The sequence below is a fragment of the Saimiri boliviensis genome, chromosome 1, assembly GCF_048565385.1.
Source record: "Saimiri boliviensis isolate mSaiBol1 chromosome 1, mSaiBol1.pri, whole genome shotgun sequence".
In the NCBI taxonomy this organism is placed as follows: Eukaryota; Metazoa; Chordata; class Mammalia; order Primates; family Cebidae; genus Saimiri; species Saimiri boliviensis.
In genome coordinates, this window is record NC_133449.1 from 205,367,211 (window position 1) to 205,655,568 (window position 288,358).

At 34.8% G+C, this 288,358-nt stretch overlaps 1 long non-coding RNA gene across 3 annotated transcripts; it reads left to right on the forward strand.

Annotated features, from left to right (window-relative positions):
- Positions 1-39,449: 39,449 nt before the first annotated feature.
- On the forward strand, positions 39,450-182,217 carry LOC141583440 (uncharacterized). 3 transcript variants are annotated; one of them, XR_012516057.1, is made up of 4 exons: positions 39,450-39,643; positions 50,123-50,226; positions 76,385-76,522; positions 181,091-182,217. It is a non-coding gene; the product is annotated as an uncharacterized LOC141583440 (long non-coding RNA). The 3 variants fall into 3 exon arrangements; XR_012516058.1 differs by lacking the exon at positions 76,385-76,522 and adding an exon at positions 176,530-176,645; XR_012516056.1 differs by lacking the exon at positions 181,091-182,217 and adding an exon at positions 76,607-76,762.
- Positions 182,218-288,358: the final 106,141 nt, after the last annotated feature.

Below are 288,358 nucleotides of genomic sequence, written 5' to 3' on the forward strand. Positions count from 1 at the left end.
TCTTAACTGCCCATTGAAACAGTATCTGGCTTTACTTTTAAGACAGATACTCTTTTAAAAACCATTCTTTATAATTAATGCTTCCAATTTTCCTGTTGTCCTTGGCATCTTCATGACTTTTTAGGGGCAACGATTAATCTTGAGACACGCAGTACACAAAATATATTTTAGTGCCAACAAACTGCTGAAAGTAAACAGTAATTTCTTAGAAAAACAACTACAATAGACATATTTGAAACACACATATTTACAATTGTGTGTTCCAATGTTTCATAGTCTTGAAAGTAACAGATTTTGATCAACTGTTATCACTATTTGAATTCTAGTCTATAGAGACTCCCATGTACCAAAAAACTTCATTGAGTGTACATTTATGCAAAATTCTAGATTTATATTGAAACAATGAAGCCAACCTAACTGCCCAACATGCACACAAACATTTGCTTTAATACATGTAAGATATTGTGGGTAATGAAATATTATGCAAATATTATTACTCTATGACTTTTTTAAAGTAATCTAGCAAAATATATGTTGAATTTGTTAGTGAAGTAAAAGAAACATAAAAGTAAATATAGATTATGTCCATAAATACATTAAAATGTTTATAGAAAAAAGAATGGAGGAAAATACATGGAAAAGCCAATGACATTTTATTATGAATGAGCTATTATGAATTTATTTTAAATAGTTTGTTTATATTTGAAGTTGATGCACTGTGCACTGATTACAAACTTGTATAAATCTGGTGTGACACAACAGCAATGCATACAAGTTATACAAAATGGATGTATTGTTTACAAATAGACAGCAAGGGAAAACGGAGGCTTGGGATTCATTGTGAGCTTGTCTCCCAGGTCTGAGGAAAGCAGCTTAGTGTGGCTGGAGTCTTGACTGTGAGTGCCCCACTTGCACTGCAGCTGAGGGATCATAAAGGGGAGACCCAAGGGTTACACACCTCAGGGGCAACATGACATGCTGCCAAAGCCTTGAAGAATGTTCTGCTTCTAAGGGAGAGAAGAATAGATCCCAAATCGTTCTTGCCAGTACAGCCCCATCTTAGGATTTTGCATTCCAGCTCATTCTACCGTTTTTTGAGAACTAAAAACAAGAAAAGAGAGGAGAACTGAGTTGGTCCAAGGCTACCTAGAGAATTATTCTGCACTCTATTATGCATATTTGACCAGTGAGAATGTATCATCACTTATAATTTTAGTAGTATGAAAAATTAATTGGATAATGATGACATTATTATAAATCTTACCTTATTATATAATAAAAACATTTAAAATTTTGTTAAAAACCTAATAGTAAAGTATTTTACTAAATAGAATGTAAAGTAAATTAAATAGAAGAACTTGCTTTTGCTCTCAAGATAATTACAGTCTTTTTGAAAGATGAATATGACTTTGGAAATAATATCAAGAAAGCCATAAAGCTATGCAGAGTTCACAAACAAAAAAGTGAGGGGATTGCTTATTAAGATATTTTAATTAACTTGGTAAAGACTCCATGCCATTGAAGAAAAAAGAGGAAGATTGACTAATTACAAGTTTAACACTTGTAGTTGGGGGAAACAGGATGGAGTTGGGAAAGAATACATTATGCATGGTGAATGATAACAGACCTAGACTAAATGCAGTGCTGTGAAGAGGGCAGATCATTTTCAGAAACAGAGAGCAGTATATAAAATTCAGAGAGAAAATTACTTTTCCATTTCCTACATGTGATATATAAAGAGAGACATTTATATGTAAATAAATAGAGTAAACCTTAAATTGTTATGCTAACACTATTGACAACATATCATAAAATTTACTAAAGTAAAAATGTAAAGGATGAAAGTTGAAATCACGGAAGAAATTAATCCTGGATCTAGAAGAGGAGCATTCGCTATTCAGAATCCTTATATTCTGACAGAATTCTTATATTTGTCTATAAATAAATTGCTATAAAATTTGGCTTGAACTTGTAAATACAATAATACAAAAGGTCAAATATGAAAGGTCTGGGCTTTCCTGATTTGATTAGTATGTTCCTCCTTTAAACTATGGGAACTATACTCTTTTGAAGAAAAAAGGGCTATGTCTACCAAGTTACTTTTCAGACACTAAAATATATTATGTGTGTTTTATTTTCACAGAACCTTTATTATTTTTTATTTGTTACTTAAACATTAAGAAGCCATTAACAATTTACTTTTATTAAAAAAGAGATGCATCAAACAATTCAGAAGATTAGACCATTAGTAAGCTTTTTTTCTCTTCAGATTTATGGTAACATTTTGCCAAAATTAACTCTGCCAACAGTTTCTTTTAAATATTCTTCCAAAAATAGTCTTCATATGTGAAGACTAATGTGCATTTATTTATAAATTTATATTTTCACAGAAAGGGAACATGTACTACAAAAGATACTCTCTTTCACTCTTCCTTTTTAGATCTGCATAACTAGCAAATCTTTCATATCGTTGATATTGATCTACCTTACACTTCAAAATCAATCACAATATCCATGTACTATTTTGTCTAATTTTATGAAATTATCTTGGATTATTCAATTGGTACCTGCTAATGGATTTTTAAAAATACCTATCTTTTGCTATTACATAATGTTCATTTAGTTTATTTCTATTCTTTATTTTTTTAATTTGTCTTCCATGCAGTCCAAATTGTCTTACTTTTTCTATACAGACAAGCCCATCTGTAAAATTGAGCAGAATTTTGGGATTGAAATTAAGGTACATTTAAAATGTGAATACATATTTTATCAGCACTTTTTAAATAACTATTTCCTCATAAACTTAGGACATTGTATGTTACTAAACTTATGATTATAGCTGTGATTCATAAAGACTATTTTGTGGTGTAATGTGTGTGTAGTTGAATAATTTTTATGGGTTTTTTTTTTTTTTTGAGACAGGGTCTCATTCTGGCACCCAAGCTGCAGGGCAGTAGCATGATCAGAGCTCACTGCAGCCTCAACCACCCACGCTCCTCAGATTATCACCCTACCTCAGCCTACTCTGGAGCTAAGACTACAGGCACACACTACAAAGCCAGACTAAGTTTTGCATTTTTTTTTTTTTTATAGAGACAGGGTTTCACCATATTATCCAGGTTGTCTCAAAATCTTGAAGTCAAACAATCCTCCTGCTTCAGCCTCTCAAAATGTTGGGATTACAGGCATGAACCATCATGCCTGGCTAAGTTTTATATTTTTAATCTATAAATTTTTACTTTTCCATAAACTATATGTTTTTGTCCATTTCACCATTTAATGTTTGGTATTTTATTTTTATTTTTAATAATATGAGTCTTTGTGAAATTGATTTTGATATTTTTCTGAGTCATTTTAATAATTTGTTTCTATTTGGAAAATTCATAATTATCATAATCTAAATTATTTGCTTAAAAATATAATTTCAATTCGCAGGCCCTGCTTAGAAACTGACTTTTTATCTAAATATACATAAAATTAAATTATCCTATATATTCCTCTAACAGTCTTCTAGTTTTATTTTTAACTTTTAATTATTATTGACCTGTAATTTAATATTATATAAGAAGTGAAGTAGGCATCTATCGATCTTTTGTTTTGTTCATACATTTATCATGAACCAGAAGGCTGAAACTCATGTATTAAAATAACCACTTTCTACTTCACTATGAATTAGAAATGACTTAATGTTAACCTACTAAATTCATATAGGAATTAGGGGTGATTTCATGTTTCTCTATTCTATTTCATAATCTTGCTGTGAAAGTACATGGTGATACAAGTCCAAGGCTTTAATTAAATTTTAAATGCATATCTGATATGTTGAAATGTTAATTTCTACTAAATACTCCTCTATAAAATTTTTTCCAATTTTTTCATATTTTATTTTTCCATATATACTTTAAATACATTTTGTCTAGTTTGCACACAAAAAGCCTGTTAACATTTATTGTGATGATAATGTAGTTCTAAGTTAATTTAGAGAGAAAATATATCTTCATAAAACTATCACTGTTGTCAAATTTTACTTATTATAATCAACAAAGTTAAACATTGTGCTAAGCATATACCTACAAGCTCTAAGTTTATCAGTTGCAACAGGAAGACTTTGAGATGTAGTAAAACAGTAAAGCATTTAGCCATGTGAATGAGAAGTCTTGGTTAAATAAATATACACAAACTTGGCCTTACATAAACAAATAATGAATGATGCCCAGAAGTTCTTTAAATTCTCTAAGATATATTTTCTTAAATTTATGACTGTAAACTACTAGATGTTAAAATATCAATGAGATTGCAGTTAATACCTGATTTAAGATTTATAACATCCAACACTAGTTGACGATTCTCCTTCATATTGCCACAGTTAAATTTATAGAGATTTCGATTTCATAAAGTATTTTTATTTTTGTTAATGTATTTTATTTTTAAAACATTCTGATACTGGTAGATCAGGAATTATCATTTTCATTTATAGCACAATACTGAGGCTCTTAGAAATTAAATTTCTTAGGCAAAAGGAATGTTAATTAAGTAGCTAACATGGACTATGAATTTCAGTTCTTTTGATTTCTGATTTAATGTAATCATATTCACTATTCAATATTGAGTCTGCACCTCCAAACAATTTTCATTTCACCAATTTTGGACATAATTTTATGTGTTTGTGTGCGCACATGTGTGTGTCTGTCTGGTTCGTTTTAGGGGTCTTTTGTTTGTTTCTAACAGTTTTTTGCTTGTTTATTTGTTAAAAAGATAATTAGAAAAACTCATATAGATGAGAAAATACACACTTGAGAACATCAAGAGCAAATAGTAAGTTTATTATTATAGGGACTTGACTTTAAATTTCATTTATCCTTTTGTTTCCTCTTTGGAACAATATGAATAACTTTTTAATTTCTAAGGAGTTTCCTTAGAGTCTAAGGATGTTTGTTTACTTAAGATGTAAAGTTATTAAAAACTCTAATACAAAAAGATCTCCATGTTACAGAGGAAACCGAGTCAGATAAATAAGCAGGAAATCTGAGAAAGTATGTTTGCCCAGTAATAAAAAGAAATGGAGATTTAAACGGAGGGGGCAGAAGAAATAATGCACATCAGCTGTGGATGTACCCTCTAAATTTCAGTATCATATCCTTGTGTCCTGTAATTATTGCCTTGTTCAAAATCTACATTCCTAGCAAATATTGACTGAACATTTTATGCGAACTTCAGAACTTTTATTAACTTTTGGAGCGAGAGAATTCTGAGGGCTTGATGATGATTCAGCCTTAGAGAAAAATAAAAAGACAGTAGAGGCAAATGATCTTTGAAATCCAGTACAAGAAGTTACAGAAAATTATCTCACTGAGCTCAAGAAGAAATTAAAGCTGTTACTTAGAGCAGCTCTGGAAAAGAAAGAACTTGCTACCTCAGAACCAGAGACTCCTTTCTCCTTCCCCTGGAACTCTGCTCTTGTGTTAATTCATCAACTTTCTTTCTGATTTGAACTTTCTTAGACATGTAATCCATCACTCTCTAAATTCTGCTAATAAGACATTAAGTTTTTGTAGCCTTGGCATCTTTCACTTTATTACTTCTATCATAAATAGTACTATTTTGTTTTAAGTCTATGAAAGTGAAGTGGAGGAAGAATGGGAAAATAAAAATCATACAGAATAAAGTTTAAAAGGTGACAAAGACTTTATTCAAGACTCTTGCAAAAAGAAAGTCTAGAACTCAGTCTAAATTACACCGAATTGAAAAAAAGAGCTGTAAAGATTTTAAGAGCTAAGATGGGAGGAACTATCGGCCACCTGTGTTGGTTAACTGGCCTTAAACTAAAGGCCAATTAACTTTTCCCTATCTTTAGGACAGGAGACAGTTTTACAGTTTGGAGCAGGGCTCTGTAGAATGTAGGCTCCTACCATACCACAGAAACCATCTGTGACACTATCTGTCTTGATGATTGCATTTCAAAGGAGTGCCTTCCAGATCCTTGAGAAACATTCCTAGGTTGTAAACCTAGCAACAGCCTTAAAAAGATTTACATCTCAAAGAAGCAGAGAAAGAATTCACAATTACAAGTTTTCTAAAGTAAATGCTCGAGGAAAAGAGAGGTCAAGAGCTTGAAGTCAAAAAGAAGCCTGGCGAAAGTTTAGTCAAGCTGAGGGGAACATTAAGGCCATCTAGGTCAGGAGGCATGATCTCTCACGGGTGTTAACCTATGTACATGTGTTAGGTTTTTGATGATTTTTAATGCAAAGTTTTTTAACATTACTTCAAGTGAATATCATTTCCCTATGTAGATTTATATAACTTATTTTAGGTACTATTATATTTCATACTATAGCACATTTCCAGTAATTATTTTTATATTCCTCTGGGATATATCAGAGTGCACACATGCAACATCATGGTGGAAAAGGTAAAAATGTTCTAAATGAGGAGCTAGTACAGAGTGCTGTAAGAGAGGCTCATGCATTTTTCACACTGGAAATGCAAATATCAGAATCTATCCCTACATTATTTCTGGTTCCTGCCAGTTCAAATCTCTTGCCAACTGCACCACTCTCCTGCCTCTTTCCCACATGCGTGTCTCAGATTTTAGCTGGATTAGGGAAGATGTGGTTGAACTGGTTAGTCACTAGCTAGTAACACGTGCTACTGTGGAGCAGAAATTTCACATTAAATTCCCAAATGAATGCCGAACTTTTCTGTGTCTAGGATGGCAGCCTTGAATCCAAATACCAAAGCCTAGTGTGTTGTTCTGCAAAGTCGTGCTCAATGTGCACGAAGCATAATTATTTTTAACTTAAGTACCTACTTCAAAGGGGGTTATGATTTGGCACCCTTGGTAAGTATTAGTTAATTTTCTCAATTCTGGTTCTAAAGAGAAGGATTTGCAAACTCCGCTGGAAAGCATAAACTTCCTTGAAATGAAGAATCAATTCAGGAAGTTAGAAATAGAGGAAAGGCAATTGTGAAATTTCTTATGAGAAGTGGAGAATAAAACATAGGGATACGAAGGGATTATAAACATTTATACATATACATGTATACACACATACGTATGTATACACATACATATATCTAAATTCCTGGCTTCTTATATTAACTAATGTTTCTAAGATTAATAGTTGGCTCTTTCTTAATTGTCATAAAGCTACACTTAGCCTGAAAAAACAGTACTCAGTATCACCATCACCAAGATATATTAATAATTAGGTTTATTGACCTAATAATTAGGTTTACTGACCTTATTTCCAGAGTATCAAGAAACAAACACAGGAACTAGGTTAAGTATGGAGTTTGGCCAGAAAAATAAATGTGTACCCCTAGTGTGAGCATGTGTGCCTATAATGCAGTGGTACTAATGGGTGCTAATGTTAGTAGTATGTGTCCTATGAGTTCATGTGTGGTAAAATTCATTCCCAATGCAGCATTGTTGAGAAGTGGTACCTTTCAGAGGTTAAGTTGGTCAGGAGGGTTCTGCCCTCGTGAATGGAATAATGCTCTTTTTATCTCAGGAGTGGCTTCCTTATCCAGAGAGAGGGTTCTTGATAAAAGGATAAGTTCAGCCCCCTTCCTTTTTTCTCCTGTGTGCTTTCTTGCCTATCTGCCTTTTGCCAAAGGGTAACGTGGTAAGAAGGTCTTCATCAGATGTGGGGCCCTCCACTTTACACTGCGAAGCCTCCAGAACGGTACAAATGAATTTCTCTTCTTTACAAATTACGCAGCCTCAGGTATTCTGTTATAGCAGCACAAAATGAGCTAAGAAAATGAGGTTGTATGTAGCAATCACCTGGACAAAATTTCGAATGTCATACAGCAGAACGCCATTCCTGCTCTATAGAGTTTCTTATACAGTGCAATTCAGTATATTTTCAAAAAGTTCCTCCCGATATTATGATGCTACCACTGGTTTAAGTTAATTTTTTTCTATAAATACTGAAGTATAAATTTGTCAAATGAATACGATTCAGTGTTTATTATAGCAAGAAACCACATAAAAGTTTTTTGCTCTTGATGTATTCCCTTAATGTTCATACATTGTGAATCAAAACAAGATATACTCATCCAAAATATCATCAAGTGATCATAAGCCATATCGACCAAGCTCAAAAAATACCTTCCATAGTAATTTGGAATCATAATCCTATTGTAACTGTCATTTTTTTATAGAAAAAAAAATCCAGAATAATAATGAAAATCTAAATTAGGTGATTATAAATCAATCACAGCGCTTAACAAGAATTTCAGAATGTACTCAGCAATGAATGGATCATCTAGGAAAACATTTTCTTATATAAACCTGTGAAACAAATGCATTTATTTTAACAGGGAATAATTTTTAGTTGATTTAATTTTGTAAAGTCCAGAGAGAACTATGTACTGATTTAAATTGAAATTAATTGCCTAGAAGCCAATGTTCCTCTACTGAAACAAACTCAGGGATAGCAAATGATTAATAAGCAAGATAAATAATTCATGCATTTATTTAAACGTTTATTAAGCACCTACCAAGTACATATTACTAAGTTAAAATTGTTTTAGAATCCATTTCCTATTAAATATTTTTTATCCTCTGCCTTCAAGAGTTATAGTCTCATAAATAAGCATATTTTCAAATTTTAACATCACTATAGTTTATGATATAAGATAGATAATATTACCAAGTACAAAGAAAATACATATTTAATACAGAAGTGTTTTTTACATGCAGTTTTGGTGAAAAAGTAATCATGAGAAACTTGACAAAATTAAAATAAATTTTGTATTTCATTATAGAGGTAAAAAGTCAAAAAATTAAATATACAATTTATATTAATTTGCATTAAGTTATATTAATTGCAATTTATATTTATACAATGGATACAGCTAAAAATTAGTCCCAAGTTTTCTTTGAAAAAAATTGTATTAGAATAATTTATAGTATTTTTGGCAAGGATAGTATATACCAGTACAAAGTAACTAACGTAGGAATTTAGTATTAAAATGCAATACAGGTTACCATGTAACTATTTATATTTAACTATTTATATAGACCGGTTTTGCAACAGCAGATGGGAATTTTAAAAAGAATTAATGCCCAGATATTTCTGATTCATGGAATTATCAAAACTTTACATCTGAAAACAAATCACCTCCAAAATGTTTTATTTCTTAAAAAAAAAAAATTCTAAATAATCTTCAATCATCTAATTTTTCTCAATACTGATCAATTTTTATGATTCTGCAAATCTGAGTGACTCTCAATGAATACACTTGGGATATTCAGTGTCTTTCAGTTCAAACTTACCTGTTCCCTGTATTTTCCCTGGGCTAGATTTGCATAAATAGCTCAAGGGATTGTTTATTACAAACTTATATTTTATGGGAAAAACACGTATTCTATAATTTTTCTTTAAAAATAAAAATATCTACAAAAAACCAATATTTTTCTTTATTAAAATAATAGATTTTCAATGTTGTTGCTCAAAGAAAAAAATTGCCATATAATACTGATGATATTGCAATTTGAGTGACATCTCAAATTACTTCCTTAAATTTCAATCTAAATAGAAGTATCAGGCCAAGCCATCCTCAAAATCAATTATGCCATAAGAAGTACCCTTGAAATCTGAATATGAAGAGGGTGCATTTTCTAAAAGAGAAATATAGGTTGAGATAGGTAAAATTGAAAGGAAAAAGTATAAAAACATAGATTTCACCTGTCTCAGAAATACATGCTAGCTAGAGTAGTCTCAAGAAAAGAGACAATAATGAGGTGAAAAGAAAGCTACTACAGTCAGCAAAATTAATACAGCTTGGAAATTAAAGGTAATATAGCTGAAAATGTCAAGCTTGGCATTTTCTCAATACTGAATCTTAACAGTGAGAATTATAAATATATGCCATGGATGTTAAGTGCTTTTGAAAATTAAAGTTTATTCAAAGTCTTCCAAGGTTAGGCAGAAATTTTTTATTATCAGTGAAAAGATTCCTGAAATAGATGCCAGTGGATTAAATCGAACTGAGATGAAAGAGAAGAATTAAACTGCCATAGAGAAATCAGGATTTTAAGGGACACAAAAAATTTAGCTGATCATCCTAGGTCAGTGGCATTTATTTAGGCCCGTAACATAAAGAGTCTGGCTTCTTTAACCAGTTTTCTAAAATAACCACCAGACTCTCCTCTTGAGTCCTTTCTTTGACTATTCTTTTCTTTCTTTCACTCTAGTTTATCTTGCACACGATCTCTGAATTAATATCCCTTAGATCGTTCCATTCTATTAGTGTTAAAAAAAAAAAAAATAAGACAGCTCCCAGTTGTCTTCTAAGCATATTTAAATTTTATTCTTTCTTTCCTTTCTTTCATTTTTTTTTTTTTTTTGATTCTCCGCATTATTTTTATCTTCCACTTAGACAAGTGTATTTTCCACTACTCCCAAGTATGAACGTTTCTCTAGAGTTGGTATCGTCATTCTGTGTACCACGTACTTGCCTATAGCAACATTTTTCAATTTGCTTCCTTACTGAAACCCATCTTCTCTCCTTTATAAGCTGAAATTTTTCCCATCCTTTCAGCTTCTGCTTAAATTATATTTATTGATACATTTCTTGTTTATTTTTTATAGTGGTTTTGCAGATATATTATTTGCTCTGAGTAATTTATAATGTAGGTGGTGTTTATCGTCTTGTTTTTCACTAACTTATAAGCATTGGGTCTTAAAACATATATAAGGCAGTAAGCTACTGAATGGCATGAACTACATCTTATGTTGTTAAACTGTAGGATACACAGTGAGTACGGAGATGCAGGTATTTTCCCTCATTAAACAAAAGTGAAATTCAAGGAGTATTCTTAAAATACATGTTATACAATGAAGGATAACAAAAACAAGTGAAGGAATTGAGAACAAGGGCAACGTAGTAGTTTTCTAGGTGGCTTAAAAACAATAGAAATTTATTGACCAATTATCTGTTTGACTGAAACACCAGGTAACTATTTCCCCTGCCAACATTATTATTTCATTTTCCACAATACAGATAATTTATGTTTTTGTTTTCCCATACATTTTCTGAACTTTCCTAGCCCTAATCCATATGGAGATCAGGTGCATGGGGGTGACTGGCTGGGAGTAAGAGGGAAGACAGCCAATGAATTGTTTTTCCTAAGCTTCTGAGCTAATTGAATTTAGTTCAGGTATATTTTTATTTTTTCCTGACTTCCATTTTCCATCAATATCTTAGCTGTCAGTTATGTATCTTTTTCATTAAATGTTATACATAATTTTTCCCCTCCAGCTTCTTTTAATATCATCACTTGGTCTTTGATTTTTAGCAATTTGATTATAATACACATAGGTATGTTTTTCTTTGTATTTTTCCTACTTGAATTCACTGGCAATATCTTTCCACTGACACAGGAAGTCATTCGCCATTATTTTTTCCAGTTTTGTTTTTTTTTTCTATTCTAACTCTCTGCATTCTCCTCTAGAACTACCCCCACCTTTTCTTAAACTATATCCTCTATATTCTGCATATCTCTTATGTTTTCTGTTTTAGGTGTCTACTCTTTTTCTGTGTTTCTGTTTGTGTATTTTTCTAATACTGTATTTCTGAGTTCAATATATGTTCTAGGCAATGTTTGGTCTGCTATTTGTCACATTCATGCGACCCACTTAACCTTTCTCTTATAAAACATACATGCATTCTATTAATATTTTCTATCTATTTAATCCCCATTGCTTTCCCTTTTCTCTTTTATCTATCATGTATAAATATCCATGTTTTGAAGTCCTTATAGTGTAGCTACAATAATTATATCATCTCTGAACCTGCTCTGTTTATAGACTATTGTATCTCTTTCTTACATAAAAGTCACTCCTGATTAGTCATATTGTAAGAGGGGGTGGGAGGGGGTGTCCCAAAGATGCTCCTAGTTCCCTGATCTGAGGTTCTTGTCCTCTCTTACCCTGAAGAATGGGGAAAGGGGCCCTGGAGGTGTGGTGAGTTTGCTCTTCAAAAAAATATCGTGGATCCAATGAGTTTTGCGGAGAAGCGATTTATTAGGCAGAGAGAGAGAAAGAGAGACGGCTCCCACAATACTGTGGAGAGAATCCAGAGAAGGAATCCATATAGGGAGGGAGCAGCGAGATTTTAACCCTCGAGTTATTTCCCTCCCCATTCATGTTCTCGTCCAATGAGAGGCGTTCTTTCAAACTTTGATACATTGTAGAGACACTGGATTACCCTTGCCTTCTACATCTCCTAGGCATATTTTCAGGACATGGATCTTAATCCCAGCATCTTTTCCTTTATTCTGCAGCATGGTTTTCCTTTTATCAGAAACCCTGGGTTTCACTAATAGCTTATGTATTTTGCCAAGCTTGAACTCCAGTATCTTTGTAGAGTTATGCATCTACTAGAAAGAGAGTAACTAGAAAAGAATAATACGGCATACTTATTGCTTATCAAACATCATCCAAATTGGTGAGCCAAAGATGCAGAATTTTATACAGTTTTGTGATTCCTTATTCATAATGATTTTCTCTTTGACTACTGAAACTCAAGTCAGCATGGCAGTAATAAATACAATTTCACTTTTTTTCTAGCCAGTGATTGTATTAGTCCATTTTCACACTACTGATAAAGACATATCCAAGTTGGGGGAAAAAAGAGGTTTAATTGGATTTACTGTTCCACATTGGAGAATCATGGTGGGAGGTGAAATGCCCTTCTTACATGGTGGTGGCAAGAGAAAAACGAGGAAGAAGCTAAAGCAAAAACCCATGATAAACGTATCAGATCTCGTGAGACTTACTAACTATCATGAAATAGCATGGGAAACATCAGCCCCCACTGGGGCCCTCTAACAACATGTGGGAATTCTGGGAGATAGAATTCAAGTTGAGATTTGGGTGGGGATGCAGCCAAACCGTAACATTCTACCCCTGGCCTCTCCAAATCTCATGACCTTATATTTCAAAAGCAATCATGCCTTTTCAACAGTCCACTGAAGTCTCATTTCAGCATTAACCCAAAAGTTCACATTCCAAAGTCTTATCTAACACAAGGCATGGTCCTTCTTCCTATGAGCTTGTAAAATCAAAAGCAAGCAAATTACTTCCTAGATATAATGGCGGTACAGGTAATGGGGTAAATGCAGCTATTTTAAATGGGAGAAATGGGCCAAAACGAAGGGGTTATAGGGCCCATGTAAGTCCAAAATCCAGCAAGCCAGTCAAATTTTAAAGCTCCAAATGATCTCCTTTGACTCCATGTCTCACATCCAGGTCACACTGATGCAAGACGTGTGTTCCCATGGTCTTGGGCAGCTCCGCCCCCTGTGGCTTTGCAGGGTACAGCTTCCCTCCCAGCTGCTTTCATGGGCTGGTGTTGAATATCTGCAGCTTTTCTAGGTGCACAGTGCAAGCCCTAGCAGAGGTTCTATAAGAAGACCCAACTCTTGTAGCAAAGTTTTGCCTGAGCATCCAGGTGTTTACATAAATCTTTGGAAATCTAGGTAGATGCTCCCAAACCTTAATTCTTGACTTCCATGCACCTGCAAGGTCAGCACCAGATGGAAGCTGCCAAGGTTTGGGGCTTCCACCCTCTGAAGCCACAGCCCAAGCTGTATGTTGGCCTCTTTCAGCCATGGCTGGAGCAACTGGGACACAGAGTGGAAAATCTCTAGGCTGCACATAGCATGGTGATCCTGGGCCCAGCCCATGAAACCACTTTTTCCTCCTGAGTCTTTGGGCCTGTGATGGGAGTGGCTGCCATGACAGTCTCTGATAGGGTCTAGAAACATTTTCCCCATGGTTTTGGGGATTAGCATCAGGCTCCTTGTTACTTATGCAAATTTCTGCAGCCAACTTTGATTGCTCCCCAGAAAATGTGTTTCTTTTTTATCTCATGGTCAGGCTGCAAATTTTCCAAATTTTTATGCTCTTCTTCCCTTATAAGACAGAATGCCTTTAACAGAACCCAAGTCACCTCCTGATTGTTTTGCTGCTTAAATTTCTCCTAACAGATACCCTAAATTACCTCTCTCAAGTTCAAAGTTCCACAAATCTCTAGGGCAGGGGCAAAATGTTTCCAGTTTTTTGTTAAAATATAACAAAAGTTGCCTTTATTCCATTTCTCAAAAAGTTTCTCATCTCTATATAAGACCACTTCAGCCTAGACCTTATTGTCCATATTGCTGTGAGCATTCTGGGCAAAGCTATTCAAAAAGTCTCTAGGAAGTTCCAAACTTTCCCACATGTTCCAGTCTCTTTCTGAGCCTTTGACACTGTTCCAACCTCTGCCTGTTACTCAGTTCCAAAGTCACTTCTACATTTTCAGGTATCTTTTCAGCAACACACCACTCCGGGTACCAATTAACTATGTTAGTCCATTTTCACACTACTGATAAAGACATACCTGAGACTGGGAAGAAAAAGTGGCTCAATTGTACTTTCAGTTTTACATGGCTGGGGAGGCCTCAGAATCACAGCAGGTGGCAAAATGCAATTCTTACATGATGGTGGCAAGAAAAAATGAGGAAGAGCAGAAGTGAAAACCTCTGATAAATCCATCAGTTCTTATGAGACTTATTAACTACTATGAGCAAAATAAACTATTTCCAAACAGCAAAGACATACCAAAATAACATGAACCTCCCACTTAACACTTTGTGGTGGGAAGACTGTAGCTTAATATTTCAAAATAAACAATTAATTTATGAAAAAAATAATAAATGAGAACTAGAAAAAAATTTTTTAATAATGTCAATAAAGGAGATTAAAAATACATCTCTCAGAGTTCAGGAATGATTTAGATATAAATTTAAAAAGTGAAGACAAAACTAAGTAGACAATGAAAATGAATACATATTCTAAATAATATGGTAAAATAAATAGGTAGTAGAAAATAGAAAAATTGAGGTTAAAATCAAGCAAATGAAGAAAGACATAAAATGAGGGAGAAGTTGAAAGAAAAAAGTGAGGGAAAGTAGTTCTAATATACATATTAAAAAAAATAAAACAAAAGCAAGAACAAAGAATAGACATTTTTAAAAATTTGATTGAAATTTTCTTAAATAAAATAAGAATTATGTCTCCTAGTTGAAAAGAAATACCACATCTCTGAAAATCTTTTCCCAGACATCCAAAACCAACACATATTATGGTAAAATGATTTGACTTGCTTCAAATACTTTCACTAGTAAATTACTTTAAAGAACTTTAAAGATAATCCTAGTACAACATCAGCAATGTTAAGGCATAAGTAAAGGAAACAAAACTTTGAAAATTCTTGTAATGAGGTGAATATAATATTGATTACAAAATCTGATAAAAATTGTACAAGAGACTATAAAACAATTGTCCATGTGAATATCAATAAAAAAGTTCAATTTGTAAATGTAATATAATTGCAATATAAACACCATTTTTTGATCTGTTTATTACAGGATTCATGGAGATGGAGAAACAAGGAAGAATACAGTGACCATAAAAATTCTGAAAAGGGCATGCTAGCCATGTCCTATAGGAAATGTATTATGTATCTTCTATAGTTAAGACACCAAGACATTACACTATGAATGGACCAGAATAGCATATCTGGAAATAGACACATTTGCAAATATAAATTTAGTGTGTCATAAAGGTTGCATCAGAAATTAGTGAATAAAAAATGTACTTTATCATAAGTGGTATTGGGATAATGGCATAATTATATGAAAACACAAAATTATCTTCTTGCTGTATACAAAAATATTAGAAGAAAACATGTATGGCTTCATCTATAAATCTAAAAGTAGGTAAAATAGACTTACAATGTAGAAGCAATAAAAGTTAATTTTACTAGGTAACTTGTCAAAAATGTCTATGACAAATAAATGCTATGATCAACAATGACAAAAGACAAAATGCTGAAACATAGTGAAACACATTTGCAAGAAAAATGTTTAAAGTCCATCAGGAATCATTAAATAGGATTTTATGAAGCACTAATTTTGTAATATAGACAATTCAGATACATCCTAAAAAAAAAGAAATGTAAGGTGTTGCTTTAGCAGCAATTACAATTAGCATGATGCCTGACCAAGGAGGACATGCAAATTTATGAAATGTTTTATATTTTTCTGTACACTTCAAAATGATTAAAATGGTAAGTTTAATATTGTGAATATTTTGTCATAATTAAATACATTAAAATATGAAAAATTTAAAAATAATATGGGAAGTAAAAAAAGAATTAGACAAGGACATCTTCAAATGTTTTTAGTAATGGTAATTTCAGTAATAATAAAGGTATTGGTTTCATTATAAGTTTATATTGATACTAAAGAAGTAAAATCAGGCAAGGACATCTTCAAACGTTTTAGTAATTGTAATTTCAGTAATAATAAAGGTATTGGTTTCATTATAAGTTTACATTGATACTAAAAACGTAAAATGACTAACTGACTATATCAGTCACAGTAATAACAATGAGAATAAAAACCAGACATCATGATCCTCTGTTGATGTGATACAATTGAAAGCTTACAACTCCTCCTATGAAGTTTTCTTACTAAAAAGTAGGACATAAATTACTAGATCAACCCTCTGCTTTTTCACAGGAAATAAAGATATCTGCAGACCATTTGGGTGACACAAAAGGTTACAATATACAATAAGCAAAATCAATAAGCAAAATCTTGAATATGCAAAATTATATAGAGTCAATACCTTGGCTTTCTTTATTGAATAATTTGTAATAAAATAAAAGTATACCAATTTAATGCAATGTGTATACTCTCTTTACCAATTCAAACAAACTGACTCTGATTTAAAAATACTATGAGATATTGGAGGAAATGTGAATACTATGTTTTTCATAACATTAAAGAATCATACATATCTACTTTAGGAATCATAAAAATATTGGAATAAGTATTTTTAAAGTTTCTTATAGATACATACTGAAGGATCTATAAATGCAATAATATGTTATCTATATTGGCCTGAAAATATATCTAAGGTGAGGTATGAGATGAAAAGTAGATACAGACTTAGAGCAAAATATATTTACTTTGTTGAAACTGAATACTGGATTCATAAAAATTCATTGTGTTATTTTTTCTGTGTTATATATTAATACATTCTTATAGGAATTTTTTAAGTAGTACCAACAATAATTTCAAAGACCAAATAGTATCTGACAAGAGAAAATGTTTGTCACAAGTTATTTACAAGGCTGTGAATGAGGAAGAACCATGATAAAGAACTTAAGCTTAAGCATGCTTCATTTATCTTCTTTTACAAACCTTTTGGTTTACATTGTTTCAACCCACTGTCAAATGCACCCTGGCTTTCCTATTTTCAAATGAATATATAGAAATTTGTCAACCAAAAATTTTTGTCAAATTATTTTGTGATGAAGTAGATACAGTTTGCCTTTTTTTTTTCCTTGGGTAATAAACGAATCTTAAGGATTAGACATCAAATACTAGCGATTTGTCCTAAATGCATTTGCTATTTATTCTCTACCAGGGAGAAATGTGGCCTCATTTCATGTTCCACATAATGCAACAGTACCCTTGTGATTACTGCATCAGGTCAGATGGGAGAAAAACACATGGCTCTGCACTTTTAACCACTGGCTTAGCTGTAAACCAGTTGCCAGGTAATCTAAAGGGAAAGAAAAGAAAATGTTAATTGATTAACCACAGTGGACAACAAATTAAAATATTAAACAATATCTTGTATTTATATTCTTGATACAGAGATAACAGCCTCCTGAAAATATTTATCTTTAAACTCTACTAAGCTGTAGTAAACATCCAAATGTTTTTATTCATTTTAAGTGTATGGCCCAGTTTATTGGAGGAAAGTCAACCTATTACCAAAATCAAGGTTTAGAATACACTCATCACCTCAAAAAGTCCCCTATGCCCCTTGCAGTCAATCTCTGATCCAATCTCTGCAGCTTGGCGTGCCCAGAGATCTGCCAGGAAGCAAATTATAGTTCTGCTTTTTCTATAATGTATATAGATTTCATACAAAACCCTAGCTTATGTAGTCTTTAGTGACTAGCTTTTTTTACATAGCTCCTGACAATGTAATACTGGGAAACTTCGTAGTATAATTCAAGAGGAACTCTTTGATATTATAGGGATAGAACCGAAAAGTAGGGCAAGGGGCCTGAATTCTATCTCTGCAACCCCAGTCGGTATGAACATATATTTCTTAACTGTCCTGTTTTGTCAACAGTAATGCGAGAATAGTATGATTCTGCTCTCCTCAAGGGTACTGAGTGGGTCTGATTTGAGATGGTACACAAAGTGTTTTCTATGGTTAACGTATTACATGGATGAATTCTGGAAAGATGATTAGAGATAAGAGAAATAGCAATTTTTAAAGATGCTATCAATCTAAATAAATGCACAGAAAACATAATTTTAAAATTCTACTTCTTTAACTGTGGAGATGAGAATAAGAAGAAGGGAGGTTAGATATGGATTGTAGAAGGTTAAATATAACAGGAAAAATGGAATTAGAATTATAAGAAAGAACAACATGAAGCCTATTTAAATTAGAAACAACCAGCTTAAGAAGTAAACTACATTATTATAATTTTAGAAGTAAACTATATTAATGTTTATCATTATCATCAAAACATATCAATAATTTATTTTACACAAAATATATTATTCAACAAAGTTACAAATATAAAATACATAAAGCATATAATCTATGCATCCATAAGAAAGAATGAGATGATGCCCTTTGCAAGAACATATATGGATCTGGAGGCCATTATCTGTACCAAACTAATGCAGAAACAGAAATGCAAATACTGCAATGTTCTCACTAATAAGTAGGAGCTAAATGATGAGGAGAACAACAGACACTGAGGCCTACTTCAGGGTAAAGAGTGGAAAAAGGGAGAGGATCAGAAAAATTAACTATTGAGTACTAGGTTTAGTACCTGGGTGACAAAATAATCTGTATCGCAAACACTTGTGACACAAGTTTACCTATATTACAAACCAGTACAGGTATCCCTGAACCTAATATAAAAGTTTTTTAAAAAACAGAGTATGTGAATATTAACATTTCTAATATCAGGGTAAAAATATATATGTTTTTTGATTGTTTGTTTGTTTTTGCTATTAGTTTTACCTGATGTCAAAGCAGGAGACAATGTAAGTTATCTCTCTGTGTCTATATCCTTATGACCATGATGGATGTCCTTTCCTGGCCTATTTTTTTCAGTATAAAGTTCTCCTAATCCCTCTCTGTAACCTGAAGAAATGGAAGGGATTGTAGAGTCAGGGGCTTAAAGATTTCTGAGGGAAAGGGCTTAAGGATTTAGAGGGAAAGGCTCCAGTTTGGGATAAAAGAAAGCTTATGACTTTTGAGCAGGCATAAAGGATGATGACATGTGGAAAGGGGCAATACAGTTTCTATGAGAAGAGAGCTCATCTGGGTGGTCAAATTTTGATAGTTGGAAAAAAATACGTATACCAAGTGGAATGTCTGGACAATCTTGTCAATGTGAGAACTGTAGGTGGACTATAGACAGAAGAACATTTGACTTTTTTTCCCTCACATTTTTGCCTTTGAATATTAAATAAATTATATAGAGATGAACTGAAGAGCTGATTCTTCAACTTTCTATGGCTTTTATCCTATGAAGAAAAGAGAGAACCTCAATCCGTGACTGTGAAGTGTCAGATCCCAGTCAAATGTCTGAGATCTCTTCGTTAATGATGATGTGAAGAGAAAGAATTTGATGTTCATTGATAGTGGAACATTTGAATATACCAGGCAGAAGTTAATTTATATAAAAAATTAAAAATTTAGATTTTAGAATTAAAAAATAAAATATCAGAAAAATAATGTAATGTAATCAAATATAGTAGTAAGAGGATTTCATAATCAAAGCCAGATTTCATAATTCTAAATAAGAAAACAATTTACAGCTCTTAAGAAGATTGCTATACCCTTACTTATTTGCTCGGTAATATGTATTGAATGCCTGTAATGTATCAAGTTCTGTTCTAGCTGCTAGAGATAAAGCAGAAAGCAAAACAAAACAGTGAGAAAAATAAAGTTCCTCCCTTTGTGAAGCATATATACTAAAGGAAGGTTGTAAAATAGTGTATAAATGATAGTAGCAGGAAGCAGACAAATTCCTAGGCAGACGCAGGTGGGTTTCCAGTGAAACCCTACCTTCAAACCTTCAAACTAAAGACAAATTAAAGCCTGAAAACTGAGCTCCCAGTTCTGGATATAGTCCGCTATTAGACTGAGAACTTCTATTCCTATTTACCCACTCTTTCCCAGTTGGTTCTTTCTGAATAGTGCTTTTAAACCAATTGAATGTTGCCTTTTCCAAGGCTATTCACAGTCCACGACTCTTCATGCCAAACCTATAAAAACCTCTGGACTCAGCTACATAGACGCCAAGCCGATTTCAGGACCCACTCACACAGGGGGCTACCCACTTTGGCTCTCTTCTTGTTCTCAAGAGCTTTTCTGTCACTCAATATTTTTCTCTCCCTTGCTCAATCTTCAGTGTCTGCACACCTCATTCTTCTTAGTCATGTGACAAGAACCCAGAACCCGCCAAACGGTGGGAGCAAATTAGGGCTGTAACACACTCCTGGCCAGTTTGGCAAGTTGTGGGCAGCATGAAGGAAAAGAGCTGTAATATGCTCCCATTCATGGGACTAGGGAGTAAAAAGCTGTGATCATTTTGGAATCCCAGACTTTAGGACTCCCTGCGCCAGAGCTATAACATGCCCCTGTTCAACAAGCCATGAGTGGCAGGAACAAACTGTTATAACACACTCTCATTCACCAAGCTGCAAGTGACAGAAATGAGAGAGAAAACTGTGGCATTCCCTGGTGGTTCAGACCTCAGGAATCCCCAAGCAAAAGCTGTGACCCCTCCCTTGGGGGCTCTGTGGTTGCTGATATCTCTAAGTTTACGGGTGCCATCATATCCCCCTCATCCTGACACTGGAGCCCAAGGCAAAAGCTGGTCGTGGCATACCCAGACCAGCCAGGGGCTGAATGCAAAGCTGTGGCTGGTGCCACAGCCTGTTGGACTGAGTGGGCAGGGCGAGCCCAGTGGGCTGGAGGAAAGCCTAGGCAGTGACGCCACCAGCTGTGGAGATTTCCAGCTGTTGAAGTGACACAAAAAGAATGCTGTGTCAGAAACATGTATGTAAAACACGTATTGTTATATAAATTAACTTTTGCCTGATATGTTCCAATGTTCCAACTATCAATGATTCACTTTCATACTATTAAAACTACTGTTCAATATGTTACATAAACATTTTATCATAAACATAAAATAAATATATATAGTACGATGTCGTATAATGGTATAAGAAAATTAGAAGAAGTTTGAAGATAGGAGAAGGTAGTGAAACACTTTTAGACAGCATGGCTAGGGAAGATCTCTCCGGAGAAGTAACATTCAAGGTTTATTCTAAATGAGGTTTTAGGTAGTGGGAAAAGTGGGTACGGAAGCTCCGAAGTGGAAATATGTGAAGCATGAGATATTAACGGCAAAGAAGTCAGTGTAGCTAGAGAGGGATAAGCCAGGGAAAATCATTAGATTTGTTCCAGAAGTCTAGACATTTTATATGTTTATATTATAGAAATATATATATTTATTATATGATGTCTAGACTTCAACAAATCTAATGATTTTTATATATAAACATATAAATATATAGAATATGTCATTAGGGCTTAGAGAGCCTCTCAGTGGTTGTTCTACATCTGCACAATTACAATTTACATCGTATGACCCTGGTCACAATTCTGTGATACCTTCCTAACCTTGCTAAAAAGCAAGCGTGCCCTCTTTTAGTTCTTTCTACTGAAAGATATAATGATGAAGAGATGAATAAATAAATGGCTGTATCAGTTAGCTGTTCTCATAGAACAGGGTATTCTGTAACTTAGTGGTTTATACCAATAGGTTTAATGACAGAAATTTTTTCTAAATTTTGAAAGACACAAATAACCAATGCATACTCAAGAATATTTCCAAAGCCCCATATCTATTAAGACATTGCATTAATAGTCAAAACTTTCAACTAGAAAAACTAATTCAAATGGCTTTACCAATTAATTCTACACAATATTAACAGGAAAAATATCAATTTTACAAAAAACTTATGAAAAATAGAAGTCAGAGTGCCTCCTGACTCTTTTTATTCAGCTAGCATTATAGTGATACCAAAACTAGGCAGTGATATTATAAGAAAAGAAAACCACAGACCAATATCACTCATAAATGCAGATGTAAAAATCATTCAAAATTACTCTCAAATTAATTTAGCATACTCAAATTGGTCATATGAGTAAATGAGGTTTATTCTGGAAATTCAAGATTGATATGACATTCTAATATCAATCAATATAATTCACTTATGCAAAAATTTTTATTAAAATTTTTAAGAGGAATGGTCTTATTCTGTCACTCAGGTGAGAGTGCAGTGGTGCAAGCATAGTTCACTGCAGCCTCAAATTCCTATGCTTGCACCACATTAGCCTCTATGTGGGCTCAAGCAATCCTCTCATCTCAGCCTTCTGAGTACTTGTGACTATAGGCAGGCATCATCACACCAGGCTAATTTTTGAACACTTTTTTAGAGACAAGTTCTTTCTATATTGCCCAGGCTGGTCTCAATCTCCTGACCTCAAGCAATTCTCCTGTCACAGTCTTCCCAGTGGCTAGTAACACGTATGTGAGTCACTATGCCCAGCTATACCAATGTTTTAAAAGGGAAAAGAAAAAAAACAACTTCTTTTTTTCATTTGATATTTGCCTGAAATACATTTGACAAAATTCAATATACATGTATGACAAAATCTCTCCTCAAATTATGAATGAAAGTTAAAATTTTCAATTTTAAGAAGGATATTGATTGATAACTACAGCTAACATCATATTCTATTGTTAAGGACCATTTTTTTTTTCTTATGAGTAGTGTAAAAAAAAAATGTCCACTTTCACAACTCATTTCTTACAGCATACATACCAGTGCTCTAAGACAAGGAAGAAAACACAAGTAATAAAGATTGGAAAGTAAGAAATAAAACTGTCTTTACTCAGAGGCAATGATTCTCTACATAGAAAGATCCAAATGATTTACCAAAATTAATGAGTTTGACAGGTTACAGAAAACAAGCTTAACCTATAAAATTTGTTATCTCTAAATATACTAGCAGTAAACAGTTGAATATTGAAATGCTAAAAATATTATTTGCAATACCACTAAAACATTAATAAATAACATGGGCATGAGTTGTTTAATTAAAAATACATTATTGAGAACTATTAGAAAAGATCTAAGCAAATGGAAAGTTATATCATATTCATTGAGTACAAGATTCAAAATTGTCAAGACATGAATTCTTCTAAAATTGATCCATAGATTATACACAATTTTTAAAAATCCTGTATGGCATTTGACGAAGCCTACAAACTGATTTTAACTTCATATGAAAAAGCAAAAGGCCTAAAATCTTCCAAAACATTTAAAAAATATAAAACAAAGTTAGGAGACTCAGTACCTGATTTTAAGATTTTCTATGAAGCCATAATTATAGGATTCAAGATAGTATGGTACTGGTAATACAATTGTCACATGTAAGTTGAACAAAATAAAACATACAGAAATAGACACACATGTATAAGAGCAAATCGTTTCTGATAAAATTGGCAATGTGATTCAACAGAGAAAGTGTGATCACTCAACAAATAGTTCAGAAAACATATCCCATGTTCATGGAAAACAGTAGTCTTAAAGTAAAACTTAAAATTGAAAACCTCTATCTAGAAGAAAACATTAGAGAAAAATCTCTGTGATCTGAGATAAGACAGTGATTTTTTAGATAGGACTCAAAAGCTCATTGGCTTTTAAAGAATAGTGTTTAAAAATAGAAGGTAAACCATAGCTTCAGGGCAAATATTTGCAAAACACTCTTAATAAAATAATGACAACCAAAATAGTAATGAAATATGGAAAAATTACTAATAAGAAAATAATAAAAATGGGTAAAATAATTAAAAGACAATTTACTATGTAATAGATATGAATTTAAAACAAGGCCAAGTAACGATGCTCACTATCATTAGTCATCAGGAAAATGCAAATTAAAACCACAGTGAGACATCACAACATACCTCATGAAATGTCCAACAAACAAACAAAAACATGACAATGGTAAATACAAGCAGACAAAGCATCTGGAACTTGAATATATTGCTGTTGGGAATGTGAAGTGGTAGAGCCAATTTGGAAAACAGTTTGGTAGTTTTTTATAAAGCTATGCATATATTAATATACAACATGCAAAAGAAATTGTTATATTCACACAAAAGCCTATATACTGATGTTTGTAGCAGTGTTAGTCATAACCACCAAAACATAGGAACATTCTAAATGTCCACTACATAATGAACAAAGAAATCATTGTATATCTATATAATACTATTCAGAATAAAAAAGAATGAGCCATTATTCACACTATGATGTGGATGAATCACAAAAGCAATATCCGAAGAGAACTTAGACTCAAAAGACTACATTCTGTGTGATTCCATTTATGAAACATTTTAGGAAAGGCTAAACTATAGAGATAGAAATCAAATCAATACTTGCAAGAATCTAAAGCAGCTGGGGGGATGTGATTACAGTTAAACACAAGGAAACCCTTCAGGGTGATAGAAATAGTCTGTACAATCATTGGATGGTGGTTATGTGATTATATATGCACGTCAAGGTGCATGGTCCTACACACCAAAATGGGTGAGCTGTAGCCTTCATATGTGATACTTCAATAAACCTGAAATATTCAAAACTTAGCAAATTGCTTGAAGAAAATAGCTATTAATTATTAGTCATATTCCTACATGTTATTGAAATGGGATAGCTCCTTTGACCTCTTGGCAGCACTGATGAAGTGGTTGCCTCTTTTATTCAGCCTACAGCTCTCAACCTCTCATGGGAAAGGGAGCACATAGATGAGTTGGTGCAGGGGCCAGTTAGAGTACTTCCTGGCACTGTAGGAGTAGAATTTTAAGCAGCCCTGTGGCAGCGTCTAGGGAGCACCTGTGAACACTGGAGCCCCAGAAGGTGTGTGTTACAGTGTGTCCTTTTAGGACAGGGAGAATCAGGTTGCATGAACAAGTTGAAGGGTGTGAATCTGGAGAATTTTATTCAACGGTGGAAGTGACTCTCGGTGGGGAGAGGAGCTGGAAAGGGGTGGAGTGGGAAGATGGTCTTCCCCTGGATTTTGGCTGCCCTTGGTTAAACTCTTCTCTGAAGTTCCACTGTCAGGCTGTCCCTCTGAAGTCAAGCTGCTTCTCTCCGACATCTGGCTGCTTCTCTTCTCTCCTTCTCGGCCCATTTGCCCATGGAGCCTGAAATTTTTATGGCTACATAAGGAGGGTGGGGCAAACCAAAAAGCAACATTAGAGTGAGAAAACAGGAATGCATGTTCTCCCTTGGGCCACAGGTCCAGGCTTTAGAGTGGGGCTGTGTCAGGGACCCTGCCCTTTTCTGCCTAGTATTTCTCTGCCTCTTGTCTGTATTGTCATCTAGACGTTTCTTTTGAGATTGTCTAGACTAGGTTAATCTCGGCTAGCCTTATGTGTCTGAGGTCAGCATGATGTGTGTGTGTGTGTGTGTATATATATATATATATATATATATATATATATATATATATAGGCAGGCAAAACTAACTGGTCTAGATGACCTTACCTACGACAGCTTTTTTACATGTGTTTTCTCATTCATAGCAATAAATTTTACTTGATAATCTCACGGTTTCCAAGAGAGTAGAAAAGTCTTGTGTGTCTTGGTTCTAGCCTTTGATCTTACACAGCATCAATCCTGCTGTATCTTACAGGACATAGTAAATTATAAGGATGAGCACCAATTCAGGAGGAAGATACATACTGTCTCATTACAGGAAATAAAATGATTTTGAAGTCTACATAGTGAGTGAATAAATATGTCATCAGCCTGTATCCTATCACCTAAACTTCTAGTGTTTCCTGCCATTTTCTTCATACAATATAATAATATGTATATATTCTTCATATACTTAAAACATATATGTACACACACATACACATACATACACACACATAATCCATCTTGACAAGTTATAATTCAAAGACTGTAGAATAAACTCTAAAACTTGGGTTATGCAATAAATGTAGTCATTGTTGAAAACTAACTTGTATAATTAGTCCAAATTAAGAGCTTTTGCTCACATTTTCTGAGGTATTGCAGAAAAATAAGATATTTTGTACAAAATGCTTTAATTGTGAATAAATTATTTTAATATAAAAATAAATTTTAAGAAAAAGTTGTTTTATGAAAGTTAGAGAGCCTGAAAAATATAGAGGATAGCATTTATACTAAGTGGGAAAATATCGTGAAAAGAGCCTCTGTCATAAGAAATTTGTGTGACCATGGATATTTCTGAGATATAAAGTTATTTTTTGATTAGATAACATGTTACAGGTAAAATAAAATCACATGCTTATATAGTGCTCACTGTATGCTGAAAAAATATGCTAAGAAATTTACATATGTCATATATTTTAATCCTTATAACACTGCTATTGGTATGTCTAATAACCTCTATTTTATATATAAGAAAATAGTGGTACCAAGATATTAATAACTCTTCAAGGTAACTTATATTATGAGAGAGAGCCAGGATTTGAACTCAGGCAATCTAGCCCCAGATAAAAGACTGTTTTGGCAGAGACAGAGATGAAGGTTTATTTGGCAATATTGTCCAGAGAACAAAATCTTGAGAAGATAGTGAAGTTAGAATTCTGTGAAATAGGAATGAAAGAAAAGTCAGTATCTTAGTAGGTCATTGGCTTTGATATGATAATAAAATCAGATTTTTCTTCCTTTAGGGTTTTCCTTCCTTTCATTGTCATGTCTCCCAGCTCTCATCAGCCAAGGGTAGCCTGAAGGATGATAAAGTCCTTACACTTCTGGGGGGCTCATGAATGTATCTCAGTAGTTTTATTTAGGCATCACAAATATTAGAAGTACATGAAATGGTCTCTAACAAGACAAGATGAGGTTGCATTTAATTAAAACTAAAATCTATATTCATCTAGTTAACTTTTCTAGACAGTAGGGTCTTGAAATAAGGCATAGGCAAAAACAAGTTCTAAATTGCCTTTAAATTTAGTACATACAAAAGATAATCTAAAATAATAGCTATCTTGTCAATATATTTTCATGAGATTCATTTAAAATAGGTAAGTGTTGAATGTATAAATCATATTGATTATTAGATGTAAATAAAGGTGCACCTAAAATATATTTTCTCCTAGTCTTTTCTGAATCTCTTATTCAATATGCAAATAACTTGGGACTAAAACTAATCATGAAATATATTACATTCCTTATGAGAACTATAAATCAAAGAGGGCAGACTGCTCTTTATCAAAAAAAAAAAAAAAAAAAAAAGTGTGCATGGAGTGTTGTGTACTGCCTTTATGCTAAGTGGTTCAGACTCCAGAAATGTAGTAGGCCATATCTTATCTCCAGTTAGAGATAAGAGATATTTTAATATCCAAGGACTTATTGTTGTTTATTACTTTCTAAAATGCAAATAGATAAAGGTTATTATTAAATGAAAGAAAATTGTGTCCTCCTCTTCTACATATAAAGACATTTTGTGGAGAATGTATAGAGATTAATTAGACATATAAAGCGTTACTCTCTCTTCCAGCATATAGGCATACGTTATCTAATAGAAATGTATTCTATCAAAGGAAAGAGGCCATGTTTTCTGTCCTTTAGAGTGTACTAAGTGTTTGCAGGAACAGACCTGAACAGACCTGAACAATAGCCAAAGGAGACAAGCTTCTTCAACAATTCAAGCTAGTTCCAGAATGGATTAAAACTGCCTCCAACCTCAGGCACATTAAACATCCCTGGATGCACCAGCCTGTTTTAAAGAAGGCAGAAATTTTTTAACTGTGGTTTGGCTTACCCTCAAGTTAAGTTAGAGAATCTTAGACGAATTAAAACAAAATGTCATGATTTATTTCTAGGTCAAAGTGAAGCTATAGAAAAATTGTAGCTATGTTTTAAAAATGCTCTCTTTCTGCTTGATTGATACGTTCTGGAAAATAATTGCTTGAAGAAGAAGAAAAACATTGAAAAGATAATCAAACTATTCATGAAAACTCCTTTTGTTTTTAAAAAGGACAAATAACAATATAAGAGAATGGTTTCATTAAATTTATCAATCAACAAGCTAAAAGCCCAGCTGTGGTCCTTGCACTGCATGCCAAAAGGCATTCAAAAGTATCAAATGACATTATGTTTTCAGTATTAGTGCAATCTGAATTTAGTCCTCCCTACATTCATTTGAGATAGTGTTCCCATGTATCCTTACATACCTTTTTCTTTCTCTCTAATTATCTTTCTAGGTCGTTCTTTAGAGGGGAATATATTTCTGTTGAAAATTAATTTTCAACAATAAAATGTTACATGTGCATTTCTTTTTCAAATTTCACATTAAGAAACTAACAAAAAAAAAAAAGAGAAGGCCTTAGAAATTTGCTGTTTTCCTCAAATTAATCTTCAGTTAAAACCATCAGTCCATTTGTGAATACATTATTAACAATAAATAAAATGGATAGCAATGCCCTGTTCTGTCATGAGGTTTCTGCTTAGGGTTTGTTAGCTTTTCAACACATTTGTATTTAGAAACAATTTTTAAATATTATACTTCAAATAATAAACATGTGTTATAAGTCTTTAGCAATAAATGGTTAGTTTAAATGATGAAAAAATGTGTATCTTTAACTGTCATGAAGAAATTATGTGAATGCCATAATTACATGATTGCTTATAACACTTTTAAGGAAATCTGAAGATCTAATATTTGTTTTTCAAACATTTTGTAGTAAAAATTTTTAACCCTTTAAAAAGTGGAGAGTAGTATAGTAAACCCTTATGAAGCCATCACCCAGGCTCAAAATTAACCAACTTGTGGTGAAACATATAAAATCTATACTCCACCAACTTCTACTATTGGTTTATCTTGAAACAAAATTGATGATACATAATATATCTTTCATAACTGTTATAGTCCATATTATAATTTTAAATGCCATCTCTTTCATAGACTTTGAGAATCCCAACAGAATTCATAGAATTTTCCAGATAGTTAATGTGATGAATACAAAATCTGCAATAATTTCTGGTATATAGTAAAATAGTAAAATATTTTTAAATAGAGCAATGTTATCAATGAGTATCTTTAATATGTAAATATAAAATGTTATGTACATAATCAAAACATATTTGGTTGATTAACAAATATAAGTTGCTTTGACAAAGAAGAAGAGCTATATTACATTTATATCATAGCTTCTACTCAAGATATCAAACTAAACCCATGTGAAAAGATATCCTTCTTGATTCTCACACACAGAAATGCTGTATTAAATATATTGAACATAGACATTTTGGGATTTAAGCACCTATACTGGGACTAATTTGATGTAGTCACTGCTATTCTTAGTGAAATAATCTAATTTTTTTTTTTTTTTTTTTTTTTTTTTTTTTTGAAAATCAGAAAGTATGGACAAAAATAATCTGGAAAAGGTGGACAAACTAAAGTAAGTTAATCTTAAGCCCAACTGGCAAAAATATGTTACTTTAAATAAATAAGAGAAAACCAAGCATTATACACAAACATGTATTGGGATCCACGTCAAACTGATAGGGACAAGAGGCAGGGAGATTCTAGGCAGAAAAGGGCAGGGTCCTGGCGAGGGTCCCCACCCTCAAGCCTGGAACTGTAGCCCAAAGTAAAAACTTTACATCCCTGTTTTCCCACTTGAATGTTGCCTTTTCCAAAATCACCCCGGCCCACCCAACCCCGCATCCTTTACCCGTAAAAAACCCCAAGCTCCATTGGCAAAGAGCAGAGAAGGAGAGATGAGAAGCAGCAGCTGGACATTGAAGAGAAGCAGCTTGACTTCAGAGAGATAGCTTGATGGCAGGACTTTGGAGAAGAGCTTGGCCAGAGATAGCTGGACTTTAGGGGAAGAATACCCTCCTGCTCCGTGCTCTTCCCAGCTTGCCTTCCCACCAAGACCCACTTCCATCAGCAATAAAATCCCCTGCATTTACAATCTTTCATTTTGCTTGTGCGACTTGATTTTTCCTGGATGCTGGACAAGAGCTTGAGATACAGAAGGTTGTCACACTGACCGTCTGCCCTCACAAAAAGGCAGAGGGTCCACTGTAAAACACTTAAGCTGTCCGCAGATGGCAAAGCTAAAACAGCACTGCCTGTAATACTCCTTTTGGGCTTTGGGGTAGTCACAGTTATTCCCCATCGATGCTGCTGTGGGTCCTGTACAAAGTTTTGCTCCAGTTGCCACACAGAATTGCACCCGCTCAGCTATGTTCCACACCCCTGCGAGAAGTAGAGTGCAGTGGGTCCAAGCTAGTGAAGCCAGATGAAGCAGCCGGCTACTCCAGTTATGGCATTTCAGTTCCTGCCTGCAATAGGTTCAGGATTATTATCCTGTTTCAAAAGTAAACATACAGATATTAAACCCAGACTGAGAGAACTCCTGGTGACTGGCTAAAGAAAACAAAAACAAAATAATAATGATGATAAACTAGTATTTAAAGATAATTGCTTAATCTAGATCACAGGTATATCTGAGATTTTCACAGATGAAAACTCTTACTGATTTGATATCCATAGGCAATTTAAAAAAAATGACAAATTCACCTATATGAGATAACATAAACTATGAAAAAAACAGCTAAAAATTCAAAGATTATGAAGACTTTATTCTTAAAACTTGTGAAATAAAAACATAAATTGAATCTATAAAATGATAGGGGAATCCATAAATAAAGGAAATTTAGAAGAAAGAATAAAGCAGAAACTCGAGACTTGAAAAATGTAGCCTTAAAGGAAATATTAGATAGATTAGAATGAAGACCAGATTGATTTACGACACTGGAATACAGAGTTACAGAAATAAATTAGAAAATGCTATTGAGAGGAAAATCATAGGGATGTTATAGACATGTTTAAGAAAATGGATTATACAGAGTTGAGAGTACCACTTATAATTCCAAATTGGCAATAGATTGACCATCTAAAATAAAGAAAAAGAAATCGGGACGCAATTTATGAAACAATTGTTTTCAGACGCTGGAAACCAGGTAGCATAGAATTGTAACTCACAGGAGAATGAAAATGACTTAGTCCTATATCAACCCAGCTATCTTCACAGAGGGACTTTCCAAACTGCCATACAACAAGTCAGCACAGAAACAGACAATAGTAGCCTGTCTGTGTTCAGAAAGATCCAGGTGGCTGGAATTTGAGAGGAAAAAGACAGGACAGGAGGAATAGAGGCATGAGAGTGCCGTATAAACACACACTTTCGAACAACAAGAGAGAGGAAATCAAAAGAAGAATTAGAAAATATCCAGAGTGAAAACACAACATACCAAAACTTATGAAATGCAGCAAAAACAGTACTAAAGTGAAAGTTTACAGTAATAAACTCCTACATTGAAAAAGAAATAGCTTACATAAACAGCCTAACTTTATACCTTGAGGCACTAAAAATAATAACAAACACAATCCAAAGTTAGTAGAGGGAAGGAGATAACAAATAATACAGTAGAAATAAATAAAGCAGAGGATAGACAACAATAGAAAAATTCAACAAAATTGAAGTCTTTTTGAAAAAAGATGCAAAAAATTTACAAATTTTTAGCAAGCAGACTGAGAAAACTCAAAATTAGTAATAAAGAAGGAGACATTGAAACTAATATCACAGAAATAAAAAGAATCATGAGAAACTACTATGTAGAATTATACCTTCAAAACTGGATGATCTAAAGAAATTGAAAAAGTTCTATAAATGTACAATTTAACAAGATCAAATCATGAGCAAATAGGAAGTCTGAACATTACCAAAACTAGTATGAAGATTGAATTAGTATGCAAATCTTTCCAACAAAGAAAACTTCAGCTCACATAACTTCACTAGTGTATTACATCAAACATTTAGATAATTAAGTCAACTATTTTTGAACTCTACAAAAAAAATTGGAGAGAAAGCAATACATCCAAACTTATTTTATGAAGCTAGTATTACCTTACTACTAAAACTAAACAAAGACACTGCAAAAAAGAAAACTACAGGTCAGTATCCCTAATGAACATAGATGCAAATATTTTCAAGGAAACACTAGAGCCAGGTGTGGTGGCTCACACCCATAATCCCACAAGTTTGGGAGGCCAAGGCAGGAGGACCACTTGAGCCCATGACTTCAAGACTATCCTGGGCAACATGGTGGAACTCAATCTCTACAAAAACTACAAAAATTACCTAGTTGTGATTGTGCATGTCTGTAGTCCCAGCTACTGGGGCTACTGATGTGGGAGGATTGCTTGAGCTTGGGAAGTTGAGGCTGAGAGTGAGCCGTGGTCACACCAGTGCACTCCAGTGTAGTTGACAGAGCAAGACCCTGTCTAAGAAACAGAAACAAAAAAATGCTAGCACACTAAATTCAAGCGAAAGGTATAAAATTAGGCTGTTCATGTGAGCTATTTCTTATTTTTTATTAATGTAGGAGTTTATTACTCTAAACATTCCCCTTAGCACATTAAAGGGATCATAGAACACAATCAAGTGGGACTTATCCCTGGAATGCAAGGACGATTTTACATGGGAAAACTAATTAATGTAGGAGACTATGAATAAAAATTGTATGATTATCTCAATAGATGCAGAAAACCATTGATAAAATTAAACATCCTTTTATGATAAAAGCTCTCAACAAACTGAGAATAAAAAGAAATTAAATCAATATAGTAAAGTCCACATATAAAAGTCCACAACTAACACGATAATCAACAGGGAAAAACTACAAATTTTTCACTATGGTAAGGAGAAAGAAAAGGATCCCTACTCTTGTTACTCATACTAAAAGTTCTAGTCAGAACAATTAGGCAAAAAAACAAATACAAGCCATCCCAGTTAGAAAGGAAGAAGTAAAATTGTCCCTATTTGCAGATGGCATGATCTTATATATAGAAAACCCTAGAGACTCCACAAAAAAAGAAATTGTTAGATCTGATAAATGAATTCAGTAAATTTGCAGGATGAAAAATCAGCATACAAAATCGGTTGTTTCTATACAAAAATAACAAGCTATTTTGAAAGAAATCAGAAAAACAATCTCATTTCTATAGCACCAAAAATTTAAATACTTAGGAATAAACATAACTAAGGAAATGAAAGACTCATACACTGTAAGCTACAAAATATTAATGAAATACATTAAAGAAGACACAAATAAATAAAATAACCGAAGTTCATGGATGGGAAGACTTAATACTGTTAAGATGTTCATACAACTCAAAGCAATCTACAGATTCACTGGAATGTCTATCAAAACCACAATGTCATTTTTTTTTTTACAGAAATAGAAAAATATTCTAGAATTCATTAGGAAGGACAAAACACCCTGAGTAGCCCAAATAATTTTCAAAAAGAAAAACCAAACTGGAGGCATATCACTGATTTCAATATGTATTCCAAAGCTACAGTAGTTAATAATAAAATAGCATAGCACTTTCAAAGTACTATACTTTCGACAGACTTATTGCACAATGGAACAAAATAGAGAACTCAGAAATAAACCTACACTTATATGGTCAACTTATCTTTGACAAGGTATCAAGAATACACAATGTGGAAAGGACAGTCTCTTCAACAATAGTGTTGTGAAAATTGAATATCAATATGCAAAAAGGAGAAAGAAATTGGGCTATTATGTTATACTTTACCAAAAATCAACTAAAAACGAATTAAAGACTTAAACATGAGATTTGAAGCTGTAAAACTTCTAGAAGAAAATAGAGAGAAAAATCTTCATGACATCAGTCTTTCAATGATTTGATATACACAATATTAAAAACTCAGACAACAAAAGCAAAGCAGGTAAGTTGGACTATATCACAGGACAAAATGTTTACATAAGGGAAAGGATACATTCAGTAAAGTGAAAAGCCAATATCTGGAATGAAACAAAATATTTGCAAGCCATATATCTGATAAGGGGTTAATTTCTAAAATATATGAAGTACTGCTATAAATCACTAGCAAAAATAAAATTGTAAATCTGATTTTAAAACAGGCAAGAGAAATTGAAGAGACATTTCTCCAAAAATTATATACATGGTCCATGAAAAGATGGTCAACATCACTAATCATCAGGGCAATATAAGTAAAAACCACAGTGAGATATTATCTCATAACTTTTAGGATAGCTAACGTGTATATATGTTGGTGAGGTTGTGGAGAAATTGGAACCCTTGTATACTGTTGTTGGGAATATGAAATGGTGCAATCATCATGAAAACAATAACATGGTAGTTCCTCAAAAATTAAAAATTAAAACTAGAACTTCCATGTGATCCAACAATTCCATTACGGGTTTTTATCCAGAAGAATTAAAATCAGGATTTTAGAGACACTAGCACTCATGTTCATCACAGAACTATTCACAATAGCCAAAAAGTGGAAACAATCTACATGTCCATTGATAGATGAATACAATTTTTAAAATGTGGTACAATCACACAGTGGAATATTATTTAGCCTGAAGTAATTAAGAAATCCTGCAATATATAATAACATTGATAGACTTGGAAGATACTATGCTAAGTAAAATGTCAGACACAGAAAGAAAAATACTGTGTGATTCTGCTTAGATAAAGTATCTAAAATAATCTAGTCAAATTTCTGAAAGAAAATAACAGAATTGTGGTTCCCAGCACCTAGAAGGAAGAGGAAATTGGGAGTGTTTTTCTAATTAAGAAGTACAAAATTTCAGTTATGCAAGATTTAAAAAGTTAGAGATCTACTGTATCATATTGTATTTATAGATAATACTGTATTGTACATTTATAATCTGTTAAGATGGTATATTTCTGCTAAATGTTATTACCACAATCTAAAAAATGAGTTTCGTAAATCTTCATTATGATTGCTTTGACTCTTTTGCTAAATGTAAAGCTAAACACCTTTGGCATGGATAGAGCGAAACTTCAATTGGCTGAGGAGAGTAACACTGTGGTGCGGGTTTGAGGCAGGGCTGGTGCTACGCAATTTCTAATTTCTATAGGGTCACATGTTGGAATAAGAGGTATAAGAGGTATTCAAATTCTGACCAACCAAAGTGGATAGAAATTATCACACACTGCAGATAGCAACTGGTGAATGGCTGGCCTTTCTCTTCACGTAGACTTACAGTCTCACCATGTGGCCTTTCTGTCTGAACTAGTCTGTACTTTTTTATAACATAGATACCTTAGTGAAGGCAGATTGCTTACAAAGCATTTAGAAATCCAGCATAATTGCTCCAGGCAGCAAGGCTTTTGACTCAATGACAGAGGACAGAAGACATAAACCCACCACCTTGAAGGGAAGAGTGTCAATGTCACTATGTAAGAAGAGATATAGTTGTGGCCATGTTAAAACGTATAATCTGCCTGTCTGCCTTTATACAATGACATTATCTCACATGAAAATATAAGTATACTCTTCATAAGACTCCTACATCTTATTACAGCATCCATTTGAGATTTTGAGACTCCACAGCTAAATCATATTAAGTTTCAATGAGTACCATGTGAAAATCTCTTAGATATAACTTCTTGATTATTACGCCTCTGAATCTGAAGATCTGTGAATTTTTAAAAAAGTCAAGTTACAACCTTTCTAACATCCCCTTCTATTTACAATGATGAGACAAGAATAATAAAACTAACATATATTCTTCTATACAAAAGGAGAAAATGAAAGGCACACTGCACTTACTTATCCATAGCAATTCTAAAATCCAGCTGAAAATGTGTGCTGGTTTCTACTTTTGGGTGTTCTCCATGGGTCTTGGTTCTGCACTGATACTAGTTTTCTCTTTGAGGTGTTATCTTCCATAGAGAGCAGGCAGTGTTTGCACCCATGTCGTTTTCTCACTTTGCTTTCTTTCTGTAGCATTTTGAGGACATAAACACCTCTCTTCATTTTAAAATTTCTTCACTTTCAATCTAAATTAATACAACCTTCTTAAATATTTTGTAGGTTTCTTGTGTGTTGATTTATAATTCACTATATTGAAAAAAGACATAGAAATATTTTAAAATATGCTATTTTCTATTTTCAGTCCCCTGGGAGTCTGCTGTGGGACAGCTCACACTTAGATTCTTGAAAGCCCTGTTGTTTAACACAGAGTCTATATGGCAGTTCTTGGATCTTTAGAAGAACTTTTGTGTATTTGAAAAGAGTTTATAGGACACTATTTTGAATCTGTATGAGGACTAAATACAGGATTGCACAGACACAAACGATTTAAACATTTTCCCCAGAGCTATTTATTAATGTAAAATGCTTTGTAATTTTTGTTTTGATCATTTATCCAGATATATACATAGGGATTGAGAAACAGTTTTATTTTAAAATGCAGAAACCTAATAGCTTCTTTTTTTTATTTAAAAGTTTATTCTTTAGCTTGTCTGTCTTCTCCTGCATTTTTCACATGGAGTTAGAATGCACTATATGATACATTTAATATTATTTCTGGAAGCATCCTTAGCCAAATCGTCAAGTTTTCATTGCATATCCTAATTTCTATACTTCCTGCCAGCAACATAGTTGCCACTACATGTTTTCACCAACTCCAAAATTGTTCTTACACTGCTTGAAGCCCACACTGAGAATCTTCAATAGGCTCATTAGGCATTCACTACCATTCTCTTTGAGGCCTTTTATCATTTCACTTTAAGTCTTCTCAAACCACTCCTGTTTTTTTCTGCCTCTTGCCTCCAAAACCTATTTCAAAAATTTGAAACATTTGTTAAAGCAGCATTCCACTTCCAGATATAGCATTTTTGTTCTGCTTAAATATCAATAGTAAACCAACTCAAAACTCAGAAATCTAAAACAACAGAAATATTTTATTATCTTCCATCATTTTCCTGAATCAAGAATTCAGGAGGATCTCAATGGAACAGTTCTGTCTCGGAGTAATTCATTTGGTTGCAATAAGATGGTGGATGAAACTAGAACGGTTAGATCTACTTGCATGACAGCTGGACATTATTCTCTCTTTCGGCAGTCTGAAGGCCTGTTTCACAGGCTCTCATCCTTCTATTCAACATTGTACTGCAACAGGAAAATAAAAGGTTCTGTGAAAAGTGAATGGTAAAATTGCATTTATTTGCAGAAAAATCAATCATATATATAGAAAATTCAATACATCTACCAAAAAGCTACCAGGAATTAAGTGTTTGCAGTAATTCATATTATTAAGATGCCAATTCTACCTAAACTTATCTATAGATTTAATGGAATCAACCAAAATTTTAGAAGACATATATGGAGATCGATCAGTTCATGCTAAAATCTCTATAAAAAAGTCAAAGGCTATGTAATAGCTTACATTTTAGGAAGAAAAACAAAGTTGGAAATCTCATATCACCTAATGTAAAAGACTCATATAAAGTTATAAAATCATAACAGTATGATACAATGTCAATAAAAACAACAGAAGAGATAGTCGAAAAGTAAACAGATACACAAATACATGTCATCAATTGATTTTTAACAAACATGTCAGAAACAGTTCATGGGTAAAACACATCATACAAACAAATGGTGCAGTAAAACTGGATGCCCATACAAAAAAAGAATGAAGGAAGGAAGGAAAAGAGTGAGGGAGGGAGGAAGGGAGGGAAGAAGGGAGGGAAGAGAAGGAGAAGCGGGACAGAGGGAGGGAGACTTCAGACTTAACACATACTTCACACTGTATACAAAAATGAAATGGGTCATGTACACCACTATGAAACTAAAAGTGTAAAATTTCTTGAAGAAAGCATAGGAAAAAACATAATTAGGGAGTTTTAACATATATAGGACATACAATCTACTTCTGTAATAGATAAAACGGCAAATTGAATATTGATCAAATTCCACATTAAGGTGCAGTGGCTCATACCAATAATAATCCCAGCATTTTGGGATGCTAAGGTGGGAGGATCACTTGATCCCAGGAACTTAAGACCAGCCTGAGATGCATAGTGAGACCTCATCTCTACTAAAACATTTTAAATATTAGCTGGGCATTGTGGTGCTGGCCTATAGTCTCAGCTACTGGGGAGGCTGAAGAAGGAGGATCACTTGAGCCCAGAAATTCAACCTTACAGTGAGTGAGCTATGATTTATGATTGTACCATTGCACTCTAGCATGGAAGACAGAGCAAGCCATGTCTCAAAAACGAAACAAAAAAAAGCACATATTTTAAATGACTTTGTTGGTTAATACTAGTAACCACTTTAAGTCACATGTTGTACGAAATTTACATAAATTGTTCAAGAAATAGAGAAGAAAAATCTCTAGTTCACTTTGTAGATCAGTAGAACCCAGAAATTGTAACCAAATCAGACCAATATTCCTCATCAAAATAGAAATAATATTCCTTAACCAAAACATAGAAATAATGTTCCTCAACAAAAGAAAAGAAGATTTAATCCAATAATATATTAAAATACAATAAACTAGGTCCAAGAGAGATCTATTCCAGGGATGAAAATTTTGTTTAACATTCAAATTCTATTTAATGTTCTATATTAATAGGATAAAGCAACAAAAAGCATGGGGTTATCTCAAAAGATGCAGAGAAAAATAAAATTATTTACAATATCCAACACAAATTAATTAAAAAATCAATAAACTATAATTGCAGAAAACTTTATCAATATAAAGTTTATAAAGGGCATATATAAAGGGTATATAAAATATATTAGTAATGGTGAAACAATGAACACTCTCCTATCAAGATTTGGAACAAGCCAGTGATGATGAGATAGTGCCTCAAACTCACCCAAAATGTAGTTCTGATAATGGGTTGGATACTGTACCAGATTTAGGACTTTTCTTAGAAAAGAGTAGTGTAGACTTAGTCATGAGGTATACTTCTAATGATCCGGTGAATGTTTTCCAACTCAATCAGAAATGACTAGGTTATGATGCAGGCACACCAGCCACTTGGACTGCGTGATCTGATACTCCCTATGGTGTTGGAACTATCAATTGTAAACAGTAATCTTGTGTAGCATCTGGGGAAAGTGACACTAGAAAAATCTCAACACACTTCTCTTGGTTTATTAAGAAAGGCCATGACATTTACAGAGAAGAATTATATGCCATTTGAAAACCAATTCCTGAATTTCTATTAGGCTCTCTCATAAAGATTCAATGCCTTAGCATTAGACACTAGTTGCCCGTGTATCCAGAATTGCTCATTATGACCTCAACACTTTCAGAACTTCAAAGACTTAGTGCTCAGGGGATGTAAAATAATGCCTTTTATGCTGGAGGGGATAAATCTGGGACTGAGTACAAGTGACATAAGAAGACCAAAGGAAGCTACCTGAGTAGATATTTCAAATATTCATGTCTTCCACCAAAGTTGTATCAGTGACCCTTTCTCTGTCACACATATGTCCCTTGGAAACTTCTGTACAACTAGCTGAAAGAAGAGAAACATCCTATTTTATGGTATGTCATTGTAGAGCAGAAGCAATTTAGAAAAGCAGTGGAGAGGGAACATTGCCCCAGAGAGCAGAGCTTCTGGCAGTGAACTTGGTTGTTCACTTTGTGTGAAAAGAAATATAGTCCCAACTTAAAATATACGTGGACTAATTTACAGAAGCAAATGGCCTGGTCAGTTGTTGAGAGGACTAGAAAAGAAGCATCTGGAAAACCTGGGACAAGGAGGGTTACAGTATGAGCATGTGTATGAAGTGTGAAGATGTTTGTATTACATGTAAATTTCTACCAAAAAGTGTCCACTAAGGTAGAGTCACACACACACACACAAGTAAGTGTACTTACCCAGTTGATGTTAGTCAGACTGTCATTGGCAACCCCAGTGTGGAACAATGGTCACATAATGAAGGGGAGCAGCAGAGAGGGAGGCTATGCATGGGTTCTATAGCATGGACTCCCTTTTAGCAATCCTGATCCAGTTGGTGTCACTTCCGAGTAACAAATTTTGTGGCACCAAAAAACAAATGACGTTAATTGGTTCTATTCCTCAAGGAGACCAAGTGAAAACTTCTTAAACTGACTACATTGGACTCCTCTCAGCTGGAAAGGTCTAACGCTTTGTTTCCACAGGAATAGATATGTAATTAAGGGGTAGGTTTGTATTTCATGCCTGTTAAGACCTCAATCAGCACTAGCGTCTGAGGGCTCACAAAGGGATATTTTAGGACCTTGTAACAGAGAAGAGGACACATTTTACAGTAAAGGATGTTTGAGAGTGGGTGTGGGGAAAAACCAATGTTCTAATAGAGTCCTTATTTAATCAATAAAACCCAAAAGAACCCATTTGTTGAATAAATAAGGGCTTTATTAGAACATTGGAATTGTCAGTTAAATGCAGAACTGAAGCACCAGTTCAATGGCATTACCTCACCAGATTGGGCACTATCAAGACATAGTGTAATACTGAATTAAAAATTTTTATATGAAATGGTGCCCCCTATCAGAAGATTACATAGGTTCAAGAACCAAAGAATATTGCTGCTTATCATTACTTCCAGTGGTGCATTTTGAGAATTCATACTTCCTCCATCTACAATTCTGGAGTCATCAGGGATAAAAATTCTGTTTTTTAAAGGGGGCATAATTCCTCTTAGTAATACAGGAAGGGTCATATTGAATCACATGGGCCAATTATCACATAGACATTTAGTGCTTCTTTGTCCACAAACCAATAGGCAAGAACCACAGTCAACATCATGGCAAGAGTTATATCTTTTGATACATACAGCATCTATTTTCATTGTGTCTTTAGATGAACAGAAGTGTGTGTGTGTGTGTGTGTGCATGTATGTGTGTGTGTGTGTCCTTATGTATCAATAATAAAATTGCAAACAATCCAATTTTAAAAATACAAGCAAACAACCTGAACAACCCAATTAAGTAAAAAACCAAACTTGAAAATGTACTTTACAAATGAAGATTTGGGAATGGCCAATAAACCCAAAGAACTAGTCAGTATTATTAAATCACAAAATAATGTATATTAAGTAAAACTGCATTCTTTCCAAAATAGTTAACATTTTAAAAACTGAGAATACAAACTGCTGGATTTAATAAGAAACAACTTGAACTTTCATACATTGCCAGTGTGGCTGTAAAAAAGTACAACTATTTTGGAAATAAGTTTGAATTTTTCTGACAAGCTAAATATATATCTAACCTGGAATCCACACAACTCCAATCAATTCTAGGAATTAATTCAAGAGGAAGGAATATATATATGTGTGTGTATATATATATATATATATATATATATATATATATATATATCTACATATAACTATATATATATAACTACATATAACTATATATATATATATATATATATATATATATATAACTTGAACAATAATGTTTGTAACAGTTTTACTCATTTTGAAACTAAGAACAACCCAAATGTTCATCTATACCAAATAGGTAAAAATTCAATGAAATAATTCTCAGCACTAAAAAGGAATAAATTACTAATACATGCAAAATGAGTGAGTCTCAAAAACATTATGCTAATTGGAAGAAGCCAGACAAAGAAGAAGACATATTATATTTTTCAGTTAGTATGATGTTCTAGAACAAGCAAGATTATGGATATAAATAAAACCAGAACTGTGGTTACCTGGAGATGAGTATAAATGGACTGGGAAGTGACCTACAGGATCTTGCTGATGAAAATGTTCTATACTTAGACAAATGTTTAGATTATATTAGTGTATGCAATTGCGAATACTCATGGAACTTTACTTTTAACATATGTACCTGTCACTTTAGGTAAATTACACATACATACTTCATTAAAAAATGTCACTGAATCTTATTTGCTAGATTATGTTAGGGCAGTAAAACTATACATTTCTGAAAAGTGAGTTAGGACTTGTTTAATAGATTCATCCTCCTTCACAAAGTATATTTGAATATTGACTTTTTAAAATAAACTCTTAAAAGAATAATAATTCTTTCAAAAATAAACATGGAAGCAGCAACACTTTAACAAGACTGAAATTGTTTTTATTGAGTACAGATAAGTAATCATCTTGCCAAAATGCAAAGTTTCGTATTTCCTTTCCAATGTCCCAGGAGGCCCTCCTCATTTTAAATGTTTAATTGAGATCATAAGGAAAATAACATTTTTTAGTGTAATTTGCAGAGGTGTTCCAATAAAAACCACAAGCTCTCTCAACATCAGTAAACTTAAAGGCTAATTTCTGATTTCTCATCAACAGCTTATGTACCAACAATGCTGCTCCCACCACCATTTAAAATAAATTTAGACTGACAAGTGTGAGCATGAGAAAATATAGTCATTATGACTTTATTCATATCTCTATTTTTAATAAAACATTGAGGAACTCCAAAGACCATTTTTATTCCTTTGATATTTATTCATTTTCTGAAAATCTGTTCTTCCTACCTTCTTTAAATTGCTATTTTGACAAACGATTTTTCATTTTCTCCTGTCTTCAGAGATCTGTTCATACTCTTCTCTTTATTTACATGGTGCTTGGGAAAATGAGGGAATTTTTGTATTGCAAAAGGAATACTGTCTTGACATCTTTCACTGGAGTGGAAGCTGTTAAGATACTAATACATCTAGTATATGTTAAAATAAAAACAATAAAGAATGGAAGATTTCAAAATAATATCTCTATCACTCTTATTCCTATCATTTATCCTATCTGTCATTGCTGACTACTAATAGTGCATCTTTCTAAATGGTATATGATAGACACTTTAGATAAATTGAGGGACTGACAAAACATTTAACAAGAATATTCAGCTAAGCCATTATTCTTAGAAAAGTAGTCATGGCATTGTCCGTATGAAAGTTTAATAGACTTTAAAAAAATCTCATGCTGAAGTAATGAAAAAAAATAGCACTGTGTGTACCAAAAGATACAAGTTAAAAATCTGAATGATTTCTTTTAAAAATAGGACAGAGAAGAATATTCCACTATTTTATGCTCACTTTGCTTTTAAATGCAGATGTTACATCAACATGGTGACACAAAGCAAAATGTATCATTTAACAGTCAGAAAATATACAAGCTCAACTATAGCATGAAGTAGTCTCTAACAGCTTACATAAACATTTGCGGACAGTCAAACTTGCCTGTCTATGTAATTAAAACAGGATGGTTTACTAATTCAGTCCTTTGAATTATGCTGCATCTTAAAAAGATTATTTGGAGTTATTATGAGAATATATTCAGCAAATAAAAACTTCTTTTAAACATATATTTACTAAATACATAGGGAAAATTATGTGAATATAATTTTCTATGCAAATAAATCATTGTGTAACAAACATACTAAATTTTTAGAAAAATAATGTTTTATGTGCATCATGTATTCATGAATGTTAACTTGCACACTCTAGTGAAACCTCCATGTAGGAGAGTGTATAAACTGATGAGTTGCACATCATCTACTCAACATTAATTTGATCAAATGACTATAATGGAGAACTAAGAGAAAAAATACAGCACTAATGGTAGCCATAAAAATGACTGGTTTCCACTCCTGGGAAATTTATGGCATGCTTTCCATGTGATGTGAAAGTGAGGGCATGAACCCGAAGAGCATACATAACTAGAATACAGGAGCTCAATCAAGTATACACAGTCTTTCAGAAAGATGACTCATTTGTCCACGCATCAAAAAAGTTTATCTTGAATTAACCGCATACATTGTAACAGTACTAGGCAATGGAGTTGGTTAAATATTATATTGTAATTTATTTTAGTAAGTAAAAATTTTAAATTCAAGATAAATATAAAATAGGCAAGATACTTCAGTTAAAAAAGGGAAAGTAATTAAATGAGTCTGAGGAGAATGAGGAAAAAAAAATAGAGATGTCAGTGATAACCACCTTACTTTATTATTCCTAAGAGCGTACACATAGACTATCCTTAAGTCAATCAACTGGTCAAACACTAAACTTAGCAGTTATTATGCAGATATATACTTGTCAAAAAGATGCATAAAATAACATTATAAAGCAATCTAACAATAATCAATAAGCCTAGGAAGACAGAACCAAAAACAGTTTTTAAAACTTATTAATAGTAGTATATAAAAAATAACTAGAGCTGAAGCTTCATACTGCTTCTGCTGCTAACCACGTAGCAGAATAATAATGCAAAATACATTATATGGCAAGTAAGTTAAAGTTAGCTAAAATCTTACTGCTGTCAGTCATCACTTAAAATCATTGAGAGGTTCTTAGAAACATCAACCTCAAGCAAAATAAAATACAGGGAAATCATTTCACTGTAGGCTAAGTGATATAAACAAGAGTTAAATTCCTACTACAGTACAATTCTGGTCACAGAAGCATCACCAGGGTTCTAAATAAAGACCTAAAACACTTTAAAGTAAAACATTGAAGTAATTGTGAGCTATACATACATTTAAGAAAGATTAATAAAAACAAGTAAGAAAATTATTTACTCAATATTTTTGGAATCAGTGAGAGATTTCACACTTGTTTTGACTGGGACCAGTCAGACATGTGCACAGCTTATACACAACGTAATGGATGAGTCTTTGGGACGTTTGAGGAAACCAGGGTAACCAAAATAAACTTATGCAGACATAAGAAAAACATGTAAACTTCATACAGACAGTAGCCTCAGGCAATAATTGACTTTTTCTCATCAATATATAATCAAATGACAATGAAAAAAAGGTATTTGAAGACCTGCTGTAACTATAACTATATTGTAAAGACATTGAGTCATATCATCTCTGCATTGTCTTTTTGCTCTAAAAAGTACTTGACCTACAAGGAACATACTTAGACACACAAAAGCTATGCTTCTCTACAGAGAACAGAAGAGGGAAATCAATGCTTTTCCATTTGTTGCATCAAAAACCAATGTTATCTCTATACTAAAATTTCTGATTTGTTGAAGGGATTCAAATGACCAGTGCTAAAGGTATTTGGTTAAGAAAATAGCCTTTTGGTGTGATTCAATGAGCAATTTTGTAGCAAATTAGAAGAACCACATTATTCAGCCTTGAAAAGAGTAATGGAGAGCCATACTTATTATAGAACAAATTATAAATTGGTTGATTTGGATGGAACATCCAGAAAGTGGATGAAGCAAATGCTATTATTGTTGCTGAATTATAAAATATAAAGTATAAAAAAGATGAAAAAAGAGTAATTAGAGGTGAAAAACAAAGAAAAGCTCTATTGAGATGAAATTAAAACATCGCAAGCTTCTGTGAAGTTATCTCCCAAAATGTTGTAGCCTAACATCTGGAACATTATTCACTACAACAAATACCTTAGAAAATATATGTAACCACTTAGTATTTACACCAAATTAGTAGAAACATAAGCCAAATTTCAGTTTTGATATGTTTACGTTTTGAATAAAACAATAAAACAATCACTAGAGAGGGTGTAGCAATTTTAAAGCTTCTCAGCAAAGGTCATGTCATTTTTAATTTATTCTATCATCATCACTAACCTGTTATGTATTTAACTACCTTGCATTAAAGATAACATTTGCATATTGCAATCTTGCAATATATCACCTCTACCTTCATCCCCCAAAATGGTAAGACCACGAGTCACTAAAATGGTTTCTTTCAAGGAAGAACATCCTTCTTTTGAGATTAAGAGATACATGCATATTTGATTATGAAAAAGAGGCCTCTGGGAGAAAACTTGAAAGAACTGAGACTGGACGAACTGTTATTCATCAGGAATTTGAAAACAAAGGGAAAATTGATAAGGAAGGAAATCTAGAAACATGGGAGGACAGGAATCCAAATAAAAACAGGCCACATTCCCTCTTGATCACAGGGTCAAAGGATACTCTTTGGAGAGATATCTACTCCACTTCTCGTGGTGCCAGCTTTTTTGTGCTACTCCAATTACTTCAAATGATTCTAAAAACAAAAGTGCCATAATCATAGTATCTAAGAGTAAGAAAGGGACTCCAAAGGTAGGAGACAGTAAACATACAGGGAAATTGATACTCAGTTGAAGAAGGACAACAGAACTAGAGATGATTAAGGAGAAGCTCCCCAAGTTTCTCAAGAAGGAGGAGGAAGGTTTTTCTTTATCTTTGGAAACAAATTGGGTTTGTGTCAGTTGTCCATTGCTTTGTCATAACTTACTACAAATTTAGAAACTCAGGAACAACACAAATGTATTAGTATTTCACAATTTCTGTGTCAGCAATCTTGGATAGCATGGTTGCTCTGATTATGATTTCACAAGTTTGAAATCAAGGTGTCAGCCAGAGCTGCTGTCTCATCTGAGACTTCATTATCTTCAAAGCTCATTCAGGTCACGGCAGAATTCAGTTCCTTGTGGTTATAGGACTAATGACCTATTTTCTTGCGTGGCTATTGAGTGTAGACCATTTTCAACTCCTAACTCCTGCCTCTTATTGCTCTGAGTCACTGATTTTCTCTCAGTCTGATGTGTAAGCCCAGTTTTGAAAGCCTCATGTGATTAGGTCAGCTCACTCAGATAATCTTCTTTTCTTAAAACCAACTGTGCCATATAACATAATCTAATCATCAGAGTGAAATCTCTTTATAGTCACTGGTCTTGTCCACTTTAAAGGAAAAGGAATTATACATGGCATGTACACCAGGGTTGGAAAATTTTTAGTGCATCTTCAAATTTTCTTACCACAGGTTCTCAATCCAATTTTTGTTTTAGTTTTTACATATATCTGGATGACCCCAGGAAACTGCAACACTTGGGATTACCCAGGGGTCGAGACCTCTATTATGTATAAGTAAATAAATTTATTCAATTTTTCTAACACAATTGTTCCATAATGATTCAAATATTTTGGCTTCTGGTTTTTTAAATTATATTAATAGATAGCTCAAACTTGAAATTTATTTTAAAGAAAAGTATTCAATATGTATTATGGTTTTTCAAGCACAGAATTTTGAAAAACAAGTTTGTGTATGACTTGTAACATAATTTTAAATTTCCGTAGAAAGGATCGATATGAAAGAATACCCTCAATATTCTAAGAAGCAAGAGTGACACAAACTTATGGTAAAGAATTGAAGTTGTGGGAACACCTTGATCTTAGAATTCAAATTTCATTTCTAAACAATAAAATTTAAATTTTACATAATCATATTACGCCTGAACATTTTTTTGCCTCTTCTAAAACAAAGAAGTTAAAAAAAATTGTAGTACATTAGCTATATAATAACAGACAGTAGCCCAAACTTAGTTAAGTAGTTTTACTGAATGCTGCTCTAGAATTCTTTCATGAAAGTCATTCTTGGCCCATTAGTAGCTAAATCATTATTTTTTTTAATCACTCTTTTAAGGACTCTCTGTCTTTGTATATATGTATACATACGTATATACATGCACACATATATATATACGTGATTATAGCCAGATTTTATTTTCTTGTTTCTATTAACTACCCCTTGAACTTATAAGTTATCCTACTTATTTCCACAGTCATTACATCATTTAATTTCATGTAACTAGATATAGTCCAAAGAAATTATTATAATGTAGATAGAATACATCCTCAATGAACATTTTTTTTGGTTCCAAAGGGACTTGGTTCTATGATCTCATACAATTAAATGTATTATACTATGTATCAGTAATAATAGTCTCTAAAATGTATGATGTTCTTACTTTGCATGTTTTCTGTAACTAACACATAAAGATTTATAATGAGAAAAATGTTATTTTGTTGATGTAATGTTTGAGTACCAGTTCTTAGAATTTTTTTTTTTTTTTTTTTCTGAGATGGAGTCTCTGTAGCCCAGGCTGGAGTGCAATGGCTTGATCTCACCTCACTGCTACCTCCACCTCCCTGGCCCCGGTTCAAGCAATTTTCCTACCTCAGCCTCCCAGGTAGCTGGGATTATAGGCACAAGCCACCATGCCAAGCTAATTTTTGTAATTTTTAGTAGAGACGGGTTTTCACCATATTGGCCAGTCTGGTCTTGAACTCCTGACCTCATGATCTGCTGGCCTCAGCCCAGTTCTTAGGATTTTAACAGTAGTATTCTATGTTCTACAAAGCCAGAAGTTAGATGACTGGAATTTACACATTGCATATTTTGGATTGTTAGAGAGAAGATGTGCTAAAAGAGTCCCTGATAGTCTAGCTAGCCCATAATCTAAAATAATTTTTTTGCCCTAAAACTTTTTTACAAAATGATTTATTCAAAAGTTGATGCCTATGGTACACAAAGAGTATTTTTAAGGTCATAGTCAATAATGTTTCAAAAGATTAAATTACGGTCTGTACACCTTGAACCCATGTGGGTTGTTAAATACCTTTCCTGGAACGTAACCACTCATGCTTGATGGAAGCTTCTAACATTAAAATTAGATGAAAAACAGGCTTTTATCCTATACTTTTTCCAAAGCAGTATTTATGATTACTTTTTTGACAAACTAGGTATTTCATAAATACTTAAAAGTATAGGTTTCCAGCAAGCTTCTCCAGAAAATGTTTTAAACTTTTGACCCAACAAAGGTTTCTAGACTGAAAACATCTCACCATCTTTTCTCACTTACTGTTGAGGTAGTGATGGGCAAGGTGGCTACCAGGGGAGAACTCAGCCTTTTTTTGAATTAAATAAAGACATTCCTGAGAGATAAGGAACTACATAATCAAAGCCAAAGACAGCTGCTATCTCTCCAGCCTTAGGGAAGAACTAAAGGACTTCTAAGGAATTGAATCCCAAAAATGACACAGTTCAGGACCGTCTTTGAACTTGACAAAAGAGAGACGCGCCTCTCTTAATTTAGGTATTGAAAGGGGAAGTGTGAAGGTGGTAACTCAATGTCTAGGAAAGAATAGAATCCACAATTCTGACTCTCAGAGTAATATTTTCAAAGTATCACACATGGAATCTCTTCATGTTAACAAACAAACAAACAAAACTATGTTTATTAGTGGTACGTCAATATCTAGGAAAGAATAGAATGAACAATTCTGACTCTCAGTGTAATCTTTTCAGAGTATAACACACAGAATCTCTTCAAGTTACAAAAACAAACAAACCAACAAAACTATATTAAGACTCAACTTATTATAAAAGTGTTTTTTTCTCATGTCTGAAAAACACAGATTGACATTGACCTGTGGTTCTTTTAAAACACATCATCTATTTATTTAAATAATATAAATGCTCATATCCCCATTTCTAGTAGAAGACTAAAATATTTAGCTTTGGCATTTTATTTCATTGTAGAGCTGTTAAGATTTCTAATTGTTATTCACAGCATCATCCGGTAAGCTGAATTGATTTTTTAGATTACAGATTCACAGATTATAATATAAAGGCCAAATCTAGTTGTACGTTTTTTATGTAAAGTTTTATTGGAACACAGTCATACCCATTCTTTTTCCATTGCCTGCATATGCTTTTCCCCTATAAGTACAGAGTTGAGCAGATGTTTCAGTGATGATATTGCCCACAAAGCTCTAAAATATGTATTATTTGGACATTTGTAGGAAAAGATTGCTGACCCTTGGATCTTTTAGATAATCAAAGCTATTTCCAAATAAATATGACCAGTAGTTCAAGCATTGATAATTGGAAAAAAGATGTAGTAAAGAAAAATTTAAATAACAACTTTTAGTTTTGTCATGTGATGCTCAAAGATTGCCTAACCAAAGAGAACATTTTGTAGTGCCTTCACAATATTAACAAACTGCTGTCTTAGGTACAATAAGCAGCTGATTTATTGAAAGTGACTTGTGCAGTCAATATCTGGAATGAAACAGCAAGTTTCATCTTGTCCAATTTTTACATTACTCTTCATTTTCCCTGAGAACTACATAGCTGAAACACTTTTAGTAAAGCACTTCCTTGTAAAATGATCAGTTGTATCTGTCACCAGGAAGAAATGCATTTTCCTGCTTTATTACAGCCATCTGCATCCTTCATTTTCTTTTAATTCAGTCACTGGAGCCCTAATGATCACAGCCATTTCAGGAGATGCCATCAATTACAGCGAGGAGCTCATTCAGAAGTGAAAGATGAGTTCCATTCTCTGTTACTTAGAGGTCAGTGATCATTCCCCAACCTCTTTGTAGTGAACAAATAGTACAGTAACTTTCACAGGCTCCCTTCATTTTTCTCAAGTCTGCTTCTTTATGACTTTTTGTAGACCTTGGTTATAATAACTTCATATGTTTGATGCTGGCAGCCCCAAGACAATCCTGACCCAATCATTTTCCTTGCATTCACCATGATAAATTCAATCATACATAAGGCTGGCTTGTAGGAAGGATGTTTTAAAGAACAGGTATGGTTAAGGTGGCATTAAAAAATTTTCAAGGCAAACATAATTTTTAAAATTTACATTCAAATGTTTTCCAAGTAGTAATTGTTTTTCATCAACTAGCTTTATAGTGCTTTCTATAATCATCTTGAAGGATTTAGTATACTTTAGAATATTCAGACACTAATTTTACATACCCTAACTAAAACACTTTTAATAATTATGAATACAGATCAATTATTATTTTGTTTGGCAGCAAAAGGATTTATATGACTAATACAAAATCAGCAAACAGATGTTTGTAGCAGTTTTATATAAAGTCACTAAAACAAGTAACAACCAAGATATCTTTCAATAGGTAAATGGATGAACAAACTGTGATATATTTATATAGCAGAATATTATTCAGCAATATTTGAAGACAATGAGCTAGTAAGCCATAAAAAGACATGAAGAAATCTTAAAGGCATATTACTAAGTAAAAGAGCCATTTAAAATGCTACGTACTCTATCATACTAATTACATGATATTCCGAAAAATAAAAAACTAAGGAGATGGTTAAATAATCAGTGGTTGCCAAGGAATTGAGGGGGGCAAAGATTGTTAAGTAGGTGAAGCAGGAGAGATTTTAAGGTGATAAAATTATTATTTGTGATACTGTGTTAGGGAATATATGACACTATTCTTATTGTCAAAACCCATAGAACTATATAGCATATGGAGTTAATCAATGTACCTAAATTAGGAAAATATAATCATTTAGTAAGTTGGAGGATCCCAGATTGGAATGGAAAATTTGACAAAATATAAATATACAAAAAATGCATAAAATTACCTTACTGATGACGGTTGGGAAAATGGTGCTGACTTATATAACTTTGGAAACAGTATATAAAAATAAAGATAAAAGAAACTGTAATTAAGAACTATACTTCAGTTGATAAAATTGTTTCCCTTAAGGGAATATGATAATAATTCTTATATTTCTATATGAGTATACTAGATGAGAACAATTAAGTAAATGAATGGTGCCTAGTGGGGCCAGGTTTCACACTTAATACATATCTATATATATAGTGTATGTGTGTGTGAGTGTGCATATGTGTGTGTATATATATTAGGTTTGTGTATACACACACAGAGTGTATACATAAATGTGTGTGTGTATATATATATATATATATAATTTTTTCTTGCTCTGTCAGCTGAAAGGGCCTTGAAGTAATAATAACTAAGAAAACCAAGATGATTCACAAGAGAATTACAAAAAGCAAAAGCTAAGGAAGAATCAAGTAATTCATCCTAAATATAAATCTTAAAACAGTTATGTAAAAATTGAATAAATTGGCCAGTCACGGTGGGTGATACCTGTAATCCCAGCACTTTGGGAAGCCTAACTTTGTGGATCACTTGAGACCAGGAGTTCAAGAGCAGCCTGGCCAAAATGATGAAATCCCATCTCTACCAAAAATACAAAAATTAGCTAGGTGTGGTGGCACATGCCTGTAGTCTCTGCTACTCGGGAGGTTGAGGCAAAATAATCGCTTAAACTGGGGAGGCAGAGGTTGCGTTGAGCTGAGATTGCACCACTGCACTCCAGCCTGCCTGACAGAGCGAGACTCTGTCTCAGGGGGAAAAAGGGATAAATGAAGTGAAAATTGAGACATTGATAGGGTAGACTTTCTTTTATTTTGGATTCTAATGAGAAACTCACTGCAATTCTTATCCTTCATCCTATATAGATAAGGTGTTTTCTTTCACCCTGTATAGATAAGATGTTTTTATCTCTGATTTCCTTCAATACTTTGATTTTCTGCATCATAGATATTTTGATATTTTTCCTGCTTCATGTTCTCTGGACCTCCTGGATCTGTGGTTCAATGTCATTAATTTTAATAAAAATTATAGGCCATTATTACTTCAAATATTCATTTTGTTTCTCTTTTCCTAATATTCCTACATGCATATATTACAGTTTTTATAATTGTTCCTACAGTTCTTGAATATTTTATTTCATCTTTCTAAATGTTTTCTATTTGCATTCAGTTTTTAAAGTATCTGTTGACATGTCTTCAAGCTAATTGATGTTGCCTTGGCCATATTCAATCTACTAATGAGCTCATTAAATGTACTGTTAATTTCTCCTACAGTATTCTTTATTTCTAGCATTTCCTTTTGACTCTTAGGGTTTCTATCTCTTTGCTTACATTACCCATCTGTTCTGGCATGTGGTTCTTTTTTTTTTTTTATTAAAACCCTTAAAATATTAATCATAATTATTTAAATAGCTAGGCTGACTACTCTAAAATCTCTGCCATTTTTGAATCTGGCTCTGATGTTTGTCCTTTCTCTTAAACTTGTGTTTTCCGTGTCTTAGTACGCTTTGTGATTTTTGTTGTTGTTTTGAAAGCAGGACATGATGTCCTTGGTAAAAGGAACTGAGGGGGACAGGCCCTTAGAGCGAGGTTTTACGTTTTTCTGCCTGGGAGTTAGTCTGTGTTTACTGTTTGCTGTAGCTACAGGTTATCAGGGGATAAAATTTTCTCTGATGTCCTTGTTTTTATTTCCCCTTTTTTTTTTTCCTTTAAGTTTCCAAAGAAATTTCTTAAGTAACTTAAGACTTGCTATTTTTTTAGTTGTAACCTTCTATTACTATATAGAAGCCTATTGAAATGGTTGTAAGGTGTGGGGTGAGGGGGAAGTATTCTACAGTTCTGTGATTAGATCTCAGTTTTTCAGTAAGAGTGTGTATGCATGAGTGCTCAGCTATTTGGCTGCATTTTGTTTTCTCTGTAGGTGGGACAGGAAGACTAGACATGGATGGAGATGGGTATCTTTTTTCACATGGTTGCCTAGGGTGGACTGCGGTTGAACATTTTCCTTTCCCCAAGTTGCTTAGGCTTGGAAAATCCCTACTCAATTTTTGCTTGATAAAATCCTTTCCCTTGAGTGCAGCCTTTGTTAAGGAAAAGAGAAGCTCTGAGTGTATTTTAAAATGGCTGCTTTTTCCCTCCCAGTGCAAGACACATGATATTGGGACTTTTCATCTGCTCTTCACTGAGTCAACCTGGTAGAGCTCTTGGAGGCAAAACACACACAAATGTGGCTACCTTCCTAAGATGGGGGCTCCACCAAAATTTTAAGGCTTATTTTGTGTTGTAAACCAAAAGTATCTGAGATAGGTCTCAATCAATCTAGAAAGTTTATTTTGTCAAGTGACACAGCCTCAGAATGGCCTAACACCATGTGCCCAAGGTGGTTGGGGTACAGTTTGGTTTTGCACATTTTAGGGAGATATGCAACATCAATCAATATATGTAAGATGTACCTTGCATGTATGGCACATTTTTCTGATTTGGTCCAGAAAGCAGGCCAAATGGAAGCACAGCCTTTCAGGTTACAGGTAGGTTTAAATATTTTCTGATTGGCAATTGGTTGAAAGAGTTATTATGAATAGAAAGAAATGTCTGAGTTACAATAAGGGATTGAAGGCATTGTAGAGACCAAAGTTTTATTGTGCAGATGAAGCCTCTAGTTAGCAGGCTTGAGAGAGAAGAGATTGAAATTTTTCTTATCAGACTTAAAGATCCCGTTTTATCAGGAATTCCAAAAGGGAGGAGGGTATAATGAGGTATCTCCAGATCTCCTTTCCCATGGTGGCCTGAACTAATTTTTCAGGTTTACTTTGGAATACCCTTGGCTGAGAGGAGCACTTAGAATTTTATTTTTGGTTTACAGCACATATGTAACCTCCAGCAATACATTAATTACAGTTCATTTTCTTTTTCTTTTTCTTTTTCTTTTTTTCCTCCTATCCTGGTCTGGCTCTGACTGTGGTTTCTCTTCCTGGACTTTTGCTCTAATGAAATGGGATTCTCTACAGCTGCCTGTCCCCCGAAGTTTGGTGGGGATGGGCAGCAGTTTGTTCTGTGACCTCAATTCTCTGATGAGTTGCTGATTTTTAGTTTGTTCTCCTTTTTTTCCTTGCATCAAGGACATGTTTGATGACTTCCAAGTTTCTGATGTATTGGACCCTAAATTCACTTTAGCGAATTCCTCATGAGGAAATAATTAAGTATAGTTACATATGAGCAAAATATTGTTAATCACAGTTTTAAAAATGATAAAATGTAGATAATACATCAATGTTATAATGCATATTTATATTTTGAAATGAGAAGTGAGAAACTGCAGTTATAAATAAGTGAAAAGTGGCAATTACAAAAGTGTAGTCACATTATTCTAAATGTTTTTGAAAAATGTGTGTATATTAATATCAAAACTGTAATAGAAGTCATCACTTGTTAGGATACTAGTAAGTTACATTTTTATCTTAATTTCCTTATATCTGTACCAAACATAGATTATTTGAGTAAAAATAAATAAAATTGTCAAATATATTTTAAGAAAAGGTTTGTTTACAAAGAAAGCTATTAATTACTGAGTGGTTTGCATATATGACAACTTGAGCTAGGCAATACTGAAAGGAAACAAGAGTATACATGTCCTCATGCATCTCCTTATCTTCTGAAAAATAGAGATAAACTGAATATTAGTGAAATAATGAACAAAAGAGAAAAATTCTCTCTTTTGTGCATATTGGAGAGGCATCTATTATACTGAGGTATTTTTTATCTACTTTAGAAAGTTAACTCACAGAACTGACGTAGACCAAGAGTTTTGAGCATTTATCATCTCCGATTTGTATATGTAGATAGAAAAGAAATGCATGTGAGTAGATGTGTATGGTTGTCTTGTTTGTTATTATGCTGTTACTTGTTTGCTGACATTTTCCTAAAATATTGATGAAAGAATTAAGTTAAGTCATTATATTATCAATCATAGAATGCTGACTACATCCTGTTGTATCATTAAATCTGTTAAATTGCTGAGTCAGTAATAGTTAAATACTTTAACATGTTTGTGGAGAAAACTAATCCATAGGTTAATGGGGCATATTTTTATTTTGATATGATAAAATTTATAAATAATATAATTATTTTTATTAGTTTTTTGGTTTGTTTTTAACTCATTTTCTTCATATTATTCTGCCCTCTCCAACCATTTCAAACTTTATATAAACCCTAAATAAATCAGAACCTATCTCTAAAATACACTGCAGTTTACATAAATTTACATAAATTCTCACCAACAAATTGATAAAATAGCTCTAGAATACCACATATCATACCATAACAGTAAAACAGCTGACTTTTATTTAGATTGAATTTTCCCCAAATACAGAAAGGATAATCATACTTTTAACACAATTAAGTCATGACTCTTTTTTTATGTTTAGCTACAGATCTATAAAAATGGTATTCATTTTAAAAGAGGAAAAAAATAAGTCTGGCTATATCAATTTGTCCTACATGGATTTTCCTCTATTCACCATTAATGGTAATTTTTCACAATCTTTAAAATTAATAATTTATTTTATATTATTAGTTAATAATTTACTGTAAAATTTTATATGAGCTATAGAAATATATAGGAATAATAACTATTAACAATAGTGACTGTGTTTTAGCATTGGGTTTTAAAAAAAAGCAACAGATTTTAGTTTTGGTTCAGACAATGAGTCCCCAGATATTGTGCTACTTCCAGAGTGATTGCTAGTAAAAAAATAAATTGGGTTAGAACTCCAGCTGACTAAGTACTATATTCAGCACTTCCAGGGTACAGGCTACATCCATAATAAATGACTTTAATTTAAATGTGATTTCTAACAAAAATCATTTTACCATTCTGAACTTATAAATAGTAGTTCCTTAGGAAAACAATTATTTCTAATAATTTAAAACTTTGAATATGTTAGCATGTACTTTATTCCCAGCACAGTACAATATGAAATGTTTAAATTGGGCAAAGTCAGAGGTATATTATAAGATTCTCTCTCTCTCTCTCCCTCCCTCTCTCTCTCTCTCTCTCTCTCTTTCTCTCTCTCCCCACCTCCTTCTCCCTCCCTCCCCTCAATTCTCTCCTCTTTCTTTTTTCTTCCATCTTTCCATTTCACAAGTTTTAAATGATTAGTGTGAATGTTTGGAAACCAAGATAGATATTTTGGGATATAAATGTAAATTCTCATTAACCCTTTCAAAAATCCTTGTCAGCTAAAGCCTCCAAAATATAAAGGGGATCAACTGATGCTTCCTGCCCTCTGGGAGAACATGGTTCAAAAGGGAACATAATGATGCTTATCAATAAGCCTTACATGAGATAGACAATTATTTCAGCTCCAAGAAGGGTGTATATTTTTAAAAAGTGGGATTCAGAGGAGTGAGGAAGTTTGCTTAGCTGATGGGATTAGAGAAAAATACGTTGAACATACGATGGTTAAATTAGTTTTCTAAGGTCAATGAAGAAAGAATGTCTTGAGAGTAATTGTAGCCTGAACATGGAAACATGACTATGACCTTAGGGCACAAAGAGGAAATATAATTCAATTTGTGTGTGAGTGCTTCCACAAAATAATGCATCAATAAAATTATAAGATAGCTCATACTCTGATTAAATACATTGGTTATATCACCTTTACAAAGTATGTTTCATCAAAAAGAAAATCCAAATAAATCTTCCTACTTTCTCGTTGTTTTTGATGTTACTGCTTTCTTGCCACCTTGAACAATTCTATAAATACTATCATCCCAAATCGCTGCAAACACAAAATTTGTACAGAAACTGAATAGTGTACTATTTTTGTACAAAAAAATGCATAAAAAATTGTAATGACCAAAATCGATTTATATTATTTCTACTTGATTATTTAAAATTTTAAATAACTACAGATTCACAGAAAACATAATCTATAATTATTTAAAATTTAAAGTTAGAATAATTCCCAATAAATATCTGCTTGGGGACTGGGTCCTCAACCTACACATTTCTAAATAAGAGATCTGTGGATTCCAATTCCTCATGATCTTAAAAGTGGCTATAAAGAGCACTGTACCATTTTATGGCATCATTGGAATCCTCTTTAATTTGTCTCCTGGCTATAGAGTTTTCATTTATTTATTTATTTATTATTTTATTGCAATATAGGAGAAGTCTACTAGTAGCAATCTGGATGGAAAAATAGGCTATGGAAATTTCCCTGAGGTTGCATATTAAAACCAATCTCGAATTTTTTGTGTATAATATATTTATTTGGAGTAACCTAGGGCATTGATGGAGTTTATTCGGGAATGCAAACCTATTTAGGTTAGCACTTTGAAATACCATTGTTCATTCATTCAACTCATATTCAGTGAATGCTAACTGTGATCCAGGGACTATGATAGTACACTGAAGATGCAGTAACAAATAAAAAAGTTACCATCTACTCTGTCCCAACGAGACATTGATGGAAGGAAGAGAGGACGTCCAATAAGAATAAATTGGACTTTTAAATGAAAATAATATGATAAAACAGAAATACAGTATTGGAACACAGGTACAAAAATATTTTATGGACCCTAGGCCCTACAGAACTGTGTATGCCTGCCTAACACTTTCATTCCCTTTTCAACTACATCAAAATTATATATTCCTAGAGTTGGAAAGTTACTTGAGGATCAAAAGAATTACTAGTCAGTGAGAGGAGAGAATTTTATATCATCTGAACATTAAATAATAATCTCTGAGCTCTCAGCTGGAAATAGCTTATAGTTCCAGCGTACATACTGGTGACTGGCAATCACAACTAAATCCTAGAAAGTACTTCTTTGCTATCTTCACCAAATAAATAGGAAAATTTAGAGTTAAAAAATATTCGAGGTGGCGGTCTATATTTTAAGAAGCTGATAAAATGTGTCAAATTATAAAATAGTTCTACTGTAAGTGTTAATTAGATCCTGACAATATGTTCGTATTTGTGGAGAAATGACAATATAGCTGTAGATTTGTATCACATTGTGACATGTATAAGGTCTTTCAAACATACATCACATAATTAATCTCCATAAATATTTATTACATAGGCAAGGCAAGCAATTTTTAAAAATTATACTTAGATTAAATGGCTTTTAATTTCTTTTTTCTATTTTTCTTTCTAATTTTTGCTTCAAATTTCTTATGGCTAATTAATTACTCCCTGGCCAGCATAGTGTGTCCACTGACCCATTCTGATAATATTATTTACTGGTTAAATGGATGCAGTAAAATTTTAAACTTAAAACTAAAGGTGAGATTGAATCACAATATTCATTGTAATGAGTTGGCTGAGGTGGCTATTACACATTTAACAGGACAATATATTATATTGGATGTAGATTAAGTTCTTACGCCAAACACAGGCATACACCTGCTTTTGTATTTGAAGAGGGAATCCCCTCTGGAAAATAGAGCAACTACTTCAAAGAGGTTGGAGGACCAAGGTTTCTAAGAAGCTGGAGGTGGGTGTTGTAATTCAAATTACATGCTAATTCTCATTGATCAGCCTATTTAAATGGTAATGAGGCATAGATAGTGCTTCTGTTCCATGTGTTGGAAACTCTGTGCAGGGGGTGTCTGTAAGCAAGAAAAAATACTGCTCCTTGCTTGAAAAGTTGTGGTTGCTTTAGGGGCATGTGACTGTAAAAGATAATTAACTTCCAGCACTCTGACCTGTGGAGAAAGAGATTCTATCAAGAATTTTTAGGACTACAGGTACTTCCAATCACCACCATCCTTCCATTGTCATCGTTAGCACACCAGGGTTGTATTCTTTTGTAAACCAGAAAGAAGAGCAGACACAGCTATACCTGCCACTTTTGTGGTGGAGATGGATGACAACATCACACATCATTCTTTGCAGAGTGCAGAGGAAGTCTGATTGCTTTTCCTGTTCAGCAGAATCTTAACTATACAATATGGATGCAAAGTATTGATTCAGGAAACAAAGCAAAATTAAGATGCAATCATTTAGATAATGAAATATTGTGTAAAAGGAGGTTATGGCCCAATAGGGAAGGAAGGATGTGAGTATGCTGAATACACACTAGCAAGCATTGCCTGTCGAGAAAAATGTTAAGAAAAGGTGCCAGGGGACATCAGAGAAGCAAGAAATTGCTTGAGGCTGGATGATAGGGAACACTTAACTGAAATGCTAGTATGTGAATTAGGTGTTGAAAACCATACAGAATGTGAGAATTGAGAAATAGCAAGCTGGAGAAGGAGAAGACATTTGATATCTAACAGAGTAGGAATCAGCTTATGAAAGCCTCTTGGAAGCTAGAGTACCAAGAAAAAAATACTGTCTGTTACCCGGGGTGACCTGGAAATTGTTAGGGGAGTAATTAAAATAATTTTCATCAAATAGCTGTTTGATTTTAGAGTAATGATAAATAGGTAAATTGTAAAATGAGTGTGTATGCCTCAATTTTTTCTCGTTGGTTTATAATTTTATTATTACTAAATTCATACTTAGTACTCATGTTTGTTTCATTCATAGAAAATAACTAAATTATTTGTTGTTGTTTTTAAAATGTTTACTGTCAGGCAATGTATTAAGCACTTAACCTACATTTAACATGTATAAAGTCCAGCAAGCTATCACAATAAAACGTAGATTTTGCTAACCCCGAGAAAAAGCTAATGTTATAGATCATTTTAAATAATTTGACTGATTTTCTGGAAGATAATCTGGAGGCAGCTTTATTGTTAGAAATGATGAACAGAAACTTCTGGGAGGTTAGATTATAACCGGCACAGCCTTTGTGCTTGTTCCCAGCCTCGAACCCTCAAATCAGATATTTAAAGTCACAAGATTCTTTAACCTGTCTAATCACTATGCTAGTTTTTAGCAAATTCTTCCCTTCTTGTAACTATGTTAATTTAATGTAGTACCCCTTTTCTCCCTATAAAATTCTCTACCTAATATACACATTTGAAATAGTTTTTTTTAGAAGTATATTTTCCTAGTGGCAAATTTAAATGAAACTTTGTACAACATGCTCACAAACATTCTGTCTTGAGAAGCTGCTTTAACATATTTAAGAAAAACCACATATGTCTTTATGTGGTTAGTTTCCTCACAAAAATACACAAAAATATATTCTCATTAAGCATAACACAATCTCTTAATGGTCTCTTTTGGCCATTAATGTCAATCTTTATATTTTTGTTGTATCACAAGTATTTCAAAATTTTCTCAACAATTTCAATACAGAAATAATGACCCTCCCACTGAACTGTATCTCATAATGTTCTTCATTATTTCACCTGTCAGTTCTCTGGCTCAGCTCTTTTGATGTGCATCAGTTTAGCTCTACTTGCTTCTTCCAATTCTCCTATTTGACAATGGCTCGGACCTCTTCACAAAAATGAAGAGCACAAGAGCTAATTACCAAATAAGACCTGTTTTTCCTCCTTCTCCTTGAATACACACATAATACACACATAATAAATACACACATAATAAATATTTTCAGTTTTCTAGCATGTCTTGCTAGATATTTTTCATCCTCTGCCAAGAGAGATATAAAATTAATTTTCAAAATGGTAACATTGTTACTCTCATGCAAATATAAAATGCATGTATGTCTAAGGTTTTATTCAACGCATTAAATAAAAAGAAAACCAGTAAAATATATTTAAAACACACACACCTAAGTTCAAAGAATATTTGAGGAACTGGGTATTTATGAGCAATCTAGCATAAAATTGTTGGGTTAGATACAAACCTGTTTAATGTCCTACCCTTGGGGTTATCTTTCCCATCAAAATTAATTACTTGCATCTTTTCCAGACAAAAATCTGCAAGTTAAACTCTACTCCTACAGAGCTGCAGACTAATCCAGTCAATATAAAATAAATCAAAAGTTCAAACTCAGAACCATATTGAAAGAACACCCAAGAATTTCTTCTGCTTATTTCTAAGGTTCAGTTGACTTTTTAAAAACTCAAGTTCTTCCCAATCACGGACATATCCTACATCTTCTCATCGTCCTCTTGAGTATAGCGTTTCCTCTTTGGAACCATGAAGTTGCTGTCATTATATGTTTAGGTATTTCTATCAAAATTTTTACTAGGACACCAGAGTTGTGAGAGCTAAGAATTGTCTCAGAATGTTGAGATGACTGTGTCCGCATTGTCTCAATTGCTTTTCATTCTAGAGTTTGTGCCAATTGAAGTATGAGAGAAATAATACATTCCTCAGCTATTTTCATTCTTTCCACATTTTGGACCAACAATTAATAGTCTGGTTTATATATACTGAAATTGTTATAGGGCCACCCTTTACCCCCTGTGATTCTGAGAGACACAAATACTGTATATCAGATTGTTCACCATAATCATATTTGTAAAAACAATATATATTATACTAAAAGCAAACTACAGGACAAAACTCCAACCTGAAAAAAGAATTATATTAAATTAACTGTATTTTGATGGTGAGGTTGGGGGAGGTAATGGAGGTGAGCAAATCTATCACTGTGGGTAGAAAACCTGTTTATCCTCTCATTAGAACCTTGCTCATTGAGCTCTTACCTGTTGCCTTTTTATACCCCAAATATGTCCTGGCATCTCTGTCTGAGCTGAATTATTTATTGTTACTTCCTGAGTAGAGCCACAAAGCTTCATTTTTTTTCTCCCTGATTTCCATTAGCTACAGAAAAGAATTAAAATTCAAGGGCACTCATGGATCCTGATGAATTATAATAATGTTGGATAAATTGTTGCAAAAGATTCCTCCAGATGCATGTCAAGGCATTTCTTATTCCCAGAGCTGAGTTATTTTGCCTTATATTAGATAGTTTAAGTGTATTATTTATTAGCAATTGCATGCACTTACTGAATCTTTATAACAACATTTTAATGTCTTTCCTAATATTATTAACTTTCTAAACATATAAAAACTGAGGGGCAAAGAAGTTAAATAGATTGACCCTACATCACTGAGAGAGAACTAAGATTAAAATTTGGATTTTTCTTGTCAAAGGTGAATAGAAAAAGTTCGAGTTACTTTAGTATCCCACTGTCTAATATCAAAAAGGGTTTTAAATATTTCAAGATGTATCATAAACTTAGATTTTAAAGTAAGGTAAAATTCTTGCTTAATATGGGTGAGATATGTAATATGAATAAGTCAAAACTACAAACTTTATTTTCTAAGCTACTAAATATGATACTAGATCCGCCAACTTTTAGAACTAAAGAAAATCAAAATGTACATTATAAACATAAAAATACTGAAGATGAACTGATTTTATCTTTTTATTCAAAAGGTAGTTTGGTTTTAATTTTTATGTTTTAGTATTTTGCTAACATTTTGTACCATGCTGCATGAGTATTGTTAAAAAAAAAAAAAAAAAAAAAAAAACCACACACTAAATTATACACACAAAAAATGTCAGTTTAATAAATTTAAATGTCTTATTTTTTACTTTCTGGGAAAATAACTTCAAATATTTACTTGGTAGTTTGTAAACTATTATTCCAGTTCAGAGATGTTGCTTTGTTTTTGTTTTTATTGATTTGGTTTTGATTTAGCTTTTCCAATTTTAGGGCCTGCTTTCAAATTTGTGATGAAATAATTATGTGATCTTCATATAAATATTATTACATGCTCATGATGGTACAGGCCTGTGGAGTCAATAGTACTTCATAGCTGTGAAACATATTAAAAGGCCACCTCTGCTTTGAAGAAAATGAGGGACTGAATTAAATGATCTTAAAAGTTTCTTCTAGTTCTCAGATACAATGCTAACTAATTTGACCATTTATATATCGGGTATGATTCATAGGAAGTGACCCTCAATATTTTTCAGGTATAATATATCGTTGCCTGCAGTTGAATAACCTATAATAATAATACTTTTCTTGTTATAACCCCCACCCCAGAGGCATTATATTATTATTTTATAACATTATTACACGAAAAACTTGCATTGTTGATTATTTACATAAACAAAGATTAAATTAAATATATATTATACTATTTGCTATCAACAATTTATGTTACTGTCAGAGAAGAAATGGATAAAAAGAAGGTATACCAGGATATATTCACTCTGGACAATGGACATATATAAAGAAACATATATGTTCATATGTGCATATATACAGGAAGTTATTTTTGTGCAGATGGGCAGGTCCACATGTATACACATGTATATTTCTTTCTTGTACATGCCTCTAATGTTTTACTTAGTTTGTATGTTGTTAAACAAGAAAAAACGGTTATTTCAGAGAAAATTCTATGGAATAAATATTTAAGACAATTTGGGTGTTCACCTGAATTTTTCTTGACAGTGCTTAAAAATATAAACTCAAAATTAGTCCTTGTTGGTTTATAGCTGTAGTGACTACACACATATACATATACATTTACGTATGCATATGTGTGTACATATACATATGTGCATGTATGTGCATGTAAGTTTTTTAGTTGTTCTTTGCTGTATGTCAGTATGGAGTTAACTAAGAATGGTTTTGCACTAATAAAGGACTATATCTGTGCTATTGGAGGCCTGTTGTATTAGTCTGTTTTTACACTGCTGATAAAGACATACCTGAGACTGGGAAGAAAAAGTGGTTTAATGGACTTACAGTTCCACGTGGCTGGGGAGGCCTCACAATCATGGTGGAAGACAAGGAGGAGCAAGTCACATCTTGCATGCATGGCGGGAGGCAAAGAGAGAGAATTTCTTCAGGGGAACTCCTCTTTATAAAACCATCAGAAACTGTGAGACTTATTCACTAGCATGAGAACAGCATGAGAAAGGTCTGCCCTTGTGAAACAATTCTCTCTCACCTGGCCCTTCCCACAACATGTGGGAATTGTGGGAGTTACAATTCAAGATGAGATTGGGGTGGGGACACAGCCAAACCATGTCATTTTGCCCATGGCCCCTCCAAATCTCATGTCCTCACATTTCAAAACCAATCATGCCTTTCCAACAGTTGCCCAAGGTCTTAACTCATTTCAGCATTAACCCAAAAGTCCACAGTTCAAAGTCTCATCTGACACAAGGCGGGTTTCTTCTACCTATGAGCCTGTAAAATCAAAAGCAAGCTAGTTACTTCCTAGATACAATGGGGGCACAGGTATTCGGTAAATACAGACATTTTAAATGGGAGAAATTGGCCAAAACAAAGGGGTTACAAGGCCCATTCAAGTCCAAAATCTAGCTGGGCAAGCAAATTTTAAAGCTCCAAAATTATCTCCTTTGACTCCAGGTCTCACATCCAGGCCACACTGATGCAAAAGGTGAGTTTCCATGGTCTTGAGCAGCTCTGCCCCTGTGGCTTTGCAGGGTACAGTCTTCCTCACAGCTGCTTTCAGAGTCTTGGTGTTGAGTGTCTGTGGCTTTTCCAGGTGCATGGTACAAGCTGTCAGTGGATCTGCCATTCTAGGTTCTGGAAGATGGTGATGGCCCTCTTCTCACCGCTCCAGTAGGCAGTGCCCCAGTAGGGACTCTGTGTGGGGGATCCGACCCCCCATTCCACTTCTGCACTGTCCTAGCAAAGGTTCTCCATGAGGGCTCTGCTCCTGCAGTAAACTTTTGCCTGGGTATTCAGGCTTTTCCATACATTTTCTGAAATCTAGGTGGAGGTTCCCCAACCTCAATTCTTGACTTCTGTGTACCCACAGGCTCAACAGCACGTGGCAGCTGCCAAGGTTTAGGGCTTCCACCCTCTGAAGCCACAGCCCAAGCTGCACATTGGTTCCTTTCAGCCATGACTGGGGGGCCAGGATACAGGGCACCACGTCTCTAGGCTGCATACAGCACAAACACCCTGGGCCCAGCCCGCAAAACCACTTTTTCCTCCTGAACCTCCAGACCTGTAGTGCGAGGGGCAGTCCTGAAGGTCTCTGACATGGCCTGGAGACATTTGACCCATGATTTGGGGGATTAACATTAAGCTCCTAGCTACTTAGGCAAAATTCTGCAACTGACTTGAATTTCTCCTCAGAAAATGAGATTTTCATTTCAGTCAGGCTGCAAGTTTTCCAAACTTTTATGACCTGCTTCCCCTATAAAACTGAATGCTCTTAACAGTCCCCAAGTCACCTCTTGACTGCTTTGCTCCTTAGAAATTTCTCGTGCCAGATACCCTACATCATCTTTCTCAAGTTCAAAGTTCCGTAAATCTCTATGGCAGGGGCAAAATGTTGCCAGTCTCTTTGCTAAAACATGACAAGAGTCACCTTTACTCCAGGTCCCAAAAAGTTCCTCATCTCCATCTGAGACCACGTGAGCCTAGATTTTATTGCCCGTATCACTAGTAGCATTTTGGGCAACATCATTCAACAAGTCTCCAGGAAGTTCTAAACTTTCTCACATTTTCCTGCCTTCTTCTGAGCTCCTCAAACTGTTCCAATCTCTTCCTGTTGCCCAGTTCCAAAGTTCCTTCCACATTTTTGGGTGTCTTTTTAGAAATGCCACACTCTACTGGTACCAAATTACTGTATTAATTTCTTTTCATGCTGCTGATAAAGACATAACTGAGACTGGGAGGGAAAAGAGATTTAATTGTACTTAACGGTTCCTCTACATGCCAGGAGGCAAAAGGCACTTCTTAAATGGCAGTGGCAAGAGAAAATGAGGAAGAAGCAAAAGTGGAAACCCCTAATGAATTCATCACATCTCATGAGACTTATTCACTATCATGAGAATAACATGGGAAAGACTGACCTCTATGATGTATCTCCGCTTGGGTCCCTCCCACAATGTGTGGGCATTCTGGGAGGTATAATTCAAGTTGAAATTTGGGTGGAGACACAACCAATCCATATCAGGCTTCATCTTTAACACTGTCTCTTCTTAAAGCAAGTTATCCCTGTATAAATTACCAGTTTATTTTAAAACAAATTTTAATATAAAATGTTATAGGATGACATGCAAATACCTGATGTTGTCTTGCAGTTGTGCTTTTAGGCAAATTCAAATTAAATATTTAAAATGGTCAAAGAAAGTTTTACTTCATTTTTTTTTCACTGTACATCTTAGATATTACATAGTGTCTGTTTTAATTAAAGTGTTGTTTTTATTGTCAGTAGATAATTTACCAGAGTATCACCAAGAAGGCTATCATGTGAATTGTAAACAACAGTTACAAATTTTTTGATGTTCTTCCCGTGGACTATCCCCACACCTTTCATCTGGGTGAGCTTGTGACTGTGTCAATCAATAGATTACAATGGAAATGTGCCATGAAAATGTTGACGTTTTCTTTCAAAGGAATATGTAATTTCTGCTTTGTTAGCTTGAATACTTGCTCTTACCTTTCTGAGCTAACATCTAAGAAGGCTAACTTCTTCTGACAGCCATGCTGAAGAAGGCTACTATGGGCACTCAAGTTGGTAGCATCAGCTAAGACCAGCCTGCCAGCCATCCCTGCCAAGGCATCAAACATGTGAGTGAAGCCATCTTGCATTTTCTAGACTAACCTACTTATCAGCTGAATGCCACTGTATAGCTTCTGTGTACCCCACATGGAGCAGAAGAATCACCCACCGAAGTCCTGCCAGAATTCCTATCCCAAAAATAAGTAGACTGTATTTAGAAGGCTGTGTTTTAAGTCATTATCTTTTGAAGCAATTTGTTATACAGACATAAACTGATAGAACACATGTCAGACATGGTTGTAGATGTCCTGCTTTTCAGAGCCAAATATCCAGAGTACATAGTGTCTACAAAATGGTTATAAACAAATCCAAAAACAGGATTAATTAGTTAACAATAAATTATAGAAACCACAACAATATTTACTACTATTTATTGAATATTTAATTTTTGTGAAGAATGGGCTATAAATTATTTATGAATAACTGACATAAAGGTCACATTACCTAGGCCATGTGTATTGCACATGACAGAAAAGTCCAGGCATAATATCAAATACAAAAAAATCTAGGTCAAGGAGCTTACAGAAGATATGGTATGGGAGTATGGTAGAAGTTCTGTTTGTTTGGGGATTTTAGCAATGATTAATGATGATATCCACTCTATATGACATTATCATGTTATCAGCTATGAAAACCATTGTGAAATATTCTTTTAAGATTAAATAGCCACATAACTGATATTTCTGAAAGATGTGTTTGAATACAAAATATACTTATCCTATAGAGAAACGTATTTCCACCATTACACAGAAAAATAGGCATAAAAACACATTAAGAATCAATGTCCAAGGCACTTTTTTCTAAGAAATACGAAAGCTATTTCTACAAAAGTTTTTCTGAGTACCTTTAAATTTATATGGAAAAACCAGTATCATTTGTATTTATAATATTTTACTAACTCACTTAGTTGAGACAGAATATTTTGCAATGAGTAAGAAAGGAAAATTACTTAAGCTTTGATTACTTACAGTGTATTTAAATCTCTTACATATGGGTGAAGTATTAATCCACTTGGGCAGAACTAAATACTGTGCTCTTTATTCCAAAAGACCAACTACTATACTAGGCACCAGAAATTCAAAGATAAATGAGACCCTTGAGGATCTCACAGAATTGTTAGGAAGAAAGACAGACATTTTTAAAAAGTTACAAAATCTAGTAAAATAATATGTGCATGAAGATAATTCACAGGTTACAGAGTAACAGATGATTAAATTTGCCTCAGGTTAGCAAAAGAGGTGATTATGGATAGTTTATATTAGATTCTATTGCTGCCATAACAAATTATCACAAATTTTGTTTCAAAAAGAATACAAATTTATATGGGTGAGAATTTATGTTGGTATGCCAGGTTTCTCTGCTCTTGATTTAACAAGGAATTTAACAAGGTGGCAGATTGGGCCCTTATCAGGAGCTTCTTGGAAGAATTTTCTTCCACACTCATTCAGATGGTTGGCAGAATTCAGTTATTTGAGATTATAGGCCTGAGGTCCCAATTTCTCCTGGAGGTGTCTCTCTGACCCTTACATAGTACACTCTGCTTATTAGGTTCATATGATTAGTTTGGGCTCACACAGATAACCAAGAGTAATATCTCTATTTCAAAGTTCATAATCTTAATCATATTTTGACATGTAAGATGACATATTTTACAAGACATTATATATATGTGTGTGTGTATATATATGCACAAGATTAAGGTGTAGATATCTTTGGGAAGACAGCATGGTTCATGAACCTAATAAATATATTTTAAAGTGAAAGATCAGTGTAGATTAAGAAGCAGAAAATGAGGATAACTAGTTTGAGAGTAAATTATCTAAACTAATATGTAAACTAAAATAATGTGTAATACTAGAAACTAATCTGAGAAAATAATTATCAGGCAGGTGAAGAAATGTTATACACTTTCTTGTGTGAAAAGCTGTAACAGTCACATTAGTATCCACAGATCTTGTTAGCTTGAGCCTAACCCAACTTTACCCAGTGGCATAGCTTCATACACTGGTTCTTTCTGTAGCCATCTAACAAAGATAAATAATAACAAAGACAAAATAACTTCAACAATAACATTCTCCCTACTTCTCCTATTACTTCCCTGTGTTTGCACCATGCAGAATATAGTGTCACATTTGCAATGTCAGAAGAGAAGCAAGTCTTGAGAGGACAGACTCTGAAATCAGTATCTCAGAGATTTAAAATATTATACTGTTAAAGTGGCTTGATTCACAGACATTAGTGGATGCTAGGAAACTCTGAATCATCTATGGATGCTCAGATTTTCATACTCAACAAATTTTCTTCTTTCCAACTGATGATATTAAGAAATATTTAAGCTGCTATAAAAGGTATAGATTGTGTATGTGTACGTATATAGTGAGAGGGTTAGATAGACAATCACAATCATAGTTACAGGTATGGGTATGAAAAAAGACTTATTGGCCATCTGAGATTAACTCTGAAACTGGTTTCTTGGGAAATGGACAATCATGTCCATCTACTTTTACCATGTGAATACCTAAAGAATAAAATTTACTTTATGTAATTTTTGAATGTGTTCATTAAAACGCTAGTCCAGGAAGACTAGCTAAAGAGTGGCTTTTGAGAATATCAAAAGTTCATGCTTGTGGTGAGACCTTAGTTCAGGTCCTCTAAGAAGCAGATGTCAAAACAGGTTTAGATGTACAAGAGATGTAGTTAAGGTTTAAGAGGAAATGCTTGCAAAAGAAAAGGGGAAAGAAACTGGAGTGGGAGGGAGATCTGTCAGAGCATGATGAAATTCTGACTTCCGTGAAAGAGAGAGAAAAAGTAGGAAGAGTCTCAAATTGTAGCACAGTTTTAAGAAAGTTTTGATAAGGTCGATGGAAGTCCTTGAGCCAAAATTGCTGTTCAAGGAGTCCTTGAGCAGCCACTCCTGTTAGAGGAGTTCTGTGTTTTGCAGAAATTGGCCTTCCTTACTATAGCCCCATGTTGAGCTATTGGGTGGGAGCAGACCATGAAAACCACAGTCTCAGCATAAACGTAGTAAAAAATGAAGGGTACAGAAGCCCATCACATCTATTTCCCACAGCAGAAGAGCTGAGTAGAATCTTAGTGTCTGCCATACTCCAGCCCTCGTGCCATGATATGGTTTGGCTGTGTCTCCACCCAAATCTCATCTTGAGTTGTAATTCCCATAAACCCCATGTGTTGTGGGAGAGACCCAGTGGGAGGTAATTGAACCATGGGGGCAGATTTTCCCATGCTGTTCTCATACAATAAATAAGTCTCACAAGATCTGACGGTTTCATTAAGGACAGCTATACTGCAAATGCTTTCTTGCCTGCCACTAGGTGAGACGTGCCTTTGCTCCTTTTTGCCCTTTGCTATGATTGTGAGGCCTCCCCTGCCATGTGGAACTGGAAGGTCTATTAAACCTCTTTTTCTTTGTAAATTACCCAATCTCGGGTATTTCTTCATAGCAGTATGAAAATGGACTAATAGGTGCCCTAAAAGTCACTTCCAAATTCAGCTTTGGGTAGCACATTCTCCTTGGTTCTTACAGGCCTCACTCGCTGAGGGGAAAACACAGATGATAAGCAGAATAAGCTGAAGCCCTCTGCTAAGGTGATAGCTAGTGGTAGGAATCATGGCCTGAGATCAACTTCATTAACAGGAATGCTTTCCTCCTCTGGGCCTCACCCAAAGCTGGCCACAATCGATGCTGTATATTATACGGGTGAGACAGCATTCTGAGGTGTGAAATATCTTACCTCCAGACCCCTAAGAGGCTTACCATCTAAGGTGCTTCCCTCTTTGTAATAAAAGATGAAAGATGATTCAATTTTATTTTTCTCTTGTGGAATTTTTGGACATATTCTGAACACTGGACTCTGAAAACATCACTAAAGTAGCATGTTCCTGAGTTTTGATGTTTTATTTCCTATAATATGTAACACATATATCTTATGAAGTCTGCCAATGAAATAACTTCCCTTTACTTACACTGTCTGATCATCATAATGTCATTGACATGAGGAATTCATTGGATATTTGATGGAATCTCCAGGCTGTTCAGTTCAGACTATAACAGAAGTTATGACAGAGGGTAAAAAGAAATGCACCTCTGAAACAAAACTTCAAATAAACTTTCTTTACCTTCTCATATGAATGTAAAGTTTTAAAAATCCTGTCTTATTATCAGAAGGTAAAAGAATCCATTCTCCATGTCAATAACTATATACCATTGTATATGCCATATAGCTGAAGCCTTATTAAATTATTCTAATAATAGTGAGTCAGTCAGCAAAGCATCCATAACTATAGCAGCCATTTGGTTGAGTCTCCAGCAGTCTATAACCATTCTCCACATCTATATAGGTGTTTATAGGGAAAGACTAGTAAATTAATGGAGATATAATAAAGATGACCTCCCTTGCAACCTTCAGATCTTTAGTGGTAATAATAACATCCAACATTCTTCCGGGGATATGATATTAGTTTTGACCAAATATCTTAGCTTGAGGGAGGATAGCATTTCAAGGGGTGACAAGTTAGCCTTCTTCATGGTCATATTTCTCATTCTGCAAACCAAGGCCTCTACATGAGTATTATTCCAACTGCATAGTAAAGTCCAATTTGTGTTTGGGTACTGGGCAAACAACTCCTGGGTGAATCCATGGACAGAGTGGGCCATTGTGAGTTAGATTTTAGTCAGCGCTCCATTTGTTTCCTATCATACTTAAGCCTCTACTCTCACATAGGGTCAATGGTGACACATGAAGACTTTGGTTGTCAATGTCAAGTTATACTCAGATTCTGTCCAACTGTCTTCAAACATGTATTTCCCATGCTTTAGTATACAGTGTTATGACTAGAGAAATCATCACAAGTTATGATATTTTGCAATGTTGCATGGTACTTCTTCCTATGAATCTGACCACCTCTTCAGTCAATGGCTTCCAAATCTAAAATTTTACACAGGTATGAGAACTCAGCAAGTAATCATAACTTGTTTTGAAAAATTATAGATTCAGGATGTGTATGTTCATGTCGGTTACATGGATATACTGCATAATGGTAAGATTTGGGCTTCTCGTAACACCCAAATAGTGAACATTGTACCAAATAAATAATTTATCAGCTCTCATCTCCCTCCTACCCTCCCCGCTTTTGGAGTCCCCAGTGTCTATTATTTCCATATTTGTGTCCATGTGTGTCCATTGTTTAGCTCCCACTTATGAGAATATATAATATTTGATTTTCTGTTTTTAAGTTATTTTACTTAGGATAATGGCCTCCAGCTCCATGCATATTACTGAAAAGACATGATTTCATTCTTTTCCATGGCTGCATAATACTCCATGGTGTATATATACCACATTCTTTTTCCAGTCATCAATCACTGGACACTTAAGTTGAGTCATAGCTTTTTATTGAGGGTGACTGTACCAAACTTCTCTGTCTTGATTCTTGTTTTGTTCTGTTTTTGTTTTTGTTTTTGGAAGGGGAGATGTAGATGTCAGGTAGCCTCTTTGTTGTCTACCCATGTATTTTGCCTTTAGGGGCTTTCTGCTCTTTTAATCATCGTAGTTCGCTGTAAGTCAAGCTCCATTTCAATGAATTCTTGCTTTTCTGGTCTTATATTACATCATTTTGATCAAGGAGTCTCAAAATGCAATCACAGTTGTACATGCCTTCTCCTGTCAATAAACACTACCTAATTTCTGCAATTCCTTAGGTGTGTCATTTCTTTCTTTTCCTTATCATGCCCAGAACCTACTTAACATAGATCATATTAAGATTTAACTCTAGTTATCAGCCTAGCTGCAAGGAGAAATGAGACTGTGTACTATTTTATAGTTTTATAGTCTTTTTTTTTTTTTTTTTTTTTTTGAGACAGAGTCTTGCTGTGTAACCCAGGCAGGACTTCAGTGGTGCAATCACAGATTACTGCAACCTCTGCCTCCTAGGTTCAACTGATCCTTCCACCTCAGTCTCTGAAGTAGCTGATACTACAGTGTACACCACCATGCCCAGAAAAGTTTTGTAGTTTTTCATAGAGACAGGGTTTCATCATGTTGCTCAGGTTAGTCTCCAACTTTTGGGCTTAAATGATTCACCCACTAAGGCCTCCCAAAATGCTGAGATTATAGGTGCAAGCTACTGTACCCTGGGTATTACAGTCTTATAGTACAATGAGAGAACTGAAGATTACTGGACAAAGGTGAACCATTTCTCTAAGATCTGCCAGTTCAGAAGTGTCTATGAGTCATCATCTACATGGACACCCATCTAGATATTTCCATTCCACGTTTCAGAGTTCCAGATTTTCTTAACCAGGGCTTTGATTTTAGCATGAAAGATCTGTCTTGAAGGACCTTCAGATGTGTCTGAAACTATGCAAACGTAATTATCAAATTTTCAATTTGCTGCTGTGTCTATTCCTCTCCAAGAGATATGGATATCCATTTAAGCTACCAAAAGTATCCTCTGGTGCTCACATTTCGCTGTTAAGTGCTCGTTTACAACCATCAGTTATAAGATGGCATCCGTTTTACCTGTGGGCTGGTGATTGAACCCATCTTCAATTCCAATCTTGCCACCTATTTTTGGGTCTCTTTCAATATCAGTTGGTTAGTTCAGATCCTCTAACAAAAGATGCTCAGAAGAGTTGATCTATGCAAGAGATTTATTGAGGAAACACATGTAAAAGAAAATTGGGAGTGCAGAGCCAGAGAGGAATAGGACAGATCTGATTTCTGGAAAAACAGTAGCAAAGCAGTAAGATTAGGAACAGTCTCAGTCTGTAGCACAGTTCTAAGAAAGACGTGCTCACATCAATAGAATATCCTTGAACAAAAGTCAGCTGTCAGAGGAGACATATTTTGGAGGAATAGATCTGCCTTTGTATCAATGCTCAAATCATCTCATGAGAAGCATGACCTTGGCATAAACACTGATAGATTCAGAGAACAGAAACAGAGCTACAAATCAATTATTCTTTCTACAGCAGAAAGTCTCTACGTTATATTTTCATGACTTCCATAGAAAACATAAACATTTGTGCTGAGTTTTCAGAAGCTATAGCAGGTGGAATGTGAAACGGGAAGCTGTCAAAGTGCAAATGCATGGACACGTGAAGCTAAGTTATAATTAGGAAGTGTAAGTAGAGCAAGTATTACTGATGTGCAACTTTTGAGTTGGATTAGAAGGGAAGATTAAGTCAGAGGCTCAGCTCGAGGCAAGATAATCACAGAGTGGAAATACAATGTGAAATGAACACTTGAGCAATGCTTGTACCCAACATTTACTCCTGGAGCAAAATCTTTGTGAGACTTGGTTTTGCCAAGTTTACAAAGACTTACCTTTAATTAAGTGACCATAAAGACTCAATAACCAGGGTTCTCACATTTGCTTGAACAGTTTTTGCATTGTTCATGGTTGTCTGGTTGAGGAGGTGAAGGAAACCGAGATTGGTTCAAGCTGCTTTACATGTTGCAAGGCTATACCTACCTGAAAGGAAAGTAGCACAAAGGTGCCATCCACCTAACAAAACATATGCTTGCTCAGAGAGTTATTTATTCTCACTAGAGGGATAGTATTAGGCTAGTAATGAATTATTGCCATCACTTATGAAAGTTCTTTCCATGGAAAATACTTCAGTTTGGAATTATTTGATATATCTTTTTCTCCTTTTCTTCTCCTTTTTCTCCTCCTCCTTCTCCTCCTCCTCTTCCTCCTCCTCCTTCTCCTCTTCCTCCTCGTCTTCCTCCTCCTCCTCCTCCTTAATTCTAGGGCTTTAAAGTATAGGACAAATTTCAGAGAGTCATGATCATGTAATATACAGATGAGTGACCATCAAAATGACTTCAGACAGATCTACATATGATATATGAGTTTCTGAGTTTAAAAATGTGAAAATGTATTATCTTGTGTCACAAGTTTAGTTGTCACATCAATGCTTCGGAATTTAACTCACTGAAGATAAGGTACATAGTCTATAATTTACTCATTTCAATGACAACACAAGATATTCAGAGCTTTCTGTTGCTATTACAATTATACAGAGGACTTGTTCCACCTTTATAAAGATAATTCATATAATATTCTATGATATACTTTTTAACAGTATTCAATGTGTTTTCCAAGATGATGGATAAATAATCAAACTTTTAAAAATTCTATACCTGTATTACCATTTTAAAAGAAATATAAACTACTCTTTATCATCACTGATGTTGTCTCAAGACTAGCACGTAAGATTGGCTATAACGTATTACATGACATCATAATATTTATTTCTCAAAATTGTACCACCAAAGTAGATGTAAATATTATGCATCATATTATTTTGATGTCTTTTTAGTGGTACTCCTCTCTGTTAAAAGATTAAATGTTCCACTCTGCCATAGTCTATCACGGCCATGAGACTTGCTTTGGTGTGTGTCACTGCCAAGTAGAATATTTTTTTTAAATGCCAGATCTTGGTTTAAAATATCCTTGTCCTGTCATATAGTGACTGACAATAGTCCAAATGGGAACTGCTTCATTAAAATGTATCCCAGAGTAAATATGCTGTGAAATATGGTCTCAGTTGGTATATAACATGATGAAAAATTAGAAACATCTTAACTTGTACTCAGATTTAAGTACTTAAAAAATATCTATTTTTAACATGGGCACAATCACCCATGGTCATCTCATGAGAAGCATGACCTTGGCATAAACACTGGTAGAGCCAGAGAAGAGAAACAGGGCCACAGTTCAATTATTCTTTCTACAGAATAAAATATTCTAATTTGTCATAAAAATTGACCAAAAGTATTGGTCAAGATTTCATCTTGATAGAGTTGCACCAATGCAGAGAAAGTACAGCCTCAAAGCAATGGAAAGTGTATGTAAATCTAGCTCACACTTCACCTGTTAACAGCTGTGTTGCAATTATCTGCAACACATGACTAGCTAGCAATTAATGATTTGAACAAAGAGTCTACATTTACTCTAACAGTGTTTATATTTCAGTGCACAAACCTTTTCAGAACTATCACAGTTATACCTTATCACCTTCAGGCAAATGGCTATTATGAGGCAATGGTATCGACTATAAAGTATGCCCTAAAGTGATGGTTAGAGAAGGATTTTCAGATTTCTTTTTGTTGAATATGTTATCCTATGTTGAAAACCATGAGTGGATTATGCTGACTTATGAATAGCTCAATGTCTCAAAAAATGATGGTTTGAACTTTAATCAGATTTAAGGGAAAAAGGTAGTGCCCATTTGTTGATTGTTTTTTCTGTTTCAACATTGTTAGTTGTGTACCGTTGGTCTTTATAAGATATCCTAGAGTGAAAACAAGTAGGTTCACAATCACTAACTTAATAGTCAAGATCCAGAGTGCAAATTAGCTAGGGTAAAGTTTCAATGTTGCTCACTACAAAAGTTCTAGAAGAAAAATAAGAATACCCACATACCTAATCAAATGTAAGCTGTATAAATAACATTTCCCCACAGAGAAAGCCATTTCTGAAATCTTGCTTACTGCAAAAGCCTAGTATAGTTGTTGACAAAATAAATAGCTGACAAATAGTTTTTGAATAAAAAAAATTAATGTCCTTGAAGAAAGAACATTACTTCTTTTTTAGGGAGGGTATCCTCCTCCACTGAATGCAAACTATTAAGTAGCGAAAAGGACAGTTCTCCAACCAAAATAGATTTATAGGCCAACCTGGAAATCAAGACTAACACAGGAAAACAGATCGCTTCACACTTTAATTACAGAGGTATCAGCCCCATATAATTTTTCTTGTAGCAGAACATCTATTAGCAGTTTTTTCATCTTACTGATTAGCCATATTCCCTTCTAGACACTCTTCAGTACCATAAATTGAAGAAAGCACTAACTTTTTCTGGCTACTGTAATTGTCAAAGTACAATTACCTGTGTTTTCTCATCTACGTATTTGAAATAGAGACAAAGCCACCTAACTTAATCCACTTATAATAAAATGTTTCCTGAAAATATATTTGTGCTACCCTTTCTGAGAATAACCATGGTTCAATATTGGTGATTTGGGTTTTTTAGTTTTCTTTAATTTCATTTGAGATTTCAATAAAGATAAGCTAGCTTGGTTTTGAAAGTAAAACATTGTTCATGAGATTTCCTTTTTCCTTTTCTGTATTTTAAAAGTTCATCTATATATTCAGTTTACTACTGTTACTACTTTAAACATGGACTGTTCTTACCCCTGTTATAGAAGAGATTTTAGAAATAGTGACCTTTAGTTGCATTTTTAAATGACCTCTGCCTTTTCTAAAGCTGAACTCTCATATGAGTTCTTTCTGTAAATAGATGGCAAGTTAAGTATAGCAATTTAGTCATGAATTCAGACTTAAAATAATTGTTTCATAAATTTCATTATGCTGTCGCACCAAAACCAATAAATACAGCCATACAAGACGTTTTAAGTCACTTTCTAAAGACTAGACTTTTCAACTCCATGGCCTTAAAATTGATGGCCTCAATTCTCCACTTGCCTTGCAACCCTGATGGAGCTGATACAAGCATGATGCTCCTTGAAAGTAGAAGTGCTATGCTTAAATTAAGCCCTGTGATGGCACAGAACAAGTCATATATTTAGGTGAAACTATTTCTTGGGTGAATAAGATATCTTGACATGTCAATGGAATATGAAACTCAATTTCCAAGATTTTTCTAGTGCCAAAAGAGATTTAAGTAGAGCTATCATTTTTAGTCTTAACAGAAAGAATAAGTCTTCCTCTATAGACCTCTACATTCCTTGCTTCTAAAATTTAATTTTATCATTCCTTATAAAGCCCATTATTTGTTAAGCCTTCAGGAAAGCAAATTGTATTTCATCATTGGTTTGTTTCCTATTTTTACTTTTAGAAACTCTTTATAACTTCCAATCATTCTACTGTTCATTCCTTCACCATATTTAAGATTCTCTTAAATTAACCAGACAGTTTTCATAGATCTGAGTTCATAAGAGGAAAAAACAGAGGCTTGCAGCATTCTTTAACTTATATTATCTTAAGAAGGCTAATAAATAATTCTACAATCAGTGAAACACATGTTAAATGCACACCCAGCTGAGTAAAATTGAGACCATTTTCCCTCAAAAATAGCTTCAAAATCCCGAGAGGACTCAAAAAATTAAGAAAAAAAAAATCCTAAATCAGTTTCTAAAAAGTTCTGAGTAGGTAATGTAAGTTATTCAGTGGTAAGAATTTTAAAATGAATTCAAATTTTTCTTTCATTATTCTAAAATAATCATTTGATTTTGTTATCATTTATTTTATAAAGAGTGATGATTTCAGGAAGTACTTTAAACTTTTAAGTACCTTTTATTCGCAATCTTCTGTGAAAACTCTCAAGTATCTTTAGCTAAGAGCCTTTTTTCCACTTATTAGACCAGGCATTGGTTCATTTGCCCAAATCAAACTTCAGATGTTCTCTGCTTATTTTTAATCAAAATTGGAATCAACATACCTTCCCCAAAAGTGCTCACTAATGAGCCTGCAAGTAATCAAATTAATATGTATATAAACTATTAGATATTCTTTAAGTAGAAACAAACCAACTATATATTGCTCTAAAGAGAGCAGAAAAATATTTCACGGTAGAGAAGAGATAGTGTAGTATATGATTTTTTAAACAGAATTCCCTTCATTAATTAGCAGATATTAAAGAACCTCACATTCTTTTAGAGCATTACCATTTGAGGCAACCAGTTCATGGGTTGATGTTACGCCACTGCACATCACTGCATGTTATTTCTTTTTCATTACTTTGATAACTGAATTTTTTTATAAATTCAAGATGTTTTAATTATGAGACACACATTCTGACAATGTGGTAATAAAGGTTTAAGGGAAATAAACATGGTGGAGCTGATCCGATGGTGGTAGTATAATTATTAGGTAGCAGAGGCTGATCCTGGTGGTGGTAGTGTGATTATCAGGTAGCAGATGTGGTGCCTTTTTTAATAGTTCAATTAAAGTTTGATCTCTCATTACCTTTCATTACATCTGCCTTTTCTAGTCTGTCTTTTCATCCTGGCAGCACCTTGAGAGAGAAAAAGAAATCATTGATCCCTCAGTATTTCCATGACTTCTTATTATTGTATTCACAGTGTATCACCCAAGCCTGCATTGCCTTTAGATCAGCCATTGCCAAGGGGTCCATGCACAGATTAAATCTCTTGTTCAGCATGATATTTAGACTTCACTGATATTACTGACATATGTTGAAAAAATTGAAGAATACATTTTGTTTTCTTCTAAAACAAAATATAACAAAAGAATACATTTTGTTATATTTTATTTTACTGTGCTTTGCTTTAGTTCACCTCACATATGATGTGGTTTACGAATTGAAGCTTTGGGGCAACCCTGTCAACAAGTCTGTCAGTGCTATTTTCCAACAGTATGTGCTTACTATGTGTCTGTGTATATCATTTTGGTAATTTCTGCAACATTTCAAACCTTTGTATTATTATTACGTTTGTTATGGCAATTTGTGATCAGTGGTTTTGATGTTATTATCGTATTTGTTTTGGGGCACCACAAACCACATCCATACAAGAGATCAAATTTAGTCAATAATTGTGTATATTCTGACTATCCATTTACAGGCTGTTCGCTGATCTCTGTTTCTCTTCTTAGTACTCTCTATTCCCTGAGACACAACAATATTGAAATTAGCCCAGTTAATAATCTATAATGTCCTTTAAGTTTTCAAATGAAAGAGTCACCTTAAACAAAAATCCAATAATGATTAAGCTTAGTGAGAAGGACGTATTGAAAGCTGAGGTAGTTTGAAAGCAAGGCCTCTTGCACCACTTAGCCAAGTTGTGAATGCAAAGGAAAGTTCTTGAAGAAAATTTAAAATGCTGCTTGAGTGAACACATAAGTGATAAAAAAATAAACAGCATTATTGCTGATATGGAGAAAGGTTGGGTGGTCTGGAGAGAAGGTAAAATTACCCACAAAATTCCCTTAGGCTATAGCCTAATCCAAAGCAAAGCCCTAATGCTCTTCAACTACACGAAGGCTGAGAGACGTCAGAAAGCTACAGAAGAAACGTTTGAAGCTAGCAGAGATTGGTTCATGCAGTTTAAGGAATAAAGCCATCTCCAGAGCATAAAAGAGCAAGGTGAAGCAGCAAGTGTTGACATAGAAGTTCAGCAAGTTACCCAGAAAATCTAAGACCATTGATGAAAGTGGTCACATCAAACAATTTTTTTTTTCTTTTCTTTTCTTTTTTCTTTGAGACAAAGTTTTGCTCTTGTTTCCCAGGCTGGAGTGCAATGGTGCTGTCTCGATTCACTGCAACCTCAGCCTCCTGGGTTCAAGCAATTCTCCTGCCTCAGCCTCCCAAGTAACTGGGATTACAGGCATACACCACCATGCCCAGCTAATTTTGAATTTTTAGTAGAGATGAGTTTTCTCAATGTTGGTCAGATTTGTCTTGAACTCCTGACCTCAGGTTATCCTCTTGCCTCTGCCTCACAAAATGCTGGGATTACAGGTGTGAGCCACTTCGCCCAACCACAGATTTTCGATGAAGATGAAACAGCCTTATAATTACTGGAAGAAGATGGCATCTCAGAGTTTCATATCTATAGAGAAGTCAATGGCTAGCTTTAAAGCTTCAAAGGAAAGGTTGACCTTGTTGGAGCTAATGAAACCAAAGCTCTTTGACTATTCCACAAATCCTGGGGTCCTTAGGAATTATGCAAAATCAATTCTATCTGTGTTCCACAAATAGCATAACAAAGCCTGGATGACAGCACATCCATTTACAGCATGGTTTATTGCATATTTTAAGTCCACTGTTGACATCTCCTGCTCAGAAAAAAAGTTCTTTTTTCAAAACATTACTGTGCATTGACAATGAACCTAGTCATCAATTGTCCCAATAGGGATGTACAAGGAGATTAATCTTGTTTTCATGTCTGTTAACATCCATTCTGTAGCCCACAGTTAGAGAAGCAACTTTGACTTTCTAGTATTATTAAAGAAGTATGCCATGAGTAGGGATTACTCTGATGGATCTGGGCAAAATACAATGAAATCCTCTGAAAAAGATTCACCATTCTAAATGCCATTAAGAACATTCATGATCCATGAAAGGAGGTCAAAAACGCAACATTAACAGGGGCTTGGAAGATGTTGAGTCTAACCCTCATGGATGGCTTCGAAGGCTGTAAGACTATAGTGGAGGAAGTAAGTGCAGATGTGATAGAGTCATAAGAGCACTAGAATTAGAAGTGGAGCCTGAAGATGTGACTCAGTTGCTGAAATGTCAGGACTAAACTTGAACAGATGAGGAGTTACTTCCTATGGATGAGCAAAGAGAGTGATTTCTTGAGAAGGAATCTACTCCTGGTGAACACGTTTTGAACAATGTTGAAACTACAACAGAGATTTAGAATATTACATACACTTAGTTGATAAGAAAGTGTCAGTGTTTGAGATGATAGACTCCAATTTTAAAAGAAGTTCTGTCGTGGGTAAAATACTATCAAATAGTATTACATGCTTCAAAGAAATCTCATGTGAAAGCAAGAGCCAATCCATGCAGAATCTTCATTGTTGTCCCATTTCAAAAAAATACCATCGTTATCCCAACCTTCAACAACCACCACCCTGCTCAGTCAGCAGGCATCAACATCAAATAGCAAAAAGATCACAGCTCACTGAAGGTTCAGATGATTGTTAGCACATCTTAGCAATAAAATGCTTTAACTTAAGGTATATATATTGATATTTTAGACATAATTCTATTGCACATTTAATAGACTATAATATAGTATAATCATAACTTTTGTAACTGAGAAATAAAAAATTTTGTATGACTCAATTTACTGTAATAGTAACCAAATCACTGAACTAAGTATCTCCAGATTTTGTGAAATACCTCCATGTTATGCCTGCATCATTGAGAATTAGGTTGTCTGCATTGTTTATTGATTTCCTAGTCCCCTGATAACTTCCCTCCTACCTTCTACAGGAGATTCAAGATCTGTTTCACACATTTCTCCCCATGGAATTCTTGAAGGGCTATACTTGATTGAGTGTCACTGGTAATAGTGTAAGCCAAGGAACTTGCTCTGGGAATATGTATCTGTGAACACAGTATCACGTACTTGTGTTGTGCAGAGTTCCTGTCTATTGCATGGTTTAGACAGAAAAATTTTAAAGGCTCATTTGTTTCTTTAACATTTTAAATCCCCTTCACGGTGAAATTTCATTCAATTGGAAGGCTTAGCACAGGAAGAAACACAGATTTCACAGTGACAATGAGTATTGGCTTTATGATGAGAAATGATATGATCTAATGACTACTATCAGTTCACTGCTCATGGGGACCATAAATTCTTATGTCGCCTTCCAATCATCTATTTGGTTTATATGCCTTTCCTTTTATATCATTCCCCAATAGATTATTATGTCGTAAGACTTAGCTACATTTTGCAGATTATATTTATAACATCTCCAAGGCCCAGCTTCCAAGGATAATGTCATATATCTTACAATGTATATTTGTAAAGGTACGATGCTAAAAGCATATGCCAACATATCAGAGAAGACTATGTATACTCACACAAACTGCAAGGACTAGGTTGCACTTCTCTTTGTATTTTTTCTTACCTCAATCATTTATGGCCGGTTCAGCACATTTTATTTCTACCATCTGCTTAGTATCCCAGTTACAGAGCTGAAATTATTTTAATTAGACTTGTCATAGGTGATTCACAGGTTGCCTGAAAAGTTGAAAAGTAATACCTAGGCTAGACTCTGCCAACTATGACCCTCCATGACTGTTTGTTTTTTCTTGGCATTTTGAAATAGAACGTATTTCTCCATTAAAGATAAATGTGAGCCCGATTCCACTCTTGGCAATATAGTATTCTGTTGTTTGGGTTGGAGTACAATCATTATGTTATAAATTCTGCAAGATGACTAATGCTAAATAGCTATTTCCTGCCAACAATTGAAAATGGTGGATATTGTATTGCTGAACACAAACCAAAGCGTGAAGGTTTTTTATCAAAGGCTGTGCAAATTCACCATGAACTGCATCCAAATGTAGCACAGGAGAGTTATAATCTTTGTTCTAAATCTATGTATACTATGTCTTATTTAAACTAATTAACATGGCCGTACTTTAAAGCAAAAGTAGATATTTATATTGGATAGATATCTATGAATTACCAATTATAATGTTAGTCAAATTTATATAGACCATAAAGAGAAAATGTTAGAGCATTTAAATTGGATAATGCTGTCAGTTGCAACATGACCTGTAAAAGACAGAAATATTTCAACCTCTAGTACTTCTTTCCTTTTCTTTAATTGAGACCAAATTCACATAACGTAAAGTTAACCCTTTTAAAGTATACATTAAGTGGCATTTAATTCATACAAAATTTGTGCAACCATGACTTCTTTCTGGCTTCCAAACATTTTTATCTCCCACAAAGGAGACTCCATACACTTTAAAGCACGGTATTCTACTTATCTCTCATCGGTGCCTTGCAACTACTAATCTACTGTCTGTCTCTATAGATCTACTCATTTGGGATATTTTATATAAATAATATTATGCAATATTGAACTTTTGGTATCTGTCTTCTTTCACTTAGCCCAGTGCTTTGGAGATTCATTCACATCCACAATGAATGTAGTATATATATTAGTAACTCATTCTTTTTTACAGTTCAATTACATTCTGTTTTGTGAATATACCACATTTTCTTTATCCATTTGTCTATCAATGGACATTTGGATTGTTTCCACCTTTTGGCTATTGTGCATAGTGCTGCCACGAGTATTTGTAGGCAAATAATTATTCAAATACCTATTTTTCAATTATTTTGAGTACTATATACCTAGAATTGAAATTGATAGGTCATATGGGAATTCTGTGTTTAACTTTATCTTGTTATCCATGTTTGATAGACGTAGAAACTTAGTCTTAATTTCAGTAGAATACACAGTATTGTTCAAAAGTTTCAGCAAGATTTATATCTAAAGTTCACTCTAAATCTGATACTCTATTATTCTAAAATTCAAGATGTTCCACATGGTAGATTCCTCAAATACCTTTATTTTCACAGGTGCTAAAAAGAACATCTCCAAGTTTTCTAGTCATGCTGCATCTGCCCATTTCTTGTTGCTTTTTCTTATAACCTGGAATAACTTAATATTAAACTATGCCTATTTTTTTTTTCTTAATCTCAACCCAAAAGCTTGTGGTTAAATTTATTGGTAGGATAAAGGAAACATCTGAACAGGCTCAGACTATTCAAATGGTAAGAGCTAAGAATAGAGAAGTCAATGGAAGATTAAAATGTAAACACCTTTTTCAAGACAGGAATTGTGATAAACTACTTTCAGAGTTGTGAGTATTGAAAAGAGTGAGGATATAACACGTGTGGCCCAGAATTATGAATGAATGGAAAATGTGAACAGACAGACTGTAAACTGATCTCCTATAGCTGGCGAGGTTTCTGTGTTTCTCCTTTTTCACTCAGGTTATTTTCTGTACTAACTTAATTTTTGGCCCATCTCCCTGCTAAACACTTCACATTTCAGTTCCTCTCTGAAACTTTAGGGGAAATTAAAGCAGCAGTTAAAGCTGGCTATGCCCAACAGTCAAGGCAAACTTTGTTTAGAAGATGCTTCCTGTTACAGTGTTTGCATTACCTAAAAAACAGGCAATAAAATCGATCAACTGGAAACCTCCTTTGTTGTAAATGACTGTTTTAATCAGTATTGTCGGCTGAATAATCTTTCAAGGGCAGTCCAGTTTTGATATTAAGAAGGCTATCTGAAACCAGTCTCTAAGTATTTATTGAATTAATGATCAAACATCCAGAACACTGTTGGGCTTCCCAGTGGATACAAAACTAGTATAAAAAGACTCTGCTGGTGGAAACCTAACGTCTTTTTCTGGGGACAAATTAAGCCAATCTTTTTCAAATGTGGAATTAGTATGTATGGTTCTGAGTATAAATGCATTATGAGATCAAAGTTGGAGAAAACCTGGACCTAGTGCACTTTAATTTGGTGTCATGGAAGAACTAGAACTTGAATTGAGCCTCAGAGAATTTTGAAAATGTGAAATTACAGGAGAGAGAAAAAAGAAAATGATAAAGACAATATGGATAACAGAGAAAGAGTTGACTGAGATTCATGTGAAGTAGTAATTAGAAGTAACAATGGATGAAAATGTACAAAACACACTTAAGGCCTTGCAAGCTGAACAGAGTAGTTTAACTCATTGAGGAAGTCATTGTGGCTTAATGAACTGAGAATGAAATGAGATTGATTTTGCATATACTCATGATGGATATAATTACAAAATTGTTTCCAGAGATAACCAGGAAGCCTGGAGATTGAAACTAACTGTAGTCTAAGGATGAAGAGATGAGATTCTAAACGAGGCAGTGGTAATGAAGTGGAATATAAAAGGAAGGAAAGATACAGTTCACATTTAAGATGAATGACATTCATGGTAGTTTTTTCCTATTTTTCACCTCATCAACTGATTGGTATTGGATATGAGTAAACTCAGAGGTTTTATGACCACCTTTGAAACTGGAGTAGTACTGTAGGTAACCTTGTTTTCCCTGGTGCTATGGTATTATGTCCCCAACTCCTTATTGCTGCTATTTTGCTTTTGTTATCTGGAGACAGAGCCCACTTTTCACCAGATAGACTGCTTATTAATGCTCATGCTGCCCTCAGTTCCTCTCTTGGCACCACAGAGGTCTACAGGCCTACTTTCCTGCCAACTTTTAAATGCTTTTAGTTACTCCTTAAAATCCAGTGGTAAGGTGCAGAATTTTTCTCTGGTTTTGACACAGGAAGAAGTCTTGAATTCTTTGGTATTATCAGCTTCTTTCTTCCTTAATCAAATCTTTTTTTTCCTACCCAGAATCATGTCTCCTCCAGTTCACTATCTCCTTCAAATCTTCCCATCCAGTCTGCCAAAGATCTTTCCTCGAAGTCTGCCCCACTCCTAACTTCCTAAAACTGCATGTTTTCGTACTGCAGTTTTATAATGGCGTCAGTGACTTTTTTTTTTTTTTAATGGCCTCTGTTTTTAGCATACTCATATACACTTGCCTTTTTCTTTAAGAATTTAAAATATCTCTTTGAGGGAAGGCTGGTGCGCAAATGTCAAGTGCTTTCTTGTGTAGCAATTTGAGATTAGATGAGAAGAAAAAAAAACCTCTAGCATTATTGAACGTCATTTAGAAAAAAATCATATTTAACTAGATCAAGCAATTTCAGCTTTCATTTTTTTGAGAGCTTTTCTCCTCATATTAAACTATTCTGATAAACTCTGGCAATGAGAAGAAAAGGAAGATGTTAAAACCTACAGCCAATAGGAGCTCCTCATTTTGGAAATAATTTTTGCTTTCAAGAATCAATACCAAAAATGTTCTTGTGAAAACTCTGTGATTTAGCTGTCACACACAAAAAATGTTTTTTCTCCATTTTGTATTCTACAGATTTTTTTCAGTGCTTTTCTGGTTGAAAGCTTGATAGTCTAATGAAGTTGTCATATACAATCTGAATATACAACCACAGAAACACTGATTTTGTAGAAAAGCATTCTGAGAACATAGGCATTATTTAAATTAATATAGAGTACTTTAAGAAATTATGTCTTTTTATTAGACATTTAAATAATACATATTTTGAACTTCAAAGTTCATATCCATAAGAGTATCAGTACTTTCTTCAAGTTGTAATAACATTGAAATAACTTATAGAACCTCAGCGTTCAGACCCATTAAAATTGAGATATAAAAAATAACTTTTCACAAATGAATTTCAGTGTAATTTTGTGAGGCATCAATAGTCAAGTAATGCCATATGCGAATCTTCATTACTTTAACAAAAAATCTGCAGAACAAATAAGCCTTCAAAGTCTTTAGACAATTGGGCATCAATACTATGATGCCAAATGGAAATTAATAAAGGCTTAATCTAAATTATTTGTGGCAATATTGCTGCTATTAGGACGTAGGAGTATCCTGAGGCCCTTTTCCTGTTGTATGGCCTCACCTATTTTCTTCCAGCTAGACAATTCACACACTTTCTTTTCTCTGTAAGACATATTTTTTAGCTTGACTCCTCATCTTGCATTCTGTTTAATGCAATTTCTTCCTCAGAGATGCCCTTGCTGAATCTCCAGCTTAATTATTATTTGTCAATAGCTCTGTGTTCTGCTAGATTGTTAAATCTATGAGGACAAAAAGGAAGTCAGTTTTTGAGCTCCATAGCTGGCACACAATACATTTTCAATAGATATGTGCAGAGTGAATATTTAACATATAACCAGCATATTGTCATTATCGTCATCATCACCATTTTTCGGTTTCCTTTTGTTCCTATGATCATTTATGAACGGAAGTTCATAGATATAAATATCAGGGGTTTTCAACGTTAAAAATAGGGATCTTTTAGCATTTGGCAGTAGAAGTATTCAGAAGTAGATAGAAGAAGGTGTGCATTTCCCTGATAATTTACTGTGCAAAACTTTTATTAGCATAGTAAAACCTGTTGTATTTTTAAAAACAACTCAAAGATAGAATAATGAATTACAATATAATTGCAGTAATGTGTGTGGAGTAATTTGTTTTAGCATCACTTGAATAACACTGTTTCTAGATTTTCTGATCATTTTAATTTGGTTTATCATGTCAAGTCTGCACATTTCCTTTCCCAACACATGCCTGTTTCTCTCATTAGAATATGAGATGAGTGAAGTCTTGAGTCCATGACTATTTTGCTTACCAGAGCCCACCATAAGCCTTAAATAGAGACTCAATAATTGTAGAAATTGTAGCATATATTTCATGCAAAGAGGGAATAAAGTAAAAAAAAAAAAAAAAAAAAAAACTTGCTGGGAAAACTCTTCAACTTCGTAGAGGAGTCCATTTAGATCAGTCATCAGAAGACACACTTGCAACGGGCTAGGCCAAGGATCTAGTAAAGTGATCATATCATTGAAAAAATGGCATTAGGTTTTTCTGCAACCTAAGCCAAAACTTAAAGAGTTTGGCTGCTAAGGTTTCAGAAATCTTAGCATAGATTCAGTGTAGAACAGCCCATTCCTGCATTCAATCATTCAGCAACTCTTTATCACCATCTATCATTAGTCAGATGCAGTTCTAGTTGTGGCATTACAACTGATCATTACTGCTGTTACAAATATAAGTTGATCATATATTTAATGCACAAATCACTAAATACTACACATTTCATCATAAACAACCCATGTACCTTCCACAAATTGTCCTGCATCCGTGTTGTTCTCAGTTGCATTGCTCCTTTGGCCTTATCCTGCCCTGTTCTGTCAAAGAAGATAGGAGAACAATACCTTGTGGAGTGAAGGGTTTACTATTTAGTTTCCTTTTCCCAGAGCCAAGTACAAGCCTTGGCACACAAAATGAGCTCAGTATATGTGACTTTATAAGTAATGAATTTTTCTAGTTCAGTTCAGTTTATCAGTTCTCTGTGTAATCTTGAAGAAATGTTTCTCTCTAGTCTCAGTTTCTTTATCCAATAGGTAGAACAGATGTCTACAGTTTTTTTCTTTCTTTTTGAAGAATAAACCGTTGTGGAAATGGTTTAGTACAATTCCCGGAGCACAGTAATTACACAGAAAGTATCCACTATTTTTTTTATTAGAAATAATGTTATTAACACTTTCATAATTACTAAGTTTCCATATGGAATATTTATTTTAAAGATTCAATTGTGAATGTGATTTCTAAAACAAATTCTAAAAAGCAACTAATTATTCTGAAGCGGGTGACTCATGAATCGTACTTTGAAAACCCTGGCTTCAAGACATGTTATTGAAACTCTGAGGAATACCACTCAATTGAATTCTTTCCATGGAGTCTAAAACACCACTGGGTGGTAAGTGAAGCAATTGAATGGACTCGTTAATTCTGTCAGATGACTAGGGAACCATGTGGTGCTTGCCACCTATGATTGACACCACAGCAAATACAATCCTCCACAATGATGTAGTCTCGCAGTAGTTTCCCAGCTAGTATGGACTGTCTTATTTCAACTTTTGTAGAAGAAAAAATTTAATCTCATATTTTATCAATACATTTTTATAATGCAAAGAAAAAATATAGGTGGACCAGAAATAGCAGTTGGTACATTTATCATTCTTAAAGACAGAAGAAATAACAGTAGCTATATATTATTTATAAGTACTTTAGACCCTTTAATGCATAATTTTGTCAGAATGGAGGGTGATTCAGCTATAAATTAAAAATATATAAAAAATAGTAACACTACCTTTTATGGAGTATACAGTGTGCCCCAAACACTATACATTATTTAAATTGTATTATATTATTTAATCACTTGTATAACATTATTTAGTATGTAGTAGTATTATCTATTTTGTACAGAAAATAACAAAACAGAAAAAAATTTGGAAAATCTCCAATAGCAAATACTTGGTTACTAAATGGTAGATATGATATAAAAAAAAATAAAAACAAGTATCAGTGACATTCAGATCTCAGATTTTTACCATAGCCCTGCACTGGCCCAAAGAAATAGTGAGACTTAAATATATGTTACTAAGACTCTTCATAAGTAACCACTGTTTTTTTTTCTTTCAAAAACACATGATTTCTAAAATCTTGAGATATATTAACACTGAAAAAGTGGCTATATAATCAACATGTACATCCTTGAATTTGTGAATTGACTGATTTGTCAGATTTATCATTTTTTCTGTGTATTTCAATCTTTTTTCGTCAAACTTTCTAACAAGATCAAACCTATGAAAACAACATGACAGTTCTGACAGGCATCTGTTTACTTCTCAGTTTGTTTCCTTGTTCTGATTCACTGGTCTGAAGAATTCTGGATTTAAGTAGCAAAGGGGGCAAATGTGAACAGCACACTAAACTTCCCATCTTGTTAGAACTCTTATCATTACATATTCTCAGTGTTATTTTCAGGATGTAAATGAAATTATTCCAGATTCAATCCATTTTAAAACTCATTATGGGGAAGAATGAATGTCACTGCATGTTGAACACACTCAAGGGTAGATGAGCAATCAATAAGTTATCATCAGCACACAATATTATGTAATTCATTAGGTCAGTGAAATAAAATAGAGAAAAAGCAAAAATAGGTGATGGAATAAAGAGAGCAACATAAATTACATATTAATTTATATGTAATTTAAATAAATATACTGAATTTTATCAATACACAGGCTTCTGACAGGTAAATTCATTTTTCTCTCATCACTATTTTATATATTCTCAGCAGAGTGATAGACTTTTATTAAAAGAGTAAAAATAAAAAGATTTTAATATTAAATGTTTTTGACAGCTGTTACGTGGAAAAATTACATCAGTATAGATTGGTACTAAAGAATTTTATTTTGTTTTATTTATTTTTATTTTTTATTATTTTTTTATTGCATTTTAGGTTTGGGAGTACATGTGAAGAACATGCAAGATTGTTACATAGGTACAGACATGGCAGTGTGATTTGCTGCCTTCCTCCCCAACACCTATAATTAGCATTTTCTCCTCATCCTGTCTCTCCCCAGCTCCCCACTCCCCGCTGTCCCTCCCCTATTTCCCCCCAACAGACCCCAGTGTGTGATGCTCCCCTCCCTGTGTCCATGTGTTCTCATTCTTCAACACCCACCTATGAGTGAGAACATGTGGTGTTTGATTTTCTGTTCTTGTGTCAGGTTGCTGAGAATGCTGGTTTCCAGGTTCATCCATGTCCCTACAAAGAACACGAACTCATGGTTTTTTATGGCTGCATAGTATTCCATGGTGTATATGTGCCACATTTTCCCTGTCCAGTCTATCATCGATGGGCATTTGGGTTGGTTCCAGGTCTTTGCTTCTGTAAACAGTGCTGTAATGAACATTTATGTGCACGTGTCCTTATAGTAGAATGATTTATAATCCTTTGGATATATACTCAGTAATGGGATTGCTGGGTCAAATGGGATTTCTATTTCTAGGTCCTTGATGAACCGCCACACTGTCTTCCACAATGATGGAACTAATTTACACTTCCACCAACAGTGTAAAAGTGTTCCTATTTCTCCACATCCTCTCCAGCATCTGTTGTCTCCAGATTTTTTAATGATTGCCATTCTAACTGGTGTGAGATAGTATCTCAATGTAGTTTTGATTTGTATTTCTCTAATGACCAGTGATGATGAGCATTTTTTCATATGTTTGTTTGCCTAATGTATGTCTTCTTTTGTATAGTGTCTGTTAATATCCTTTGCCCACTTTTGAATGGACTTATTTGTTTTTTCTTGTAAATCTGTTTTAGTTCTTTGTAGATTCTGGATATTAGCCCTTTGTCAGATGGGTAGATTGCAAAATTTTTTTCCCATTCTACTGGTTGCCGATTCACTCTAGTGACTGTTTCTTTTGCTGTACAGAGGCTGTGGAGTTTGATTAGGTCCCATTTGACTATTTTGGCTTTTGTTGCCAATGCTTTTGGTGTTTTGGTCATGAAGTCTGTGCCTATGCCTATTTTCCGAATGGTTTTGCCTAGATTTTCTTCTAGTGTTTTTATGGTGTTAGGCCTTATGTTTAAGTCTTTAATCCATCTGGAGTTAATTTTAGTGTAAGGGGTCAGAAAGGGGTCCCGTTTCTGCTTTCTGCACGTGGCTAGACAGTTTTCCCAACCATTTATTAAACAGGGACTCCTTTTCCTGTTGCTTGTTTTTGTCAGGTTTGTGAAAGATCAGATGCTTGTAGATGTGTGGCATTGCCTCCAAGGCCTCTGTTCTGTTCCATTGGTCTATATCTCTATTTTGGTACTAGTATCATGCTATTTTGATTACTGTAGCCTTGTAGTATAGTTTGAAGTCCGGTAGTGTGATGCCTCCAACTTTGTTCTTTTTGCTTAGAGTTGACTTGGCTATGCGGGCTCTCTTTTGGTTCCATATGAAGTTTAAGGTGGTTTTTTCCAGTTCTGTGAAGAAGGTCATTAGTAGCTTGATGGAGATAGTGTTGAATCTAAATTATTTGGGCAGTATGGCCATTTTCACAATATTGATTCTTCCTAACCATGAACATGGAATGTTTCTCCATCTGCTTGTGTCCCCTCTTATTTTGTTGAGCAGTGGTTTGTAGTTCTCCTTGAAGAGGTCCTTTATGTTCCTTGTTAGTTGTATTCCTAGGTGTTTTATTCTCTTTGTAGCAATTGTGAATGTTAGTTCATTCTTGATTTGGTTCTCTTTAAGTCTGTTATTGGCATATAGGAATGCTTGTGATTCTTGCACATTGATTTTATGTCCTGAGACTTTGCTGAAGTTGCTCATCAGTTTCAGGAGAATTGGGGCTGAGATGATGGGGTCTTCTAGATATACAATCATGTCGTCTGCAAATAGAGACGATTTGACTTCCTCCTTTCCTATTTGAATACCCTTTATTTCTTTTTCTTGCCTGATTGCTCCGGCTAGAACTTCGAGTACTATATTGAATAGGAGTGGTGAGAGAGGGAATCCTTGTCTAGTGCCAGATTTCAAAGGGAATGCTTCCAATTTTTGCCCATTCAGTATGATATTGGCTCTTGGTTTGTCATAAATAGCTTTTATTATTTTGAGATACGTTCCATCAATACCTAGTTTACTGAGGATTTTTAGCATAAAGGCTGTTGAATTTTGTCAAAGGCCTTCTCTGCATCAATCGAGATAATCATGTGGTTTTTGTCTTTGGTTCTGTTTATGTGGTGATTTACGTTTATGGACTTGCGTATATTGAACCAGTCTTGCATCCCTGGGATGAAGCCTACTTGATCATGGTGGATAAGCTTTTTGACGTGCTGTTGCAATCGGTTTGCCAGTATTTTACTGAAGATTTTTGCATCTATTTTCATATGGATATTGGCTTGAAGTTTCTTTTCTTTCTGAGTCTCTGCCAGGTTTTGGTATCAGGATGATGTTGATCTCATAAAATGATTTGGGAAGGATTCCTTCTTTTTGCATTGGTTGGAATAGTTTCAGAAGGAATGGTACCAGCTCCTCTTTGTATGTCCAGTAGAATTTGGCTGTGAACCCATCTGGACCTGGGCTTTTTTGGGGTGGTAGGCTCTTAATTGCTGCCTCAACTTCAGACCTCATTATTGGTCTATTCAGGGTTTTGACTTCTGGTTTAGGCTTGGGAGGATTCAAGTGTCCAGGAATTCATTCATTTCTTTCAGGTTTACTAGTTTATGTGCATAGAGTTGCTTGTAATAATCTCTGATGATGGTTTGTATTTCTGTAGAATCTGTGGTGATATCCCCTTTATCATTTTTTATTGCATTTATTTGATTATTCTCTCTTTTCTTTTTTATTAATCTGGCTAATGGTCTGTCTATTTTGTTGATCTTTTTGAAAAAACCAGCTCCTGGATTTATTGATTTTTTGAAGGGTTTTTTGTGTCTCTATCTCCTTCAGTTCTGCTCTGATCTTACTATTTATTTCCTTCTGCTAGGTTTTGGGGTTTTTTTTTTTTTTAATCTTGGTCCTCTAGCTCTTTAAATTTTGATGATAGGGTGTGAATTTTAGATCTTTCCTTACTTCTCATGTGGGCATTTATTGCTATATGTTTTCCTCTAGACACTGCTTTAAATGTGTCCCAGAGATTCTGGTATGTTGTTTCTTCGTTCTCATTGGTTTCAAAGAACATCTTTATTTCTGCCTTCATTTCATTGTTTATCCAGCCAACATTCAAGAGCCAGTTTTTCAGTTTCCATGAAGCTGTGTGGTTCTGAGTTGGTTTCTGAATTCTGAGTTCTAACTTGATTGTGCTGTGGTCTGAGAGACTGTTTGCTATGATTTCTGTTCTTTTGCATTTGCTGAGGAGTGATTTACTTCCAATTATGTGGTCAATTTTTCAGTAGGTGTGATGTGGTGCTGAGAAGAATGTATGTAGATTTGGGCTGAGGAGTTCTGTAAATGTCTATTAGGTTTGCTTGGTCCAAGTCTGACTTCAAGTCCTGGAATATTCTTGTAAATTTTCTCTCTCATTGATCTGTCTAATATTGACAATGGGGTGTTAAGTCTCCCACTATTATTGTATGGGAGTCTAAGTCTCTTTGTAAGTAATTAAGGACTTGCTTTATGTATCTGGGTGCTCCTGTACTGGGTGCATATATATTTTGGATTTGTTAGCTCTTCTTGTTGTGTTGATCTGTTTACCATTATGTAATGTCCTTCTTTGTCTCTTTTGATCTTTGTTAAAGTCTCTTTTATTAGAGATGAGAATTGCAATTCCTGCTTTTTTTTTTTTGCTCTCCATTTGCTTGGTAAATCTTCCTCCATCCCTTTATTTTGAGCCTTTGTATATCCTTGCATGTGAAATGGGTTTCCTGGATAAAATACACTGATGGGTTTTGGCTTTTTATCCAATTTGCCAGTCTGTGTATTTTGATTGGGGCATTTAGCCCATTTATAGTTAGGGTTAATATTGTTATGTGTAAACTTGATCTTGCCATTTTGATGCTAGCTGGCTATTTTGCCCATTAGTTGATGCCGTTTCTTCATTGTGTTGATGCTCTTTATCATTTGGTATGCTTTTTAGTGCCTGGTACTGGTTGTTCCTTTCTGTGTTTAGTGCCTCTTTCAGGAGCTCTTGTAAAGCAGGTCTGGTGGTGATGAAATCTCTAAGTACTTGCTTGTTTGTAAAAGATTTTATTTTTACTTCACTTATGAAGCTTAGTGTGGCTGGATATGAAATTCTGGGTTGAAAGTTCTTTTCTTTAAGGATGTTGAATATTGGCCACCACTCTCTTCTGGCTTGTAGGGTTTCTGCTGAGAGATCTGCTGTGATTCTGATGGGCTTCCCTTTGTGGGTAACCCAACCTTTTTCTCTGGCTGCCCTTAGCATTTTCTCCTTCATTTCAACCCTGGTGAATCTGACAATTATGTGCCTTGGGGTTGCTCTTCTTGAGGAATATCTTTGTGGTGTTCTCTGTATTTCCTGGACTTGAATATTGGCCTGAATTGCTAGGTTGGGGAAGTTTTCCAGGATAGCATCCTGAAAAGTATTTTCTACCTTGGATTCATTTTCTCCGTCACATTCAGGTATACCTATCAAACGTAGATTAGGTCTCTTCACATAGTCCCATATTTCTTGGTGACTTTGTTCATTCCTTTTTACTCTTCTTTCTCTAATCTTGCCTTCTCATTTTATTTCATTGAGTTGATCTTCGATCTCTGATATCCTTTCTTCTGCTTGGTCAATTCAACTGTTGAAACTTGTGTATGCTTCGCAAAGTTCTCATGTTGTGCTTTCCTGCTCCATCAATTCACTTATGTTCCTCTCTAAGTTGTTTATTCTCATTAGCATTTCATCAAATCTTTTTTCAAGGTTCTTAGTCTCTTTGCATTGGGTTAGACCATGTTCTTTTAGCTCAGAGAACTTTCTTATTACTCACCTTCTGAAGCCTGATTCCATCAATTCATCGCACTCATTCTCCATCCAGTCTTGTTCCCTTGCTGGTGAGGAGTTGTGATCCTTTGTAGGAGGAGAGGCATTCTGGCTTCAGGTGTTTTCATCCTTTTTGCGCTGGTTTCCTCCCATTTTTGTGGATTAATCCACCTGTCGTCTTTGTAGTTGTTGACTTTCAGATTGGGTCTCTGAGTGGACCCATATTTTTTTAAAAATCCACAAAGCAGCATATTCATTCCAGGCTCTAGAAGACAGCCCCCTGATTTCATTCCCACTCATCATCACCAATAAAATAAGGATGGATCCAGGGCTGGCTGAGACCCTGTGGTCCTTGGCACCTTGCCGTGTTCCTTCTCACCTCAAGGCAGGCAGTCTGTGTTAGAGGTAGAGTTGGCACCTACGGAGGGTACCAGAGCTGCACAGATACATGAGCCCAGAGGCAGGAAGAGCAGGGAGCAAAGGGTGCACATCCCATCCATGAGTCCAGCTGGGGTTTCAGTTGCTGCCTGCCATGATCATGGTGCTTTTATGCCTGGGAGTCTCCTGGCCTGCCTCCCTGTTTCAGTCCCCTTTTTTATCAGTTGAATGGGCAACTCTGTCTCCCAGAAGCTTCAGTCGCCAGCTAAAACAGCGCCCGGACCCATGTATTTTGTGGGGAGAGCTGTCGTGCTGGGGCACCGGTCAAAACAGCCACGACGTCCAAAACAGCTGTGCTGGCAACCTGTGGGGCTCCTCTGCCTGGGAATCTCCTGATCTGTGGGCAATAAAAATCCATCTGGAAATGCGGCATCCACTCACCCTCCATGCTTTCACTGGGAGTTGCAATCCTGAGTTTCTCCTAATTGACCATTTTGGATCTGTCTCTGGATAATTAGGTTAGGTTTTTTCTAGGAATTTAAGAATGTTTTAATATTAATAACACTATTAATAAAATCTAAAATATTAATAGTTATAAGAAAATACTATATAATCTCTATAGAAACTAAAAATTTAGCAAAATTTTGGATAAAAATTAAAAAATGAATATATAGATAATTTTTTACTTTTAAAATAGACTATTCCCATGCCCAAAGCCATCATCATGGTTTATGGAAAAATATTGAAGGCATTTATTATCCTAAGGAAGAAATCTTTCCAAATCCTGTATAAATGAGTACAATCTTTATTAAAAAACCTGGCTATAACTTTATTTTAAAAAGTCCATAGAGCAATTTTATCTTTGGTATAAAATAATTCTTAATGTAATATTAATATACAACTTATTAAATTGTGTTTTAAGTAAGCCTTCAGTTAACAAAAATCCCTCAATTTACTAAAATAGCATATCTATTTTGTTTTTTACTTAATAAAGATTTACTAAAATTTAATTGGTGATCAGTATGGTTGCTTTTTTTTCTTCCCATCTGAGCCAGTTTTGGACAGTGAGAAATTATATTTCTAAGTGGCATTATGGGAATATTTATAAGAACTTATCCCCTTTTAACACACATTTTAAGTTAATTCCTAAAGAGAAGAATGGGGGGAAATATATGCCTCTATTTAATATTTACCATGGTAGATAACAAAGGAAGAGGGAGTTTAATAATTCAGTGATGACTTAAAAGAAAATGGCTCTAAACTCTGTAAATGAAAACAGAATAGATATTTCTGTTAAGTTGTTAAATTAATCAGTGATTTGAAGAGTTAATTCATCATTCAAATAATCAGGTTTTTGTTTGTTTGTTTGTATGTTTGTTTGTTTGTTTGTTTTAATGGCCCCTGCATTTGAAAACCCAGCTGCATCTGAAATCCTAACTTCTTGGAAATTCGAAAGGGCATGTCACAGGCAACCTAGCTACTTTAAAAGGCCATTTCAATCAGCCTTTCTCCATGGTTTGGCCAAAGAATTAATATGTTTCCTGGTGACACATTGAGAAAGAAAGCTGTATTGAAACTTCCTAAGAAGATTCTATATAAGAAAGTATAGAATCTTCCTAACAACAGATCAAGATGAGAGAAGAAGCCAATCATACTCCATTTCTCAACCTTCAGTCTTCTTGCATATGAAGGAAAGGTCTATCTTCAATATCAAATGTCTTTGAATATTTAACTATGACTCATGTTTAGAAATCTGAATTTTTGAATTGATACTTTGTTTTACTTGGAATGATCAGAAAAGTTTGAAACTGCACAACTGCAGTTCACAAAAAGGGGAAAATCCAGTTTTTATTAGTAAATTTAACCAGAAGTTGAGCTTCATGATATTTAAAAGGATAGTGGATTTTATGATTACTCCTCATAGATTCTGTCTGTTCAATTTTTAAATTACAAGATCTGACATCTTATATGAGTTTGTTCAATTGATAGGGTCTGGACATTTAAAAATAAAATGAAAAAATACATTGTTCAACATACAGATACAAAATCAACTTCTAAGTTTGCTTTCTGGGTTTTCCAGATTGTCCTTTAAAGCAATTTATTTGCAACATTTCTCTAGACAGAATCTTCAAATTATTCAAGTAATGGACAATGCTGTTTAACAATGTGCTTTGGCTCCAATAGTAGCTTGATTTCTTGACTGTAGTGTGCCAAATACTGATTTGGGTGCTGTAAGAATTTATTTTCAAAGTATACTTGATACACTTTTAACTTCCTCAGATACAAATCTTTATCAAGAAGGATATGGAGGTAACTGGAGACTTTATAGGAAGTTCATAAATCAGTATATATTTTAGTTATTTCTATATAAAAGCATGGCTTGGTAATGAAGAATAAAAACTTCTGTTCTCTGTTATTGTGTGGAGCTGTGTCTGGCCATGAGTGAGAAAACACATCTAACCCATCATGTATTTGGGCAAGGAAAGTATTGACCATTGGAGTTAGGAGCAGGCTACTGAGAAAAAATCTATCCATTTATGTTTTAGATAGTATAACTCAGCTGGGATGGCCATAATGTCCAAGCACTTAGATTTGAGCAGGAACCTGACACCAAGGAAAATGCTATTGTTACAATGCATAGCAAAAACCTATGTTGAAAATATTGTTGATGGAGACTTAGATGAAGTTGTTTCCTGATTCATTCAAATTTTTTAAAAAAATCTATAGAAGATTTAGCAGGAAGGATAGGATTATAGATGAGAGTTTTGAATATTTCAAAACAATGAGGTAAGTGAAACTCTCATACCATGTTAGCAAGAGTATAACTAGCTCTACTTCCTTGTAAACCAGTCTCACATTCACTGTCATCATTTCAATGGACATATTCCTTGACTCAGAAAATGTACTTCTTAGAATATACACTAAACATGCAATCACACATATTTGTGAATAAATAAGCTTAAAAACATTCATCACAGTATTTTTATTATAGCGAAATTTGAGAAAATCTCAAATGTCATTAGGAGAATGCAGGTTGAATAAATTATAGTAATTCATAAAAGATAATAATACTATCTTGTGCCCACAGCAGAAAAAAGGGATCACTCACTATGAACTGACATTGGACAAACTTCAAGGTATATTGTTAAATGAAAATAAGAGAAGAGCATAAAATTTGCGATAGGACCATTTGTATGAAAATAACAAAATGTGATAAATACGAACATATGCCAATATAGTATAATAGAATAATGCAGCCTATCTCTATAAGGAATCCCAAAAAGCGGCTAGCAAGCTTCTGATCAGAGAAACTCAAGAGACTGGAAAACTGGGAAGACCAGAAGGAACTACAAGGAAGAAACACAGCTAAAAGGGACTTCTATGCATTAAACCCTGTTTGACTGGTAAGAGCTGACATGTCAGTCCTCTGAATAAACACTCAGAGAAAAGAGCCTTTAGTCAGTCATCTAATTTTTCTTGAACATCTGTCTTATATAGACATATACTTAATCTGATTCCCTTGTCTTTTCAGCAGGATTATGAAAATCTCCTTGAAATACAGATTCTTTCAGTTACCTTTCTTATTAAGAAGGACAAGAAAAAATAGTCAAAAGCTGTTGTTCTCCAACAGTGTTCTTTATTTATGTTCACTGAAATCTTGCTGGATGATCACTTCAATTTGACAGAAAACACTTTGGTATCTGATGTGGTGCTTTCAGTCTGACAGAACTTGAGAAGGGGAGAATTACTTCACTGTTAGCCCTGATGCTAAACACATTCTGAGGGTTCAACGTGACAATTGAGGTTGATGTTCTCTGATTATTATTGGGTCTTCTCAGGTTGATATGGAGCCCATATTGATATTCAAAGACAAAGCTTATCAAGGGTGATATAAACAAACATTAAAATTACTAGGATAAGGCAATTATTCTAACTTCATTGAAGTTACCACTATAACCACTATTAAACGCTTTGATATGATCTGATGTGGGAAAGCCCTTCTTTAATCAAAAATTTGTTGTTATTGTTGTTCTTTTAATCCAAAATATGTAACTAGAGACATTGGATACCAGTTATCCACAAAAAGAAGAGCCAGAGTTACAGGTGAATAATCATGGTCTGGATGAAATACTGAAGGGACAGTGCCAGAACCTATTCGAGAATGCATGGGAAGAATCTGGGGTGCAGAAAAAGAAGGAAGCAAGAGTTTAGCAGAGATTGACCTCTGAGGAGCTTGGAGTCCAGTAGAAAGGGTAGATGGGGGTGCATTTTGCTCTCCTAACTCATGCAGCAGGCTGCTGACTGCCAAGCTATCTGAGAGCACCCTTTCTTTGCTAGCCCAAGTTTTGTGGGTGGCAATTTGGGAACTTCTTAAGGGCAGAATGCTGGGTGGCCAGCTGGCATAGGTTCACTCGCTTCCCCCCAACACCTGAACTGAGGTAGAGGGCACCATACTGGTTATGCATCCATTGTGTGCCTCTATCCTGCCCAGGTATTCTCAGCCCTTAGGTCTCTGTATCACTACCATCCACAAACATTTCCCAAAAGTATTTCAGACTGTGACAACTGCAAAGGGCTGGTGGGACCCTGGGGTGCTACAGGGCCCTAGAATTCAACCCTCAGATTACATTGCCTCTAAGGGAAGAATTCAGGATACCAATGCACCCTCTGGGATAAAGAAAACCAGATTGTGCACTCTCCTCTGCCAGAGATCTCCCCACTTGTGAGAAGAAGGTAAATGTACACCTCCCAGCAGAGACCAGGTACTGTTCTGGGCTCTATAGGGAAAGAGTATGGTTCTACACCAGCAGAAAGGTGGTACCAGTGCCCAGTAGCAGGCATAAATAGGGGAACTACTACCTACCCCCCACCCACTGCTGTAGATACAGCCATGACTGTTCCAATTGGGGATTGGCATGGATGCACTTAGGAAAACATGTCCAAGGTTATAGGGGGTGGTTGCACCCCCACTGGCAGTGTGCCCACCAGCCAGGACTTGCATGAAGGGTGAGGCAGGAAGTGGAGCAGAGTGGCAGACACCCCACAAAGGTCACACTAACCCTCTAGCAATAGATCCTAACCAAAATAACTATCATGAAATGACAGATAAAGAATGCAAAATATGAATTATGAGGAACCTCAAAGAGATCCAAGAAAAAGTTGAAAGCCAACTCAAATAAATAAAAAACAATTTAAGATATGAATGGAAAATTTACTAAAGAGGTAGATAGATTTGAGAAAGCAGAACTAGAAATTTTAAAAAAATTGAAGAAATTACAAAACATAGTTGAAAGCTTTAACAATAGGCAGACCAGACCACACAGAAGAGTGTCAGAACTTAGGTCTTTTGAATTAACCCAGTCAGAAATAACTAAGAAAGCATTTTAAGAAATCAACAAAGCTCCTAAGAAATATGAGATTATGTAAAACAACCAAACCTACTAGTTATAACTATTCCTGAGGGAGAACAAGGAAAGGTAACAGGCTTAGAAAACCTATTTGAGGGACTGATTCTGAAGCACTACCCTGGTCTTGCTACAAAGTTATGTATTCAGATAAAATAAGCTCAAGGGACACCTGAGGAATACTTTGCAAGATAGACGTCATCAAGGAATATAGTCATCAGACTACCTAAAATCAGTATAAAGGAAAAAGTTCTAAAAGCAGCAAAAGAGAATCATCTAATAGCTTATAAATGAAATCTTATCAGATTAACAGTGCACTTCATAGTAGAAACCTTACAGCCAGGTCCTATTTTATCTTTTAAACAAACAAACAAAACTGCCAATCAATAATTTTCTAGCTTGCCAAATCAAGCTTTATATATGTAGAAATAAAGTATTTCTCAGACAAGCAAATGATGAGGAAATTCATCTCCTCTGACCTGATCCTATATAAATGCCCAAAGGAATTCTAAACATGGAAATGAAGGATGATACTTTCATGAAAGCACATAAAAGTATAAAACTCACAAATTCTGTAAAGCAATTACATAATTGAGACTACAAAGCTGTTTCTTTGCCACACAAAACTGCCTGTGTGACTGACCCAAACTTTGAAGTGATATCTGCTTCAATTTCCAAGCAAATAGACTGTACACTCAGTATCTTACCCATCAGCATTCCCTTCATTTTCTCCATAGATCCAAAATGAGTCTTTTCATTGACCTGCTTTCTGTTGATTTCCAGCCCATTTCTTTAATCTATAATATCAATAAGATTTTCCAAATCTAGGAATTGGCAAATATAATGCATGATGGACTGAGTTGAACACCAGAATTCAGGTAAGATGCTCAGATTTACTAAACAAGTCCTGGCCTGCTTATGTGGGCTATGGTTCCAATAACAGTTTAATTTTCAAACACTTCACTACATTGTTTCTATTTTCCTGGTTCGTGTGGTATCACTGGTTCTCCCACTGGTCCCTATTGTTTCTGTCTATAGAGGCAGACAGGATTTCCCCAGTGTGGCCACCTAGTATATTTTAGAGGACAGTAGTGGGATAAAAAGCTTCCCTGTTAAATGCTTGTTGTGACAGTCTGATCCCTGTCTGTTGGGGATGGAGAGTGGTTCCCCAACTGCTTATTTGTTGTTGTTGTTGTTGTTGTTGTTGTTGTTGTTGTTGTTTGAGACAGTCTCTCTTTCTCATCTAGGCTTGAGTACAGTGGTGCAATCTTGGCTCAGTGCAGCCTCCACCTACCAGGTGTAAGTGATTCTCCGGCCTAGCCTCCCAAGTAGCTGGGATTACAGGTGCCCACCACCATGCCTGCATAATTTTTTTGTATTTTTAGTAGAGACGGCATTTCACCTTGTTAACCAGGATGGTCTTGATCTCCTGACCTCGTGATCCCCCTGCCTCAGTCTCCCAAAATGCTGGGATTATAGGAGTGAGCCACGGCCTCTGCTATATTTTTTAGTTTGGTTTTGAGGTTTCTCTCCTGAGAGTTGGTATAAACTCTAACCGCTACAGGGCTTCAGGGGAGGTTATTGTGAATGTTTAGCATGTGATGTGCCCTTCATGGGATACCTCTTCATCCTGGAGAATAGTCTAATACCTAAGTGTCAACCTGTGCATAGATGTTCCTCTCAAAGGAAACTTGTCGATTCTGGAGGACCCTCTCATGGCTTTTGCCTGGCCTGTGTCCAGTTTATTCCTACCAATATAGTCACTCTCCAGCAGAGTCCTAACTGGGAAAGAAGTTAGGTTCTGGTGTGTTGGTCAGACAAAACACAGAGCAGGCAACAAAACGGAAGCAGTTTTATTACTGACAGTTTCCAGACAGAAGTTGGGTGGCACAGCTCTCAGGTCCAACAGGAAGGGGAGCTACTTTCTGGGACATGCAGTCTCAACAAGCAGGTGGAGAGCAAGTTAAAGAGTGGGCTGAAGCCTTTATTGGGGTTCAAGGCATTACTCAAGCAGGCTTTCCTTAAGGAATTTCAATTGGCTTTAGAGAAAGTAGATATGGATCCTTGGAGACACACTGTGACTGAGAGGTGATCCCTGAGGCACCTTTGCATAGTCCACACAGGTTATGGGGGTGAGTGAGAGAAGTCAAGTAAGTTTGATCTAGCTATCTCATAGGAAACTGATCACCAGGATGTAGTTGTATAAGGTAGATATCTGGGTTATCAATACTGAGAAACGGGGAGAAGGCAGAGACATGGAAACTGTCAGTGGTGACTAAGCTCTGCTTTTGTTATGGGAAAAGTAAACCTATACTTAAAATGGATCCTGAGGCCACATCAAATTATGGTAATTCACTACATCTCCCTGCAGATTTCTCTCTCCTCCACTGTGACCTCATCAGCTTCCTCAGCATCTCCTCAGCCAAGCGGGGAATTTAGAGGACTAGTAAGGAAAGACAGTGTTCATTCTGACAACTTATTGTTAGTGGAGTTCCCAATCAATTTCCCTTGCTAAATCTGCCAGGGTTAAAGTGGTGTTTTATGCATGGGTCCCATTTTATCTGAGAGAGAGACATGGGCCTATCTAGAATGGCTTCTGTTCCTACTTTGGGTGTTGGAAAACCTCAGACCCAGGTGACCATTTTCTGCAATTTTTGGATCCGAATCAGTTTGCATTTTGCCTACCACCCTTTGGAGTTCTTTTGTTGCCTCCTTTTCTATTTCTGGGGTTTTTAGTTGCACATAGCAGTTACATCAGGGGAAAATGTGTCTATGCCTTCTTGCTCTGTAACTGAGGTTTCAATAAATGTTAGGCTACACAGTAAGTTTTATGATACTCCTCTATAGATGCTCCTTAGATTCCTCTCCTGGAATATAAATGCACAGCATGCTAAAAGTAAACTTACAAAGATATTTGCTATTATAATATTATTGACATTCTTTGTTTATCAAGAACCATATTGTAGAAACTTCTAGAAAATTCAAAGTTTTAGCCTTGTAAGGTAAGTAGAGGTAAATGTGAAACAGCCTTTCTGGTTATCCTCAAGAGAACACCTAAACGGTTTTCTAATTCCCGTAAATCAAGAAAGATACACCTATTTGCCTATACCTGAGATCATTTCCTGATAATGGTATTTGTCTGAATACTCACATCACTGTAGTCAAGTTGTATATACACTATTTAGATTATTAACCACACTTAGGTAATCTTTTATCTTTCAATCCTTCAGAATCAGAAATTATTTCTTTTCATTTTTTTTAGACGGAGTTTTTCTCTATTGCCAGGCTGGAGGGTAATGGTGCAATCTTGGCTCACTTCAACCTGGGAGGCTCACTGCCACCCAGGTTCAAGCGATTCTCCTGCCTCAGCCTCCCGAGTAGCTGGAATTACAGGCACCCTCCACCAAGCCTGGCTAATTTTTGTATTTTTAGGAGAGATGGTGTTGGCCATGCTGGTCTCAAACTCCTGACCTCAAGTGATCCGCCCACCTTAGCCTCCAAAAGTGCTGGGATTATAGGCATGAGCCACCATGACCAGCCAGAATCAAATTATTTCTTAATATTTAACCCAAGTTCCTAGTCTCTTAATGAAAAGGACTTTTCTCATCTAGACATTTTTTTCCAATGAAGTAGAAATCAACAAAGTAGGTAGCAAATTAACTACCAAAAATGTCACTTTTATCATGAGCCCTGTTTAGACCTCTAAATACAAAAACAAAACAAAAAATTAGTATAAAATGGATGAAAACTCTTCTTTGTTTCAAAATGTTTATCTTTGAGGCAGCTGAAATGTTTTAGTATTTTGCAAATGAGCCAGGAGTTTTTCTCATGGTCAGCTTTTCATCCTGTCATTTTTATCTACATCAAACAGAAGGTGCTACTGTTGTTTTACATAACATACTGGATAGCTTAAGATAAATGTGATACTCAGAGACATTCAGAGGAGGCTGACATAGTTTCCAAAAGAAGAAACTATAAAGAAGCTGGCTTCTATGTGAAGTCACTGAAATAACGATTGATACTTGATGTGCTAATAAAAGAAATATTGCAAACATGCCAAGAGAATTTTAGTATGCTATTTTGCACCTGAAACTAAAATATTATCAAATTAGATTTAAGAAAAGACAACGTTAGAATACAAAAGTAAGCATTTAGAATGGCTTAAATCTATTTTGGTATATTTTATCTTATTACCCTTGTAAGCAAATAACTCAATTTCTACATATTCTGTATATTCCTTTTACTTCCCTATTTCTAGACAGCTTTAACCTGGTATGTTCCATCATCATGGGCCTCTCTGTTTATGTGTTTAGCTCACAAGAACTCAGGAAAGGGAAGGTGAATTAATATTTAATGATCACCTACTATGTACCAGCAACTGAGTTCAACACTATTTCTTCTTCTCCTCTTTATCCTCCTTCTCCTTCTCCTCCTTAGTCCTCCTCCTCCTTTTCCTCCTCTTCCACTTCCTCCTCCTTATTCTTTCTTCTCCTTCTCCTCCACCTCTTTTTATAGGCAATAAAAATGAACCTCAGAGATGTTAAATAATTACTGACTTCACAAGTAAAAGTGGAGAAATTCAGATGAAAATCTACTTGTCTATTTCAAAGACCATGCTTTTATCTTTAAACCATACTATTTCCATATTTTGCCCCAAATCACATAATTTTCTGCTCCTCAAAATTATTTTTAGTCCCTATTAACTGTGGAATAATAAGTATAGAATTTCCTTGCATATAAGTGGTATGTATTGGTGATAGTCTGAGATTAGTACATAATTGTTTGCCATTTAGTTACTATTTTAACAAACATTTATTAAACACCTTCTACATCACATATATCACGGAGATACAATTAGAAATACATTTTAGTCCCATCACAACAGATTTCATTATGTAACATCAAAGATTTATCAACAAACAATGCTATTATTCAAGCAAAGCACTAATTAAGACATTTTATTTGGCCACTGAGAAATAAATATTTTGAGGCATACAAATATCATGAAGAAAGTAACGTTTGGGTTAAGTTTTGAAAGATGAATATGCATAGAATATAGTGAAAGGGTGATTCAGGCAGATAGGAAAATGAAAGCAAAGGCCCTAAAAATTAAATTATGTGATGTGTTCCAGACATAGCCAGGTTTTTTTTTTTTTTTTTCCCCCTGCCGCTGGATCCGGGGAAGCATAGGAGAAAAGTGAAAGAGGAAAGACTGGAGAGATAAGTTGTGGCCACATTATAAAGGGCATTGTGGATCTAATGAACTGTGATGATTTTACAGAGAGTCTTTGAAGGATTTTAAGCAGATAAATATCATAATTATATATATATATATATATATATATATATACTTTTATACATATATATTATGTATATATGCTTCTATACATAGTGGCTCTTATTCTAGATACTATGATGTTTGTGTCATCACATTGCAATGTTTTTATGCTACCAATGAGTTAGCAAATGTTCTTCTTTACCAAATAAATTAGTAATTCTATAAGACTATCACTTCAAGGGTTTCTCAAGCAGGCACTCAGACATGCTTTCTAATGTAGGATAAAGAAGAGATTATAGTTATCTAGGTGTTGTGCATGACCAGCAGTGTGTTTTATCAAAACAACATTTATTATTTGGGATCATAGATAATGTGTCTCATTTGTATATGATTGAAATATTACTGTAGAAAAAAGGAAAAATATAAAAACCATTCCAGGAGAATAATGAAGGTGTAAAATAGCAAATCAGATGGGAACAATGATTTTCATTACTAAATATGGTTTCTTGTCCTCTCAGCTTACTTGTACCCTATTGTGAGGTCTTCTTTCTCATCCAAGGCAGCAAGAGTAAACAGTTTTCCAGGGCAGGGAACAGAGTTGTCAAGTCCTTGGCTCTTGCCACTGGCATAGAAAATACCACTTAACGCTAGTATCTCAGAGATGGTTGGCAGTCACTCAGACCCAAAGACTGTCCAGTCTGTACCTGCAGATTTCTCTTGAATACCTTATATAGGCTGTATCCAGAATATTTATGAATTTTTCTTGTTTTGCCTTTAGCATGAGACAATGGTCTCTACTGTAATTAGGAAATTTTTCTGGACCTCAGATACTGGTCAGTACCCCAGTTGACCACTCCAGATGAAGAGCCTGCATCACTCTCTATCCTGCCTCCATTACAGACAAAATGGGGATCTTGGGTTCATATCAATGAATTAATGGTGTGAAAGATGTCACTTGGACCTGCCTAAAGTGATCGTAGAGAAGATAAATTAAAAATCTTTTACTGCACCCAGACAATGTGGAACACATTTTACCACTCTTACGCAGCACTCTACTGAATAAAACTACTTTTTACATAACAGGGAGGTCCTTCTTCCCACAGACTACTCTGTCTGTCATGGACTGCATTCTTTCTACAGTGAAAAGAATGAACCACTGTGGTAATTGAAGAGGAATTTCTCTTTGTTTTTAAATTCATGAATATTCAGTTAGCATTTTTACAAGAAAATAGGTAGTAATTAGCAGGTAAACTTTGGAGAGATTCTACAAAGTCTGTTGAATACATTACAGAAATCAATTCTGATACAGTGATTGGCTAGTTAGGACACATTGATCTCTGGAAAGTTTCTCAAGTAAAATGTAGATTTTATTTATATTAATGATATTTTACTGATGCTGCCAAAATAAAGGCATTCATTTTGGAGCAATGAGGTGAAGTAAGCTTTTAAAGGATAAGCCCCTTTTTACCTTGACAAATAGGTCATGAAGGGTTAGATTTGAGGGAAAACACAATGATAGTAAGTATCAGGCAGACTTTAAACTCCTAGGAGTAGATACTGAGGGAGAAAGTGGTGAAATGGTTGGGAGCATGAACCGGGACACCAGAAAATAAAACTAGTTGGATTTTGTTCCAAACTAAATATCCATGTAACACTAAGCAAGTGACAGTCACTATGCACCTCAATTTCTTTTATTTAAAATGGGAATCATCAGCAGCAAGAGCTGACCATTGAAGTAGTTTTAGGGATGTAAAATAAAATACAGGATACCAAGTTATATTTGAATTTCAGAAAAACAAGTAGTATTTTTTAATGTATATATGCCCCAAATGGCATGGGGCATAGCTGTAATTAAAAAAAAAAATGTCTCTGTGCATGGTGGCTCATGCCAGTAATGCCAGAACTTTGGGAGGCCAACGCAGGTGGATCCCTTGAACCCAGGAGTCTGAGACTAGCCTGGGCAACATGGTGAAACCCTGTCTCTACAAAAAATACAAAAATTAGCCATCGCTGCTGATGGCTAGGGAATCACTTGAGCTCAGGAGGTCCAGGCTGCAGTGAGCCATGATTGTACCACTGCACTCTACCCTGGATGAGAGTGTGAGACACTGTCTCACAAAAAAAAAAAAAAAAAAAAAAAACTGTTTATCCGAAAATAAATGTTACCAGGCATCTACTACTTTTATTTGCTAAGTCTGGCAATTTATAAGAACTAAGTGACACAAGGTATACAAAGTCCTTGTGGAAAAGTCCTAGAGATGTAGCAATGATGAATTCGGGAAAAGTTATTTATACACACACACACACACACACATATATATATATATATATATATATATATATATATATATATATATAAAATACAACAAAATCTTTATCTATTAAGATCAAAAAATGGTAATAATCTGAATTCATGACTTCATAAGTCCACATTGCTATTTTATCACTTCTCTGATAAATTATCTTCAACAATGATTAAAATAGAAAAGAAATTTTTATACACACAATCAGTAACTCTTCTTAATTAGGAATCTGCATGAACCCAGGAAAGAACAGGTTTTAATGTCAGATAGATTTGTACAGAATATTAGGTGAAAGTGAGGTATATCAACATGCTCACAAAAATCTAGTGTTTCAAATCCAAAGAATTACCGTTAGCTTTTCGTAAGTTACAGCCTAAGATTATTCATTCCATACTCATTTATTTCCTATTTGTTAGCATTCATAAACAAAACTCAATCTTGATTACATGTAATAGCCCACAGAAACAGTTATATCATATTTTCTTATTTTAGAAGATTATCCTCAATTCAAATGCTTCAGTCCTTCTGGCATTATAAGATCTAGTAGATTAATTATACAGAACTAGAATTGTGGTTAATAATAATATTTTCTCTTCATCCCTAAAAGGACAATTTAGGAGGCAATCTGAGATTTAAAAATTATTAATGGAGATAACACATCAAAATACCTAGAGTTGGAGATACATATATATCTATATATGAGACAAATACACATATAAATTATCATATGTAGTATGTATTATATATTATATATTATAATGATGTGATTATATAAAATATATGTATTAATCTATGATTATTATAATATATAATAGTCTATAATAATATACAATATACTATATATAATATATAATAAAATAATATAGTTTTATATTATATATAATAGATAATATAAAATCATTTTTATAGATTATATAAAATATATGATGGGTAATTTATATATAATTATGTGACATAGTATATATAATAATATCTATAATATATAATTTATAATTATATATTTGAGATACAGATATACATATTTAATTATATAGAGATTATAAAATTATCTGTATTATAGTACATATAGAGAGACTATTAAAAAGAAAAGTATTTGAACACAGAGAATCTTAGAGAATAAATTTTTGCGGGGCTGGGGAGAGTAAGAGAGGTGTGCCCTTCCCTTCCCTCTCTCTAATCCCGGAATGGCCATGAAATGATAGCCTGGGGCCAGCTAACAGGAAGGGGAGTGACATCCAGAAAAATACGATTGTATTCATTTTTGTCATGGCAGAAACTGATACTCTGGAAATTTTACATCTAGAGAAAGACATGGGATATATGGCCTATTTGTTAACACCATGAACTTACTCAGTTATGCTACACATGCTGGGGAGGATGTTCAGCAGAAACACTGTAGTGATTTATTTCACCTGAAGGTCTACATTATCCCAAGTGCCCTGAATTCAAAATCAAAGTGCTAACTTTAGCACAGTGGCTGGAGTACAGTAAATAGTCAATATATCTTATGTTTCTTTCCTTTCCTCTCCTTTACAATATGGAGAGGAAATTCATGGAAAACTTTATCTAATTAAAATAAAAGCATATGATATTTGGTCTAACAGTTATTGAACATATATCATATTATGGATTATTGGTTGTGTTTTTATAGATGTTGTTTCTCATTACCACAAAATATTTCTAAATAGATGTTGTTGTCTTCTAGTTTTGATGATCAAATAAAAAATTGGCAACATAATGAACGAGGCCAAAATCTCTTAGTAAGGAATTAGAAAAGCCAGATTCAAACAGCAAGACTGCCCCACTCAAGTCTACTCTTTTCCATTTCATCATCCCATACCATCCTTTATTTAGCAATGTATTTAACAATTTTGAAAATTAACAGATTGATATGTGGTTTAGAGGAAAGAAAGATTTTTGTAATCTAATGAAAGGTAAAACCATTACTTGAACATTGAATGTTATATTTCATAGCACATGAAATTTTTGTTGCCTTATAGAAAGCCACCATAAAGACAAATAATGGGCTAAACAGACATAGCGATAAGTTATTTGTTGAATAAGCAATGACATGCACACCACAAATGTCATACCAACAGTCACATTGAGTCATGAAGAATTTCCAAACAAAATCTAGATAGAAATATTTGAATACGAAGGCAAAACCAAATGCTTTTATTGGAATACCTATTTGAAGAAGTCCTGGAATTCACATGTAAAAATTAAGATACCATTCTTCTTGCCCATTTTTCAGATTTTAAAAGTATAAATAAATTTGTAATTATGCTATAACACAAAACGTGGGTGTTTGTTTTAGCAGCATTGATCATATGAATTAATCAATTTAAAATATTTAAAACTCTTCATTAATGATATTTATACAATGAATGCATAATTTTAATTATAATTTAAAATATTTAAAGGGTAAAGCTATCACAAAAATTTAAATGTAGGCATAGACATATATAGAACTATTTCTGAAGAAACTACTAATATACTTTTTGTCTAAATTGAAGACATATCAAATGGTTAGTTTTGCTGATAATTTCTATTTTCTGTAAAAATTTGTCCTCAAACAATGAAGTAACTATTACGGCACAGGTACAACCTTATCTCACCCAACTCTTAAACTACACAAAATAAGAATAAGAAGGAATTTGCATTGAACAAGGAAACACTAATGTGATTTGATTAATTTTCTCTTATTAGTGTCTCATATCAGGAAGAAAAAGGCTGATATATTTGTTCTTGCTTTCATAACAACTTATTTTCAAAATTATGTTTTTCATCAATGACTGATAAAAATGATCATATCCTGACACTTAAAAAGTTTTATTGAGTGCAACTTTCTACAGATACCAATTAGACATTTTTGCATTTCAAGAGAACTTTGCCATTCCCCATCATACCAATTTTATAAAGCATACTATTTACCTTCTACACCTGGTCCTATTATCACTGCCAAAGTGATCTCATTTCCTCACATCTAAGAGGATGAACTCTTGCTGTCTCCTTTCAAGAAAACTGTTCCACTGAAATATGTATGAGTGGAAAAGAAGGCAAGATAGCAAATCTTCCACAAGGGTTGTTTTTATTCCTTCAAATCTAGAAGGAGTTAATTCATGGAGAGAATGTTAAGACAAAGGTGTTATAAATATGGTCATAAATCAATAATCCTTCACAAAGAAGGTTCACATGAAAAATCACACACATACACACACACGCACATGCACACACACACACATGTTCACACAGAATAAAGCACTTCTGTTTAAAGAAGAATAAACCAATCTTACTATTTTCATGAGATTTCTATCGACTACACAGAATACAGCACATTAGATGTCTGCTCACTTCCAATTGAGCTGGTACATTCTTTAGCAGAGTATGTCAGTAAGTGTACTCTATAGTATTTAGTTCATCATGTGCCTTCCTGATTCATTTTTTCGTGCAATGTTAAGTAATTTTAACTTTAAAAGAATTGTGAGAAATAATTCAGGAGAGGGCACAAAATATCTTTGTCCTTCATTTCTTTGTCAGTATTATGCTTGGCATATGTCAATGAAGAAGAAAACCTAAGAACCCATCTGGCTGTGAATACTTTCATTCTCTCACTACTGAAGTATTGAAATTGATTCCTTTTCTTCTCTTCTCTTTTCATCATCTAAACTTTTGGTATTTTGGAGGAAAAAAAAATCAAGAATAAATTTACCCAAAGAAGCTAGAAACAGAACAACTGGATGTCTAAAGTAGTCTCTATTTGAGTCCATCTTATTTCCTCCAAGTACCAAACATTATAAATTTTATTTTCTTCTATGTGCAATTTAATGAAAAAATGAGACACTAGTGTATAGATGTAAGAAAAAACACATTAGTTCTTTTTTATTAAAGTTTTAAAACTTTTATCCTGCTTTAATTGTCAAAAATACCTAATAAGGTATGTATGTAAACCTCATATGGGGTCTGAGTAAATTGATTTTATGAATTCAGTTCAGCTTAATGGTGTCCTCAGCTGTGAACAAAGCATCTTTGTCTTCTGAGCTCAAACCCTGATTTAAACATTTTTCCTAACTCTAAGAAATTGCCAAGAATTAGTAGGCATCCATTCTTCTTATCATCACCACCATGGACACTTAAGGGATCTATCTCTTTATCCTTTTTCTTTCTAAGGGTCTTCTATGTTCTGTAACCACAGAAACAGGAAAGGGGTGGGTGTCAATAATGCTGTTTCTATGGAGACAAGAGGCCTCAAATAGACTCCCTAGCTTTGTCCTTTGTCTCATTTTGTGAATTTTTAGAGAGCCACATGCATGTGTCTCCTAGTGAGTGTCCTTTTCTACAAATTTTTATGAAATGCTTTTGAATTTTATCCTTTATACGTTTAATTCTAAAAGTGTTGCTATTTTTTGCTTTTTCGTTGTTTTTATTAGCAGTAACCTGTCAAATTCAATGTTCTTCCATGTGTTTTACAGTAACTTCAGAAAAGATGTATTGATCTGTAAGTATAAAGATACAATAAAAACATGCTGAACTTATAATAAAATGTGAGTGAATGATAGTAGTTTCCATGTCAACAAATCCTTTTACCCAGGTGGTACTTAGCAACTTACTACCCTAAAACTTACCCAGATAAGATAGTACCTGAGTTTTTCTTTTGCCTAGCAGTTGTATTTCTCTCTCTCTCTCTCTCTCTCTCTCTCTCTCTATCTCTCTCTCACTCTCTCTCTCTCTCTCTCCGTCTCTCCCTCTCTCTCTCTCTCTTTCTTTTTTTTGTCTCTCCTCTCACTCTCCCCCAACCTCACCTCAAGTTCTCTGCACAAGGGTGGTTCTCAAGCAACACATAAAAGACCCTGGATGGTGTAATTAATTTCATAAACCTCAGGTTTAAAGCACACATTGGTCTACACTCAGGGCACAACTTAAGGCTAAAGAGACATTCCTCAATAAGCGGGAAGGAAGGAGAAGATAACCGCATTCATTTAAATGCTGTTTATACTCCAGGTTCTGAAGTACAGTCTCTCTCACTCTCTCTCTCTCTCTCTCTCTCTCTCTCTCATTCTCTTTCTTTTTTCTCTCTCTCTCTCTCCTCTCACTCTCCCCCAACCTCACCTCAAGTTCTCTGCACAAGGGTGGTGGGGGTGGGGAGTGGCGTGCGGCCTAAACTCCTAATCCAGGATAAATAGGTGTTCTTAATATCTGGAGGTCTGCTAGGGCATGGAGTAGAAAGGGCTGCACTTCCTCATGGTCTCTGTAGAGGAAAATCTGGGCAGTTCAGGCTGCTAATTTGAGTGAGTGGGCACTCTGACTGGCTAGGGATCTGCCTAAGTGCACAGCCGATAAAGCTTCAGTGCACCACAGTCTCTGCATGGGGAGGGTGAGCTGGCTGAGGCTGCAGAACCAGGTGAGTGGGTGCTCTAGATGCCTAGAGATTTGTCTGGGCTTGAAGGTGAGAGGGGCCCTCTGTACCAGGATCCTTGCACAGGAAGGACAGAGTGACTCAGGCTGCCAGTTCAAGTGAGTGAATACGCCAGATGCCTGGAGATCTGCCTGGATGTGAAACACAGAGGGCCTTTCTGCACCACTGATATGTGCGCAGAAATGGGCATCTCAGGCTGCTGATTCAGGCAAGGGAGCACTCCAAATGTCTGGAGTTCTGCATGGATGTGGAACAGGGAGGGCCCTGTCTCAGCACGGTCTGTGCCCAGGAAGGATAGGCGCTCAGGCTGCAGGTGCAGGCCATCAGGTGCTCTGACTGCCTAGAAATCTGCCTGAGTGTGGAGCAGAAGGGTCGCAATGCACCATAATATGTGCACAGAAACAGTGGGTGTCTCAGGCTGCTGGTCTAGGCAAGGTGGCACTCCAAGTTTTTGGAATTCTGCCTGAGGGTTGAGTGGAGAGGGCTGTGCTGCACCAGGATCTCTGGGGAGCTGCATGGGGCACCCAGCAAGGATACACCCAGACTGGTTACTGGTCATCAGGCTGGCCCTGGCTGTGTATCTTATAGAGAAACTGCAGCTGGAGCAGCTCTCCTCCCACCCCAGGCCCATGAGAGGGAAGAGCACAGTTCTAGTGCCTATGGCTGTGGCACTTTCCAAAATTCTGGCTATGGAAGCCCCTACCCAACTCTAGAACAAGTGCTCCAATCTTTGGCCTGAGACTACAACGCTGGTGTAGGGCACACTGCCAGGTCACCAAAGAATGTCTGGCTGTGTATGTGACTGGATTAAAATTCCATGCTGCTCTTGGTTTTGGGTTGGGGAAAATGCCTACAGTTCTTTCAGATGTCTTTCCTTCTCAGTATCTCCAAGTTTCCCTCCAAGTTAGCTCCGTGGCTTAGAAGGAACACAGTGCTCTCCCTTTGGCCTAGGTTGCTCAGATCCCTAGCGGAAAGGTCAATCACGAGGGAGGCTTTCTGACTCTCTCACATAATAAGACTTCACTCAGTTTTATCAGCCAGGTGCCTTCACAGTAGGGCTGTTTGCCCCTACTCTCCTCCCCAGGATTTGGGATGTCCTTCATGATTCTGGTGGATTCCCATTTCCCTTCTTGAATTAAAGCTCACAGAGTTGATCTTTATGCACTAGTTTGCTATTTCCAAATGGCTTATGCTTGCTAAAAGCATCTAATCTGCCATCTTTGGGGGAAAAACACAAATATTTTCAAACTAGGAAATTTTGAATGTGTAACTATATAATTTATGATCTCAAACATTTCCACATTAAAGCTCTGGTGTTCTGTAGCCAAGCAGTGTGTTTACTGGTACAACCCATAACATGACAGCTATGGTTTTGCCCAATGGATGATTCATTTTTGGCTCAGACTTCTTTTTAAACATACTTTCCCCATGATTTTCCTCATCATTACCAGGAAAGGAAGGTGAACAGTGGGACAAAATAATAGCTTCCTAGTGCTATAAAAGTAAAATTCTGTAGCAATTACTGTTAACTATATTTGAGACAGAGGATCTATATAACTTCCAGGAAATTAAATATAGAAATGGATAATATCAATAACATTTTCTTACTTAAAGTATGAACATTTTTCACATGTGAAACTATTCTCCTTAAAACAAAAAGTCAACTCCAGATAAATCACAGTAAACTCAAACATCTTGCTGCGCAGAAAATGGTAAGCTAAACCTAGACCAGAAGAGAAATTTTGATGGAACAAAAACAAAAACAATTTTCTTAAAAATAATCAGCTAGATACAATTTTCCCCATTCCTAGGGAATAGAAAGGTTACTAGGGGAGCAATGAACGTTTAATAGTTGGATCCTCTAACACCATATTTATAGCTCTTAAAATACATATTTTATTTAAACATACAAGCGTATAAATTGCATATAATTATAATTATTTTAATATGCCACATTATTTTCAATTAATTTACTTCTAACTTTACAAAGACCTAAGCAAAAAAAGCTTCCAGTGATTACAAATGAAATTCCCATCAGGACTGCAACAACGTGTGTGGTCTCCAAATGGACTTGCTAGTGGGAGCAGAAGAAATTGGGAAATGAGCATCCCACAGAGCTTATCAAAATAGAGATAGAAAACGCTATTTCTCTAATAATGTTTGCCTAATTATTTTCTCATAATCAGATACTTTACATTGTGATCTTAGCCAAAAGGCCGAGAAGCAATCATAATCAGATACTTTAATCAAGTCTGACCCCCTAAATAAATTTCAGTTTCATCATCTGTAGAATGGGTAGACTAATAGAAACATCAAAATATGTTTGAGAGTCCTGTCCAGTTTAATACTCGTCCTGGACAAACATTTCCTTATATGAACAGTAACTTACATGGTAACTCTACAATTATGAGAAAAACAAATTTTGAGTACCTTTAGTTTACAAATTTCCTCTTTTCCTAGGAATTAAACCTGTATTGATTAATTTCCCTTTTCTATACTGAAACTCTACCAAGATCCAAACACAGAGAGCATTCCATTATTTATGGGTTCAAGAAGTGTTTAAATGTTTAATAGGACCTAATATGTACACAACATGAAATATGACAACAGCAATCCACAAGAAACTCACAGATTAGTACATAGTTTGCCGTTTGTCACTGTAATTTGGCAAGCAAGGTTTCCACAACTACTAAAATAGGCAACAATTTTTATACATCTGGAAAGTTTCATTCAAACTGTACTTTAACACTTTTGACTACACTCACAACAGCAATAATAGATAGAGTTATATAGTACTTGTCTTGAGGATAAATTGCTTCAATTATTTTATTCTGAGAAACAATGAGTCAGTCTGATATTAGGGCAGTTATGAAAAACAACATCGTTTTCATTCTTCAGACTATTTCACTGATCACAGAGGCCTTCTCAAAATGTACTTTTACTAAAACCGTCTTAAAAACTTATTTTTTTTCTACAGTATCTGGTCATTTTTGTACTTTATTTTGTGATATGTCTTATAAAGTGAGATTGCATTTCTCCCTCCAACAAAGCTGCATGTGTGTAGAGCGAATCTGTGCTAGTGTTCTCTAACTTTTTCTATACCTACAAAATATAAAGAAGATGATTATCTAAAATGTTTTCTACAATGATGCTAAACATCAATAGGGACACAATGAATGCATTTATTTCATCAAAAACCACAAGGCTAGGTTTTAAAAAGTCTAAGATCAATGAGAAAGATCAGGTATGTTCAATTAGTTTTAAATGACTTCTGTAGGCCCAGTTTAGAAAGCTATAGTAAACTGAAGCACTGTAATATGCCCAAATAAATTTCATGGCACCTTTAAATTGTTAGTGTAATCCAAGTAATATTAACATTCGTTCACTTTGATATCAACTCTTATGACAAGTGAAACTGCCATTTTTTGATTGCCACTGCTTACAGACATGAATAGATACTCAAAAGGAAATAAAAATGAACAAACACATGATTGTACCACAAATATTTTTGTTAAGTTTATCCACATAATTTGCATCACTCTTTTAAATTGTTTAGAGTCAATTTTTATTTTCTCCTCACTGACGAAGATGGACTTAATAGTCCCCTCAGTCTGATTATGTTTTAGATAGTTATTTATCTTTCTTACTCCATTCCTGCCTTCCCTTTCCTTTTCTTTTTGTTTTTGTTTTTTAAGACGAAGCCTCACTCTGTTGCCCAGGCTAGAGTGCAGTGGCATGATCTTGGCTCACGGCAACCTCTGCCTTTCAGGTTCAATGATTCTCATATCTCAGTCTCCCAAGTAGCTGGGATTACAGGTGCCTACCACCATGCCCAGCAGATTTTTTGTAATTTTAGTAGAGATAGGGTTTCACCATGTTGGCCAGGCTGGTCTCAAACTGTTGACCTCAGGTGATTCACCCACTTTGGCCTCCCAAAGTATTGAGATTACAGGCATGAGCCACTGAGCCCAGTCTGACTTCCCTTTTCTTCAATAATTTACTTTAGAAAACTTGTAATTGTTTTCTCTTCTCCTTTGAGATGTAAATCATTTATAATTCTTGCCTGTTGTCTTTGGGTAATGCCAGTTAGCAAACACAGGTGACTTATATAACTTACCCCACCCCAGCTCTTAACTCTCCAGCTCTTGTTTTAAGAGTAGTTGAGCTTCAACAGACTTCTAGCCTCTCTCCCATATTGCAGCATTGTTGAATTAAGCCCTTTTTTTTCGTTCAACTTGACGACCCAAGACCATGGACTTCACAAGGTATATAGTTGACATGGTTTGGGTTTTTGTCCCCACCCAAATCTTGTATTGAATTATAATCCCTAGTGTTGGAGGAAAGGGTTGTCGGCGGGTGACTGGATTATAGGAGTATATTTCCCACTTGTTGTGATAGTGAGTGAGTTCTCATGAGATCTGGTTGCTGAAAAGTGTGTAGTGCCTCTCTTTTCACTTTCTTCCTTGTACGACAGCCATATAAGAAGGGTCAGCTTCCTTTTTGCCTTCTACCATGATTGCCAAGTTTCCTGAGGCCTCCCCAGCCATGTTTCCTGTAAAAGTCTGGAAAACAGTAAGTCAATTAAACCTCTTTTATTCATAAATTACCCAGTCTCAGGTAGTTCTTTATAGCAATGTGAGAATGGACTAAAACAACAGTATATAAGTAACTTAAAATATGTTATTCTTATTTACCTATTAAGGTTATATTATGCTAACAAGCCTGTGCCTAGCATTGTGCATAGCCAAAAGCAGATTTTCAGAAATTATTTGCTGAGAGGACAATTAGGTGCTTCTAATCAGGGCCAGTTTTGTTATATGATGACCAAGGTGAATTATGAATTCTTGATGAATTCATAATTCAATGAATTCTTCAGGTATGTTCAATTAGCGCTGTATAGAGACTGGACTTAAGATTTTTTAATTCGATAGAAAACTGATTTTGCAATAACTTTTTATAATTTAATACAAACTGAAAAGCGTTTAATGAATCTGATTCCATTACTCTATTTTATACATTGAATTAAAAGTAAAAAGTATCTTCAGTCTTTGCTGTTCTTTCTTATAATTTCCACACAAGACAATTCTTGTGCTTTCACTGGTATGGTAATTGCTTTCATCTGTGAACAGTTAAAGAACCCTGTCCATTTCTCTTTACTAGCCACATTATTAGAAAATCAATCATTAGATTACTCTACATCGAGTAGACTGAAAATTAATATGTCTATATATGTATTCAATAGTCTTTCTGCTCAGAACCAGAAAGTAGATAGCAATGGCCTTTTATTTCAGTAGTCTCTCTGTGTTCAACTCTTTATTATAGAATAAATCCACTTAGCATGGTTCACAAAAAATACAGTTAGGAAAAGGATTTACCTTAGAAAGTCCAAAGCAAGTCACAGGATTCCTTTTCTTCTTATGAAAAAAGATATCACATTTCTCTTGAAAACAATTTTGGAAAATAGGCCTATTTCTTCATAGTAACACTGCTCTACTTATATATTTATTTGATTTTAATTTTTTAATGAAAAAATCCACAACGATTTTTGGCTCTGAAGCTTGTTTTTTGATTGGGCTTGAACGTAGTTTTACCTCATGTTGAGAAAGAAGTGGCTGCAGAAACGAACTTGAAGCTGACAGAGAAAATGCATTTTCAGTTAGTACGTCAATTGGGTAAACACTGTTACTGAAGAAAAATGAGAAGTCTGCTAAATACTTCTACTTACCTTTAGTTATGGTAGATATTCTGGTGAGACGTTATGATACTATGTTTGTTAATTACACGGCCTTTTAACATTCAGTTTATGGTAATATTGAGAATTAATATTTTAAAAATTTGAATGAATTGTTACTGACAGATCCTAGTGTAAGGGGGCAAAACAAGTATTCTCTTGATAATTCTCTTGTTTAGGGAACACACTTTATTAGACACTGTGGGTTATACAAAGGTACAATATTATTTTCCTTTCTGAAAAGGAGACTTTGGGCCAAATTAGGGAAATGAATCTGCATAATATATAAAATTTTTTCAACTTTCTAGGCAAAAATTATAATGCCACATGATATTTCTTCTCTGATGGAGTTTCCACGTATGGGGACGACTTCTGTGTAAGAAGTCAGCTAAGGAGAAAAGTAGCTAACAGGGACGCTTCTGTGGAAAGCTGGAGTTCCTCTTTATAAAGCAATGGTAGACTGTTATTTTACCTTTCTTTTTTCTTCCAATCCCTTCAGGTAAAGTTTTTTTTTTAGCAGCATACTTTGGTATTTAGAAAAATAAACAGGGAGATCTGCTTACAATGGGGATGAATAGTTTAGAGACACGGAGAGCATGTTATTTGAAGTTATTGTAGCTCAGAGTAAAGGTGCAAAGTTAGACCAGATAGATTCTGAAAAGGAAAATATTCCCTGGAGATTGGTGAAACACATGGGAGAGGACTGAACTTTCAGTCTTCATGCAGACAGAGCTCTTGGACTGCAGTAATTGGCTATTTAATAGAGTGGTACCCCTGGCTGAACTACAGAAAGAAAAAATCAAAACTCAAGGGATCACAGAATAAAAGATGGCATTATTTGTGGATAAAAATATTAATTGAAAGTACTGTCATTTTGTCCTCAACTTATATAAGGCAAGTGACATCATAATCATCTTTTTATCAATCATGATTTTTACAAATTGAAGCACAAAGAGAGAGGGTACGTAAGAGAGAAAAAAAATCATAAAAAAAATGATGATAAGTGGAATCTGCATGAAGGTCAATGCCTCCAGGAGTCACAAAAATAAAGAGCTGAAAATTCCATCCATGAATGTAAGAAAAATTCTTCAAATCTAGACAATAATATTCACCCATCCTAGCCCCCAAACTGTTCATTACAACTGATCTCAACTACTTTTCCTCATGTAAATTTAAGAGGCTTTGCAGATCAGCCTGGTATGTTAATTTTCAACCATAAGATTCAACTAATATTTCTATTTGGATTTTGTTTGTTGAGGATCTTGTAAAGTCAACTAGGTAGTGGAAGGTCCTTGATAGCTAATCTCTATGACAGAGTACCCAGTTATGAGTCATTCAAAGTTGCTTTGCAATTAGGGCTTTAGGCAAAAAGAGGCAAATATTCACTGATGTTATAAATATTCTGCCAGTGCAAATAAAGATGATCCCTCAAAGTGTGCTGGGATTCCAAGCTAAGTCTTAGACTATTTCTTTTCTAATTAGAATATACTAGAGGTAGAAGAATAAAGAAGAGCCTATATTTAACCCCAGCATATTTACGTCCTAATTAGCTCTGTTAAGATTTTAAATTTTAATTGATGTGATATTATGTTATCCACATATTTTAATATTTCAGATTTAGAATTGCTTTTTACCACTAATAGTTTCAACATCAGAAAAAATACATACACATTTTATTTAACTTTCCAAAACCTGATTCCATAAACATGCAAAATAAAATCATACTATTTCTTTCACGTATATTATAATTGCTCACTTTGACTTACCCTGTAAATATCTATAGATCATTAAGTACTAATCATTTTATAAACATTTTTAATTAGCATTAGTAGTTTCCTGCATATCAATGGAGGGCTATGAAGTGATTTAAAATCTTTGTTTTTAAATTTGGCTATATTTTCCCTTTTATTTTTTCCAGTTTGTTTATCTGAATCTCAAGTTGTAACTGTAGGCATCAAGCAAAAACATTTCTAGAGGAATAAGACATAGTTAAATTGTCTTTTTGGACCTAATATAATCAAAAGTATTCTGTGGTAATCTAGCCTATCTTTAAAAGGTTATCAGAAGAGAATACATATCTTAAAAGTGTAATTCATTCTAACATAAAAAATTTGGCTATCTATACCAGAAATGGAATTACTACAAAATGATTAGTTTTTGATAGATGAATCTTATTAACTGTTAACTCATATGACAATATTTATTGAGCTCCTTTTATTTTTGAGATGGAGTCTTGCTCCATCACTCAGGCTGGAGTCTCGCTCTGTCACCCAGGCTGGAGTGCAGTGGTGCGATACTGGCTCATTGCAACCTCCATCTCCCAGATTGAAGATGTCTCCTACCTCAGCTTTCCAAGTAGCTGGGATTACAGGTGCCGATCACCATACCTGGGTAATTTTTGTATTTTTAGTAGAGATGAGGTTTCACCATCTTGCCAGGCTGGTCTTTAACTCCTGACCCCAGGGGATCCACCAGCCTCAGCCTCCCAAAATGCTGGAATTACAGGGGTGAGCCACCACTCCCAGCCTATTGAGCTACTTCCATCTGCCGTATATTATACCACAGTTGAGTTTATATTGTAATAGAAGAGGAAAGAAAGGAAAGAAAAAAGTGAGTTTCAAGGGAAAGAAAAAAGTGAGTTAGCAGGCATGTACATGAGAACAAAATAATTAGATGAAAGCTGGAGGCAGGGGAAGGGTTAAATGCTTATATTTGGTTTTTTGTTGTTGTTGTTGTTCAGGATAGGATAAACAAGAAATAATTCAAATGAATAGAACTTGTGCCAAGTTCAGTATATAGGTAACTTCTATATCATCAACTGTTGCATAATTAAACAGAGAATACAAATATAATTTTCACTGTATCATTCCTGAAATTGAGGTCACAGCTTACATTCTCCCTCTGTCCCTTTTCATGTATCAGTGCAAAATCTTTAAGTAATTTAGGACATCACTACCTCATGGAATAATTCCTATTATCTTTTAAATTATGACTTATTGTTAAGTCCAACTGTAAGAAGTTAGGATCAAATAGTCTGATGGGAAGTTCAGACTATTTGAAGGTAGAGTTCCTGAGTTCGAATCTTTTCATACTTTCTAAATACATAATTTGCGGCAAGTCATTACACTCCTTGGCACTTCTCTTTAAAATGAGGAAGGGCACGCATGCCTAGTTTAATGAACGATTTATTTGAAATCACCAGATAGAGTCTAAAGTAATGAAAATATTTTGATGATATTGACAAATTTATATAATGATTATGATTTTGGTACCCTTTTCCAGCTGAATATGAAAATAAATATTTTGGTACTTTGTGAAATTTCATGGAAAAGCCTATAGACAACATTTTTAAAGAAGAAATAAATATGACAGAACGTGAAGATCTAAATGGTTTTAGATTATACCCCCTGCCCCACCCACCCCATCACCAGATATGATCTGGCATCCTCATGAACGAGAAAGAAAAAAAAAATTTTTAAATACTTAAGAATGTTGGCAAGGCATAAGAGATGTATTGGAAATAAAATCCTGTATAAAGACTTTAAGATGAAAATGCCTCTATTTTAAGCAGTTAAAAATGTCAGGACATGTGAAGGACAAGAATAGACTGAATAGATTAACATGTTAACAGCTTTGTGGAGTATGAAAAAGTGTCTGAAATGTATTGATTGGTGGCATATATCAGATCAGAAGATAGTGGAAGGGCACATTAGGCTAAAATGTTGATATATTCAAGGTTAATATAGTTTGTAACTCATAAGACAGGTTGTGTAATACACAGAAAGGAAGAATGTCATAACTGAGATCAAAGTGAATTATGTTTATTCTAATTTAATTCTTCACACAGTGTTTATAACAAATTGAGAGGAAAACCAGGCATTGGACAATGCTTCAACCGACAGTTGAATTCAAAGAATCTCTCTTTTTGGAAGTTTTGGCTGTAGTTCTTAAAGAAATTTAAAAAATCTAAATTGCCTTGAAAGAAACCAGACAATGTTTTTTACGTTAGACAAAATTAGGTACTGGTCCAGAGAAACAGCTGTTCTTAGACTTAAAAAATTTAAACTTAGTACCCTCATTTCTCAGTGACTATAAAATAATTTAGGCTATCTTAATAATTTAGGCTTATCTTAATAATTTAGGCTTATCATATATGATACAATATCATATGTGAGAATTGCATCATCTTCGAAAAACTTAGGTTTGTAGTTTATAAGTGTAGATCCAGATAACTCAAGGATTGAGCCGTAGAATATAAATTGTGATCGAGGGGCAGATTTGGGAAATTCGAAATGAGCCGGAAATAGTATTAGGGACAAAGTAAGCAAGGAATTCATGACAACATATTATTTGAGATAAAGATTCATGGGAAATTCAGCAGAAAAAAACAATTTTTGTAATAGCATAAAATAAGAATTGTTGCTTTGTATTGCTTTTGTGTAGTTAGTTCACGAATGTCTAAATGATATTGTTCCAAGAGCCAGTTTGCCAGAGTAGTCATGAGCATAAACTTGTACCTGTGTCTTCAGGCTTTGTGTCTTCACACTAACCCCACCCCTACCCCAGTCACTATTGACTGGACCAGTGATCCGTGTATTAGATCTTTGTGATAGATGCTAGAATTCAGCCACCTTTGATGAGCTTGAAAATGTACTTAGGGGTTCATGGAAAAAGCAACCTAAGTTTAAATAGAGACTGTTCAGAAATTTGGTTTGGGCAGCTGGTGATCTCTCTCAGTGACATCATGGTCATCATGTCCACCTATAATATAAAAGAAAAATAACAAAAATTAAAACTACCAAGTAATAAATCTTTAACCACCTAAGACTAATGAGACCGTGTGAATGCTATTATAAACCATGACAAAAACGTCTTTAGCCAAAAAAGTAAAAGTCGTTCAGCTTTAATTTCTAACTTTAAAGCTTTGTGTAATGTTCCACGATGTTTCCTTTAATATGATAATACCCCACATCATTATGGATTCAAACAGAAAGTGAGAAGGTTTATAAAAAGAAAAGAAGAATAACAATTTAAGTATAATTGTTCCCTATTTAAAAGAGATTCAAGAAAATCATCTATAAATAAACATTTGACTATTTAATTGTGCATTTCCCTAATCCTTGTTTTGTTTGGAATAAAGCTTACACATGATAAATCTCTAATTGCTAAATATATTGAGCAAAAATGGTTGGGAAAATATTTTATAATTTGATTCATTGTTTATTACAATTCTGTGCTTTGAAAAAGAATTCTAAAATAATCATATTTACTCTTTAACTATACTAGGGGACCTATACATCATTTCAATGTGATACTTTTTAAAATTCAATATCTTTAAAAAGAAAACTTCACTGCACCTTAGAACTGATTAATATGCAGTCCTGAAATATTATGGACAAAAATGCACATCCAGTTACATCTTGATTTGCAAGTCTCAGACAGCCCAAACACATATAGAGTTTTGATTCTTCCAGTTTTTAAGATTTTGATCTTTGGAAGTATATCTTAGAAATATACTTTGCTTTGAAATCATTATCTAAAATGTTTACTTGTTCAGGGTCATTTATCTGAAATTTCCCATTTATTTTTAATAAATTTTCTGTTGTTTAAATGTAAGCTATTTACTCATTATGCTAAAAATAGCCACAATCATTCTTTGTAATCTATGTAGATAATATACATAAAACAGATAATAGCCAGGCACAGTGGCTCATGCTTGTAATCCCAGCACTTTGGGAGGCTGGGGCAGGTGGATCACCTGTGGTCGAGAGTTCAAAACCAGCCTGATTAACATGGTAAAACCTCGTCTTTACTAAAAATACCAAAAAAAAAAAAAAAAAAAAAAAAAAAAGTTAGCTGGGCATGGTGAAGGATGCCTGTAATCCCAGCTACTTTGGAGGCTGAGACAGGAGAAAACCTTCAACCTGGGAGCCAGAGGTTGCAGTGAGCCAAGATCACACCACTGCACTCCAGCCTGGGTGACAGTGAGAGTCTATCTCAAAAGCATAAATTTAAAAATTTTAAAAAGATAGTAAATAACTAAAACGAACTATTAAATTTCTTTCATTGCAGAACTTTAGATGTACTAAAGAGATACACATTACCTTCACCCGTTTATCACACTTTCCATAGTGCAAATCCGTTCCAGAGATCATTAGGTGTACGCCCTAATATTGGATCCTTGACAGCAATGATTATGAAGTTTATCCTATTTGTGCACTCAGACTTTCACTTATTAGCCATTTTTACTCTGGAAACCTTGATGTCTCTAAGTTCTGCCATTATGTAACTATGGTTTTCATCACTTTAGCTTGACCAGCCTTATCTGAGATGGACCACTTCAGGTACAACATATCATGCTCCAGTGGTTTGTCCTTCCTGCTTCCTGGTGGTGAATACCCCTGACTCTCCATTCAATTTCCTCTCTACGTTGTCCCAATCCAGCTTGCCTATTATGAGACTTAACATCTTACTCATTTTGGTATGATTCTTCAGCTACCACTTCCTCACCTCCTACTCATGTAGTTCCTAGATACACATAAATAAAACAGTAATTTAGTTGCTGATTATTCAATGTTTGGTTAGTTTATTTGTTGATATTTGGCATTGTACAAGAGAGATAATGTAATGCAATGTTTAAGGCTATGAGATTTACAATTTAAAATAAATCTGTGTTTGAGATATGCCTCTACTTATTTGCTGTGTGATATTATGGGATTTAGTAAATTTCTATCAGCATCTGTTTTCTCTGATGTAAGAGTGGGAGAGAAGTATTACTTTATTTCTTAAAGTCATTGTAAGGATTCAGTAAGATAATAGATTTAAGAATTTAACATATAAGTGGAAAAATATAAGAATTTAAAAATGAAAAGGACTGCTATACACTATCATAACACTCTTGTCATGATTATGGAAAAATCTGGTGTACTTCTAAAACTGTTAGTTTAATACTCTGTTGCTGAAATCAGGATATGCTAAGTTGTGCTACCATAATAAATACATGCAAAAAGCTCAAAGGTTTAAAAAATGATTTATTTTTCAGACATGCTACATGTCCATTTCAGGTCAGCTACAGAACTCTGCTATGTGTCATCGTGTTCTGTCTTTGGACCTGATGATGAAGCAACAGCCACTATCTAGAACATACAAATCACCATTGCAACAGTAAGTAACAGTACATATTGTCAGTGTGCAGGCACCTAAAACTTCTTGCTTCAAACTGGCATGCTTTGCTCTCACATTTCATTGGCTGGAGCAAGCCACATCATCACATTTAAAGGTGGCGGGAAAATCCAATTCTGCATTCACCTAAAAGAGAGAGAAAATAAAATTTTGATGGGATAGCATTAATATCTATCATAGTTATCATGTTTCATTTCTCCCAGTTACTACATTAAAAAATAAAATAAAAACTCCTAGAATTTATAAGGTAAGGTCACAAAGAGTACTCTTCTCAGAGACAAAACTTCTTCAGTTAGCTTTTCTTCGAAATACTCCTGAAACCGAAGTATTCATGCTGAAAAGTGAGATAGATCTCTGATTCCTAAAGCAATCTGTAGAATCCAACCTTCTAGATGATAAGAAGGTCTTGTTACAGCCCACAGTTTTATTCAAGGATCCTCTTAGTTGTGACTGTATATCAGAGTCATTTGTTTTATTTCATTTTGGCTTTAACATACACATGGTTAGGCTTCACAGAAGAACTAACTTTAATTTCAAACAGGATCTTACTGGGTGGTCAATAACTAAAAGTGCCACCCTATTCAAAGGTAGAAATCAATCTCCTTTGATTTTTAATTCATTTCTAATGAGATTCTTAGACACATGTAAAAGACGTGTGAATGAAGAATGTAAAAAAATTTTCTAAAATTGTTAAGTGTATATCACACACATACACACACATGCACACACAAATATATGCATATATATTCTCTCACATGTATATAAAATATATATTAAATGATAATCTAATATAAACATGTATATTCTTCTTTAGTTATTCATATTTTGTTTATACTTATAAAACTTGGGAAACTAGATGTAGAAATGGGACTAAAATATTACTTTTGTTAATCATTTTTATCATAAAATGTGTATATTTTTCTTTTTTTTAGATAAGCATAGTTTGTAGGATTTTATTATTTTAAGAATGCTAAGTACATTAGTGAATTCCTTATACAATGACAACAGCATCTTTTTTTAATTAAAAAATTTATTTAAATAGCTTTTTTGGGAACAGGTGATGTTTGGTTACAGGAATGGTTTATTTACTGGTGATTTCTGAGATTTTGGTGCTCCGATCACCCAAGCAGTGTAAACTGTACCCAATGTGTAATATTTTATCCTTCACCCCCTCCCATCCTTTCCCCAAAGTTCATTTGATCATTTTTAAGCTTTCACATCTTCATAGCTTAGCTCACATTTATGAGTGAGAACATAGGATATTTGGTTTTCCATTTCTAAGTTACTTCACTTAGAATTGCATTTTTCTGATTATTAGTGATGTTGAGCATTTTTTCATGTTTGTTGGCCATTTCTATATGTTCTTTTGAGAATTCTGTTTATGTGTTTAGCCCACTTTTTTAATGGAATTGTTTGTTTTTTTTCTTCCTGATTTGTTTGAATTCCTTGCAGATTCTGGCTATTAGTCATTTGTCAGATGTATAAATTGTTAAGATTTTCTTCCATTCTGTGGGTTGTCTGTGTTACTATGCAGATTGTTTTGTGCAGAATGTTTTAGTTTAGCTAAGTCTGATCTATTTATCTTTGTTTTTGTTGCATTTGCTTTGGGGCTCTTGGTCATGAAGTCTTTGCCAAAGCCAGTGTCTAGAAGCACTTCCCCAAGGTTATCTTTTAGAATTTTTATGGTTTCAGATATTAGATTTAAGTATTTGATCCATCTTGATTTGATTTTATATAAAGTGAGAGGTGGTGATCCAATTTCATTCTTCTACATGTGGCTAGCCAATTATCCCAGCACCATTTATTGAACAGGGTGCCTTTCCCCTCTTTATGTTTTTGTTTGAAGTCAAGTAGTAAAATACCCCCAGATTTGTTCTTGTTGCTTAGTCTTGCTTTGGCTATGTGGGTTTGTTTTTGGTTCATATGAATTTTAGGATTGGTTTTTCTAGTTCTATGAAGAATCGGTATTTTGATTTGAACTGCATTGAATTGGTAGACTGCTTTTGGCACTATGGTCATTTTCACAATATTGATTTTACCCACCCATGAGCATGAGATACGTTTCCATTTGTTTGTGTCAGCTGTAATTTCTTTCAGCAGTGTTTGGTAGCTTTCCTTGTAGAGGTCTTTCACCTCCTTGGTTAGGTATATTCCCAAGTATTTTATATTATTTTTGCAGCTATTATAAAAGGGGTTCAGTACTTGATTTGATTTTCAGCTTGGTCACTATAATTTTGTATCCTGAAACTGCTGAATTATTTTATCTGTTCTAAGAGCTTTTTAGATGAGCCTTTAGGATTTTCTAGGTATTCAGTCATATCATTAGCAAACAGTAACAGTTTGCCTTCCTCTTCACTGATGTGGATGCCATTTATTTCTTTCTCTTGTCTGATTGCTCTGGCTAGGAGTCCTACTACTATGCTGAATAGAATTGGTGAAAGTGAGCATCCTCGTCTTGTTTCAGTTCTCAAGAGCAATTGTTTCAACATTTCCCTGTTCAGTATAATGTTGGCTTTGGGTTTGTCATAGATGGTTTTTATTACATTAAAGTACTTCCTTCTATGCTGTTTTTACTGAGGGTTTTAATCATAAAGCGATGCTGGATTTTCTCAAGTGCTTTTCCTGGTCATGGAGTTTTTTGTTGTTGTTGACAATTTTATTTTAGTACCATTTCAGTGTTGGTGCTTGTTATTGGTTTGTTTAATGTTTCGATTTCCTCTGGGTTTAATCTAGGAGGGTTGTATACTTCCAGGCATTTATACATCTCCTCTAGATTTTCTAGTTTATGCATGTAAATGTGTTCATAGCAGTCTTGAAAGATCTTTTGTATTTCTGTTCTACTAGTTTAACAGCTCCCATTTCATGTCTAATTGAGTTTATTTGGATATTCTCTATTCTTTTCTTGGTTAACCTTGCTTTGGTCTATCAATTTTATTTATCTTTTCAAATAACCACCTTTTTGTTTCACTTATCTTTTGTTTTTCAATTTCATTTAGTTCTGCTCTGATCTTTGTAACTTTTTTTCCTTCTGTTTCATTTGGATTTGGTTTGTTCTTCTTTCTCTAGTTCCTAAGGTGTAACCTTAGATTGTTTGTGCTCTCTCAGACTTTTTGATATAGGCATTCGATGCTATGAATGTTCTTCTTTGCACTGCCTTTGCTGTATCTCAGAGGTTTCGATAGGTTTTGCCACAATTATCATTCAATTCAAAGACTTTTTAAATTTTCATATTGATTTCATTGTTGATCCAATGATGAATCAGGAGCAGGTAATTTTCATGTATTTGCATAGTTTTGAGGGTTTCTTTTGCAGTTGATTTCTGTATTAGTCCATTTTCATGCTGCTCATAAGGACATACCTGAGACTGAGCAATTTACAATAGAAGAGGTTTAATTGGACTTACAGTTCCACATAGCTGGGGAAGCCTCACAGTAATGGCAAAAGGCAAGAAAGAGTGGGTCACATCTTACAATGATGGCAGCAAAGAGACAGGAGCCCTTGTATGGAAACTTCCCCTTATAATACCATCAGATCTTTGTGAGACTTATTTGCTATCATAAGAATAGCATGGGAAATACCTACCTCCATTATTAATTACCTCCTACATGGTCTGTCTCACAGCAATGTGAATTCAGGATGAGATTTGGGTGGGGACACAGCCAAGTCATATCATTCTACTCCTGGCCCCTCCCAAGTCTTATGTCCTTACATTTCAAAACCAATCATGGCTTCCCAATAGTCACCCAAACCTTAAAACATTTTAGCATTAACTCAAAAGTCTACAGTCCAATGTCTCATGTGAGACAAAGCAAATCCCTTTCACCTATAAGTCTGTATATTCAAAAGCAAACTAGTTACTTCCTAGATACAATGAAGGTACAGACATTGGGTAAATACAGCCATTCCAAATAGGAGAAATTAGCCAAAACAAAGGGGCTACAACCCCTTGCAAGTCCAAATTCCAGGAGAACAGTCAAATATTAAGCCCTAAAATGATCTCCTTAGACTTCGTGTCTCACATCAAGGTCACACTAATGCAAGAGTGGGTTTTCATGGTCCTTGGAAGCTCCATCTCTGTGGCTTTGTAGGGTATAGCCCTCCCATCCTGGCTACCTTTATTGGCTAGCATTGAGTGTCTGGGACTTTTCCAGGTTCACGGTGCAAGTTGTTGGTGGATCTACCTTTCTGGGGTCTGGAGGATGGTAGCCCTCTTCTCACAGTTCCACCAGGCAGTGCCCTGGAAAGGACTCTGTGTCAGGGCTCCAATCCCACATTTCTCTTCTTCATTATCATAGCAGAGGTTTTCCATGAGGGCTTCGCTCCTGCAGTAAACTTCCGCCTGGGCATCTTGGCATTTCCATGCACCTTCTGTAATCTAGGTGGTGGTTCCCAAACCTCAATTCTTAACTTCTGTGTACCCACATGCTCAACACTTCATGGAAGCTGCCAAGGCTTGGGGCTTCCACCCTCTGAAGCAACAGCTTGAGTTGTACCTTGGCTCCTTTTGAGATGCAGGGTACCTAGTCCCTAGACTGCCCACAGCATGGGGACCCTGAGACTGGCCCACAAAACTATTTTTTCCTAGGGTTTCAAACTTGTGATGGGAGAGGCTGCCATGAAGACCTCTGACATGACCTGGAGACATTTTCCCCATTGTCTTGGTGATTAACATTCAGCTCTTTGTTATGTATGCAAATTTCTGCAGCAGGCTTGATTTTGTCCTCAGAAAATGGGATTTTATTTTCTATCACATTGTCAGCCTTCAAATTTTCCAAACTTTTATACTCTGTTTTCCTTTTGAAACTGAATTTTTTTTTTTAATTTTTATTTTTTTAAGATACAGTTTTACTCTTGTTGCACAGGCTGGAATGCAATGACAAGATCTCAGCTCACTGCAACCTCCACCTCCTGGATTCAAGCAATTCTCCTTCCTCAGCCTCCTGAGTAGCTGAGATCACAGGCACATGCCCAGCTAATTTTTGTATTTTTAGTAGAAATGAGATTTCACTTTATTGGCCAGAATGCTCTCAGACTCCTGACCTCAGGTTATCCACTTGCCTCAGCCTTCCAAACTACTGGCATTACAGGTGTGAGCCACCATGCCTGGCCCAAAATGAATGCTTTTAAGAGCTCCCAAGTCACCTCTTGAATGCTTTGCTGCTTAGAAATTTCTTCTGCCAAATTATCTCTCTCAGGTTTAAAGTTTCACAAATCTCTAGGGCAGGGGCAAAATTCCATGAGTCTCTTTGCTAACACATAGAAAGAATCAACTTCGCTCCAGTTCCCAAGAAATTCCTCATCTCCATTTGAGACCACCTCAGCTTTAGTTTCATTGTCCATACCATTATTAACATCTTGGTCAAAGCCATTGAACAAGCCTCTAGGGAATTCCAAACTTTCCCACATTTTCCTGTATTCTTCTGATTCCTCCAAACTGTTCCAACCTCTTCCTATTAACCAGTTCCAAAGCTGCTTCCACACTTTTGGGCATTTTTTTTCAGTGACACACCACTCTACTGATACCAATTTACTGTATTAATTCATTTTCATTCTGCTGATGAAGACATATCCAAGACCAGGTAATTTACAAAAGAAAGAGGTTTAATTAGACTTACAGTTTCACATAGCTGGGGAAACCTCACAATCATGGTAGAAGGCAAGGGACAGTAAGTCACATCTTACATGGATTACATGAGGCAAAGAGAGAGAAGCTTATGTAGGGAAACTCCCTCTTATAATACCATCAGATCTCATGAGACACATTTGCTACCATAGCAGCATGGGAAAGACAGCCCTCCATTATTCAGTTACATCACACTGGGCCCCTCTCACAACACATGGGAATACAAGATGAGATTTGGGTGGTGACACTGTCAAACCCTATCAAGTTCCTATTTTATGCTACTGTAGTCTGCAAGAGTCCTTTATGTAATTTTGATTTTATTATATTTATTGAGACTTGTTTTGTGGCCTATCATATGGTCTGTTTTGGAGGATGTTCCATGTGCTGATGAATAGAATGGATATTCTGCAGTTGTTGGGTAGAATGTTCTGTAAATATCTGTTAACCGCAATTGTTTGTGAGTATAGTTTAAGTTCATTGTTACTTTGTTGTCTTTCTGTCTTGATTATCTGCCTAGTGCTCTCCATGAAGTACTAAAGCCCCTCACTATTATTGTGTTGCTGTCTATGTCATTTCTTAGATCTAGTAGTAAATGTTTTATAAATTTGAGAGCTTCAGTGTTAGGTGCATATATATCTAGGATTGTGATATTTTCCTGTTGGACAAGTCTTTTCATCATGCAATGTTTCTCTTTGTCTTTTTTAACTGCTGTTGCTTTAAACTTTGTTTTGTCTGATAGCTACTCCTGCTTGCTTTTCATGCATATTTGCATGGAAATATCTTTTCCCACACCTTTACCGTAAGTTTAAGGGAGTCCTTATGTGTTAGGTGAGTCTCTTGAGGATAGCATATACTTGATTGGTGGATTGTTACCCACTCGGTCATTCTGTATCTTTTAAGTGAAACATTTATGCTATTTACATTCAACGTTAGTATTGCGATATGAGGTACTATTCTATTCATCATGCTATTTGTTGCATAAATACCTTGTTTTTTTAAATTGTGGTGTTGTTTTATAGGTCCTGGGAGATTTATGAATTTAAAGAGGTTCTTTCTTAGTATATTTTAAGGATTTATTTTAAAATGTAGTGCTCCTTTCAGCACTTCTTATAATGCTGGCCCAGTAGTGGCAAATTCTCTCAGCATTTGTTTTTCTGAGAAAGACTGTGTCTTTCCTTCATTTATGAAGCTTAGTTTTTCTGGATCCAAAATTCTTGGCTGCTAATTGTTTTGTTTAGGAGGTTAAAGATAGAACCCCAATCTCTTTTAGCTTGTACAAATCTGTTGATCAATCTTCTGTTAATCTGATAAGTTTTCCCTTATAGGTTACTCAAGGCGTTTTCCTTGCAACTCTTAAGGTTCTTTCATTTTTCTTAACTTTAGATAGCGTGATGACTATGTTCCTAGACAATGATCTTTTACAATGAATTTCCCAAGTGTCCTTTGGGCTTCTTGTTTTTGGATATCTAGATCCCTAGCAAAGCTGGGGAAGATTTCCTTGATTATTTCCTCAAATATGTTTTCCAAATGTTGAAATTTCTCTTCTTCCTCCAGACCACCAATTATTCTTAAGTTTGGTCATTTAACATAATCTCAAATTTTTTGGAGGCTTTGTTCATTTTTTAAAATTTTGCCTTTGTCTTCGTTGTATTAGATTAATTAAAAAGCCTTGTTTTCAAGCTCTGAAGTTTTTTCTTCTACTTGTTCAGTTCTATTCCTGAGACTCCCCAGTGTATTTTGCATTTCTCTAAGTGTATTCATTTCAAGGAGTTGTGATTGTTTCTTATTTATACTACCTTTTTCTCTGGAGATTTTCTTATCCATGTCCTGTAACATTTAAACATTTTCTTTAAGTTGGTATTCATCTTTCTCTGGTGCCTCCTTGAGCAGCTTAATAATTGACCTTTTGAATTCTTTTTCTGGCAATTCAGAGATTTCTTCTTGGTTTGGATCCACTGCTGGTAAGCTGATGTGTTCTTTTGGGGGTGCTGAAGAACCATGTTTTGTTATATTACCAGAATGATTTATTTGGTTCCTTCTCATTTGGGTAGACTATGTCAGAGGGAAGATCTGGGATTCAAGTGCTGCTGTTCAGATTCTTTTGTGCCACAGGGTGCTCCCTTATGGTGATGCTCTCTTCTCTTCCCCTAGGGTTGTATCTTCCTGAGAGCCAAACTGCAGTGAGTTTTATTTCTCTTCTGAATCTAGTCATCCAACAGAGCTACTGGCCTCTGGTCTGATCCTGGGGAGTGTCCACAAAGAGTCCTGTGATGTCCTGATCCATCTTCAGGTCTCTCAGCCATAGATACCAGCACCTGCTCCAGTAGAGGTAGCAAGGGAGTGAAGTGAACTCTGCAAGGTTCCTTGGTATTTTTGTTTAGTGCACTGGTTTTGTGTTGGTTGGCCTCCAGCCAGGAAGTGGGGCTTTTTTTTTTTTTTTCAGATGGAGTTTTGTTCTTGTTGCCCAGGCTGGAGTACAATAGTGTGATCTCAGCTCACCACAACCTCCGCCTCCCAAGTTCAAGCAATTCTCCTGCTTCAGCTTTATAAAGTAGCTGGGATTACAGGAATGCATCACCATACCCCCTAATTTTATATTTTTAGTAGAAACGGGGTTACTCCATGTTGGTCAGGCTGGTCTCGAGCTCCTCACTTCAGGTGATCTTCCTGCTTCGGCCTCCCAAAGTGCTGGGATTACAAGTGTGAGCCACCATACCTAGCCAAGTAAGTCGTGCTTTCAAGATAGCATCACCTGTGGTAGTATAGGGAAGACACCAGCTTGCCCTATGATCACTTGAAAAAGTATTTGGTTTCTCAGGCAGTGGGCAGGGCCCTACAGCTCCCAAGATATTATGTTCTGTGTCTTTGACCACCATGGTGGTAGAAAAAGACCATGAGGTAGGGGCAGTGTTAGGCATGTCTGAGTTCAGAACTCTCCTTGGGCAGGGCTTGCTATGGCTGCTGTTGAGGATGGGGGTGTGGCTCTCAGGCCAATGGAACTACGTTCCTAGGGGGATTATGTCTACCTCTGCTGCATCATACAGGTTGCCAGGAAAGTGGGGGACAAATGGCATTTATAGGCCTCACCCAGCTCCTACACATCTTAAAAGGCTGGTCTGACTCCCACTGTGCCCCCTACAATGCCGAGTTTATTTCCGGGCAGTGGGTGAGCAGAGCTAAGAACTTGATCCAGGCTATAAGCCTCGCTGCTGAAAAAGCAAACAGGACTTTCAGGTTTTGCACATTCCCACCTGCCATGGCTTCTGTGTGCCTGTCTGCACTCCTGGTTCGCCTCTCCCCAAGGTTTTGTCCAGGAAACTTCTCATTTGGTTGAAATTGTTGCTAAGGTCAGCTGGAAGTTTCCTTCTCCCTACAGTCTTTCCCTTATTCCACTGGTAGCCCTGCCAAGGACGCCTGTGAGACAAAGTCACGAATGGTTTCCCTGGGCACTGAGAGTGCCCACAAGGCTCTTGCTGCTGCTTCCTCTACCCCTATGTTTCACTGGGCTGTATAAATTCATCTCAGCTCCAGGTGAGGTCAAATCCATCTGTGATCTGGACTTTCAGCTGCCCCAGTGACGATATGTGTTTGGAGACAGATGATCCCTTTTTCACACTTTCACACTTTGGGGATTAACAGTTTCTTGGCTGTCTCCTTGAGCCTGCAGCATCAATCCACTTCCATCAACGTGTCCATGGATGTCCCTGCAGTAGTAAATGGAGTGAAAGTTCATGATGTGAGTCTCCACCACATGCTGCTCTGTCTGTCTGAGTAGGTGCTTCGAGTTAATTCTGTCTCCCATCCACCATTTTCTCCCCTAATTTTCTCACAAAGTGTATATATTTTATAGCAGCATGTTGTAAGCATTTAGCACATGTAAATCAAGTACATTTTCATAATGAGTTTTTCCTTGATTTATCTATTTACATGATTTAAGATGAAACAATCGCCATCTAGGAAGGTCACCTCAGCACTAATAATCTTATAGTATGGTAATATCATTTTAAATTTTTTAAAAACTTGAGCTTTCAAGCACTGTTCTGTTTCCTTTTAAAGTTAAGAGTGCCACATTTTTTGATTCAGGTATCATGCATGCATAATTACTCTTAGTGGATTAGGCTAAGACATTTTCATGCAAATAAGAATTAAAGCAAGTAGTGGGCAAAAGAAAGTCTACATATTGATAGTGGTCAAAACAAGTAGGAGCCAAAGCTGGGTCTTTCCAGAATCAAATATTAAGTTGGATTTATTGATTCCCATTGATAGAGACTGCTGTAAGCAGAATGTGTAATTCCAGACAAAGGTAATTGTTTAAACATCCCTTAGAGAAATAGTAAATTCCTAACACTGTATGGAAAGTCCTAAGAGGCATATCAGAATCCATTAACTTGTAAATTTATATCATAGAATTATTCAAAACAATCCTTCAATGTATGCCATATTATAAAATTTAAAACAAACAAACTCAGTCTCAAAGAAGTTATCTAATTTTCACACAGTTTTCAAACTAGTAAGTGGTAAGGCCAGAATCTGATGCCAAGATTTGTCTATCATTAAGGACAAGTTTCTTGTCTACCTCTGAAACAACACAGAGAGACATCAGCCCCATGCTGTCTATGTCCAATTATTTATTATTTGCATACCCAAAACATGGCACAGTGTCTTGCTTACAGTAAGTTGAATGTTTGTTATGATGTAAAGAAGGAAAGTATCATTCCTTCCTGCTTATCTATGCCACTTTCAGAAGACTTGTATTTAAGGCAGAATTAACTAAGGAGCTTAACGATTCATTTCTGATTTTAAAAAATACTAGACATCTCTTTACATTTCTGTTCCTTTAATGTCTACATTTCTAAAGAGATACTTCCTTCAGCTACCTGGTTTGAGGGAAGGAGTAGAGCACATGTAGAGCACATTTGAGGAAAGGGAGAATTAGGCAAACCCATTTCAAAGAGAATGGTTTTGTTTTTCCCTCTTTGTTTTTGCCTCTCATATATAAGGTTCTCTGTATTTTTAAAAGAGTATGATAGGAAAAAGACAAAGCCACGAAAATAATGTACTTTATCTTTATATGGTCTAGTGAGATACATATTGTTATTATTTCAATCTTATAAAGTATGCACCAAAGCCCATAGAGAGTCAATATTTTACTCCGAATCACACAAATGAGTAGTAAAATAGTTAAAGTTGAAAAATCTCGCAAAAATCAGATTCCAGAATCTGTGGTCTTAAACACGTAACACTTAGAATATTGCCTGTCATAATGTAAGTATTCAATAAATGCTTTATTGTCGTATTGCTTTTCCTCAACACTTTATGGTATTACTTTTCTTCAGCTATCATACATTGGATGTTTTCTACTTTGATAAGATATTGAAAGGTAAAAATGATCAAACTTGTAAAGTGAATAATTATATAAGTCTATCCACTCTGACTACTGCAAAATGGGTATGAGAAGAATCAGATTCCTTTAATACTTTGTTATAAGATAAATTTTGTTATTTAATAAAAATAAATATATTCAGCATGGAAAAATAGAACCCAAAATCAGAGGAAAAGGCAGAATGAACTTGATTAGTAAGTATAAAATAAATTGATTAAAAAAGTAAAACAAGGGTAGCCAGAGTGGCTCACACCTGTAATCCCAGCACTTTCGGGGTAACTTTGGCAGGAGAATCACTTAAGCCCAAGAAGTTGCTGCAGTGAGCCATGATTGTGCCACTGCACTTCAGCCTGAGTGACAGAGCAAAACCAAACCCTCTCTCTAAATAAATACATAAACAAAGTTTAAATATACAGACAGGCAAAACAGACCAAAAATTTAAATAACAGTTTATGTCTTACAACATTCTTTGAGAAAATAAAAAAAGGTGTAAGCCACTCAACTCATTTTATAATGTTAATGTACCTTGATTTCAAATTGCATATATTAGTCTCTATTGATTACATTACAATTTGAGATAACAGAGAAAAGATCAAAGCCAGAGATTTGTGCAACTAAGGTTTAATCTTGCTACAGGATTGGCTGAGGATTCACTCACAAGAACATCACATTTGTTTCAAGATAAATTTAACAAATGGAGTAACTAACCAATGTTTATGGAAAAGTAAAGTTCATATTTATATAGAGAAACAGATTTATATTAAAAAGAACATATTGTTTATTCAATCAGTGGGGTGAGGGAAAAATAAGAATTATGTATGCTAACAACATATGTGTAACAAGAGCAACCTTCTCCATTACATATGAGAACAATAAAATAAAATAACACATTAAAACTTTCAAACTATGTACATGGGATAAGGTAGTAAAATAGGTGAAAAGGTTAGTGAAAATATGATATTTTCATGAACAGTTATTTTAAAACTAGCTGCATTCAATAATGTATGAAAATATTTCCATATCAACTAATATTTGTGTATAATTTTATTACAGTTACTAAACAGTGTTTCATTATATTGCGATCATAATGCACACACCAACACACAATCGATGAAAATGTATTTCCTTTTTTAAGAGGAAACAATGTCAAAACATACATTCTTTTAAGTATATATTTGCATAGATTTTTTTTATAGGTATGTAACTATTATACACATTTGTTTATCAGTATTAACAGCTTTTTGGTGGAGTCATTAGGTTTTTCTAAATACAGAATTTTGTTGTCTGTGAGCAAGGATGATTTGACTTCATCCTTTTTAATTTGAATGCACTTTATTTCTTTCTCTTGCCTAATTGCTCTGGCTTGGACTTCCAGTACTACGTTAAATGAAAGCGCTAAAAGTACACATCTTTGTCTTGTTCCAGAGCTTAGAGGAAAGGGAACTTGCCTGAAAGTAGCTTCTTAATTGCTAAAATAATACTAAAATGCATAAAGGAAAGCGATAAACTTTATTTATTAATCACAGGATGAACATTGAGCTGAATCCTTGAAACTGAATTTGACCTTCTTGGTTTACAGCTGGAATCCAGGTCCAACTGTGCCAATCTTGTCACAGTGCTGGGGAAGGATGCACAATTCTCACCTACCCATGCGGTGGTGAAGTCTTGAGAAATTTGAGATATTTTGTGAAAGTGTGCAGGAATGGTTTGAGCTGTCAAATAATTTACTGCTCTATCCATTTACCTGTGTCACTATGATCTAACCATCTTTCTTTTAAACAGATCTCATTTTAAGCTAAATTTAAGTGACTAGTACTTCTTAATCTTGTTCACTAATAAGGAAAGCTACCATTAAATGATTTTCAACAGATACTTAGAACATTTTCATACCTACTATTTTTCTTGTGTTGTTTCATATTTCTTACATAGCCTTCATTTTCATTTTCACCTGCCATCTCCCACTTCCCAAAAAGTTATCCATAAGAAACTCTGTCTTGAAAAGTCTGAACGTGTGTTTCATAGACAACTTTAACATATTTTACTTGAAAACAACCAGACATCTAGCTGATAGTTTGTCTCTTGGATTAGAAAGCAATGAAACTTAGTTCCTCCTTCATATTCTACATGCCACTCTGACAGCTCTCTCTCAAATACCCAGCACATGGAGACTTCACTTTATGTTGTGGATGTTTGCTTATAGGACTATGGTTGCAAAGTGTTTTTTTGGAAAAGAACAAGAAAACAATAAAATTCAATATAATGATAGTTTTTCTTTGGATTATATAATAAATAAAACAGGGAAACATGGCACACCCATTAGTTTTTGTTGTTGTTTTTATTTTAGAGACAGGCTCTGTATCTGTTATCCAGGCTGCAGTGCAGTGGTATTATCATAGCTCACCATAACCTCAAATTTTAGGGCTCAATCCTCCTGACTCAGACTCCTAAGCAGCTGGGACTACAGGCACATGCCATCATGCTCAGCTCATTTTATTTTATTTTTATAGAGATAAGGTCTCATTATACAGTCTAGGCTGGTATCAAACTCCTTGGCCTAAGCAATCCTCCTGCCTCAGCCTCCCGAAGTGCTGAGATTACAGGAGTGAGTGACTGTTCCTGGCCCCATGCGTTTTTGAAAATCACATTTTTAAACACTGAACTACATAAGAATTTTACTTTCAGTTCAGCTTTAACATCATCAATATAAATAATCAGAAAAAGGCACTAGAGAAAGGTGATAGTTAAAAAGCATTTAGTACTTTCATATTAGATGGCTGTAATTCTTTTTCATTGTTTACTCTTATGTGACTCTTAGATATATTGTATTAGACACCTTTAAGACTTTTTGAAGGACATTTAAGGAAATGTATTTTTCTTAGTTTTCCATTAGCTCTTCACATGTTCACAAATGCTTCATGTCAGCTATTGAATTTTATCCTAATGCTTGCAAATTTCATTTTATTCTCTCTCTTTATTTAGAAGAAATTGGTTTAACAATTTCATTTACTTCTGTGGTGCAAATATGAGATTGTCTTATTTTGGAATACATCTGGTCAATTAGCTGCTATATGGATAACTAAGCCAACATTATTTGATTTTGGATTTCTATGTAGATATATAATTGCTTGTCAGTGCCTTCAATTGACTCTCAGAAACTATTTTTGAACTTGATATATTTGTTTCAAGCCTTAACTGGCCCTTCATAAGATCTTTTGTAATTGAACTATTATTGAATCTCATCATAGCACACATTTTTCTTTTCAGGTACATAAGCTAATCCACATGTGGCTATGATTGTTTGATTTTTTTTATTACTTACATCTACCCTATCTCTAAAGTTTATCTCTTTTATCTTCTCTATTAATTGGAAAGTAAAGTGAATCTTTATTCCACTAACAGATATAGAAGGCATTGATCAGATAAATGAGATTTTAGAATAGCTTCTAGAAACATAATTATTTTTAATCATATTTAAATGTATCCATATTTTAGTTAATGTGAAAAACTATTAATAATAATGCATTTTAATTGAGTTTGTATAATCTGTTGGTATTTGGCAACACTGCTATTTGCTATAAGGTAAATGTAAATGTACTTGTTTCTTTTTTATTTCACCTAGTTGCAAAGCCCTTTTTAGCCTGGAATATAATTCCCTTACTATATTGAAAAATCCCTCAACTTCTAAGCTTGGAAAAGAATTTTCTTTTTATAACAAAAATAGCCTCTTAAAACCTTAAACTTTACCTGTGCTTCCTGCCTCAATTCCTTCTACCATGGGGACCTTATTCAAGTATCTACACTCACTCCTGAATCTTTAATTTCTCTTTCCCTAGTAGCTCTTTGTTTGGATTATTATTAACTTTTAAAGAACAACAACAAAAAAAGCAAAAAAAAGTGAAACTTTGCCTTGACCTTATTAACCACATGGCCTACTATCATTTTTTGTCTTCTTTCTGCCATAAAGCTAAAAATAATCATTGAAACCCAGGGCCTACTTCTCAACAATTCTTATTTTACTCCCAAACTTTAATGAAACTCCTCTCTCCAAGGTTGCCAGTTAGGTCTTAAATGCCATCTTGTAATAGATACACTTCAAGGGAGGTAGTACAGTGAATGCTTGATAGCATGGTTGCTGGGACCAGAATTCTCATATTTAAATCTCAGCCCCACCATTTACTCACCTCACTGTCATTATTTGTAAAATCAAGACATCACATTATTTATTTCATTTGATTTTTTTAAGTTTCATGTGATAACATGTAAATAAAGCATTTACGCTAAGGCCTATAACATGACTCAGTATATGAAATCATTAGCCATTGTTATTACTTAAAACTTCATTTTGGCATATTCCTTTATCTGAAATAATCTTTGTGGATTGTTCACATGCATCGCTTCTCCTCTTTTAATCTCCGTGCTAATACCACATACAGTAAAGCCTACCCAAATCACCCCACGTAGAGGATTTTTGTACTTGCCATTAATCCAGGCTCTATCAATCACTATTCTCTGTAATACTATTTTATATTATTGTTTGTATTGCTTCTTACTCTTATTATTAATTTTCTATACTTATTTGTTTATGTATTATTTAATGCCGATCTTCATAGCAGTATTCTTAATAGAAATAGGATATATGAAAGCCTATCTGTTAGGTTAATGAGGTTAATGACTACCTCCAGCATATAATGGGCTTTCTAGAAATACCTGTTGAAGTTATAAATATTCATCATTCCTATTAAGTGACATATCAACTCCATTCAAATTGTTCCCAACTTTCAGAATGGTAACGTGTATATTTTTTTATTCTAGCAAAACTGTACCGATAAAAAATTTTAAGTCAAATAAACTACCACTTAAAGTGTTCCTACATCATCCTAAGGGCACACAGAAACATGAATATATGTATATAAATATATATTCATGTATATACAAATATTATAAATGTGATTATATATATATATATAAAGAAACCTTAAATCTTTATTAAGATATATATACACACACACACATATATATGTATATATATAAAGAAACCTAAATCTTAATAAAAAAGTGAGGGTCTATATCACTTGGCCACATAGCCAGCTCCCTCCCTCACCACATCCCCCAGCTTAGCATATCAAAACTCCACTCTAGACATGTGTGGACAAAATTTGCAGCTCCTTTTCCCTCAGATTCCACTCAAAGAATATAGTATTATCAGCCTAAACTGAGTGGCAAAAAGGCCAACTCTCAAAAACAATGTTTATTCAGGAATAGTTTGGGATTGCAGTCTGGGAAATGCATTCTATGGCAGTCCCTAGGGACATCCCAGAGTGGTGTGGCAAGAGGAATCTTTTAAAGACAAATAGGAGAAATCCATGTAAGCTGTTTGAAAGAAAGATCATTTGTTACAGGGGTTTATTGCAGGAGGTAGCATCTGTTCATTGATGGTACTGATTGTTACTTGAAGAAGGTCTTCATAGAAGTGATTTAACTAAAAATACCAGTTAGAAAAGTTCTTCTTGGCAGTTTCTGTGACATACATATATGTATGAGGGCTCTTCCTTCACTGGCTGTCAGTTACATTTTATTAGGGTTTGATTTAAGTGACTCCATTTTGGTACTGGCAATTTTCACAGTATCTCATTGGGAGGTGCAGGCTGCAGGCATTTTTCATACCATACCCTCTGTCCTCAATTTTAAGTTGCAAAGGTTATTCAAGGGCTAGTGTAGCTGTGAGATCGGAGTTTCACTTTCCCCACTCAGCTACCACTCATAAAACAAGGAGCCTACCTAAGAATCAATGGTCTAAAAACATTGAGGACCTGATTGCTCCTGCCCAGCTTGTATATAGGGCAGAAGTTCCACATAAGCAAAGGGAAGCTGAAAATACAAGACTCTACCTTCCCAGCCAGCACCCGATTCATCATAACAGCCTGCTGTCCACCCCCTGCAACTCTAGAGCACTAGCATAAAGATTACAATCTGAGGATGAGGTAGTTCATAAAAATGGAGCTCCAAAACTCCCCTTAAAAAAAACTAGCTTTATTTAAAACAGAGTGTAGGAAAATTTAAACCTAAGAGAGTGATTGAAAACAGTAATTAAGAGGAGGCTGGTAGCTCACAGAGAAGACGCAGCTAAATCATAAGCCGATTAGTTTATCAGAGTTCACAAAAGAAAAAAAATAGCTAACTAGACCACTCCAGGGGTCAGAATAAAACTCAAAGACTGGCTTCTAAACCTATCTCTCCAAAGAGATCCAAATGTCATTGGATAAGACTAAGATAGAATTTATGTCCGAGGCCATTCTGGAAATTAAGGGAGCAATGAGGCACAAATTAGTGGAGACCAGACTCAGAATATTACCAAATAAGGCAGATAACCTGAAAGAGAAATCAAAGAAAAACAAAAAAGCTATACAAAACCCATTTTATTTCATGGTGACTTTGCATACACCTAAGGTTGAACCTCCTGAGAAATAGCACCAGAAGCTTAACACTGCAGGAAATGTGGACATGACTGAAATAGCCAAGTTTTCTCTCTCTCTCTCTCTCTCTCTCTCTCTCTCTCTCTCTTTCTTTCTCTCTGTCTCTGTCTGTCTCTCTCTCTCTCATACACACACACGTGCATGTGCACGCACACACACACACACACACACAAACAATAAATAAGCCTTGGAGGAAATTGAGGAAATCAGTATCTAGAGCTGTTATAATATATTACCTAGGCTTGACACTGTGGCTCACGCCTGTAATCCAGCACTTTGGAAGGATGAGGTGGATGCATCATCTGAGGTCAGGAGTTTGAGACCAGCCTGGCCAGCATGGTGAAATCCCATCTCTACTAAAAATATAAAAAATTAGCTGGGCGTGGTAGTGGGCACCTGTAATCCCAGCCACCTGGGAAGCTAAGGCAGGAGAGTTGCTTGAAAATGCTTGAACCCAGGAGGAAGAGTTTGCAGTGAGCCAAGATTACACCATTGTACTCTAGCCTGGGGCATAGAGCAAGACTGTCTCAAAAAATTATATATATATCTCTCTCCTAAAGAGTATAGTTTTCACAAAAACTTATAAGATATACAAACTAATAGGAAAATATAGTCTACATATAAGAATAAATGCAGACAACAGAAATTACCTGTGAGATGGCCTAAATGCTGGTTTAACAGACAAAAATTTCAATGAATTTATTATAAAGATTTTCAAAAAAATAAATGCTGCATAGAGAAGTGGAGAAGCTTTGATGGCAATGTTCATCAGAGAATATCAACAAATAAATAGAAATTATGAAAATAAGCCAAATTGAATTTTAGAAATAAAACAATGACTAAAATAAAAACAAACAAACAAAAAAAAACCACCAGAGGGAATTACCGCAATATGTAGACAGGAAGAAGAAAGAATCAATCAATCATCTCAAAGACAGGTTGATACAGATTATGCAATTTGAAGAACATTAAGAAGATAGTGAAGGAAATGAGCATATATTCAGAGAAATGGGAGACATCATTAATTATATAAAAAATAAATAATGTAAGTACTAGAGAGGAGAGAAGGAGGAGCAAAACAGTCTAAGAAATATGGATGAATATCTCCCAATTCCATAAAAATATTAATTTAACATATGTGAAGCTGAAAAAACTCCTAGTAGGATAAATACAAAGAGACTCAAACCTAACCTTATTGTAGTGAAAATTAAAGACAAAAAGCAAAAAAAAAAATTTTAAAACAACAAAATAAAAATAGGCATTTACAAAGGAATCCAGTAAGTTCAACAGCTAACATCTCCACCTAAACATGACGGCTTAAAAACAATGGGGTGGCATATACAAAGTGCTAAAAAATTAAATAAAATCTCTCAAACAAGAATATAATATACAGAAAATTATCTTTCAAATGTGATGTCAAATATATTCTCATATTTAAAAACAAAAAACAAAGTCTACAAAATATTAGAGATAATTCGTTGCTAACTGATTTATCAACAGTCAGTACATTTTTCGTCTCCTTTGCTTTTCAATGAATGTTATGCGTTTTCATGTATTGTTGGGTCTTCAACATATAGAAAAACAACATATTTGGTTATAAAACTTAAATGTGGGTGAAAGTAAAACTGCATTAGAGAAAGGATATTGGCATCAGATGGTAATTTGTGTCCAAAGGAAAAAAGGAAAAAAACAACCAGAAATAAAAAAGAAGAAATGTAATACAGTTGACCCTCCATATCCATGGATTTACATCTGTGGATTTAGCCAACCATGAATCAAAAATATTTTTTTTAATTGTGTCTTTACTAAACATATATAGACTTTTTTCTTGTGAATTTCCCCTGAGTAACACCATATAACAACTGTTTACATGGTGTTTACATTACATTAGGTATTTTGAGTAATTCATAGATTATTTAAAGTATAGGGAAGGACATCTTTTTGCATCAGATACTTGAGCATCCACAGATTTTGGTATCTGCAAGAAGTCCTGGAAACAAGCCCCCAGTGATGCCAAAGGAAAGCTATATAGCAAAGTATATAAAAATATACTTACTCTCCTATTTTCTTTTAGTTTTTAAAATAGACATAAAATTATAGAAAGCAACAATTATGTCAATTTGTCATTGCAAATGTAATGTGTGTGTAAGGGTAAATTAGAATAGAGATAATTTGGAATAACATTTCTTTATTGCACTGGAACTAAGTATAAATCTGAAATAATTTCTCAGAAGTAAAGATGTATATTGTAAGCCCAAGAGCAATCAATAAAAAAATAAAATGACAGAATTAAATTACATCAACAATAAAAGTAAAATGGGAATCAACGAAATTGGCACATCTTTAGCTGCACTGAGGAAACAAAATAGAGAAGAGAATCAAATTACTAAAAAAGGATTAAAATAGCGGTCATTTATACTGACCTAATAGAAATAAAGGAATAGAAAGGAATATCTTGAATAAATGTAGACCAAAATATCAGATAACTAACATGAATATACAAATTTCTAGAAAGACAAAAACTACTATGCCCATGTCAAGCATGGTGGCACACACCTGTCATCCTAGCTACTTGGGAGACAGGGGCAGGAGTATTGCTTGAGAACAGGAGTTGGAATCTAGCCTCGGTAACACAGCAAGACTTTGTCTCTAAAAAAATACTTCTTTAACTAAGAAAACTAAAATTCAAAAAACTCCAACATGAATTTCAATAGCAGTATTATTCATGTTAGCCTAAAAAGTAGAAACAACCCAAAAGTAGAAACAACTATGAATGAATAATTTGTAATACATACTTTGTATAAGCCAGGAAAGATTTTAAAGCATTCTGATATAAACATAGCTTGAGAAAAAAATAAAATAAAATTATCTATTGCTCTCCAACACTCATTTTCAAACTGACATATTGCTGTGCTTCAAGGACCATATCTAAAGTGTCTGGTTGGTTAGCTTTGCTTCTCAACTCAACTTCTCTAAAACAGCTTCTCTCCATTTCATCTTGTCTGACTTCCCTCTTTCTTTTACTTGTAACATCAACCCAGATTTGAAATCTTCACATCAACCTTGAATCTTCTCCACTTCATTGTTCCTTTATTCAGTCATCTACAGTGATTTACTTATACCTTTATGTACCCAATCTCTTCTGGCCTGGAAACCAGGACCTTAATCTACTTATCACACTTACAAAATGATATGAATAGTAGAAACATTGTAAAAAGTATCATTGCTTTGTAAATATGCCATATCCAATTGTATAAACTAATTTTATTCCAGCTCAAATATGTTTTGTTTACATTTGGAACCTTTTAATATTTCACCTAAATTTTAACAACATATCTCCCATATAAATATTCTTAATGTATTTTATATGGCTGCAATTTGTATTAGTTGAGCTATGTTTCATTATGAAAAAAATAAACATTTAAAATTATAGCATATCTCAAGCAAATCCTACATTTAAAATATGTAAAATCTGCAGTTAATGATTATCTTAGTTCCTTTTCTGTTGCTATAATAAAACACTACAGACTAGATACTTTATTAAGCAATGAAATTTATTTCTCACAGATCTTGAGGCTGGAAAATTGAAGAGCATGGTTCCAGCATTTCGCAAAGGCCTTTGTGCTGCTTCCTAACATAGCAAAGTGTCAAATGAGCATGTAAAACACAGAGAGGCACTAGAGTCCAGATTCACTTCGTAACAACCCACTCACAACAACTAACTGTGACCAGGTTTTGAGTGGAGGGGCAGCTCCACTGAGAGAATGTTGTGGGTTCTTGGTCTCTCACTCTCTCAAGAATGGGAGAGGGGACCATGGCAGGCATGGGACGCTTGTAAGGTAAATACCAGACCCCAAAAAAGTTTCTGCAGAGAAGTGATTTATTTAAGAAGAGAGAGAAAAAGGAAAAGGAGAGAGAAAGAAGCAGCTAGCTCTCACACTGAGTGAGAAAGGTTTCCAGAGGGGAAAACCAGAGAATGCAAACTCCTCTCACACTGAGTGAGAGAATCCAGAAAGATGAAATCCAGGAGAGGAAAGCGGCTTCCATACTGAGTGGAAGGGAACTGAGAGAGAGAGATGGAGTTTAGGAGGGGAAGACAAACTTCCACGAGCGAGTGTGGAAAGGAACCCCAGAGGGGAAATCCTCCCGGATGTGGGAGACTGGGACTTTTAACCTGGGAGGAATTCCCTCCAGCTCCAAGTTCCCTGTCCAATGAAAGGAACTCCTTAGTATTTCTGCTGGAGTGACTGACTTTTTGATCTTTTCCCAAGCACAAAAATTAAACAGAAACTGTAAATCTCCCACATAGAGAGGCCTGGGAGGCGGGCATGGCACTGGGAAGTTCTTGCCCTTAACACTACGCCCCCTTGTGGACCCGGAAAGTGAACACATTCCTTCATAACCAGCTCCTGTGATGATGCCATTAAGCCATTAATCACCTGTTAATAGGCCTCACGTTCCAACACTGTTTGTTGCTTTGGGAATTAACATTCCGACAGAGGAACGTTTGGAAGACATTCAAATCATAGCAATGATCAAAACGTAATTTGAATTTTTAGAACAATAAATGTGTTTCAAAGGAATTTGAGTAATACATCTTCTGTTGCATTTATTTTTAACTTCTCAAACTGTTATCTCTCTCAGAACTACTTGTTTCAAATCCCAAAACATTCTTAAGGGAGACTTTTTAATGTCTTTTTCCACTTACAAACAGAAAGACACATCTTATAGAAAATAAATGAAACCATGAAATATTAAAATTTGTTTAGAGAACTGAAACTTTCAGTGTGGGCTTCATTTCTCACACTGATATAATTCCTTAAAAGGAAATCATGTAATACTATAATGTTCTATTCATAAGCTACATCTGCTTCTAGGACAGATATTGGGCCTAGTCTAAGGATTAAGGCATTGGTTAGCATTTCAGAAAACATCATCAGATTACCATTACCATTGGCATCTCAACTCAAATTCAGTCAAATAGAAAGAGTTTAAATGGCCAGAAAAGTTGAGTACATGACCCAAATAATTGTGTTTCTAAATTAAATCTTCATGGACATATACCTTCAAAGATTGTTGTGATATACTAAATTTAGGGAGATAATTCTAACATGCATACAAATATGAAAAATAAATTTTCCCTAGAATTACTGAAACATGGCATGTTTGATAAGTAAACCATGATGTTAAACTGGTTTTGCCATAACTCCCTAAATTTATTTTGGCATACATGACTTAAATGCTTTTTAAATTTATTTCTAGGAACTATATTCAATCCTTTTTGATACATGCTGTCTATAGCACACAATAAATAATAATAACGGCTCCTTTAAAACTTTCAAATAGGAATCTATTTGAAATAGCATCTATTCTTGAAATAGTTCTGGGTGATTTTACTGCCCCAGTGTATATGTATATTTCTTTTTAACAAATAACAATCAATATAAATAAAGCATCATTGATTTTGTTAGTCATTTATAAAAATGCCTTCTCCTAGAAGATGCATTGTTATGAACAATGATTCATAGATGCAAAGCAAATGTTATAATTTCAGGAAAATAGGATGTAGTGACTAATGAAGGCGTTTCTATCACATTAAAGGATTTGGAGAAACTTCGTCCAACTCCTATTTCAAACTAGCTTTGTTACAGTGAGCAGATTCCTTCCCAGCACTTGCCATTTGTTCTATCTATAAAATACAGTTGGACAATATCGCTTCTAAGGTTTCCTTCCAGTTCTACAACTGTAGGCTGCCTTTTTTAAATGATTTATAATTAATTTCATAAATTGAATGCAAGGTAGTAGAGTAAAATAAATTATGGTAGATGATTGTATTTATTTTCACAGTGGCTAAACATTTGAATGTTTGAAATGTATTCTACTAATGTATCACAACTCTAAATATTTGCTGCTGAAAATCAATATAAAAGAATATAAATATGCAAGGAATAGGTTAGCTAATCACCTGGTGTGAGATAATGGTTAAACATTGTAAATTCATTATATTTTCAAAGGCTTTACATGCCAGCCTGTTAGCAAATATAGGAACTATGATAAATCAGCCTTAGGGTAAACCTTGATCTTGTCTACCATTGTAAATTAGCTTATCAACAACTCACACTAATGTAGTAATGTCAGTGAAAGATAAATCACAGTTTATGCATTCACTTTTGTTAGGATACAAAATTGGATACTTTCTAATGCTGACATCTGACTTGATATTTAATTACATATTAAATAATCTGAAGGAATGTGTAATAAAGGAAAACACAATGATTTATGCATTCATATTTTGAGTCTACTAGCCTTATCATTAGACATAAATCTGCTTTAATGTCACAATTTTAGATTTCAGAGCTCACCTTTCATAAAGTGAGAATCAAAGAAAAGCCCAGTGACTATTTTGAACAATACCATATTATATACTTGAAATTTGCTAAGAAGGTAAATCTTAAGTGTGTTCTCATTGTGAAAAAGAGAAAAAAAATAATAACTATCTGAGGTGACGGATATGGTAATGAGTTTAACTGTGGTGATTATTTTCCTATATATATGTATGTATCTACATATGTATGTACATATAAGATATGTACCCATACATATATTCAAGTTTTATACCTTAAATATATACGATTTTTATTTGACTTTTGTACCTCAATAACATTGAAAACAAAGATAAAAAACATACAGAACCATACGAGGGAGAATGGGAGAGCACTAGAAAAAATGGCATCAGTAAAAATATAAGAAGTGAGCAGTGTAAAGAAAAAAATGTGGAAATGAAGTGTGTGTGTGTGTGTGTGTCATTTAATTTACATATTTAAGTTAAAATATGGCAGCATTATTAAATGATTAAAGTAGTCTTTGTCAGTTGCAAGGTACAGACACCACAACTGTAGTCCACAGAGGGAGGTTATTGTAAGAGTCAGTTCAGGACAAAGGAAAGTCAGGGAAACTATCTGAGCACGTGTGTAGACAGCATGAATCCCAGTGGTTTATGGAAAGGCATGTATTTAGATTCCTATGGTTAACTGAAGAAATACCTTAGCATTGTTCAGAATAAAAACTAAGCTTAAGTGACCCTATAGAGATGTGATATTTATTCTCCTCAGGAGAGACAGTGTGATTACATCTGCTTTCAAAAGAAATGATAATAATGACAGCAAATACTTTTACACTACTTTCTGTAGTTTATTATATAACACTAGTAGTTTTAAGGACTTTATATTAATGTGTTCACTGAATCCTGACACTATATTATGAGGTAGTTACTATTTTTATTTTATCATACTATTGAAGAACCTGATGAAGAACTGATTGAATAACTTGCCCAAAGTCACATAGCAGAAGGTAGAATGTAAATTTAGACAACTGTCTCCACAGTCTACGCCTTCAATCTCCATGCTACAGTGCTTCTTCTTAAAGGCTCTATGTATTGCTTTTTTCTACCAAGTATAAGGCAGTAATTAAAGGGGAAGGCTCTGTAGTTTAACTGCCTTGCTTCGGGTCTCAGGTCTCCTATCTTTGTGCTGTGTGAATGTGAACATTGAAAGATCTCTGTGGGTTACACTTTTCTAGTCTTTATTTTTGTTTATTTATGATCGACACAGAATGCTTTACATATTTATGAGGACATGTATTTCTTACATGCATGGCATGTATAATGGTTGTCAGGATATTTGGGGTATCTGTTACTTCGATATGTATCATTTCTATGTGTTAGTGATAGCTTCTCTTCTGTCTGCTTTGAAATATATAATGCATTGCCGCTAACTATAGTCACTCTATTCTGCTATCAAATATTGGGGCTTATTTATGCTATCTAACTTTATGTTCATATCCTCTGATCAACTTCTCTTTCCTTCCCAGCCTCTGAAATCTATTATGCTATTCTCTATCTTCACGAAATCAACTTTATTAGCTCCAACATATAATTGAGAATATGTGTTACCTGTCTTTCTGTGCCTGGTTTATTTCACTTAACATAATGATCTCCAGTTCCCTCTCTGTTGCTGGAAATGATACGATATGACATGATTCCTTTACATGGCCAAATAGTATTTCATTGTGTATATATTCCACATCTTCTATATCTATTCATCCTCAGTGGACAGTTAGATTGACTCCCTATCTTTGCTGTTGTGAGTATTACTGTGACAAACATGCAGGTATCCTTTTGACTTAGAGGTTTATTTTCCTTTGGATAAATACGCAGTAGTGCTGGATTTTGTGATAGTTCTATTTTTAGTTTTTTGAGAAAGCGCTATACTGTTTTCCATAGTGGCTGTACTAATTTACATTCCCATCAGCCTTGTATGAGTTTCTTTTTCTCCAAATCCTGGCCAGCATCTGATATTTTTTGTCGTTTTAATAATAGCCATTCTAACTGCTGTGAGATGATATCTCATTATGGTTCTGATTTGCATGTCTCTGAGGATCAGCGATGATGAACATTTTTTCATATGCCTGTTGGCCATTGGTATATCTTCTCTTAAGAGATGTCTAGTCATATTTTTAGACCACTTTTTAAAGGGAATTATTTGTTTTTTGTTGAGTTGTTCAAGTTCCTTGTATCTTCTAGATATGAGCTTCTTGTCTGTTGAATCGTTGCGAATGCTATCTCCTGCTTGACAGGTTATTTCTTTTGCTGTGTGAAAGCATTTCAGTTTAATATACTTCCATTGTCCATTTTTTCTTACAATTATCTCTGCATTTGAGATCTTAGCCATAAAATCTTTTCCTAAACCCACATCTTCAAGTGTTTTCACTAAATTTTTTGTTTTTAGTAGTTATATATTGTTTCAAGTCTTATGCTTAAGTCTTTAATACATCTTGAGTTTATTTTTGTATATGGGGAGAGATAAGAGTCTAGTTTCATTTTGCATGAGGGTTATCTAATTTTCCCAGCATCATTTATTGAAGATATCATCCTTTTCCCACTGAATTTTTGTGGTATCTTTATCAAAAATCTGTTGCTTATGAACATGCAGATTTGTTTCTGGGTTCTCTATTATGTTCCGTTGTTCTATGTAACAGTTTTCTGTAGCAATATCATGCTGTTTAGTTACTATAGCATTGTAATATATTCTAAAGTCAGTTAGTGTGACACCTCTAGTTTTATTGTTTTGCTTGGGATTGTTTTGGCTATCCATGCCCCTTTTTGGTTCCATACAAATTTTAAGATTTCTTTTTATAATTCTGTGAAAAATGATATTGGTATTTTGATAGGGATTGCATCAAATCTGTAAAGCACTTTGGGATTTTAGCCATTTTAATGATACTAATTCTGCTCCACTAGCAAAGGATGTCTTCTCATTTGATTATATCTAATTCAATTTCTTTCATTAGTGTTTTTCTGTTAAGTTTCCTTGTAGAAATCTTTCACTTCTTAGTTAAAGGTATTCCTAAGCTTTTTGTTTGTTTGTTTGTTTGTTTGGAACTATTGTAAATGAGATCATCATCTTTATTTCTTTCTCAGCTACTTCATTATTGATGCATAGAGATATTACTGATTTTCATATGTTTATTTTTTATCTTGCAACTTTACAGCATTTATTTATCAAATTTAGGATTTTTTACATTTATCTACATTTAAAATGATATCATCAACAAAGAAGGATAATATGCTTTTCTCTTTTTTTAAATTTGATACCCTTTATTAATTTGTTCTTCTCTTACATGACTTCTGTGGCCAGTTCTTCCAGTGCTATGTTGAATAAGAGTGGGGAAGGTAAGCATCTTAGTCTCCTTCCAGATCTTAGAGAGCATACTTTCAGCTTTTTCTCATTCATTATGATGTTAGCATTGAATTTGTTATACATGACTTTTATTATTTTGAGGTATATTCCTTTTTTTCCTGGTTTCCTGAAAGTTTTTTTTTTTTATCATAAAGTAATATTAAATCATACCAAATGTCTTTCTTCATCTTTTAATATGATCGTGTGGCTTTTGTCCTTCATTCTGTTGATGTGATATATCATGTTTATTGATTTGTGTGTGTTTGTACTCCTTATATAAATTCCACTTGACCATGGTGTATTTTTCATGTTCTGTTGAATTTGGTTTGCTAGTATTTTGTTGAAAATTTTGTATCTACATTCTTCAGAGATATTGGCTTATAGTTTTTTTCATTTTGTTTTTGTCTGGTTTTTGAATCAGATTAGAGCTGGTCTTGTAAAATGAGTTAGGAAGAATTCCCTCCTCTTTAATTTTTTGGAACAGTTTCAGGAGCATTTGTATAAAGTTCTTCCTTATATGCTTGGTAGAATTTGGCTGTGACTCCCTCTAGTCCTGGACTGTTCTTTTGTGGAAGACTTTTTGCTACTCATTCAATCTCACTACTTGCAATTGATCTATTCACATTTTCTGTTTCTTCCTGATTCAATCTTGGGAGGTTGTATGTCTCCAGGAATTTACTAATTTTCTCTTATTTTCCCAGTGTGTTAGCATATAGTGACTCATAATGGTCTTGAGCTTTTGTATTTTTGTAGTATCAGCAGTAATGTCTCCTTTTCATTTCTGAATTTATTTCAGTTTTATCTTTTGTTTCTTCATTAGTCAGGCTAGTTGTTTATCAATTTTGTTTCTTTTTTGAAGAGAAAACTTTTTGTTTTACTGATAATTTGTATTGCTTTTTTAGTCTTTATTTTATTTAGTTCTTCTCTGATCTTTATTACTTCTTTCCTTCTACTAATTTGTGATTTGATTTGTTCTTGCTGTTCTGGTTCCTTGGGGTGTATCATTAGATTGTTTATTTGAAATATTACTACTTTTTGATGTAGACATTTATTGCTATAAAATTCCTTCTAACTACTACTTTTGCTGTACACCACAAGTGTTGATATGCTGTGTTCAATTTTCCTTTTTTCAGACATTTTAAAAATTTCTATCTTAATTTCTTCATTGACCCAGTGTATTAGGCCATTCTCACACTGCTAATAAAGACATACTCAAGACTGGGTAATTTATAAAGAAAAGAGATTTAATTGACTCACAGTTTAACATGGCTGTGGAGGCTTAAGGAAACTTACAATCGTGGCAGAAGGGGAGGCAAACACATCTTTCTTTACATGGTGACAGGAGAGAGAAGAATGAGAGGTGAGCAAAGGGGTTAGCCACTAATAAAACCATCATATCTCCCAAGAACTTACTATCACAAGAATAGCATGGGGGAAACTGTCCCCATGATTTACTTATCTATCACAGGGTCTTTCCCACCACACATGGGGATTATGGCAACTACAATTCAAGATGAGATTTGGGAGGGGGGCCAGCAAAACCATATCACCCAATGATCATTCAGAAGCATATTGTTTATTTTCCATATATTTATGTAGTTTCCAGAGTTCCACTTGGTATTGATTTCTGGTTTTATTTGTAGTCTGAAAAGATACTTTATATAATTTAGATTTAAAAAAAAATGTTGAGACATTTTGTATCCTAACATGTGATCTGTCCTGGAAAATGTTTTACATGCTGATGGGAAGAATGTACATTCTATAGTTGGATACAATTTTCTGTAAATGTTTGTTGAATCATTTGGTCTAAAGTCTAGTTTAAATCTAATTTTTTTTTTTATTGATTTTCTTTCTAGATGATTTTTATAATGCTGAAAATGGGATGTTGAAGTCTGTCACTTTTTATATTGTTATATCTCTCTCTATCTCTAGTAATAGTTACTGTCTGAATCTGCATGCTCCAGTGTTGGCTGCATATATATTTAGAATTATTATTTTTCTCGTTGGATTAATCTCTTTCTCATCATGTAATAACCTTTTTTTTTCTTTTTTTTGCTTTTGTTGCTTAAAAGTCTGTTTTATCCGATATAAAGTGTTAACTACTTCTTCTTGCTTTGGTGTTTTTGTATGTGTGGAATATCTTTTTTCATCCTTTTAGATTGAGTCTGTATTTTTTTTTTACAAGTAAATTGTGTTTCTTGTAGACAGTGTCTATTTAGATTATGCTTACTTAGCCATCACTCAGTCTCTATCTTTTAAATACAGAATTTAATTTATTTACATTTTAGGTTATTATTAATATGTGAGGTTTTGTTTCAATCATATTGTTGCTTTCTGGTTATTTGTATATACTTATTTTTCCCCTCTCTGATTTAGTAGTTTTCTGTAGTGGTACCATTCAAATCTTTTTCTTCCTCAGTTGCATCTTTAGTTTACTGGTGCATTTTATAATTTAACATGTTTTCATTATGGTAAATGTCATCTTTTCACTTTCAAGTTGAAGATTCTCTTGATCATTTATTTTAACGCCTGTCTAATGGTAATGAATTCCTTCACCATTTACTTGTCTGAAAAAGACTTTAATAGTCCATTTGTGAAGGATAATTTTGCTGAATATAGTATCCTTGGGTGACGGTTTATTTTATTCTTTCAGCACTTTGAATATGTCAACCTATTCTTTCCTGGCCTGTAAGATTTCTGCTGAGAAACATGCTGTTAGTTTCATTGGGGTAACTTTTTAGGTGATTAGATGCTTTTACTTGATATCTTTAGAATTATCTCTTTGTCTGACTTAGACAGTGTGACCATAATATGCTATAATACAATTCTGTCTAGTTGGGCCCCTGGAAAGAAGACCTTTTTACGTTATATCTGTTTGGAGATCCTTGAGCTTCCTCCATCTAAATGTCTAATTATCTTGCTAGACTTGGGATTTTTTAAATCTATACTTATTTCATTAAATAGGCTTTATAACCCTTTCATCGTCTCTTTGCTCTCAGGGACACCAATAATTTGAATATTTGATGATTTTATGTTGCTCCAAATACATAATGATTTGCACTTTCTTTTTAAATTTATTTTTGTTAATGTTTGTCTGACTGGATTATTTTCAGAGATCTGTCTTCAAGTTCTGAGTTCTTCCTTCTGCTTATCTAGTCCATTGTTGAAACTTTAAAATATATTTTGTATTTCATCAAATGAATTTTTTGATTTCAAAATATCTGTTTGGTTCTTTTTTAAATATAAACCTCTTCAGTAAATTTTTCATTCATATCTTTGTCTGATATCTCATATGGTTTTTCAGAATTATCTTGTGTCTTACTGAGGTTTTTTAAAAGCAGTATTTTGAATTCTTTAAGACTTTGTGAATTTCTTTTTGATTGGATTCTGTTGCTGGAGAAAGACTGTATTCCTTTGGAGATGTCATTTTTTTTCCTTTTCAATATTTCCCATGTTCTTGCATTGATATGTGCATATCTGATGTAATTTCATTTCTTCCAGTTTTTGAAATTTGCTTTTTTATGAAAGGATTTTTCTCCCTGAAGATACATATGTGTTTTTGGTTGAACAGCATACTTTGGCTTTGAGTTTGTGTCCATGAAACAGTATATGCGATCTCTGTGTTATTTCTTCAGCTGTAAACACTATCTGTGATGTCCTTGGTGTCTTGGGGTGCATATATTAGCGGAGGCTGTAAAGAAGTTTTTTTTGAGACTAGAATGCCAGGTGGGCAAGTCTTCAGGCTCCAGTAGTGTCAATGGTGAGCTGCGTGTGCCTGTGCTAGCGCCCCAGAATGGTGTTTGCTCACTCCGTTGTTACAAAATCCAAGCAGGCCAATTCTTAGGCCTCCTAGTGGCTTGCTCATATTACCAGTAGTGACAGCTGTAAGTTGGGGTGAACTGGTTCTTGGGACCCTGGACAGTGAGTATGAAGTGGACAATAGCAGTAGCAGTGTTAAGGCAACCCATCCTGGTGTTGCTAGTGGCTGCAAAGACATGGGCAAGTCAGTTTCATGGCCCACAGTTGGCATATGTGGGTGGGTGCCAGCTGAGGTGTCATTAGCATGTTTGGTCAACCCATCCTACTCTCAGATCTTGAAAGGAATGTTCAGATGCCAGTGGTGATGGACTGGGGTGGGGGGTGATCCTGAACTGTATACTGGGTGGATGGGAATGGGTTGGCAGACCTCCCACAGGCCATCTGTAAGAGTATTCAAGTGCTAGCTGATACTCATGGGTGGAGTGGTCCTCACACTGCTGGCAAAATGTTCAGGTGGGGGCAGTGTTGGCTACACTGTGTATCAGTCTCCAGGGAGGACAGGGCCACTTTCTGTGGGCTCAGCATAGGTAGGCAGCTGTGAGGCTTGTGGTTTGCTTCTGTCTCAATCCCACAATAGCCCACAACAGTAGCAGTATTAGTCCTTGAGGTATGTGAAGGTGTCCAGCATTCCTTTCTCACTCCTTGACCCAGTGATAGCAGCAGCAACATTGGCTCCAGGGCACGAGACCATCCTCTGAGTGGCACAACGCAGCAGCTGTTCAGGACTCAAAAGCCTGTGGGGCTCAAATTGCTCTTTGGAGCAATGCTGTGCATAATTTCTATGTAGCTCCCTATATTAGTCTCCAGGCCCCCAATGGTTGAGTTGCTTTTCTGTGGCTAGGACTGTAAAATTCCATGGAGGGAATGTGGAACCCTGCAGGAGTCACTGATCCTTTCCCTATGTCTGGGAGCTTTTCCCAGTTTCTGGCCATTCCTGGCTGAGCAGGCTGTCTTGCCTCCCTATCCTTCTTTCTTTTTGTCATTTCCTTTCTTAAATTCACTCCTTCATTAAATTCTAGTGTTCTTCCTTAGATAACCTATCCTAAATATGAATATCTATTTCCTATTTTGTATTTCTTTGTGGAAGTAGAGCTTACTGGCTGCATCTAGTCGTCCAAGTTGGCTATCTTGCCTTCAGCATCTATACACTTTTCACATTTTTAAAATGAGAGAATAATGATACTTTACAGTGCCGGAGTGAGAACTGAATGTGACAGTGCCTACAAAGCCTTGCATTCTCCACTCCTTCAGTAAACGTTAGCTAGGACCCAGGACACAGCATTGCTTAACATATATTTTATGCATGAGATATAGCATCTTTAGACAACACTGCTGGAAGCTGCTTTCCTCAGAAGTAGAGTATGAGCCCATCAGGCATTTAGAGTTTCACTGGTGCCTTTTCAGGGCAGTACTGATCATGACCCGATCCAGCATGACTAGATGAAAACAATAAGGCCAGGGATTTTGAGTGACTTGTTGAGCTTACAGAAGCAGAACTAGAACTACTAAGTATTCTGACTCTCATCTTTCCTGTCGTCTTTCTTCCGTGTTCTACTTATAACCGAATATACATTAAGTACTATAATTTTAAAACTTGAGGAGAAAAAATGAAATGGCATTTGCAGATCTCAGCAATAATTTTTAAAATGTGTAGGAAGAACGTAACCTCAACTCGAGAACTGAAAGCAGCATTTTTCTCAGGCTGAGAGAATATGGATTTTGTAGTAAGAAAGAATCAGTCTCAGTTTTCTTTATCAGCCTCTCATAATGGTTGTGAGACTCCTGAGAATAGCCAGCACTCTAGAGAATGGAAACGGTGGGGAAGTACATCAAAAGAGAGAGGCCTGCAGGCAGTCTGAGAAAGACTTCAAGCCTCACGTTTATCCAAAAGTAAAATCAAGCTTTAGATCCAAGGAGCCCTACCTAAATAATGTTCTAGGCTGAACTCGCCCTGTGCCCAGACACCCTCAAACCTGTCTAAGCCAGACCAAGTGCTGCAAGGACTAAACTCTATTCTCGTGTCCTAAGGAATTGGTTCTACACTTCAGTCTAATGAGCTTTGAGAATAAATCTGGATCTTTACTACGGTACGTCTTGGTCTGTATTCGACATTTAGTTATTTGTTATTATTTATTTATTTGCATGGTGAGGTTTACCATCCAACTACAGTATTTCTTTGCTTTAATCAGTCCATTCTTTCAAAATGTGTTTATGTTGTGTAGCAGATTTCGTTTTCCAAGGATAGCCACAATTCTGTAACATGACCTTGAAACCCTCCCTCCACCCCATAAGGAGCTGGAGAATATTTCTCCACCGTCTTGAATCTGGGAAGGCCGTGTGACTGCCCTGACCAACAGAATAAGCAGAGTAGCACTGTGTCAGTTTCTGCTCCCTTTCTCTTGGAAGCCAGCTATTCTGTAAGAATTATGGCTTGTGTTAGAGCCCCATATTGTGAAAAAAACATGGAAAAACTGTGGAATATGAGATGCCATGGAGACAGAGCGACAGAGAGAGAATGAAAGAGAGCAAGGTGGTAGATATGAAGTGCTGGGAAACAATGTTGCTGCTTTCACCCTTCTACACAGTCAGGGCTTTCTAAGCAAAGATTGCTAGGGGCTGGAGAAAGGAGGTTGGTCAGTAAATAGCAACCCTAAAGAGAGACCTTCAGAGAGATTAACAGATGATTTCTCTCTCCTGAGTCATTTATTTGCATTGCAAATAGTGGTGGACCTAGAAATCTCTTCTTCTGCCCAGAGAGCATTTTATTTATATTCCAGAGAAAAGGCAAGGCCTCTCTCTCTCTCTCTCTCTCTCTCTCTCTCTCTCTCTCTTTCTCTCTCTCTCTCTGCAGAAAAGAGAAGGGGGTAGTTACATCTGCAAGTTTTATTAGCTTGAGTAATTCTAAAGTTTCTCTTTTTTGGTTCAAGCCTCTTGAAGGGGCAGGGTATATCTGGCCCTCACTGTGCCAACCCGAGAGGTAATTAGGTGGAGGTAAGCTGGTAATAAAATCACTGTGTGAGCCAATAATCATTTGCGTTCCCTGATCTAGAAACCTCATGGTGCCAACAGGATCAATAAGTACACATAGAAATAAAAACTTAACTTTTTTTTGAAGCCATTTTGGAAGTGGTTCTTCAGGCTCCAACTGTCTCAGCTGCCACTACCTGGATGAGGGACAAAGTGCCCAACTGCATCTTTTTCAAATTTCTGACTCCAAAAATCATACAAATAGAATGATGGGCTGCATAGCAACATTTTGGTTAATGACAGACCATATATACAATGGTAGTCCCATAAGATTATAACACTGTATTTTTTATTGTACCTTTTCTATGTTTAGATATGGTTTAGATTTATTTAGCTACACAAATGACTTTGTTGTACTCTTGCCTAAAATATTCAGTTCAGTAGCATGCAGTGCAGTTTGTAGGTAAGAGCAATAGGCCACGGTGTGTAGTAGGCCATGTGATCTAGGTTTGTGTAAGTAAATTCTATGATGTTCTCACAGCAACTAAATCCCTTAATGATGCAGTTTTCAGAAAGTATCCCCATTGTTAAGTGTTGTATGACAGTATAATGGTTGCTTTAAATCGTTGAATTTTGAAGTAGTGTTTTAAACAGCAATAAATAGAGAACTGCAAATGATTTCTAAAAATGCTATATAGTCTTATTGTCAAAACATTCTTATTGCCGCTTATTTTAAAATATTACATATTTCTGAATACTAATGACCAGGATTCCTTATAAGAGTAATTTTGTATTGTAACAAAACATTTCACTTCACCTTATCTATTTTATTTTCTGACAATATTTTAAATATTTTTCTGACAGATACTTTGCGTATTTAGGTAAAATCACCCTTTGACTCTCTCTTTATATTCCATATCTTTCCTTTATGAGTGTGAGAATTTTTATATATACGAATGCATATAAGTATGTACAGAAATGCCCTTACTCACATGTTTATTTATTAGTGCATTTGTTTATTGTTTAATAGGGTAATACCTACATTTTGCCATTCTTAAGTAAATGTGATACAACTTGCAAGGGAGACTACATACAGTATTTTGGCATGTATTTCTGAGTTCAGAATGGAGACCAAGTTATCATTTTGAGTAGTGCAACTATATGCACACTTATTTATGGAAAATATGATTGGATATGTATATCTAAAAATAGAACCCAGGAAATTATTGGAATAACATTAACGCCAGTTATCTGGTCTTCCACATACGGCATGTCTATTATTCTGGTTAGTTGACTAATTTATTACAGCATTATTTTACTAGAGAAATCAATTGCCTTAATTTAAAATGAAAATGAAAAGTCATAAACTTCATCAGTAAGTTTAGCAACGTTGGATCCTTGTCTTGACTCTGCCTGTCTTGGCCGAGGGACTTTACATAAACCACATGAAAGCCATTTGAGTATTTGTCCTCAGTTTCTTCACCTAAAAACTAGGATGAAAGTTTATGTAGGAGTGAAAATCTATCATCCATAAGAGAGTGGATTCACAGAAAAATAAAATGAATAAGAGCTGTCAGTAGAAGTAGATTCCTAAGAGTGATGGAGAGGGAAAGAGTGAAGAAAGGCCGGAAAGTTGTGAGTGAAATAATACAAATTATACAAATTTTCTACCTCACACTACATTTTCACCACCTCACACTTTCCCAACCTAATCTTGGGAATGATTAATCTTAAAAACAAAGAATACTCTTGACAGGAATACAACAATTCTGTTCGGTGAGTGAAAACAGTAAAAATGCTTGATGATCACACTGGCTCTAAAGGAATAGTGTTAAATGAAGGAAGGTATTTTGAGTACACATGGTAAGGACTTTAAAATGGACACAAGGTCAAAATCTTTTTTAAATGTTCTCAACTTTGGATTCATGGACTCATGAACTTCAAGTTTTTCATTAATCTCCTGAAATCGTATGCAAAATCCTGTGTGGATATGTTGCTTATTGCAGAGAAACTTTATCTATCTTCCATTAGAGTCTCAAATAGTCTGAGTTAGAAATAAAGACTCTCCATAGATTTCTTCAAAATAATTCAAAGGCAGTGAGTATAAACATCGAAAGTTTGTGGAAAGCTTGATAAATGGGCCATACCCTTTTTACCTCCTTTTCCTATTATTAAAAGAATGTACTAAAATATGTAACTTGAAATCATAAACTTACTTTAAAATGTTGATTTTATAAACAGACTTTTGTACTAAACAGACAAGAGAGAGAGCCATTAACCAACCTAATTGTACGTCACTTTTGCCTATCCCTGGAAAGTGAGCAGTTTGATATAAAGTCATACTCATTGCTGTACCAGTTGGAATAGCAATGGAGAAAAAGCCCCCGTTCAGTGGTGACGGCCCTGCCCAGGGAAAGTGCTGATTTGTTAGAGAGATACATGATCTTAGGAAGTATGTACCTCAATTTCTCGACGTACAGACATGGCTATAACATTTTGTTGACAAAGACAGCTAGCAGATCAGTTATTGCTAAAATGAACAAGTGGAAAATGCTACCAAAAAGCTTTCAAGGAAAATATCAATTATAAATTGATTTTTCACAAAGTGTAAACACTGAATTCTGATGCCAGTTATTGTATATAGAGTTATTATTTGGATGCTTTTTAAAAGAAAAAATCATTTGGTAAAAATTAGTGTATTATTTACAGAAAATCTGAATAAAGTTCAATTTGAATTATTAGTCTTTTCATAAAAATAAGAAATTTGTTTTTAACATATAGCTACAGGAAACTTTTTGCAAAACATATGGGGGATAACTGCATCATGTGCTCAGATTAAATAGTTCTTATATTTTCAGTAAAGATACTGATCCCAGTAGCAGCCAGGCATATGAGTATTTAGTATAAACAATTACTTGGATATTTTAATAAGAACACGTTGTTAGATTCAGTATTTCTTGTCCAGGCTAAACAGTACAAATGCCACTTGGGTACAGAAAATTTTAGACCTTTATTGCTTGATTAAAATATAGATAATTTGCCTTATCTATTCTTTTTTGTGTATGATCAAATTTTGCTTGTGGGAACATTACATTTTACCTCATTTTCTCTTATAACTTCAGAACAAAACCAAATTTGTTTTGCACGTAATGTTTTCTTGTAAAGTAATATTATTACTCCATCAGCACTCAGTGGGCAAACATATTTTTCAACATTCCTCTTTTAATTAACTTGTCTTACAAACAAAGACTACCAGATGAACACAATTTATCCTCAGCATGTATTTTCAGCTAGGAGGCAGATAATTATTGCTCACTGCAGAAATAATGTTCTCCTACTTGCTCATGTAAAACAAACTTTAAATGTCATTTTACAGCGAAAAGATTACACAGTACAGGGCTGTCGTAAGAGAGGACAATTATCCAGAGGAACTTCTCATTAACCTGAAGGTCAGGGGTAAGAGATGATCACCAGCTCTGACTAACACAAACCTAAATTGCCCTATTCTAAATGTAATGTCCTCATAATCACAAAAGTGGGGACAGTAAAGACTAAACAGTTATTGTGCTAAATTTCTAAGTGGAATTATACATGGAAACTGACTTGGTACCTGCAACCTTGCCACATAGGTCTGGAGATCAGAACATGTGGTGTTGAATAAAAAGGCTTTGGGAAGGAATTGCCTGCTTTAATAAAATAGTGGCAGTTCAGCAACATTTAAATGTATTGTTACAATTAATCACAGCAATTGCAAAGTGATCCTTAAGCATTAAGAGAAAATTATGCTTTCAAACATAGTGCCTCGAGTCTGCCAACCACACTGAGCTGTTTTGTGGCATTTTAGCAATGCATATGATAGCAGAAAGTACTGAAGAAAATCATGCTTACTCATATTTGAGCTGGAAATTAATTTTCTAAGCTGTGAAGTTCTTCATCCTCTTTTGGAAAGCTAGGTCATCTGTTTTCCTAATCGAATCATCTAACCTTCCCCTAAAGCATAGAAGTTTACTTTTGTTTGTGTTAAGTTCTACCCAGATAAGCAGTGCAAGGAAATATCCTACACCTTTAATTCTAATGCTCCATGAATTGTAAGTTAAACAATCATTTTAGTAATAGTTTTCCAGGAAGAACATGAAGAGGGAAAGAAATTCTATCATTTAACACATATTGATTAGTGTTCTACTGAAAGTTTATTGCTAAACAATTCATGCTTTGTGGTAGTTTGAGTGAGCCTTGTCTAGAAGCAGTCTCAGCAGAGAGAAAATTCTAAAAACTGCCAGCACACGCATAACAATAGTATCTCTTAGAGTGTTACATATTATATGAAAAAGAGATGATCAGCTCCTGGGTGGGAGGTCACACAATCTGCTAGCTAGAATAAAGGCCACATAGGAAGATAGGAATTGATCTATTTAACTTACAACAGAAACAAACTATCTTTTGGTGCAAAAAGAAATCTGGGAAAAGAATCATAAAGTTGGTTAGCACATTCTGGAGCAGGTTAATCTTCCTGGTTTAAGAAAGGCAGAGAGAAAAAGAATAGAAATTTTCTGGTTCGTGTAAAATTGGCAGCCACCTTGCAAAGGAGATTAAAAGAAGCTCTAAAATTAGCTTTGAGCTTGAGAATCTGTTCAATGACAATTCACTTCTCAGGGTTGGAGGTTTTAAGAAATAATAACAAGAAAAGCACTTAAAAATAAGCTTCTAGAGAAAATAATGTATTTGGTTGTATTCATATGGGGAAAGGTTTCAGTTGAGTAAGAAACACATTGCTTAATCATAAACACCTTGTTAAACCATAAATACAGTGTGTTCATAAGCCATAGGAATCTGAGGGTGGAAGGCTTTCATTCTTAAGAGTCCTAGCAGTAAAAAGAAATGAGGGCAGAGAGCAATAACAGTGGTGGTGGTTTGCATCCTAATCAGTTGGTCTCAGGTTCAGAAGAATTCCAAGTATCAAAGATATCAGAGATACCTATCTTTGTTTTAAAAACAAACCATAAATGTTATAATGTGATGATCATATCTGCTATTTTTTTTTTAGGCTACACAAAGAAAGCAAGCTGAGAATACTAACTTCTGGAGGATGAAGTAAGAAAGTAAGAAGTATAAGATGAAGAAAGAGGGGCACATTTTAAACGACAGTCACGGAGTATTTGCCCTGGAACTACATATAGGTCAGCTTGAAGTTGAAGTGAAATATAATTTGACTTAGCTCTTTCTTAAAACTAACTTTGATATTCTGGGCCTTTCAGTGTGGTGATTCATTGCTGCATACTTAAATCAGTTTGTGCTGGTAAGCTGACAAGAAATGAATACCAGGAAAATCCTGTGGCTCTGCTTCACATGTGTATGGTTTAACGCCTGATTAGCTTAACTGATGGTCATGAACAAATAGGGGGATTCCACTAGAAGGGTGCCAGTAGAGGAGTTGATTTTGTGCTTTGGAGTCTGTGGCCACGCAAGGGCACGAGCCCTTCCTCACCAGGCTCCAGCCAAGATCCTTGCGCAGACACCTGGAGCTTTCAGAGCTCCCTGGTGTGCTCTGGTGCTTCCCAAGAGGCAGAAGGAGCCCTTCAAAGAGGCATTGTAGACCCTTCTAAATATTTGAATGTTTTCTAAATTCTACACGTTTTTTACTATTATGTATGAAAAACATTCTTTATGCACTGTTATAAAGTTTTGTTTTTATGCAGGAAACTTGAGAAAATTCCTCTGAGTTGTTATAGAACTTAAAATGTATAGTAAATTAAATATTTATTAAGATGTTCCAATATGTTATGTAATTTTATCACAAAAATCACATTCACCTGTGTTTTAAGCTACCTTTGGAAATAATTTCAACGCAAGCAACTGAATAAGAGGCTAAATCTTTTAGAAATATCTAAATTTGAAATAAGAAACAGAACTTGATGGAGAAATAATTATAAAAATATTTCTATTTCTGTCTTCTCGTCTTCACACGTTACACATAAAATACCATTATTGATTTTTAAAATGAGGCATATAATTTGATGTGACACTAGAATGTTTCCTGGAGTGAAGAAAATTAAATGTAATCCAAGCAAATCTTTGAGCTAGTTTTGCTTAATCACATCTGTACACATCTAATGCAAATTTTTACCTATTTTCTTTGTTGAAACTTCCCAAGCTCTGTTTGTATGCAATAGAATGAGCTAAGTCTTTTAAATCCGAAATTAAAATACACTGAAACAATTTTTCTTTTAAACAAACTTTTTTTCTCATATCTAAGGAGGACAGAAGAGAATTAACTAAACAGTAGATGACGTATAAAACATGAAACATGACCAGATTATAGCATCCCCTGGTTATCCTCTGTGGTTCACACTCAGGATTGTTTGGGAAATTCTTTGCTTCGGTTGTCTGATGACAAACGGTGTTGTTTCTTCATTTGGGGTACACACCAAAAGGAGTCTTGTTGGCTTGCTTATTGGTTTTGTTTGTACACAGTGCCTTTTTTTTTTTTTTTTGCAAACAAAGAAAATTCCTTATTTAGTGGAAACGTTTGAAAGAAACCAAAACATCAAAAATAGATTAATTTGATTAATAATCTGATTAAGGTATCCCCACTGTAAATAAACAATGTTTTAACTAATTATTCTAAGAATAAAATGTATTATTTCTTCTTCCTTTCTGTTTTCTTCATTTTTCCCTCTAAATATTTACTTTCTTCTATGTTCCCTTTCCCTCCTTCCTCCTCCCTTCTCCCCTCTCTCCTCCCTCCCTCCCTTCCTTCCTTCCTCTCTTTTTTCCCTCCCTCCTCCCTTCTTTCCTTCCTCTTCCCTTCATTTTTCTCTTTCCTTCCTTCACCTCTGTTTTCCTTTCTTCCTTCCTTTCTTCTTTCTTTTCTCTCTTTCCATCTTTCATTCTTTAGGAAGTATTTCCTATAGCTTTAGAAACAGTTTTTAATTTGTTGAAACAAGTTGAAGTCAGCATGCTGCAAAAGGATAGGAGCACAATATTCATTTAGTTTTGTTAAACAGAAAAACAGAGTAGCTTGCCTATAGGTAAGAGTAGAAGGCAAAGAGAATTTTTCTTTTTTTATTAAAAAGATATTTTTCAAAATTTGTGAACATTTTAGATGTTTAAGTTCATGGACCTGTTTATTTCATTATTGTGTTTTTAGACATTCATCAGGAATCAGTGTTTTAAATGTGTTTATTTTTATTTTATTTGGTATTTCATTATTTTTGACATTGGAAGTAACGTAATAAAGAGATGATCAAGGAATCATAAGGCAAATAAGGATAGTATATTGTAAACATTCTATCAATTAAATTTACATATTATGTCATTTTGGTTGCAAATATTTTTAGGAAATTGGCTACAAAGTATAATTAATAATTGCTTTGTTTTGTTTTGTTTTTGCCTCGGTTGTATCACTTTCTATTTTTTCCAGCAACAATCTTTATTTTCTTTTGTGCATTTTCTTCTTTCTGAATCCTATATCATACATTCCAGGTGAAGCTCTGCCAGAAGCTGCTGGAATCGCCGTATGGAACAGACCCAAATCAATGGGCATATCCTAAATTCTTGGCCACAGCCATAGACTCTATGATGGGCATATGCCTAGTGGAGGATGTGCAGCCATTTATATCTATTATGCTTGGACCCAAGAAGAGGAAAGAGCAGAAGTTCCATTTTACCATCTTGTGATACGTAAGAGTAGAGCTGGTTCAGACAAATGGAAAACAGAAGTGGAGCTAGAGCAACAGGGCTTGATGGTCTTACTGAGTTCCCATCTCATTACCCAAAGCTAGATAATTTGTTAGTGCTTGTAACTAACTGCTTTCCAGTGTATGACCTAAAGAATTCTCGTATTGCTAAAATCATTTCAAATTTTATTTTCAGTTATTTGCAAGTAACATAATTATAAATCTTGATTGTATAAACCTGTTTGTTTATACGATCCAGAGCATAACATTTGGATTGACTCTTGTTTCAGACAAGCCAAGGACTGCGAGATATTAAAAATGGCATTTCAGACCTTTACAATGTTCTCTTCTTTGAAGCATTACAAAATATTCCTTTTAGAATGATTCATTGACAATATTTTAGTACTGTGTTTAGTACTTTGATGTTTAAACTTATACAGAGTTCAGAGGGAAATTGTTTTCTAAGGCTTTAAAGAGAGATGGCTTCGAGTGTTTGATATGTTTTAAAATGCCTCTTGAAATGTGACAAGCAACTGGCACTGTGCTTTTCTTCCTGTGGCCCTGTTTATATGGATGGCCTTTCAATGAACATGGTGAATCTGATAAGCTTTTCCGTGGCAGGAATAAATCATACATTGTGCAAAATTCTTTTATACAAGGCAACTACTAGACCTTTTAAAGATTTTCAAAATGTTCTTTCTTAGCCCATTCTTTTTCATTGAGGTCAACAAAAAAATTAAAGAACAGTATCAATAATACTTTTCTATGTCTAAATATAGTGCCAAATTACTAGATTTACTTTATTATTAACTTGGCATTCTCTAGACATAACCACAATTTTTATATTTGATTTTTTCTTTGATTTTGGGAAATGTCAGAATCAAATCTCTATTTGGATGCTTTGTTTTTATCTGTCCTTAAGAAAAAATGAGAGTGAGAACTCTCAGTTTTATCTCTTATTAAAGAAAAGTTAGCTCAAATCCGGTGTGATTTACAAATGAAATTCAAATGGAGAAAAGTGTAATTTTTTAAAAAGTCGCCATTTTCTACAACAATCCTATAGTTTGACAAAAGGTTTTCTTTATTGTACTATTTAGTTGATAATCCTCTAACTAATCACGATGAGTTGTGAATGTACGGAAATATTGTGGCTTTAGAGTAGGTTTATTTAGCTGTCTAAGAGATTCATTAAGGCCTTATTTACATTTTTATCACTGTCTTTTTAAAAATGATTAATAAGAGCTTTACAACTAATCAACAGTCTTCAGAATCACCTCTTGCTTATACATTTTGCATCAAACTGCATTTTCAACAGCTTTATTTTTATGGTTTTTAATGCTTTTTGCTTTCTTTTGTGAAGTCAGAAAGAACAATTTTTCTGCCCCTGGAATTGTTGTTCTTAGCTAAGGCCATGTTTTAAAATTTGATTTTTACATGGAGACTTCTAAGATTGGCAAAATTGTGTATTTTAAAATGCATAATCAAAATATAAATTAATATCAGATAAATATTAAAATATAAATGCAGAGATAACTAAAATATAGTTTATTTTCTAAAATAAGATATAAGAATAATAAGATATATTAATATTTTAAAATATAGTTTCCTGTATTCCAAAAGTACACACTGCTAGGAGACAAAGAACATGTATCTGGTTTCTACGGAGTGAGGACGGGGTTATAACCAGGTTGTTAGCTTTCTAACCTTGATATTTCAATGAGAATTAGTTATTAGAATTCCTGTATTTTACATATTGAGCTTCTGCCTATAATTTTGTTTGACTAAATGTCTCTGTGGAAAAATAAATAGACAAAATAAAAGCTCTTAACTTAGACTGTTAAACAACTCATAAGGCCAGCATTTCTTATTCTAAAATTACTGATACTGAGGATTCTTGGATTCTCCTCAGCTGTTATCAAAAATGTATGCATTTTATAGATGTTTCATTAAGACCAATGAATCCTACAGAAGATAACAAGACCCGTAGGCAGGATGTTTAGAAGTTAGAAAATTTATGGCTCTATACCTCAAGAATTAACTCTTCCATATATTTATTTCTTGCCACCTTTAGAAGAATGAGACAGGACTCGTTATTTCTCCCTATCATAACTTTGAAACACTGTTGGTAGTTATGAATGCTGCTCCGTTTAACTCATTTATAAAAGCTTTTTTCCCCTTTGACTGTAAACAGTGGCCAGGCAGGATCAATCTCTTTCTGTCTTACTATGCCACGTACCTGTAGTAAATGGTCTTTACATTCCAGTGGAATGAATGGACATACTTTACCACTCCATTTCCATTATGTGGATGCATTTGTATACTTATGTACCCTCACCTGGAGTAATCCTCTTGTATTTATCACCTAAGTAATTCTTCCTGTTTATTCTTCAGAACATAGCTCAAATGTTATTTCCTCAATAAGAGACTGCTTCTGCAAATCCTATGTCTCCCACATATTGTTCTCTTGTATAGAACTTTTACTGTATAAAAGTACCAAAATTTGTAAAAATACTTCTATCCATGAATTTACTTATTTTATGTCTTTCCTTCTATCACAATGCAAGCTTCAGATGGGGCAGAAACATGATTTGTGTGTGTGTGTGTATGTGTGTGTTTGTGTGTTTGTGTTCATGTTCCTAGGACTTAGCCCCATATAGAATTTATAGTTGCTCTTAATATGTATTACATGTATAAGTGAAATAACTAAAACAAGCTATTTAAAGAAGTAAATAAGAAACATTTTGATTTAAGATACTTTGTGCTTTAATAGCAACCTCTCCAGTACTTCTTCATGAAAGAAAACCATTAAGCATAAAAGAGGAAAGAAAAGCCTTTGTGCATATAGCTAATGCATCCTCAGACATGAAAATTCAAGGTCAAAAACAGCAGAGAATGTCTGAATGTATTATTAAAGATGGTTTTGAAGATCTTTCACAACCTTGCTTTACAAGGAACCAGCTGCCTTACTGAAGAATCACAATACTATTTAAACAATAAAAATGATGCCCACTTAGTTTACCTTTTAGTTGCTATGTCAAAGAACACTGTAGCTCAACATCAATGTTTTTATAAAACTCCTTTGTGTCTCTCCTCCAAAACTGGATTTGTCATGAAGACTGACATGGTGAGAGCTGATTGTCTTATTACTGGTTTAGAGCTGTGGGAGGGTGGGCCTCACAGAGAGCCGCTAGGGGATGAAATGTTTTCTGAGAGAGAAAAACACAATTTCAGAGATCCAATGGTATGAAAGAACTTTGGAAAAGCTAATAAAATGAGGGCATGTGTATGCTTGGCGTGTTATAGATGGTAGTTGTAGCAATTCCTATTTGCCTTCCCCAACTTTTTTTTTTTTTTTAGTTCTTTGATAATAAAGAACTAAAAAAAAGAAATAAAGAAACTAAATTTTTTAATGGATGTACCACAGCCTAGAATAAAAGGCTACATTTCCTGAAGTCCCTTATAATTAGGTATCTGTTCTTTTATCTCTGCTCTGGCCACAGATATCTAAGTGGAAATGTGGGAGGCCCCCTCTGGGAAAAAGATGTAATGGTTTCACATAGGAAGAACTCCTCTTTTGCCCCAGTGCATTTCATCTTTTTTTTCCCATGCCTGTCCACCAGTCCTGGAATATTACTTTTACGATGCTAGACTTCTTTTATGAGAGAGATGAATAAACATCTAACTGATTTATGTAGCTGATCTAATTCAAATCATACAATCATTTTCAGCAGTTTTCTCCAGTATGGTGATAATGATAACTACTAGCATATCCAGACTCCCAGACAACATTTCTAGGGAACAGATAATTCTACTTTTGGGGTCTGTGATTGTTAATACTGGGTGTCAACTTGATTGGATTGAAGAATCCAAAATATTGCTCCTGGGTGTGTCTGTCAGGGTGGTGCCAAAGAAGATTAACATTTGGGCTGGGAAAGGCAGACCCACCCTTAATCTGGGTGCCTGTTGATATTCAGTTGGGGTGGCTCAATAAAGCCAAAAGGTTTTTTTGAGGCATACTGAAGGCAGCTGCCTCATTTATATTAGCATAAGAAAGAGAGACGATTAAAGACCTTCCCAGTTTAAGTCTGTTTATTCCACATCCCTTTGTCTCTACTCTAACTGTTTACTCATGTAAACTTTGTGCTGGATGATCCTCTCAGGGGGAGATTAAAGGGGAATTACCTGTTAATAGTGTTTACTCTGGGCCCGGAACCTAGAACTTTCCTCATTTGTAAAATTACTCTTTTAACCATGTTAATTATCCACAAGTGTGTTGACTTTAGAACCTCTGTTATGAATAAATGTTTGGATGTATTGGGGTCTTGGTTGACTGGTGGCATTTTGCCCTCTGAAAGCAGCCAACAGCCATCCCTAACCCACTTGAATCACTGAACCAGGTGTGAGAATGGTGCATTCATTAATCCGTCATTTAGTCAGGGTCTGCAGGCCAGACTTCTGCAGGCAGTGGTCAATGTCTCAGTTGGGTACCATCTAATTAGCTGCCAACATGGCTAGTATATAAAGCCAGCAGAAAAATATGAAGATGAGATTGGCCTAGCCTCCCAGCCTACATCTTTCTCCTGTGCTGGATTCTTTCCTCCCTCAAATATCAGACTCCAACTTCTTCAGTTTTGGAACTTGGACTGGCTTTTCTTGCTCCACAGCTTGCAGATGGCCTATTGTGTGAGCCTGTGATCATGTGAGTTAATACTTAATAAACTCCTTTATATATACATATATATATATAAAATGCATTATATATTATATATTTCATAAATACAAGGTAGGATATGTAGCTATAAGGACTTATAGGATATATCCTATAAGTCCTTTCCCTCTAGAGAACTCTGACTAATGCAGGGTCATTTCAAGAAAATTCAATATTGTGACTCTCATTAGACTGAGTTAGTTACGGATGTATTTGGGATCCCATTCCTTTGTTTAGGGGAGGAAATATTCTCATTGTTCTGGCTCATTACAGAATAGAAATATAATTGACATCAGTCTTGATCAAACAATGAAAACTCACATTGGGGAAAATTCAGTTGCCCAAAGGAAAGTCCCATTCATTGTATTAAATAAGAGAGAAGAACAACAGGATAGAAAGTCTGCTACAGTGTTTTACTAGAGTACTTCACTACACTACTTCAAGCAATTTATCATTTATTTTCAAAGTTACAGTTGTTAAACTGAGCTGATATCCTTTACTACCTTGCTTTAGTCTTTCACTTCTTTGAAATTTCTTTTCTGGCAGATGTCAAGGAACTTTCCTCCTGATTGATTTTCTACATGCTTTATCTCTCATCCATCTAGTCCCCATTTTCTCTTTTCACTCTAAGTCCAAAATGTCAAGTTTATTTTTTAAAAGCTAACATATATATTTTACATACTGAATAGTATTAATCAGATTTTCATTGTATTGTACCAGAAAGTTTGACCTAATTTTAATAGTTAATTGATCTCATTGTGCAACATATAAATGATTATTTCATTTACAATGGTTTCACCTCAGTAAGGTCATTACTCTTCACTTTAGCCTTTTTAATAGGAACTACTCTTGAAAATGATAAAATACTAGATAGTTTTCATACCCTTCTTTCATCTACTCTTTATTTACTCATGAATATCTCTTTCTCAGTATGTAAATTATAACAATAACAAACTTTGTGATATGAAGGTGATTCAATGGCCATGGAAAACCATCTGAAATTTTGAAGTAGCATCAACCTTCTTTTTTGAATTATGTATTCATGTATCAGCTCACTAAATGCAGTCATGTATTGCTTAATGACAGGGATATATTCTGAGAAATCTATCATTTGGTGATTTTGTCTTTTTGTGAATATCAGAGTATACATGAAGCTAGATGACAGAGCCTACTTCACACCTACAAACCTGTATATCGTGTTTCCGTCTTCAATACTGGAGGCAATTGTAACACATTGGTAATCATTTGTGTATCTAAACATAGAAATGGTACAGTAAAAATATAAATATTAAAAATAGTATACCAGTATAGGACATGTAACAAGAATAGAGCTTTCAGCCATGGCAGTTGCCCTGGATGAGTCAGTGAGTGAATGGTGTGTGAATGGGAAGACCTAGGACATTTCTGTACACTTCTGTAGACTGTATAAACAGTGTACATTAGGCTAAAGCAAACTTAATTAAATTTTCTTCCCTCAATAATAAATTAAACTTGGCTTATTGTAACATTTTATTTTATAAATGTTTTAATTTTTTTAGCTTTTTCACTCTTTTGTACTAACATATAGTGTAAAAAACATTGCGGAGTTATACAAAATATTTCCTTTATCTCTTTATACTATAAGCTTTTCACCTTTTTAAACAATATTTATTTTTTAATTTTTAAGTATTTTGTTACAAACTAAGACACAAACACACACTTTAGCCTAGGCCTAAGGGACAGGGTCTGGATTATCAATGTCACTGTCTTCCATCTCCACATCTTGTCCCACTGGAAGGTCTTCAGGGGCAACAGCACACATGGAACTGTCATCTCCCGTGATAACAATGCCATCTTCTGGAATAGTTCCTGAAGGCCCTACCTGAGACTGTCTTACAACAGAAGTACACTCTAAAATAGTTTAAAATAGTGATAAAAAGTATATATACACATATACTTTTTATACTTTTCATCACTTCCGTATATACAATGTGTATATATATATGTATATATATATATATATGTGTGTGTGTGTGTATATATATATATATATATATATATATATATATATATATAACTTTAGGAGGTATTCCAGAAAAAGGCATTGTTATCTTAGGAGATGACGGCTCCATGTATGCTATTGTGCCTGAGGACCTTCCAGTGGGACAAGATGTGGAGGTAGAAGATATATATATATGGAAGTGATAAAGAGGTTCACTCTGAAATAGTGATTAAAAAGTGTATATGTATGTATTTAGTTTTTATGTATACATATGTATATATAAGTATGTGTGTGTGTGTGTGTGTGTGTGTGTGTACACATACTTTTAATCATTATTTTAGCATAGGTATTTATTGTGATCAATTATGTCCCAGACACAATTGTATGTGTCATACTTTTATATGACTAGCTACACAGTATATTTGTTATACAAGTATCAGCACAAACAACGTGAATAATACATTATGCTACAATGTTTTGAAGGCTGTGTTGGCACTAGAAAATGAATTATTAAACTCCATTATAATGTTATGGGACCATTGTCATATATGTGGTCCATCATTGACTGAAACATCATTGTATGGCAACACATGATTATAGTTAAACAATGGATCCTTTTTCTCTATATTTGTATTTTCCAATTCCTTGATCAAATGGATGTTTTATAATCCCTTCCCTACTTGATTTTGTGAATCATTTTATCTGATGACCATCATTTTCCTTATAAAATTCTTCCAGTGATTTCTGTAGCACTAACTGCAAAATGTTTTCTTAACATTTGTTGTTGTTGTTGTTGTTGTTGTTTTGAGACGGAGTTTCACTCTTGTTACCCAGGCTGCACGATCTCGGCTCACTGCAACCTCCACCTCCTGGGTTCAAGCAATTCTCCTGCCTCAGCCTCCTGAGTAGCTGGGATTATAGGCATGTACCACCATGCCCAGCTTTAACATTTTTAAAATAATGCAAATATTATTCTTTCCACAAACAGGATAGAAACAAGTACCTCAATGCATATAATGTGTATTATTTTATTAATAAACGATATCACTTACTAGAAGTCAATATTCCTTCTCTAAACCCTAAGATTATTTATTAAGATATCCAGTTTACATTTGAGAGGAGCAGGGGGATGGTATGGATTTCTGTATTCACCAAGCACACACAGGAGAGGTGAATACAAAATCAAAAGCAATTCCCACTTTAGCAAATGATGTATTTGTTCACATTGTAACTTAAACAGAAAATGCCTTTGAGGAGCCTAGCTGTAGTGACAACAGCAGTATTAGAACCATGAAACTCTGAAGAAGTTTATTCTATATAATGAAGAAAAATACATCAAGGCTCCACTTCTGTCAAGTACATTACCACATGTGTGACTTAGGAGAAAATACAGGAAGACACATTTGCAAAAATTTTGTGGCAAGCTGCAAAATTTAGTGCCTCAAGATCAATATTCACTTGTTCAAAGAACAGATAGGTCCAACATTAAGTTGAGTACATCAAGAAAGCCTCTAAGGCAGCATGGGAATGTGATTAAAACTCTGAGAAATGGGTAGATATTTGAAAAGCAGCACTGGGAAGGAGCTATAAAGAAGAGAGCTGATCAGAAGAAACAAAGACTCATATCCAATAAGGTATACATTATTTTAGGAAACAGTAACAAATTGATAAGAACACAGGAAGAAAATGTAAAAAATTTCTGTTGTTCTCTTCTCCATTACAGTGATCGGTGCTGCAGGTTGTATTATTGTTAAAATATTTGCTATCACTCCCTTGATGTGGCTTATTCTTCTCAATTCTGTTGATGTCATCCTTGGACATGTGACTTATTCATGCATCTTTCTGACCTCAGAATGAGTCATGTGAATTGCTTTGGTCAATGATTTGTGAAGTGAAGTACATACATAACTTCCAGGTTAAACTTTAAAAATTAGCTTGCCTTTGCCATATTTCTTTTAAAGCTCTTCTAAAAGACTAGCATGATGCCCGATATGGGCTGTTTTATCATCCAAATGACATGGAGCAGAGTCATAGCTGACCCATAGTGGATATAAAATATGAAAAATAAGCCTTTATGGTTGTAAACCACTGAATTTTGGGGTTGTATGTTAGCCTAAACTGACTGGTAGAAATTTATCCAGGAATTCTCTAAGAAATAAAAGACTCATTAGTTAGATCTTGAGGCACAGATAGTTATTTCCACAAATAAAAATTATAAGATAAGGTAGATAATACCTAAAAATCATGGCAAAAACAAATGAATGTACTAATGCAGCAGATCCCCAGGACCCAGGCACAGACTGGTACCTGCCTATGGCCTGTTGGGAACTGGGCTGCAGAGTAGGAGGTAAGTGGCAGGTGAGCAAGTAAAGCGTCTTCTGTATTTACAAGCCTCTCCCCATCACTCGAATTACTGACTGAGCTGTACTTCCTGTCAGATCAGCAGCCGCATTAGATGCTCATAGGAGCACAAACCCTATCATGAACTGCATATGAGAGGGATCTAGGTTGCACACTCCTTGTGAGAATCTGATGTCTGGTGATCGGTCACCATCTCTCATCTCCCCGAGATGGGACCTTCTAGTTGCAGGTAAAGAAGCTCAGGGTTCCCACTTATACTATACTATGGTGAGTTGTATAATTATTTTTGAATAGATTACAATGTAATAATAATAGAAATAAAGTACCCAATGAATGTAATGCACTTGAATCATCCCAAATGCCCACCCCCAAATTCCCACTACCAGTCCATGTAAAAATTGTTCCATGAAACTGGTCCCTGGAGACCAAAAGGTTGACTCATTCTGAGGTCAGAAGGTCGGGGGCTGCTGCACTTCAGGGGAATGAGTAATAGAGTTTTTAGAGCCCAACAAATTTTTTTAAATCCTTAAATTGTGTTACTCTATTTGTTCATTTACTTATTCAAATTATTTGTTTTCATTTTTTGAGAAAAGTGTTCTCTGTCATCCAGGTTGGAGTCCAGTGGTGCAATCATAGCTCACTGCAGCACCAAACTCCTGGATTCGAGTGATACTCCCACCTCAGCTTCCTAAATTGCTGGGAATTCAGGCACACACCGTCATGCTTGGCTAATTTTATTTTATTTTTATAGATACACAATCTCACTATGTAGTCCAGGCTGGTCTGTAACTCCTGGCCTCTAACTCCCATTTTGCCCTCCCAAAATGTTGGAATTATAAGCCTGAGCCACAATGCCTGAGTATTTTCCTCTATTTAGAAATAAAGTTTTGAGCTAAAATTTCAGCTTAAAAAGAGTGATCTATATTAATCAAATTTACCTCATCCAATTTTTGATAACCTTAGAATTCAGTAAAACAGTAAGCACTCAGTATCACTAATTATTCAATTACTCTAAAACTTGGGGAATGTTATGAAAAAAAGTTTGCAAGTGGCTTAATAAAGATGAGCCATACACGCGATGATGATAAACATTTTAGCCAGATAAAAAGGATGGAAGATAATTATTCAGATACAGTTTTGAATAAAACCAATAATGGTATGAATTAATTGAAAGAGGTACTCCATGTGTTACAGGAAAATGATCCTAAACTCTATAGCATTAAACATCTGCATCTTTTCAAAAATGTTTTTGGTTTTATTTTATTTCTATAACCAATACATCCCATGGTGAAATTTTGAAGGGAATTATAAGGAATAGGGTAAAAAGCAAAATTCTTCCAAATGGCAGCACCCTATCATCATCACATGAGCAAGCCTCTCCATTATCCTTCTAACAATTTAAATCCTGTCACTATCTGGCTTGGCCCTGAGTCACATCAGGCAGTCATAAGAAAGCAGTTTCTGAGGCAAAGGTGGCCCTCAGCTTTGGCAGGATTATATGTAACGAGAAGAGCCTGGAAATAATGATTATCTAGGGCCTAGACAACCATTCACAAACAGCTTCTTTAAGGCCACAAGCAGAAGGGCATTGTTGGGTGTCTGTACCCAGACTTTACTTTGACACAGAATTCAAGTTAGAATGTATTATGCAGATATGCATATTCAATCATAAGGTACCATAAATAATTAAAGTATTTTTAATTACAGTTTCACTAAAAATTTATTAAAAGTATGCAGATATGTGACTTCTGGTATCTAGCATATTACATTTTCCATAGTAGAATTATCTAAAAGATTAACATCTGGATGGACAGTAAACCAAGAGTATCAGGGAAAGTTATTACAGGGTTCAATTAGAAATGCTCATTCAATCTTTCCTTCCAGAACTCCCTAGCTAAAGAAAGACTCTTCATCTTTTAAATTTTTTTGAGTGTTCTCCCTTATGGTTTTACTGATATTGATAATGTCTACATAAGATTCTATATTAATTAATGAAGAGCTAGCATTTGGATTTAGACACCATGTCTTATTACATTTGTCTTTGTCAGTACAATTAGCACTGAGTTTTACCTGTAGAATATATTCAATATATATATTTTTATTAATAATTGAGGACAATCGAGGTTAAAACTAGATAAATAGATTTGATTCATATTTCAATGGCAATTACATTATAAAATAAGAAATATGGATAGGGGTGATTTGAGTGCAGGAGTAATCAATAAAGATTTTGAATGGGAGACTAATATAATTTATACTATTTCAGGAGATTTTATGTTGAAAACAAAAATATGTTGGAGAAATTATATGGAGACTAAAACCAGTAGCAGTTGCAGTAGAAAAAAATTGATGCAAAACTGAGGGAAAAGGCAAAATAGGGCTATTGAGCCAATAAAGCCAGGGGATTCCTTTGTGCATGCTGATAGCTTAGCACAGTGCTAGGACAGGATAACAAAAATAGAGAAGGAAATAGAAGTTTTAATTTAGGGGTAAAGAATAACAAGATTACCTAGAAGTACCGAAACAATTCACTGGCAATACTTAGTAAGCAGGTGAGAGGCGGAACCAGAGTTAAGGACAAAGCAAATACTGGAAATATAGGTCTGAGAAATTACTCTTAGAATTAGCTTCTCTGGATTTTCTTTTCTTTACTCATAATGTGAAAAGGTTGTGTTTAGAAGATTTATAAAACTTTAGCCATGTAACAGTAGAAATAAGATGTGAGGCTTGGTAATTTGAGGGGGCAGGGTAGTGGAAAGGTATAGACATTGCAACTGGATTATGGTTTTAAAATATTGTCACCTATTCTCTTTGAAATATGAAGTGGAAATTGGCATTAAAAGTTTTTCAATGAATTCAGTTTTAGATCTTTAGAAAATTTAACATAATGACAGCAACTAGCACAGTTAGTTACTACTAATAGAAAGTTCTAGTTTTGCAGGACTTAGTTAAAAACTCTAGCTGTGAATTTCATGATTTCCTAAATTTCCTTAAATTTCAACTTAGAATTAGTCATTCTAGAATGAAGGTTCTGTTGGAACATGGGTAAATACCATAGTCCTTGAATAATAGCTAGGTTGACAATCATAATTTTAAATAGTGTAACAAAATTCAGTAATTACTAAACATGGATGTTTCCTTAGATAAAGTAATAAATATCATTGTCCAAATATGCTTATAATTGTTTATTTTATATATTTATAATCTTTGTCTCTGTAGTAAAGTATGGAATTCTCTCTTTTTCTTTGGGCTGTAAAAACATAGTCACAGTTTCAAGTTACATCTTTCAGCAGATTCCTTACCTTTTCCTTTTTACTACCTTTATCTTTTCAGTGTATTTTAGATAATTCATAAATTGTTAATGACTAATTCTCTAATGCATCAGTTTATAATCTTGACTTACATAATCAGTTTCTAAACATATCACATTTTTTTTTCAGGAGGACAATTATTTCTGAAAAGACTACTACACACAGTATTCTGCATTTAATATGGCATTGCAAAGTTCTGAGAATGACTTTCAATAGTCTTCCATGTACTAATTAAACATGAACACGTGGTAAACAACATGGACTATTCCAGTGGACAGAAAACGTCAAGTCAAAATGTTTAAGTACCCCATATTCTTCTAAGGAGCCTTATCCAGTTGGTGTGATGGGTCATTATCTGTTTTGTAAAACTTCCCAAACAACTCATCAATATTTAAATAGCTATCCGAATTATAAACTTCAAATAGCAGAATCCAAATGTCATTTATGCATAATTCAAAAGAACTTTGCTGAAAACAATCTTTGGATCGCAATTGCTCTCTAATCCACCTCTTCAATTTCTACATGAGAATTCAATGCCAATGCAATTCAAATCAATTCATTCATGGTTGATGTTAAAACTTCCTTTATGAGGATAGTATGACAGAAACAAAACTAAATTGAACAAGAGGGAATTGCAGAAGATAAAAATTGTTTTCTGTAGAAAGTGTCAAAACTTTTATGATTCCTTGGTAATTTTTAACATTACAGGTATAATTAAATTATTACTAAAGTTATATCTGTGAATCTTTTTGAGTGGTTTAAAATATTTTTTCTGTTTACGTTAATGCAGGTCACTATTACAATTTAATGTATTTTTAAAAAATTATAATTGATTTCGAAATCTCGTAAAACTTTTGAGCTATCATTAACTCCAAAATGTCTGGAAAGAAACCATCATAGGTAACTATTGATGACATCTACTTCTTTCAGTCATATACTGAGCATTACCTGCTGTACAGGTTTAAAGAATGTTGGTCACAGGATTGAGGTGAATATTTCATTCATGTGTAGCCAAAATATTATCATATGAAGCCCAACAGAATAATGAAATGCGTCCTTGTGATATTATTAAGGTGAATTTTTGTCAGACAAAGCATAGTAACTCTACAGATGGATTATGAATAGAGAAAAAATGTACAGTTGAATTCTTTGGAATTATGTATTATATTCCATAAATCCCAGAGGGAGTCACTATGATTAATGTTACCTCAATGAGTACAAAATGAATAAATAATTATCCTCCACTTATTGTAAAGTATTACCTTCAGTATATAATTCACATGAGTTACATTTAGTTCACAGTAATGTAAAGAGCTTAGTTGGAACTGACAAAGGACAGGAAATTCAGAGTTATAGCTGCAGGTACCTCGGAGTGTTGGTCTTTTTAGCACATATGGTAAAAACTATCTGTACTGTGAATTCACATATGTGAATTTTTTTTTGCATGGGTTTCATTTCCCCGAGGAAAGGAAGCTTTCTCGTGAGATAAAAGGAAGAAGCTCCCATATTATGCCTATTTGAAAAATGGCTATGTGTGAAATTTAAATTCATAATGTGTACCATATACATATAAAAATTTCTGTTACCAATGGCATGTGAGCATGAACAGAAGTTAGCAATATTCTCTGACCTCAGCTGTCACTTCACAAAAATGTACCATAATATGCAGAAGTGTATGGATGACTCAGCATAATCTCTTGCCACAATTTGAAAAGCAAATCAAATTCTGGGACCATAGAAAAGGGCAACTAAATGTTATTTAATTTACAGTATTAAATGGACTTGAGATATTTATTAGCCTACAAATTTATTTGTAGAGTGGAGTATAAATGTGTGAAACTTTGAAAAAAGATGAAAATATGGTACATTTTAGATATTTCATGATCTACTTTAAAATATATACAATCTACATTTTAAAATATATAATATCAAATATGTTATGCATTATTTTCAATATTTTCACTTACCCAATATTTATGGTTCGGATTTTGTTATGAAAGCTTTGGAAAAAATGTGTAAAGTTGTAATATAAGGGTTGAAATACAGAGATGTGCTTCTGTATAGGTACACACATAATATTTTAGATGAAAAATAGTACATTAGTGGATAATGAACATATTAATTTGCAAGAGTATGATGTAATTAGAGCAATATTCATATGGAACTAATAGAGTTTGGATATTGGTTCAAACTAGAACTAATCTCATTTAAATATTGAAACAGGAGAGTTTCCTGACCTCCCTCACAGGATGCGCGACATGGATGTGGCTCATCTGTTTGGTTGTCATGCACACTCAAACTCTTATGGAAGGGGAGCATGCAGATAAGCGGTACAGGAGCTGGGCTTAGTGCCCCTCAGCTCTGGACCCATGGCAGCATCAAGAGGTGAGTGTCTGAGGCTCCTGAAGCCAGAATGGGCATGTGTTACAGTATGGTCTTTTAGCTTTGCCATCCATCAACAGCTTAAGTGTTAAATAACTCAGTAGACCCTGTGTCTTTTCACAAGTGCAGAGGGCCAGTGTGACAGCTTTCTGTATCTGGAGTTCTTATTTGGTGTCCGGAAAAAATCAGGTCACACACAGGTTTGAAGGATGATTAATGCAGGGGTTTTACTGAATGATGGAAGTGGCTTTCAGCTGGATGGATGGGGAGGTGGAAAGGGGATAGAGTGGGAAGATGATCTTCCCCTGGAGTTTGACCATCCAGCAGCTGATCTCCTTTCTGCTCATCCTCAGCCAAACTTCTCTTGACATTCGGATGTTCCTTCTCTTCTCTCCTTCTCTGCAGCTCTTCTATTTGTCTGCTCATCTGCTGGTGGAGCCTGGGGTTTGAGGTTTATATGGGTACAGTAAGGAGGGCATGGCAGGCTAAAAGGCAACTTTTGGGCATGAAAACAGGAATTCCTGTACCCATTTATGGCCATGGGTTTCCAGGTTTAAGGGGGAAGCTTTGTTGAGGAACCTCCTTCTTCTATCCAGTATTTCCCTGTCTCCTGTCTGTAACAATATCAGTCAACAAATAAACCATAAATCAAAACACCCAAATGTATAGAAGCTAACATTATGTTCCATAATACAGTACAATCATATAATGAAAAGAAAAAGGAATCCTAATACAATGAGGCTAGCCACATTTATTTAGGAATACGGGTGAGAGTAAGGGTGAGTGAGTATACAAGGTGTGTGTCTGTGTACTGTATCCATGTGTGTAAAGATGGATACAGAATTAGATGGATGTGTGTAAAGATGGATACTAAAGAATTTTCCATATTCATCTCTAGAATATAGTACTGACTATGATCACTATAAAAAGGGATTCAGCTACTTATATTGAATGCTAAGCCTGGATGTTTCAGGGCTCAGGTCTGTCATTTGTGGCATTCTTTCCCTAGAAGCAAAGCTACCCAGGCAAGATTTGAGTCATCCTTTTGGAGTCAACAAATTCCTTCCTGCCATCCATTCATTAGACTACCCAACAAGTTTCCCTATCTTTCTCATTTCTAACAAAACTAAACAAAGCAACCAAAACAGAAAAATCACCTCACTTCCTTAACATAAAATGCTAAAATAAGGGCTTCAAACATCCATCAGTATAGAATATTTGCTTAAAAAATGATATTATCAAAATTAAGGTTATTTGGTCTACTTAGAATCTCTGAGGTACTTGTTATAAATAATTTTTATGTCATAAATGTTTTGAGGCAGTAAATTTGTGTGTGTGTGTGTGTGTGTGTGTGTGTGTGTGTGTGTGATGTCAGTGGGTGATAGACACTATGTCTTACATCTTTTTTGGCTAACTGTTGGTTTTGATAAAATGAAGTCAATGTCCAAATGAAGCCAATCGCCACATGAGCTGACATGTATATTTTTGCTGAAGATACTTGATATATTCTCCTTTGTATTAACTGCACTCTACTAAGAATATCTTTAGACCAGAAGATAGTAAGTTTGAGTTCCCATCGACTTCCTTGTGTTCAGAATCAGGTGGGTCTGTCACTGAGTAATGGATAGTACTTCTTTTCAGAATCAGTATTCCTTGCTATAGCCAATTTTATTAGGTGATTGCTACTGATGTCATAATGACTAAAATTAACTGACTAGTTTTCCTGTGATAAGTTGACTTGGGAAGTGTAGGTATTGTAACTAGAAAATAATTAGACTAAAACAATTTTTAAATGTGATTAATGAAAACCAGTCTCATATGGTCATTACAAACATATGTACCCTCTAAGTTAAGAAATTATATCCATTTTATGCTTTGTAAAAAAATGAAGAAAAATATCCTTTCTAGTTTACATATGTACATCACTGTAAATGTTGAAGGCATTTATTTGAATGTGCTATCACAGAAGGATGTAAATCCACTCAGCACATTTATTTGATTGATTGCACATCACACATTCAAATAAACATGTACGGCATGATCTCAGATTTAGATAAACACACTGCCTTTATTTAAATGCCTCCACATTCATATTGGATTGAACATTCAAATGCATTTAAATCAGTCTCAGAAGTGACTCACTGATGCATTGTTAAAAGGTGAACATGATGCTTGCTAATACTTGTTTGTTATAATCTTGCAGTCTCCAACATACCCAAGGCTGTTATGTTATATTGTGAATGCACAGGACCACATCTATACTAAACATAAGTTTCAGTAGAATGTGCTGGGAGATATCTCAGTGGTACTATGTTTGAAATCTTGTGTAATGTAGAACAACACATCAAGTTTTCTTCTCTAATAATCTAAAATTAATTTTATTAAAATCCCCTCAGAGGATGAAGATTAAATATTATAACACCAGAATCAAAGTATATGCTTCTTCAAGACATACCTAAGAAGCTTAGGTAAATGTACAATTAGGTAACGTGAGCTCACCTACTTCATGTAATTCATGAGACTGCTAAATTAATACCTCCCTCTGCTCCTTTCCTACAGAGTATATATGAGTGGGTCACAAAATGAAATAGACTAAACTAAAGAATGTAATGACACGCTTGATTCAAGCTTTTAATATTCTGGAGATTTTTCAAAAATGTTTCAGTAGCCAGGTATTATTATATCTGATCATTATATCAGATCATTATATCAGATTTTGCATTGCATACAGATTATTTGATAATCTACAGTTTTTACTTGCTATCCTATTATATTCAAAAGAAAAACATCTAGGCTATTTGCCTTTTATTCCTAAATTAGCTCTATTGAAATACACTATTTAAGATTAACTTCTATTTTGTTTCTAGACTTTTTTCCCAGACTCCAATGAATGCAATTTAGATACTACAATCATTTTCAAGTTTTTGTAAAGACTCAGTCCACTTAAAAGGTATGGCCAAATAGCTCTGTAAATGCAGCAGCTTTCATTGGGGAAAGTTCTGGCTTCTTAGGAGGTGGAATCAAATTATAGTTTTACAAATGCAATACTAATATACTTCTTTTCTTACTCCTCAAGGAAAGAGAAAACTTTCTTCTTCAGAAGCTAAAGACAGTAAGCATTAGGGTTCTTCTATATAGGAAGGGAAGGCTCCAAGCTTCTACTAAGCCAGGTTGGCTAGAACCCTATATGGGTAACTTTTTCATAAAATCTCTTCTTTTCCAAGATTATACAAGTACATTAGGACTTTCAATTGTATTTTTTCATGAGATCACTCAGTGCTACTCTTAGGCATTGATCATCTGGTGCTATGGTTTTCTCTGAAGCATTCTCATGTCCCAGTCTCTGTTCAGGCTAGTATGTTTGTGATGGTGAGGGAGACGAGAGGAAGCTACGAACCCTCTTCCTAATTAAACAGCTGCAGATTCTCTTTTAATGTTCATTGATTTTGGGCACTCTTGCCTTTTAGCACTCTCCCTACCTTAGAGAATATACTCACTCTTTTCTCAATTCCCATAATTTGATTATATATCTAGCAATGTTAGAGGAAACATTCCCCTACTTTTAAAGTAATAAACCTTAATTTCCCTCCATGAATGTAAATCAAAATAACTAGTAAGAATGTGAATCAAAATAACTATTAACTCCCAATCTTCTTTTTTCTTTCAGACCTACAGATCTTTAGGAAAAGAATAGACCAACACTCACTTTAAGTAGAATTGCCAGATTTAGTAAATAAAAATACAGGATGCCTCATAAAATTTAAATTAAATTGTATATCGGTAATTTTTTTACTATAGCTATATCTCATGCAATATTTTGCAAAATACTTATACTAAACATTATTTGTATTGATCCAATATCAATGCAACTCAAATATAACTGTGTACCCTGTACTTTACCTGGAAACCATAAGGTGAAAAAGGAGCATACATTATTTTTCTAATTATTTCTTTATAATTCTATAAGGGAGATAGAGATTGCTCAAGAGAGCAATTAACTTTGTAAAGAGTCAGCTTGTTACAATTGATTATGAGGTTTGTTGTGTAATTTGTCTCACTTTCCTCTTCCTTTTGGTGAGTGCAAATACAATTTATACTCCAAAGTACCAGTGTACAAGATAGAATATTTGCTCCCTTTTAAATTTATCTTTCATGAATTGAAAATATCTGCAAATTAAAATGGCAAAACAATGTCTATTCCAACACCCACAATAGGGCAAGTGGTGAGCTTGAAGAATGTGGAAGACTCATTACTAAGTCTCCTCAAATAGATTTTCTTTAACTATTAACAAAATTAGAGGAGAAACTCAGGTGGTGATTACTTCTGAAGAGAAGATTTGAGAAAATAAGTTTGCTATGGAAACATTTTGATACTTGAAAATAATGCTCCTTCACTTTTTATTCAGAAATGATAAAGAAAAGAAAAGTCCATAATATTTACATTCCCATTATCAAAGTTGAATAACAAACAGAGTACTAACCTGATGAGCTAACGTCTTACTTTGCAAATCATTTTATTGTAAAATGCAGGCCCTCTCCAAAATCTGAGGGATGAGTGAAACAACTTTAGTAGATATTTCTCTTTTAATTGTATTTTTAAAAAATTTAAAAACTGGAAATATGACTACTGATTGCAAATGTTTCAACAAATAGAAAACATACTTTTCATTCAAGATATAAAATGTGTATATAAAAAAATAGACTCTTCACATTTCCGTCACAGTTGTTCTCAATAGGTTTCTGTCATCACTATTATGATCACTATTATGTTGGTGTTTTCATTAGCCAGAAAATTGAATAATAACTGGGTTCCACTACCCTGACCAAACTGGTTAAAATAGAGTGGCTATTTCAATTGAGATGTGAACATAGGGCAATCTTTACATTTTTATACAATAGTATTTGCTCATGAAACGATATTGACAGCCCGTGGAATATGTATTTATCTTCTGTGTGGCGATTCACATAACTTTTTGTTGTTAAGTAAATGGTCTGAATAGTTGAAATCCATTGTGTGTTCTCTCACCCAGTTTTTACTCCACATTCCTCCTTCTGCGCCAACCAATATGATGAAGACTAGAAAGCTAAAATGAGAAATTTCTAAAACTCCTTTGTAGCTAGGGCTAGGAATGTAAGCATGTCCAGCAGAGTAAATGAATATATATTTATATAAACAATAGCAATAACAGCAATGTATTCACGTGCGTGTGTGTGTGTGTGTGTGTGTGTGTGTGTGTGTGTGTGTGTAAGTCAGCTAGAAGTTTATGAAAAAAATCCAAGATATGCTGATACAATCTGCCTCCTTCTTTTGTTTCTGACAGTGAGCACTATGCCTGGACTACTGATATGCAGAAACACTGGATCTTTCTAAGCCACTAAGTCAAATTTTTGTGACTTAGCATTCCCAGGTGATACAGTGTCTACTTATCTTTACAATTTTAAAGTTTGATAATATGCAATATGCACTATATATTTTACAGTATTTTTAATCATGTTCTTTTTAGGCTTGCTGCTGCTGACATCAAAATTGTCTCACTTCCTACCATCAAGTTCTTCCTCCTTTGGTACAACTCCTTTTTCATTCATTTATTCAACCATAATCGGTCAGCCTTAGATTAATTATGCAACCCGTCTTTCTTCATTTGTGAGAAAACCTTAAATTATGCAGATTAGTGTCAAATATATTTTATTTTTTAATTTCTAAAATTTGATTTACATCAGAGCAAGGGGCAAAGTTGTACATTTGTGGGTGTGCTGATTCTACTCGCTGGGGGTGGAAGGAAGTCATTACATTAGGAACAATGACTGGATGCCTAAGAGCAATGGCTGCTCCCTAAACAGATACTTTCCATGCCAAGCAATCTGTACTTACTCTCAGACCACGTAAGTGAATGAGAAGAAACTCAGCATAAGGGACTTATGAGACCAGCAACAAAGGTGAATTGGAAGGCAAAAACTAGGGAAAAATTTGATTTTGGAAAACTACCATATGGTTCATCTTTCATATATGTCTACTGACATTTATGAGTTTGCCCATCCTCAGAAGTCTATGCCAGAACTCTCGACAGAGGAGGCTCTAATCAAGATGAACACAACAGATAATTTTCTAACAAGAAAAGCTAGAGAAAATTAGACAATAGTTTGAAAATATGTTTTGGAAAGTCATTTGGATGTGGAAATATGAAGCTGGTTTCCCTCTATTATTTCATGATAACCCTTAAAAGGAGGGAGATGGAGGTGGGGCATAAAACTGACCAGGGCATGGGAACAAGTAAAGATGTGGACGCATATCTAGGAATTTTTTTTAAGATCACCAGCAGCTGGTGTTAAGAGCACTGCACAGAGGCATTCCAAATGTTTCCAACAGCTTTTAGTTTTCAAACACTTTAGAAAATCCCTGGATAAGGGGGAAAGTACCTGCATTTGGAGTCTGAAATTTCATTGATTACGGTGCTTGTAGCGGAGCCACATACTTTTGCTTGTGTGTGTGTGATTGTTATTGTGATCCATCTACTATGGTGTTATCTGGGAAAGAGAAATGCAATGTATCATAGTTACATTTACCACGCTTGAATAAGCAAGGCTATCATCCTTTACATATTAGCTAATGCAATCCTTACAACAATCCTAGGATAGAGACATTATTTTCATTCCTATTTTATAGGTATGAAAACCAAATTGAAAATGACTTAGAACTTCCACATTATACAGGCAAATTAGTTTCTCTCTGTCTCTCTTTCACTCTCTCACATTTATCTGATATACCCAAGGTATCTATTTTTTTTTCCTTAATTTAATCTTCCTTCTTATTTTAATATATTCGGTGCACTTCTTTACATGCTTTATAGCCCACTTGTGCTATATCTTTCTCTTTCCCTTGCCCTGCAGTATATCTCTACATTATCTTCTGAGAAGCAGCATAAAATGCAATGTTACTTTTGTGTTTAATACCAAAATAATATAAATCTATTAGAATTATTATTTGTCTGAGAGAAGAATATTCCTTTTTACTGAATATACTTGCATATTCTTATTTACTGCAATAGCTGAATTAGGAATATGAATCCCTAATATCTATATTATCTATAGCCAGGCCTGGTGGTACATGCCTTAGTCCTAGCTACTTAGGATGGTGAGGTAGGAAGACTTAAACCCAGGAGTTTGAAGTTGCAGTCAGCTGTAATCCCACCACTGCACTCTAGCTTGGGCGACAGAGCAAGACCCAATCTCAATAAAGAAATAAACAAAAGGAAAGGAATGAAAGGAAAAGAAAAGAAAAAGAATTATTTCTCTAGAATATGAATTATTTAATGAGTTACTACTGCATCTTTAAATGTGTTCACTATTACCCTCATTTTTACTGATATTTTCTTCTAGGATAATTTTTACAATTATGAAAATTACTCATTGAAATTTACTATTTAAACTTAAAATACCTTACACATTTTAATGCAGGAAAATAAACTACTTCCCAGACTCATCCCTGAATATATAAAGTGAATGGAAATGGAGTATAAGTGTATTTGTATTAGTTTCCCAGCAAAGCTACTTATGCAATGGGATTTAAAAAATGAGAACCAATTGTTCAAAACTCTGTTTTCTTCAAGTAAAATGTGCTAAAAATCATGAAGAACCTTGATGTTGTAAGCTAATGTTTTTGTTTCCAGTAGGGGCATACATAAATGCAGAAAAGGATTAATGATACTTTTTAAAAGTTATTATTTGTACAGATTTCAAACCAAGAAAATGCTAAATTTCTGATAAGCACTGAATTACAGTAACTTCTCTATTCACTTTAACAAAGAAAATGTGAAAACCAAATACAAGTTGCATATAATCCAAACATTCAAAACATTGGAAACCAAAGCTGAAATAACATGGTTGTTTTAGGTCAGTGTATATGACATGAAATGAGTCTAGTCAATCATGTTTGGGCTGTTTCACTGCAATGCACGCTTCTACCATTTTATCTTATATTCTGCCTCATCACCTCGTTCTTCTTTATTGGATATGACCAGAATAACTTCTCTGTGTGACCAGAGCTGAAAGCATATCAGAGCAGGTTTCTAATGCCAAGAGATATTTTCTGGTGTATATGCTTCTGTGTGCATGTTTTTATGTTTGTTTAGTTTGATTTTATTATTTCTGTATATTTCGGGAGTTAAAAACATGGTTCAAGGTAGCTCTGGTAAAGTGAAAATAAGCAATTAAAAGGTAAAAGTATCGATATCCTAAACCTCCGAATCAACATGTTTGATGGTGAGAATAGGTTGCTTTTGAAAGAAAGCTGAACCACAGCATATGATGAAAATGTCTTTTTAAGAACTATAGGTAAAAACAAGTCCTAAAATTTATCATGGCCCAAAAAGGCTGTGAGTTTATTGCACTTTGACTATTTGATTCTACTTAATTTGCTTCCATATGTTTACATGCTGAACAACTTTTATGAACTCTGAAGCTAACAAAACAGGATAATATTATAGGACCATGTTTATTCGGTCTATTGCCTGCTTTGTGCCATAGAAAGATTTCTCCCTCTTTCTGCCTTGCCTAAGGCAGAGATCTTTAATAACCTTGTGTAATTACTGTAAATACACTTCTCACCAGCCTCATTTATTCAGAGATTTCAACCATGTCAGATACATTGTTGCTTATTGGGAGTTGAGCCACCTGCCTGAACAATAAATTTGTCAGGATTTTGGAATATGACATTTGGGATTTGCATTGCCTGTGTAATTCATAACAAAAGATTATCTAATGGTGACTCTTGATATTTAAAAACCTAATTTTTATAATTTTCCAGGGAAAGGCTTCATCCAGTAAAAGTCAGATTCAGAAATTGAAGAGTTGGTTCAAGTCATAGTATTTATGTATGTTAGGGTAAGGAGGTCTCTACAATACTATGACCAAAAAAGTTTAAAAGGAAGTTACTTATAAAATATCTGTAGATCAGATCAAACGTAGCTTGGCTTTTGCTCTGCCTAGATTGTGGAAATTTAAAAAAAAATCGTTCTGCTTTATATTCAAGGAATATGCAATGTGCATTCTACTTTTAATTTCAAAGATGTTTGGTGCATGTTCTGCCAAGGGAAGAGACAATCTTGAGAATATTTGGTATAAAAGTAATTTAGAACATAGCTTAGCAACTGCTAAAATGCTCCGAATTACATGATGCCTTGATCATGGCACTTTCTCTTTGCATGTATTGACTTGCTAGCATCTAAAAAAAATCTGACAAGGTAGGAACTCTTATATTTTTTTTATAGATGAGGAAACAGAGACCCTGAGAGATTGAACTTTCTCAAGCCCATATACCCAGTAATCAGAAGAGCTAGGATTTGAACCTCCATAATTCTTGCTTTTGAGTATCTGCTACTCATCCCTAAGCTCCAAAGCACATAAAAACAATTAACTTCTGCCATCATGTCTTCTTCAAAATACCCTTAGACAGATGTTTCTAGAACCTGTTGTAATTTTAACAATGCCAATGAGTGACCCTGAAGTCAAGATGTGTCAATTTAGTAGTTTATGAATAATCAAGAAAACCACTTTATTGTACAATTTCTCTTCAATCTATTTATCAGAAGTTTTCATGAAATGATGCACATCATACAATTGCTACCACTGTCAATAACACAATAATTACTTCCCAGAGAAAGGTTTGGATTTTGTCATAAGGGGTGGTGTATAAGCCTCTTAGGAAATACATAATCGACATTACTAAGTATCATTTTTAAGAAGTAACTTCTATGACAATACATTCTCAAGAGCTTATGAATATGAGATTCTGAAAAGGAAAATGAATATAGTTACATTTGGATAAAAACCTTGCATCCATAAATTAAACACAAGGAATATGAATTTCTCTTTTTTCTAGATAGATATTATCAAAACAAATTGCTTATGCTTCTGTGGAAATAATATGCCCACTCACATGTGATAAACCATGTTAATTTTGCCAGTAATGAAGAGTAATGATATGAAAATCTATGTAGCACTGCAAAGATACCAATATGGTCATACACTGCACAACGATTTTTTCAGTCAGTTATAGACTCCACATACTATAGTGATCCCATAAGATTGTCAGGGAGCTGAAAAATTCCTATTATCTAGTGTTGTCATAGCGGTTTTAATGCCATAGCACAGTTTATCTATTTTTAAATAAATTTAGGGTAGCCTAAGTGTACAATGTTTGTAAAGTCTACAGTAGTGTGCGGTAATGTGCTGGGTCTTTACATCACTGGCGAGTGAGTGATTTACTCACCAGTCACTCACTCCCCAGGATAACTTCCATTCCTACAAGTTTCATTCATGGTAAATGCTCTATAAGCACTTTTTATAACTATTTTTTACATTTCATACTGTGTTATTACTATGCTTTTTCTATGTTTAGATATGCTTAGAAACACAAATACTTAGCATTATGTTGCAATTGCCTCCAGTAGTAACAACAGCAACATGCCATACATGTTTGAAACCTAAGAGCAATAGGCTATATGATATAGCCTAGATGGGTATGCAGTAGGCTATGCCATTTAGGTCTGTGTAAGTATACTCCATGTTGTTCACACAATGAACACTGTCTAATGGTGCATTTCTCAGAAAGTATTTCCATCATTAAATGATGCCTAACTGTGCTAATAATATGAACTTTAATGAAACTACTTGTATTTATTGTTCATTAATTTTGTATTAGAAACGATACATAGCACCTGTTGAAATATCTCACTTAATCTTTATTAAAATTATTTGATATAAGTAGTCCTGTTATTTCCACTTACAATATGAGGAAACTTAGAAATGAGAAATAGGATATCTTGTTCAACATCAAATTGTGAAGAAGCAGCCAAGATTGTACTAACATTCAGATTTGACTGATCCCAGAGTCTGTACTCTCAACCGTCCTTAAGTGAATGAATTATATATTTAAACTAGTTCAATAAAATCTTTTTTTGTTCTTGTTTTTTTATGAAAATATAACCATTTGTCATTTCATTAAAAGTTTATCACTAATGATGCTATGTCAGATGTACTGAGCACCAACTAATGAAGAAGAGTATAGTCTTCATTAAGACTAATATTAAGACTAAGAATTTCAACTGATATTCTGTGTCCTAGGAATTTAGTAGAAGATCTGATAAAGCCAAAAACTATATATCTAACTCTAATAATGGACTAAACAGAGTAACCTTTAGAACATTTTCAGGAAGTGACATACCACCTCAATACATGAGATTTCTAAGAAACAGGTAGGAACCAGGAAATGAAACTTCCTTCTAAGTTTGTCGTAGCAAAATTTCTGGTATTCAGCCCCACAGACTGCTATGTGTGAGGCATCTGCCTTCAAAATAAGGCAAGAGGTTTAATACTTTCTTGTTCTTCTGAGTTCGAAAGAGCGTTTTCTTAAAAAAGCAACATTTGCTTATACAACATTAACATGTTAAAAAATTGGAGTTCTCCAAGGTGACAAGAATGAACTTGCTAATACCAAGACATTACTGATAGTGATTCCCCAAAATGGCTTAAAGTGCTCTAAATTCAGCCCTATAGTGATCTCTGGCCATCATAGTTCTGTACCAGTTATTTGTATATAAATTCCAGACACTATCATTTTTGACTGGTTTTGCATTTACCTGAGTTGAGTTTAAGGAATCTGTAGACAGCAACCTTGACAAAGTTGTCATGACTACACTCTGTCACCCTCAAGCAAGTGAAAAAGCAAAAAGTGCAGAGTAATAAGTATGCCCTAAAGCAGACTTTTATAAAAGACTGGCAAAGCATTTTGCCAGAATTTTCATCTGTCTTAAACACCAGGAGTCCACACTGTGGAAACTGCTAAAGGCGTGATGTCTCAATATTTGCATTGGTTGTCTCCATTAAAGCTTTTAAGAATTTCTACAAGACAAATGAGAAAGTGGAATTCTCAGCACAAAAGAAGTAAAGTGCCACGGCCACTTTAATTAGCCTTACACTTGTTCCGCCTAGTGTCACATGCTATTAGAATCAATAGAAGCGTAAGCTAGTCCTGTAGCCACTTTCTCCTCTTCCTCCTTGTCGTCTTCTTCCTCTTTGTCTTTCTCTTTTGCCTTTTCCTTCTTTTTTTTAAATTGCTGCAAATATTACTATCATTGCTTTGCTTGAGAGTTATTATCTTTGCTTTGAGAATATGAAAACTAACCACAAAAAAGACAATAATTGTCTCTTGACACTGTCTGTGCTAAAGAGGATATACTTCTATTTCTTCGCTTATCCGTGTAATACAGAGAGATCACTGCAAAACACTTCTTTTCATACTCTACAAACAATAGTTGGGGCCTTCAATGGACTGCTGGAAGTGTTCACTCTACATCACAACAAGAGCTTAAAAATTGCAGCAGATAACCAGCTTTCCTAAAAAAGTAGCTTTCATAGCATTTAGAAACCTTTAGAACAATTTGACATTTGTATGACATGCAAGTATGTGATCATTTTTCTAGTAGTTCATTTTTATTGTATCTTACAATAAATATTAATCCCTAAGGATCAGAAAAAAATTAAGTGTTTGTTCGCTACAGACGATTTGAGAAACACTGATCTGGAGCCTCAAAGCCACATACTGATCTACATATTTGGGTCCTTCACAGCTACTAACAGCAGTATATCCCGTGGGAGGATGGAGATAGGAGAGACTGCTTTCAAATCTTTATTGGAAGGAAAACTGAGGTTAAACTTACTCATTTCCCTTGTCTAACCTGTCTGTGTAGTTTTTCATGGGAATGTGTACTGTAGGGCAGTATAAATGTGTCTTCTGAAAACAGATGGTTAAGTTCTATCAGTTTTGTGATTTAAGATGAACCAGCATGGTGGGGATAGGTAACAGGTAACAGGAGATGAGTGATATTAATGTATAAAGTTAGGGGTGATACACATTTTATAGTCAGATACTGAAATTTAAAAAGGTTTAACTGTTTGCAAATATTCTCCCCAAATGACTTCTTTCAGAATTGGTAGACGTGACCAGAGTTAAAGAAAGAGATGTTGTGTGAGAGATATTGACAAATGTAAGCCTTCTGAAGTCAGATATATAGGATGTTAGTCAAAGTTTATTGCAAGACTTCTAGAAAAAATACTAGGTGTTATACAATTACACATCAACACTAGTGTTTAAACATAAATATTTCAAAATTTATCCTAGAAGTCACCAAAGTATTAAATATGCTGTCACTTGGAATCATTATGCCATATATTTTTAGTTTGATCTTAATAGAATCCAGTGTAAACAAACCAAAAGTTTTACATAAAGTGCGTATATGTGTCTGTGCATATACATATGTATTTACACATATGTGTGAATACACACACATACAGCTTCATGGGAGGCACTAACTGGCAAATTTGACATTTGCCATCTGGATGGAGTACAGTAGAGTCAAAGTTAAGGCAATAGACAACTACCATCATGTGTGCCTAAAACTGTTTCAAGGCTTTTGTTCTTTTTTTTTTTTTTACGTACTAGAGATGATAATTTTTTCTTAGATGCTCTTTTCCTAAACAAAAGGATTAAAATCAATAGGTGTTTAGTTTCTCACGGGAAATGCTTTTAAAATAACAGGACCATCTGAGAGGATTGCACTAGTCAAATGTAAAACAATATAAATTTCTCGAATGAAAGTTGAAAAGTCTTATCAAAGAGAGCTGTTTGTAAGATTACCCAAGTCTAATTTAGAAGATGGACCCGATGCTTGGGACTGAGACTAGAAGTAAAGTCTTAAAAGCAAACTCTTGGGGGAAAGAAAGAACAATTTTAAAAGAACATCCAGTTCTCTAATTCTTGACAAGTGTGGCTCATTTTCACTTGCTTTAGGTGGATGCCTTATAGGTTACAAATGATTTTACTCCTCAGAGACTTTTCAAAATACATGTGGACTCCATTATGCTATAGGCCTCCTCCCCATTCCATTAAAAGAAAAAGGGAATAACTAAAACCTTAACAGTGATACGCTGAAAGGTATTATTAATTTTGAAGCACTTTTGTTTAAAACTGTCGAAACTAGCTGGTCAGCCCCAATTGGTAGACAACTGTTAGATTGTTCAATTTTCTTTTCCCCCTCAGCAGGGCATCCCAAGTCTCAATTTGCAAATCTCACTGTTTGATTTCCAGAGGACACGGTACAACTCATAAGAGCTCTGTAGTGGTGGGTTACTAAATATTTTTAAACTAATGTGGATAGATATGTATAAGAAATCAATTTTCAAAGAAAAATTAAAAATGATACATGATGTGAATTTACCTTTTAAAGCATCATTGTGTTATTTTAAAAGCTCAAATTTATTTCATATTAGTAAGTAAATCTTATGGCAGAAATTGATTTTCTGATCTTGTTTGGAACCTTATTTCTGTTAAGCTTTACACCTTCATAATCCCTTCTTTTCAATTCTGCTTGTTTTGCCAAGAATTTAGGAGCTTATGACATCAAAATAAATAGCCCGCAGAATTGAATAAGACTTAATAAAAATTTGAGTCTGTTTAAGGGCAGACAATGCCACACCACAGGAAAGTGATCCAACAGGATTTTCATAAAAAGGAATAATTTGCCACCTTTGAAAATTAGTTCGAGATGTATTACTTAATGTCTAACCGAAATAAAAATATGACTTATTTTTAACAAAATATTTTAAATCTTTTTATACAACTCTTCATTACTTCAAATGTTTCCAATCCTCTGGCTATACCACTTAAGCTTCTTTTGCCACGGAATCTGGTATGAAATAATCTCTCCTGGTTTTCCTTCAGGTCTCCTTGAGGGTAGAAGCAGCAGAAAAAAATGACATTAATGAGGAAGGGAGTAAGTAGTTGGAAAATGAAAATCCTATTGGGGATTAAAAGTAGTTTGACATAGGCTTTGTAAGAGTTGTTTTTTTGTTTGTTTGTTTGTTTGTTTTGTTTTGTTTTGTTTTTGAGATGGAGTCTTTCTGTCTCACCAGGCTGGAGGGCAGTGACATGATCTCAGCTGACTGCAACTTTTGTCTCCCAGGTTCAAGTCATTATCCTGCCTCAGCCTCCTGAGTAGATGAGATTACAGGCACACACCACCACACTCAGCTAATTTTGGTATTTTTAGTAGACATGGGTTTTTGCCATGTTGGCCAGGATGGTCTCAATCTCCTGACCTCACGATCTACCTGTCTCGGCCTCCCAATGTACTGGGATTACAGGCATGAGCCTTACACCCAGCCTGTAAGGATAAATATTAAAGTCTTGCTCTACGTTTAGGAAGCATCCAGACAGTTAAAGAATAGACTACTTACCGCAGAATCTAACCTCGCATTGGCAAAATGTGTGCTATTTTGCTGTGGATAGACGGTTCAGACAGTAAAGGAAGAGACTAAAGCACTAGTAATGAGGAAGATGGAATTATGCAGGTTTAGAATCATAGCCTAATTCACCCAATTAATGTTGTAGAAGCAGTTAAAACAGAGTTTCCACAGTCTTGACATGCCTTCAAGTTTTCTACTTGATTTAAACACTAGATCACTCTTGATGGAAAATATTAAATTTTTTGTCAAACTTGCTATAATTTATTTTAGTATGTAGATATAGTCAGGTTTCTGCAAGCTCATGTCAAAGATTTATCTTGTTTAAAATATAACAAAATGAACAAAAGAGGGGTTAAAGTATACCAATCCAATCAATGCTGAACAAAAACTACAACCACAAACACTCTTATCAGATCATTTTGTCCTGAGTTATTTATTTACATTACCTTTTAAACTAGAATAGCCATTGTAATTCTCAGCCAAATATGTTAGTCTTTTTTCTTAACCTCTTCTCATTGCTATTGTCAAAAGTGGCTGTAATCTCATGCAGATGAGATATTGATCTGTTGCCGATGTTCACTGAGCAGCCAAAGGGGAATCACATTACCAGCTACAAACTCCATCAATCATAGTCTCCTTAATAACCGCACTTAAACGATCTCTCTTGGCATTAGCTTATATTGCACCCATGGCTGGCATCCAGACTTCAGAAAGAAAAAGGCTCATTTTGAAGGGCAGATTTGAGGCCATTCTAGATGATTTAAATAAAAGGTCTTAGCCTTTCCCTAGAACAACAGGGCTATTACATTAGTTAATTTAATCCAATTAATTTTTTTCAGGAGTGTAGAAATGGAGTAAAAGATGTGTGGATTTGTTAACAAATACAGGATTATGTCCTTGGCACCCAAATTAAATACTTATAAGTGAAGCTTAAAAGCTTGCATGGAACCTGAGGACAGGTATTTGGATTGCATCCTGTGTGTTAAATCTACATCTTTTTGTCTCCCTTTCTTCTTCCTCCTACACATAGATATTTGAAAATTACTACAAAGTAGAAACAGGAAAAAGAGGAGGCAGAAAAAAGATGCAATAAAGCAATAATGACAGCTAAAAACACAATCTATCATAATTACTGCTGCGGGAACTAACACACTGTTAGCACATGCTTCTGTCATACTGTCAACTCAGCCGTTCTACTTCACTATTGGCAGCCATGGCAGAACAGGAAATCAGATGGAGGATGTAGCAGGCATAAAAAAAGACACCTTGTTTTGACTACATACTTTCTCTGGCTCTCTTACAGTCCAAGGATGCCAGGAATTTGGAAACAAGCTCAGGAGGAACACTATTTTTCCTGTCCCGTACCACTCATACCCCAAACCTAAAGTTTTTTTTTTTAACTGCATTTGTTTCCTTCCAGAATATTTAACTGGGTTCACAAATCAGCCTGTTCTCAAACTTCTTTGCATAGCTGATTACAATACAGGGTCTTAGGCTTCTCTCTATGCATATTCGGTGGCATTAGTGAGGTGAGGGCCCAAGACAGGGCATCTGTAACAAGTTCCAAGGAGGGGTTATTGATGAGCTGTAAAAAAATTATACAAGCAGTTTGGGTCAAGAATGGGAATATTGCATTTTAAATATTAGTGTGACTTGAATTTCATCCAGAAGCTGTTAAAGCTTGATTGCTTCAGCAGAAAAGGAAACAGAATGGTGATTTGATTTTCTCCATGTAAAATTTTACATGGTATTAATTGAAACTCAGTAAAAACTAAGCCTAGAACCATAAAAACTATGAATCAATGAAAGAAAAATCAGAACAAATTTCTGATTCTACCCCAAACTAGAGCTCCTTTTTTTATGTATGTGTGTGGTGTGGGTTGCTAGTGTGTCCATCTAGCCAAGCCCAGTGATGAACAAAGTAGCATTTCAATTCTTCAATGACCTCCTTCCAAAACACACAGAACAAAATATTTATACATTTTTTTAAAACGAGCTTACCAGAATATCAAATATGAATTAGAACTGAGTATCCCAAATTGTGTTTATAGAACACCAATTCACAGAAATCCTTTTTTAAATCTTATTTACGCTAAATTAAATATCACAAGAAAGTACTTATCTGGGGAAAAAAATTAAGACATGTTTTTCTGACTTACTGATGTTTACTCATACTGAATCTTTGTTTGAAAAATGTGTCTTTAGGAGGAAAAATATATTTACAAGTATATAATAGTATTATATTGAAATTTACAATTTAGAACATGAAATTATATAAACATACCATATATAGTATAACAAATACCATTTATATGATAGGAAGAATATTTGTAAATTGTTATTCTCTAATTAATATACAAAAAGGCTAATATTAAGTATTCAAAAATATTAAATATTAAGCCATAAAGGATGTTTAAGAACATATGTTTTTCCTCTTGCATTTTCTGGGTGCATAATTCATTATAAAAATGGAAGACAAAAATATAGCAAGGCATTTCTAAATATTTGCTATATCCAGGTTCTTTATGTAACAACCTCAGTATTGCTATAATGTGCTCTAGCATATTTGGCCACAAATTTTCCTCCATGTAGATGATAATGTGCAATTTAATGTGCTTTTATTCTAGTTGATGACATCTTAGTCATTAATTATTTGTGGTATATATGTCTATATATATGTATATATATATACACACATACACATATATGTATTAAAGAGAGCAAAGGTACACATATGTGTGTGTGTGTGTGTATATACATGTGAGTGTACCTTTGCTCTCTTTAATGTAGAAGTGAAAGCCAGCATTGTGTGTATAATCCAAGTCCCTTAACATTGGATTCTATTTGTCCACACTTTCTCATAACGAAAGTTCCTCCTATCTTCTCTGCTGTTTAAATTCTACTGATCCTTTGAAGACTCTATCAATTCAATTTTCTTCTATTCCTAGAAGTTTTCCTCAAGAATTTTATAATCTACATCCAATTTTATTAGTCTCATTGGTATTTGATTATATTGAAAGTGTTATTTTTGTTTAAATGTGTTCCCTTAAAACAATGAAATTATTCATTTTTAAAGACACATTCAATACTTTCTTTTATGCACTTAATATTTACTTTGTTACATAATTCATACTTGATATATGGCCACCTCTTATCATTTATAATTCAATATACATATTTAGTGAATACAAATGAAATTGAAATATGCAGTGTATAATAATCTTTACAGGCTAGTACTTGGTATAGCCTCATGTTTAAGAGCACACATTCTGAAACCATACTTTTGAGTACTAAAACTACGTATTGGAATTACAAGCATCCTAGGCTAGTTATTTATCCTCCTTGATCTTTAGTTTTCTCATCTGGAAAATCAGATGATGATTTTGTGGAGAAGAAATATGAACCAGGTAAAACACTTAGAAAAATAACTAGTATTTATTATAGACTGAATCCATGTTACGTCATGTTGCAAGTTAGATTTCTTGGGAATTAGATTGTAGGAGAGATTGGACTACAATGATCTCAGTTGACTACAGGGAACTCCAAAGCATGATGAATTTTCAGAATTGTCTTGCATTGGACCTAGGGGGTTATGCCTTTGTACGTTCTCACTGACTTGTTATTAGGATCAGGCTTCCCTTGGAAGGGGACATAACCTGTGGTAGGCAATCCCCTTTTGGCTAGAACAGAGTGCTGCAGGATGGTCATCCAACAGAACTCCCAGGTGCCAGAGAAATAGCTCCTTTAGGTGAAAAGACGAATCTGGCAGGAGTGGGAGGTAGGAAAGGGCTGCATCACTGCATTAACTTCACCTATTATTATCTTTCTTCCTGTTCAAATTTTAAAAAAAGAGGTTATGGTCGGTTTTCTTTTCTAAAGATTTTAGCGGTGACTGTGAAGAGTAAGAACAACAAAAAAAAGAGTTCCAATTTTCTTTTCCTGTTTTTGTACCCCTTCCATTTGGTATTGATTTTCTCCGTATGCTCCTTCTATGTTATGAGTGTGTAAGAAATCAGACATATTTTATTCTGTACTATGGTTTCAGCATATTTACTCAGCAGGGATTTTTTTGTTTTACATATTATTTAAAGTCACTTTTTTCAGTAATCATAAAAATTATAGTTTGGGAGAGTTATTTTGAAGGAATTCGTATGTTTCATATGGAGAGATGGCCATAATTTTTATGAGACCAAAGACAAAATTGTCACTTCAAACAAGTTGGCTTTTTATAGAGTTCAAACAGATTCTATGCACTTGAGAATAAATATTTTAACAATACTTAGATATTTTGAAATGCCCTATTTAAAATACTATACAACTAAAACACTATCAACTATCTTTGATAATTATGTTATCAAAAATCTGAGATGAAATATCCAATAAAATATTTTGAAGGGTAGATAACTAAAAGTTGAATCAGGATTTTATTTTTTATATTCAAGATTATGTGGCATAGGTCATAATAATTAGTATTTCCATTACAACCTGCTCTTCTAATTAAGAACTATAATATGTGATCCATGTACCTGTGATATTTAGAAATCCAAACTTTCCTTATTTCTGCTTTAAAATGTTCTTTCTAAGCCTGGTTCCTTTTTAAATAGTACTTGCACATATACGTACATGCATCTATACACACATGTACATTTATACAGAAACCAAGAAAAAAGTGATTATCATTTAGTTTTTTAAAAAGGAAGGTTGAAACTTCATTTATTTAATTATGTTCAGTATTTTAATATCTCTTCATTGTTACAATTAAGTCAATGTTAGATCATTCTAGTTCTGTTCCTTTCATACATATAAAAATAACAGTATATATGGCAAACACAGAAAAGATTACAACCATTTTCTGAGTGATTTAGTTTTCTTCCAACCTCCTATTTCCCTATAATAAGTTTGGTAGAAAAGTTATGTTTACATGACTGAATATGCTTTGTGTAGAAATTTTGCCTTAAATGTACATAGGGAATGGTTTTTTTAAAAAAAAAAAATCTCAGATAAAATTGCAACTGTCACTTTCCAGCTTTTGACCTTGAGTAGATCAATTCGTTTTGATATTTGTTTCTTTGTCTATAAAATGGGGACAATATCCAGTTTACCAACCTCACAGGGGTTACAAGAGACTTAAATAAAACAATGTCCACGAAGGACGTGGCACATTTTTTGTTACAGAAATTTTTGAAAAAATAATAGAAGATCGATCGGTGGCTTCCATTTTACCAATGCCGACACAGAACATTAACACAACTTTAACCCATGTAACTTTCTGTACATTCACTATTAAAATTACATTGGCAATCAGTTATGTTGGGTAAATGTGTTCTTCTCGGCATTTCTCCACAGGAATAAGGGATAGGGGAATAAAAGTTTCATGTGATAGGAATTGAACTCTTCTTTTATGTTTATATTTCTCATTTAAATAGATTATACAGTCTAAAATACTGAAGTATAGCCAATGAAGTCCATTGGATTATAAACATAAATGTATGTAAATATGTCTTATGCACAGTCATAGATATTATCCTAAAATGCACAATTATATAGGTTAATTAAGACATCTGTGGTCACATGTTAAAACAGATGAATGACATGAAATTGGGTTGCTTGAATACAAATGCATTTGCGGGAGAAAAGCACTCCAAGGAATAACAGACAATTTAATCCAGCATTCTACCTAGGTAAACCCCATGTTTCATCTCTCACAAAACCATCAAATCAAAAAAAACCTCCTTTGTATAAACTCTAAACCATTTTGAACCCTACGAAATTGAATAACCCACTCCACTTCTTTTTCTTTTAATTTACATACCCACACAATAGTCTCTTTCCTATTTCAATGTATTGATTTCGTATAATGAAGTTGCCCAGTCATTATTAACATTTTACATTTCAAACATCTTCATATTATATAAGAGAAATAGTCAGGTATTCTTTGCATTCACTTTCCCCCCCTTTCCCGTGCTGGTGAACATTTTAAGTAACATTTTCTACAGCAGTTCTGCAGCAGGAAACTTAATAGATATGCTGTTTCCATAACAACAAATAGGATTTGAGCAAAAACACAATGCTCAGTGGTTATTGTTCCTCACAGCAGGTAAAAGCAGTTATTCAAAATTACAAACAGCATGATATTGAAAAAAATAAAGAAGGGGTGCTAAGAGTTCTGTTCCATATTTAGTAAATGTTTAACTCATTAATGCTTGAGGGGGTGGTTGTAGAATCCCACCCTATGCAGTATTTCCCCTCAAATCATGACCTGAAAATGAAGACTAGGCATGGATATTCATTTTTTTGATATTAAGAGTCTTGTGAATCAGGAAGGCACTGATAATGACAAGGTAGAATATTTGCTACACTGGCTAGCTGATTATATTAAATAAGTATTTATGTTTATTTCTAGTTCTTGTGGGTAAAAATATTTACCTGTTTCCAAAATTATTCTTCACTTAGTTTATTTAAAATTAAATATGTATCTATTAAATGGAAGAATTTTCCGAAGAAGTACCGAAGTATTGTAGAGTAAGTTAAAAAAGATAATCTGACCTGAAGGAATATAGAATTTTCAGAGATTCCTTCAGGAGCTCCTTCCTACTCCAGGATTCTTTATTCTGGTTCCTCTGTTTTATCATTTTTGGAAATGTGCACCCTCTGAGTATTTGTAGGTCCATTTGCACCGATAAAAAAATAAGATTTTGTATGAAATTTAGAGGAATATTAGAATAAAACATAATTTTAATGTTACATTATAGTAAAATATTAGAGTAGAGCATTTTACAATGTCAAATTCACAGGAAAAACTTCACAATGTGTGTAGGAAAGGACATTATGTGTAGCAAATTGAGACAGCATCTCCTTTAAGAAATCCCTTTGTTTATCATTCCCGAGGAGTGCAGATTCAGTCCTATGACTAATTTAAAGAAATCAGATTTACTCCTTCCCAATATGTGCCTTTCTGTTTATAGACAACTCTAATTGGCAGTTCTTTCTCACTTAGAATAAGATAGCTAATAAGGAAACCAAAAGCTTCTTCCTTATGTAATCTATTTACTAGTAAACATAGATATTTTTTAGTCCAGGCTCTGTCCCTTGTTCTGCTTAATTACTGGAGCTGAAGGTACAACTATCTATATGCCAATTACTATGTGTAATTTATGAAGTGATCTATGCATTGTTCAGTTTAATATTACCTCTCTCCTCAAACTTTCCACAATATTTATTTCAGGGCCTAGATAAGGGAGAACTGGTGTGTGCGTGCGTGCGTGTGTGTGTGTGTGTGTGTGTGTGTGTGTTTGGGTTTGTGTGTGTGCGAGCGCATTGATAGGCACTTAGGTTGCTTCCAGTCTTGGCTATTGTAAACAGTGCTGCAGCAAACATGGGACTGCAGATATTTCCCCAACATACTGATTTCCTTTCTTCGGGGCATCTACCCAGCAGCAGGACTGTTGGATCATAGGGTAGCTCAAATTTTAGTTTTTTGAGGAACTTTCTAACTCTTATTCATAGTAATAGCTATAATTTATTAAGTAATTATGTACCAGACACTGTTCAGCATTTTTACATGCATTATGCCATTTGAACTTCATGACCACTCTATTGTTAAAGATGAAATAAAGTAAGGCACAGTGGTGAAGTAACGCATTTAAGGTCACCCAACTGGGAACGCCAGGTCTGGGGTTCAAATCCAGTTGTGTTTAAGTCCTGAACCTGACCTCTTCACTATCTCCTCCAGGTGGTTGTCCATGTTTGAATCAAAGTTTGAAGGGTGGCATTTCTTTTAGATTTTTGAAGTTTTTTTGTTTATTTATTTTTATTTAAAAATTCCTATGGGTACATAGTGGGTGTATATATTTACGAGATATATATTTTGACACAGACATGCAATGTAAAATAAGTACATCATGGAGGATGAGGTATCCATCCCCTCAAACATTTATTATTTTGTTGCAAACAATCTAGTTACCCTAAGTTGTTTTTAAATGTATAGTTAAGTTATTATTGACTATAGTCAACCTATTGTGCTATCAAATAGTATGTCTCATTCATTCCTTCTATTTTTGTATCCTTTGACTATCCTCACCTTCTCCCCAGGCCTCAACTACCCTTTCCAGCTTCTGGTAACCATCCTTCTACTCTCTATGTCCATGAGTTCAATTGTCTTAAGTTTTAGATCCTATAAATAAGTGAGAACATGCGATATTTGTCTTTCTGTGCCTGGCTTATTTCACTTAAGATTAATGATCTCCAGTTCCCTTCATGTTGCTGCAAATGACTGGATTCCATTCTTTATCTGTGGCTGAGTAGTACTTCATTGTGAGTATGTACCATATTCTCTTTATCCATTCATCTGTTGATGGACACTTAGGTTACTTCCAAATCTTGGCTATTGTAAACAGTACTTCCACAAACATTAGAGTGCAGATATCTCTTCAATATACCGATTTCCTTTGTTTTGGGTACATACCCAGTACTGGGATTGATGAATCATATGGCAGCTCAATTTTCAGTTTTCGAGGAACCTCTAAACTGTTCTCCATAGTGGTTGTACTAATTTACATTCCCACTAAGAGTGTAGGAGGATTCTCTTTTTCACCACCTTTGCCAGTATTTGTTATTGCCTGTCTTTTGGATATAAGCCATTTTAACTGGGCTGAGATGATATATCATTGTAGTTTTGATTTACGTTTTTCTGATGAGTAGTGATGTGCCTGCTTGCAATTGTTTTTCTTCTTTTAAGAAATGTCTATTCATAACTTTTGCCATTTTTGATTGGATTGTTAGATTTTTTTTTTTCCGTTGAGTTGTTTGCCCTCCTTATATATTCTGGTTATTAACTCCTTGTGAGATGGGTAGTTTGCAAATATTTTTTTCTCACTCTGTGGGTTGTCTCTTCACTTTGTTGACTGTATCCTTAGCTGTGCAAAAACCTTTTAACCTGCTGTGATCCCATTTTTCTATTTTTGCGTTGGTTACCTGTACTTATGGGGTATTGCTTAATAAATGTTTGCCCAGTCCAATGTCATGGAGATTTTCCCCTATGTTTTTTTTTTGTAGTTGTTTTGAAGTTTGACCTCTTATATTTAAGTCTTTAATTCATTTTGATTTGGCTTTTGTATATGGCAAGAGATGGGGTCTAGTTTTATTCTTTTGCATGTGAATATCTGTTTTATCCAGAACCATTTATTCATACATTTATACATTATACATTTATAGAACATATTTTTCCCAGTGTATGATCTTGGCACCTTTGTCAAAAATGTGTTCACTGTAGATGTATAATATGTTTCTGGGTTCTTTATTTTGTTCCTTTGGTTTATGTGTTTGTTTTTATGCCAGTTCCATGCTGTTTTGATTACTATAGCTCTGTAGTATAATTTGAAATGAGGTAAGGTAATTACTCCAGTTTTGTTCTTTATGCTTGGGATAGCTTTGGCTCTAGCTTTAGGTCTTCTGTGGTTCCATATACATTTAGGATTTTTTTCTAGTTCTGTGAAGAATGTCACTGGTGTTTTTATAGAGATTGCATCAAGTCTGTAGATTGCTTTGGGTAGTATGAACATTTTTTAAATATTGATTCAATCCATGAACATGTACTATTTTTCCATTTTCTGATGTTCTCTTCAATTTCTTCATCAGTATTTTATAGTTTTCATTATGAAAAACTTTCACCACTTTGGTTAAGTTAATTCCTAGGTATTCAATTTTATGTGTGGCTCTTTTAAATGTGATTACTTTTGAATTTCTTTTCATGTTGTTCACTATTGACATGTAGAAATGCTACTGATTTTTAATGTTGATTTTGTATCTTGCAACTTTACTGAATTCATTTATCAGTTTTAATAGTTTTTTGTGTGTGTGTTTGTGTGTGTGTGTGTGTGTATGTGTGAAGTCTCCAGGTTTATCCAAATATATAACTATATCACTTGCAAACAATTATAATTTTACTTATTCCTTTCCAATTTGGATGCATTTTATATATTTCTCTTGTCTGATTGCCCTACCTAGGACTCCCAGTACTCTGCTGAATAACAGTGGTAGCAGTGGGCATTCTTGTCGTATTCATGATCTTAATGGAAGAGCTTTCAGTTTTTCTCCATTCAGTATGATACTAGCTGTGGGTTTGTCATATATAGCTTTTATTATCTTGATATATATTCCTTCTATTTACAATTTTTCTGAGGGTTCTTATCATGAATGAATGTTAAATTTTATCAAATACTTTTTCAGCAGCAATTGAAATATATATATTTTTTAATCCTTCATTCTGCTGATATGATGTAGTACATTGTTTGGTGTATGCATGTTGAACCATCCTTAGATCCTAAGGATAAATCTCATTTGGAGGATGGTGTTTTTTCCCTCTCTGTTCACTAAACTGATTTTTCTTAAAAATGGATTGGTTTCTTTTTATTTTTGCATTCGTTGAGCACACTACTCTCCTTGTTTACAGAAACTACTCAATGGTTTACTTGCCGTTCAATGCAGTGAGTGGAAAATGATGAGGAATGAGGTCAGAACTCAAGATGAACAGAGAAATGGCTCAGCTCTAAAACCATGGTGGTTGGCAGAATTCTATGACTGTCTCCATGATTTTTATTCCTTGGCATCTACAACTCTGTATAATCTCTTCCGCTTCAGTGGAGACAGAACCTGGCTTCTAACCAATAGAATCTGGCAAAGGTGAAGAAAATTTGCAGAGGTAATTCAGTTCTCTATAGGTGAACTTTGAGGTAATCAAAGAGCCATTACCTTGGGTCAGCCTAGCCTCTTAAGGTAAGTCCTTTAAAAGAGGATCCAGATCTCTATCTCACTTACAAAGGAATAAGTTATAAAACGGAATTCAAATGATGAATAACTGTAAATCACTTTGGGGAAAAAAACACATATGCCATTAGAAAAAGTAATGGGAAAGGTTGGTGTTTCACATTTTTACTATTTTTTTTTTTTTTGAGACAGAGTCTTGCTCTATCACCAGGCTGGAGTGCAGGGGTGCGATCCCAGCTAACTGCAACTTCCTTTTTCTGGATCCAAGCAATACTCCTGCCTCAGCCTCCCAAGTAGCTGGGACTACAGGCACGCGCCACCATGTCTGGCTAATTTTTTTGTACTTTTAGTAGAGACGGGGTTTCACCATGTTGGCCAGAATGGTCTTGATCTCTTGACTTCATGATCCACCCACCTTGGCCTCCCAAAGTGCTGGGATTACAAGCGTGAGCCACTGTGCCCAGCCTGATATTTCATATTATTATCAACTCCTAATCTTGTTAGTAATATTAGGTACTATGTTATATACAGGACTTTTATTAAAAACAATTGTTTTCCTTTCTCCCTTCCTATTTTTCTATTTGCTACCATGCATTTATCCAAAACTATATTTGTTCAATAGCCACTTTATTTCTTAAAAATAGGCTGGATTTGTGGGCAGTCAAAATGAGTTTTAAAAAGAGGTTGTTAATGAATGTAAGTATACAGTTTGACACAAGAAGACCTCATATTGACAGATCAGTAGGGTGACTATAGTTTGTAATAATGTATTGTGTACTTTAAAATAGTTAGAAGAGAATAATTTGGATGTCTCTAGCACAAAAATGACAAATATTTAAGATAATAGCTATCCCACTTATACAAATTTGATCTTTACAAATTATGTAAATATATTATATTATCACATGTACCACCAAAATGCGTATATCTAGTATGTGTCAGTAAAAATAGTACTAAAAATAGAGTTAAAAGATAGCACCTCTATATTATTTAATTTAACCAAATATGCAGTATTACAGTGGTATGAGAATCCAAAGAATGGCACCCAACCTGAGAATTCACCCGTAATCAAGAAGACCCAGAACAAATAAATTATTGTAACTGTTATGATATCTAAGTCTTCAATCTAGTCAACTGTATATTGGAGGAAATAAGAATTTTTTTTAAAATCTCTAATCAGAAGTCACCTCTTATGTACCCTGTAGCTGTGTGACCCTGAGATATTATGTTATCAATAATTTTTGATAAGCTGATTTTTGTAGTAACCAACTTAGTATGCTATGAAAATAAGCTTTAAATGATAGTTACCTACAAATTAAAGGGGCAAATTTAATTACTATTCATTTGGATACATGTGATAAACTTTGCTTGTTAAATAATGAATTTTCAGTGTTTATTTTTACTTTTTTTCAAGTGCGGGCAAGGTTATTCACACCAATTTATTCACAGATGGGCTATTCACAGAATGTTGTAAGAAAGAGACACATTGCCAAAACTCAAATAAGTTCACAGAATCAAAATAAAAATGGAAATTCTTAAAAAAGAGGCTAATCTGTGATAAAAAAATTTAACCAATTTTATCATTTTCCCATTGTGACAAGTCGTATACTTTTTGTCAAAACAAGGAACGGTGTGGTTTCCAATGGCTGTCATCATTTATAAATTCTATATGCCTTGTTTATGAAGTAAACTGCTATATATTCAAGCAATATAACAGTGTGCATATCCCTGAAAAGAAGCTCAGTATGGAGGTTTCATAATTGCACCCAAGAAGATAATTAGGCAATTAGAGCTATTAAAAGTTGACAAAGCACCAAGCCTGGATGAATTATATTCCTGATTTCTAAGAGGAGAAACAGTTAAAAATAAAAAGACCTCCAGTGAATCTGCTCAACATCCTTCTGAGGAAGAAAGTTGTGCCCAGAGGACAAAAGATGGGAGGTGTGACTTCTCTACTGCCACCCCCAGGATTCAAGAAGGGACGAGGAGAGGATTTCTTGGCGATGTGAAAATCTCATATCATTTGAACAGATTATATTGAACACATTAATAAGGTGAAATTAACTTTGCAAAATATGTAATTGGGTAAAAACATGAGATGAAAATAAAACAATGGAACTAATGATTTAATTTCCGAAAAGCAGCTGATGCCTTGGCTCACACCAAACATGCATCTGAAGCCAGCTAAGAAGATATTAAAAAAATTGTCTTTTAAATGTGTGAGAAACACAACAGATTGAATTGAGTTTTGTAAGTGAATAATGCAAACTAGAAAGAGGGGCAACCCTAGTAGCCCTCACTCTCTGATTTATTTGTTAAATTCCCAGTGATCATATTTGACATAAAATTGTTGCAGTTTCCCAAATTGACAAACATAATTGCTCAGACTGATGAAAGAGGAATATTGGGATGCTGCCTTGAAGTCTGTTGGAAAGTACTTAGAAGTTGACAGATGGTACATACATTTGGAGGTTGAGAAGGGTGAGAAGGTAATGAGACCGGGGACCAAAAACAATTACACTGTCTTAAGCCTCAAATGCAGTGTAATTGTGGCTGCAGAGTAGGCAAAACAATTGAGTTTAATGTATTCATAATGTTTGTCAGAAGTTCAAGAAACAAAAGCTGGAGATGTAGAGTCTGAAAGCAGAAGTCAAATGATTGCAGAACACTCTCCTCATTCAGACATTAGAAAATTCAGGCAACAAATATTTATTGAAAATGAATGAAAGAGTGCCATTGATGATTTTGTATACACAACACAAACATCAGCATGTATTGAAGAAAAGAAAGAGGAAATCACCAAATATTAAATTCCATTTGAATATGGTTTTAGAAGATAATGAAATAATAATACTGAAGGTTTGGGTGATGGAAAAAAGAGTAAACTTGGGCTTAATACGGATGGAGGTCAGTTTTAAAGGCCTATAAAAATGAGTATCAATAAGACGTTGAGTAACTGATACTGAAAAACTATAAAAAGAATATAATAATTCCTAAAACAATATTTGAGCCAATATTGACAGGAAATTTTAAGTGGAAGAAGGTGAAATAATCTGACTTTGAGTTTTTACATTTCATTTGTTGGTAACTTATGTAAGAGTCAAAGAAAGTAGAAAGAAACATGAAAAGTGTCTCAACAGTCAAAGAGAGGTATATTTTGGAAAATAAAACTGAGAGGGGCTTCTGGCCAATTTCAATGAGGAGCATTCTCTCTTACAGACTAAGGGTATTTAAGCGCTTACGGAGGGAGAGCTTACGGCAGACTAAGAATGTTTTTGGGTGGAGGAGGGTTTAATTGCAGGGTTGAAATGTCTCTGGTCAGAGGGGAGGTCAGGACTGGCATGTTTCTGGTTAGAGGAGAGGTTATCTCGGGGCTGGCATGTTTCTGCTCAGAGTGGAGTTTCTCTCAGAGTTGGAATGTTTCTGGTCAGAGGTGTCATTTGTGGTTTAAGGTCATGATGACTAGCCATTAGGCTGAAGTTTTTTGGGCTGCATTTAGGCAATTTTTAATCAAGGCGAACTGAAAATGGCAGTGTTTGTTCAAGATTGCAATACTTTTGTTCTGTCAATCCAGACCTTATAATTATAAAAGGACAAGGGGTGGTGTGTTCTTTCTTGCTATTTTCTGCTGAGGAGTTTGTGGAAAGGTCTTTCATCTTGGATTGACTGTAGGAGTAACGTTGTCTGTAGATGTTTTGGGGTAGTTGTCTGTGAAACAGCCATGATCCTGCCAGTTAAAAATCTTTGAAAAAGCTTAATTAAACAGGATAAGAACATTAGTCCTAGGCGTATCATTAGGAGAGGGCCCAGGAATGGAATTGTAACTGGGTTTTCTTGGGGGCTGGTGAGGCACAGCTCCCCTGAGAGAATGCCCGTGGGTTCTTAGTCACTGATTTCTTAAGAAGCGATGGGACCACTGCAGCTGTGCTGTACGCTCGTAAAAGTAAATATCGGACCCAAGTAGTGTTGCAGAAAGATGATTGTATTTACGTAGAGAAAAGAGAAGAAAAGGAAAAGAAGATAAAGGCTTCCATGAAAAGTGGGGAAGGGGATTCCAGAGGGGAAAATCCCAGAGGTAAAAGGGAGCTCCCACCATGTGGAAGGAGATTCCAGAGAGCTGGAAATCCAGTGTGGGTGAAAGAGCAGAGGAATTTATCCTGGGAGAAATTCCCACCTTCCCAAGTTCCTCTGGCCAATGAAAGGAGTTCCTTAAACTTCTGCTGTAGTGATTGACTCTTAGTTTCTTCCCAAGCCCACGAAATTCAAACATAAACTGTTAAAACTCCTGGATGGAGAGAGATAGGAGGGGGACATGTTGCTGGGAAATTCTTGCCCTTAAAACCACGCCTCCTCGTGGACCAGGAAAGAGACCACATTCCCTCAGGATGACCCATGTTATGATTTTGTTCCCAAACCAATAATCTGTTTGGTTGCTTTGGTATTCCCTTAGCTTTTCAGTGCTTTCTTTAAGTTTTTCAGCAGTGTCTTTTACAAGGCCAAATTGGTTGAAATAAAAGCAACTTTCCTCACCCAATGAGAGGCAAAGGCCCCCTTTTTTAACTGTTGTAAGATCTAGTCCCCATTTATATAAGAGGACTACTCCAACCAAGGAGTCTAGTTGGTCTTGGACTCTTATAAGCCTTCAGGCTATATCTTCTGAAGAACCCTGTAGTTCTGTTGAAAGAGCTTTAAAGTATGTTAAGGAGGTGGCCAATCCACTTGCTCCCAATTCAAGTCCAAAGGTTATACCCAGGCAGCTATCAAGAGAATGACGTGGATGGCCCTCCTCTTCCTAACACAGTGGACAGATGGAATGGGAAGAGGTTGACTAGGAGGACCTAGTCCAATGTGGGGAGAAAGATAAACTAGGGTACAGGTTCCAGCCCAGTTGGTGGGGAGACAAAGATATGTGTTGATACCGCACAAAAAAATAGACCTTTGTCATAAAAACAGGCAGAGATATGGAAAGAATACAAGTGAATTGGCTGGGCACAGTGACTCATACCTGTAATCCCAGCACTGTGGGAGGCTGAGGTGGGTGGATCACGAGGTCAGGAGATCGAGATCATCCTGGCCAACATGGTGAAACCCCGTCTCTACTAAAATACAAAAAATTAGCCAGGTGTGGTGATGCATGCCTGTAGTCCCAGCTACTCTGGAGGCTGAGGCAGATCTGGGAGGCAGAAGCTGCAGTGAGCCCAGATGGTGCCACTGCACTACAGCCTGATGACAGAGCGAGACTCAATAAAAAAAAAGAAAAAGTGAATTAAAGATAAGTATTTTTTCTTTCCTGTGGTTCATTACTCCAGGTGAACAAGGAGGATGCCAGGGAGGCACCCACTATAGTAGAGATCTAGGAAAAGTTATTTTTTGCACATTTAATGTGATTGGATGTTGCAACATTGATATTGAGCTGTGAATAAAGGTGGGCACTTGAGACAGCACGAGTTAGGCCAGAGGCATTGGTTGAGGGAGAGGCTATACAACAGGGTGGTTGCAGAAATTCTCTCTTTGCTTCAAGTGATAGTTGATAGTCAACCCAGTTTGATGGTCAGAACGGTGTTTAACAATAATAGTACAGTTGCATTGGTTGATTGTTAAGGATTCTGCAGGGAAATATCCTTCAGAGACTGAAGTACAAAGTGAGGCTTGTTGTAAAAGGTGGATGTGTTTAGTTATAAGCCCTTCAATGGGAGGGCCTTTGTCTTTAGGAGTTGTAATATGTTTGAAATAATTTGTTGACCTAATTGGCCCTGGACATGGGATAATCACCGAACGGGCTGTCAGCTCTTTCAAAAAAGGAAGCTCCTTTTCTGTAATTTAGAGATTAAGATTATGTTTCCTGGTAAAAGTTAATGAAGGAGTGTAGTTACCTATACCTGTGGAAGCTGTGGAAGCTGAAGAAGACAGCGATAAGCACATACAGCCTCCCAGAGCAAAGGAAGAGTTACCTTGTAGCGAGAAGGATTATGTAAGGTTTATAGAGCATTCCAGTTTGAGAGCAGTGAGGAGTTGTTGTATTGGTGAGGTTGATGTGATTAGAGAATTTACATTGTAAAAAACAAACAGAAAGAGAAAAAAAAAGTTATTTGGGTAGGAGTAAAGTCCTGGAAAGTTCCTTGAAGCCATAAGTCCCATAGTATAGTAAGGAGCTGATGAGGATGTATAATGGGAGTTTTGTAAGAGTACCACGGCAGGTCTGTAACAAGTTGGTTAGGAAGCGATGAAAGCTTGGGAAAGACAGAGACACAGCTGCTTGGGTGAATGTCTCTTCCTTTTCCTCCAGGATTGGGGTGAGATGAAGGGAATTGATTCTTGCGGAGACACAGGAGAAGGCTGAAGGGGTTTTAGATTTGGTTGTTTGAGTGTGTAGTGAAGGAAGTGTGTTTTCTTGAGGGAAGTATAATGAAAGCAGTTGTGGAGTCCCTGGAGTTTTGCTGTCATGGGTGTAGTAAGGATGATCTGATAAGGCCCTTCCATTTAGGTGTGAGGGAGGAATTGGACATAGGGCTGGAGTCTTTTACCAGAACCCAGTCTCCTGGCTGTAGAAAGGGATTAGAGGAGTTGTGGCAACAGGCGGTGGCAGGTATTTGTCAGCATATTCCAAAATGAGATGGCAGACGGTATGTAGAGGAGGAAAGCAACAGGGGTTGGTAGAGGTGGGGCTTGACCCTGAGGTGAAACAAAAGGGGCAAGTGGTCTCCCGTATGTGAGTTCAAAGGAGCTGAGCATTAAAGGTTTATTTGGGAATGCCTGAATTTTTAGAAGGGTCCAATGTTAAAGTATAAAAATGTAAAAAATAACAGCAGGATTTGTGGGAAGGAGCATATATGAAGGGAGACAGAGCGCTGAAGGACAGTTGAATGTAAGGCTTGCATGCGAGAGGATGAGGTAAAAGGGAGTGCCTTATGGCTGAGCTTGTCTTGTAGACTGTGAAACGAAACTACCTGAAGGGGTTCATAGAATGTGAGATTTTGTGCCTCAGGGATAGTTAAAGAGGTTATGGCCAAAACATTTAAGTGAAAGGGCCAGCTTTCGTAAGTGAGGTCTAGTTGTTTTGAAAAATATGCCACTGGTGGAGGGAAACTCCCATGGGTTGGGCTAATACTCCAAGGGCCTGATTATCAGAACTGTGTAAATATAGATTAAAAGGTCTTAGAGGGTTTGGAAGGCCTAAAGTGGGGGCCTGTAATAAGGCATGTCTTAGGTGAGAGAAAGCATGATTAAGGTCTTGGGTGTGAGTGAGTGTTTGGTAAAAATTTCCTTTTGTGTGTTGATAAAGGGGTTTAGTGATAATGGAAAAATTTGCTATCCATAAATGGAAATACCTCACTAATCCAAAGAAATAAAGTAAGTCTCTTTTTTGTTTTAGGAAATGGGGTTTGTTGAATGCCTTGCTTTCATGATGGTGAATTATCTTGGGCAATTGGAGTTATGATTAATCTTAGGTATGAAACTTTTGGAGAAGTTAATTGGGTCTTTTTTATGGATACCTGGTACGTGCATTCAGCCAAAAAATTTAAAAGCTTGGTGGTATGATGAATACAATGTTCTACAGAGGGGCTGCAAAGAAGTAAATTGTCCACACATTGAAGCAAAGCGCTCGGTTGTAGAGGTAGTTGAGAAAGGTCCAATTGAAGTGCCTTTACTGGGCCAGTGCCTGCACGAAATAGTGAGGGCTGCCCCAAAACCCCTGGGGGATGACAGTCCTAGTGAGTTGTTGAGAGTAACCTGCATCAGGGTAGGTCTAGGTGAAAGCAAAAAGGTTTTGAGAGGAGGGAAGTGGAGGGATAGTAAAAACGGCATCACTGGGGTCCAATGCAGAGAAATGGCTAGTGATGGGAGGATCCTGATAGGAAGTGTAAAGGTTTGGGACAACGGGACAAACAGAAACCCTGGTGGAGTTGATTTGTGTGGCAAATCCTGAACCAGTCTATAGGAGCCATCGAGTTTGTTCATGGGAGAATAGGATTATTGTGGGCAGAATGGATGGGGATTAAAATACTGGCAGCCAAAAGTCAGGAGACGATGGACCTGAGTCCCTGTAATCCATTAGGGTTGAGGTAATGTGGTGGGACCACTATATAGCATTTAGGATCTTTCAGTGAAATTTGTATTGGACAATGGTGGGTAGCCACCTTGGGGGAGTTAGTGTTCCATACTATGGGATGTACTTGGCTGAATTATTTGGGACTGAAGTCTGTTTGATATGAAGTGTCTGAGGAAGGGTCCTGTTCCTGACATAATAATAAATAAGGGTGTCTGGTGTAGGGCCAATAAATGAATGATTCATCCCAGTTTGTTTAGGATTTCTCTTCTCGGTAAAGGAGTGGGACAATGAGTAATGACCAAGACAGAGTGAGTGAAGGTGACTCCCTGAAATGAGCCGTACAGAGGTGGTGTTTTCTATGGGGCTTCTTGTATACCTTACATGCCACCAATAGAAATGGATAAACATTCTAATGGGCCTTGATATTCACCTAATACTGATAGACTCACCCCAGTATCCAAAAGAAAGAAGATAATCTTGCCAGATACCTTCCCAATTGCCCTGGGTTCTATGGACTGACTAGACATTGGGGAAAACGATCCCAGGCACCCTCAGTCATCAGTTGTCGGCACCAGCAGTGAAGAGATTTCTTCCTGTGATGGTCGGGGCTTCATTATGACCTGCACTCAAATGGGGAAGGTGTCCCTGTTGGGGGCAGTCCATCTTCCAGTGTCCCCAAAGACCACAAGTTGGGCATAGTTTGGTGGGAAACCAGGGTTTAGGATAAGCCTTTGCCAGTGTACAGGGTTGCCACATCAGAAACAAACTCCTGGAGGGGTGTGGGACTTTGTCTTTGGGTTATCGGGAGGTTTTTGCATAACTGACTTTTGGACAGCAGAGGAGAGCATTTGGTATTTTAAACAGAGATGTTCGTCTTTTTGAATCTTCTGCTCCTCATCTCTGTTGTTAAAAACATACAAGGCCATATTTAGGAGGTCCCACTGAGATGTCTGGAGACCCTCCTCTAATTTTTGTAATTTTTTCCAGATAGCTAGGGCAGGTTGAGAAATAGAGGGTGGAGAAAAGTTTGACCTTCTCTAGATTCTGGGTCTGAAGTGGTATATTTTAACATAGCTTCAGTAAGCCATTATAAGAAAAGGAGAGAATTTTCCTGGAGCTCTTGTGTAATTTCTCTGAGTTTTTCATAATTAAATGCCTTTTGGGCAAACATTTTTGTCAATGCTGGTGAGGAGAGAGAAAATCTATGTGGTCTCTTCAGCTGATGCCGTTGTCTTGCTGTTAGTAAGTCCAATCTGGGTCTCTACTGGGGACTGCATCACTGGTCACTGGATTTTGCATAGGAGCTTGATTATGGAGTTCATCTGTGTGTGTGTGTGTGTGTGTGTGTGTGTGTGTGTGTGTGTGTTTCAACTGAATGCCAGGTGCACTCCTTTTCATCAGGAGTGAGGGTGGAGTTGGAATTATATAAATGTCATGCCAAGTAAAATCACAGGATTGGGTTATGTGCAGGAATTCCTTGCGATGACAAGTGGGATTTTCACAGAAATATCTCAGGTGCTGTTTGATTTGCAACAGATCAGACATGGAGACAAGGACATGGATGCAAGCAATGCCTTCAACCCTAGCCACTTCCCAGAGAGGTAGAATGGCAGAAGTGGTTTGACTTCTTGGAGCAGTTTCTGAACTGGTAATAGATGGAGAAGGAGGAGGGGCAGGGTTTGGGGCTAAAGGCTTGGAAGCAGGAGGGGCGACAGGGGCGGAGGGTTCAGACAGGTGAGGAACAGATACAGGGGGTTGAGAGTATGGAGGAGGTTCAACTGAAGAATCAAAAGGGGTTTTAGAGGAAGGGGTTTTGGAAGAAAGAGAAACTTGAGGAGGGTTTTCATTAAGAAGAAGGATTTCATGAGGGGTACAAGCTTGACATAGGGAGCATCGGGATTTAAGGTAGAAGAAAGCCTGAATACAGGGAATCTCTTGCCATTTGCCATTCCTGATTATAAAATTGTCAAGATCTCTGAGACTCTGAAAATCAGAGGTGTTGTTTTCAGGTCATCGTCTGCCACTATCTAATTTGTATTGGGTCCTGGCCGTGTTGCAATAAAAAAACTAAACACTTTGGCTTTAGACTCCTCTGTAAGCCAAGTTTGGTGAGGTTGTGAAGGAGACATCCCAATGGGGAGGATGTAGGAATGTGGGAATGTTTGACACCCATGTGGACTGGTAAGAAGAGGCCAGAGGTGTCTGTTTTTTTCTAGGTGTCTCAGACAAAGACAAAGACCCATAATCCTCATCATAAAGAGGACAGTTAAGCTGAGAAGAAACTGGGCAACCCCAAGATTTCTTCTAACTTAGTCCCATTGGTCCTCTGAGGGCTGGGATGTTAGAGTTGACCTTCCTGGGTATCATGAGAAAGCCAGGGAGGGAAATCTTACCAGTCAGCTGGATTAGTGCCCAATGTTGAATATTCTGGTTGGAATTGGCAAAGGGCCTCCCAGAATGGAACTGAGTGAGGAACAGAGAGAAGAGGAAGGAAGAGGGGACAAGAGTTAGAGAGTGAAATGCCCATTGTGCATGGTCAGAGGTAGATTCCTGAGACCTGAGGGTTTTGAGAGCCCACTGAGGAGTAGCCCCAGTGCAAAACTCACAGTCCCCTTCAGATTAGTTGTCCTCCTCATGCAAATCAGTCAGAAAGTGAAATGAGAGAAAAGATGGGCATGTGGCCAGGCACTCTGAGGATCCAGAGGTTAGCCTGGGATGATGTGCCACTGCCCACTGCTTCCCAGGTTGCAAGACAGCCTCTACCCACAACACCCGGCAAATCACTTGAAAAGTTAAGAGAGAGAAAGGATGGGGCACAGAGATGCTCAGAATCCAGGAGTTAGCCTGGGATGATGTGCCACTGCCCACTGCTTTCTGGGTTGCAAGAGAGCCTCTACAACCAATACCTGTTCCAGGTTTTGGCACCAAATGTAATAGTCAAAAATGGCAGAAAGAAACACAAAAAGTGGCTCAACAGTTAAAGACAAGTTTATTTTGGAGAATAAATAAACGTGAGAGGGGCTTCCAGCTGATTTCAGTAAGGAGAATTCCCTCTTACAGACTAAGGGTATTAAAGGGTTTAGGGATCGAGAACTTATCTCAGGCTCCCAGTGTTTCTGGGTGGAGGAGAGTTTTATTGCAGGGTTGGAATGTCTCTGGTAGGAGAGGTTATCTAAGGGCTGGCATGTTTCTGGCCAGAGGGAGATTTATCTCAGTGTCAGAATGTTTCTGGTCAGAGGTATCATTTGTGGTTTATGATCATGCTGACATCAGCCATTAGGCTGATAGTTTCTGGGCCATACTTAGGCAGTTTTTAATCAAGGGGAACTTGACAGTGTTTGTTCAAGATGGCAATGCTCCTGCTCTGTCAATTTATAGTAAGAGAATCATTCATGTCTAAGCTCCTTGAGGATGGAGAACACATCCAATCTATCTTTACATCGTAACAGGTACTTATCAAAAAAGATCCATATATCAGGCATTCAGTACATGTAGAACAAAAAATAATTATTATAATTAAATATGGTAAAATAATATAATAAAGTTAAAAAAAAAAGAAAATGAAAATCTCTCTTAACTTCACTTTTCCAGAGTAAAACTACTTCAACACTTTTATATATACACTTTCCAGTTGTTTTTTTAGTTACATTAGATAGGCGTGCCTGCGGGCCAAATGTGGCCCCCTGAGGCCATTTATCCAGCACCCCCCCCCACCCCGCCACACTTCAGGAAGGGGCACCTCTTTCATTGGTGGTCAGTGAGAGGAGCACAGTATGTGGCGGCCTTCCAACGGTCTGAGGGACAGTGAACTGGCCCTCTGTGTAAAAAGTTTGGGGACGCCTGCATTAGATCACAACATATTTGCATATCAACACATAAAAATTATCTTATTTGTATTTGACTGGCTTTATTCAATTTCATGTATATCTATATTCTTAGATATTTAGTAACTTTCTCCCCAAATATGTGAAAAACAGTAATACAATGAACATGATGTGCATCTTTTTCAATTTATCACATTATAAGAAATTTCTTAAGATAAACTCTTAAATGTATCCCAAGCTGTCATCCTTCTCTTATCTATATTATTTTTCAACCCAGTAGCCAGAGTAATCCCATAAAAAGTTGAGATCATCTCTGTCTTCTGCCAAAATTCTCCATTGGTTCTCCATTTCTCCAGAGTAAAAGCCATAGTATTAGTGTCATCAAATGTCTAGCACAATTTCAGGTGAAGCACGCATTCTCTTCAGAGTCGTTCCCTGGAACGCCCCTGTAATACAGCATGATTGATGTCTTCATTTACTTACGTCTTTTCTCAATGCCACTTTATCTGAAAGACTTTACCTGACTAGCAGTGTTCTCCTTGTCCAGTTGTTTTTATTTTCATGTGCCCCTTCCTAGTATCTTATGTTTTATTTTTCCTCATTTGTCCATCACAAGAACATAATCTGAGATAATATGTCTGTTTTGTTTACAGCCATATCCTTGCCCACAAAACATGACGCAACACATGAACAAAAGCATGAACAAATTAAAGAAATGGTAGATTAGAATCAACTTGCCAAGTTCATTGGGTATCATTTAAGGCATTTGTACAGATTTTACAAATGGGTCTTTGAACCCAATTTTTCAAAATTTCATGGACAGTCGAAATCATCATTACATTGAAGTTGCATAATTGTTGCTGAGATTGTTAATTTAAGAAATAAAATTCATCTTTTGGTCTCAATGGAGAACTGAAGGGAAGGAGAAAGGGTAAAATATTAATAGAATCTTCATTTTTGCATGGCTCTATATTTAGTACTTTACAGAACCTAAATAACATAATCCATACTATGTATGTTATAGGATTTTAGTTCATTAATTTTCTTATTCCTGACTTCCAAGTGGGACTTATAAGTGGCTAGTATTAATGAATGCCATAAAGCAAGAGCAAAACAAATAAATGAAGAAAAACTGTAAAGATAAATAATTTAAATAGAGTAATATTTTCAGCTAGTACTTAATAATGCATGAACAGCAGTTCAGACTATTGGATAGATGGGCTGAAAATTTTGCTTTGAGCTTCTTAGCAGCCAAATCAAAGTGTGGGATAGGTTTAGTTACACAATTTGGTTTCTACAAACAGAGAATAAAGAAAAGAAAATTGACAGGAACTACCACAGCTTTCCCTGGCACTGAGAACAGAAAAAAGTTCCCCATGCATTATGTTAAGATAAGAAAGCATTATTTTTTAGTTCCCAACACACAGTGGAAAAAAATAAAATTCATATATTGTCATGAATTTGTGGAGGTAACAGAAAGTTTGACATGAAGCTGTTACCCAAGTTTCAGTGATTCCAAAAGGTATACAATTTCCACTATGCCATGTATATGGTCAAATTTCCTGATCAGACAGGAATTAAAACTAACTAAATAAATCTATTTCAGAGCTAAGTTTTGTACTTTAAGCTACTGCATGAACAAAGAGCCTGAATAAGTGATTCCATGTGGTCTGCACCCCTATTAAATATTAGTCCAGGGAGATCTATGTTCTGCTTCAATCCTGGTATTCTCAGAAAATTAAAGGAGTAGGGCTCCCAAAGATGATGATGAAGGAATTGGAAATATCTGCTGATAAGAAAAAGTTTAAAAGCTGTAAACACATGAAGCCCAACAGTTTTGCAATGACTAAGTCAGGGCAAAGCTAAGTCCCTGGAAACATTAGAAGGTCAATTAAAAAAAAAGAGAGTGAGAAGAGACAATTTTTCTTATCTGAAGATCACATACTGAAAAATTATGAATTGTCAAAAATAATTTTGTTACTTTTTGAATTATTTTAAAAATTCCTTTATATGAAGATTTTGAATGAGGAAAACATTTGTTGGAAATACTGTACAAAGTGGTAAATTCTGACTTTGTCAAATTTTTACCTGCAAATTTGAAACAAAAGAAACAGTATGTATATGTTTAAATTTTTAAGTTAAATTGAAAGTAAATCATGTTTGATTTTTTAAGAAAATTTAAAATATATGTATTCTTCAAGATAAAAATTATTTACATCCAATGAAATATTATACTGTGTCATTTTGTTGTATCATCCCAAATTCACACATACAGTGTATCATACCAATTTATTCATTGTGAGAAAGACATAGTTACAATGTGAGTAAAGCATGCTGTCTTCATTGTAATTCATAATTATGGGACTACTGAGACCCTTCATGTCCCTTCCCCTAAAATGTGGTTTTCTTACAGTTTATTAGGTACCCCAGAGAAGAAAAGAAGAAAGGAACTTATGATCTAGTAGGAATAAAAGCCTGACTTTGCCTACAGTTTTCTCTCTGACCTTAAAAATAATGTCAATATCTTTTCAGTTCCAATTATAATTCCTTTTGGAAACGGAAAAGGTGTAGGTAAAATGAGGCAATATAAAATAGTTGTATGCAGTCAAAATGAAATAATGAACAAAATGATAACAGGAAGATAAGAAATTTGAGTTGTTTCAGAAGAAAAAAATGCTTGACTTTCTGGAAAGACAGAAAAGGAAATCCTCAATTAAGTTAAAACCCCTAACCTTGATGATGGTGAGAGCTTTATCCTTTTATTAAACAAACACAAGAAACATATTTTACCTGCTTTCCCAATAATGGTTTTAGTTTCCTGTTATTCAGAGCTTTAAGTGTCAAGTTGTGGTTTTGTGATGCAAATTTACTGTAATTCTAGGTTTTCTTTTTATTATAGCACACTGTGAATTACAAAGTTTCTATGAAATAATTATTAACTAAGGCATTTAAAATAGAAAGACCATGCATAAGAGAGGAAATATTCATTTTATTTATTTCTTTATGGTTTGTAAAATGGGGTCTAGATGACCTTTATTTTTAGTAATATCAAATATAAATAATGTATAAGTTATTGACATTTAACAGGTTATGATTTAGTTGTGTTTAAAGTTCTCTTTGTATATAAGCATTACCTTAGAAGATAGTTTTTATAACTGACAATTAATGCAAAACATAATTGAAGTTTCAACGAACAGTAAAAGTAATTGATGAACTTACTGCAAATACTTGAAAAATTGTAAAAGTTTTCTTTTTTTCTTTAGGTATTCTAAATGATTGCTGCATAACTGGAGTAACTGCAGCCAGATTCCCTGATTCCAACACGAGCAGTCAAATTTGGTCACCTGGGTGAAAACCAGGAGTCCTAACCTCTGCACCACAGAAGCAGAGTAGTTGCAGCTGGAACTTAGGCTCTTGGGTTTCCTAACCGCGAAGTATGAGGAAAGGCGTGGTGAGTGTTACAGCTCAAAGAGAACTCATGGACCCAGAGTGTGCAGTAGTGCGATTCATTACGCAGAGCGAAAAGACAGCTTCCACGCCGGTGGAAGGGGATCCGGACGGGGCGTGGTCCAGGCTGTGGCGGCTAAAGCTTTGATCCCTGAGTTAGTCCCGCCCCATTCATGTTCTTGTCCAATGAGAGCGGTTCTTTCAAACTTCCTCTGGATTAATTGATCTTTGAATCCTTTACCGAATTGGCTACTGTTTTACAACCCCGAGTCACAGAGCCCCCCGCCTCCAAGAGCCAGAGGCGGGAAAGCCAGAGACAAATCCCCTCCCGTAGCCTGCCAGAGGTGGAAAAGCCGAGGCGGTTTGGAGAAGTCCTGCTCGGGCAACAACGCCCCGCGGCCGACCAGGTAAGTGCCTCTAACGCAGCCCCGCAGCTACATAAATATATTTAATGTTCTTGGCCATTTTTCCAGATTAAAATTCTGCTATTTTATTTTATTTTGAGAAGGAGGCTTTCTCTGTGGCCCCGGCTGGAGTGCAGTGGCAGGAGATCTCGGCTCACCGCAGCCTCCTTCCCGGGTTCAAGCGGTTCTCCTGCCTCAGCCTCCTGAGTAGCTGGGACTGCAGGCACCCACAACCATGCCCAGCTAATTTTTGTATTTTTAGTAGAGACAGGGTTTCACCGTATTGGCCAGAGTGATCTCAAACTCCTGACCTTCTAATCCTCCTGCCTCAGCTTCCCAAAGTGCTGGGATTACAGGCATGAGCCACCATACCAGCTACATTCTGTTTTATATAATCTGTTTTGTCTGTCTTGGTATCTTATTCCTTAAGCACATAGCATCAGGTCTTCAGCTCCTGGCACTGTAGTATAATTACCATCTGCAAAGTCACATGTAATTTCTTTTTTTTTTTTTTTTTTTTTTAATTTATTTATTTTATTTTATTTTATTTTTTTTTTTTATTGCATATTAGGTTTTGGGGTACATGTGATGAACATGCAAGATTGTTGCATAGGTACACACATGGCAGTGTGCTTTTCTGCCTTCCGTCCCCTCACCTGTATCTGTCATTTCTCCCCATGCTATCTCTTCCCACCTCCCCACCCCCCGCCCCTCCCCCATTTCCCCCCAACAGACCCCAGTGTGTAGTGGTCCCCTCCCTGTGTCCATGTGTTCTCATTGTTCAACACCCGCCTATGAGCGAGAATATACGGTGTTTGATTTTCTGCTCTTGTGTCAGTTTGCTGAGAATGATGGTTTCCAGGTTCATCCATGTCCCTATAAAGGACGTGAACTCATCGTTTTTGATGGCTGCATAATATTCCATGGTGTATATGTACCACATTTTCCCTATCCAGTCTATCATCGTTGGGCATTTGGGTTGGTTCCAGGTCTTTGCTATTGTAAACAGCGCTGCAATGAACATTCGTGTGCACGTGTCCTTGTAGTAGAATGATTTATAATCCTTTGGATATATACCCAGTAATGGGATTGCTGGGTCAAATGGGATTTCTATTTTTAGGTCCTTGAGGAATCGCCACACTGTCTTCCACAATGGTTGAATTAACTAAAGCAGATCTACAAGAAAAAAACAAACAAGCCCATTCAAAAATGGGCAAAGGATATGAACAGATACTTTACAAAAGAAGACATACAGGAGGCCAACAAACATATGAAAAAATGCTCATCATCACTGGTCATCAGAGAAATGCAAATCAAAACCACATTGAGATACCATCTCACACCAGTTAGAATGGCGATCATTAAAAAATCGGGAAACAACAGATGCTGGAGAGGATGTGGAGAAATAGGAACACTTTTACACTGTTGGTGGGAATGTAAATTAATTCAACATGTAATTTCTTAATTAATATTCCAATGGCTCCATCCTCCCTTGCGTGTATTTATTTGTTTATATACTTTAATTCATAACAAATATTTAGAGTGTAACGTGCCAGACACTCTTTAGTTAATTCCCATGAAGTACACCCTAGTATCCTTATTTGGCATTTTAGGTAATTGAGACACAGGGAGGTTATATAACTCACCCACAGTTGCAAAGCTAGAAAGTGATAGACTTGGGATTCAGACCAGGAAGTTTTCAGAACCTCACTCTTCATCCCATTGCCATACTTAATTTAATGCATTATTCATCATTGATGCCCCCTAGGTAATTCACTCTCTTTCCATTGTTGGGACTAGGACATCGGGATTATCAGAACAATAATCACTATGAAATATGTGGATACGTTACTATCTTAACATATTCTAGCGTTTTCATCTATCTTACTGATTTTAATGATTAAAACTATTTGATCTCATAATGCTACACATTGTTTGTTTATGGCCATTTGCACAAAATTCTAAAACTTCTCTGAATTGCACTAATCCAGAATTTAACAACAATCCCAAATAATCACAGTACCCTGGCCTCCCTTAATTAGAGGCCTTGATCCACACTAGAAAAATGATCACAGTGTATGTTTCCTGTGGACACCCACATCGTAAGAGAAAAAGGGAAAATGAGGATGATCTACAGAAACTGGATTTCTCCTAATGTTTAAATATCATGTTATTTATTTCAATTGTCATGGAGAAGACTAAAAAGTAGGGCTATAATATTTAGGACAGAAAATGAAATACAGGTGATCCTCACCTAATGGTGTGGCTTATGATTTCTTGTCTTTATGATGGTGCAAAAGTGATATGCTTTCAGTAGAAAGCTTATCTCGAGTTCTCAAACATTCTGCTTTTTACTTTCAGCATGGTATTCAATAAATTACACAATATAGTCAACACTTGTTTTTAAAGTGAGCTTTGTATTTGATGACTTTGCCTCATTATAGACTAATGTTGAGATAGAGGCTAGAACAGAAAGCTTAAGCACTGCTCTCTTATAGAAAAGCCACCTGGGCTCTGAGCAGAGTTGTACTTCTCAGAAATGTTACTGTATTGCAATTCTCAGAAGTATTATTTTCTAAGGTTAAAAATTTCCACTGCTGCCCCCCTTCCCTTGCAACAAACCACTGACTTTAGCTTCTGTGCAAACAGCCTGCCTTGCACAACCCCTGAACCCCCAAAAACAAGGATGTGGTTTTGCAGCTTAAATACCTTGCTCCCCCAGAGCTCGGGGCCATGGGTTGGAGAGATGTGAGTCCTCTGTGGCCTCCAGCAATAAAGACCCTGCAATTTGGCATACTTTTGTCTTGGTGTTGATTTTGTATTCTTGCTCTGGTACAACAGTGTAAGAGTTCTGAGCACCTTAAAGGTAGGCTTGGCTAAGTTAGGATATTTGATAGGCTGAATTTATTAAATGCATTTTCAGCTTAGAATATTTTCAACTTACAATGTATTTATTGAGGTGTAACCCCATCATAATTTAAGGAGCATCTGTAACCTGTGTATGACAGTCTCCTGGAAAAAGAAAGAAAAAAGTAAACAAGTGGGAAGCAAATGACCTGGTTTTGACCCAGATCTAGCAACAAGGTGTTGGACATTATGCTATAAATTTTTGACTCTCAGATCTATAGTTTCTTAATAAGTAAAATAAGAGATTTAAATTTCAGAGGACTTTTGAGTAACTTTATAATCCATATATCTATGTTCAATTTCCCAAACATATGATAAACTTCTCAATGGTGAGAAGAACATTGCAGAGCCTTTGTATCCTTAGCTACCAGAATAATTCCCTTTACCATTAGACACGCAATGTTTATTCTTTCGTCGTGATATTAAACAAGAATAAACTTGGAAAGTGGAAAAAAATTACTAGGCAAACTCTTATCAACCCCTAATTTCCTGATTCTGTGTTATTCTACTGAAAATAGGAGTTGTATTATTTGTGTAGAAAGGAAAATAAGACCTTCATTACTTTCATCCTGGCTTTAGCACATACTTGGCTTGCCCTCAGAAGACCTCACTCACACTTCTCTAATGTCAGGATTATCATTGAAAAAACAGTTTTGCCTAAATGAATTTAATTTTCATTTAAAGGTAAAAACTTTTATCATCATTTCTCTCCTGAACAACTTTGCAAAACGCTTTGGCAAATTGGCCTAATAATAGTAAATATTTTTACTACCTAGCTCTTACCCTGTGGCAGGTGTTATTCTAGTGTATAGTGATAGCACAGTATACAAAGTTAATATACAAAAGTCAATTGCTTTTCTATCCTATACTTGAAACTTTAAATAATGCAATTTCCAAAACCACTGAAAATAAGTCATATACTCAACAAAATATGCACAGTATTTGTATGCAGAAAATGATAACACATTGACTAGATACATAAAATATAAATAAATGTAGAGATATTCTGTGTGCATGGATGGTAACAGTTAATATTTTAATTACATATGGATTCAAACAAATCCCAATCAAAATTCTAGAAAACGCTTTTATAAATATTAACCAAATTTTTCTGAAGTTTATATAGAAAGGCAAAAGATCTAGGACAACAAGCTAACACAATACTGAAGAAAAGAAACAAAGTTGAAGGATTCCACCAGTCAATGGGAAATAATAAAGAGTCCAAAAATAGATCCACAGAAATAGTCAACTCATTTATATATATATATATATATATATATATATATATATATATATATATATATATAAAGAACTTGATGTAGAAAGAATACTTTTTCAAGAAACAGTACTAAAACAATTGGCTATCCATATGCAAAAAATTTAACAAAATGAGTGATATACTTAAGTGTAAAATGCACCACTAGAAAACTTTTTTGAAGAAAACACAGGAGAAAAATATATGTGACCTTGATTTTGGTGATGAGTTTTAGACATAACACTGAGAGCATAATATATAGAAGGTAATGTTGATAAATAGGACTTTATTAAAATTTAAAACTTCTACTTTTCAACTAAGTAGGTAAAAGACAAATTACAGACAAGAAGAAAATATTTGCAAAACATGTCTGATATAGGACTTTTATTCAAAACATACAATAAATATTAGAACTTAACCATAAGAAACAACCCAATTAAAAATGGGCAAAGTATCTGAACAGACACCTTCCAAAGAAGACAGACAGATGGCAAATTAGCATATGAAAACATACTCAACATAATTTATGATTGGAAAATGCAAGTTAAAACAACAATGATATAAGACTCCAAGCAAACTAGAATGGCTGAAATCTAAGAAGATTAACATTAGCAATTTTTGGTGATGATGCAGAGCAATAGGAAGTCTCATTCATTGCTAGTGGAATTGCAAAATGGAACAGCCACTTTGGAAGGAAGATTGGCAGTATCTTAGAAAACTAAACATAGGCATAGGATTCAGCAATTGCATTCCTACATATTGATTTGAAAGTTTATGTACAAACATAAACCTGCACACAGCATTATTTATAATTGCCATAAACTGGAAGTAACCAAGATGTACTTTGATAGGTAAATGGATAAACGGTTCTGTTCAAGCATTAACAAGTAATGAGCTATTAAATCAGGCTAATATATCGATGAATCTTAAATTTATATATATATATATATATATATATATATATATATATATATATATGTAGGTAAAAAAAATAAAAACAAAAGAAGAGTCAGCCTGAAAGTCTACATATTGTTTGAGGCCATTTATACAGCATTCTAGAAAAAACAAGGCTTATACAAATGATAACTGGACCAGTGGTTGCTAGGAATTTGGGATAAGGGGTTTGTATAGATCAAGCACAAGATTTATTTGGCTGGTGAAACTATTCTATATGATCATGTAATGTTGAATATATAAAACTATAAATTTGACAAATACCATAGAACTTTACAACAGAAAGAGTGAATTAAATATATATGTTTGCAAACTAAAATTACATAGGCAAGTCAGGGGATTCTATCATAATATGCAGAATGTGATCAGTCTAATAGGCTATCACAAATGCAGTAAACAACCTCATTGAAGGGCATTAGGAAAAGAGCTCTAACTTAAGTAACTTGGGAAGTGAATGGAATTTACTAAAAGTGAAAATAACTGTACAGGAATATTAGACTCTAGTTATAAAGTTATGACTATGGATTTATGGTTTAGAAAATCTAAAACTACTAAATAGGTATACTAAACTGCATAATTAAGTAAATAGATGGAGTTAGATAGTGACAGCCAGGTTTCCCTGCATTGGGGTTAGAGATTGGAGATAAGCAAGGGGAGAAGACAAGGATAATATATGTGACAAAGGAATAGATTTGGGAAAATAAGCATGAATTTAATTTTAATGAGGAATATATATATGTATGTATATATACACACACACACACAAACATATACATATGTATGTATATACACACATATATTTACATACAAGTAGTTACAGGTAGAAATATAAATACATACATGTATGTATATACATTATATATGTGTGTATATATATGAAGGCCAAGGAACATATTGCCCAGAAGCAATAAGCACACCTAGTGGACAGATCTTGGTTTCAAGATCTGTCCACTCTTCTCCAATGAAAGAAACCATATCTCCTTGGAAATATGTCTGACTCTAAGACCAGAAATATACAAGATGAACTGTGAGCATCTTATTCTTCTAAAGTAAGAAAATGCTAAAAATCAAAACAGCAGCAACAGCACACACACACACACACACACACACACACACACACACACACACAGACAATAATGGAGACATGTCAAAGGGACCCAGGAGGGTATTTATATAGTTCCCAATGTCCAAAGCTGGAACAATTTGAGAAGCTTAATAATAATATAATATTGGATTATAACCCAAAATATAAAATAAATGTATTTCTAAGGCATATTAACACAAATTAAAGAACAATAAATGGAAATTAGAGTCATATCTTCTATACAGAATTACAAATATATTATATAGAGCATAACTCTCCATTCTTTATGTGTGGGCTGCATATAGTGACCTCCTTCCAAGGCTGGAGAGGATTAACAAGAATAACTGACAGTGGAGAACCCTGACAAACCTTAGCTCAGCTAGGTGACCATGGTTAACATCAACAAATGGTAAGTCATGTTAATGATAAGTATGTACCTTTGATGTGATGTGATGAAATGGTAATTTACTTCTGTGAGCCTTCTCCCGAAACACATAATCCCAGTGTAACAATGAGGAAAGACCTCAGAAAATTCCTTATTGAGAGAAATTCTACATCATAGTTGATCAGTTTTGCCTACAACTCTAAAGGAAAAGCAAGGAAAGTCAGAAAAGGTGACAGTCTAGAGGAGCCTCAGGAGACATGGCAACCAAATGTGAAAATATTTCCACCTAATGTTCTTTCTTGGTTCCAGGATCTCATCTTACCTTGGGTGAGATCCTGGAATGGAGAAAGAACATTAGGTGGAAATATAGGAATTCAATAAAGTTGTGAGCTTTATTATAACAAATGTATTATACTGGTATAATATGTTAATAATAGAGAATCTGTGTGTTAAGTATATGGGAACTCTCTTTACCATCTTTAAGTTTAACTACATGTATTGAAGTTAAATTTAATTTCACTAAAAGGAAATTTAGTGAGATTTAAGTTTAGTGCTTCCCCGCAATGTTGCAAACGCTTGTCATAAAGGATTTGCCTAGCTTCTATTTGTGGTCACCACAGCCTCCTCCCTCTTTCCTCATCTCATCACAAACACACCTGTATATTCAGAAACACATTTCAAAGTAAGTGGAAGCTTTTTTGGGCCTGGGAGAGAGATGTTTTTGTTTAGGAGTGGGAAATGTGGAATAAAGGAGAAGATGTAAGAATTCTTTTGTTTTCCTCATAAGATCCAATGAGTCAGTTAGGTTAAAGGGCTTCTAGCTCATCTAAATTGTCCAAGGTGTCTGAGAAATTATAAGTGTGAGCAGAACTGCTTTAGAATTCAAGTGGTAAGATTCCAGCCTCCTCCTAACTTCGTGGAAGCCGGACTTGCCCTGGAAAATTACAAAGCATGTAGAAATAGTTTTCTTAAAATGAACAATGGCAGAAATGCTGCTTTTAAAGGTTTTTTTCCTCAGCATCAGACTTGGGTCAGAGTGAAAAGAAGAGGTAAAGATAGAAAAGGCAGATAGCAGTGAAGCTTCCCTTTAGGAATGACCCAAAATTCTCAGGAAAAGAGAGAAAAACCAATTCCTAGCTGGTAAGCATGAAGACTCACTGAATATTATGAAACAGTGTTTCCATACAAAGGAAGTGAGGTTGTGTTTTGTGGAAACAGCCTCATAAAAAATTAGAAAGGGGCCGGGTGTGGTGGCTCATGCCTGTAATACCAGTACTTTGGGAGGCTGAGGCAGACAGATCATGAGATCAAGATATCAAGACCATCCTGGCCAATATGGTGAAACCCTGTCTCTGCTAAAAATATAAAAATAAGCTGCGTGTGGTGGTGTGCACCCGTAGTCCCAGCTACTTGGGAGGCTGAGGAAGGAGAATTTCTTGAGCCCAGGAGGCAGAGGTTGCAGTGACCCGAGATGGTGCCACTGCATTCAAGCTTGGTGACTGTGTGACTTTGTCTCAAGAAAAAAAAAAAAATGCATAAAGGAGAGACTTTGCTTCCAGGTTCACTTGGACAAGACACAGTATTCCAATGTAACAAAACAAAACCCTGTGCTAGGCTATGTTTCTCCTTCCCTCCTCATAAACAGGAAAGCATTTTCAGAATTAAGTTGAACTTCATTGCATTTTTGTCTGCTCAATAATAATCTATGTTTCTTGTTGATTGGCTGTAAAATGAGCATTCTAAAAATTATTTCCGAGTCTGCTTCTCTTTAATCCCTTGTTTTTAGTTGCCCCCATTTCTGGCAGGACTTACACAATATTCCATTTTCAATATTGCAGGCTCTCATATAGCTCCCTTTGCTCTGCTTCTCATTCTATCTTAGTCAGTTTGGACTAATTTAAATTAATAAAATTAGAAAAACATTAAGAAATTTCTGTAAGATTTTTCCCCAAAGTAATATCTATTTTGAAAGAAATTATCAATATATTACTATAATATAATATAATTTACAGTTTTGAAAACCAGAATGAAATAATAAATTTACTTTCCAGGGTTTTCTAGTAAAGCACCAGTCTCTTTCAGTTATGCATTTTAAAAATTTTACGTCACCCAGGTGATAAAAATATTTAAGTAGCACATAATACTTAATTTCTTTTAACTTTATCACAAAAAAGAGAGATTTTGAAATATATGAAACAGAGTCTGACTTTTTTTTTCTACTGTATCTCTACTTCATTAAGAAGTAAAATATTTAAAGGTCTTTTTCAGTCAGTCTCCTTTTGACTGTGTAACGACTTCTTAGTGAAAACATAATACATGAAAATACTATAGTGAATTTAAACAGCTGCATATGGTATTTGCATGTTACTGATTTAAAATTAAAATATTGCTGTTTTGTAAGTACACATAATTACCATTAAAACAAGACTTAGAAAATATTGGAACCTGTCAAAAGTAAATATGACTTTGATTTATCCTGTAGGATTATTCAAAAATTTAAAAAATTGTATAATATTCTCTCTTAACAGGTAGCAGTCATGTATCCTTCCTAAGCATATTTCTTGTCTAATTCCAGGTATCTTTGGTGATTTATTCTTTAATGTATATTATTACTCAGATTAATCATAGTATCCAAGCACTCATGAAGGCATTTTTGTCATTGCTGGCTGTGAAACTTTAACAACATTCTTCCCAAATTCAAGGAATTTTTTTTGAAGTACAGCTCACATCTAAATCCAACCTTCTTTGCTCCTTGTCATTTCCAAATTAGCATTAAATTCTATTAGTTGACTAGAATTGTGTTCAATTGAAGCTACTTATTTTTAATATAAAATTAATTGTTTGTGGAGTTAATATTAATTGGATTCGTTGGTCTCATTTGAAAAAAAAATTAAATAGGGAAATTAAGGCAGTTTGCAAATGATCATACAGAATTGCAGCCTAAAGAGCACCACCATTTCTTAATGGATTGAATGTTAGTAAAGTAACCTAAGAAAATTAGATTAGGTTAGTTAAGGGAGTCCTACATGTTGATCACAAGCACTCCTCTGTTTTTAACAGAATATTGAGATTTTAAAATGTTTTGAAAATAAGAAACAAATGAGAACAAAAAATTAAAATTTATCATGTTTGAGATTGCCAAGAAATATCAAGAGTGACTAGAATCAGTTTTAAGATTTAATAGAGTGTGCCTGTGAATATTTATTTCCAGATTTATGAATATTTCTGTTGCATCTTTTGGAGGAGTCAGAGATCAGTGTGTTGTTGAATAACGCACTCTTTGCCCAAAGTCTGTAATAAGAGACACCACATGGAAACAATTTCCTACAATTCAGCAAAGTAGGGGAGAGAGAAAGAGAGAGAGAGACAGAGACAGAGACAGAGAGAGATTCTCTACCAAAGAACTGGACCTGGGTAAAAATTCTTACTGGAGTGTCTGATGAATGTAAACATATTAAATGCTAAGGGAAGATGTTAGATGTTATAGAGTTAAGGAGGATACCTCAGGAAGTTCTTACAGATTATTAAGTTTGCTGACACTTTATAAAATCAATCAACTCTCTAACATTGCCTAAGACCGAAAAGAAAATGAGTTTTCTTTTTGGTTTGATTTTGGAATTAATATGGAGTTATGTGTTTTATATATCATACTGTTTAGCATGATCAATTTATAAGTTAAACTAAAATATATTCGTCAAAAAACAGTGTCTTTTTGCATGGAAAGTAATTCTTATGGTAAGATTTGAGACACTTGTATTTATTTAGTAATTTTCCAACTTGTTCTAAAAATACTCTTATATTTGCTAGCTCTGTATTCAGCCTTGAGTATATAATAGTGGGCAAAATAAGCCAGAAAAAAAGTATATTATTTTATGGTACATATAGTTTTAGGCAGAGTAAGTCTTGTGAGAGAGAAAAAATAAATGGTCAATTTTGAGGAAGCACCATCTCATTAAGGCATGACTTTGGCTTAAAGGATCGTATATCTTAAACAGTCTATGAAAATAAATTCACACATGAAATGCTGAGTTAGTGAGATGGTAGCAAAACGTATAATATGAGAAAAGAACTTGTAGAATATTGCTAGAGAAATAAACTAGTAAGTGTATCTGGTCATATGGACGAATGAGGAACATGATCAGGATGCAGACCTTCCATGGGAAAGAAAAGCAGTTTCCTAGTTTGGAATGGTTGGGACAGATTTCTCCTAGTATAATTCAAATGTTATTCATTATATGTTTTGCTGATTAGGGCTGTCCCTCCCTACGTATAACATACATAGTCTAATCTAAATGTTTCTCTCTCCGTAATGCTAGATATATTGCTATAAATTGCATATTACTTGTAGCTATTGAAATAATAACCAAATTTAATTTCCTTACTCCTCCTTCTAATGACAAAAATCACAATTTGGATTATTAATGTAGTGAAGTATTCAAAACTGCTCAGATGTAAGCTCTTAAAATTTTGATTGTATAATTGGTTATTTGTGTCAGTTGAAGCTGTACGTCAGCCCCATAAGGGCATTTTGATTGGATTCTCTTAGTGAATGCTTAGCAATTGCGTCAAAAAAGGAGCAAGTTGGAGGTCACAGAGAAGGAATAATCATAAATTTATGTGAGGTAGGAGGATGGTGAGGTGAAGAAGAGTTGAAGTAATGAAGACCAGATTAACCTAAGGGTCCTAAAACTGTTCTCTGCAGTCCGGAATCGTGGATGGAGGAAAGTAGCCCCTTGCGGAAAGCAAAGCAAACTTTTCTGAAGCTGAGATAAAAGCTGCTTGGGAAAGTTTATGTTAACCGTGTACCTGACTATTGAGGAGTGCGACTACCAGTGTTTATACTTTTAGGGTATAATATTAAGGTCATTGCGGAAAAAAAGCGGGTGGTGTGAGGATTTTAGTGCTGAGATATTTTGCTCTCATGAAAGGGTTATGTGATCATCTACTTAGGTGGCTGAGGCAGGAGAATTGCTTGAACCCTGCAGGTGGAGGTTGCAGTGAGCTGAGATCAAGCCACTGTAGTCCATCCTGGGTGACAGAGTGAGACTCCATCTCAGAAAAACAGAATGATTTTTTTATACTACTTTTTACAATGTTTTAATATAGTCTTAAATTTCAAGGAAATTTAAGATAAAACTTGTAATAGCTATGCCATCGAAAAACTTAATGTCTTATTTTTGAGGCCCATGGGCTAAGGTAATCCATAAGGGGTTTTCCGAGGCTTCTTGGAGTTTCTCAAATTTGTATGTACATTTAAAAAACTTTAAAATATGAAGTTGGGCAGAAAGCGGTTGAAGTGAGCTTTCAAGGTATGGAAGTTTTCTACGTTTAATAGTATTTCGATCTATGTCTTTAAAGTTGCCTATGACTTTAGCTTTACGCTCATATTGTGTAAACAGACGGAGGGAGGAGAGGCACAGCGAGAAAGGAAAGAGGGGGAACAGGGAGAGAAGTAGAAGAGGGACAGGGAGAGAAGGAGGAGAGAGATAGGGACAGGAAGAGAGGGAGGAGAAGGAGAGGGAGAGAGGGAGGAGGACAGGGAGAGCAGAGGAACAGGGAGAGAGGAGAGAGAACTGGGAGAGAGGAGAGGAATACGGGATCTTTTCCTGAGTGTTTGTGATCTTTTCCTGAGTGAACTCCTATATGGTTTCCACATTTGCGTGTTGTAAGAGTTCAGAGAACGAACAATAAAATTCAGGGAGTGAAATGTGTAAGATACAAAAAAGTAGAATACATATTTAGGTCATGGAGAATGCAAACTAGGTGACACTATGCGCTCGGAAAGACTTAGAAAAAACCGAATGTTGCTAATATTCTAAATAGGCACACAAGTGATGTTTGAAATATGTGAGTCACTGTGGTGACCCAACTTGCGGTACAGAGGAAGCTCATAGGAGATAATCGGAAGTAATCTCTAGACACCAGTCAGATTTTGGACACTGGAGTGTCCATCTTCTTATGGTATGTGTTTGTTCTTGATCATTAATGAAGCAGTGAAGATGAGGCTTTAAATATCCATTTTCTTGAGCCTGGTAAGTCTGGAGGTTGTTGCCTCTATAACATAACATTTTGAGGTTCAAAATGGATCTTTAAATTACTTCCTACCTTTGTCTACTATTTAGATTCCCTTTCATGGTAACATGGACATAAATAATTTATGAAGCATAATTTTTAATATCTTGTACCAATCAAGCAAACTAGCATTTACCTCCAAATACATGAAAGGAAACAATTGCTCTGCTTTTATCTACGACAGGTGAAAATATTTGGATTTGCTTAATTATCCAGTGTCAATGCATAAAACTTAGATCAAAGATCTCTGTGGCTTCTCCTGGTCATTGACTTAATTAATACTGAATTTGGAAGCCTAACAAACCCAGTGATTGTTGTACAAAATTATTCTAATGTATTGTTGGGCTACAAGACATTGATACATCAAAAGTATGAAGATAGCATTAGTCATGTTGAATGAGCTCCTCATTTTATTTTTTGTTTTTGCATAAGTAACTATATTTAGTCATTCCAGCTCAAAATGGTAATCTACATTGTGAACTTGTAAAATGATTTTGAGTATCTGAACATATGTTAAAACTGCAAAATGTTTTTAGTCTTGCCATTTCTCTCAACTACTTCTCTTTTATTATTATGCTCTTGATGACCCTGATTCTTTGAATAAAACCTGTCTTTGTGAAAGAAAATATTCAATTAGGCTTCCAAAATGATCAAGTTTAGGTTTACTTTAAAAATAATTGCACTACATTATTTTACTTAGTTATTGACTTGTAAACTGATTTAACTTTTGTGAGTGCCAAGTAAAATTTTGTTTTCTAGCTAACTATAACCAAAGCAAACACATCTTTTAGTTTTACGACATTTTAACATTTTCTCCCTTTAATTAAAATCTCATTTCATTGCTCTATTTTCCCTATTTTTCTCTGAGTAATTAAAACAAGTGTAAATGGGAAATTTCAAAAGAATAGGAACACTTGGCCATATTTCTGGCTGATCAAGAAGCAGAAAATGCAGGAAATCTAATGAGAAAGCTTATTATTATGATTTGCACAGCTCAGCTTTTGCATAATCAAGCATGTCAGTGCACTCACACATTTGCGAATGCCTCTTAGAACCGCACATCTGAATCTTTTTAATGTTTCTCCATTACCATTGCTTTTGCTGCCCCACTCAGGAAGCCATCATCCATGACCTCAATTTTCAAAATGGGCCAGCTAAAAACCAAGACTGAATGTGTTTCCTAATCCTATCAAACCTCAAGCCTTTTTTTTTTTTTTTTTTTTTTGAGCAGAATGAAAACAGGTGGTGTTCTCAATTTTTAAAGAAGACAAATTATAAACTGTATTCTGAATATGGCTGTGATTACCCAGGTACAATAGGTTCACACAAAAGTTGGTAGAATTCTAGAAGCAGCTGTGTAATATTCAGATGATTTTTTCTTAGCATCTGTGGTGCTTTTGGTCTTTTAATATTATGCAATACTTTAGTTAATGTTAGAGGAACATATGTTTCTATTTGTCAATATGATGGAGTAATACATATGCATGAAGGAGGGTGTCATGCCAAAGAAACTACATCTATATCCTCCCAAAATAATTGATGTGAATAGTAAATACCTTTCACTCTATTTCTCACCCATCCTTCATCCCTGCACTTAAGACTCAAATTAATATGTGATAAAATGGTGAGGCACTGTAAGATTTACTTTATAGTGAGAGTCCAGCAATATTTTAAAATTCTACACTAGTGGATACAGATAACTACATGGTTATCTATTTTATAGCAATTTGTTATGATTTTTCTTGTAATTATTGTTTTTAATTGTACTTTTGATTATTAAGTTAATGTTTGGACCAGTGAATTTCAATAAGAGAGAGATTAATTTCAAAATACACACGACATTTTTTGTATATTATTATGCATCATCAGATTAAATAAAATTTAGGCAAAATAATGAGTGCTTTCAAAAAAATTACAAATAAGACAAAAAAATCATGATAGATTTGATGGTAGAATTCAGTGAGTTTGTAATTATTTTAAACATTTCTTATAGATGTTGCTGTTTTCATAGATTCCTGATGACCTACCTACCTATAAATACTTCAGGTGATGTCATGACATGGAAGCAGGGATCTGTAGTTAATCTTCACAGAAAGAAATCGACACCTTCTTCATTGAATGTATAGAGGACACAAAGGCCTGGGAGCTCACCATTATTTTACAAAAGAGAGTCAGAATTAAATTATGGCAATGACATGAAAAGATAACTAACAATGAGATGGCATTTAAAAACATTAAATGAGAAGGACTAATTTTGGTCTGCAATTTTTTCTGCAAATATAACAGCATGGGTGTCTTAGTTCCGGCTGCTACAATATGCACCGTAGTCTGGGTGACTCAGACATTTATTTCTCATAGTTCTAAAGTCAGGGAAGTCTAAGATCAAGGTGCTGGCCCATATATATCCTGGCCCTTTTCCTGGTTTGAAGATGGAGGCCTTCTGGCTGTATACTCCTGCAGCAGAGAGAGTGATCATCTTTTTGGCTCTCATAAGGATATGGATCCCTGTCAGGAATGTTTATACCTCCGTTAGCTAATTACTTCCAAATACTGGAAATTTGAGTTTCAAAATATGCATTTTGGGGGGCATAGTCATTCAGTCCATAGCAATGGAGGAGATGAATCATTAACAAAATTAACATTGTAGATTTTAATTGGTGGCGAGACTAATATGAAATGACTACCTGATGAGCAAAACCCCTGAGAACTATGTAGAATGCATTGCCCTTCAGACTGGCTGGAAAGTGTTCCAAGACAGATTTTAGTGTATCTTTCCACAATCTTATATTTTTAGGCCCAATTTTTAAATTGAATTAATATATTCTAATTGAAAATATTTTCAATATCCTAAAAGAAGGAAGAATCAAAGTGTGTTGACTATATACCTCTTAAGATATGATCAGGAACTGTGATCAGTACCTTAGGCATGAACTAGTAGGCGTAGACAAAGAAAATTACCTTATATATTCTGAATATTCAATTCAAACTTTGATCTATTTAAAATATGTATTGAGACACTATTATGGGCCAGTTAGTGTACACAGTGCACAAATATTAGTCTTTCTCTGAAGAAAGTAATCTAAAAATATTAGAAAGGCTCTCTGCATAAATGTATCTGTCACCATATTTTCTTAGGAAAAGCAAAAATAATTTCAGTGGACAATTGAACAACAGATAGGTAAATTATGTTTTATTCATGTGACAAGATGTGGCCAAAAATTTAAATAATATTTCTGAGTGCTTTATAATAATGTGCATTTGCTCATGCCAATAAAGTGGAGGTAAATATAATATAATTACAATTATGTAAGGGATTACAAAACTTTTAACAATATGGATTAACATACTTCTAAGAGAACACATTTAAAATTGAATTAGCAGTACAAATCTGCCAACAAATAAAAGCAATGTACATGAAAGAATGGTGCAAAAACAGACAGAATTATCTGCTAAACAGATAATGAAACAATCCTTAACTTGTTAAAATGGTTCAAATAAACGTAATTGAAAATACTAACACAATTTTATTTCTTTTGATAAGTTAAAGTAATTTTATACTTGAATGAATGGTGAGATAAAAATGGCAACAAAAGGTATATGCCTTAATAATTTTTATGAATATTTTTGTTAGAATATTTGTCAAAGCTATTGAACCATGCATTTTGATTGTACTCATTCTTTATTTCAGTCTTGATTATGTGTTTTTTTTAATCTGCAAAAATGAGAGTCAGAAAATCTAACTATGCAAATGATCCTTGAAATATTACATGAAACTTTTGAGGACAGCCAATACACTCCAAAACAATAGAATGATAAATTATACTATAATGATTCTCTAAATGGTATTCTCTAAATGGTATTCTCTAAATATATCATGCTGTTATAATGTTGAAGTTTTAAAAATAGCAAATAAGCATGATATATTGTCAAGTAAACATCAGGCTCTAAATTGTAAATGCACCATTACTTAAAGCTATATAATGTGTATAAGCATATGTTAAAAAATGAAAGGAAACTTTCAAAAACGAATAATAATTTTGTTAGGACGGCTGAAATATGGGATGATTTCCACATTAAATTATTTAAAAATATATTTTAAAAATAAAATATGTATCCAGAGCTATGAATATGTTTCAGAGACATATCTGTGCTACTTATACATATCTGAAACTAAAGCAAATCATGGATGAATTAGTATGGAAATAGGTAAATAAAAACGGGAAGCTAAATGAGGAAAGTCATCAGAAAATATTGATATTTAAGAAAAAGGCAAAGAAAGGGAATTCACATTAATCTGATTAGAATGAAAATGCAGGCTGAAGAGTACTGAGTCAGCTACTGCATCGCCAACAAAGTGAAAAATATTATTTCTTCCCAAGGGCTGATGGTAAAACTCTTAAGATAGCTTTCTCTTCTTAATTACCCCTGAATACAAGGAACAAACTTTCACTACTCTGAAGTAACCAGAGTATACTTCTCCATCTCTAGAAACCTATAATAATTAATGTGATTGTTTGCCATTCAGCAAGAGCAAACGTGTCAAAAGTCAGTTTTGAATTGGCTTTAAGGAGGCTATGTCAAACAGTACAGCAGAAAAAGTGTGTAATTGAAGTTTGGGAGTTAAGGATGCATTTTTACTTGGCTACTCACCCTAATATTTTGTCAGAATATCTTCAGTGAGGTATTTTACCATATTGAACAAATTTTCAAAATAAACATTGAATCTTGATCATTACAAGTTACAGCAATGCCTAGTCATTTATTAAATATCTTAATGAGCCCCTACCAATCTGGCATAGGAAACCTGGGGCTGAATATTATTTTCCTCAAGGTGTTTGATATATGGCAGATGAAAAAACTGTGAAAATATTTATAATATTTGTATATGCGTTAATAACAGCACAGTCATAAAATTGTATGACCAGTAAGTTTGAATCCTAGCTATGCATAATGGGCATGATAGACAGATGGCAGAAAATAAGGGAAGTGTCCTTTGGAAATTGGCAGACATTCCCCTAGAAAATTATGGGCAGCGGATAAAGCACAAATGAGGTAGAGACATGAAAGGATCATTTATTTCAGAGGAGGTTTCAGTGTTTTTGTTGTCCTGCTTATTACTAGAGCAAAGGTTGTATGTCAAAGTGTGCTAGGAAATGGGACTTTTAATAGGGCTGAATGCTGTGTCATTTTGGGATATGTACTTAGAAGAGTGGAGTCAGAATGATATTCCTTGAGACTGTGAGAAATGGCGAAATTCTGAAAGTAGGATCATGGGAATGAAAGATTAGATTGGAAAATTGTTTATAATTGGAATCTACAGAACCTTTACTCATTTGGTATAGCTTTCCTAGAGCAAAATCATTTCTTTAGCTGAGATAGCTCAAGAGTATCTTTATTAAAATGTGTGCTTCTAGCTATAGCTAGCATATTCTTTTATGCTGGTTTCTCACAGTAGCATAACTTGAAATGGGAATAGAGTACAAGCACTTTATTTGGTAGGTCATCCTAAGAAGTGCTGGGAGGAGAGCAGGAGTATGAGACAGATGAAGAAAGGAAGTCAAAACAGGTGCATAAATGAGCAAGTTAACACTGTCAGTAACTGAGATTCAGTCCCACTAGGCCATGCTTCCAAGTTATTACACCCAAAGTGTGATCCCCGTTCATCAACTCCATCCATCAACTGGTTTTATACTACTCATGAGGGCTTTAAATTGTTTGCACTTTTGCTTGACCCCTGCCCACAGACTGAGAAAAATGTAATAGCCAAAGAATGCCTTCAGACAGAGAGTAACAGGTGTTTGCAGTAAGAAGCTGTCAAAACTGTGAGTGCCAAGGAGATTTGGGCAGGACCACAAGGCATCTGCTACACACATTGAATCAGTGTTTCTCAAACTAGAGTTTATGCATGAGCTTCAACAATAAATATTCTGTTTTTAAACAAAGTTTTATCATCTTTTTGATGATTATATGTTTAAAATATGTTTAAGCATATTCTAGACGTGGATAGGAACTTTAAACTTTTTGGCTACTTGATGATGGTTTCAGTGACTAGGTGGTAAGTTATACAAAGAGGTACTAACATAAAGTTGAAAAAAAATGAGAAAAATTTCATGACATATAGTTTAATGAAGGTTTCAAAGAACTTCATGCAAAGAAAAGTAGGGGAGAATTTATTCACCTGGTCCAAGCTTGTAGAGATATATGGTAATCAACTGAGTTGTGTCCCCTTCCCCAACATCCATGTTGAAGACATAACTCAGTATCCTAGAAATATGATCTTACCTGGAAACAAAGTCATTGAAGATATGATTAATAAGTTAAGATGAAGTCACTTAATGTGAGCCCTAATTCAATGTAACAACTGGTATCCTTATAAAAAGCAGAAATTTGGACAAAGAGACACAGACACAGGGAAAACACCAAGTAAAGATGAAGGCAGAGATCTACAAGCTAGGGTCACTAAAGATTGCCATAAACTCCCAGAAGCTAGGAGAGAGTCCTAGAACAGTGTCTTCTTTGAAGCCCTCAGAAGGAGTCAACCCTACTAGCACCTTGATCTCTGACTTCTAGGTTCAGAACTGTGAGATTATCAAACCATATCAGTCATAGCAGGCAATATCAAATGTCACAGCCATGATGTGACTAAAATTCCTCATTAAACATTGTACATCCCATTAGGTTATTTTTAATTTCAGCTTAGTTGATTTTATAGATTTATTTGCATTTGTTTTGTGTTTTTATCATTATGGTTGTATAAAAGTTATAAGCATAATGAATTTATAATTATATAATAATTAAATTTAAATAAGGTTTACATTTTTTTGGTGGTGGTTGTTTTTTGAGACAGAGTGTTGTTGTGCTGTCGCCCAGGCTAAAGGACAGTGGCACGATCTCTGCTCACTGCCACCTCTGCCTCCTGGTTCAAGCAATTCTCCTGCCTCAGCTTCCCTCCAGAATATCTTCTTTCAAATAGGATCCATTTAAAAGAAAATTTGAGAAATCCTGCATTAAACTATTAGCATCTTTTTCTTAATATAGTTTGATTGATCAGATTCAGAACATAGTAATTCAGATAATTTAATTAAGAGACACTATTACAGAAGGTTAGCCATGTAATATTTCTGTTGGTAAAGGGAATCGAAACTTGGTAAGTGACAAAAGACATTGACATTGGGAAAATTAGAAAGGAAAATCACAAATTCTCAACGTTGACTTTCTATGCTTATTTTTCTTCATGAATTAGGAACCAACAATAAGAAGAACAGTTCCATTAGCATCTTCTTGTACCCCAGTGCTTTTAGAAATAAAATGACACTACAGAGTAAAGAAAGCTTATTTACTCAACTGAAAAGCCAGATGTATACTTTCCATAAAAAGGAGGTTAAAAAAAATTGGTAATGTATTAGTGGCTTAATTCTATTGCTTGTTTTTCTGTAAGCACATATTATACCAGAAGTCCTTTAACTTTCTTCATTTAATCTTCCTCTCAAACAATTACTCTTACCTCCATTAATAAATCTGTCAGGAATGTCAAATTGAAATATTTGTAGCAAAAACAGACTTACTTGCTCATTTAATTCAATTGTGATGTAATAGTGAAACACTTGAGCTTCATGAATAATTGGAAGTAGGGGCGTTTCCAGTTGTTCATTTTTACTATTTTGGGGGATATTATTATGATTTTTTAATCTCAGAATACCTTATTTATACAACCAAAAATACAAGTGGCAGCTGGAAATTTCAAGTACAACCTCATCCTGGACATCTGGATGAATTGTGCTTTTTCTTGACCTAAGTTCCAGGACAAGAGATCTGACTATTCCAGATTTACAAAGGTGTTTTTATGGTTAATTTCATGTGCCAACATGACTGGACTGTGGTGCTCAGATATTGGGTCAGACATTTTTAATGTTCTTATGAGGGTGTTTTATTTATCTTTATTTTTATTTTTGATGAGATTATATTTAAATCAGGAGACTGAGCAGAATAGATTGCCCTCCGCAATGTGAGTGAGCTTCATTCAAACAGTTAAAGGTTTTAATAGAACAAAGACTGATCTACCCTAGAAAATAAAGCATTCTGCTAGTTCAGGTTTGAACAACATCAGCTCCTCTCTTGGGTCTCCAGCCTGCTGGATACTTTGCAGACATCAGTGTTGCTAGGCTCCGTAATTGCATGAGGCGATTCTTGAAAATAAATTATTGTATCTCCCTCAGAAATACATATCTTGTTGGTTCTCTTTCTCTTGAAAACTCTGAATAATATAGTATCTGTCCTTAAACAAGTCATCTGCAGTAATACTGCTAAAATGGTATCATTGGTTCATCTCCAGTCAAGTCACCATTTTTGGACCAATCAATGGTGGGACAAAAATGGGTTATGCAAAACATGACAGTTCCCATATGATAATTTGGTCATGCAATTAGAACAAAAAAATTATTTTACTCAAGAACAAAGTTTGAAGAGCTGCATGAGGAGCACTTCACATGTGTTCAAATGCGTTTGCTGAAAATGGATATAAAAATATCTGAATTTAAGATAAAAGGCAAAACTAAGATTTGGGTCTGACATACATTTTAAAAAATTTAAAAAATACAAGAGTTTAATTCATTCCGTTTTGCAAAAATTAACATGTGATTAAACTTAGTTAAACTGGTGATTTTCAAAGTATACCAATTACTCTTACCTCCATTACTAAATCAGTCAGGAATGGCAAATTGAAATATTTGTAGCAAAACCAGACTTATTTGCTAATTTTATTAAATTGTGGTGGAAATCTGAAGCATTTGGTCTTCATGAATAACTGACTTCACACATTGGCTATTTTTTAAAAGTGACATTTGTAGAGTATCTTAAAAGTAGTTTGAACTGAATTTATTTTCATTATTGAATTTGAACTATATTTTGCATGTTGTATTACAGATTACATAATCTATTATGTAAAATATACAATTCATGAGACTTCTTAATTAGATTGAATGTAACTTAAATGATCTATTGAAATCTGCTTAAAACCAAATAAATATTTAAATTTGCTAAAGTCTCTTGGCCATAACATTTTATGGCTGGATAATTAATATTTATAGTGTGTATAAATATTTGCAGCCTGATGATAGGATCAAAAGAAAGTCCAGATATGAGACAAAGACTCAGGTGTCTTTCCAGAATTCCAGTGCAAGCACAATTTTCACAGATTTTGTCACAGAGTGTTTGGGTGTGTGGATATGTGGTCAAATCTGGACAATAAATACAGTATATTGTAAGGCTCAGGACTTTTCATTTCCATTTTATACTGATTTTTACTTGCAGCACTTAGCAGAAGAACAGAAGTTGTCTTCATTTCTGGCTCTATACTGTGATGAGAGTCTCCTCTTTAATTTCGCTTCTGATGTAACTTACTACTAGTTTGACAGAGGCTTACCAACATACTGATTTTATGAGGAATATAATAGTTGTTCATGGAGTGAATTTATATTTACAGAAAATTGGATGGGAGATAGCTGACCTTGAAAGCTAGAAAACATATGCACACTGTTGCAAACTCTGCATTTCCCTAATTGTCACTTAGAAAATGTGAAATCTTTGGACTCCATTTTCCTCAGCTGAATATTGTAGAACATGGAAGGAAGTTTCTATCCTTCAATTAAATTAGCTAAATTTGGTTCTGCTAAAAATGGTGTTTTTTAAAAAAATATAAACAATTGTGGCAGTAATTGTTGCAACTGATCACAGAACAATCATAATCACTTTGTCAAGCATGTCTAACATCCTTTTACTCTGTCAATTTTTTTTGAAAGGAAACTCTGACTCTTAATGTTGCTATTTAACTAATCTGCAAACTTTGAAATTTATATGATAATGGGATAATTTTTCAGAAAAAAACTAGCAGTGTATGTGACATCTAACTTGCAGACTGAATATTTTGATACTATATTTTGTGTCTCTGAATCACAATCCTTCTCAACTTAATATTTAATTACTATTACATATTCTAGATATCTGTTGCAAATCAATGCCTTTAGTTTTCTTTCTAAATAGTGTCAGTGTGTTTTAAAATATCAGTGAATACTCCCTATTTCATAAAATGTGACCCCAAACTATCATTTGGTTTGCACTTTGCTGTCTCAAGACATTCTATTTTCACATGTCATTTTGGCTTGTTTCCATCCTTTCTGATTTAGTATCTGGTTTACTTAACCAATTATCAGTTCAGCTGCTGAGCACTACAGGATATATTGCCTTAATATTGTTGTTGCACTCTGGTTGTTATTCCTGTTGCCCAGGACAAATGATCCTTCAAGTACCATTGCAGAATAAGAGTAGCAGGTACAAATGCAATGCTTCCAGGAACATTCAATCTCCATATTGATTGAGACCCTAGGGACATTGTGTAATTGTTATGACAATAGATCATTAGAGGGTTTATTTGCTTGTTGTTTGATTTGTTTCAAATATATTTATTCATTGGTTCCTTTATTCATTTGCCTTAGTGTAATTGGCTTTTGTTTTTTATTGTATTTTGTTTGGGAGTTGGTTGGAAAACAGGTTTCATTTTTAGTGAAATGTTTAAAAACATGCTATTTTGGATGGTAGCCACACTCACAAAAATGATATCTTTGCAAGTTGTTTTATGTAGGACCAAATGTTACTTTGTTTTAGACAGCATTGCAATACAACTATCACATACCTGCTTATGCCAATGCCCTTAGTTCCTGCTGATTTTTCTACTATTCCTTTTCTCCTTTTTTGTTATTTCCTTAACCAGTCCAGCTAGTCTTTTATTTTGTTTGTTCTTTTTTTTTTTTGTATATTTAATTGCCATGCTTTGCTCAGTTATATAATTAATTGAGATTGTTTTACCAACTATCATAATAGATTATCACATTCAGGACCTGGGAAACATTCTTTCCTCAGACAATTTGGGACAACACAGAAGATTTCATTGAGGCTTAGATTGCTGGAGAGACTTTTTAAAACCTGTTTAGTTATTAAGAATAATAACATATGGTCAAGCGTGGTGAGTTGGGTACTCTGGAAACATACATTGAAATAAAGTTTAGAATGTAAGATGTGTATTAGACTCAACATGAAGAAAACAAGAAAACAGAAGTACAACAATTCAATTAAAATAAAGGTCCAACAAAACTTTACTCAAAACAGTAGGGAGCTCTGATGGGAATATTGCCATCTAGAGTGTTTTGCATCTGGTTGAAAAGTCCAAGCCTAGGAGGATCCAGAATAAGAACAGCTCCAGAGTGCAGTTCCCAGCAAGAACAACACAGAGGGTGACTGCCCACCACATTTCCAAACAAATTTTCGCTGACCACAGATCAGGAGATTGCCCGGACGGAAGAGCACCACGAATTTTCAGTATGGTGGTTTCAGCCAGTGCCAGGTCGACTCACAGAAACTCACACAAATCTGGGTGGCCATTTCAACTGGTACCTGGAACGCCTTGGAGATAGAGCCGCCTGTTCAACTTAAAAGGAGGGAGCAGAGACAGCGAGCCAGGTGATCAGGCTCAGCAGATACCACCCCCACAAAACAAGCAATCTGAAACACTCTGGATTGAGAGTTTCACAGCAAGTGCAGCTGGACCCAGGATGGTCCAGCTTAGTGGGGGGGAAGGGCGACCACCACTACCAAGGCAGTTCACACAGCAGCTGGGCAGAGCCTGTAGCAGCTCAGCAATGCCTCTGCAGGCAGACTGTGACTAGACTACCCCATGCAGGGCAGAGGAACTATGAAAAAAAGCAGCAGCATGACCGGAGCTTATAAATAAAGCTGATTTCCTAGGACAGAGCACCTGGGAAAAGAGAGGGTTATGATTTCTGCTGCAGCAGACTTAAAGTACCTGTACAGTAGCTCCACATGGAACACAGAGCTCCCAGCACAGCTCTTGAGCTCCTATAAGGACAGACTGTCTCCTCAAGCAGCTCCCCAACCCCTGTATACCCAGTGAGACACATCATAAAGGAAAGCTCAGACTGACATCTGGTGGGTACCCTTCTGTGACGAAGATAACAGAAGAAGAAACTGGCAGCAACCCTTACTGTTCTGCAGCCCCCACAGGTGATCCCCAGGCAAGTAGGGTCTGGAGTGGACTTCCAGCACTCCTGCAGCAGAGGGGCCTGACTATTAGAAAGAAAAATAAGAAACAGAAAGAAATAACTTTATCATCAACAAAAGGACATCCACTCAGAGGCCCCATCCGAAAGTCACAAACTACAAAGACCACAGATAGATAAAGCCACTAAGATGGGAATAAACCAGCACAAAAAGAATGAAAACACTAAAAAACAAGAACGCCTCTCCTCCTCCTAAGAATCACAACTCCTCACCAGCTAGGGATGAAAGATGGATGGAGAATGAATCTGATGAATTGACAGAAACAGGCTTCAAAAGGTGAGTAATAACAAACTTCTCAGAGATAAAAGAACATGTGCTAATGCAATGCAAAGAGACTAAGAAACTAGAAAAAAGGTTAGATGAGATGCTAACTAGAAAAAACAGCTTAGAGAAGAATATAAATGACTTGATGGGGCTGAAAAAAGCAGGAGTTGCAATCCTAGTCTCTTATAAAAGGGACTTTAAGCTAACAAAGATCAAAAGAGACAAAGAAGGGCATTACATAATGGTAAAAGGATCAATGCATCAAGAATGGGCTAACAATCCTAAATATATATGCACCCGATATAGGAACACCCAGGTATATAAAGCAAGTTCTAAGCGACCAACAAAGAGATTTAGACTCCCACACAATAATAGTGGGAGACTTTAACACTCCATTGTCAATATTAGATCAATGAAACAGAAAATTAAGAAGGATATCCAGGACTTGAACTCAGATCTGGACCAAGCAGACCTAATAGACATGTACAGAAATCTCCACCACAAATCCTCAGAATATACATTCTTATTAGCAATGCATTGCACCTACTCTAAGATTGACAACATAATTGGAAGTAAATCACTCCTCAGCAAATGCAAAAGAATGGAAATCATAACAAACAGTCTCTCAGACCACAGGGCAATCAAATTCAAACTCAGAATTAAGAAACTAATGCAGAACTGCACACCTTCATGGAAACTGAACAACTGGCTCCTGAATGTCGACTGGATAAAAAATGAAATGAAGGCAGAAGTAAAGATGGTCTTTGAAACCAATGAGAATGAAGACACAACATACCAGAATCTGTAGGATACAATTGAAGCAGTGTCTAGAGTAAAGTTTATAGCAATAAATGCCCACATGAGAAGTGAGAAAAGATCTAAAATCTACACCCTATCATCGAAATTGAAAGAGCTAGAGGAGCAAGATAAAAAAAACTTAAAAGCTAGCAGAAGACAAGAAAAAAACTAAGATAAGAGCAGAACTGAAGCCGATATAGACACAAAAACCCTTTAAAAATCAATAAATCCAGGAGCTGTTTTTTTTGAAAAGATCAACAAAATATACTGATAGCCAGATGAATAAAAAAGAAAAGGGAGAATCAAATAGATGCAATAAAAAACAATAAAGGAGATATCACCACTGTTTCCATAGAAATACAAACTACAATCAGAGATTACTACAAACAACTCTATGCACATACATCAGTAAACATGGAAGAAATGAATAAATTCCTGGACACTTGCACCCTCCCAAGCCTAAAACAGGAAGAAGTTGAAACTTTGAATAGACCAATAACAAGGGCTGAAGTTGAGTTAGCAATTAATAGCCTACCAACCAAAAAAAGTCCAGGTCCAGATAGGTTCACCACTAAATTCTACCAGATGTACAAAGAGAAGCTGATACCATTCCTTCTGAAACGGTTCCAAACAATACAAAAAGAGGGAATCCTACCCAAATCATTTTATGAAAACAACATCATCCTGATACCAAAACCTGGCAGAGACTCAACAAAAAAAGAAAACTTCAGGCCAATATCCATGATGGACATAGATGCAAAAATCTTCAATAAAATACTGGCAAACTGATCACCACAGCACATCAAAAAGCTTATTCATCATGATTAAGTAGGTTTCATCCCAGGAATACAAGGCTGGTTCAACATACACAAGTCTATAAACATAGTCCACCACATAAAGAGAACCAAAGACAAAAACCACGTGATTATCTCAATAGATGCAGAGAAGGCCTTTGACAAAATTCAACAGCCCTTTATGCTAAAAACTCTCAATAAACTAAGTATCCAAGGAATATATCTCAAAACAACAAAAGCTATTTACAACAAACCTACAGCCAATATCATACTGAATGGGCAGTAACTGGAAGCATTCCCTTTGAAATCTGGCACCAGACAAGGATGCCCTCTGTTACCTCTCTTGTTTGATATAGTATTGGAAGTTCTAGCTAGAGCAGTTAGGCAAGAAAAAAATAAATAAATAAAGGGTATTCAATTAGGAAAAGAGGAAGGCAATAGTCTCTATTTGCACACAACATGATTTTATATTTAGAAGACCCTATCATCTCAGCCTCAAATCTCCTTAAACTGATAAGCAACTTCAGCAAAGTCTCAGGATAAAAAAAAAAAAAAAATCAATATGCAGAAATCACAAGCATTTCTGTACACCAGTAACAGACTAACAGAGAGCCAAATCGTGAATAAACTCCCATTCACAATAGCTACAAAGAGAATAAAATATCTAGGAATACAACTAACAAAGGATGTAAAGGACCTTTCAAGGACAACTACAAACCAGTGTTCAAGGAAATAAGAGAGGACACAAACAGATAGAGAAACATTCCATGCTCACGGTTAGGAAGAATCAGTGTTGTGAAAATGGCCATACTGCCCAAAGTAATTTATAGATTGAATGCTATCCCAATCAAGCTATCAATGACCTTCTTTACAGAACTGGAAGAAAAAACACTTTAAACTTCATTTGGAACCAAAAGAGAGGCTGCACAGCCAAGACAATCCTAAGCAAAAAGAACAAAGCTGGAGGCATCATGCTACCTGATTTCAAACTATACTACAAGGCTACAGTAATCAAAACAGCATGGTACTGGTACCAAAACAGAGATATAAACCAATGGAACAGAAGATAGGCCCTGGAGGCAACACCACACATCTACAACCGTTTGATCTTTGACATACCTGACAAAAGCAAGCAATGGGGAACGGATTCCCTGTTTAATAAATGGTGTTGGGAAAACTGGCTAGCAGTATGCAGAAAGTAGAACCTGGACCCCTTCCTGACACCTTACACTAAAATTAACTGCAGCTGCATTAAAGACTTAAACATAAGACCTAACACCATAAAAACCCTAGAAGAAATCCTAAGCAAAACCATTCAGTATATAGGCATAGGCAAGGACTTCATGAATAAAACACCAAAAGCACTGGCAACAAAAGCCAAAATAGACAAATGGGATCTAATTAAACTTCAGAGCTTCTGAACAGTAAAAGAAACAATCATTAGAATGAACTGGCAACCAACAGAATGGGAAAACATTTTTGCAGTCTACCATCTGACAAAGGCTAATACCCAGAATCTACAAAGAACTGAAACAGATTTACAAGAAAAAAAACAAACCCATCCAAACGTGATCAAAGGATATTAACAGACACTTTTTAAAAGAAGTATATGAGGCCAACAAACATACGAAAAAATGCTTATTATCACTGATTATTAGAGAAATGCAAATCAAAACCACATTGAGATACCACCTCACACCAGTTAGAATGGTGATCATTAAAAAATCTGGAGACAACGGATGCTGGAGAGGATGTGGAGAAATAGGAACACTTTTACACTATTGGTGGGAGTGTAAACTAGTTCAACCATTCTGGAAGACAGTATGGCGCTTCCTCGAGGACCTAGAAATAGAAATTTCATTTGACTCAGCAATCCTGTTAATGGGTATATATCCAAAGGATTATAAATCTTCTATAACCCAAAGGTTTATAAATCATTCTATTATAAAGACACATGCACACATATTTTCATAGTGGCACTGTTTACAATAATAAAGACCTGGAACCAACCCAAATGCCCATCAATGATATACTGGACAAGGAAAATGTGGCACATATACATGGAATAGTCTGCAGCTGTAAAAAATGATGAGTTTGTATCCTTTGCAGGGACATGGATGAATCTGGAAACCATCATTCTCAGCAAACTGCCACAAGAAAAGAAAATCAAACACTGCATGTTCTCACTCATAGGTGGATGTTGAACAATGAGAACACATGGACACAGGGAGGGGAACATCCCACACTGGAGTCTGTTGTGGGGGGCAAGGGGAAGGACAACGGGAGGAGGAGAGGTTCGGGAGGGATAACATGGGGAGAAATACCAGATACAGTATGGGTGATTGGGGGATGGAGGCAGAAAACCATATTGGCATGTATGTACTATGTACCTATGTAACAATCCTGTATGATCTGCACATATACCCCAGAAACTAAAGTACAGTTAAAAAAAAAAGAAAGAAAAGTCCAAGTCTTTATATCTCATTTAGTTCATTAGCAAGATTCAGGCTGTTTCAAGGAGGGCATGACCTTGGGCAAGGCAACTCTCTGAATCTGAGGCAATGCCTGATACCTAAAGGCTTTCTGGTGACTGCACTCCCACAAATGGAAATAAATCTTTTTTAAGCAATGATCTGGGTCGTGCCTCACTGTGTCTACATCAGAGAGAAATAACTTGGAATATACCATAGACAGATGTTTTATGATATTCTCTGCCTCAGTCCCAGGATATTTTTACAGGTTTCTCGATGAAGGAAACTGTGAAACAAGTGTAAATTAACTTTGAAGACCTAAAATAAATTATAATTTTCCAAGGTCAGGATATCTCAATAGACTCAAGGGTTCCTTGAAAAATATTGAACTTTAATTTCAATAAAAAAAACAGAACATCAACACAAGTAACTACATTGGTAGACAAAACTATCCATTCAACAAGAATTTTTGCATGCTTATTACAACGTTAGAGGCAATGTTGGTAATACAGGCAATGTAGAAGTGTAATAAATCTCAATCCAAGATGATAATTGTGCCTGAATTACCTAGCATAAGCTTACTGATACTACAGTTAAAATTTCAAAAGTTTTCACTACAAAAGCTTTTAAGTGTGACCCATGCCTTGTGGTGAGCATGCCTTGTTGCATGAAGCCATTCAGTAACTCATATTTTTTCCTACTATGTTGTTTGAATCCATTGCATTAACAATACAGCTGAAGAAGGGATTGTTTCTAAAGATCAGGTCTAGAAGTAGAGCTAATAACTTTACTCACATGCCATTGAAAATAACTTAAATGCCTATGCACACTGAATTGTAAAGTAAAGCATGGCAGAATCCAAGAAAACTAGAACATACTGACTATTGGTGTACATTCATAGCCTCTGCAACAGCTCCTGAGTTGAGTGAGAACATCATAGAAAGGCAAGACAACTTAAAAGACTAGAACTGCTGGTAAGGTAATTATAATGACATAGAGTTCAAAGAACAAAGTGTAATTGTCATTCACAGCATCTGAGGAAGTTTGTGGAAGGAAGAACTACAAAATAAGAATAATGGGTTGCACTTTTGCTCTATTGAGCAATCATCCTAGGAATAATTTGAAAGTTATACAAGGGAAAAATCTCAACAATTAATCATTCAATTTTTTTTGAAGTACAGAATGCATAAAGATCTATTGTTAAGAATTTGGAATATTTATGCTTATTGAATTATAAGCTTCTTGTACTTAGAGATAATTAATGTGCATATGATAAAATCTTCTATGCAGATTCAACAATTATTGAAGTGTGGGATGATGGATTACAATCATTATTTTACTTGAAGCCCAAATAATTGCTTCCAAACTATTAAGTGTTGAGAAATGTAATAAAATGTGTAGATAGGTTGTTGTAGTTCAGTGGCATTTAAATTTTTATTGGGGTCAAGATGGGAAGTTAGGGAAGCATCCAAATTATCTATGCAATTTTAGTATGTAATCTCTTGAAAAAAATGTGAGCTTAAGACTAAGTGAAGGAAGAAAATAGTTCATCTATAATAATCAATTTCTCCCAATTTTCATACTAAAAGATATGAGATTATTTCATTATTAAGAAAGTTCTGAGAAGAACCCACACTATTTGTATTTCTTGAAAAAAAGAATGCTAACACTGAGAAAAAACAACTGTGAGTAAAAGAAAAAGAACTCCCAGTCTATGATTGTATAAGCTGCCATCTAACTGCCACAGCACAACAAGACTTTGTAGTGAATATGGTGAACAAACTCACACAAGAAAAAGTACACATGGAAATCAGGGTGAGTGTCAGTGAAAGAGACTGAGTTAAGACTAGGTAGGAAAAGCATAAAAAATGATTAAATTCATCATACATCTAAAAATACAATATCAATAACTGAAAAGACAAAAGCACAAACTATGGAGGAGGGATTTCAAATTAAGAAAAAATTAATGAGCCAGATACCATATAAAGAGCCACAATTGCTATATACAGGGACACATTTGGCTTAAATGAGCAAGGATGATTTAAATGGTCAAACTAATAAAGACATAGCTTCTCAAGGGAACAAAGGGCAATAATAAGGAAGACAAAAGCACATATTGGCAATTGGGTGGTAAATAAGACAAAAGAAGTAAAAGTGGAAATTTCAGAGTTCTTTAAAAAATAAAAGAAAACTGCAAAATCATGGGATTCACAACTATGCCACTATCAGCAAAACATAAAAACAAAAAATCTTGTCATATACCTGAACTTTGAAATAAAAGCAAAGGAAATGTCATTAAACACAAATCTGGAAAATACCCCAATATCATAAAATTAAACAAAGGAAAAATCTGTAGACAACTATTGCAGTAAATCATGAAACAAAATTTTCCAAGTCAACTGTAGAAAATGTCTCCTTGAAAAATAGAAATGAAACAGAAGAAAAACTGTAATACTATGCCTCAAACAATATTAAATATATTTAAACAAGCATTTGAAGATATATAAAATCTTAAGAATTTCAAGAAGGACAAACAGAAATACACAATAAAACTGGAAAAAAAAATTGATTGAACTCTGAAAAGTAATGAAAGGATAAATCAGATTACTTTAGAAATAAAAATTTGCTTAACTTTTGTGGTGAAAAAAGTATCACTGCAATAATTGACCTGGATGAACATTTACTAAAGATTATTGAAAACGAGCAAGAAATCAATCAAGGGAATGTTTATAGCATAAAGACAGAAGAAAAAAGAATGTAAATGACATGAAGAAAGAACACATCTCATGGAGAAATAGGCACCTAATGCTCACAGATTGTTGTTGGTAATTTAAATTAGGTCAGTACTTCTGTTCAGCTATTTGACAATGCTTTACCAATACTACTTACACACTTATGTGATTACAAGTAGAACACTACACGAAGAGACAGCTCCAATTATTAGAAAGTGTATATTAATAAGATTATTCAATATAGCAGTGTTTGTAAAATATTGTAAACAATCTAAATATCTTTAAGTACACAGGAGATTGGTAGAAAACCTATGGTATATCCATACGGTGGAGCACTATGCACTGTAAAAGGTGAAATTGGGGGATGTCTGCCAGTTGAGAGTGGGATGATTTCTAGTATATAGATCCACTTAAAAATTCCAAGGACTGAAATACTTATATTATGTTTCCCTTCTTCACAGGAAGGAGAGGGGATATAAGAATATATGCATGAATGTCCTAACTGATTACCTACAGGGAAAGTGTGTACAGTGGTGTTAAGAACAGCAGAAGGAGAATGGGGCAGCAGAGGTGAAGAAAGGGTAATATTCATCAGAGTAGTATTATCTAGTTAAAAAAGATGAATTGTCTGAGATGTTAAATTTGAATTTTATTTTCTTATCAGTATAGTCAGAATAAAGTACAGTTCCCGAAATGGTTCTCTGTAGATTTTTAAATTTTATAAACAAAACAACTAGCAACTGGCATAATACAAATGAGAATATCTTTACTCAAGGGACAGGCTGATAGAGTTAGTAAATGCCCAGAAATGCAAAGTAAACTTACTAATTGTTCAATTATTTGTACACTACCAAGTCAAACAAGATAAATTAAAACTGAATATAGAGTATGATTCTTGTGAATAATTATTCACCAAATGATATGATTTGGCTTCATGTCTTACCCAAATCTATTCTTGAATTGTAATCCCCATATGTTAAGGGAGGGATCTTGTGGGAGGTGATTAGATCATGGGGGTGGTTTCTCCCATGCTGTTCTCATGATAGTGAGGGGTTCTCATGAGAGCTGATGGTTTTAAGTGTGGCACTTCCTTGCTCTTTCTTTCTCTGTCTCTCTCCTGCTGCCTTGTGAATATGTGCCTTGCTTTCCCGTCACCTTCCACCATGATTGCAAGTTTGTTGAGGCATCCCCAGCCATGTTGAACTGTGAGTTAATTAAAACACTTTTGTTTCTAAATTACCCAGTCTCGGGTAGTATCTTTATAGCAGTTTGAAAACAGACTAATATAGAGAATTGGTATCAGTAGACTTGGGTACTGCTATAAAGTTAACCTGAAAATGTGAAAGTGACATTGGAACAGGCAGAGATTGGAAGGGTTTGGAGGGTTCAGAGAAACAAAGGAAGATGTGGGAAAGTTTAAAACTTCCTAGAGATTTGTTGAATCATTTTGATAAAAATGCTGATAGAGATATGGACAATGAAGTCTAGGCTGAGGTGGTCTCAGATGGAGATAAGGAACTTTTTGGGAACTGGAGTAAAGGTCACTCATGGTATGCTTTAGCAAAGAGGCTGGTACCATTTTGCCCCTGCCCTAGAGATCTATGGAACTTTAAACTTAAGAGAGATGATTTAGAGTATCTGGTGGAAGAAATTTCTAAGGAGCAAAGCATTCAAGAAGTGACCTGGCTGATTTCGAAAGTGTTCAGTTATATGCATTCACAAACAGATGGTTTGAAATTGGAACTCATATTTAAAAGGAAAGCAGAGCATAATATTTGGAAAATTTGCAGCCTGACAAAGTGGTATAAAAGAAAAATCCATTTTCTGGAGAGGCATTCAAGTCAGCTGCAGAAATTTACATAAATAATGAGGACCTGAAAGTTAATCACCAAGACAATGGGGAAAATGTCTCCAAAGCATCTCAGAGACATTCACGTCAGCCCCTTCCATCACAGACCTGGAGGACTAGGAGGGAGAATGCTTTTGTGAGCCAGGCCCAGGGGCCGACTGTTCTGCGCAGCCTCAGGACTTGGTGCCAGGTGTCCCAGCCACTCCAGCTCCAGTTGTGACTAAAAGGGGCCAAGCTACAGCTTGGCCTGTGAATTCAGAGGGTGCAAGCAAGAAACCTTGGTGGCTTCCACATGGTGTTAAGCCTGTGGGTGTGCAGAAGGCAAGAGTTGAGGTTTGGGAAACTCTGCCTAGATTACAGAGGATGTACGGAAATGTCTGCTGCAGGGACAGAGCCCTCATGGAGAACCTCTGCTAGGGCAGTGCAAAAGAGAAGTGTGGGACTGGAACCATGTTTCTGGAAAAGCCATTGGCACTCAGTGCCAGTGCTAGAAAGCAGCAACAGGGGCTATACCTTGCAAAGCCACAGGGGCAGAGCTGCCCAGGGCTGTGGGAGCCCACACGTTGTGTCAGTGTTTTCCTACATGTGAGACATGGAGTCAAAAGAGATTTTGGAGCTTTAAGATGTAATGTCTGCCTGGCCAGGTTTCAATCTTGCATGAGGCTTGTGGCCCCTTTGATTTGGCCAATTTCTCCCATTTGAAATGAGAACATTTACCCGATACCTGTATCCCCATTGTATCTAGGAAATTACTAACCTGCTTATAATTTTACAGACTCATAAGTGGAAGAACTTCTTTGTCTCAGATGAGACTTTGTACTTGGACTTTTGCATTACTGCTGGAATGAGTTAAGACTTTGGGGGACCGTTGGGAAGACATGATTGTGTGTTGAAATGTGAGAAGGACATGAGATGCCAGAGGGGACAGGACAGAATGATAATAGTTTGACTCTGTGTCCTCATCCACAGCTCCTCTTGAATTGTAATCCCCACATGTTGAGGGAGAGACCTGGTAGGAGGTGACTGGATCATGGCGGCAGTTCCCCCCATGCTGTTCTCATGATGGTGAGAAAGTTCTCATAAGTGCTGATGGTTTTCAGTGTGGCACTTTCTAGCTTTCTCTGTCTTTCTCTTGTAACCTTGTAAAGACATGCCTTGCTTCTTCCCCTTCGCCTTCCATCATGTTTGTAAGTTTCCTGAGTCCCTCCACCAGCCATGCAGAACTGTGAATCAGTTAAACCTCTTTTGTCTGTAGGTTGTCAAGTCTCAGGGAGTATCTTCAAAGCAGTGTGAAAATGGACTAATCCACCATATATCCTGACACACTGCCTGCTAGTGTTAAAATTTTTCCAATTACAGATATAATATTGTTTTAAAAATGAGCCCTGGTTAATATTAATATACTAGGAATGAAGTAAATAAATATAATCATAGAAACAGATTTGAATGGTTATGGTTACATCATGTCTATGAGTATGGAGGCCATTCAATAATCTTAGTTTTAGTAGTATAAAGTCTCAGATCCAGTAAATACAAGGTAACAATTCTAAGGGAACTATGCTATATAAATTCATTAAATGTCTTAAACGCAAGATTTCTCTTTTACTATTTTACTTTAAAAATTTAATTTCCCTTTATTGTACACAGATACCCAGGGAGTATTTCAGTATAAATTGAGGATTAGTGAAGTTTAGTCAGTATCTATTTTATGTACAGCACCTACACTGAAGAAAATGAAAGCTACATTAGATGAAGATTGAAAAGGGAAATTTTAATTAGCAGAGAAGCAACATAATGTTTTAAATCATTCTATGCCTTAATTTTACTGAAATATAACCAAAATAGAACTAGAGGACAGAAATGTAATCTTTACACAATTAAGCTTCCACTAGTTCAAAACAAACAAATAAAATGATTACAAACATAAAACTAAATCTAGTAGCAGCTTTAGGTTCTCACCAAATTGGATGATAGGTACAGCGTTCCCATATATTTCCTGCTGGCCCCCACACTTTCATAGCTAACATTACTAACATCTCTCACAGAATTTCATGTGTGGTACATTTGTTACCATACATGAAATAACACTGACATATTGTTATTACCCCAAGTCTATAGTTGATATTAGAGTTCACTCGATATTGAATATTTTGTGGGTTTAGATAAATATATGACATATACCATACCAAACAGTTTCACTGCCCAAAATAAATCATCTGCATTCAGCCTATTCTTTTCTTCCTGTTAACTCCTGGAAGAAACCACTAATCTTTTTATGGTGTCTAGTTTTACCTTTTACACAATGTTATGTAGTTGCAGTCATACATTATATATACTTTTTAGATCGGCATCTTTCACTAAGTGCATTGAAGTGCACTTAATGGAAGAACATGTGACTTCATGGCTTAATAGCTCATTTCACTTTTAGTGCTGAATAATATTCCCTCATCTAGATGTATCATAGTGTATTTATTCATTTACCTATGGAAGGACTTCTTGGCTGCTTTTAAATGTTGAAAATTATGAATAAAGCTACTGAAATATCTGTGTGCAGGTTTTTCAAGGACATAATGTTTCAACTCTTTTGGGTATAATACCAAGGAGCATGATGGCTGGGCTGTGTGGTAAGAGTATGTTTAGTTTTGTAAGCAACTGCCAACCTGTTTTGCAAGGCTTTTGTACCATTGTGCATTTCCACTAGAAGTAAGTGAGAGTTCTTTTTGCCTCAAATTCTCACTGGCATTTGGTGTTGTCAGTGTTCTAGGTTGTGGCTGTTCATTAGATACGATCATTAAGACCTGTAGTGATATCATATTGTTGTGTTAATTTGAATTCCCCTGGTGCCATATGCAATGTATAACATATTTTAATCTATTTGCCGTTTGTATGTCTTCTTTGGTGAGATATATTTGGCCCATTACAAAATAAGTTGTTTCCTTATAATTGAGTTATAAAAGTTCTTTATTAATTTGAGTAACAATCCATTATCAGATATGTCCTTAGCAACTATTCTCTCCCAGTCTCTGGTTCCTCTTTTCATTCTCTTATCATTGTCTTTCACAGAAGAGGATTTTTTAAAGTTTTAATATATTCCAGTTTATTAATTCTTTCACAGATTGTGCCATTGGTGTTGTATCTAAAAAGTCCTTATCAAATCCAAATTTTTCTGCATGTTTTCCTATGTTATCTTCTAGGAGTTTTGTAGGTTTTCATTTTACATTTAGGTCTGTGATAAATTTTGACTTAGTTTTGGTGATGAGTATAAGGTCTGTGTACAGATTGATTTTTCTGCATGTGAATATACAGTTGTTCTAGCACCGTTTTTTGAAAGACCATGTTTTCTGTATTGTATTGCCTATGTCCAGTGTTAAATATCAATTAACTCTTTTTTCTGTTTGATTGATCTATTTCTATATTTTTATTTTTGCCATTTTTAAATCAAGTGTTTGTATAAAGAAAACAAAAGTAGATTCTGGGTTGTTGCTTTTAATAGATATCAATCAAATGAAAATCTTTCATACATGCCTAAAAAGTAATAATGAACTGTTGGATGTATGTAGTAATGGAAAATAAGACCACAGGCTGTTAATGCCAAAACATAATTATTAGAGATAAAGTAGAGTTCTGTACTTCATACATGCTCATCTTACATTTGGAGACCGGAATTTTAGAAGATGTATTCATTTTATTAAAATATTCAAGATTATTACTCAGCATCACCTTTTTAGCATTGATTCATATTTTATAATTTTAGACAATAGCTGTGCCTCAACAATAATAGTACATCCCGTGTGAAGGCTGCTTTTCCTTTGTTTTTGTGGTTTGGAAATTTTTACTTCCTAAACTCAAATATCTCTCTTTCTGCATGAAGTTTTCAATTACTGAAGCTGAAATTTTTCCACGAAAGTGTCGCTGAAGTGGCTGCATCTCTTAGTGGCCTTTTTGATTTATTCTGTTATAGATAATGACTCCTTTTTCCCACAACATGTCCTTGCTTCTGCTTAACTTCTTTCATCATATGCTCTTCAGTCTTGCACAGAGTGAGTGCATGGCAGAGTCAAAGGCTGCTGGGCAGAGTCAAAGGTTGCTTTGTGTGCTGAGAACATCATTATCATCCTTGCCTCCTTTTAGACACTGATTTTATCTTGGGAAAAAAAATCAAACACACATATTTCACGGCATCACATGTATACAACGTGCGTCTTACACCATGCAATCCATCTAAGACAATGTACTTAATAAATGTGACTTTCAATAGTGTGTAGAAGACTGAGATTTATCACTGACTCTGCCTTATAGTTTGGGTACTTTATATTTCTTATTCTTCAGATAATATTAGAGGTGAAAATTACACTGGATATTGAAATACTAAAACATCAAACATTTGTAACTAAATGTATTGTGGGCCTCTATCATAAGGTTAAACAATAGATTATCTTGATGCATTTGCACACTGCATTTGTAAAGAATAAAATGTCTTTAAAATGCAGATAGAACATTACATTTCTTGGCACAATAAGCCACCTGAAGATTTGTAGCAACTTAGATTTACTCTGATCCCCTAATTAGAATAAGATGTTAAATATCCAGTAGTTTAAACAGGACACTTGAATGACATTTTTGTCTGAAAGGCACCAATATTGGTTGTAAAGATGACAGGCATTTGTCCTTCTACACAAAACTGAAGGCCAAACGTAAGATAAAAAGAAAGAAATAAAACAGACCAAAAGACTCCTGAACTAAAATATATTTCCATGAATTGAAATACATTTACTGGATTAAGTATTGAGCTTCTTTGCTTTAAGTAATCTATTTCATATTTGTTAATCCTCAAGCTTAATTCTCAATAAGTAAATTTGTCAGGCAATTATATAAAGTTGGTTTAATTTTCTGCTTACCAAAAGAATTTATCATTAGGTATCTCCCACATCTAAATTTCTAGAACTAATATTTTCTCCTCGTATTTCTTGATATTAAAATGTCTTTTGATTCCCATAAATACCTATTTCTAAATATTTAACAAACATAAACTTCTAAACTTGCAAATAATTTATATCTCTCTCTGTCTCTGCATATATATAGATTGATAAAAAGAGTACGACTATAAAGGTAATATTTTTCATTTAAAAATAGTTCTGGAGTTTAAATTCAAACCAAAGCATTGATTATTCTAATATGAAACAGTCAGAAAATTCCACCCCTAAAGGTACTGTGCCCAGAAGTTTGTGTAATGACTTACATGTTTTCACATGAAGAAATTGGAGAAAATAACACAGAGCTGACTTTAAAGGTCTCCAGTTTTCTTTATTCTCTTTCCTTTGTTTTTCTTTCTACTCTTCCTGACATGTCATGATTGATGTGTTTTCCATTCTCGTTTACAAAATAAACTCTTTGCTTGACTGGACAGGTATTTTACAGGTGATTGGTTCGGAATTCATTTTGGTACAATCCTTGTCCCTTTACACATAAAAATGTAACTATTTTGTAGTGTATAAGGCATTATAAGTTATTAAATTTAATGTATTTTGAATGAACCAAGTATCTAATTACTCCAAGTGCATTAAAGAGGATTGCCATACATTTCCATATACGTAATGTATGGTCATCATAGAGAACAATTTTTATGAAGTGAAAATGTGCTAGATAAGTCTTAAGGGTTATTAGTTAGAAGCAAAGGCTAAAAACCCAAGTACATATCTGCTTCAAAATTTTTAAAAAAGTAAAAAATAGGTACTCTCTTAACAAAATCCTCTAATAAGTTGCTACTAAAAGAGGAAGGAGATGGTATCTTCATTTTTACTAATGAATAACTGATACTTTGTACACTGATAGTAAAGAAAATATTAAGGATTCAAGAACAGTTAAATGGAAACGCCTTGCCATGAAGACTAAAAAAAGGTTATGTTGCTGTGCTTTTAAAACCATTTCAATGATTTTTTTCTTAAAAATATAAATAAAATATAAAAGTTTACTATAACCTGAATGTGAAACTATAGGGAAGAGATTAAATAAAACATGTCAAATATATATAATGGAATATTATTTAGAATTAAAATCATATTGTGGGAAATTATATGGTAACAAAATGTTGATATAAAATAATATGAAAAGTATTACAAAAATATCGATGGTCTGATCTTAGTGATTTCAAAAAGTGTATAGAAAAATACTATTTATTATAGAATATAATATTAATGTGGCTCATGTCTTGATAGAATTATGAGCAATTTTAATTATATATTTAAATTTTATTTTTATAATTTCTAAAATCTTTTAGATCGATGTTAATTTGGAATAAAAAAGAGAAACAAAACCAATAAAGTCATTATTTTGTGACTTTTTTTTCTATATTCCCATGGAAAACATTTCCATACTTAAAGCCCTCAGTACTTAATATGTAAGCAAAGGCCCATAAATTATTTTTCCCAAATAAATATATTTATTTTAACTATATAAATAATTTTAAAATAAGACTTCTAATTAGATCTTAATATTTCAAACAGCACGATGACATAATCTATCTTTGGAGTAGAAAAAAAATTGAAAGGAAAAGTAGTTATTTACTTTCTGTGACTTGAGCAGTGGCTTCGATTAACAGTAATTTTCAATTCTCTTGCTTGTGTCACTGAAAAGTAATTAACATTTTCCTGAGCCTTTCTTTCTCCCCTTCCTCACTCATCTTAAAAATTTTCTCCAAGGATTGTTTTACTGAAAGATATTTAGCCCAAGTTTTTGTGTCTCTTCTGTTGGATCTGTATTTTTAAAGCATGCCTTCCTTTTTTTGTAAACATTTACATTTGTTAACATTTACAAATTGAGGACAACTGGGTTATTTCTTTAACTTCTTTTTCACACAGAAAACTTTGTCAGGCTCCATAGTAAAGAGACCTGGGGGCTGTTCTGGGGTTTGAAACAGCACCTGGCATATCACTAATACTCAATAAACATGTGTTAACTGAAAGAGTAAAATTTTTTTCTTAGATAAGTCACTAGTTTGGGGTATGTTTCTTAATAAAATGAGAATATAGGAGAAGATTATATTTAAATACTGTTTCCAATTCTAACATTGAGAACTTCTATAAATTTAACGGAAGCCTATGTTGTAGTTCCTTGGAAAAAATTATTTGTCACACTCTACTGTGAGGAGGAACAAACACCTTTCTTTGCATTTTCAAAAAAAAAAATTCTTACTTCTAATTAAGGATGGATTTCTTGACATAAAGTATGTAACCCAAAAGTAGAGGGCATAAATTTCCCTAATATGAGGACTTTATTTACAAATTTTAAATTTTCATGAGATCAATATCAATTTATGTATGATAGAGCAATATTTTTATAAATCAATATATAGATTCATAGAACGATTGATAGCTTTTGTATAGAACTCAGTAAACCCCCACTTTACTGACAACAAATTGACTTCTTTTTTACCTGGCAACATGACAAGGATTGAGTTTGCTTGTTGGAAGACAATTTTCCCTATTTCTTTAGTTACTTTTCCGTATCATATGAAGAAGCATTGACAACTTTTGTTCTAGTTTGTTTTGTTTCTAGATTGTATAGGCACAAGCATATAGGTTAACCCTTTGCTTAGGAGGCTAGTTTCTTTTCTGTGGAAGTAGAAAATATAGTAGCCACAGTAATGTTGGTTTGTATATACTCTGGACTTACACATTTTATTCTGGGGCATATCCTTTTTCTGTAAGGTGGACTATCTCCCCTTTAGTATAGATGCCACAGTAGTTGCCATAACAACAACAGATACAGGAAAAATAAAAAAAGAGAAAAGTGTGATGCCTCATCTAACACAGAGTAAATTATAGTGAATAATAAAACTTATTTTCTCTCATTCATTGACATATATTAAAGTTACTTTGTCAGCATATTAGTGTCTGAGGATCAGGTTTCAGGCAGCTTAGGCACCAGTCTACTGATGAGCAGCAGTGACTCCCAAGGAAACTCATGCAGGAGAATCTGATTTTGAAATGGAAACCAGTCTACAAAATCCCAGCTATAACTTAATGCCATGCTCTCTGTCTTCGTTAGGACAAACTTGAACTCTTTTACTCAATTTTTAAATTTCAGTTGTAAACTGTTAACTTGTTATTTTATGATTTTATCTCAGAAATACTTTTTATTATTTCACGTTCATGTTGTGTACTTTATCATTTGTACATTTGTTTATGCCACTTTATCTATCTAGAATATTTCTTCACCTCCTTATGATCATAGTGCCTTTAATATTTAGTTTAAATGGCATTTCTTTCACATGTAGTTTTTACATTTCTATAATCTCCCAAAAGGGAAAACATTTTTTACTATAAACTCTTGTATTTTTCTTTCTAATATCTAACATTTCTAACATATACACTTTAATTGTATATATGAGTAATCATAACTATCCACATCAATATAATAATGAGAGCTAATAGTTATTGAATGAATTGCCTAATATGTGATAGGCTAATACTTTCACATATAGCTCATGTTTAATATTCTAAGCCTTCTTATTAGACATGTATTCTTGCTGATCTCTAAAGATGAGCAAATATAAGCAACCTTATAGTTAAGTCGAAGTCAAATCACTAGAAAGTGGTGAACAAGGGTTCTAAATCTACATTGATTCACCCCTTCATTTGCCACTTTAATACCTATGCTCTATTTCTTGGAACTGAGGGAGAAACTAAAAGGAATTTGAGAGTAAATTAGCTTCTTTATATAACTCTAGCATAGCACAAGTATCTACAATGAGTTTCACTACAACAAATCAGAGCTTAATAAATATTAACAAAATAGAAATGCACACAGAATGGCAAAATATTTGTCGAATTTTCATAAAATCTGATGAGCTTACAACAGTTTACATAGTCACCTTCAAAGAGTGCTGATTTGGGTCTTTTGAGAAGGGTTTTAATACTTTCCTCTAGAATCCTTCTCTTAGCTTGGTGTTAATCATTTATTCATGGACGTGTGTAAAGATGGTGGATATTGTTAGCAAATTTTCAGATAATATAAAGCTAAGAGAACAGCAAAAATAATGAGTTGTAGAACCGAGATGCTAAAAAAATCTTAATAGCATGAGATAATTTTGCTATGATATATTCTAGGATAAATATAAGGTAGGGACAAATACAGTATAAAGTCAATGCACCTGAAACATTTGGGCATCTCAATTAAATTGGTTCTTCCTAAAGTCTATTACTTAATTGTGTATTTGTAATTATGTATTTGTCTTTGTCAAGAAGACTGTAAAATCATAGAAGTTTATGAAAAACTTGGATCTGCCTCTATACTACTACATAGTATTTGATTGCTTTAAAGAGCTCATAAAACAAGCCCAAGATGGAAAACAAGTTACTAGCATTTCTTATTAAAAATTGATGACATGATTTGATGGTCTTTGAAATGTGTCTCTATGGCTGGGATATAGGCCTCCATTATTTAATTAAACACGAATCCAGGTGTAGCCTGGAAGGTATTTTGTACATGTGATGTATCAGTCTGTTCTCACATTGCTATAAGGAAATACTGGGACTGGGTAATTTACAAAGGAAAAAGGAATAATTGACTTACAGTTCTGCATAGCTGGGAAGGCCTCAGGAACCTTATAATCATGGTGGAAGGGTAAGAGGCATGTCTTACATGGTGACAGGTAAGAGAGAATGAGTGCATAGAAAGAAATGTCAAATGCTTTTAAAACCATCAGATGTTGTGGGAACTCACTCACTATCACAAGAACAGCATGGGGGAAACTATTCCCATGATTCAGTCACCCCTCACCAGGTCCTGCTCTCAACATGTGAGGATTATGAGGATTACACTTCAAAATGAGATATGGGTGGGGACACAGAGCCTAACCATATCATGTGATTAAAGTTTGTAATCAATTAAGTTTAAGTAAGGGAGATTATAATAAATAATTTTTGTGGGCGTGATACAATCAGGTGAAAAGCATTACACGAGAGAAAAATAAATTCCACATGTGGTTCACAGTTTTAACCAGTACCTGGCAGTTCTAGACTACTCTTCTTGAAGATCTGCTCTTGAAGACTTGCCCTGTAAATTAGAACTTGCCCAGCCAGCTTCTACAATCATATAAGCCAAATCCTTGCAATTATTCATTCTGTATATCTCTTACTGGTTCTGCTTCTCTGGTTGGACCTTTATAATAAGCATTAGTTAACAATTAGTTCAATGAGTGTCAACAATGTGGTGTAGTTATTTCAAAATTTAATGCGATCTTGGCTTGCTGATGAAAGAGTCAGTGATAACCTAGTGATGCATTGTCAGATCACACAAGAGTGTAGATTATTGGCCTGCAGACTTAATTTCCCATGCTTCTGGAGAGACAGGTTAAGATAAAACATGCGTTCTTAAAAAAAGGCTTGCTGAGCCACTGATCTGAAAGACATGTGGATTCCTAGACTTCACATAGATATATTGGTGAGGTAAAATTTAGGACTAAACATTATGCCTAAAACAGCAGATATTCAATATAATAAATTTATTCATGTAACAAGTACAGATTGAATTATGCCATACTTATCTGTGCAAGGCAGCTTTAATTAGAGGCACCATCAAGAGAAAGAATATTGTAGGAAGTGAGGTGTCTGGATTTACACTAAGTGGGTGAGAATTCCTGTTTCACCAACTACTAGTTCTGTAATTGGGAAAATTTGTTTTGTTTATTTTATTTAAAAACATTTATAATAGCTTACTATGCACTAGGACTTGTTTTGAATACTTTATAGTTATTGTGTCATTTGATATTTAGAAAAGAGGTAGTGTTTTATTATACTCATCTATCAGTTAAAGAAACTGAGGTATTAACAAAAGGCAGCATAGAGTACCAATTAAGCACATAGCCACTTGAGGGTGATTACCTGGGTATGAAGCCTATCTCCACCATTTTCTACTGATGTGACTCAGATGATCTATTTAAGCTACCTGCATACATTTCCTCACCTGTATAATGTGGTAACAATAGTACTTGCCCTCAAAGAGTTACCATTTAATTAAATTGGAAAACATGCCAAGAAATTAGAACAATGTCTGGCACATAGTAGGTGTTCCAAATATGTTAAATATTATCATTGCCATCTTTATCAAGATTATTGTTAGTATTATTGTAATTACAGATGGGGAAGCCACGTCTCCAAGAAAATTAGTCACCAAGCAGAGGTGAAACAAGCTGAAGTTAAATCTCAGTATATCTGTCCCCAGATCTTGGGCTTTTCCTATTATAACCTGCCTTTTTTGGAGGATCACTGGCCTCTCTCCAGGTCATAGCTTGCCTGCTTCATATTGTTAGATGTAATTAGAAGTGGATTGACTCCAGGAGTCTGAAAGCACAGTAGATGAGTTCCAAGCATTGATCATGTCTTGCAAGAGATGTCTTCATTATATAATTCCAGAGCAACAGAATCATGTCACACACAAATTTTTCAACTCAGCCCATTCCAACATCAGCTTAGCATCAATTTTTTACACACACCCAGTTGGCTTTCCATTTGCTGATCAATGCCATAATACAGATTATGAAGACAAAGTACTTTCAGTCGTGAAGAGAGTAAAATGATAGTTTTGGAAACAGAATATGGATATTCTTAGTCTCCTCCTGTATGTCACATTGTTTTATCACTGTTTTAAAATCTATTCAAAATGTTCACACAATTTTATGCTGATCACTTCCAGGTTCTGTTTGCCTGTTCCTTATTCTCCTGCCTATTTTTTTTTTACAATGACCTATGTCTTCATGTTGACAAAAGATGATAGTGTGATACATTTTTCACTTGCACATATCTACATCTGTGACTTTTTAAAAATAAGATTTTCTGTAAACATCTACTGTTCACAGAGAAAATTATCCTTCTGGGAACTGTAAAAATGGAAAATAAATAGAAAATGTACCAAACAGAAACAGAATTAACACTAATCAGACCGCTGTGCAAAGTTTCAGCAACTTCAGACTTGATTTAAAAAACTTCATACTTAATTTCAGAATGAAGTATTAATTATGTGATGAAGTGAATAAAACTCAAGGTATCCCTTCAGAGAAGTTTCCCAAGGCCATCACTTTCTCAGCTGAATACACTTCTAATGTCATCATCCAGGGAAATGAGAGTTTCAGCATAAGAACTGTGCCCCCTGGAATCACAGTTATTAAGTCTGCCCTTCTCCTGTAGGACCTCCCTACTTCACCGTGTTCTTTCTCTCCGGCAGTCTTGCAATGTTATTAAACTACAAGCGAATCTCAAATTACAAATACAAATTATCCATCTACAAGCATTCTCTCTCACAGTATTCAGTTCAGGTTGGCACATTTCCACACATAATAGAAAGAATGTTGGAAGAAAATCAAAAGAGCTTGGCATAAGTCCCAGTGCTAGCACTTTCCAGTTCTGTGACCTTGGGCAAGTCATTTGGTCTCGCTGGTTTACAGTTTCCACATCTTTAAAACAGGAGATGATAATTCCTTCTATGGCTGGTGTGAGGATCAAGAACAGTATCTGTGGTTAAGCAATTTGGAAATTATCAAATTCCATATAAAACAGAGGTATGATTTTAATTGCCTTCCCTCCTCCTCTAGTTTCAAACACCATGAAAAGTACAGTAAAATTGTAAACTATACAGTGAATGAATACATAGAGGGATGATTTGGGGTTAAATTTTGTTGTTGTTTTTGGTTAATTGATCTATATATTTAACCAATAACTCTTGAGCACCTGCTGCGTTAATAGTACAATAATATTGGACCCAGGGAAGACAGAAGGTCTCAGAAATAAGTGAGTAAATAATGCCAGTTCAATGGACCAACTATGTGCCATGATAGGATGCACAGAATGGAATAAGGTACAGCTGAAACAATTGATTTAAATGGAGAAAATGAGGAGAGAAAGAAATGAGTGAAGAATAACGAGACTGGAGAAGTTAATTGGGACCTGGATCACTTTGTAAAACACTTTATTCTTTTAATGAATTTAAATGCTTTGTTTAGAATGTAAACATCTGAAAACTCATTCTCTTCCAAGTTCCGCAATGATCATGATGCACTTAGGAGACTATGTAATGTGTTTCATGTAATGCATCTGCCAAGAACAACAAGCTAGTTTATTGGAACTCTACTACTTAGTGTCCTCAAAATTTTGAATTCCTTGCTTTACATCATGAGCACAATTGATATGAATATTGCTTTCCAATTAGTCCAACTCAGATAAAGTTTTTATTGTTTGCCAGGCTCATTAAACATAGATATCCATATCTAACTTCTCATAGAGCTAGAACTTTGTTCTGGTCACTCTAGCTACTTTCTGCCAGCTGCAAATGTCAATCTGCAAGTTCACATTCACATTTAATTTACACCAGAGTTTACAAATGCTATGTTTCTGCCAATAAGGAGGGCTGTCTTATTTTTTTCCCCAGTATTTGGATTAGCTTACCATTTACTCGACACTAATTTTCTATTTACTTTACCCATTATTTTCATTGCTTCTGTGTAACTTCTTCAAAATCAGAAGGTTGTTTCCAAACACTACCCACTCCCAAGTCTTTATTAATGGCCACCTCATCTTCCAAGTTACTGTTTCAAGCATTTCAGGTTCTCAGCCCAGATAATAGTTAAAACTCCCAGCCGGCCCGGTGGCTCACACCTATAATCCCAGCACACTGGGAGGCCAAGGTGGGCGGATCACGAGGTCAAGAGATTGACACCATCATGGCTAACACGGTGAAACCCCTTATCTACTTAAAACACACACACACACACACACACACACACACACACACAATTAGCCGATTGTGGCAGCGGGCACCTGTAAGTTAGCCTCTCGGGAGGCTGTGGCAGAAGAATCACTTGAACCCGGGAGGTGGAGGTTGCAGTGAGCGGAGATCGCCCCATTGCACTCCAGTCTGGGCAACAGAGTGAGACTCCGTCTCAAACGAACAAACAAACAAACAAACCCAACTAGGCAGAACCAGGAGAGAGCCATCAAACTCTTCACAATGCACCTTTACCTCTGAGAAACTTGCAGGTTGGTTAGGTAGGGTTCTCTCCACTCATTCTGGTTCTATGCAGCCACACTTTTATATTATCTAACAATTTATTCTAACTGCAGGGAGATCAGAATGTGCTAATTTTGATGTCATATAGCCAGAGAATCTGTAGTTCACCCCGAGGTCTGAACCAGATCTGTGACAGATGAACATCTCTCAATTAAAACAGCTCTGCCGAGCCCACAGGCACGCTTCCACATGCCTGGAGAGAGATGAACCCTCCTTTGTTGCGTTTTTACCCTCCTCTAGGAAGTGGCCAAAACTTTTTTTAAATATAAAAAATTTATAGTTTTTTGAATAGAAAACTTTTAATGGTCCTGTACGTAGTAAATAGTTTACAGTTTGTAAGCCAATTCCTACTGTCACAAGTATCCAACTCTACTGCTGCACAAAATCACTCATAGCTAATACCTATATGCAAACTTCAGCAATGTGTCCAAGACCTCACAAGTAATGAGTGATGGTGGCATGGTGAGAATCTACTGCTAATATTAAGTAATAATCACTTTTAAGAATTAGTTTACTCAACATATATGAATTGAGAACCCACTTGTGCCAATAACTCTTCTGGACACAGATAAACCACATTATATAGCTTATGATTTAATTAAATTGACTCCTTCATATGGTTAAAATAACATCTGACAGCTTAAAATTAAAATCCTATTGTTTTTAAACGCTCATTGAAATCACCAGAGGCAGCCTCTTTTACCTACTTTTGTTTAAAACCTTCAGTTAATCACCTCAATATCACTAAATATGTATACATCTGTCATGATTGGTCAATTTTAGTGTGTATCTCTACTTTACTGAAGATGAAGATGAAAATGTTACTCCTTTTACCTTTCTTATTCTTCTTTATGCTTTCTTTGAAATTCCAAGTATTTTGTTTTGTTCTGTTTTATTTTGAGACAGGATGTTGAAACAGGATCTTGCTGTGTGTTGCTCAGGATGGAGTGCAGTGGTACAATCATGGCTTATTGCATCCTTGACCTCCTGGGCTCATCGTCCTCCCACCTCAGGCTCCTGAGTGCCTGGCACTGCAGTTGCATGCCACCACACCTGGCTATTCTTGTTTAATTTTTGTCAGTATGTTGCCCAGGCTAATTTAAAACTCCTGGATTCGAGCAATTTGCCTGCCTCAGCCTTCCAGAGTGCTGGGATTACAGGCATAAGCCACCACACATAGTCCCAAGCTTTTTCAGTGAACTCTACTTTTATTTGTTGAAGTTTTCATATTTACATTTTGCTCCATAATTCTAATTATATGTTCAGTGTTTGGTAATTATCTGATTTTAAATATTGAAAATGAAATAACAAATCATTATAATTTATGTAAGTATTGTTTGGAACAAGTTTAGTACTATTCTACCATTTATTTTCTCTATAGGAGTAATATAACATTTAATGGGTTCTCATTTCTTATATACTGTGAGTAGTCTTTTAATTTAGTACTTAAACATAGACCTATATAGCTGTCTTCTGAATAGTCAATCTGAATGAGGAGTATTAATGTTTAAATATAGAAATATGTAAATACATATGTATATTGACTAAAAGTTAGGAATGAATACAGTCTTTGCATACTGTTCTAGGAATTACAGTAATGAGAAATGCAGGCACTATCTTTGGGATATGCAAAAGCTGTGTTATTTCTAAACTTCTATGTCTTACGATTTAAAAATGTAATATGCACAGTGTATTTTCTTGATGTGACTAGCTTAGGAATAAAAGAGAAAAACATCCAGTGATATGAATTATATTTATTCATAATTTATAAATAAAACTAAGAATGTATAGTAGAAATTATGCTCTCTTGGTCAAACAAAATTTTATTATTTTAGTATGTTCTTTTATGAAAATAGGTAAAAATAAGGTCTGTTTTCTAAATGATGGTTTGTAAAAATGACTCTGACTGAAGTTCGTTATTATATTCTTTGGTTTTGTTTTTGAGATGACTTGTATTCTTATTCTGTTATAAACTTGTCATGTTCACCTTCACATTTGATGAGGAAGGATACTTCTGAAGCCAGAGTGATTATCTTCTTAGCATTTTCTGTCTTATCTGGAGTAACAGGACAGCCTTCTATTTAAAGAATAAATGAGAATTATGCATTTCTAACTACTTTGAAAACAATGTATTCCTGCTTTGTAAAATTACTAACAAAACTGTTTTATATATGCCTTACTGTATCATCTACAAGTATTATTTCTCATTTGAAATTTAAAATGAATCTATAAATAAGACTTTTCTTAACATTCATTAATTATGTATTTGTATACTATTTCCATGAAAGTTATAATTTAAAGATGGTCATGTGTTGACTTTAGGTCAATAGTTAATGGCCTGATAATTTTTCTAGTTTAATTAAGATTTTTTTTTACAAAAAGCATCTATATCTTGACTCTTGCCAAAATGACATTCTTTAAATGTAAGTTTCTTGTATTTGGGGAAAAACTCACTTTTACCTAAACATGTGTTTGCTCACTAAAATGCCACCTTCAATAATATTTTTTATTAAAAATTATCACAATTAATCACATTAAATGTGCATGACTTTGAAAAGAAGTTTTTGTTTTATATTCACAAATGTTATTAGTTTTATATCATCTTGAAACCATGGCATGAGGAAATTAAAAAAAAAAGAGCTAGAAAATATGTTAATGCCAAGGAGTTCTGTTTTTTAGAAACAGAACATGACAGCCTATTTATTGGCTTTCTATTTGCCTTTACTAATTTTCTTCAGGCTCAAGAAGACAACACAGAAAATAGAAGGGAGGAGAAAAGGATTCCTTCCTGTTTTTCTAATTAACACACTTCAAAACAATTCTAATATGGGCCTGTTAAACATTTTGCTAGTAGCCCTAAAAATAATGGTTGTAAAAATGCATGGTGATACATGATGAAATGAGTTTGTTGACAATTTTAGTACATTGTGATTAAGTTTCAATAGAAGGGAAATGTGCCTGGAAGATCTCATTGTAAAGTCTTGTAAAGACATAAGTAATTTAGAGATTCTTGCCTTTTTAAAAATGACACTGGGAAAATATCCCTTAAGAGACAAGGACAGTTGTAATAAACAAAAGCAGCAAACTTTTGATTTATCTGTTTGTACTGAAGATGACATGCAATTATTTAGCATTTCTTTTTAACAAAAACTCCCATGCATTTCTTTCCCTAAAGAAAGGTATTAAAATGCCAGTACCTTAGTATGCACATATAACCTTACAATAATACTCCCCAGAAAATATTAAGGAAATCAATAAAGAAATCAATATCAGTCTCGAGTCTGAAAGAGTTGCAAAATACATTGATGGCTTCCCTTTTATGTGTTTGGAAAAATTGATTTCAATTGCCTTGTTACTGATTCTTAGAATTTCATTTAAAACTTTTTCTTTCTTTCTTTCTTTGAGACTCAGCAGGGACACAATATTGTGAATTAAAATTCAGACAGTGTGTATTAGGAAAAAAGTCAATGTTTTTTCTTAAGATGGAAAAAAGGTATTTTTCATTGCTTTATTAGTAAGTTAGACATCAAAAGATGAAAACATATGATATTATCATGAAAAGAGAGAAGGAATGCTGTGTGGAATAAAACAAACAAATAAAATCTAAATATCCACTAAGACTTTCACTATTTTCAATAAAAAAATTGAAATATTTCTATTACCATTTGTACCTTTTGTGTTAATCTGGAAACTTTTTTAAGTGCTCAATTTTGGAGCTATAAATAAGCCTATTTTTGATCCCATTAATCCTGCATTTTTTGACCCAATTCTGTGCTCTTTTACAACACAACTTAATGAGTTTTCTACACTTAAAATTTCCAGTTCCTCTCCTTTATGCTCTTTCCAATCAGCATTTCTTCTCTGTCATTGCACAGAAACTGCATTTGATGAAGACCACAAAGACCTCCAGTTTGTGAAAACCAATGATTAATTTTAGTCCTCATCTTTTGAGGACATCTGAGACAAAGACAAAAGAAAAATCTGAAGCAAAAGACTTACCGTGAAAACATCTTTGGAGTTTTTGAGAAATATAAAAAAGGCCAGCGAAGCTGGAATTAACTGGATACAGAGAAATAGTACAAGAAGCAGATATAGAGTTAATGGGGACAAACAGCCTTGTAAATGGCCTTGTAGGCCATTGTAAGATGTGGCTTTTTCTTTTCATGATATGCATGACCATTGTGGGTAAAGGATTGACATGAACTGACTTGTGTTTTAAAAGAACCATTTTCACTGATGTATTCATAATAGAATGGTAGTGAATAGGATGGCAGTTCAAATAAGAGTACCATAGGATGCAAGGAGAAATATTGGAATAAAATCTATGAGGGAGAAGGAAGTAATAAAGTCAGTAAAATGATGTGATGATGAAAAGTTAAAATGCTCAACATTGCAGGCTATTGGGGAAATACAAAACACTAGAATTCCTATGATCAAAAAGACAGACAATAGTAAGTGTTGGCATGGATGTGGAAAAAATGGAATAAAAATGGTGCAGCCATTTTACAGTCCATTAAGTTGGTGGTCCTTCAAGATGTTATCAATAGCAGTACCACATTACCCAAAAATTCAACTCTTAGGTATATGCCCAAGAAAATTGTAAACACATGTACATACAAAAACCTGTACACTAAAGTTGACAGCTAAATTATTCATAATATAAAAAGAAGGAAAACTGTCCAAATGTCCATAAACTGGTAAGTGAAAAAACATATTGTAGTATATTATTCAGCAATCCAAAAAATAAATAAAGTTATCATACATGCCTCAATGTGGATGAATCTTGAATACCTTATGCTAAATGAAGTAACCTAACTAAGAAGAGAATGTGTTCTTTAATTCCATTTATGTGGCATGTCCAGAATAGTCACATCTATAGAGACAGAGAGTAAATATTTGGCTGGGGTATGCATTAGAAGACAGAATGACTGCTATTGATTGCAGGGTTTCTTTTCGAAGTGATAATTTTCTAAAAAGATTTTGCCAATGGTTGCACAACTCTGAGTATACTAAAACTATTGAATTATTCACATTATATGGGTTGATTTTAGAGTATTTGAACTATTCCTCAATAAATATGTTAAAATATCCATAAATAATTAGTAAATGGAGAAGTTACAAACTTGCTAAGTCAACCCAGGATAAAGTAAACCCGAAAGTCAGCAATTTTCTAGTAATTTTGAACAGAATAGAGTCAAGCTGGAGTTTTTGGACAACAATTCCTATATATGTATCATTTTTTATATATTGCTGCAGTGACTTGTGTAGGAAGAGGATACAGAAGTGGAATTTTGTGTGATTTGTCTTTGTCTTCATATCCTATTATTTCTTCTGATAAGCAACTTTTATGGCTTTATAATAACAGATTCTAGACAATATTAGAAATATATATTCTTGTTTATTTAGCTTGTGACTATCTATGCTGAGAAAGGAGAACAAATAAAAGAGAGAGGTCAAATCACTCATGTTTGCCTTGAAAATGATGTAACTTCTAATTTCCACTGTTATATACAAGCTGTTAAAACCTCCCAAACTTGCCTGTTGAGAATATTCTGCCTGCCCTTTAGCTTAGCTCAGCCACACGCACTGTTTCCTACTCCAGACAAAATTAAGGAAAATATTAACAAATAATATGAAATAAATTATTTCAAGAGCTCAATTTATAATCCATAAAACTAATTTCGATTCATGATTCTTTTTATCTTCTTTATTTTATTATCTCATTCACTTTGATAGCATAAATAGATCCAATACCAAAGCTTTTCTAGCAAGAAGTTATTCAGGGAACCAGGGACCACTGTGTAAATTAAGTTGTTTTTCTTGCTAAAAACAGAAACAAAAAACAAAACCTTTCAAAATGGAGTTATATTCCTTTAGCTTGAAAATGGGGGTCCTAAAGGTAAAAAAAAAAAAAAAAAAAAAAAAAAAAGAGAGAGAGAGAGACTCCTTAATTACTTGATTTTAGCCAAAAATAATCTTTCTCCTTTCTTCCATGGATACATATTTAGTTCATTCACACATGGGCCCTTGATGGTGCTCCACAGTAATGTTAGAATCTGCTCTTTCTTTCACTCCAGTCTAAAACCCAGGCTGTGTCCTCCTCAAGCAAATCTCCCAGACGCGGATGCTTCAGCCAGCAGCCTCACTTTCATGGAGGCAAGAGAGATCTTGAGTGACCTGGCTGTTACTTAGATGGTCTGACAGTTTCTGTCTCTGATTTCTGCCTCAAAGTCCTTGCCTGCTCCCAGCCTCTGCTTTCCTCCAAGTTTGAAATTGTTTCTGAATTCAGCTTGGTTCTGTCAAGTTCACTGGTTTCCACCTCTGCTGTGACTGTCTTCCTTCAATATTTGTCTATTAAGTTTCTTCTGCTTTGATTTATGAATATTATCCCATCTGCTCTGGGTCTTTCAAAAATCCATGGAAATACCTCTTTTTTTTTTCTTTTTCTGATGTATTTTCAGTGCCGCAATGGCCTTCTCCTCCTTCTTTTTCTTATCCATTTGTATCATTAGGGTAGATTTTTACTGATAAAAATGGGATATTTTTACTCACCTAAATGGGACAAAGATGAAGGGAGAGGCAGATAGCTGTGCTATTTTCATCATCTTGAACTGGAATTCCTTAGTTGTATGGTATGTATACATCTAATTTCATATATACTTTTGGAAGGTTGATGCAAATGCATAAGGATTGTGATAGGCGTATTTTCTTCTTTGTCATCTCTATCTGCTTATTATACTTTGTACAATCTCACTCTCTGCAAATACAAACATGTGGTCTTACCCCTGTATTTTCCTGTGTGGGACAGTGTGAGAGAGAGGAATTACTAGAGTTTTTAATTGTTTCATGAAGGATAAGTCCATGTATTTGGTCATTTTGAAGATAAATTTCTTATTTGAAGTAAAAATATAATCCATGATAAATCACATGTATTATAATCCCCATTCTTGGCTGATGGCAAGAGTTAAGGGCTTGACTCTTTCACCACATCATGCTTAGTATACTCTTGACATGGGTAAGAACATATTTTCTAAGTAAACACTATTCCCATATAACTCATATCCTGTAATTTTTTATTGTCCATTACCATTATTCTCCCTTACACTCTTTTTTTCTTTATGAATGACACAACAAAACAAGTCTCTGTATGCAAAAACCAGTACTGTGTGTCCATATATTTTTTATTTACTCAAAAAGGTTATGTTATACTCTATTTACATTCTTCCCTTTTCTTTCCCCCTTTCTGAACCTCTTTATCTGTATACAACCACATATTTAAAGATAAGTAACTAGGAAGCACATTCACCTTATACCCATGCACCAGATAATGATATATTTCCTCATCAATGATCATATCTACACTACAAGTAAAAAGGATAAACCACAACCATATCCTGCATGTTAATTGTCTACAAACAAGTATATATGCTCACTTTGTCTGAGCAAGGGCCTGGAGGAAGAAATGGTTAGTTTAAACAAAGAATAACTTTATAAATCTCAGTAGAAATGATGAAATAAACATAATAAGGTCTATCTGACCTCAGAATTTATCTACATGTTGAATGGAAGAGAAAGGTGAAATAATTATATTTTATCTGTCATGTCTACTAGAAAGATTTGATAATTTACTAGATTTTTCTATAGATAGAGACATTTACATTATGAGAAGATACAGAATAATACACAAACATTAAGTTACTTTTTCTGTTATCACTTGAAAGTATTAAGACATTGTGTTATTTGTTATTCCAGCAAAACAGGATACCTTCCTAGTTGAAGCCAATTGATTTGCTATAAAAAATGTTGGAACAAAATGGCGATGTCGTGTTTTAAAATTGTTGTGTAGTTTGTTAGGAGGAGTTTAAGGGAGAAATTTTATTATTGAAAGATAGAAAATAAACTTGAATGATGGTACGAATTATATTTTGAAGCATATCAAGTAAGTTTAAGTACAGAATATACTTGCCCAGCATGGGTTTTCCTAAATTTTTGAGTTGACTCGGCTTTGTAAATATATTATTGAAGCAAATTGAAAATAAAATATGTTTTCTATTGATAAACAATTGTTTGGCATTGGTTAGCACACTACTATAGCATATAGGTGAAGAAGGGAAAAAATAAATGAGAATATTATTAAATATCAACTCATATTGAAAATTTGCCTTTATTGCTTTGGTAAATCATAAATTATAATTTTTAAAGTATAAGTTTGCTTCAGTCTTAAAGACAACATGATTGAAAGGGAAAACAATTCATTTCAAATTATTACTTAATGTTTTTTATTATACAGAAAATAGTATCTCATATGTAAGATAGAAAGTTTAGAAAAATAATCATAATGAAAATATCACATATTGTTTAAATATTTATAGGTAAAAATTGGAAGGCTATGTTATTAGTGTTTTCTAATGTATCATATCTCTTAGTATCTGCTCACTCACATGGGCTTGGCTCTCAGACTTGCTTGGGCCATTAGGCATCAGCAGAAATAACACAAGCTGAGGCATGGTAAGCACCGTGATTGCTTCTTGAAAGATTGCCATCACTGTGTAAAAAATCTGGGTGACTCTTCAGAAGAGATCAGGTGGAAGAGAAATAAGGTACCCTGACCTGCAGCCCCAGCTAATATCCAGCCATGTGGTTCTGGCCTTTTTGGACCACTTATGCCCTAGGAGAATAGCCGGAGGACTAAATAAATGCAAGTGACCCCAGGAAAGACCATCTGATAAACTGTCCACCTGAGCTCGACCCAGATTGTAGAACAGCGTGCAAATAAAGATTGTTGTTTTAAGCATAGCTAACTGAAGCAACAATTAGAACCTAAATCTGGGGTGCAGCTCTTCAAAAAATCAAACAAATGACATTGGTTGAAGGCATTGGGTGAAAGATAGAAGAATTGTTAGTGAACAAATTGTTAGTGAAAGTTGAAAAGACAGTGAAGAAATTATCACTGAATACTGGAAGAATTATGAGCTGTTTTGTAGTAGAAAGAAATGGGAGAATATCAAAAGTGTCAATTAGCTTCTTTTAGCTGCAAAAGATGAGAGAGAGAGATAAAAGGAGAGAGATAAAGAGTTTTAGCTTACGAAGTAGAATTTTGTTAAGTTTGTAAGCCAAATTTTGAGGAAACTTGGAGCCTCTAGGGATTGTTGGATTGACAAACAAAGCTTGGTAAGATCCATTTTACCTGACGAAAACAAAATATTTTCAAAGAAATGGCTTCAGAGTAAGGATCATGGAAAGGAGTCACTGTCAATACTGTGTTAAGACCTCTGCACTTTAAAGGTACTGCCTAATGGACCCTTTAAGTGAGAAGTCTAACAGGAAGTCTTCCATGGAAGTCTAACAGGTCCAGAGAAAATTACAGTTGTGGTTTTTTTTTTGTTTGTTTTTTTTTTAGAACACATGGAGTAAGCCATGATCAGTTCCATAAAAACAGAGTTTATTAAGATTCTACTAGCTTGAAAAAAAGAGTCAAAAAGAAGGCAAAATAAAAAGAGGCCATCATGTTTTACAAAGATCAGGCTGAAAAAGCTATGCAGCTTCAACCTTCCTTATTTGTTGAGGAAAAAAGGCGTACCTTTTAGAAAGCAGAGCTAAAAATCCCAGAGGCCATACTCAGTCACAGGAGACAGTAAGAGATTATGAACCGCTACCCGGGAACAGAACCAGGCACTAATCATGAAAAATTCCCTGCCCTTACAATAGGAACTCCTATTTGGCTAGATTTTAAAATCACTTATTGATTGACAAGTATCAGCTAAGTTCTCCCACTTGACCCTTTTATGAAAGAAAGCAACTATTTTGATTATCCTGCCTTTGTACATTATAGAGTGAGTGTTTCCTCCCTCCCTCCCTCCGTGTCTCCCTTCTTCCCTCCCTCCCTCCCTTCTTTCCTTCTTTCCTTCCTTAAATCCATCTGTCCATTTCTCTCTCTCTTTTTTTCTTTCTGGTTTTGTCTTGAGATCAAGAATAGCTACATTTGTAAAGTCTCATCTTAATCCAGACTTGATGAAAATGAGCACATCATGAAATTTAGGCATAATACTGCCAATACTATCTGGCCAAAGAACATCAGAACACACATTTGAGGAGGAAAGACTAGAATGAGGCTAAAGTTGCAACTGGTTTGCCAATTTTAGCCAAGAGAAGGGCTACTTATTTTTGTGAATTCCATAATTGTTGGGGTTTAGTTAAAATTATGTATTGGTTTTGTGTCTTGTCTCACTTCATTACGTTTTTAAAATGGACTTTTCTTGTGTTAGTTGCTGTAAGATTGTTTATTCTGGGAAAATAACAGAACCTAGCTGAAATACCAGGCCACCTTGGAACAACACTATGACCTAGGTGTTAGTTTTGGGTCAGTTCCTGCAGGTTGAGGGATGATTTTCTCTTTATTCTCTAGTCTCCTGTCATTTTTCACATTAGTCTTTCCTCCTCCTAGACAATATTAAGATACCCCATCTTAAAAATCACTCCTAATTCCTCATAAAACCAAATTCAAAGCAAAACTCCATTCTCTTGAATATCACGAGAAGAGATATTTGGGGAGTCTTGGGAGAGTGAGAGTGCATTTTTAATATAAAAAGTATTTAATCATTGGGTCTAGAGAGCAGATTGTCATAGATTATTAATCTAGAGTACATATTACAGTGGATTATTACACTAATAAGCAATTAATTAAATCATATCCTTGGGTATTCATACCCTTCTCTAGTCCACTTCTGTAGTGACTCTGGGCTTGGACATATGCCTTACTTGGGGCCAAAGGACATGCTGGCATTAATAACATACTACCCTAAAATACACTACTGGCATATTGACCATTATGAATTGAAGGCACTTGGAAAATAGCAAGTACAGGAAGATCACACTGACCATCTTTTTGCCTCTTAAAAGTGGGAGATGGAATTCCCATGTGGAAGGTATTCTGCCTATACCAGAAAGAAAATACCATTTTTTTAAATCAAGGATAGGAAGTTGAGGCTGAAGAAAATTGTGAAAACAAACCTTGTCACATGAACCCTTTTCTCCCGAGCCACTTTCTCACCCTAGCCCAGGTCCCTTTCCCATTTCCCATTTTCCCAATTTCTTACTCTTTGTCTGATTTAGCCTACACGTGTTCAACTCTAAGCGCATCTTTGGGTGTTCATTTCCTTATGAAAGCTCCCATGCCATGTGAAACTTTTACAGATAATTTCCAGAATAAAATCATCAACTCACTTTTTTTTTTTAACTTTATGATGGTGTGAAAGTAGTACAAATGCAATAAGAACTATACATTGAATTTGGAACTGTCTTTTCCTAGGTGAGCCATATGTAATCCACATTCTCTCTGTATGTTGGAACCCAGCAGTGCAGTGAGCCCTAGCTCCCAGACAGCCATATAATCACAAGTTTTCTCTACAGTGTGCTATGTTGCCAGGGTTTTTTGGATATTGTGTTTGGGTTTTTGCATCCACTCATGTCTACAAAACTTCCATCTGTGTCTCCTGCTTCTTGTGAGAAGAGGAAGGCAAATACTTTTTAGATGAAACTTAAGATAATTGCTGAGCATAAGGGGGCAAACCAATAATGGCCATTGCAGTGAGTTAGGACGTTTGCAGTCCATGAACATAGAGTAAAATTGTCAGCTAAGGCAAGACGTCATCCCAGTGCACTAAAAAAAAAAAAAAAAAAAAAGCATGCAGATGATGATTCTACTGATATGCGAGTCTTGCATAGTTCCAATGCTTCAAAAGGTGTCACAATTTTCATGATGTGAAGGTCAACAGTGAAACAGCAAGTGCCAGTACTGAAGGTGCCAAAGCTTTTAAGGAAGAGCTGCATAAGATAATTGTGGGTGTGGAATATTTGTCAGAACAAATATTTAAGGCTGATGAAATAAGCTTGTTCTGAAATCATACACTGGAGCACACATACATTCATCAAAATTCCAGGACAATGCCAGGATCCAAGACATTCAAAGACTGTGTAATGCTGTTGAGTGGTGAAAATTCTGCAGTTTAATTTAAAGCCCTTCTTAAACTATCACTGGGGGAATGCTAGAGCATTCAAGAATGTGAGCAGGCATACACTTCTCATTTATTATTATTATGACAAGAAAGCTTGGATGATGTCAGCATTGTTTGAAGGCTGGCTTTTGACCTGCTTTATTCTGAAGGTAAGAGAATATTGTAGGCAAAACAGCATCCCGTTTCAGATTCTTATGATTAGACAATACTCCAGCATATTGGTGACGTCCCTTTTAGTGTAAAAGCCATGGATTTGCCACTGAATACAACAGCACTTATTCAAGCAATGGACCAAGATGCAGTAGGTTAGTTCAAAGCACACTATTTATGGGAACATTTATACAGGGTAGTATAAATGAAGTTTACTGAAATTGAAGTTACTGAATCTGGTCATAGGCTCTACAAGTTTCAGGACATTTTAGCATTCTAAATGCTTTCTGTAACATCATTGCAGCATGAGAAAAAGTTACATGACAATGCTATTTGGATTTGATGAAATATGTGAGCACATTCAAAAGCTTTAACAAAGATTCTTATGTTGACAAAAATAGTAAGTAACAAGATATTAGTGCTTGGTGAACACCTAGAATTGTATATGGATGAAGATGATATTCATGATCTTCTTGGCTTGTTGGCATTGAGTTTGAAAAGTTACCAAAGAGAAGCTGAACAAACTGGAGGAAGAAACAGGTAAAGAAGTTGATGCAGAGGAAGAAAAATTTATATCTGGGACATAAAGAAAGCTCACAGTGAGGGGACTAGAGGCAGCATTGGCTACCGTCAGCAGTGGCTTATGGATGTTAGGAAAAAAAATCCGTTTTCTTGCCAATTACAAGAGATTGGTAAGAACTGACAGACAAATACAGGATGCTCTTGCTTGCAAAAGAGAAGTATATAGTGAAAAGAATAAACTTTGCAGTCAAAACTTGATATCTTCTTGAAAAACACTAAGCCTGCTAAACTACCAGTAAGTGGCAATTCCTGAATTCTACCAGCGGTTTTTTACCTTCATCAGAAGAAACAAAAATTGATGACCCTATTGAGATAGCATCCCCATCACCCAGTAATTAATTTTAGTTCAATGTTTCAAACATTTTTCATGCCCTGTGTGCTTTCAGCTGTGTATGTTAACGATGAATATCATTACGACCATTATGTTCTTCACTTTCTGTACAGTATTTAATAAGTTACATAAGATAGTCAACACTTTATTATAAAACTGGCTTTTAATCAGATGGTTTTTCCCAACTGTAAGCTGATGTAAGTGTTCCAAACATGTTTAATGCAGGTTAGGCTAAGTTATGATGTTTTGTAGCTTAGGTGTATTAAATGCATTTTTGGCTTACAATGATTTCAACCTAGGATGAGTTTAATCATGATATAACCCTATCACAAAGGGAAAAGTATATGTATGAAATAAATTTGTATGTTTTTCTCCTGTAGGTTTGTCTTATGTCAATTTAATTGACATAATTAAATTGGCCAAAAAAGGTAGAGGTAAAATTTTGTATTCTCCGCAAATGTCAGCAAACATAATTCAAGCACAGATTTAATAAGCATTTGAACAATGATTTTTCTTCTTGGAATGCTATCGTTGCTTTGAAAATCCATTCTAAAGAGTCCAGGTAGAGATGAAACCAGATGTCTCAGACAAGAGTCTTAAATAACCATGAGCTATGTAAATGGGATCATTTCGGTCCATCTGGTCCCAGTTGAACTACCAGAGCTATATTCATGAATATGGGGAGCACCAATAGAGAACCATATATCTGAGGCCAGCCTAAAATGTGAGCAAATTCAAAACCAATACTAAGTTGCTTTAATTATTTAATAAAAATTAAAAACAATTTTTGATAATGTCTTAAAATATTAAAAGTCACAATATTTAGAACAAAAGGACTTATGCTATAAATGTACATTTTATACCAGTCTTTACTCTCACCAGTTAATATGCTGAAAACCACTTGTAACAATTAAAAAAACTGTCACTTAAGTTATAATTCTACTAAGAACCATTCTGGACTGTTTAATCAAATAGTGCACACTTTTTGAAAAAGATCTTCATAATCAGTTCTTTTAAAAAATGTAAAGTAAAAGTACTTTAAGGCCAAATGATTTATAATATTGTTGTAAATATGAAACCATGACTCAGGTGCCTGTGTTATTAACCACTGGGTATCATCCTAAGGAAATGGTATTGCATAGGAAATGTAAATGCACAAAGTTGGAGTCAAAATATCAATATTTTAAAAACAATGTAGATTATTTGAACCTTGTTTTTAAATAAGATTTGTGAAGATATAATTTCAAAAATATTTAATTTAAGTGAACAGTTCTTTTCAATGAACAGTTCAATGAGTTTTGTCTGACAAATATAAGCAGCTGCAAAATCACTACTAAAATTAGTGTTCGGAGTACTTTCATCACTTCAGAAAGTTCTTTCTTTCTGTTTTGCAGTCAATTCACAGCTCTATCCTAGACTTGGAAAAAAATGGTTTATTTTCTATCATTATAATTTTGCCTATTCCTGAATTTCCTGTAATCAGATGTATAGTCTTTATATCTGGTTTTTTTTTTTTTTTTTTCCCATAGCCTAATGATTTTGAAGTTTATCCATGATATTTCTACTGGATTTTAAAATTGGAAAACCACTTTAGAAAATAGTTTATATTGTGAATTGAAACTTCATGTATGTATATGGAATAGGAAGCATACACGAAGTCTCAGTTACAATGTGCATAATAGTTAAAAATTGAAACAACATATTGATGTATGCATAATGAATAAATAATGCAGTATTTCACTCAATGGATTTTACATAGTAAAAATGAAGGAACCATAGCTAGATGCAATAATATGAAATAAACCTTACATAATGCTAATTAAAAGATTAATGTAGTTACAGACCGTAGCATAAGGCATGATACTTTATTGCACATTTCAAAATTATCTGAAATTTAAAATACATTGTTTTGGTTCATATATATGATTTTTTTAAAAATGAAATCAAAAATTATAAAATTTAGAACAATGTTTTCCCTGGGTGGTGACATAAAAGAGAGAAATATGAAAGAAGCCCATAGTTAGCTTTAATTTTTTATAAATATTCTAGTTCTCAGACTGGGTAATATGTTCATGAGGTCATTGCAAATAAAGAAAAAACAACAACAAATAAATAAAAGCCTATTGTATCACTAACTAAAATACATTAGTTTAATTACATACCCTTGAGTTTCAAGAACAAACAGCAAAACAAAAACAAAAAACAACCAAAAAGTGGGAAACATATCCAGAACTGTTTTATTGTTGTTGTTGCTGTTGTTGCTGTTGTTTTAAAGAAAAAAAAAAAAAAAAACTAGTTCAGAAGAGTAACCGTAAATAACATTGATATGACTGTCATAAAAATAAGAATTTCTTAGGGCTCAGAGAATCTGAAATTTTGTTATAGAAGAAATAG